The sequence below is a fragment of the Oncorhynchus gorbuscha genome, linkage group LG16 (assembly GCF_021184085.1).
Source record: "Oncorhynchus gorbuscha isolate QuinsamMale2020 ecotype Even-year linkage group LG16, OgorEven_v1.0, whole genome shotgun sequence".
Lineage (NCBI taxonomy): Eukaryota > Metazoa > Chordata > Actinopteri > Salmoniformes > Salmonidae > Oncorhynchus > Oncorhynchus gorbuscha.
The window spans coordinates 30646504-30934861 of NC_060188.1; the positions used below are offsets into that span (position 1 = coordinate 30646504).

Below are 288358 nucleotides of genomic sequence, written 5' to 3' on the forward strand. Positions count from 1 at the left end.
TCCGTAGTCGCTGGGTCCATTCTTGGTCGGATCCTTCTGTTATGCAGGTGAATGAGGACCCAAAAGCGACTTAGCGAAAACAGAGTCTTTATTCCAGTAAATGCAAAAGTAATAATCCTGGAAAACTCAAGACGAAAACAAAACAGGAAAAAACTTAAATCCACTCGTAATAACGAGGACAGACTGGAGACTCGACCATTGACTGCAGGTTGCTTCGGGAAGGCACCGACCGTAGCAGACTAAGACACCTGCTCACACGCAGCATCTGAAGGAGACAAGACACGACAGGGCGAGACAAGGACACAGCACAGCGAACATCATACAAGGATCCGACAAGGACAGAAGCGGAAAACAAGGGGAGAAATAGGGACTCTAATCAGAGGACAAAATAGGGGACAGGTGTGAAAAGACTAAACGAGTGAGTTAGGAGAATGAGGAACAGCTGGGAGCAGGAACGGAACGATAGAGAGAGGAGAGAGAGGGAGGGGGAGAGAGAGGGATAGAAAAAGGGAACGAACCTAATAAGACCAGCAGGGGGAAACGAACAGAAGGGAAAGCACAATGACAAGACAATATATGACAAAACATGACAGAAACAGTGTTTAACCCCATTACAATGAAGATCTGTGAAGTTATTTGGATTTTTACGAATATTCTTTGAAAGACAGGATCTTTTTTTGCTGAGTTTTTTTAGATACAGGCAGACATGTCCACAGGAATTGTGAAGCTGTCACACTGCTATCTGATGAGTGCTGATAGCAGATATTTATAGAAAACAATTCTAAATGAATTACGCCTATTGCTTGAAGTTAGGAACATGACTAACAAGTCAATCTGGTTATGCTACATGTGTGTTGATCTCATTCAAAGTTGCATCACTGTAATAAGGAAACTCATTCGAGTAGCTTACTGCAGTGCACAGACAGAGCACACTCAAATAGCACAACTCACTGGTAACATTGTAAAGACATTGCCCTCAGAAAATATGCTAATCAAAGCAGAGAGAAGCTTTTTCTCCCTGTTTCGAGATCCAATCGCTTAATCATACCGTTATTTCTGATTATTTCTAACTCAGTATTACAAATAATAGATTTAAACCTTTACATTTAAACCTTATTTCGTAACTCCTGTTCGTAGCATGTATTTCTTTCTTGTTTAGAAAGTAATTCAAGTCATATAAAAGTAATCTTATTACATCCCTTTCCTGCAGTCTATCGCCCTCTAGTGGTATCATGGGTGGAATGTTATTACTATTTTTCATAAACTATGTTGAAAGGTTTTGTTATATTTCAGTCTTTTGTGATGTATATAGAGTGTAATATTGGGATGCAAACTCAAAATTGAATTTATGTCAACTCTATATCTGGCATGTTACAGGTGGAATGTACAGCTGTGTGTCATCCGCATAGCAGTGAAAGTTTACATACCTATACGTACGCTACGGTCACAAGACGCAGGCCTCCTAATTGTCCCTAGAATTTCTAAGCAAACAGCTGGAGGCAGGGCTTTCTCCTATAGAGCTCCATTTTTATGGAACGGTCTGCCTACCCATGTCAGAGACGCAAACTCGGTCTCAACCTTTAAGTCTTTACTGAAGACTCATCTCTTCAGTGGGTCATATGATTGAGTGTAGTCTGGCCCAGGAGTGGGAAGGTGAACGGAAAGGCTCTGGAGCAACGAACCGCCCTTGCTGTCTCTGCCTGGCCGGTTCCCCTTTTTCCACTGGGATTCTCTGCCTCTAACCCTGTTACGGGGCTGAGTCACTGGCTTGCTGGGGCTCTCTCGTGCCGTCCCTGGGGGGATGCGTCACCTGGGTGGGTTGATTCACTGTTGTGGTCGGCCTGTCTGGGTTCCCCCCTTGGGTTGTACCGTGTCGGAGATCTTTGTGGGCTATACTCGGCCTTGTCTCAGGATGGTATGTTGGTGGTTGAAGATTTCCCTCTAGTGGTGTGGGGGCTGTGCTTTGGCAAAGTGGGTGGGGTTATATCCTTCCTGTTTGGCCCTGTCCGGGGTGTCCTCGGATGGGGCCACAGTGTCTCCTGACCCCTCCTGTCTCAGCCTCCAGTATTTATGCTGCAGTAGTTTATGTGTCGGGGGCTAGGGTCAGTTTGTTTATCTGGAGTACTTCTCCTGTCCTATTCGGTGTCCTGTGTAAATCTAAGTGTGCGTTCTCTAATTCTCTCCTTCTCTCTTTCTTTCTCTCTCTCGGAGGACCTGAGCCCTAGAACCATGCCCCAGGACTACCTGACATGATGACTCCTTGCTGTCCCCAGTCCACCTGGCCATGCTGCTGCTCCAGTTTCAACTGGCCTGGGCCCTAGGACCATGTCCCAGGACTACCTGACATGAGGACTCCTTGCTGTCCCCAGTCCACCTGGCCATGCTCCTGCTCCAGTTTCAACTGTTCTGCCTTACTATTATTCAACCATGCTGGTCATTTATGAACATTTGAACATCTTGGCCACGTTCTGTTATAATCTCCACCCGGCACAGCCAGAAGAGGACTGGCCACCCCACATATGCTCTCTCTAATTCTCTCTTTCTTTCTCTCTCTCGGAGGACCTGAGCCCTAGGACCGTGCCCCAGGACTACCTGACATGATGGCTCCTTGCTGTCCCCAGTCCACCTGACTGTGCTGCTGCTCCAGTTTCAACTGTTCTGCCTTATTATTATTTGACCATGCTGGTCATTTATGAACATTTGAACATCTTGGTCATGTTCTGTTATAATCTCTACCCGGCACAGCCAGAAGAGGACTGGCCACCCCACATAGCCCGGTTCCTCTCTAGGTTTCTTCCTAGGTTTTGGCCTTTCTAGGGAGTTTTTCCTAGCCACCGTGCTTTTACACCTGCATTGTTTGCTGTTTGGGGTTTTAGGCTGGGTTTCTGTACAGCACTTTGAGATATCAGCTGATGTACGAAGGGCTATATAAATAAATTTGATTTGATTTGATTTGCCTTCTTTTTTTAAAGTCCATAACCATGTGTGTGAGTTGTATACTTTTGTTTAAAAGTAGATTACCATGAAACACTCTGTGACCCTGACTTAGACCACTGCAGTAAAAAGTTTAAACCAACTTTAATCCATTAACTCTGATGAAACAAACATTTATGTCTGATGGAATAAACATGGGTTGAAGCATGGGGCTGGGCGCAATGGGAGGTTTTGGAAGTTCAAGGTGAATGACACTGCTTGGTGTCTTCTGGGATGGCCCAACACGCTCAACCCGTTACTGGACTGTTACCTGGAGCCGATCCCAGAACCAGCTGGAGGTCTAGATCTGGCAAAGAGTCCACATTCCAGGAACTCATGAGCCAAACAGAGGCTGAGTCTCAAATATCACCCTATTCCCTAGATAGTGCACCAAAAGTAATGCACTATATAAGGAATAGGGTGCCATTTGGGACACACCCTGAGAGCCTCAACTGGTGCACCCCGATCCTGCAAGCCGGATAAACAGATGGATGGATCTCTCACAATTTCCATCCCTGCGGGTCAAGTTGACACGCACATAACCTTTAAAGAGAGCAGAGAGAGGAGATAGTTTGTGTCCCAGACATCATACATGGAGCGGAATCCATTTAAGAGTATTGGCAGGATGGTAGTCATAGTTTGTAACGATTGTGTGAGATATTTAGGAGCCATGAATGGAACAAATTACATATTGAGTGTAGTATCCCTTGCAGAAAAACCACATGAATTTCACGTGATCACATGACAACATGTAAAAGCACACGTGGAAACATTGCATTTTCACATGTGAAAGTGCACATTTCATTTTCACATGTGAAAATGCAAATCCACGTGAGAGTTAGGTTTTCACATGTGGATGTTTTTTACGTGTGTTAAATTTAAATTAAATATTCACGTGAAATTTTTCACATGACACCGCAAATTCCATGTGAGTCTGCAATTCACGTGAGGTGAAAACATGTTATTGTCAAGACTTCTAGAAGTAGTGGGTGGAGGAGTCAGGCACAGAGAGCAGGGTAGTTAGATACGTGGATATATTTATTCCCAAAGCAACAGAGTATCGGTCAATGCCACACACACAGGCGCTAAAAGACCCAGTCCATAACGAACAGGACGAAACGGTTCGGGAAATAAAATCCACAAAAAGGAAGAGGCACCATCTTCGGCGGGAATCGTGACAGTACCCCCCCACCCCCACCCCACCCGACCCCGAGGGCGACCCAGAGGGCGAGGCGCAGGGCGATCCGGGTGGAGGCGGTGGAAGTCCTTCAGGAGGGAAGGATCCAAAATGTCCCCCACGGGTACCCAGCACCTCTCCTCCGGACCGTACCCCTCCCAGTCCACGAGGTACTGCAGGCCCCTCAACCCGCGTCTCGAGTCCAGAATAGCTCGTACCCTGTAAGCCGGGGACCCCTCGATGTCCAGAGGGGGAGGAGGGACCACCGGCACCTCACATTCTTGTAGGGGACCAGCTACCACCGGCCTGAGGAGAGACAAATGAAACGAGGGGTTAATGCGATAGTAAGAGGGAAGTTGTAATCTATAACACACCTCGTTTATCCTCCTCGGGACTTTAAATGGCCCCACACACTGCGGCCCCAGCTTCCGGCAGGGCAGGCGGATGGGCAGGTGTTGGGTCGAGAGCCAGACCCTGTCCCCTGGTGCAAACACAGGGGCCTCACTGCGGTCGCGGTCAGCGCTCTTCTTCTGCCGTCTACCGGCCTGCTTGAGAGCGTCCTGGACTGCCCTCCAGGTCTCCCTAGAGCGCTGTACCCACTCCTCCACCGCATGAGTTTTGGTCTGACTCTGATGCCACGGAGCCAGGACCGGCTGGTAGCCCAACACGCATTGGAATAGCGACATGTTCGTGGAGGAGTGACGGAGTGAGTTCTGGGCCAAATCCGCCCATTGGACGTACCTCGCCCATTCTTCTTGCCGGTCCTGGCAATACGACCGCAGAAACACACCCACTTCCTGGTTCACCCTCTCCACCTGCCCATTACTCTCAGGGTGATAACCAGAGGTCAGGATGACCGAGACCCCCAGACGTTCCATAAACGCCCTCCAAACACGGGACGTGAACTGGGGACCTCGATCAGATACGATGTCCACCGGCACCCGTTGTGCCGGAAGACGTGGGTAAATAGAGCCTCCGCAGTCTGTAGGGCCGTAGGGAGACCAGGCAATGGGAGGAGACGGCAGGACTTAGAGAACCGATCCACAACGACCAGAATGGTAGTGTTCAGTAAGAAAGTCCACAGATAGATGAGACCAGGGCCTTTGTGGAACCGGGAGGGGCTGTAGTTTCCCTCTAGGCAGGTGCCTTACTCTGGACGCACACCGAACAGGAAGAGACATAGAGCCTCACGTCCTTGGCTAGGGTGGGCCACCAGTACTTCCCCCTAAAACCCCGCACTGTCCTTGCAATCCCCGGATGACCTGAAGAAGGTAGTGTGTGAGCCCACCGAATCAATTGATCACGGACACCAAGCGGCACGTACCTGAGACCGGTAGGACACTGTGAAGGCGCAGGTTCCAACCGCAACGCCCACTTGATGTCCGCGTCCACCTCCCATACCACCGGAGAAGGTGGAAGGATGGGCGTAGGATCGATGGACCGGTCCTCAGTGTCATAGAGACAGGACAGCGCGTCGGCCTTAGTGTTGAGGGAACCTGGTCTATAAGAGATCGTAAATCTAAATCGGGTAAAGAACATGGCCCACCTAGCCTGACGAGGATTCAGTCTCCTCGCCGCCCGGATATACTCCAGATTGCGGTGGTCAGTCCAGATGAGGAAAGGGTGCTTAGCCCCCTTCAGCCAGTGTCTCCACACCTTCAGGGCTTTTACTATAGCTAAAAACTCCCGGTCCCCCACATCATAATTCCTTCGGTGGCGTGCCCGAGCGCTGTGACAGCACGACTCCAACCCCAGCCTCGGACGCATCCACCTCCACTATGAATGCTAAAGAGGGGTCCGGATGCCAACACGGGCACGTCAGTAAACAGCGCCTTCAACCGGTTGAATGATCCGTCCGCCTCGGCCGACCACCGTAAACGCACCGGCCCCCCCTTCAGCAGTGAGGTAATAGGAGCTGCCACTTAGCCAAAACCCCGGATAAAACTCCCGTAGTAATTGGCAAACCCTAAAAACCTCTGCACCTCCTTTACCGTGATCGGAGTCGGCCAATTACGCACAGCATTAACACGGTCTCACTCCATCACCACCCCCGAGGTGGAAATGCGATAACCCAGGAAGGAAACGGCTCGTTTGGAGAACACACATTTCTCAGCCTTGACATATAGGTCATGCTCCAGCAGTCTCCCAAGCACCTTGCGCACCAGGGAGAGATGCGCGGCGCGTGTGGCAGAATAGATCAAGATGTCATCAATGTATACCACCACACCCAGCCGTGCAGGTCCCTGAGAATCTCATCTACAAAGGATTGAAAGACGGCTGGAGCATTCTTAACCCATACGGCATGACGAGGTACTCATAGTGGTCTAATGTGGTACTAAACGCGGTTTTCCACTCGTCTCCATCCCGAATACACACCAGATTATACACGCTCCTGAGGTCCAGGAAAAAACGCGCTGTACCCCTGTCTCAGAGATTACGTGACATATGTCTCCATAGCCAACGTCTCCTTCTGTGACAATTGGTACACGTGACTCCTGGGAAGTGCAGCGTTCTCCTGGAGGTTTATCACGCAATCCCACCGTCGATGGGGTGGTAATTTGGTCACCTTATTTTTACAAAAAGCGATAGCCAAATTCTGGGGGAATGTGCACAGTGGAAACCTGGTCTGGACTCTCCACCGACGTGCCACCGATGGAAACTCCTATACACCTACCTGAACACTCCTCTGACCACCTCCATCAGAGTTGGAGCGGGAGGGCTGGGAGGTGGAACTGACAGGACCCCCTCTGAACGCCCGCGGGCAGCAGGTTGTCCAGGTTGTCCAGCCGGATCGACAAGTCTATGAGCTTGTGGAGGGAGAGTGTGGTGTCCTGACAAGTTAGCTCCCTGCGGACGTCCTCCCGGAGGCTACACCGGTAGTGGTCCATCAGGGCCCTGTCATTCCACCCCGCACCATTGGCCAAGGTCCGGAACTCCAAGGTGAAGTCTTGCACGCTCCTCATCTCCTGTCTGAGGTGAAACAGTTGCTCACCCGCCGCTCAGCCCTCAGGAGGGTGGTCAAACACGGCCTGAAAACGGCGGGTGAACTCCGGGTAGTGGTCCCGAGCAGAGTCTGGGCCGTTCCAGACAGTGTTGGCCCATTCCAGGGCTCTACCCATCAAGCAGGAGACGAGGAGGATCACACTCTCTTCAGCCGAGGGAGTCGGACAAACGGTAGCCAGGTAGAGCTCAAGCTGGAGCAAAAATCCCTGGCACCCAGCCGCCGCTCTATCGTACTCCCTCGGGGCGCGAGACGCAACACGCTGGGACCAGATGATGACTGAGGAGGAGTGGGTTGGGTCGTCTGTGGGGGAGCTGGGGTGGATGTCGGGAGACCACTCCTCTCCCATCGCTCCATCCTCTCCATCATCAGGTCGATCGCCGAACCGATCCGATGGAGGACGGCTGTATGATGGAGGACACGCTCCTCCATCGATGGAAGAGAGGTGGTCGTTGCTCCTGCTGACTCCCTGGTATGGTGCGGGCTTCTGTCAAGACTTCTAGAAGTAGTGGGAGGAGGAGTCAGGCACAGAGAGCAGGTTAGTTAGATACGTGGATATATTTATTCCCAAAGCAACAGAGTATCGGTCAACGCCACACACACGGGCGCTAAAAGACCCAGTCCAAAACAAACAGGACAAAACGGTTTGGGAAAAAAAATCCACAAATCCGCAGCTAGTAGGCCGGCGACGACGACTGCCGAGCGCCGCCCGAACAGGAAGAGGCACCATCTTCGGCGGGATTCGTGACAGTTATTAACATCTAAAATTGTATTTTCAGATGTGAATATGCAAATTTCACATATTCTTTTGTAAGGTATGGTATGGGCTGACATGCTGACCACACCGCATGCGACATCACGCACATGCTGGTTTGACACCAGACTCGATCAGGACACGCAGGTTGAAATATCAAAACGAACTTTGAACCAACTATGTTAATTTGGGGACAGGTCGAAAATAATTCAACATTTATGGCAATTTAGCTAGCTAGCTTGCTAGTTGCTAGCTAATTTGTCCTGGGATATAAACATTGGGTTGTTATTTGACCTGAAATGCACAAGGTCCTCTACTCTGACAATTAATCCACAGATAAAAGGGTAAACTGAGTTTGTTTCGAAAACTCTCTCCTCCTTCAGGCTTCTTCTTCTTTGGATTTAGGTGCATTACTTAGGTGCATTAACACCACCAACTGGAATGGAGTGTGGACATCAGTTCATCTTTCAATCACCCTAAAAATGAGTAGATGGGAGAGGCGGGATTTGCAGTGCGTCAAGCGTCACAAATAGAACCAAATCCTATTTTAGCGCCTGGCTATGCAGACTCTCGTTGACGTGCGCAAGCAGTGTGGGTGCAATGATTGAATAACATGTATGTGTACATATATTTTGCAACGCTCACGCGACGCGGGTGGTGTGGTCAGCATGAGAGAGGATCAACTGTCATAACCGGCTGCCTCTTACTGCCTAGTCCCAAACCGCTAACATTATAGCTAACGTACAACGGTCGTGAGTAGCCACTGGTTGGGGTAAAGAGAGAGGAGCTAATAGTTCAAATGGTATGGAGAAAGCTACATTTCTATCAAAAAAGTTTAAAATACACAAGTAGTGAGTCACAAATAAAAGATGCGTTATGCGAATATAGAATGCAACTTTAAAATAAAACTCATAGTCTGTATATATGCCCATGTAGTGTCACAAACATATACCATGATCCAAAAGCAAAGATGTTATCATTAATAGATGTTAAGTACTCTATATGGGGAACTTTGAGTGGTTCTGTCCCGATTCCGATTGACATTTTGGTGTACAAAGTGCTCTGGGAACCTGGTAGGGTCTCGTGCCTTATAGTGCCAGAAAGCCTCATCTGTCTGCTCTCCTTTTTGTTCTCCTTCAAACATTTCTCATTTCTTTAGAGAAGAAAATGGGATGAATACGTTTTTAAATGTACATACGCAAATACATTTGATGACATCACTATTACTATTCCCACGTCACTGTTAATATTTACTGAATAGTTGGTTAACGGCTTGTAAGTAAAGCATTTCGCGGTAAGGTGTTGTCGTATTCTGTTGTATTCGGCACGTGACAAATAAAGTTGGATTAAACTATTATGAAAATGTATGCGCTCACTACCGTAAGTTGCTCTGCTAAATGACTGAAATGTAAAAGAAACATGTATTACTTCATGACTTCATAGCGGATTCTAGCGATAACTGGAAACACCAACAGCTACTTTCCTTGAAAAATCATTTGCAAAACTGCTCCAAAACACTACAAGATAGTAATGTTTGGTAACTAGGTAGCTTAAAGTTACATATATGTAACTTGCTCACCAGTGTAAATAAATATGCTGAAAATGTAGTTGAGGATCCCTGATCACCGTAAGGACAGCGAGGGATCTGTTGCTTGTAAGTTACTTTCTTGGACTGAGAGGATCAGCCGAGTCTCAACTGCAAACTTTATAGTTACAACGGTTCTGGTAAAGATAGAGCAGTTAATAGTTCAAATGTTTTTTTTTTAAATAGGGAAGTCAATTAAGAACAAATTCTTATTTACAATGACAGCCTAGGAACAGTTGGTTAACTGCCTTGTTCAGGAGCAGAATGACAGATTTGTACCTTGTTTAGGTCAGCGATTCAATCTAGCAACCTTTCAGTTACTGGCCCAACGCTCTAACCACTAGGGTACCTGCCGGTATGGAGATAGATTTCAATCAAAATGTTTAAAATACATAAGAGGTAGGTTACAAATAAAAGGTGTCATCATTCTCTATATGGGGTACTTTGAGCGGTTCTGGACCGGTTCCGACTAACATTTTGGCTCTGTGTACGTCAAAGGGTGCCTTTTAGTGGAAGGAACCCTCATCTGTCTGCTCTCCGCTCTCTCAGCGAAGCTGACTTGAAGTGTCAGGTTTCAGACCCCACATTTGAATGGGAGTGACGTTTCAGATTTTCTGGCCTCGCCACCAAAGCCACGGCCTATTCACCCCACTACCATCTAGAAAGCAGAGACTGTACAGGTGCATCAAAGCTGGGACAGAGAGACTGAAAACCCACTTCTATCTCCAGGCCATCAGACTATTAAATAGTCACCACAAGCCGGCCTCCGCCTAGTAACCTGACCTGAACGTTAGTCACTGTTTTCTAGTCGGCTACCACCTGGTACTCAACCCTGCACCTTAGAGAGTGTTGCCCTATGCACATAGTCATTGAAAACGGGTCACTTTAATAATGTTTTACCAACTTCATATGTATATACTGTATGCTAGTCAAGGCTCATCCTATATACAGCTGAAGTTTACATACACTTAGGTTGGAGTAATTAAAACTTGTTTTTCCACCACTCCACAAATGTCTTGGTAACAAACTATAGTTTCGGCAAGTCGGTTAGGACATCTACTTTGTGCACGACACAAGTAATTTTTCCAACAATACAGACAGATTATTTCACTTATGATTCACTGTATCACAATTCCAGTGGGTAAGAAGTTTACATACACTAAGTTGACTGTGCCTTTAAGCAGCTTGGAAAATTCCAGAAAATTATGTCATGGCTTTAGAAGCTTCTGAAAGAATAATTGATATGATTTGAGTCAATTGGAGTAGTACCTGTATTTCAAGGCCTACCTGCAAACTCAGTGCCTCTTTGCTTGACAATATGGGAAAATCAAAATAAATCAGCCAAGACCACAGAAAAAAATTGTGTACCTCCACAAGTCTGGTTCATCCTTGGGAGCAATTTCCAAACATCTGAAGCTACCACGTTCATCTGTACAAACAATAATACACAAGTATAAACACCATGGGACCACACAGCCGTCATACCGCTCAGGAAGGAGACGCGTTCTGTCTCCTAGAGATTAACGTTGTTATGCAGGTGAATGAGGACCCAAAAGCGACTTGGCGAAAACAGAGTTTTTAATCCAGTAAAGATACTTTACAAAACAAAAAGCATAATACTACTCGTAAAGACGAGAACAGACTGGAGACTTGATCAAGAACTGCAGGTTGCCTCGGGAAGGCACTTGAACCTAGCAGACTCAGACACCTGCTCACCACGCAGCATCTGAGGGAAACACGACACGACAGGGCAATACATAGACACAGCACGGTGAATATAGACAAGGATCCGACAGGGCAGGAACCCAGCGACTACAGATGCTCGTAACACTGCCGTCAAGATCCAAGGAGCCATGCTCGGCAGACACGAGCAGGAATTGTCTGCTGCTCGCCATGCCATGGAGAACCTGGCCGCTCAGGTTTCCGACCTCTCTGGACAGTTCCAGAGTCTTCGTCTCGTGCCACCTGTTACTTCCTGGCCTGCCGAGCCTCCGGAACCTAGGGTTAATAACCCACCTTGCTACTCCGGGCAGCCCACGGAGTGCCGCTCCTTTCTCACCCAGTGTGATATTGTGTTCTCTCTCCAACCCAACACATACTCTAGCGAGAGAGCTCGGGTTGCTTACGTCATTTCACTCCTTACTGGCCGGGCTCGAGAGTGGGGCACAGCTATCTGGGAGGCAAGGGCTGATTGTTCTAACAATTACCAGAACTTTAAAGAGGAGATGATTCGGGTTTTTGACCGTTCAGTTTTTGGTAGGGAGGCTTCTAGGGCCCTGGCTTCCCTATGCCAAGGTGATCGATCCATAACGGATTACTCTATAGAGTTTCGCACTCTTGCTGCCTCTAGTGACTGGAACGAGCCGGCGCTGCTCGCTCGTTTTCTGGAGGGACTCCACGCAGTGGTCAAAGATGAGATTCTCTCTCGGGAGGTTCCTTCCAGTGTGGACTCTTTGATTGCTCTCGCCATCCGCATAGAACGACGGGTAGATCTTCGTCACCAAGCTCGTGGAAGAGAGCTCGCGTCAACGGTGTTTCCCTGCTCCGCATCGCAACCATCTCCCTCCTCTGGCTCAGAGACTGAGCCCATGCAGCTGGGAGGTATTCGCATCTCGACCAAGGAGAGGGAACGGAGGATCACCAACCGCCTGTGCCTCTATTGCGGATTTGATGGACATTTTGTCAATTCATGTCCAGTAAAAGGCCAGAGCTCATCAGTAAGCGGAGGGCTACTGGTGAGCGCTACTACTCAGATCTCTTCATCTAGATCATGTACTACTATGTCGGTCCATCTACGCTGGACCGGTTCGGGTGCTACATGCAGTTCTTGATCAAGTCTCCAGTCTGTTCTCGTCTTTACGAGTAGTATTATGTCTTTTGTTTTGTAAAGTATCTTTACTGGATTAAAAACTCTGTTTTCGCCAAGTCGCTTTTGGGTCCTCATTCACCTGCATAACAAACGTACTTTGGTGTGAAAAGTACAAATCAATCCCAGAACAACAGCAAAGGACCTTGTGAAGATGCTGGAGTAAACATGTCATGCAGGTGAAAGAGGACCCAAAAGCGACTTGGCGAAAACAGAGTCTTTAATCCAGTAAAGTAAATACAATCAAAAAACACAACTTTCACTCGAAATGACGAGGACAAACTGGAGACTCGATCTTGAACAGCAGGTGAACAGCAGGTTGCCTCGGGAAGGCACTTGAACCAGACAGACTCAGACACCTGCTCACCACGCAGCATCTGAGGAAAACACGACACGACAGGGCGATACACAAACACAGCACGGTGAATTCTAGACAAGGAACCGACAGGGCAGAAACGAATAACAAGGAGAGAAATAGGGACTCTAATCAGGGAAAAGGATCGGGAACAGGTGTGGGAAGACTAAATGATGATTAGGGGAATAGGAACAGCTGGGAGCAGGAACGGAACGATAGAGAGAAGAGAGAGCGAGAGAGTGAGAGAGGGAGGGGAGAGAGAGGGATAGAAAGAGGGAAAGAACCTAATAAGACCAGCAGAGGGAAACGAATAGAATGGGAAGCACAGGGACAAGACAAGATAATAAATGACAAAACATGACAGTACCCCCCACTCACCGAGCGCCTCCTGGCGCACTCGAGGAGGAATCCTGGCGGCAACGGAGGAAATCATCAATGAGTGAACGGTCCAGCACGTCCCGAGACGGAACCCAACTCCTCTCCTCAGGACCGTAACCCTCCCAATCCACTAAGTATTGGTGACCCCGTCCCCGAGAACGCATGTCCATGATCTTATGTACCTTGTAAATAGGTGCGCTCTCGACAAGGACGGGAGGGGGGGGAGGGAAGACGAACGGGGGTGCGAAGAAAGGGCTTGACACAGGAGACATGGAAGACAGGATGGACGCGACGAAGATGTCGCGGAAGAAGCAGTCGCACAGCGACAGGATTGACGACCTGGGAGACACGGAACGGACCAATGAACCGCGGAGTCAACTTACGAGAAGCTGTCGTAAGAGGAAGGTTGCGAGTGGAAAGCCACACTCTCTGGCCGCAACAATACCTTGGACTCTTAATCCTGCGTTTATTGGCGGCTCTCACAGTCTGTGCCCTGTAACGGCAAAGTGCAGACCTCACCCTCCTCCAGGTGCGCTCACAACGTTGGACAAACGCTTGAGCGGAGGGAACGCTGGACTCGGCAAGCTGGGATGAGAACAGAGGAGGCTGGTAACCCAGACTACTCTGAAACGGAGATAACCCGGTAGCAGACGAAGGAAGCGAATTGTGAGCGTATTCTGCCCAGGGGAGCTGTTCTGCCCAAGACGCAGGGTTTCTGAAAGAAAGGCTGCGTAGTATGCGACCAATCGTCTGATTGGCCCTCTCTGCTTGACCGTTAGACTGGGGATGAAACCCGGAAGAGAGACTGACGGACGCACCAATCAAACGACAATACTCCCTCCAAAACTGTGACGTGAATTGCGGGCCTCTGTCTGAAACGGCGTCTAACGGGAGGCCATGAATTCTGAATACATTCTCGATAATGATTTGTGCCGTCTCCTTAGCGGAAGGAAGTTTAGCGAGGGGAATGAAATGTGCCGCCTTAGAGAACCTATCGACAACCGTAAGAATCACAGTCTTCCCCGCAGACAAAGGCAGACCGGTAATGAAGTCTAGGGCGATGTGAGACCATGGTCGAGAAGGAATGGGGAGCGGTCTGAGACGACCGGCAGGAGGAGAGTTACCCGACTTAGTCTGCGCGCAGTCCGAACAAGCAGCCACGAAACGGCGCGTGTCACGCTCCTGAGTCGGCCACCAAAAGCGCTGGCGAATAGACGCAAGAGTGCCTCGAACACCGGGATGACCAGCTAACTTGGCAGAGTGAGCCCACTGAAGAACAGCCAGACGAGTGGAAACAGGAACGAAAAGGAGGTTACTAGGACAAGCGCGCGGCGACGCAGTGTGCGTGAGTGCTTGCTTAACCTGTCTTTCAATTCCCCAGACTGTTAACCCGACAACACGCCCATAAGGAAGAATCCCTCGGGATCAGTAGAAGTCACAGAAGAACTAAACAGACGGGATAAGGCATCAGGCTTGGTGTTCTTGCTACCCGGACGGTAAGAAATCACAAACTCGAAACGAGCGAAAAACAACGCCCAACGAGCTTGACGGGCATTAAGTCGTTTGGCAGAACGGATGTACTCAAGGTTCTTATGGTCTGTCCAAACGACAAAAGGAACGGTCGCCCCCTCCAACCACTGTCGCCATTCGCCTAGGGCTAAGCGGATGGCGAGCAGTTCACGGTTACCCACATCATAGTTGCGCTCAGATGGCGACAGGCGATGAGAAAAATAAGCGCAAGGATGAACCTTATCGTCAGACTGGAAGCGCTGGGATAGAATGGCTCCCACGCCTACCTCTGAAGCGTCAACCTCGACAATGAATTGTCTAGTGACGTCAGGAGTAACGAGGATAGGAGCGGACGTAAAACGTTCTTTTAGAAGATCAAAAGCTCCCTGGGCGGAACCGGACCACTTAAAACACGTCTTGACAGAAGTAAGAGCTGTGAGAGGGGCAGCAACTTGACCGAAATTACGAATGAAACGCCGATAGAAATTAGCGAAACCTAAAAAGCGCTGCAACTCGACACGTGACCTTGGAACGGGCCAATCACTGACAGCTTGGACCTTAGCGGAATCCATCTGAATGCCTTCAGCGGAAATAACGGAACCGAGAAAAGTAACGGAGGAGACATGAAAAGAGCACTTCTCAGCCTTTACGTAGAGACAATTCTCTAAAAGGCGCTGTAGAACACGTCGAACGTGCTGAACATGAATCTCGAGTGACGGAGAAAAAATCAGGATATCGTCAAGATAGACAAAAACAAAGATGTTCAGCATGTCTCTCAGAACATCATTAACAAATGCCTGAAAAACAGCTGGCGCATTGGCGAGACCAAACGGCAGAACCCGGTACTCAAAATGCCCTAACGGAGTGTTAAACGCCGTTTTCCACTCGTCCCCCTCTCTGATGCGCACGAGATGGTAAGCGTTACGAAGGTCCAACTTAGTAAAGCACCTGGCTCCCTGCAGAATCTCGAAGGCTGATGACATAAGGGGAAGCGGATAACGATTCTTAACCGTTATGTCATTCAGCCCTCGATAATCCACGCAGGGGCGCAGAGTACCGTCCTTCTTCTTAACAAAAAGAACCCCGCCCCGGCCGGAGAGGAAGAAGGCACTATGGTACCGGCGTCAAGAGACACAGACAAATAATCCTCGAGAGCCTTACGTTCGGGAGCCGACAGAGAGTATAGTCTACCCCGAGGAGGAGTGGTCCCCGGAAGGAGATCAATACTACAATCATACGACCGGTGAGGAGGAAGGGAGTTGGCTCGGGACCGACTGAAGACCGTGCGCAGATCATGATACTCCTCCGGCACTCCTGTCAAATCGCCAGGTTCCTCCTGAGAAGTAGGGACAGAAGAAACGGGAGGGATGGCAGACATTAAACACTTCACATGACAAGAAACGTTCCAGGATAGGATAGAATTACTAGACCAATTAATAGAAGGATTATGACATACTAGCCAGGGATGACCCAAAACAACAGGTGTAAACGGTGAACGAAAAATCAAAAAAGAAATAGTCTCACTGTGGTTACCAGATACTGTGAGGGTTAAAGGTAGTGTCTCAAATCTGATACTGGGAAGATGACTACCATCTAAGGCGAACATGGGCGTAGGCTTCTCTAACTCTCTGAAAGGAATGTCATGTTTCCGAACCCATGCTTCGTCCATGAAACAACCCTCAGCCCCAGAGTCTATCAAGGCACTACATGTAGCACCCGAACCGGTCCAGCGTAGATGGACCGACAAAGTAGTACAGGATTTTGATGGAGAGACTTGAGTAGTTGCGCTCACCTGTAGCCCTCCGCTTACAGATGAGCTCTGGCTTTTACTGGACATGAATTAACAAAATGTCCAGCAACTCCGCAATAGAGGCACAGGCGGTTGGTGATCCTCCGTTCCCTCTCCTTAGTCGAGATGCGAATCCCTCCCAGCTGCATGGGCTCAGACTCTGAGCCAGAGGAGGGAGATGGTTGCGATGCGGAGCAGGGAAACACCGTTGATGCGAGCTCTCTTCCACGAGCCCGGTGACGAAGATCTACCCGTCGTTCTATGCGGATGGCGAGAGCAATCAAAGAGTCCACATCTGAAGGAACCTCCCGGGAGAGAATCTCATCCTTAACCACTGCGTGGAGTCCCTCCAGAAAACGAGCGAGCAGCGCCGGCTCGTTCCACTCACTAGAGGCAGCAAGAGTGCGAAACTCAATAGAATAATCCGTTATGGACCGTTCACCTTGGCATAAGGAAGCCAGGGCCCTAGAAGCCTCCCTACCAAAAACTGAACGGTCAAAAACCCGAATCATCTCCTCTTTAAAGTTCTGGAACTTGTTAGAGCAATCAGCCCTTGCCTCCCAGATAGCTGTGCCCCATTCTCGAGCCCGGCCAGTAAGGAGTGAAATGACGTAAGCAACCCGAGCTCTCTCTCTAGAGTATGTGTTGGGTTGGAGAGAGAACACAATCTCACACTGCGTGAGAAAGGAGTGGCACTCAGTGGGCTGCCCGGAGTAGCAAGGTGGGTTATTAACCCTAGGTTCTGGAGGCTCGGCAGGCCAGGAAGTAACAGGTGGCACGAGACGTAGACTCTGGAACTGTCCAGAGAGGTCGGAAACCTGAGCGGCCAGGTTCTCCACGGCATGGCGAGCAGCAGACAATTCCTGCTCGTGTCTGCCGAGCATGGCTCCTTGGATCTCGACGGCAGTGTAACGAGCGTCTGAAGTCGCTGGGTCCATTCCTTGGTCGGTTCCTTCTGTCATGCAGGTGAAAGAGGACCCAAAAGCGACTTGGCGAAAACAGAGTCTTTAATCCAGTAAAGTAAATACAATCAAAAAACACAACTTTCACTCGAAATGACGAGGACAAACTGGAGACTCGATCTTGAACAGCAGGTGAACAGCAGGTTGCCTCGGGAAGGCACTTGAACCAGACAGACTCAGACACCTGCTCACCACGCAGCATCTGAGGAAAACACGACACGACAGGGCGATACACAAACACAGCACGGTGAATTCTAGACAAGGAACCGACAGGGCAGAAACGAATAACAAGGAGAGAAATAGGGACTCTAATCAGGGAAAAGGATCGGGAACAGGTGTGGGAAGACTAAATGATGATTAGGGGAATAGGAACAGCTGGGAGCAGGAACGGAACGATAGAGAGAAGAGAGAGCGAGAGAGTGAGAGAGGGAGGGGGAGAGAGAGGGATAGAAAGAGGGAAAGAACCTAATAAGACCAGCAGAGGGAAACGAATAGAATGGGAAGCACAGGGACAAGACAAGATAATAAATGACAAAACATGACAAAACAGGTACAAAAGTATCTATATCCACAGTAAAACGAGTCCTATATCGACATAACTTGTAAGGCCTCTCGGCAAGGAAGAAGCCACTGCTGTAATGATGTTCGTCCGAGGAAGAAGGAGTAGACCAATGCGCAGCGTGGTACACGTTCATATTGCCTTTAATTAACTGAACACTAAATCCAAAAGAAGAAGAGAATACATGAAAACCGAAACAGTCCGGTATGGTGCAAACACTGAAACGCACAGACCAACCCAAAACACAGGGTAGCAACGGTCCGGCGCACAATAACGCCTCCGAAACAAGACGTGAACAAAATACAATCCCGCACCCCATAGTGGGGAAACAGGCTGCAAGTATGGTTCTCAATCAGAGACAACGATTGACAGCTGCTTCTGATTGGGAACCATACCAGGCCAAACACCTAGAAATATAACACACAGAACCAAAACATAGAATGCCCACCCCAACTCACGCCCTGACCAAACTAAAATAGAGACATAAAAAAGGAACTAAGGTCAGGGTGTAACAACTGCTCCAAAACTGCATTAAAATGCCAGACCACGATTTGCAACTGCTCTTGGGGACAAAGATCGTACTTTTTGGAGAAATGTCCCCTGGTCTGATGAAACAAAATCAGAACTGTTTGGCCATAATGACCATCATTATGTTTGGAGGTAAAAGGGGGAGGCTTGCAAGCCAACAAAAAAAACACCATCCCAACCGTGAAGCACGGGGGTGGCAGCATCATGTTGTTGAGATGCTTTGCTGCAGGAGGGACTGGTGCAATTCACAGAAGAGATGGCATCACGAGGTAGGAAAATTATGTGGATATATTGAAGCAACATCTAAAGACATCAGTCAGGAAGTTAAAGCTTGCTCGCAAATGTGTCTTCCAAATCGACAATGACCCCAAGCATACTTCCAAAGTTGTGGAAAAATGGCTTAAGGACAACAAAGTCAAAGAATTGGAGTGGCCATCACAAAGCCCTGACCTCAATCCTGTAGAACATTTCTGGGCAGAACTGAAAAAGTGTATGCGAGCAAAGAGGCCTACAAACCTGACTTAGTCACACCAGCTCTGTCAAGAGGAATGGGCCAAAAATCACCCAACTTATTGTGGGAAGCTTGTGGAAGGCTACCTGAAACGTTTGACCCAAGTTAAACAATTTAAATGCAATGCTACCAAATACTAAATGAGTGTATGTAAACATCTGACCCACTGCGAATGTGATGAAAGAAATTCTCTCTACTATTGTTCTGACCTTTCGCATTCTTAAAATAAAGTGGTGATCCTAACTGACCTAAGACAGGGATATTTTATTAGGATTAAATGTCAGGTATTGTGAAAAACTGAGTTTAAATGTATTTGGCTAAGGTGTATGTAAACTTCCGACTTCAACTGTAACTGCTGCTATACACACCTTTTATATTCATACACTGTTCATACATACACATCATCATATATAGTGAATTCGGAAAGTATTCAAACCCCTTGACTTCTAAACATTTTCTTATATTACAGCCTTGTTCTAAAATGGATTAAATAGTTTTCTTCCCTCATCAACCTACACACAATACCCCATGGTGACAAAACAATTCGTTTTTTCAATTTTTTTTGCAAATTTACTACATGAAATATTACATTTACTCAGTACTTTGTTGAAGCACATTTGGCAGCTTAAAGCTTGGCACACCTGTATTTGGGGAGTTTGTCCTGTTCTTCTCTTCAGATCCTCTCAAGCTCTGTCATGTTGGATGAGGAGCATCGCTGCACAGCTATTTTCAGGGTTCTCCAGAGATGTTTGATCAGGTTCAAGTCCGGGCTCTGGCTGGGCCACTTAATGACATTCAGAGACTAGTCCCGAAGCCACTCCTGCTTTGTCTTGGCTGTGTGATTAGTGTCGTTGTCCTGTTGGAAGGTAAAACCTTCGCCACTGTCTGAGGTCCTGAGCGCTCTGGAGCAGGTTTTCATCGAGAATCCCTCTGTACTTTTCTCCGTTCATCTTTCCCTCGATCCTGACTAGTCTTCCAGTCACTGCATCATCAAAGGTGTTGATAATAATTGTTGATTTATAACATGTTTTTAATTTGCTTTGTTTATTGAAACTGAATTGACATGCCTTGAGCTGAATAATAATGTTTAACTTTACTTTAATCCATGCTTTTGTCACTTCTAGAATAGACTACTGCAATGCTCTACTCTCCGTCTACCCGGATAAAGCATTAAATAAACTTCAGTTAGTGCTAAACACAGCTGCTAGAATTTTGACTAGAACCAAAACATTTGATCATATTACTCCAGTGCTAGCCTCTCTACACTGGCTTCCTGTTAAGGCTAGGGCTGATTTCAAGGTTTTACTGCTAACCTACAAAGCATTATATGGGCTTGCTCCTACCTATCATTCCGATTTGGTCCTGCCATACATACCTACAAGTACGCTACGGTCACAAAACGCAGGCCTCCTTATTGTCCCTAGAATTTCTAAGCAAACAGCTGGAGCCAGGGCTTTCTCCTATAGAGCTCCATCTTTTTGGAACGGTCTGCCTATCCATGTGGGCGACGCAGACTTGGTCTTAACCTTTAAGTCTTTATTGAAGACTCATCTCTTCAGTAGGTCCGATGATTGAGTGTAGTCTGGCCCAGGAGTGTGAAGGTGAATGGAAAGGCACTGGAGCAACGAACCGCCCTTGCTGTCTCTGCCTGCCAGGTTCCCCTCTCTCCACTGGGATTCTCTGCCTCAACCCCTATTGCAGGGGCTGAGTCACTGGCTTACTGGTGCTCTTCCATGCCATCCCTAGGAGGGTTACGTCACTTGAGTGGGTTGTGTCACTGACGTGATCTTCCTGTCTGGGTTGGTGCCCCCGCTTGGGTTGTGCCGTGGGGGAGATCTTTGTGGGCTATACTTGGCCTTATCTCAGGATGGTAAGTTGGTGGTTAGAGATATCACTCTAGTGGTGTGTGGGCTGTGCTTTGGCAAAGTGGTTGGGATTATATCCTGCCTGGTTGGCTCTGTCCGGGGGTATCGTCGGACGGGAACACAGTGTCTCTCGACCCCTCCTGTCTCAGCCTCCAGTATTTATGCTGCAGTAGTTTATGTGTCGGGGGGCTAGGGTCAGTCTGTTATATCTGGAGTATTTCTGTCTTATACGGTGTCCTGTGTGCATTTAAGTATGCCCCTTCTAATTCTCTCTTTTTCTCTCTTTCTTTCTCTCTTTCATTCTTTCTTTCTCTCTCGGAGGACCTGAGCCCTAGGACCATGCCTCAGGACTACCTGATCTGGTGACTCCTTGCTGTCCCTTGTCCACCTGGTCGTGCTGCTGCTCCAGTTTCAACTGGAACCCTGACCTGTTCACCGGACATGCTACCTGTCCCAGACCTGCTGTTTTCAACTCTCTAGGAACAGAAGGAGCGGTAGAGATATTCTGAATGATCGGCTATAAAAAGCCAACTCACATTTAATCCTGAGGTGCTGACCTGTTGCACCCTCTATAACCACTGTGATTATTATTATTTGACCTTGCTGGTCGTCTTTGAACATTTGAACATCTTGTCCATGTTCTGTTATAATCTCCACCCGGGACACAGCCAGAAGAGGACTTGGCCACCCCCTCATAGCCTCGTTCCTCTCTAGGTTTCTTCTCAGGTTCTGGCCTTTCTAGGGAGTTTTTCCTAGCCACAGTGCTGCTACATCTTCATTGCTTGCTGTTTGGGGTTTTAGGCTGGGTTTCTGTACAGCACTTTGTGACATCAGGTGATGTACGAAGGAAATTCGAAATAAATTTGATTGATTGAATTTTACTTTGCGTTCGTACTTATTCTACAGTTAAAGGAACAGTTGGATGTTATATATATTTTCTTATATGTAGACCATATATTCATAAGGGTTATTTCCTGCTAGGTGGAGCGTTGAGGCACTGCACCATTTTATTTATGGTTAGGCCTACACAGTCCACACACAATTTCATAGACTGCCTATTTACAGAACACCTCGTCTAATTGTACTGCCACACACCTAGATACTAGGTCCAAACTGAAATGAACTTAGGTCCCTCAGAAGAGAGGGCTACATGAAGGACATGGTCGCGAAAAGCCACGCAAAGCATGCCTGTTGGAATACAGAGTCCGTTTATGTGGATTAGACTACTGCTGCATACATGAATTTGCAAAAGTGAGGGAGAGGTGTATGTGTATTTGTATTTATGATGGGTCCCCATTAGCCAAAGCAGCAGCTACTCTTCCTGGGGTCCTGCAAAATGAAGGCAGTTTATCAAATGTTAAAAACATTACAATACATTCACAGACCATGTGCCCTCAGGCTCCTACTCTACCACTACCACATATATACAGTACAAAATCCATGTGTACGTGTGTGTAAGGTGTGTATGTTATCGTGTGTGTGTGTGTGTGTGTGTGTGTGTGTGTGTGTGTGTGTGTGTGTGTGTGTGTGTGTGTGTGTGTGTGTGTGTGTGTGTGTGTGTGTGTGTGTGTGTGTGTGTGTGTGTGTGTGTGTGTGTGTGTGTGTGTGTGTGTGTGTGTGTGTGTGTGTGTGTGTGTGTGTGTGTGTGTGTCTGTGCCTATGTTTGTGTTGCTTCACAGTCCCCGCTGTTCTGTGAGATGTTTTTTTTAATCTGTTTTCCAAAACAGAGGTTAACAAAGCATCTGAGGGCAGTGGTTGGTTTTCATGGTATGTTTTGATAGCATTCTCGTAATCTTCACAGACCCCCCATATAGGCCTACAGCGTATTTTATTATTCAAAGACATGACATAACACAGTGAAATACAGTACGTTACAGGAGTCAAAATATTTACTGTGTATGTACAATAACTAGAGTCTAGATCATTCACATTTTTATGCTTCAGTGCCTACCAGGCCAAGACCTCAGTAAGTTCATTCTAGTTCCATGAGCACACTAACGGCCAGACCACCCCTTCCCTCATCCTCAGTGTCTCCCTCCTCCTTCCTTAGTCAGCTGTTCAGACACTGCATCTGCCCTCCCACAATTCTTCCCCCTCTCCAACCCCAAATAGTCCCATCAGGACTCTCCCTCCCTGTCTCTCTCTCTCTCTTACTCTCTTGCTCTCTCTTTCTCTCCTTTGGGAGTTGTGGGCAACTAAGTTAAGAGAGGAAGATAGTTTAAACTCCCTTGAGTAATGTCCTGCTTCTCTAATTGTAGTTAAGCCACTGCCCCTCCATACCCACTAAGAGGAAATTATACTTATCACTCACCTTAACCCTTTACTGGCGACATGTCACAACTGATGTACTAAATAGTTAAGCGTCGACTGGGACCTGAATACTGATCATATTTGCCATTATGAGAGAGAGAACCCTGATGAGGTATTTGTAGCTGTCTTTTATATAACTAGGCAAGTCAGTTAAGAACAAATTCTTATTTACAATGACGGCCTACCCCGGCCAAACCCTAACAACACTGGGCCAATTGTGCGTCACCCCATGGGACTCCCAATCACAGCCGGTTGTGATACAGCCCGGAATCAAACCAGGGTCTGTAGTGACACCCCTAGCACTGAGATGCCATGCTGTAGACCGCTGCGCCACTCGGGAGCCCGTGTAGGTGACAACATAGATGAAGTCTTGTGAAGTTCTATCCTTAAGACTGTCTTTTTACCCTTATATAGAATGTGATCCTGGCTCCTGGGGGCTAAGCCAACCCCTCTGTCTCAGTGGGGACCCCCAAGCTGGGTATATAACTCTTCCAGAGATGGTCCTCTCTCAGCCTCCACCTCAACACACGCGGTCTCACTCACACACTTTCCCATCCAGGACAATGGCTCCCAAGAAGCCCGAGCCGAAGAAGGAGGTGGCAAAATCGACCCCACCGGCTCCGGAGTCAGAGAAGCCCAAGGAGCCCGAATTCGACCCCAAAAGCATTGCGGTAGGTGTCCAACTCGTAGCTCTAGAATGTATGTTGTAATTCTACGGTCTAACCTCTCTGTGAGTCTTTGCTGTCATCTCCTCTCATCCACCTGTGCTAGTAGTAGAACTTATGACAGTAAATATGAGAGAAGAGTCTGTCAAAAGGTGAGGAATTTTCCTAGTGAAAAAAAAAACATTGTTGTATTAGTTGGCAAAGTTCTATTGGCAAAATGTCTTGACGTGGCTGTCCTCTGCAAATGGATGTGACATTTTCAATAATGTAATAACCTTTCAGGTTAGTTATGTTCAGATCATTAAACCGTCTCTGCTTGGTACAGTAATTGTTGAAGATAACATCTGAATGAGATTATGTTGGAGGTAAATCAAAGTATATTATAAGCGTTCCTAATCAATTACATATTTTTTTCATTTTCTGTTCCTTTGGCCTTGGCAACTGGCATTCACCGTACGATCAAAGACTTGTTGGCGTAGTGGCACACATCTGACAAAACTTTCCAGCGACTGGATCAAGCAAACAGTTCCTAGAACTGTTTTATGTTCCCAACATGCTCTTTCAATGGAAAAATAACATTTCAACCCATAACTGTTCCTCGTCAGGTAGTTTTTCTCGGGGATGATAAAAAAAACTAATTGGGCTGGTATTTGGTGCCAGAGAGGTTCCACACCCGGATTCATCTGCATTCTTTTGTCTCTCTGGGGTTCTAGAACAGCCTTTCTAGCGGGTCCCCAGTCGGAACTTTGCATTCCTATTGTTCTTATATTAGTCTGTGTTGGCCACGGGGACAGTGGAGGAGAATTAGGTTTCACACAAAGCCCACCATCTTGAAACTAGGGGGCCCTGTTACTCTTAGAGACACAAACGTGGTGTCCACAGCTGACCTCGGGGGTTTTCAAAGAACTCCCACCATGTCATATACATAGGATGCGCCTCGGATGCACCTCATCCTCCACAATACAATTGCTAAATGTGCTTCCAATGATGAGCTGGGCAAAATCAGTAGCAATATTCCCACTATTGAAGTGTTCTTTTTTTCTATTTCAGATGGAGTTCACTGCAGACCAAATTGATGGTAAACTGGTCTTCCTTTAAAAAAATCCAACATCATTTGATGTAAATTTGGCTATATGTTATGGAGAAAGTTTATTGGATGACCTGACCTGTTGATGACTTACTAGTTTCCCCAGCTAACCCTGGTCATCTGTGTTCTTCCCCAGAGTTCAAAGAGGCTTTCATGCTTTTCGACAGGACCCCCAAAAGCGAGATGAAGATCTCTTACGCCCAGTGTGGTGATGTGATGAGGGCGCTGGGCCAGAACCCCTCCAACGAAGAGGTCATGAGAGTCCTAGGGACACCCAAGCCACAGGGTCAGTGGGCACACCAGTATTCTATAGACATTGTAAAGTAGTAGTGGTCACTGGTTACATGTTCACACAGACATAGACATCAATAATTTGCTCTGCAAGTGTATCCACCAGGAGCAACATTTTAACTGACGGCATCACAGTTTGTAGACATATCTGCCTTTTGACAATGACTCCAGCCTTTGAACCTGTGCATGGCCACACAATTGCTTAAGTCGCCATCTTTCTCCTACTTTACGTTCTCTTTATTCGCCTTGAGCTCTGTAGAGGCTTGTATGCTGATGGGTTGATTTGGTTTCATCGAAAGTAACTCCTTCACTTGCTCACCATGCCACTGTAGAAATGAACACGAAGCTGATCGGCTTCGAGACCTTCCTACCAATGTTCCAGCACATCTCCAAGTCCAAGAACCGGGGTACCTTTGAGGACTTTGTGGAAGGACTGCGTGTCTTTGACAAGGAGGGCAACGGCACCATCATGGGCGCCGAGCTGCGTCTTGCACTCGCCACTCTTGGTTAGTGCCCAAGTTCTATGTAGCTATAATCTCATGTTTGTGATGTGATTATAGATGTGTAATGAAAGTCACGCAGTCGGAGTGTTTTCAACTTACATATTTGGCACACTTTTGCATACATTATTATAACGTATAATGTTTATTTATACAGTCATTTGTGTTCAACGTGTTCTCACCTGGGATTTGGACACAAACTCTTGGTTCACGGCATTCAGATCTTCTTGCTATGCCACCATGCCTGTGTCAATGACCGATTTCACCTGTATTCCTACTGTCACGACTAGTCAAGGTGGGTGGAATCAGGCGCAGAGAGCAAATAATGAATAAAGGTTTATTCTCAGGTGAACAACAATAAACACGGACAACCCAAAAACAAACAGGGTGAAAAATATCCAAAACAGGAATTAACAGACAAACCGGAGAAATAAAACACAAAAACACCGACAGCCGAAACGAAATGTAAAAAACAAACAATCCCGCAAAAAACAAGGGCGGGACAACCTACATTATATACAGATACTAATTAACTAACGCACAGGTGAAACCAATCAGACAAAACCAACAGATAACCGAAAAGGGATCGGTAGTGTCTAATAGGACGGTGACGACGACCGCCGAGCACAGCCCGAACGGGCAGGAGAGCCAACCTCGGCGGAAGTCGTGACACCTACACTTTGGACTTCAAAGTAAATCTCAGCTTTGTTAAAAAATACACTCAAGAAAAACTATTCTATTCATCATAGTGATTGAGGAGTAGCATTAAAACAGAATAATATGGTGCACCAACATTAGACTATACAGAAAAACATCAAATTGCTGCACTTCTGAGCATGTTACAGACTTTGTGGCACAGGGGAAAGATCAGTGTAACCTAAATCCAGATGTTGTGATTTCAAATCCCAGGTGGGGTCATACTGAAAAGTCAGTACAAAGTAATCATGTGAAAGGATTGTAATTGGTCAAAGACTTTTACACTACTTTTGCTGAACAGCATACCACTTACCTTAAGACCCCTACATTATTTAATTACATCCCTTACAAAAAACATGTGAAATCTGCAGTTTCACATGTGAAATAGCTGTTTTCACATGTTGAGCTGAAATGTGAAAGCAAAAGAGACACATCTGTGGTCAGATGTTCACATGTATTAAATGTGGAGTTTACATGTTAACACCACATTTTCACATTAGAGATTTTCACATTTGAAAACATTCACATTTGAAAATCTAATTTGCAGTTTTACATGTAGTTCCACGGTACCACATGTTGAAAATGGTACCACATGTTGAAGCCACATGTTGAACGTGGTACCATTCTCATGTTGTCACATTTATTTCACATGAGATTATGTTTTCACATGTAGTTTTATCTTCACATAAGATCACGTGATATCATGTAATTACATGAGATCACATGTGAAACACATTAGGATCAAATGTGTTTTTTTTCCCGTAAGGTTTGTGTCTATGGGGAGTCTTTAACATCATTTGAAAATGTCTCACACCCCTCCGTTACACCGGCAGGAGAGAAGATGACAGAGAAAGAGATAGAGGTAGTGATGGAAGGACAAGAGGACAGCAATGGCTGCATTAACTACCAAGGTGACTACTTCATGCAGTGTGCTGAGGAAACGTACTGGTTCCCACCTATAGTTAATACATTCTCTGTTTCTATCTCTCTATTTCAGCCTTTGTGAAACACATCATGACTGGGTGAATGATCAAGTGAGTAAGGCATTTTAACTGTGGAGTACATGACCTTTTTGTCTGCACCCTGAGTTGCGCATCAAACTGATGCTGTATGTTCAAACCGATGATGTAATGAAAGTGAAATGACAGGTGTCTCTCTCTCTCTGTTGCAGAATTCAAGATGTCGCTGACCTGAATCTCTCTTTTATTCCTCTCCTCTTTTGTTCAAATCTTTGTCTTCAGTGTGTGTGAACGATTCTGTCTGTGTCAGTGCATGTGGGTGTGTGTCACAGCGTTTCGATAATGGAAATAAAAGTTCAATCTCAAACATCTAGGTCCAAAGCAATGTTCTTCTTCATATCCATGGTGTGGTTGCATGACTGTTTCAAAGTGACAATATTGAGGGATTGGTAACTATTTTCAAAATGGCGTGGACTTCATCTGAAATAGGAGCACTGTTGTAGAGCTCGTCATATGAAGTAGAAGAAGACCAAGGTGCAGCGTGGTAAGCGTTCATGATATTTAAATCAAACTGAACACTGAAACAAAATAACAAAGTAGAACAAAACGAAACAGATCTGTCAGGTGCAGAAACACAACACAGAAAACAACTACCCACAACAACCCTGTGGGGAAAAGCTACCGAAGTATGGTTCCCAATCAGAGACAACGATAGACAGTTGTCCCTGATTGAGAACCATACCCGGCCGAAACAAAGAAATGCAAAAACATAGAAAAAAAGAACATAGAATGCCCACCCAAATCACACCCTGACCAATCCAAAATAGAGACATAAAAAGCTCTAAGGTCAGGGCGTGACAACTGTGTATTCCCTACAGTGGGGGAGATCCTCTCCTTCTTTGGTGGTCTCATTGAAATCCATTACGGGTCTCTGGTGCATTCTTAGGTTTCACATGTCAAAAGCCTGCGTCTGTCACGTATGCATATTTAGACTCGCTAATGGACCAATGCCATGTGATAACATTCCAAACAGGTGAGTGACAACTGTGCTTCTGTTTGTTAACTACATATCTGTGAGGGTTGAGGGTTTAGAGGGAGGGGGAGCAAGTTGTGAAATGTGCATATTCTTGCATGTACAGCATATTATGTTGCTAAGTAGCTGTTTTCTACTGGTAGAACATTAAATAGAAACAGCCTTGTATATCTGTATCAATTCAGTCACATCAGAATGCCCACGTATTAGCATCATATGTACAGGGATCTAATTTAACCTCAAGCACAATTCATAATACTGAAACCATAAACCAAAATTATTATTGCCTCAATGGTAATGCGAACTGGCACCAGAACAGTTGTATGCTGTAGCTACTGTAAGTCAATAATTGGAAAATCCCTAGCTTTGCTGGTGAGATGGACTGATTCGGAGGCTTGAGAGGATCTGACCCTATACACAGACGATGAGACAACTGTTAAGAACTCTCCTATTTAGTGAGCGATGCCAGAGCCATTGGGTGCAGTTGCTGTTGACGTACGCTGGAGCTGATGGGCTGTTGTACCGACCGACTTAACACTGAGGTTTGAGGACGCCCAGCCCTGCAGATGAGGAATCATAAAAGCTAACCCACCCGTCCTCTACCCCAATATGTACAAGTACACACACACACACACACACACACACACACACACACACACACACACACACACACACACACACACACACACACACACACACACACACACACACACACACACACACACACACACACACACACACACACACACACACACACACACACACACATTTTTCTTAAACAACAAATATGTTTGCATGATCTACTTCCTCATAAAACAACCCATGTAGGCCTGTCTCTGTCTGTCTCCCTCCACCCATCACCTGTTGGTCGTGATGAGACACCATAAACGTTGGCATCCCTTCTTTGCCTTTTTCACACAGGACATCAGCTAATCCACGTCAGCTGTTGTTTTCTCGCTGTACTTGTAGGGTTGGATGATATGTTACAGTGTGTGAGTGTTTGTGAGCGAGATGTGCGTACCAACAGCTCTAGTCTTTACCCAGTGTATAGAAGTATGTATAGAAGAGGAGTCTAGAGAGGGAGGGGAGAGAAGGGGAGGGGTCTATGACAACACACACGTCTGGAGGGAGGGTAGGAAGGTAACCTCCCTGTAAAAGTCTAACATCGATGCCAGATAATCTACTAGACAATAGCCTTGGCCTGTAAACAGTCCGACAGCTGTACAATCTGCCCCCGCCCGAAATACACCCTTGACCTCTCCCTGAAGACTGGGCTTGGGCCGGAAAGGAGAAGATGGACACCTTCCAGACATGGCTGGTCAGTTGGTGTAGCACTCTCCGATTTTTGGTTTTATAGCAGAAAAGACGGAATGATGTAAAGAGTTTGAGTTCACTGACCAGTAGGACTTTAATGCAGTAATGTCAGTGCATTGTATTGAGTGTCACTAATAGACTACGGTAAGTATGCGTCAATGCATGTGGTAAAGCACACAGAATACAGAATACAAATACTCTAGTCCTGTATGTTGTTTAGTACATTAAACCGCATTGAATACACTCATAAAGAAATGATACAGAATACATGCATGTGTATCGCCAAATGTAGACCGGAGAGGAAGTAGCCGACACTAGTGTATGACTGACAAAAAAAGTCTGACTACAGTACATTACGCCATGTTGTGCGTAGTGCTGTGACCTCACAAAGACACAAGTTTTAGCGTGGGAGACATGAATACTTGTACCAATTCCTTAGAGCGGGGTCTATGATTGTCCACTGAGTGTGCCAAACGTTACCTTCCTAATATTGAGTTGCACCCACTTTTTGCCCTCAGAACAGCCTCAATTCGTAGGGGCATGGACTCTAGAAAGTGCCGAAAGCGTTCCACAGAGATGCTGGCCCATGTTGACTGTACTGCTGCCCACAGTTGTGTCAAGTTGGCTGGATGTCCTTTGGGTGATGGACCATTCTTGATGCACACAGGAAACTGTTGAGCATGTGTAAACCGGTGCGCCTGGCACCTACTACCATATCCTGTTCAATGGCACTTAAATCTGTTGTCTTGCCCATTCACCCTCTGAATGGCACACATACACAACCCATGTCTCAATTGTCTCAAGGCTTAAAAATCCTTCTTTAACCTGTCTCCTCCCCTTCATCTACACTGATTGAAGTGGATTTAACAAGTGACATCCATGAGGGATTATACATTTCACCTCGATTAACCTGGTCCGTCTATGTCATGGAAAGAGCATAATGTTTGGTACACTCAGTGTAAGTCTGTGCTGGGGGACATTGTCCAGAGAAAGGATGCCACCTTGTGGCTAAGAAATCAAGGAGCTTTTTCTCAAATCAAATCGAGTTGTATTGGTGCCATACACATGGTTAGCAGATGTTAATGCGAGTGTAGTGAAATGTTGACAGTGCAGTAATATCTAACAAGTAATCTTACAATTCCCCAACAACTACCTAATACACACAACTCTAAAGGGATGGAATAAGAATATGTACATATAAATATATGGATGAGTGATGGTCGAGCGGCATAGGCAAGGTGCAATAAATGGCATAAGGTACAGTATATACAGTGGGGCAAAAAAGTATTTAGTCAGCCACCAATTGTGCAAGTTCTCCCACTTAAAAAGATGAGAGAGGCCTGTAATTTTCATCATAGGTACACTTCATCTATGACAGAATAAATGAGAAAAGAAAATCCAGAAAATCACATTGTAGGATTTTTAATGAATTTATTTGCAAATTATGGTGGAAAATAAGTAATTTGGTCACCTACAAACAAGCAAGATTTCTGGCTCTCACAGAACTGTAACTTCTTCTTTAAGAGGCTCCTCTGTCCTCCACTCGTTACCTGTATTAATGGCACCTGTTTGAACTTGTTATCAGTATAAAAGACACCTGTCCAAAACCTCAAACAGTCACACTCCAAACTCCACTATGGCCAAGACCAAAGAGCTGTCACCAGGACACCAGAAACAAAATTGTAGACCTGCACCAGGCTGGGAAGACTGAATCTGCAATAGGTAAGAAGCTTGGTTTGAAGAAATCGACTGTGGGAGCAATTTTTAGGAAATGGAAGACATACAAGACCACGAATAATCTCCCTCAATCTGGGGCTCCACGCAAGATCTCACCCCGTGCGGTCAAAATGATCACAAGAACGATGAGCAGAAATCCCAGAACCACACGGGGGGAACTAGTGAATGACCTGCAGAGAGCTGGGACCAAAGTAACAAAGCCTACCATCAGTAACACACTACGCCGCCGGGGACTCAAATCCTGCAGTGCCAGACGCGTCCCCCTGCTTAAGCCAGTACATGTCCAGGCCCGTCTGAAGTTTGCTAGAGAGCATTTGGATGATCCAGAAGAAGATTGGGAGAATGTCATATGGTCAGATGAAACCAAAATATAACTTTTTGGTAAAAACTCAACTCGTCGTGTTTGGAGGACAAAGAATGCTGAGTTGCATCCAAAGAACACCATACCTACTGTGGAAACATCATGTTTTGGGGATGTTTTTCTGCAAAGGGACCAGGACGACTGATCCGTGTAAAGGAAAGAATGAATGGGGCCATGTATCATGAGATTTGGAGTGAAAACCTCCTTCCATCAGCAAGGGCATTGAAGATGAAACGTGGCTGGGTCTTTCAGCATGACAATGATCCCAAACACACCGCCCGGGCAACGAAGGAGTGGCTTCGTAAGAAGCATTTCAAGGTCCTGGAGTGGCCTAGCCAGTCTCCAGATCTCAACCCCATAGAAAATCTTTGGAGGGAGTTGAAAGTCTGTGTTGCCCAGCAACAGCCCCAAAACATCACTGCTCTAGAGAAGATCTGCATGGAGGAATGTACCAAAATACCAGCAACAGTGTGTGAAAACCTTGTGAAGAGTTACAGAAAACGTTTGACCTCTGTCATTGCCAAAAAAGGGTATATAACAAAGTATTGACATAAACTTTTGTTATTGACCAAATACTTATTTTCCACCATAATTTGCAAATAAATTCATAAAAATCCTACAATGTGATTTTCTGGATTTTTTTTCTCATTTTGTCTGTCATAGTTGAAGTGTACCTATGATGAAAATGTACAGGCCTCTCTCATCTTTTTAAGTGGGAGAACTTGCACAATTGGTGGCTGACTAAATACTTTTTTGCCCCACTGTACGTACATATGAGATGAGTAAAGTAAGATATGTAACATTATTAATGTTGTGTTCGTGGCTGGTTTTCTTTTTGTAGTCCGTGATTTCCTGTAGACCCTGTCACATACATCTCGTGTCTGAGCCGTTGAATTGCGATTCCACTTTGTCCCTATACCGACATTTCGCTTGTTTGATTGCCTTGCGGAGTGAATAACTACACTGTTTATATTTTGCCATGTTCCCAGTCCTCTTTCCATGGTTAAATGCGGTGGATTGTGTTTTCAGTTTTGGGCGAATGCCGCCATCCATCCACAGTTTCTGGTTAGGGTAGGTCTTAATAGTCACAGTGGGTACAACATCTCCAATGCACTTCCTTATAAACTCACTCACCGAGTCAGCATATAGATCAATGTTATTCTCTGCGGCTACCCAGGAACATTTCCCAGTCCGTGTGATCAAAACAATCTTGAAGCGTGGATTCCGTTTGGTCAGAACCAGCATTCAATGGTTCTAGTCACGGGTACATCCTGTTTGAGTTTCTGACTATAAGACGGTAGGAGCAAGATGGAGTCGTGGTTGGGTTTGTCAAATGGAGGGCCTTGTATGCATCACGGAAGTTAGAGTTGCAGTGATCGAGTGTATTGCCTTCACGAGTGCTGCAATCAGTATGCTGATATAATTTTGGTAGCCTTGTTCTCAAATTTGCTTTGTTAAAATCCCCAGCTACAATAAATGCAGCCTCGGGATATATGGTTTCCAGTTTACATAGAGTCCAGTGAAGTTCCTTGAGGGCCGTCGTGGTGTCTGCTTGAGGGGGTATATACACAACTATAACGATAACTGATGAGAATTCTCTTGGGAGGTAATATGGCTTTGATTGTAAGGAATTCTAGGTCGGGTGAGCAGAAGGACTTGAGTTCCTGTATGTTGTTATGATTACACCATGAGTGGTTAATCATGAAGAATACGCCCCCGCCCTTCTTCTTCCTAGAGAGGTGTTTATCTCTGTCGGGACGACACATGAAGATGTCCAGTGGCTGAACTGACTCCGACTATGTATTCAGAGAGAGCCATGTTTCCGTGAAACAGAGAATGTTACAATCTCTGATGTCTCTCTGGAAGGCAACCCTTTCTCTAATTTCGTCTACCTTGTTGTCAAGAGACTGGGCATTGGCGAGTAGTATACTCGGAAGCGGTGGGCGGTGTGCACGCCTACAGAGCCTGACCAGGAGGCCGCTCCGTCTGCCTCTTCTGCGGCGATGTTGTTTTGGGTCGGCTTCTGGGATTAGATAATAATAATAGATCCACTGTCCTGGGTGGTGGTCTGAACAAAGGATCCGCCCTTGGGAAAGTCGTATTCCTGGTCGTAATGTTGGTAAGTTGATGTCGCTCTTATATCCAATAGTGTCCAATAGTTCTTCCCGACTGTATGTAATAACACTTAAGATTTTCTGGGCTAACAATGTAAGAAATAATACATTTAAAAAAATACAGCATAGTTTCCTAAAGACTCGAAGCGAGGCGACCATCTTTGTCGGCGCCATCTTGATTCCTGTTCGCATCTCTGTTCCTACTTGACTGCATTTAGTTGAAATCTAACATGAATCTGCCTCACATGCCTAAAACCAGACTAGAACAGAAATACATATTCTGTCTTCTTACACTTACAGTGCATTGGCCCTGTGATAGACTAGTGTCCTGTCCAAGGGGTGTACTTGTACATTAAGATGCCTCATGCTATATAAACAGCCAAGGCTCATGCAAGGCTACTTACTTACTTACACTAATATGGCAATTAAATATTGCAATTAAATGAACAGTGCCATACCATAGCCCACGCACTATTATGCAAAGCTGTAGTGAGTGTCAATATGGAATAGACAGAACCATTTCAAACCACAGAACTGCAGGTGGGATTAATCTTATTTTATTTGGCTTTGAACGACCTTAATAATCAGTAGTGAAATATGAATATTTATTTCACGGTATGTTAAGACCAATTGTTAGATATGGTTTAATAATAATAATAATATATGCCATTTAGCAGACGCTTTTACAATTTAAGAGAGGAATAATGTCAAATCACCTGAAATAAAATGCAGACCAAACACACCATAGTAATTTCAGACGTGTGCCATCTGCCTCTTTCTCCCCCTCTCCCTCCTTTGTCCCTAACTGGAGAAAAAAACGCATGCTTATTCTCAAGTGGTCTGGTTGCTAAGCAACTCCAGGAGCTAACCTCAACCCTGCCTTGTGGTGAAGACTTCCTTAACAAAATGTATGACACAATGCAATGCTTTCTGGCAACACTCTGTATGCAACATGTAAACCATTGCTTTGCAAAATATCAGAATGTGTTTCTAGGTGGCTCAATCTTCTAATAAATATACCAGACCTAGGGTGAAATTTGTCAAGTACTGTTACATAACACACTTGAGGTGTGCTTGATTTAGCTTGGAATTTGCACTTTGGGGACTATTCCATTGGTTACGGAAACAGGTTAAGGAAACAAATGATATCCCACTCACTGTAAGTGTAGTCTAGTTACACATAATTACACAATTGTAACCAATTACTGCCATCTATGGTTGGTTTAGTATGGAGGAGTGTTAGATCAGTCAGTCTGCCAGAGTAGAAGGCCAGACCTATAGATGTGTACAGGTCACTAACAGTGGCAAGCACAGTGCTTCCCTTGCTATACCCCACCCACAGGTTTTAGGGCAAGAAGGGTATTGCCACTCCAGATCCCTCTAAGCAGGTCTTCCAGTAATTCTTATGATATAATGATATATGCCATTTAGCAGACACTTTTATCCAAAGCGACTTACAGTCATGTGTGCATACATTCTACGTATGGGTGGTCCCGGGGATCAAACCCACTACCCTGGCGTTACAAGCGCCATGCTCTACCAACTGAGCTACAGAAGGACCACATAATTATTGGTAAATTGACACTAAACCAGGCCGAGAGGAATGGAAATTCAAATATATTAGATTAGGTGAGACTTTGTTTTAACGTGAGAAAATAACAAAAGGTCATTGGTAAAAATTGTGTCTGTCACCTATTACATAGGGCAGAAGGCTACTTAACAAGGTAGGTCTCCCATTGTGCCATTCGTTTGGGTTAGCATTATAAAAGCCCTGCAATTTGTTCATATCAGCTAAACTAGTTTTAATATCATCATCTAACACTATTTTATCAATAGAGGAGGCTGGTGGGAGGAGCTGTAGGAGGACGGGCTCGTTGTAATGGTTGGAATTGAATAAATGGAAAGGGGTCAAACACATCAATCCATTAAAATGAGCCCGTCCTCCTATAGGTCCTCCTACCAGCCTCCGCTGAGATCAGTGTAGGCCTACACACAAACCCCTTTAACTCCATGCATTCTAGTGCAGAACGCTCAGGAAGAAATTTCAGAACAATCGCTGTCTGTACTCTGGCGCCCTCCTCCCCTTCAGGCCGCCTAGCGACAACTACTCTTCTCTGTCGGGTGGCCACTGAGTGACTGCAGCTGGAGAGACAATAACTGTCTGCCACACAGGTAAGAGAGAAAGACGCCTTATCTATTTATAGCAAACCCAGTACATTCTGCAAGACATTTCTCCTAGGTGTCTTCGGATTGATTAAGAATTCGAGCAGTTTCCGTTTTTTTTTTCCGGGGCAAAACAAAAGCGCCATTCATGCTTGTCATTTAGCTTTGAGGCACCGAGCGAATCTTTTTTTCCGTTGCCTAGGTCTGGGTGTGAGGAGAAGTTGGGCCTGGGTACTGTCTTGCTTTCGCTAGCTGCTTCATCACAACAGGCACGAGCCCCAAACAAGCCATGTGGACAATTGGATCAAAAGTAGCTCACTTGATTTGTCAATAAATATGCACTTTGTAGTTTGTTATATATTTAGACTTTTAACTTTAGTGATTGAGATATGACAGCTGTCATGATGTGTGAACTGATGCTAAGCTAGCTAATGAATGTAGCCACGGGGTGTAATTTAGTTAGCAAGCTACAAATGAGCTATCGAGCTATCAAAGTAATTAGCTTAGCGTTAACTATCTATCTAGTCAATCATTATGGCCACAGATTTAAACTATGATTTTAAGATGGTAGTGCCCTTCTATTTTGCCTTACTTGAGGCCTGTCTTTACTTTGGATAGCGTGTCTTGCTTGAGATCTGAAACAAGAAATCACACAGTGGCCCTTACAGGATAGTTTTTTTTGCCTGATATAGTATTTCTGCTTTGATCCATGTACAGACCGTAGCAAACGTTTTATAGCTACATCAACACTTGTGTGTCAGTTCGATTTTGTTGTGCATCTGGATCCTATGAAATTGGATTTTCGCAGCGGTGCTTTCCGCGGACAATGGTGCTGATGTTGGCTGGTGGCTACACCTTATCATCGGGCCATTTATGGTCAGTGGCTTGCCTGACTGTAGTTACTTGTTGTCCACTATAGACAACCAAAAGTAGACTGTCAAATTAATGTTATTTCACCTGCTTATTACTAATTAGCTAACTGTTAATTATTCATATGTTAGGAATGCTTTGTAATGGTTTGGTCTGCCACACCTCCCTTTCCAGGGATGCATGCGATCCCAATGACTGCCATTTCAACTTTGTAATCAAGTAGTAGGCCGGGTATTTAAAAACAAAAATCCATTTTGTTAGGAAATGTAAACGTCTTCATCTTGCCTCAAAGTCCAATCTAATTTGCGAGGAGATGCATTCCGCGAGCCCTTGCCATGTGCTGCTTTGTCTGAAACAAATCGATTCACTGTCGAATCGATTAACTGTTGTTCATACTATTTCGATATTATTCAGCACCCTTGTCATTTTCATGTTGCGGTCTATTCTTGTCAAATTGGGCCATAAGATGATGGCGTTTTTTGGTCGGGGCTTTTTCTGTTGCGGACACACCTCTTTCTCGCTCTGCCCTCCGCAATTTGTCATTGTGCTGTGAGTGGCAGTGAGAGATGAGCATGCATGGTTTCGCTACTTGCCGGTAGGTCTGTACAATTTGTTAGATGAATCAACACTCTCCATTATCCCTCGACTATTTTTGCTCGAGGTCAAAAATCACAGACAAAGTCTATTGCAAAGGAATATCGAAGGAGGGACAAAGGCTTTCCTCTCTCCTATCCAATTCCTCCTCCACGCCCATCTTGGTAAATGTATCCCCGAGAATGCTGTAAGAATTGCTCTTCCCTGATCGCATACATTGGACATCTGTAGAAATGACTTATTGTCCTGTTTGAGGAGCTCTTCGAGAACTAGACCTAATTTTCATTCTCATTGTATTGGGATATAGCCTAATTTAAGAAAATTAGGAAAATGGCTTATTCCTAGCCATACTTTTAAGGTTTTTGTTGGTACAAAAAATGGTGACAAATGGCCCTCTGCTGTCTGACAAACGTTTAGTTTTCAAATATTCCATGCATAATTTGATTGGACTGCCCAATTAGGGAGCTCTGTAAAACATGTCTAAAGCCTAATTGGATGAGCTGGTCTGAAGGCTACATGCTACTGCAGTGTAGTATGATATTCATACAACATACTATGATTCAATTATGCCCCTAAATTATGGCGGTAATTTGTTGTTCTGTGTTCTCTGCAGGGAATTTACATCTGCACTCATCCGTTTTGACCTCACTGAATGGGATCAGAGGCAGGGACCATAATTCAGTTAAGACTAGTTCTACAACATAACCCCAGTAACAGTGCTTGTAGGATACATTTTCAAGTTAAAGACTAAACTAAATTGGCAGTCACCTAACTCTTTATAAACAAGATGCACAAAACTAGAGTGCCTCATTGTGATTGGATGACGAAAAAGAGATCCTAGCCAACACTAATTGCCATTGGTCCAATATTTAGCCAAAGCACTCCTTACTTTCTGCACTTCGGGGGTTCACTATGAATCGAAGAGTTGACGTGGAGACCCATGCTGAGTGCATCAGCGTAGCCTAGTGTACGCTGCTGCTGGAGCCCAGCTGTAGGGAATAGGGCGCCATTTGGGATCTCTGTCTGCCCTGCCTCAAGCAGCTGTACACATGCCTATGTGCGGTCATCAGCAGTCCATGCCAGCAGATGTCTCTCACACTCAACAGCTGGCCAGATGAACAGGACATGGCTTGTTAACGTAACATGAGCGTTCGCACCAGTGAAATAAACCCTCAAACACGCCCGTCCATTATTCTTAAAGAACATTGGATGACCAGTGTTACCAAGTATGTCATTGTTGACAACTCTTACTAGCGTAATCTCCGTTGTTTGCAATTTGATTGCATGATAAAGCGGTCTGCGCCCTTGCGCTCTCTCTCTCTCTCTTTGCACTTTGTTATATGATGTATAGGATTAGTATCCCACGTTGCTGCAATTTTCCCTCGGGGACATTCGCAGTACAGGATACAGGGTGAATGCCAGGCATTCTTTGAGGGCCACTCTCGCTGATTCTCTGCGCCGCGAGCCTCTGACAACTTGGCATATAAATGCAGTATTACTTTAAGGTGCTCTGCTATAAACAAACTGGAAAAGCAGGTCCGCCCTTATTTATGCAGTCATTGGATTCACCTAATGTTTGAGAAAGAATAGGCTACGTGCATTTTGGGCCCACATTTAATGTGGAATATGAAAACCTATCAATGATATTGACTGGAATACTTGAGGATACCTTTTAGCCTAATTAATGAATTCTTCCATCCAGACTTCCCCTAACATCTCATGCAGATAGGAGATCTCCAGAGCAAATGCTAAGTCTGGTCCTGGCTCTCTGTCAGATCTCAAGGACACTTATACTCTACTGTTGCACAGGAGGTTGGTGGCACCTTCATTTGGGAGGACAGGCTCGTTGTAATGACCGCTGCGGAATAAGTGGAATGGTGTCAACCGCATTCCATTCGCTCCATTCCAGCCATTGTAATGAGCCGTCCTCCCCTCAGCAGCCTCCACTGTACTGTAGTGTGCTGTGGTGTAAGGGTGGTGCAGGTAGCAAGGTCACTGAGCCACAGCACTGCGGAGACGGACAGAGCCCAGATGAACTTCCTTTGGTTTGGCGGGCTCTCTACTAATCTGGGATTATCTTGGGCTCGTTGTCATGCTGATTCTTTGAGTGGTGGTTAGACTCTGCCTGTAGGGATGTTAGGCTGCCAAGCCTATTTTCTCTTAGTTGTTTTGAGTGAAAAATACTGAACTAGGCCTAATGTTACTCGACGGTATTCATTCTCCACCACCACTCGTCCTGTTTGTGTATTGAGGAGATTAACATTTTAACAGTAGGACCTAACACACCCATGGGTCCCGATTCAGCACTGGGCAGGAACACAGTCAATGTTTCTCATGTGTTTTTTTAAACCTTGAGACTGGCTGGTTCTCAAGAGGAGTGGTAGCCTAATGCTGCACGCATGAGCGGTTTGTAGGTCCATTTGCACTGGTCCTCGGAGAGCTTCTTTGACATCTGTTTCCAACAGATACTGAGGTTCCCAGAGGAAGCCGGCAGCACCAGCTCTCTCTCTCTCTCTCTCTCACTTCCCTCTCTCTCTCTCTCTCTCTCTCTCTCTCTCTCTCTCTCTCTCTCTCTCTCTCTCTCTCTCTCTCTCTCTCTCTCTCTCTCTCTCTCTCTCTCTCTCTCTCTCTTTCACTTCCCCCTTCTCTCTCTCTCTCACACCCCCTTCTCTCTCTCGCTCTCTCGCTCGCTCTTTCTCGCTCATCTCGCGTCATGCTGGACAGAGCACCGCGCTGTAGAGAGCTGCCTATAGATAGCCTGCTCTGCCCTGGCCAGGCCTCTGAGGCAACCGGTGCTTTCCCTGCTTCCACCGACACGCCTGCTGTGTGAGACCAATGTTCATGGTCCACATGGATGCCGTTAGAGACCGAGAGGGGGAGAAAAGGGAGCGAGAGCGTGGTGAAGCCCTGCCTTTATCCCATCCATTCCTAATAGCGGGGACCGACTGTGGAAATGAGGTCATATCCACTGACCGAGGAGGGGGCGGGCAGGACTCATGGAATGGGTGACCCTCTGTCAGTAAAGACCAACACCTACAGATCACACGCGCACGCATCCCCATAACCCACTGGCCAAAACCTCAACTATAAACATAAACAACTCTATGATCTTACTCTTACGAGCTAATTTGAGCCGATTCATGGTTACTCTCAGCCTTAAGTCGGATGTATTAACAGCATCATCTAGCCCTGCTCTGTTCGCAGCACGGTAGCAGTGTTTCTTACCAGCCCAAGACCCAGAGACATGTTGACTGTGTAACGGAGAGGTTGCTTGTTCTAGAAGTGATCTATCTGTAGCAGACTCCACGCCTGTCGCGGACTGGCCAGCTAAATATGATTTAGCCTGGGCTTAAACGTGCAGACATGTCACTGTGTGTTTATTGGTCAACATGCTGAGTAGAAGATTCAGACCCAGCGAGCAAAACTGGCTACAATGGTATCATTACAGTGACGTTATAATGCCGCAGTTACAACCAGCTTTGCCCGCTGGGGAGTGGTTAGAGACTCTGGCATTGTGAGGGTGTCCTAGACCTAACGGTAGAGTGTGTGTCCAGGGCATCTTGGCTGCTATATTTTGGTGACGGGGGTGATGACTACCTTGAAATAGACGGTTCGCTTTGAGTCTATGAATATCAATGGACTCGCTGGAGCCATCCGTTTATTTACAGTTGAAGTTTATAGACACTTAGGTTGGCGTCACTAAGTGTAATTCACTGTATGACAATTCCAGTGGGAATTGAGTTGACTGTGCTTTTTTAAACAGCTTGGAAAATTCCTGAAAATGATGTCATGGCTTTAGAAGCTTCCGATAGGCTAATTGATATAATTTGAGTCAATTGGAGGTGTACCTTTGGATGTATTTCAAGGCCTACCTTCAAACTCAGTGCCTCTTTGCTTGACATCATGGGAAAACCAAAAGAAATCAGCCAAGATCTCAGAAAAAAATTGTCAGAAAAGGACCTTGTGAAGATGCTGGAGGAAACAGGTATAAAAGTATCTATATCCACAGTAAAACGAGTCCTATATTGACATAACCGGAAAGGCTGCTCAGCAAGGAAGAAGTCATTGCTCCAAAACCGCCATAAATTAGCCTGACTATGGTTTGCAACTGCACATGGGGACAAAGATCGTACTTTTTGGAGAAATGTCCTCTGGTCTGATGAAACAAAAATAGAACTGTCGTTATGTTTGAAGGTAAACGAGGGAGGTTTGCAAGCCCGAAGAACACCATCCCAACTGTGAAGCACGGGGGTAGCAGCATCATGTTGTGGGGGTGCTTTGCTGCAGGAGGAACTGGTGCACTTCACAAAATAGATGGCATCATGAGGAAATAAAATTATGTGTGTATATTGAAGCAACATCTCAAGACATCAGTTAAAGCTTGGCCGCAAATGTGTCTTCCAATTGGGCAATGACACCAAGCATACTTCCAAAGTTGTGGAAAAATGGCTTAAGGACAACAAAGTCAAGGTATTGGAGTGGCCATGCCAAATCCCTGACCTTAATCCTAAAGAAATGTTGTGGGCAGAACTGAAAAAACGTGTGCGAGCAAGGAGGCCTACAAACCTGACTCAGTTACACCAGCTCTGTCATGAGGAATGGGCCAAACTTCACCCAACGTATTGTGGGAATCTCGTGGAAGGCTACCCAAAATGATGACCCAAGTTAAACCATTTATAGGCAATGTTACCAAATAATAATTGAGTGTATGTAAACTTTTGACCCACTGGGAATGTGATGAAAGAAATAAAAGCTGAAAAAAATAATTTTCTCTACTATTAGTCTGACATTTCACATTCTTAAAATAAAGTGGTGATCCTAACTGACCTAAGACAGAGAATTTGACTGGGATTAAATGTCAGGAATTGTGAAAAACAGAGTTTCAATGTATTTGGCTAAGGCGTATGTAAACTTCCGACTTCAACTGTATATCCACAGTAAAAACGAATCCTATATTGACAACCTGAAAGACCGCTCCGCAAGGAAGAAGCCACTTGCTCCAAAACCGCCATAAAAAAAAGCCAGACTATGGTTTGCAACTGCACATTGGGACAAAGATCATACTTTTTGGAGAAATGTCCTCTGGTCTGATGAAACAAAAATAGAACTGTTTGGCCATAATGACCATCGTCAACCGTGAAGCACGGGGGTGGCAGCATCATGTTTTTGGGGTGCTTTGCTGCAGGAAGGACTGGTGCACTTCACTGACCTGAACACTGGGAAGAAGAGCACTGCTTTACCCTCAATGTGGCATCAGAGGATGGTGCGTCTTTTTAATCTTGCAATGAAATTGCCGAGCCGGAACGAACTACGCCATTTGTACTTTCAACACTTGAGTGCCTCGGAAGATATCTTTGGAAGCTTTCCCACTTCCGTTGTTCACACTACCAGGATCTACTTCGTTTAGCTTGTTCCTGGCATCCGAGAGTGTTTGTAGTGAAGTCAATGTTGGGGCCCCGCATGCTGGAGATCTAAAGTGAAGGGGGGGTCTGAAGGTGTGTCCTAGAGGACACCGGTGATGACTGACAATGTCTTTTCCCTGACCCCCTGAGCCGAGGGAGTGTATAGAGCCAGGCCTAGTAGCAGGGATGAATGTTGAGAAACCATGTCAGTCAGTCAGCTGGTGGGGACGTGATCAGCATGACTGGAATGTCCTCTCCTCTCAGCACTGCTCATAAATAAATACCATTTACATTACATTTACATTTAAGTCATTTAGCAGACGCTCTTATCCAGAGCGACTTACAAATTGGTGCATTCACCTAATGACATCCAGTGGGACAGTCACTTAACAATAGTGCATCTAAAACTTAGGGGGGGTGGGGTGAGAGGGATTACTTAAGCTATCCTAGGTATTCCTTAAAGAGGTGGGGTTTCAGGTGTCTCCGGAAGGTGGTGATTGACTCCGCTGTCCTGGCGTCTTTGGCTTCTGTCACCACAGTGAAGAACACGAGGGCTCACAGATTAAGACACTGTCCCTTGTTGAAGACGCAAGACCTAACCTACTTTTGGGTTTGCATGTCATCGTCCCCTCCTGAATCTTTGAAAAGAATACTCTGACTAAATTAGTATTGTGCTGGATGGTGGGCACTCTGTGTAGGGTCAGTAGCTCTGAGTTCATGGGGTATTTTTAGGCCTACCGACCCTACGCAGCAGGTCTGTTGCCTAGCCCTAAGTTAAAGGGGTAGTCCACCAAAAATGACACATTGGTTTCCTTACCCTGTAAGCAGTCTATGGACAAGGTATAACAGCAAATCCATGCTTTGGTTTAGTTTCCCGAGCATGGTTTCCAAATGCTAACGTTTTAGCATATGTGGCACAAATCCCATTCAAGTCATGGTACCGATATTAGCATTTTTCGCGCATCTACAGCATGTTCCATAGACTGCTTACAGGGTTGTAGTGGGGTAATATTTGATAGATGCATATTATATTTACCTCACATGAGTCTCATAATAAGACCAAGCAATTAGCCTATTAAAATGTTTATCTGACTCCATAAAATGTAGTTAAACAATGTGCAGTCAAGTATTATGTGTTTAGCTGACTAAGATCAAGGACTGGTCATGAGGAGCGAATATCAAAGCAAGTATTTTTTTATAACTTTGTAAAATGAATGGCTTCACATCTAAGGCATAAGGCTTAAGGTACAAGGCAATACTGACATTAACAAAGCATCATTCTAGGCTTGTACACTGAGTGCATAAAACATTAAGGACAGCTTCTATTTCCATGACAGACTGACCAGGTGAAAGCTATTATTCATGTCACTTGTTAAATCCACTTCAATCATTGTAGATGAAGGGGAGGAGATGGGTTAAAGGATTTTTAAGCCTTGACAATTGAGGCATGGATTGTGTATGTGTGCCATGCAGAGGGTGAATGGGCAAGACAGAATATTTAAGTGCCTTTGAACGGGTTAGGGTAGTAGGTGCCAGGCGCACTGGTTTGTGTCAAGAACTGCAACGCTGCTGGGTTTTTCATGCTCAACAGTTTCCTGGGGGGGGGGGGGGTCAAGAATGGTCCACCACCCAAAGGACATTCAACCAACTTGACACAACTGTGAGAAGCGTTGGAGTCAACATGGGCCAGCATGTAGACACCTTGTAGAGTCCATGCCCTGAATAATTGAGGCTGTTCTGAGGGCAAAATCCACCGTCCTCATGATCCCCAAACGATACCGGCTTCTCGTCGAGTCAGGATAAAGCCTGCCAGAGTTGCACAAATGGCATCAACATTTTCAAATGGGCATCTGAAAATAGAGCCACGGTTGGGGGATTTTGGTCCGATCACCAGAAACCTTGTTTGAACATGACCTTCTTTCTTGTAATTACAAGAGAAGAATGTAAATGTAAATGTAAGATTAGGCTATGGTTTCCTCTTTGGGGAGAAATCGATGCAAGGCTTTTGTGAACTAAACTGTGTAACGCTGTGGGGTAATTTCAGAACAGAACTGTTTTACATGTAACCGGTCCGTTTTAACCTTAGCCTAGCAGCTTCGCCCTCTCGACCATCCCAGGAGGGCAGGCGTCCAGTGCTGAGTCACGTCACAGCTACAGTACAAGATAGCCCTGGCTGGAGCCACAACAGTGACAATGTTAAGAGCGGGACACTCCGCAGGAGGACCCCGGGAGAGGGCATGGTGGATGCGTTGGGCTGTAGCCTTTCTGGGATCTTGTTTCTGGTCTTTTCTGGGACAGTGAAAGCAGGAAACCCCCAGTTCACCACATCCGAAAGAAACACCCCACTGTTCCCACACGAGGCCCATTCTTCTGACTCTCCTGTCTTTCTCATAGGGATTAGACTGAACCGGCTGTTTTTGTCAAAACGTTCCTTGTCATTCTGTGCGTCCCAAATGGGACCATATTCCCTACAGGCACGACTTTGGGCCCTGGTCAAGAATAGTGCACTGTATAGGGAATAGGGTCCCATTTGAGACATTATGTGGATCTGCATGGATGGGCAGCGAACACTCCGGGCCGCAGACTACAACCGTTTTCCCTCTCTCCCGTTTCCTCTTTTAAAATTCTGTGGTGGACTTCTCTTAGTCGACACGTTCTGCTTCACTCTGTTGTCACGCAGAGGAGAAAGGGACTGTTGAGGAAGTGGAAAGGTACCCTACTTTCAACGCAGTCCGGCCTGGAGCCGCTTATTTCAAGCGCTGTCTGTGGCAACAGTTCATGCAGTATTCGCTAATCGGGATCAACAGTAGTCTTGCAAGAGTGTAGTGGGTTTGGGGTTACGTAAAGGGAGAGAACGGTTTGTTTTGAAAGGGCTTTGCTTAATGAAACCCCGATCGGATCATTAAGATCATCTCATATGGAACCCCCCCCCCCCAGAAACAGCTAAATATTCTCCTATATGGCATGTGTTATGCTCAACTCACCCACGTACTTGCCTCTGGCCTAATTTCACATGGATATACATGATATGCTGAAACCGATTCAAGTGGAAAACTGAAGACTGCGTCTAGCCTAATCTGAGATGAAAAGGCCTAGGCTATTGAGATTTAAAAAAATCTACATTGGAAACGACACCAGAGGAGAAATGTCTCTATTTAATCTTTAAGATGTCTCTATTTCACCATTGTATCTGCCATCTGACATTGGGGATGTAGGCGAGAATGAGGCTGAGTATTAGAAGACTGGGGATGGTTCCTCCATTTCTTCAGTCTCCTTTGGATTCTGCTGTATCATGCCGCTGCACTGGGCTGGGCGTGTGTGTCCCTGTATGAGCATGCGCCAGCTTTCTTTCCGCAAGGACCAGAGGCTTTGCAGGCGCGCCTGCCTTATCCTTCCCTCCCTTTCGCCTCTCCCCCTCTCTCTTCCGCTCTCCTCTCTCGCTCTCCTCTCTCTTTCTCTCTCGCTCTCCTCTCTCTTTCTCCTCTCTCTCTCTCGCTCTCCTCTCTCTTTCCCTCTCTCCTTTCTCTCCTCTCTTTCCCTCTCTCCTTTAACCTATCCTCTCTCTTTCCCTCTCTCCTTTAAGCTCTCCTCTCTCTTTCCCTCTCTCCTTTAAGCTCTCCTCTCTCTTTCCCTCTCGCCCTCCTCTCTCTTTCCCTCTCTCCTTTAACCTATCCTCTCTCTTTCCCTCTCTCCTTTAACCTCTCCTCTCTCTTTCCCTCTCTCCTTTAACCTTTCCTCTCTTTTTCCCTCTCTCCTTTAACCTTTCCTCTCTCTTTCCCTCTCTCCTTTAACCTTTCCTCTCTCTTCCCTCTCTCCTTTAACCTTTCCTCTCTCCTTTAACCTTTCCTCTCTCTTTCCCTCTCTCCTTTAACCTCTCCTCTCTCTTTCCCTCTCCTTTAACGTCTCCTCTCTCTTTCCCTCTCTCCTTTAACCTTTCCTCTCTCCTTTAACCTTTCCTCTCTCTTTCCCTCTCTCCTTTAACCCATCCTCCTCTCTCTTTCCCTCTCTCTTTTCCCTCTCTCCTTTAACCTCTCCTCTCTCTTTCCTCTCTCTCCTTTAACCTTTCCTCTTCCCTCTCTTTTAACCTTTCCTCTCTCTTTCCCTCTTCCTTTAACCTCTCCTCTCTTTCCCTCTCTCCTTTAACCTCTCCTCTCTCTTCCCTCTCTCCTTTAACCTTTCATCCTCTTTCTCTTTCCCATCCTCTCTCTTTCTTCTCTCCTTTAACCTTTCCTCTCTCTTTCCTCTCTCCTTTAACCCATCCTCTCTCTCTCTCTCCTTTAACCCATCCTCTCTCCTTCCTTTAACCCATCCTCTCTCTTTCTCTCTCTCCTTTAACCTATCCTCTCTCTTTCCCTCTCTCCTTTAACCCATCCTCTCTCTTTCTCTCTCTCCTTTAACCTTTCCTCTCTCTTTCCCTCTCTCCTTTAACCCATCCTCTCTTTCTCTCTTCCTTTAACCCATCCTCTCTTTCCCTCTCCCTTTAACCTATCCTCTCTCTTTCCTCTCTCCTTTAACCTTTCCTCTCTCTTTCCCTCTCTCCTTTAACCCATCCTCTCTCTTTCCCTCTCTCCTTTAACCTATCCTCTCTCTTTCCCTCTCTCCTTTAACCTTTCCTCTCTCTTTCCCTCTCTCCTTTAACCTTTCCTCTCTCTTTCCCTCTCTCCTTTAACCTCTCCTCTCTCTTTCCCTCTCTCCTTTAACCTCCTCTCTCTTTCCCTCTCTCCTTTAACCCATCCTCTCTCTTTCTCTCTCTCCTTTAACCCATCCTCCTCTCTCTTTTTCTCTCTCCTTTAACCCATCCTCTTTCCCTCCTTTAACCTATCCTCTCTCTTTCCCTCTCTCCTTTAACCTCTCCTCTCTCTTTTTCTCTCTCCTTTAACCTTTCCTCTCTCTTTCCCTCTCTCCTTTAACCCATCCTCTCTCTTTCTCTCTCTCCTTTAACCCATCCTCTCTCTTTTTCTCTCTCCTTTAACCCATCCTCTCTCCCTCTCTTTAACCTTTCCTCTCTCTTTCCCTCTCTCCTTTAACCCTCCTCTCTCTTTTTCTCTCTCCTTTAACCTTTCCTCTCTCTTTCCCTCTCTCCTTTAACCCATCCTCTCTCTTTCTCTCTCTCCTTTAACCCATCCTCTCTCTTTTTCCCTCTCTCCTTTAACCCATCCTCTCTCTTTCTCTCTCTCCTTTAACCTATCCTCTCTCTTTCCCTCTCTCCTTTAACCCATCCTCTCTCTTTCTCTCTCTCCTTTAACCCATCCTCTCTCTTTCCCTCTCTCCTTTAACCTCTCCTCTCTCTTTCTCTCTCCTTTAACCTCTCCTCTCTTTTCCCTCTCTCCTTTAACCTCTCCCTCTCTTTCCCTCTCTCCTTTAACCTCTCCTCTCTCTCTCTCCTTTAACCTTTCCTCTCTCTTTCCCTCTCTCCTTTAACCCATCCTCTCTCTTTCTCCTCTCCTTTAACCCATCCTCTCTCTCCTTTAACCCATCCTCTCTCTTTCCCTCTCTCCTTTAACCCATCCTCTCTCTTTCCCTCTCCTTTAACCTATCCTCTCTTTCCCTCTCTTTAACCTCTCCTCTCCTCTCTTTAACCTTTCCTCTCTCTTTCCCTCCTCCTTTAACCCATCCTCTCTCTTTCTCTCTCTCCTTTAACCCATCCTCTCTCTTTTTCTCTCTCCTTTAACCCATCCTCTCTCTTTCCCTCTCTCCTTTAACCTATCCTCTCTCTTTCCCTCTCTCCTTTAACATCTCCTCTCTCTTTTTCTCTCTCCTTTAACCTTTCCTCTCTCTCCTTTAACCCATCCTCTCTCTTTCCCTCTCTCCTTTACCCATCCTCTCTCTTTCCCTCTCTCCTTTAACCCATCCTCTCTCTTCCTCTCCTTTAACCCATCCTCTCTCTTTCCTCTCTTTAACCCATCCTTTAACCCATCCTCTCTCTTTCCCTCTCTCCTTTAACCTCTCCTCTCTCTTTCCCTCTCTCCTTTAACCTCTCCTCTCTCTTTCCCTCTCTCCTTTAACCTCTCCTCTCTCTTTCCCTCTCTCCTTTAACCTCTCCTCTCTCTTTTCCCTTTCCTTCTCCCAACAGTCTCCTTCCCCTTGTCCCTTCCCACTCCAGCAGTCTCTCTCTCTCTCTCTCTCTCTCTCTCTCTCTCTCTCTCTCTCTCTCTCTCTCTCTCTCTCTCTCTCTCTCCTCCGTCAGTGTCGTCTCTTCTGTCACTCCCATTCCCACGCCATCTTTTTTGTTTTGTTTCTCCCCTCGCCCTTTACCGCCCCCTCCACCTCCCTCAGACGCTTTCCTTCTCTCCCAGTTCTGTTCTCTCCATCGTTGAGCTATGCTAAATCCCACACTGCGTACTTTGTCCTTGCTGTGTTCTATCTGCTGCTCTAATACTTTCTCCCTCTAGCCTTCTCATTCCTTTCTTACGGCAAGGCAGTGGGGTAAGGGCTGGGTCGTCTCTGATGCCTCCCTCTCTCTCTCTCTCTCTCTCTCTCTCTCTCTCTCTCTCTCTCTCTCTCTCTCTCTCCCTCAGACTTTCCCCCCCCTCTCTCATTCTCTCTGCTTGCTGCAGCGACTGCTGATGAATATTAAAGAGGAGAGAAAGAGAGAGAGGCTTCCTTTGGACGCTGCCTTGCTTTCTCTGAGTGCAGCGCTGCTCTAGCTCCACCCACTAGCCCCTTCCCTGGCTGTCGGCTGATATATAGTTATGTGTGTTTTGTTAGAGAGAAGTCCTATTCAGCGAGTAGCTCTCCAGGCTGACAGAGCTCCAAATCAACTCAGCCCCTTCTGACATTTTATTCCTCCCACTCCCGCCTTTTAAAACTGCAATATGTAACTTTCTGGGCAACCTGACCAAATTCACAAAGAAATGTGAGTTGTAGATCAGCAATTCTCATTGAAAGCAAGTCTAAGACGCATAGATCCGTTCAATATGCACTATTTCTATGCTTGCCGTTCTTAAGTTTCATTTTTGCGTCTTTTACTTTTGATTTTGTACACCAGCTGAAAATACAATATTTTAGATTGTACAATAAATCAGAATATTTTTGGTCACATAAACAGAGATAAAACAGTGATACTATCAAGAGTGGTGTGCGGGTTTCTTCTATTTTCTTGTTTTATTCAACTGTTACCGTGCGCCTGCAAAAAAAGAGCTCAGATGTGCGAGTGCCTTTTGAATTTTGTTACATAGAATGAAATTCGGCAAACTTTTTTGCAAATGTTTTTTTTTGTGAATTTTGCAAACAGGCGATTTCTGAATATTGCACCTTTTTTAAGTGTTACACAAAGAGGATCCACAGAGGAGATGACAGGGAGGGAGAAGACATGGGACGGGGTACTGGGGAGGTTTTAGGTGATAGTCGGTAACAAAAAGCTCTGAGATTGAACCACTTTTAAGCTATGTCCTAGACAAATAGAGACATTGGTTAACATGGCCGGGTGGGAAACAAAGATCCGGACTAACAAATCAACAGTATATAAACAGGGTGTAGCCATCAATTTTCTCCACAATTAGCCATGTTCCTTAAACGAAAATGGGGATGAATCGTTTCCCCCCCCCCCCCCACAAATTTAAATCACAGTGCAGCCACTGATGTGAGACAAGTGTGTGTTCATTCTAATAATAATAATATAATATATGCCATTTAGCAGACGCTTTTATCCAAAGCGACTTACAGTCATGTGTGCACATTCTACGTATGGGTGGTCCCGGGAATCAAACCCACTACCCTGGCGTTACAAGTTCCATGCTCTACCAACTGAGCTACAGAAGGACCATTCTGTTGCGCATAGAAAATCCTAGCCATTGATGATTGGCCCTGCTTTACACAGTGTGTATGTGTGTGTGTGTTGGCCTGGCATTATTTTATTTAACTAGACATGTCAGTTACAAACAAATTCTTATTTACAATGACGGCCTAGGAACAGTAGGTTAACTGCCTTGTTCAGGGACAGAACGACAGATCTTTACCTTGTCAGCTCGGGGATTCGATCTAGCAACCTTTCGGGTTACTGGCCCAACGCTCCAACCACTAGTCTACCTGCCGCCCTGTTAGAGGGTGAGTGCGGGACAATGATTAGGTGTAAAACGCCTGTGAGACGCCCAACAGAGGATTAACATCTGGCATTTCAGATCAAAAATCATATCTCCAATTTGGTCTCCTCTCTCCCTCCCTTCTGCTTTTTGGTTAAATGCCTCCTTTCTGACTACCTCTCCAACAAGCCGATAAGTGGGGCCCTGGGCCCTCCTCTTTAGTAGCTGAGTGAGCCTATTCGCATTTAGCATGTCTTTCCCTGTACCTCTTTGTTCGAGCCCTAAGGTAGACCAACTGCAGTGGATTGACAGTGCATAAGGAGGTCTGTGGTTCTGGTACACGTCGGGCTGTGATGCTCTTTGTAAGTCTTCTTTGTCTCTCTCTCTCACAGAAGCGCTCTCTCTTTCTCTCTCTGTCTTTCTCTCTCTCTCTTTCTCTCTCTGTCTTTCTCTCTCTCTCTCTCTCTCTCTCTCTCTCTCTCTCTCTCTCTCTCTCTCTCCAGCAATCAACCCACAAAGAGAATCAGAACACAGCTGCCAGACCAGTCGCAGGCCAATACAAATTACAGGGTGGGCTTTGCCAGAACATGGTTTCAGCCCTTCTCCCTCGCCCAGTACGCCCATCCCCCGACCTCTGTCGCTGGGAGAAATGAAATGATGTCTAAAGATCGCTGCAGTCCGGTCATTGATTGCTAAATGCTGTGTGTTCAGAGGACTAGACCCTCCTGATTTTTATGTTTTTCCTACTAGGCATTGAGACTAACTTTGCCAATACTTATATCTTAAACTATTTATCCGGGACATAGGCTAGCTAACAGTTGCCAAGTGCTCAGATCTCACAGTGGCCAGATCTCAACCTGTCTATGTCTATTTAGAGTGAGGTCCTATAATAAAAAACATTATTTTGCCAGAACAGTGGTGTTTCACCTGCTGTAAATTAGATTTTAGAGACGGCCAAATATAGAAAGCTATGCCCTTGACTGGTTGGCACGCCTTAGAAAGAACTGTTAGGCACCGAGTCCAAAGCAGGTGCTGATTTGTGTTGTCAGCAAACTGAAAAACGGTCGTCTGTGCAGTATCGCTAAATGACACAGTTCTACAGTCTTGTAAGTTAGTCCAGAAAATATACGCACGCAAGATGACCCCGAGCACAACAGAAAGCAACCACCCGCTTAATAAGAAACACAACAACTCGCCCACAATAACACCAGCCAAACCTCTGGACGTAAGGAACCAGAAACAGGATATGCCTGGCAGGTTGTCACGCACTGAGCTGCTGCCGTGTGTATTTTGAGAGGAACTCTCTCTTCCCCTTTGACAAGACAGCAGGAAATCCCCCCGGCCCCCCGCATTAATATGACCCTATGATTGGCGCATCTGATCTTGTCGTCTCTATGAGCTGCAGTGCACAGCTTGTTTCTGCAGGAGGAGGAGGAGCCCGTGAGTGTTGTGTCGTCTTTCAGCTGCTGTTTCCGCAAGAGTAGGAGAGGGGAGCGCTCATGGTTGACCAGTGTTTAACTTGGCCACTTCATCATCTCGCTTCATAACAAATAGAAGCATGCTCACATTACAGCACACCGTCCCATACTTGTAGCTCAATATCACGACAAATCGCGATTGAGCCTGTAGAGTAGCTCAAAAGGTTCGAATAGCCTAGTTGTTGTCTCGCTACACTCACCATTGAGGTGACCGCTTTGCTCGGGGCCTCGAAGCGGGGGAAGAACAGGCTAGGTCAAGCTGCATTGAGACGTTAGGCCTACATTGCGTTGACATGTCCTTTGGTGCCACGTTAGAAATGATGGATCTTTAGGGCCACCTAGCAAAAGCCTCAAGAAACAAAGAAACCTGTCCTTTCAAATCATGATCACTGAGAAAGGGCGTCAGAGTCTAGGCAAATGTTTCTGGAGTTTCATCTTCCCCCCCCCTAGCCCGCCAGTCTGTTGTTGCACCACGTCCGTCTGCGTTAGCAAAGTCCTTTTGATTACATAAAGCTTCTATGAGACAAAAGAAAAAGTCCTGATCGTCCCTATCGGTCCCTATGAGGGGGCGACTTGGAAATCGCAGCGTTGCAGCCCGTTGGTGTGACAATGGCCATAGGAGTTGGCAAGACTGCAGCACAAACAGATCCGGGATCAGGCTCGGGCTGCCTGGGATGAGTGGGCAAATCCGTTGCTGTTCTTGTGCGAAGGGTCTGGGTTGGTGACTAAGACCTTTTGGGGTGAAAAAACACTGCACTATAAACCTGGGGGAGATTTCAACAGTGTGCTGGTATTTGTCTTTCTTTAGCTCAGCAGCCATATCCCTGTCTGTGGGGAACAAGCATGTGTGCTGGGTGTCGATTTGGAATCGTTGTCAATGACTTCTCTGTCACCTTCACCCTTTTCCATTGTAGCCCGTTACTGAGATCCCATCAACTGTGGTTGGTTCTTGCACACCTCTGCTCCTCTGACCCCCTTTTAAGTAAGCCAACAACCAAGCAATTCTTAGAATCCTCTCAGTTCAATCCAGGTTCCATGCGGTCTGAAAAATGTGACACGGCACCATCTCATTTCTCAAGGCATTATTCAAATTCAGTCCGTTATCTATTTCCACCTGCCAAAGTAGTCTCATGTGGATTGCATCAAAACGAAGTAGAGCATTAACTCTGTGTTTTTTCTTCTTCTGTCTGTCTCCTCTCCTCCCTCCCAGCCTGAACTCGTTTCACCATGGATCAGCATCAGGACCTCACCTCGAGCCTGGATGGCCACGCCGCCGTGCAATTCAACTCCGGGGAGACCATGGCCTCGGCTGCCCTGGCCAACATGACACTGAAAGAACCCCAGAACCAGCAGGAGGTCAAGAAGCCTAACGGGATGCCAGACGCACACATGGGACCCGGGGGCATGGAAGGTCAGTGATGGACTAGGTCACCAGGACTGTAGATTCCTGACAGCAGAGGGTGGTTATGGAAAAGAGGGCATCAGATACACGTTCTGGGGAAAACAGTGTCACGGTTTCTCCGAATCTGGTCAATCTGTTTCTTGTCGGCCTTAATAGTAAAAATGCAGACCGTGGCGATCTGTTGCATCCAGGCAGAAGTAAAGGATGTTATTGTTTTCCTGCATTACCCTTCCTTAGATTGCATGGTTAAATAACCCTACAGACATCAGTGTGTGCGTGTGCTTACGGTAATCCAGGCGTTTTGGGTCGGTCCCCTCAGACAGACACTCTATAGTGTGTTATACAGACCCAATTCTCTCTTCCAGAGAACAGGATTGAGACTAATAATCCTGACAGGCCACAAGAGCAGGGAGACGGACGCATACGCTGGTAATGTAAACACGCTTTGGTTTTGAGTGTCGTCTACAGAGGGTCTTCAAGGGACACGACGAGAGTCTGGCAATTGTTCTACGCCCCCAGCGTCCGCTGAACTCGTGGATGCCATTTGCGTGTCTCTGCGTGCAGTATGAAGGAAGTTAGAGGTAGCCAATGCTAGCGATTGTTAGCGCAATGACTGGAAGCCTGCAGGTACAGTAGAGTACACCTGAATCTCCCAATATCCATATAACGTACAGAGCTTTGCCAAGTTCTATCGGGTGACATGTCCCAGCTTCTTAGGTTGTGATTACTGTACTGTAGGCGATAGTATTCCAGTGACCATATGAAGCCTAGATATTACATGATATAGCCAGAGTGTGTCTAGAAAATAATGGAAGAGATATTCAATCGAGGATGTTGCTTTACGTTCTCAAATCTGGTATTTTGTCTTCATGTAGAATACTTTGTCTTTAGGGAGCAGAAGAGCATTACTACTGCTCTTATTGTACAGCTTAAACTGCACTACTGAAGAACAAAATGAACAACTTCTAAAGCAAGGCATCTTGTGTTTTGAGTTGGAAATGTAGGCCACACTGGGACTGGGGGCTGTTCTTTTTTCCCCAAAAGTATTTTCCACTATACTTCTTAAACTGCCTCGCTGCGTCCTCAATATGTTCACCAACCACCTACCTCCTGCCCGTTTTTGATTCATTTTTTCCCCCTCTCTCACAAAGGAATAATCTTGCCTCTGTCTCTCGTAGAAGATTTGCTGGAGCTGTCACCTGACCTGAAATCACAGTCTCCAGCACCAGTGTCAGAGGTCTCGGTGTCTAACAGCGCCCTCTCGGGTATGGCCGCTCCTGACCTCCGACCCTTTTATTTCTAATAGGGGGCTGTGTGAGCTGCAGGGTTGGGCTCAATTCCATTTTGATGAGTGTTCATTCAGGAAATGTTTCAGGAATTGATTCATGAATCTTGAGAGACTTCATGAACAAATCATAAATTGATCATGAATAGATTATTAGGACATGGAATGGAGTCCACCTCTGGTTGTGATTGTGCCTCTTATTTGTGGCTTCAAAAGCAATTTGCTCATTGGTTCTTTTGGCCTCTGCCTCTTCGCGAATCATCATTCAGCTTCTTGTCACAACTACCTCAACATGCATTTGTTTTCGCTTCTTGCTTCACAGCTGCCTGCTTCACTTTTCATATATACCCCTGAGTGCCTTTGTATCCCCCTAAATGATGTGCTTTTCCTCCGTTTTCCTCTCTTCTCTTCATCCAGTTTTCAGTTTACGTAATCACCATCTACATCAACCAATGCTTCTTTTAAAATAGTTGTCGCTCTCGCTCTCTCTCGCTCTCTCTCGCTCTCTCTCTCTCTCTCTCTCTCTCTCTCTCTCTCTCTCTCTCTCTCTCTCTCTCTCTCTCTCTCTCTCTCTCTCTCTCTCTCTCTCTCTCTCTCTCTCTCTCTCTCTCTCTCTTCTACAGACAAAGGTCAGTTCTTCTGAGGGCGTCTGCCTTTCCTTCCTAATGCATTTTTAATGAAATCTCTTGTCAGGATTTAAAGATGATTCTGCTGCTCCCCTGCTGCTGGACTCTCAACAATCCGTGATATTTCCTGCTTCTGTTCAGAAATGGCATGTTTTTATTCTGAATTCTTATACCAGAACAGAACTCAGAAGCATGGCATAATCATTCATAGTAAAAAACATGCCATTTCTGAACAGAAGCAGGAAATATCACGGATTGCAGACGCCTTTCTTGTTGTTGAGGCTTTTCAGAACACTTTTTATTCACACAGCCAGATCGTAGCATCAGGCATCGGGCCTAGAATTGTGGCTCTTGTGTTCGTGATTGTCAGCATCCTTACTGTTAGCATGAAGTTTTAGGCTGTTGTCACGATAAAGACCGTGGACGTAAGCTTCCTGTATTTAGACAATTGCCCCGGCCGGCGGTCAGTAAGTTAAGAACCCTTGTGGTTTTGTATCCGATAACACCGTTGTATAAGTGGCACTCTGCAGTAACATGCTCTCTCCCAGTCACGGCCAACAGGGGGGATTCTGGGCTAATGGGTCAATATGGTCACCACTTAACTGGTGCTGTGGCCTTGGTCAGCACGGTGGCGCCATGGCAACAGAAGGCCGAACCCCCACGTCCCTATAGAGCCATAGCTAGTCACCCCGGAGCACCCCGGCTCGTAGGAATTGATGTCATGGACTTCATTCATCTTCACACTCGGTTCTTTTACCATAGGGACGTGATGATCATGGGGTTCATAATGCTTCGTATAGTTGCGTCCGTGGTGTTATAGCCCGTTTTTACCTACTTACTCACTCAGTGACTCCAGGTCTCTCAACTGTCAGTGGGCCTTTATTCAACAATGATTTATGGTATTGCCAGAAGGACAAAAGGCACTTTGGCGGTTGTGTTCTCAACGGTAGCCCACAGCTATAGATACCACAGTGTCTACTCTGCTGTGCACTACAGACGAGCTTTGGCTCTAACCTCTGTCCATGAAAACATGAAAGATAGAGCAATTTCCATGAATAGAACTACGTGCGTAATGTAATTAGTTCACTTCCTCCAAACCTTCATTGAACCACTGGCATGAGCAATATACCGCAGGACAAGAGAACAAGGCTAGATATCTAGATTTAGGCCTACATTGTAGGGCCTCATGTTCCTTTCACTGAGTCTATTGTATGTCTGCTACCAGCAATAGTCCGTACGTTACACTTGTCAATACAGGATAGCCAACTGTAATACAAGGACCATGGTGCATGTGTCTGGTGCTTTAGTCCCTAACTGGGGTTCAGTGACTCTGACTGCCCTATTAGCTGTAGTCAAAATCATTTATAGCCACTTAGATGATGCTGAGCTTGTAGACTGAGAACTGTTAATAGTTGACATGGAGGAATCATCAAGCTTTCCTGAAATCGGAATTTGCGGATAAGCGTTTCTTATTAACGTCTATGCTAACCCCCCCCCCCCTCACCCCAGAAAATGTTAGGTACAATGCCTTCAGAAAGTATTCTTACCCCTTGACTTACCCCATGTCATGTTATATTTTTTGTTGTTGACATTTTTCCAAATTGATTGAGAATAAAATCCCCAAGTATCTTATTTACACAAGTATTCACACCCCTGAGTCGATACTTTGTAGAAGCACCTTTGGCAGTGATTACAGCTGTGTGTCTTTCCGGGTACGTCTCTAAGAGCTTTCCACACCTGGATTCTGCAATATTTGCCCATTTCTTCTTTTCAAAATTCTTCAAGCTCTATCAAATTGGTTGTTGATCATTGCTAGACAACACTTTTCAGGTCTTGCCATAGATTTTCATGTAGATTTAAGTCAAAACTGTAAATTGTCCACTCGGGAACATTCACTGTCTTCTTGGTCAGCAACTCCAGTGTAGATTTGGCCTTGTGTTTTAGGTTATTGTCCTGCTGAAAGGTGAATTCATCTCCCAATGTCTGTTGGAAAGTAGACTGAACCAGGTTTTCCTTGTGCTTAGCTCTATTACATTTTCTTTTTTTTTATCCTGAAAAACTCCCCAGTCCTTAATGATTACAAGCATAACCATAACATGATGCAGCCACCACTATGCTTGAAAATATTGAAAGTGGTACTCAGTAATGTGTTTGGGGCTAATCCTATACAACACAAGACTTTTGTATTCAGGATACTTTTTTTGTTTTAGTTTGTTGCAGTATTTGACCTACTTTAGTGCCTTGTTGCAAACAGGATGCATGTTTTGGAATAGTTTTATTCTGTTCAGGCTTCCTTCTTTTCGCTCTGTCAGTTAGGTTAGTGTTGTTCAGTTAGGTTAGTGTTGTTCAGTTAGGTTAGTGTTGTTCAGGTAGGTTAGTGTTGTGGAGTAAATGCAATGTTGTTGATCCCATCCTCAGTTGTTTAAAAAAAAACTCTGTAACCGTTTTAAAGTCACCATTCTTCCTCTTCGGCAACTGATTTAGGAAGAACGGTTGTATCTTTGTGGTGACTGGGTGTACTGATGCATCATCCATTGTATAATGAACCTTACCTTACATGTGGGGCACTGAGATATGAGGTAGTCATTCAAAAAAATCATGTTATACACCAGGGGTGTCAAAGTCAAATGGACGGAGGGCCAAATAAAAAATTTAGCTACAAGCCGAGGGCCGGACTGTTCGAATGTTCATTGAAAATGGCTATACAAATTACAAATGGTATAATTAAATCAAATCGGCGTCGAAAGTCAGCGGCAAGCATACCTATTTTATCAGCCAACTGTGCGCTCGGGAACGCACTGGTAGAGAGCTTCTCTTTCATGGTCTGGCAGCTGGGAAAGTGGCTCAAATTTTCTTTCCGCATCTGCGTCTCCCACAGAGTCAGTTTGGTTTTAAATGCCTTCACTGTACTGTACATATCAGAGATGACACGATCCCGACCCTGCAGCTGCAAGTTCATTGCATTCAGATGACTCGTAATGTCACACAGAAAAGCCATTTCACACAGAAACATTTCGTCTCGGAGTTGTGTTGTGTCTTTCCCTTTGCTGTCCAAGAACAGACAAATCTCCTCACGAAGCTCGAAACATCTTTGAAGCACCTTTCCCTGGCTTAGCCATCGCACCTCTGTGTGATAAGGCAAATCACCATGCTCCGTTTCTAACTCCGTCAGAAATGCCTTGAACTGGCGGTGATTCAAACCTTTGGCTCTGATAAAGTTAACTGTGCGCGTGATGATGCTCATTACATGCTCCATTTTCAAGGCTTTACCGCACAACGCTTCCTGGTGTATGATACAATGATAAGCTGTCAGCTCACCTGTCGCGTTTTCCTCTTGCATCTTTTCCCGTATCTTCGCCATCAGTCCGCTCCTGTGTCCACACATCGCAGGTGCTCCGTCGGTTGTCAAACCCACGAGTTTTTCCCAAGGCAGCTCCATCTCATTTACACATCTTGACACCTCTTCATACAAATCATGCCCCGTAGTTGTGCCATGCATAGGACGTAAAGCCAAAAACTCCTCTGTCACGCTTAGTCTGGAGTCCACTCCGCGGATGAAAATTGACAACTGGGCAATGTCAGAAATGTCGGTGCTCTCATCCACAGCCAAGGAATATGCAATGAAATCTTTTCCCTTTTTCACAAGCTGCTCTTTTAGATTGATGGACAACTGGTCTACTCTCTCGGCAATGGTGTTTCTGCTCAGACTCACATTTAAAAAGAGTTGCCTTTTTTCTGGGCAAACTTCGTCACAAACTTTAATCATGCAGTTTTTGATGAAATCCCCCTCCGTAAATGGCCGGGCTGATTTAGCGATCTCTTCTGCCAAAATAAAACTGGCCTTGACAGCAGCCTGGCCTTGTGATTTGGCTTTTTTGAACAGAGCCTGTCGAGATTTGAGGCCTCGTTTTAATTCCTCTGCCTTTTGTAGCCTTTGTTCCATGTCCATATTCTTGTTTTTGTCCGCGTGTTTCGTTTCATAATGTCGTCTCAGATTATACTCTTTCAGTACCGCCACACTTTCTCCACACAGAAGACACACAGGTTTTCCAGCTACCTCCGTGAACAAATACTCCGACTCCCACCTTGTTTGAAACCCCCGGTTCTCAGTGTCCACCTTCCGTTTTGCCATTTTTGATGGGTATCTGAAAGTTAATTTTACTGTGATGCTGACAACTGCTGTGCCAATAAATATTGAAATGAAGCAGCCTACTGCTCGGTGCGTCACCGTTGCATTGTGGGAAATGTAGTATTGGTGCGTGTAAAAGATCTGCGGGCTGCCGGCTTGCTGCGGTCTGCGGGCCGGTTCTAATAATAAATCAAGATCATCCCAGGGGCCGTAAAAAACCTTCTCGCGGGCCGGATGTGGCCCGCGGGCCTTGACTCTGACATATGTGTTATACACCATTATTGCACAAAGAGTGAGTCCATGCAACGAATGTGACTTGTTAAGCACATTTTTACTCCTGAACTTATTTAGGCTTGCCATTACAAAGTGATTAAATACTTATTGACTCAAGACCATTCAGCTTTATTTTGATTGAATTTGTAAACATAAAAAAAAAAAAAAAAAAACAGAATTCCACTTTGAGATTATGGGGTGTTGTGTGTAGGCCTAGTGAGAGAGAAAAAAATCTCGAAGGAATCCATTTTAAATTCAGGCTGTAACACAACAAAATGTGAAATAAGTCAAGGGGTGTGAATTCTCTCTGAAGACACTGTAGATTGACAGATAGGTGGTGTAGGGCAGCCGTGACTGTCCCCGAAACTACACTTGCGCATGACCGAGAGTAACCTAGCGGTTTTAGCGAGCTTTAGACGAGAGGATTTATTTCGGCAGGCGGCTTGTGTGTGTGTGTGTGTGTGTGTGTGTGTGTGTGTGTGTGTGTGTGTGTGTGTGTGTGTGTGTGTGTGTGTGTGTGTGTGTGTGTGTGTGTGTGTGTGTGTGTGTGTGTGTGTGTGTGTGTGTGTGTGTGTGTGCGTGTGTGTGTGTGTGCGCTGTTCAGTTTGATCATACTTGTGTGAGTGTTGGCTGTACGTTGGAGATCAGCTGACCGGTGCCTGTAGAAAGTCTAATGAAGACACCCCCCCCCTCTTGTCTTCTTCCTCTTCTTCTTCCTCTTCTTCTTCCTCTTCCATCGAACCCTGGGCCACGCAGCTACCAGAGGGATGACCGCTACAGGTCAAGGTATGACCGCAATGCCCATCTGACCATCTCTCTTCCTCAGACCACATGTAGCCACGAGGAAGTGGAGTTTTTGAGACCGACTACCATCCATTCATATTCCGTATCAAATCATCATCAACGTTCAAATATTCACCCCGATAGCTCTCATACCAATTTGAAAACCGAGATCGGGTTTAGCATGGAGATGTAATGGACACTCTCCAGTATTCATTTTGAACCACAGCTCATCTCAATCACCGTTATAGTAGTACCACGGCGTGTGCATTGTACAACAGAGGACACTGTCTCATTGGAATGTTTCACGATGTAGATTCCCAATTCTTATATTGATCCTTGAAATGTATTCGTCTTAAGTTGGGTAATGGAGTTTGATTTCAAGTGCAAGGTCGATCATTTAAGGATTTCAGAATGGTTCTTACGCTGAGTGATACCACACCATAGCTATAGTTTTAAGCTTTGTTTACATTTGAATTTGTTTAACGTTACAAACAATTGGAGTTAATTAAACAAGCTTATTTTGGGCTCTGATGGGATAACGACGCTTGAACTAAGATCGAGGCAAAAGTTATATTCTTCAAGAATCAATGGGTAGATATCATTTATAAGTCCAGAAAAAGATGGAGCAACTGCAGTTTCCCCCTTTTTTTTTTAAAGGAGGAAACCATGATGTATTGTATGTGAGGCTAGCAGCCAGAAAACCCTCCCCCGCCGCAAGGCCCATTTGCAAATGAAACAATCTGGCAGCCAGACTAGTGTTGATTCATCGCCATTGCAATTTCATATATCACAACGATCCAAGAGCGAGATAAATTCAGAGCTGTTGGGTCATTGTGAGTACTGTGTTGAATGAGATACTTTTTTTATTATCTTGTATTGATATGGTACAGCTTTGCTTTGACTTCTGTTGTGCATTTTGGTTGATTTATTTATTTTTTGTTTTTTTTTCAGGCAGAAGTTGAAGTCTTAGTGTCTGAGCTGTTAGGTGCTTTTTATGAACCCACAGCTACATACATAGTTCATAGCGCTCATTGTGTAGTAAACCCATCCTTTCTGCTCGAAACATGGAAGCAAAACGTTTGCAACTGCATTGAATGTGATTTGCAAACGGAGCTTCTTATAAAAACACCTACAGCTCTCAAGATTTAGGTACCAAAACGATCCAGATAATTGCAGTTGATATATTTGATGTTTCATTGTTGTTCCTGTTGATGCCAGCAAAAAAAAAAAGGTTCCTTTGCCCTTTGTTTTGTGTTCCTGCTCCTTCAGTGGTTGTTTTCTTTCCTTTTGATTCTTTCTTTCCCTTTATTTCTGTTCTTTTTGTTGGGTGTTGAATGTGTGTCTCTGCGGAGGAGGTAAGTGTCTCTAACACCACAGTCCTGCTGTGGATCTATCCCTCTGTCCCTTATCGTTCTGCTTCCCGGTTCCCACCACACCAGAGGAGCTCACTGCGTCGCTCAGCCCCACGCCAGGAGGTGTCAGTCCTGCCACAGAGAGCGGCCGCAGTAGCCGGTCCGGCTTTGCCGACGGCGGGAGTGAAGACGGGGAGCGGGCTGGGTCGGTAAGCCCCCAGGCGTCTCCTTCAGCCCCTGAAGCCCCAGTCGAGAGGGACACTCCAAGGCTCTTCTCCCCAGACTCGCTGGGGTCTGAGATGAAGAGGAGCTCGTCAGACAAGGTCTCTGTGGGCCACAGCCTGAGCGACTCTGGGTCTGAGGACGAGGATGAGGAGGACATATGTGTGAGCAAGGAGGCTCCTACCTCGGCCTATGAAGACAGGATCAGTCCTGGGAAGCCTCAGAGTCCTCTCTTCGTGGAAAAGGAGGGGACGAAAGAGCAGGTGGATGAAGAAAAAGAGGAGGCTAGCGACGAGGATGAAGAGGAGGAGAGAACAGAGGTGTCAACGATCCGCAGGAGGCCACGGCGTGAGGTCAGCTCAGAAGAGGAAGAGCAGCAGAAAGATGAAGGTTGCGCCCCTGTCATTCCCGTTGCCATGACCCCGGAGGAAGCCAAGCAGCGCGTCCTATCCTTTGACTACACTGAGCCTGAGGGACACCCCCCTGGTCAGGGCATCCCTGCAGGTTTGCAGAACGGAGGCAAGAGCCCTGACTCCAACAGTGCCGACCATGGATCTCCCTTCTCCCCTAGCACCGCAGCCAACCGGACCAAGGACCAGTCTCCTCTCATCGAGTACCAGCCAGACGCCCGCGATGCGGTGGAGCAGGAGACTGAGGAGAAGGTGCAGGAGGAAGAAGAGGTGCAGGAGAAGGTAGCTAGTCCCCTGCCCATGATTGCTGTGCCCCAGATGGAGGTTGAGCCTGTCCAGAAGGATGATGTGAAGACCTCAAAGGACACTCAAGGCCAATACCTGCAGTCGGCAAACGAGGACGTCATCGCAGCGGTGACGGCAGCTCAGTCGGTGACCAAAGCCAAACCTGCAGAAGCCAAACCTGCAGAAACGAAGCCTGGCAAGCCTGCTAGTGGCCCCAAAGGCGATGCCAAAGGAGGTGCTCCTACAGCAGCCAAAGGCCCGGTCAGAAAAGTGACCGCTAACGCTGTTGCCCCTCCCCCCAAGACCACCGCCGCTAAAACTCTGAAAGCACTCCCAAAAGATGCCGCCCCGCCGGGCGGAAAAGCAAATGCTCCAGGTGCCCAGCTGAAAGGTCTGTTTTCTGTTCTAGTTTATCAATCCCACCTCTCCACCTCCTCCTCCTTTCTTTTCTCTCAGATATTTTCTTCTTCTTACTAGAGCAACACAATAAAGCAGCACCCTTTCTGAAAAACATGCACAAAACGCAAAATGTGAACGTGTTCGGTTGATGAAACGGACTGCTTGTCGCCGTCGCCACCACCGGTTTCTTTCTAGTCTCTTCTTTGTTCAATTCGTTCTCTTTTGAGCTTTCTACTTTTCTCTGTGTTCTGTCTGTGTTTCCAGCCCCTGTTTTAGGTCACTAACCCTCCTGTGCCCAAATTATTTTTTTTTGCTGGCAATGTTTTCCACCCGTCAGCCCCTTTTTGCATGTCACTTGCATGTCTGTTGGGTGTGCAACATCACATCATCGTGACTGTGTATTTATGGGTCACCTTTCCTTCCACCTCCCGTCTTCCGAAACACACACACACACACACACACACACACACACACACACACATGGTATGGTTCACACGTGTATGCAGACACACACACACCACACTCTGGCTACTGTTTCCTGTCTATTAAGTGAGCAGAAAAGTGTAAGTCAGCATTGTTTGTCAGGTTTAATGTAAGCATCCGTGCATACTATCTTCCCCTGCAGTGCAGGTGGTCTCTCACAGAGTGTATTTGTTACACACTACTTCTCATTAGATGGATCACTGGTTCTCTTTTATGCTAATCATCTTTAAGGTTGCCTACATTGCTAATTGTCAGTAATGATCAGATAATGGCTGATAAGCACTCGCACATGGCATGATAAGGAAATGATTCCCGTTCCAAAGGTACATTTTCTGTAAAAGCTTTTCTCTGATTACTGGAGTGTAAATAATGAATCAGTTTAATGGGAACCACCCACTCTTTCAATGCAGCCATTGATAGGCAGGCAATAATGTTTATCTCCTAGCTAACCATTTAAAAGCCTCACGGTCACCACGGAGACTCAATTTCCTGCTTATCCAATAACATGCAGGCCTGACATTAAATAAAAAGGATGGTTTCTAAGCAGTTGCCTGTACCACATTCATTGGCCCTAAAACTAAGTTAGTCCCCCCCTCCCTCAAATGATTAGCTGAGTCCCAGACAGTGTATTATCTCTGATTCTCTGAGTGGACTGATTCGGGGGATCAAAATCAGGCCAAGAGGCTTGAAGTCACTTTTTGAAACTCTAGTTTTTAATAAAGACGACTAACTGTGCTGAAACCTCCCCATGCAGTGTAATGTCAATCCGCAGATCATTTAGAATCTGGGGCAAGTTTCAAATTAAAGTTCAACAAAAGTTTATGGCAAATGTACTTTCTGGCAATTCATTTCAGTTTGCTGACAATTACTATGAAATCCAAAAGCTACTTTAAAGCATCCGGATACAGCCACTAGAGTAGTTAACACGCATCGTCCGTTAGCATTTTCATGCCTGGGATGAATAGGCCATTTAGCTTCAGAGAGTTAGCCTAGCCTAGTGCAGCGAGGTCTCAAAGTTGCTGATGAGACAGGACTATGATATTAGCACTGACTCTCGGTCCCCTTTTTGACCCTCTCTTGCAGCCAAGGCCAGTGCAGGGGCTGGGAAAGAAGCCGCTGAGAAAAAGGTAGGTGATAATTGATGTGTGGACCAGAGGTCTGACCTCTGGAGTGACCTTGAGATATATCGATGCCTGCTGTATCTCAGTGCTTCACTTTACAGCTGCAAAGGCGGTTCCAAACATGTTGGCTCAAATTTGACAGAAACTTTTGCATCTACCATCTGCCTTCAACTGAATGCCCTAAAAAATGAATGTTTTTGCTCTGCAGTACAGCATATCTGCATGCAAAGCCATTCACCAATCACACACACTTTTTGACATATTGAATTTAAGATTTTTACTGTTTACATTTTTTAAAAATGGCTTATATTGGTTTTAATTGTTTGTCTATATCGCTTATAGGTTTTTGTTAAGTTCCACCATCGTAATGCATTTCTTTAAATGTTGTTTGCTTTCACTTTTGTCTTTTCCTTTGTGTTTCATAACACTTTTTTACCACCTTTGGTCACAAGACACCCAACGCCACCACACCTGTCAAAGCATCCACCCCCAAACGACCCTCCTCGGTCCAAACCACCCCCAACAAAAAGCCTTGGTCCTCTTCCTCTGCCCCAGCCTGCAACACTAGCAGGCCCAGCTCAATATTTAAACCCAGTCCAGGCAGTGCAAGAGCCAGAGAGCCCAGGCCAAGGGTAAGTAACACACATGGACAGGTCTCAACTTTGACCACGATCCCAGGCTCAGGCCAGCCTATCCATAGGCTCATAATGCTCAATGGCATTATGACATGAATACCTCAAAGTTCCATGGTGTTGAATGATCTTCTGCAATGCCTCTCCTAAACCCCAAACACTCAGTCAGTTCTTTCCCAAATTAGTCCGGAGTCTTTTGTTTCAACACCGGTTCATCGCTTGTTGTGTAGTTTCAAGTTTTTCCCATTCTAGAAGTAACCGTGCTGTTTGGTTTCCAGACTGGAGATGGGAAGACCGCCAGCACCAGGACACCAGGTGCCAAACCCCAGGGTGCTGGGACCAGGATGCAGACCAAGACCACTGCTGGAGGTCAGTCAGTACTCAGGACATGTTCAACAGATGGTCAACTCTCAATGTGTTCCTTTAAACTCATACAGCAGTGCCTATAATGGGAACACATGAAGCGCAATCACCATTAATCCATTGAGAGTTCCCCAATTCGAGAGAGGTTAACACATGGAGTGTGAGCAGAGATGAGGGAGCACGATAAGGTCAAACTCCATATCCCCATTGAAAAAGGTTCTAACTCTAACAACAGCTTGATACCTTTGCCATCTCTAACATGTGGCAGCTTGACAACTACATTTGCATTCCCAGCACGTTAGATGGTGTCACCACCATTTCCTGTGCTCTCTTTGGAATGGCGTGATGGAGAGAGAAAAATTTACCTAGAAGTGTCTGGGTATTTTGGCTTTAACTACAGGCTGAGCAAAATATCACTGGTGCCTAGTTTCAAAGAATTGAACTTTTGCAGGTCTTGTTCCAGAAAACAGGAGCACAAACACAGATTGGAATAACCTAATCCTAGATTATGTTTCTCCGAACCTTGTAGTTGATTCCCCCAAGACGTCCCAAGACCGTAGTGGCTATAGCAGCCCCAGCACACCCAAGTCCCCCGCCAGCCGGGAGGTGAAGAAGGTGGCGGTGGTGCGGACCCCTCCTAAATCCCCTGGGTCCGTGAGGGGGCGCAGTCCGGTGCCCCTGGCCGCCCCCATGCCCGACCTGAAGAACGTCCGGTCAAAGATTGGCTCCACGGAGAACATCAAGCACTCGCCTGGTGGAGGACGGGTAAGAGCTTGAAACCGTTTTCTTTAGTTTAAAAAAAATGATATGTACGGGTTGAAGGATTTCAGAAACCTTCCCAAAGTTTGCAGGTTTTTCAGAAACCCATGGTAAGAGGAAGAGGAGGTGATGGGAATCTGCCAACAGGAAGTCCTCCAACTGGGATTTCTGGAAAACCCAGGAACTTCTGAAAAGTGGCCTGAAATGTACCCGGGTGCTGTTTTTCTTAGGTATCTTTCTTCCAAGCTTGGGTTGTTTATCACAGGCCGGAATCCACATACCACTCCAGTAATTGGCATTTCAAAGCTTATGTTTGAGTTGTGATCACAAATGGCTTTACAGTATTTGTTGAATATGTCCAGAAAAAAACATGGTTTGTTCCATATTAGTTCCTTCGATGTTTGTAAGAACGCTTTCTCCCTCCTGACTCTTTCAGGTGCAAATAGTTGAGAAGAAGATGGATTTAAGTAACGTTCAGTCAAAGTGTGGCTCCAAAGCCAATCTCAAGTATACCCCAGGAGGTGGCAATGTGAGTAACACAGACGGCATGGCGGTCAAGAGACTGCAGACAGGGACATAAAGACTGGTCACTTGATCATTGATCTGTAACTATTTTGAGATCAGTGCATGCCAGATATCCCTGACCTGTGAAATAAGGACATTGCCTCATGCCTGTAACTTCCGAGGGTGATACATCAAGCTATTGAATTGGTATCTGCGGTGCAGACACTGACCTTGAACTTTGAGGCTATCTTGTAGATAATCTGGTTTAAGCAAATGTCTAAATAGCAGTCAGCAGCAAGATCCACATCGCAGCCTTGCAGCTGCTGCAGCAACCTGCTAGAAAGGTGACATTTCCGCCTCTCCTCTACCTCTTCCAGGTGCAAATTGTACATAAGAAGATCGACGTGTCTAGTGTTCAGTCTAGGTGTGGCTCCAAAGACAATCTCAAGCATGTCCCCCGAGGTGGTAACGTGAGTAACTTGAGGATGAACTCATGGTTTGGTCTTGAGCCTTCCCGCAGTTAGAACCAGATCATGGCCTTGGCCAGAACATAAAGGCTATTCCTTCTCCACTCTCTGCTCCTCCTAGACTTACATTAAATGAGGACTTCGCTAGTTTATAGCTAGATAGTTACTTAAGTTTGAGGAGTTTACAGGCTTTCTTCATTTTTGTTAAACTTGAAATAAATCAACAAAGTGAATGGGAACAACATTTCAAATAAGACGAATGTGCCGAGGTAATTATAGTCTTGAAGTATATGATGCATGTGACCATATTCGACGTAACAAATGAGAGCCCCGCTCTACATAATGTTTTCAAGTAGGAACACTTCTCTGAAGTCTTAACATCTTACAGTTGCAGCACGTTATGAAACGTCCTTTTATTAGTCCAAACGCGAAAACATTCAAAATCACATGTAAAACTATACATGAACAGGTCTTCTAGTTTTAGGACCTGTTCATGTGGAGGTTCAAGCTGGTATCAAGCCTAAATATCTTTGAGATACTGTATTAACTTCTGGTCACCGCCATTTGTCCCCTTGAAGCTTAATGTTTTCATAGTTTTCAAAGACACAACTTTCAAAGCAGATTCCTCATACAGTTGCCTTTTACCGATTCATTCATTACATTTACATTTAAGTCATTTAGCAGACGCTCTTATCCAGAGCGACTTACAAATTGGTGCATTCACCTTATGACATCCAGTGGAACAGTCACTTTACAATAGTGCATCTAAATCTTAAAGGGGGGGGGGGGGTGAGAGGGGTGAGAGGGATTACTTATCCTATCCTAGGTATTCCTTAAAGAGGTGGGGTTTCAGGTGTCTCCGGAAGGTGGTGATTGACTCCGCTGTCCTGGCGTCGTGAGGGAGTTTGTTCCACCATTGGGGGGGCCAGAGCAGCGAACAGTTTTGACTGGGCTGAGCGGGAGCTGTACTTCCTCAGTGGTAGGGAGGCGAGCAGGCCAGAGGTGGATGAACGCAGTGCCCTTGTTTGGGTGTAGGGCCTAATCAGAGCCTGGAGGTACTGAGGTGCCGTTCCCCTCACAGCTCCGTAGGCAAGCACCATGGTCTTGTAGCGGATGCGAGCTTCAACTGGAAGCCAGTGGAGAGAACGGAGGAGCGGGGTGACGTGAGAGAACTTGGGAAGGTTGAACACCAGACGGGCTGCGGCGTTCTGGATGAGTTGAAGGGGTTTAATGGCACAGGCAGGGAGCCCAGCCAACAGCGAGTTGCAGTAATCCAGACGGGAGATGACAAGTGCCTGGATTAGGACCTGCGCCGCTTCCTGTGTGAGGCAGGGTCGTACTCTGCGGATGTTGTAGAGCATGAACCTACAGGAACGGGCCACCGCCTTGATGTTGGTTGAGAACGACAGGGTGTTGTCCAGGATCACGCCAAGGTTCTTAGCGCTCTGGGAGGAGGACACAATGGAGTTGTCAACCGTGATGGCGAGATCATGGAATATCACTGGCCGAGCGTAAATGCAAGCATTGTGATTTGATCTGCATTTCCACCCTATACAAATCAATTCCAACACAATACACTTAAGTTTTCAACATCTGTCTAAAACCTAGACTTTTCTAGAATATGAGAATTTGCTGACCTTATCGCATCACAAGCAACCCAGTCCCCCTCACCAATAAAGCCATTGTTTCCCTCAACGAGTCACGATTACAGACCACTCAGACCAGAGTGGATGGTGCAGCGTAGTGTACAGGTCTGTCAACCAGTGTCCTCTCATTGAGCTGACTAAATGCCTTACAGTAATGGAATGTGCACGTCAGACGTCATTAAATCTGGTTTTTGGATTGACAGCCTTAGTATACAGACCTGAAATGAGATGACCCAGAACGATGAGGGACTTACCATGATTAAATGTGCGCTCAATAGAGCTCTCCACAAAACGATTTGACAAAGTATGAGGAAAGATCCAGCGAAGTAAAATGAATGATTCTATTCGATTTCTATGGACTGATGGGTATTTCCACCAGGTTCATCTACCAGGTTTATCTCTCGGGACTATTGTGTGCTTTGTCATTCCCTAAAAAGAGAAGGATCTGTTAGGTAAATGACGTGAGTTTATGTTGTGTACTGTATGTACAGTGGGCACCAGGCACAGCTGGGATACAATAAGCCCAATTAGACCAATAGAAAAGAGTAGCAGACTAGAGTAGCATCTGAGACTATAAATCTTACTGGCGTCAACTTTCTGCAGAGGGCAACACTAAAACCACCCAGAAAGCCAGGATAAAGGCCTAATCAATCTCTTTAAAAACTTTGATTTCATTCAACTGCAATGGGACACTGGTTTAAGGTTAGGGCTCGTCAGCGACCGTTGTATAGCACCTTGGCCCCTTTTGAGTCCCTGAAAACAGCTGCATGGGTATGGGCATTACAGGGGGCAGGGCATCCTTGCCTGGAGATGCTGTTGCCAAGTTTGTGTTTTTGGTCTGTCTGCCCTAGATCTGTCTCCTCAAATGTGTCTCCGATAACCTGTATGATGCACCCCAATGGCTCTTGTAGTCTCAAACTCTCCAAGTCCAATACGCGGTTCAGTGTCTTGAGCTGAACACCTCGACATCCGTGCTGGTCGTTACCTTGCATGACATGGATGACGTGTATGCAGTAGCGATGAGAAAAAAAAGCAGAACATCATTGACATATGATGGTGGCCCGGTTCTCCTGGTTGGTGTATGACCGTGAGCATGCAGTCCCAGCGGGCAAACTTTGGGGTGGTAAATCCATAATGACGCCATTGTCTGGTTCTAAAAATGTCAGATTACAACCAGTTAAAATCCTCATCTCGTTTATGACAATACCAAGATGTCTGGTGAAAGAGGTCATATTCTGGTCCGATGATTAGTTAAAGGCATCTTTTAGCTGACCAAGACATTGACAAACCGTTTATTATAATCAGAATACAACCTATGACGTCACAAAAGACAGAATTACAACCAGTTTTGCTCGCTGGACTCAACCTGAATCCTGTCAATTGTGATATCTACCTCCAACTCATTGTCCCCTCCGCCACCACCCATCAACCTCCTGTAAATCAATACTGTCTAAGTAGAGATGTAACGTTCAAGGCTTACAACAGAAATGATGAGTCCAGTTTATTTATACTGGTAGCGGTAAATGGATAGTGATTGGGCTGTACTGAGTTGGATGTGGCTGTAGCGTTGCAGTCTTGCTGTAGTTGTGTCTATCTGCCCGGAGAAACAAGGGCTGGGCTTCTGTGCCGTGTGTGTCGAGAATAATGTGATGAAAGCCTGTATCTCTATGCAGCATTGACACCACCATGTGTCTGTACTGCGTAAATACACGTTCAAACTGCATACCAGCAAATCGCTGCATGTTTGGATGTGTATATGTTTGTGTGTATGTAAACAAGTGGGGGTATGGTTGAAATGTCCCCCCCCCCCAGCAATATTCATTTAAACACATAGGCCTATTGTTTTTTATTTTTTCATTTTATTCAAGAGAGTAAACCTATTTCGCTTAGGTTGCTTTGGGGATTTGATTTAGTCTAGATTGTAGTGGAGACTTGTTTTAAATCATGGATGGAGTGATTTTATGAGAGCTCTGGTCATTTGAATTTCATATTCATAAACTCAGCAAAAAAAAAGAAACGTCCTCTCACTGTCGACTGCATTTATTTTCAGCTAACTTAATATGTGTAAATATTTGAATGAACATAAGATTCAACAACTGAGACAAACTGAACAAGTTCCACAGACGTGTGACTAACAGTAATGTAATAATGTGTCCCTGAACAAAGGGGGGGTGGCGTCAAAATCAAAAGTAACAGTCAGTATCTGGTGCGGCCACCAGCCGCATTAAGTACTGCAGTGCATCTCCTCCTCATGGACTGCACCAGATATGCCAGATCTGGCTGTGAGATGTTACCCCACTCTTCCACCAAGGCACTTGCAAGTTCCCTGACATTTCTGGGGGGAATGGCCCTAGCCCTCACCCTCTGATCCAACAGGTCCCCGACGTGCTCAATGAGATTGCGATCTGGGCTCTTCGCTGACCATGGCAGAACATTGACATTCCTTTCTTGCAGGAAATCATGCACAGAACGAGCAGTATGGCTGGTGGCATTTTCATGCTGGAGGGTCATGTCAGGATGAGCCTGCAGGAAGGGTACCACATGAGGGAGGAGGATGTCTTCCCTGTAACGCATAGTATTGAGATTGCCTGCTATGACAACAAGCTCAGTTCGATGATACTGTGACACACCGCCCCAGACCATGACGGAGCCTCCACCTCCAAATCGATCCCGCTCCAGAGTACAGGCCTCGGTGTAACTCTCATTCCTTCGACGATAAACGCAAATCCGACCATCACCCGAGGTGAGGCAAAACCGCGACTCGTCAGTGAAGAGCACTTTTTGTCAGTCCTATCTGGTCCAGCGACGGTGGGTTTGTGCCCATAGGCAAAGTTGTTGCCGGTGATATCTGGTGAGGACCTGCCTTACAACAGGCCAACAAGCCCTCAGTCCAGCCTCTCTCAGGCTATTGCGGACAGTCTAAGCACTGATGGAGGGATTGTGCATTCCTGGTGTAACTCAGGCAGTTGTTGTTGCCATCCTGTACCTGTCCTGCAGGTGTGATATTCGGATGTTCCGATCCTGTGCAGGTGTTGTTACACGTGGTCTGCCACTGCGAGGACAATCAGTTGTCCGTCCTGTCTCCCTGTAGTGCTGTCTTAGGCATCTCACAGTACGGACATTGCAATTTATTGCCCTGGCCACATCTGCAGTCCTCATACCTCCTTGCAGCATGCCTGAGGCACGATCACACAGATGAGCAGGGACCCTGGGCTTCTTTCTTTTGGTGTTTTTCAGAGTCAGTAGAAAGGCCTCTTTAGTGTCCTAAGTTTTCATAACTGTGACCTTAATTGTAAGCTTTTAGTGTCTTAATGACCGTTCCACAGGTGCATGTTCATTAATAGTTTATAATTCATTGAACAAGCAACAGTGTTTATATCCTTTACAATGAAGATCTGTGAAGTTATTTGGATTTTTACGAATTATCTTTACAAGACAGGGTCCTGAAAAAGGGACGTTTCTTTTTTTGTTGAGTTTATAAATATTTTTGTATTATTTAGCAATTTACTTCGATAAACATTTGATAAGATATATAGATTATAAAAGGGCTGTTTTCATGAATGTCAGTCATTTTATGATTACTTTCATCCTCCTGATCATCAGGTATCTTGTCTCGCTTCTCAGGAAAACAGACGTGGGGGAATGTGTAGTAGAGAATATTCCTGTAAAAATTTGAACGAAAAGGTGAAAAGCTGGTAATCCAATCATCTAATCACATATGTGTCCTTACATACATGGCGCGGGTTAAACTGGGTTAGAAAACAGCATTGTATCGTCATAGTTTCTGCATTGTACCCAAGAGGGCCTTTGCATCCAAATGTGAGACCTAGTTGTCTCCTTTAGATTCAAATTTCATCATTATGGCCTGATTTGTTTTTGATAACGATGACTGAATTCCCTGAAATATTCTAGCTATCTTTTCATCATTTTTAAGGACATTCTCATGTGTGGTTGCAATAGATTAACCCCTTTCCCTTTTTCCAACCAATATCTATTAAGGACAATGCTGGAAGCAAGTCTATTCAGGAAGCCATTCATGGCGGTGTCCTTGTCCTTGCATGTGACTGATGCTGACTCATTCTAGATTGTCTCTCTGTATTCTGCCTCCTCGCATCGCCCAACAAGGACCACTCCTCTGGTCTGATTCTATCTATGCTCTGATGATCTCCTTTGTTTCTCCCCATTTGCCATATCCAGGTTCAAATTACTCACAAAAAGATTGACCTCAGCAACGTACAGTCAAAGTGTGGATCGAAGGCCAACATTCACCACAAACCAGGTAATTTATGTCCAGAATAAAACCGTATGGGGACTGAAATGAAACAACATGCAACAGAGAGACCCTGCTCTAACATGGACTACGGTTGAGGCTATCGGTGGTCGATACTCAGCCATATCAACAAATGGTTTTATTGCTCCCTGACGAATGTGAAATAGGAAAATGTGTTGAATATCCTTTGCGGTGCTAAGGAATGCCGCTTGTCTTCATTAGGTGGAGGCAATGTGGAGATCAAATCGGAGAAGTTGGACTTCAAGGTTCAGTCTAAGATTGGGTCCATGGACAACGTTGGTCATGTGGCTGGAGGTGGCGGGAGGAAGGTAAACAGACTCACTATCACTAATGTCCGAATTGACTCGCACATCTTTCAAAAACAATACTTTCATGTTTCAATCTTTCAGAAAAAAACAACAACAACTGTACAAACCTATTACAATCAATGACTAATTTCTATTCTGAAACACTGAATTATTCTGCCCGAATTTTGGAGTCAACAGTCTGCACACAATTCATTGCTAATATTCTCTCTGGCTTCAAATCTCTGAAATCTAAACTAAATGATCACTCGTCTTGCTTGGCAAACTCTTCCTTAGCAAACTGAGCATGCCATGAAACTCGCTTGTAAACATTTCTAAAATGTCACGCAAAAGAGCGATTAACACAGGGTCACATTGATTACTAAGTAGGCCTCTCTCTCTGCATTGCCAATAGGCATACGTCTAAGTGTCATGTACTTACAAAAAGTATTTTTACAAACACTTTTTTATATCAATATTTCATATAAAGCCTAACAATCATAAATACATTTTTATTGCAAATACAAACTTCCCTAAAGATCGCTGTTAAAAAAAACTCTTACCACACATAGTACACGGAGGCCAATTTGAAACTCAATACAGTAAGAAACTGAGGCAGTATTTTCCCTCATCTCGGCACCCAGAACCAAATCAGATACTCAATATTTTAATTCTTAAGCCTATATCAAGAGGTTACATTTCCCCTTGCAATGGCAACTCTGGCGACCCATTCTCCTGCTCTCCTTCCTCTTCTCTTTGCCCAGCATGTTTGGGTGGCAGCAGCTCCTCTCATTTAGCCTGTGTACCCGTCTCTTTAGCTAATCCACTCCATGTCATGTGCCAAAGAGAGGGGCCTTTCTGTCATCTTCAAATATGATCATTCTATCATTAATGAGCTTGAGGAGAACGGAGGATTTGATCCTGATTCGATCACCCTTAGAGCTATCCTCCAATCACAACTATTATGCAAATATTGGAACTTTTTAGTCTCCACAGAACGCGTGAGTAGGGTCTATCTGCAGACCGCGTACTACATGCCGCGCCCACTGCCATTAAGGCTAGGACACCGGCAGTTGAGAGGAGCGCACTTGTTTGAAATGGAAAAGCTCCTCAATAGCTACTGACAAAGAAGAACATCAAGACGAAGCAGCTGCTTTACAAGTGGGATGCACTGTTGAGCGTTACATCCCGAGGGGTTCGTGCTGATTGTATGGAGATGGGGACAGCCGGTTAACAAGGAAAGAACAAGATGTTTGTCAGGAGAAGTGCAGTATTATCATAAGGAGAGAGTTGTACTTGGAATATGGAGGGGAAAAGAGAGGCTGAGGAGGTCTAAGAGAGAGGGGGAGGAATGAAGAGGGTGAGCTTGAGTTGGTTAAAAATAGCTGGGGGGAAAAGGGGATGGTTTGTTAACGGAGAACGGTAGAAAGTGTAGGCAGATTGAGCTGAAGGGCGAAGTATCGGAGGTGGTAGGTGTGGTGACGTTCTCGGAGCCCGAGGCTTGCACCGAGGGTCAGGATAAAGAGTCTGTGACAGTAGGAGTGAAGTTTTATTTGAAAAATTGGACCCTTTTAAAACATTTTTGCTGATTCCTTTGAGGTTTCAGGGTGGGTGAAAACAGAGTTGGGTGCTGTGGAATCGGGTAACCAGAAAGTGGTCTTGTGATAAGTGTATGTGCTTCTGCTGGTCAGAGGGAGCCGGCGCTCTGTGTTAAACGAATGGGGGGGGGCAAGAGATATGAATTGTTTTGTTCTCAAGAAAAGGGTGCCATTGAGGATTGAATACTGGGGTAGCGGTCAATGTGAACGCTGAGCAACTGGAGGGGAAGAATCCCGGTGTTTGATGCTCGTCGTTTGGTGCGACGCAGACAGGGCGGCGCGATTGGAGAAACAGAAGAGTCATTGTCTGCTCTTTTGAGTTTTGATGTTGAGTCTTTACCCGACAAAGTGATGTTAGGATATATAACTTGTCCTGTACGAGCTTTGTGCCGAAAAATTAGATTATGGGATGGAATGTAAATCTCAGAAAATAGAGGTGGCAGCAGCTGCAGAGAGGTATTTGGCTGCGCGAGACTTGACATCAGAAGAGTTACAGGATGTGTTAAGTGGTGGTGTCCCACCCTTTCAGCCTGAAGTAGGACTAAATAGATTTACATAGTGGAGTATGGTATTTATTATTATTTGTGAGTGTAGTGTTAGATGGTCCGGTATTTTTTATTTTAAAAAAAATGTAGAAAGGACAAAATAATTAAGCTCAGTATAAGGGAGTCCAGTCTAGTAGGTGGTGGTAATCCAACATGTATTGGATGCCAACCCCCGTTAAACCTCAATGGAAGTGGGCGTGGCATGTAGTAACAGCAGTCTGCAGATAGACGTTATTGTAACGCATTGGTATCCGGTTGCTGAGCAACCGTTTTTGTTTGTCCAGAAGAAACTAGTCTGTCAAAATTTGCTTGCTCATGTCTAAATTCTCAAACTAAATAATGCAATTCCAACCACAAAATTATTTTAAGCCTCAAAATACAACAACTTGCCTAGCTAACAGCTAAATATTTGTTTTGCTTTGACTTTGTTATTCATTATATTTTCGATGTTCTCATGGAAAATGCTATTTCCAACAACCAATGAGCAACTCCACCGTATATTTGAATGTTGAGATTGCTGAAAGGCCAGTCTAGTTGGCAATGACAAGGAGTGAAATATTAGCTCAAGACTGGTAACGTTACTCAAGACTACCTTTCATTTTCACTCTGATTCCAAGCTGGCACTGCAGACCCATCTATTGCTTATTTTGGTTGTTTCTTTCAGTTTTTAAACAACTTTCATGTATTTTTTATTTTTTTTGTACAGAATCTTTCTTTCATTCAATTATTTTATTTTTTAAATAATTTTTTCATTTGATTTATTTTGTTTGATTTGTTTGTTACGTTTGATTTGTTTTGTTTAACACCAACGCATGTTTTCCATCCATACTGGGTGTGGTATCCATCCATACTGGGTGTGGTATCCATCCATACTGGGTGTGGTATCCATCCATACTGGGTGTGGTATCCATCCATACTGGGTGTGGTATCCATCCATACTGGGTGTGGTATCCATCCATACTGGGTGTGGTATCCATCCATACTGGGTGTGGTATCCATCCATACTGGGTGTGGTATCCATCCATACTGGGTGTGGTATCCATCCATACTGGGTGTGGTATCCATCCATACTGGGTGTGGTATCCATCCATAGAGAGAGAAGGGGAAGGAAGCCAAGGGGGTTTCTGGAGAAGGAGACACCTCCCTAAATAGGGAAGCTCCTATCCCCAGTCCTACTGGCTCCTCCACTGATCCCCCTCAGTCGCCCCGTTCTGAACACAGCCCAATCGAGGGGGCGTCCTGGTAAAGCTAGAAGTCTCCAGTAAGTACACAATGTCTTACTTCAGACCAAAACCCCAAAGTCGCCAAAATTGTCCAGTCAATTGGACGGATCAAGCCACAACAGAGATACTCAACCTTGAAATGAAGGCCTATATTCCCCCTTAAAAAACATGCACGCACCCACACATGGATGCACATGTGCAGCCGAACACACACCCACCCACACAGCATGTCCATAGGACTCCGCACACTGTCAATAAGGGAAATTGTATACATGTCAAGAGCCTTTCAAACTGCAGCATCACTGGTCTTTTGTGATATGCACAACCTCTGTTCACCATTCTACATTCTGATGTCATCACATAGAAAGTATAATACTGGATTTGCACTGATTTGACTTCCACTCATCCCATGTCCAGATTAAGCCTAGTCCTGGACTAGAATACACCTATAATGGAAATTCTCCATTTAGAATTGATTTTAGTCCAGGACTAAGTTTAGTGGGAAACCTGGTCCCGAAGGTTTACACAGACACAATCCATGAATGATGCATAATTACACATGAAAGATTTGTCTCATCACTGTAGGTGCCCTTGCTCGCCATTCACTAAATGTATCAATCTCCACTCCTGCAGATTGAAAGCCACAAACTGAGTTTCCGTGAGACGGCGAAAGCTCGCACCGACCACGGAGCGGAGATTGTCCCCGTGGAGATCATCGCAGGCGGCTCACCCGCCCGTCTTCTCAGCAACGTGTCGTCCCCTGGCAGCCAGAACATGACAGAGACGCCGCCGCTATCCATGCTTGCCGACCAGGTCTCCGCCTCCCTCGCCAAGCAAGGCCTGTGATTCGACCACGTCCCTCCCTGAAAAAGCATTGTAGGTTACCAAGGGAACCAACCACGCGATAAAAAAAAAGAGAAACGAAGAGAAAAAGAAGCACCTCACTCACTCTCCCTTCCTCCTTGAAATTCAAAGTCGCTCGCAGGATTTTCCGACCGGGGATATCAGTCAGGGCAAAGTGGTCCGTTAATGGACAGCCGTTTATGGTCTTGATAGTTAGATGGACACAGGTAATGAAAGCATATACGTGAAAGAAACGCAGCATTATTCTATACCCATAAAAACACAGACAGGCCTTGTTATAAAGACATTTACCATACTTTCCATTTACAGTGCAATGAATTGGGCTGCTCAATTTGAAAGCAACTGCTCCGCATGAAAATATTGCACATTTCTTTGCTTATTGCCATGAAGTGGATGTTTGAATTTGCCCATTTTAAGCCTTAAAATGTGAAGTAGCCAAAGCCTCAAATCTTTTCTCCACTAGAAAAGATCAGCTAAATTAAAGTGACACTGTACTATACCATTCAAATGATACTAAGTGCCAAATAGACTGTTGCCCTTTCGTGCTTAAAAAACTCCGATATTCCCCAGTTGAGAAATCCGCAAAGATTTATTTACGGTATAATGAAATTCGAACGTTGTCGTAAACAGTTGCTGTGATGTAATTAATAGCGTGTAAGTAAGGCAAATTGACTCTGCCTTTGAGATGATTAAAATAGACATTGTTTGTGAAATGATAAAATAAACCATTTTCATGAGGACAATTACAAGTCTATTACCCAGAATATTTAACTTAAGAGTTAAAGCCCATGGCCTGTTCAAAACATTTCAAGGAGGATCCCATTGCTGAGCAATTAAAATCAATTATAAACAATGAATTATGGAGTAATGGAGCCACATTGTGCACGTCAATCAATTGGATAAGATTGCTCATTTGAAGTTGAGGGGTTTTTGTGTGTATGGTATAGTCTACGTGCAGATATTTTGGTGGTATATCACCAATCCTCACCAAGTTTCTTCTCAGCAGTGAGTCTGGATCTGAGTACCTCCCCGTTGATTTCTCGAACGGATATCCATTCTAGACCATCTGATTGGTCCAGAGCCAGAACACACCTGGGTATAGGGGCGTTATGAAATTTCATCATTGGCTTTGATACTCCGATTGGTTAGAGATTATCCAATCGCAGATTACTTTGTTTTGTACAACACCCCTTATTTTGAAGTCAACAACAAACGACTTGAATGATGGCTGTCTCAGACTGCAGTATGTAGGAATGATTGCGCAGCGGAATAATTCAGTTTGAGTGGTCAGGCAATAGAAATGCCACTGCATTCCCACAACACACATGCCTAGAAAAGTCTCAATTTTACCTGCATGAAATTCAAAGCCTAATACAGGATGTGCTCCAAATCTCTACCCTACTCCCAGTGTGCACTTGCACACTCTCTTTATCAAAGATGATCAAATGACCACCCCCTACCTACCCACAGCACACTACTTACGACGTGAATTTGAACTAAAGTAAATATTTCTTCGCAACGATAGAGCACTCTTCTTTTTTTTTACGCTGTAGATCTAACCTTATGTTGCGCACTTTCTTTCCTACTAGTAGCCCTATTCTGTGGATGTAAGACATATTCAACTGCTATTTATGAATGCTTGTAGATGTACCTGCTGACACCCTGCTATTATTTTTTTATATTCCCGACCCTCACGATGCATTCTTGTTTTTGAAGGTAGTTTTTACACACTGAAGTTCTCAAGTTGACCACCACTACATGTGTGTGAATGATAATTGTCTGGCTTTCCTCCTCATTCCTCATGGTCAACATGAACATTATGTAATGTGCTGAAAATATATGAAAAGGGGGTTAAGCGGATATTAATTGTTACGATTGAAGAAATCTATTCAAGGTAAGACATGTAAGCATATTAACTACCGAAAGCCCCCAAAATACTCAAATCAAATGCTATGTCACACGCTTCATAAACAGGTGTAGACTAACAGTGAAATGCTTACTTATGAGCCCTTCCCAACCACGCAGAGAAAAATAAAGAATGATTAACGGTACCAGTGCAGTCGACGTGCAGGGGTACATATAGGTAGGCATACTAAGACTGATATTCACGTTAGACCGTTTGAGAAAAGGTACCATTAAAACAACCCTATGCACCTTGAGGTGGTGAATGATGTCCCGCAAAAGTGTAAAGCTGTTTTTTCCAAGTTAGTATTTTATTTCGAAGCTGAAAATTGAAATGTCATGTCACTCTTCTAGTTTTTAAATTAATCTGAGGGAGTGGTTTACTATTCCGAAAGGACAGCATAACCGCATTGTATTCATTAAACCTTTTCTTAACTGACATTTTAAGCAAACTGGTAATTGTATTGTAATTAAATCTGTTGCGACAAGAGGGGAAGAAAGTTGGTGCAAATGATGTTTAGGACTTAAATGTCATTAATTTAAGGGAAGGAAAATGGTAATTTGGGGCTTTTCAGTGTGGTAAATATATTTTCCCTTTTGCCTCAAAGGGAACAATGATACAAGTTAACTAGCTTCTATCCAACCCATGTCCCGTTTTGTTTATCCTTCTCTGCCGAGTTTTTATTTTGACAGTCGTGATTGTCCTTGTGATGTGCATTTTATTAATATTTGGTTTACACTGATACTTGTTGCTGTAAACGTGGATTAGGAAATAAAGTCAGTATTGGAACAGCAATGTTAAAGGTTTCTTCTTTCCATTACATTTGTGATGTGTTTCAAAGAATGACAGGGGTATTTCCTGTCACACTGACCTTGTTTGTGAAATATGCAAGGGCCTTACACATGTAGAACTTAGAAGCTCATAGGGAACACAAGGACACAGTTGATACAATATATTTCACTTTTATTTTGAGAAGAACACGCTGCCTGCCCGTCGGATTTGTCAATCCATAAACTTTTTTTTTTGCCTCTGCATAAAGAAAGTGTTCAATATAGTGTATTTGTCGTGGCTTCTCCCTATACAATCAGGACAGCTACAGCCTGAACATCAAACACTGTTTAATTATTTACAAAATATACTCTTTTTGTACAAACTATTACATGCTAAAGGATATACCAGACTCACCCACCCCCATTCATCACGTTGGAAATTCTAAGTACGAAAATAGCCCAGACAATATATCGGCTTTTCAACGCTAGTCAAACCCTATTGTACATCGAAACAGTTTCTGCCTGGTGGGTCCTCCGATCCCCACTCACAGACAAAAAACCGTAGTGGATAGGCGGGACTTCTGTGAGAAGAAAGGGATAGGCATCGATGGTCCCTAGAAAGAGTTCGGTTTGTCTTTCGGTCGGTCTGGACAAGACAGACTCCTGTGGGAGAATTATTCACCAGGGAAGGCCTCACATTACCTCCTCGAAATGAGACAGCAGAATCAAGGAAGGTAGAGACAAAAAGGCTCAACTGAACAGTGATGTGAATGATCCCCCGCACAATTTTTTACTTGCGAGGCTCAAACAACTCAAGACATGATTCCATATTAGCGGTGATTGGAACAAGAGCAGGGCATTGGTTGGGGCAATCGTAGGTTTAGCAAACTAACATGTGGGTTTGACTGCTGGGGCAGAGCATGAATCAGACGCACAAAGTGACCAAGTAGAAACGGCCAGGCTCAAATGGACTCCAACTGAAAGCCCTACATAGCAGGTGGGTGGGTGATAGCCACAACCTTCTGACGTAGTGACTCAAACATAAGCCTCTTTAGAGGCTTTCTGTACAATACTCCACTTCATCTGCAGGGAGGGACAAAGCGGGGGTGCTGGGAACTGATGGCAGAGTTCAGTAGGTACCAAAGGAATATAACGGGCAGGATTTACCTGGACTTGTCCACCATTTCAGAACATTTTGTTTGCTCTAATGAACACAACCCATACTTAGTTTTGTTTTGCACTGTTACATGAAAATCATTTGACTTAACCAACATGACATTTGAACCCCCAATAAGACTCAAGAGCTTGAGTGATTTTAATCCAATTGTGGAACTGCATTGACAATCCAACAGGTACATTGACATCTGCCTTGTGCAATTCCAAAAACAGATAGGGACAAAGGACCGAGACAAATGAGGTACATTTACATATTTTTGTCTCATGTTTTCTTTTACTATACTGAGTGACATGAAATTGCATGGCAATTCTGCATTACAAGCTGGAAACATTGCATCGGATGTGAACTACTGCAACCCGTGTCAATAGCTAGGGTACAGAAATGTAAAGTGGAGCGAATAATGAAGGGCCTTGAATCCAAGATGAAGTCAAAATACTACATTCAAAAACAGAGGAACTTTCTTTGTAATTGGAACCCGACTGCACACTTTTAAGTGATTTCTTGCACATTATCCAAACCAAAAATCAGAAAAGCGTGAAATAACAGCACGCACACCACATCGAAAATGAAGACAGAAATTCAATATGCACAGTTGAACAAAGACACCGAAATCAACTCCATTTCTATGTAAGAGAGGTGATGCGTCTTTTTCTGCCGTTATACTAGTGAACATATCCAAATGATTATTTATTTGCTTCACTTTTGGCTTGGCTGTTTGAAGGATCTATTCAAACTAGTGTATGTGTAATCTCATATTGAGGGTGGTATTACTTGCTGTGCTAATTTCATACACCGCCCCAACAACCACGTGTGCCATCAGTCTATGTGACGGGGTTGAGAGGAAATATATTATTAAACCTATATGTAGAAAACAACTATACCAATGCAGACAGGGAGGAAAGGAAAGCAGACAAGACATCAAGGAAAATGGCAAACTGATTACTACTACAGCTCTGGGAAACAAGTGCATAAAGGAACATTTCCCATTCTCTGGGGCTCTTTATTAGGTTGATTCAAGGGGACAACATAACAAGCTATGACAACAAGGCATTGCTGTTTTGTGTTGTACTCACTCCATTTTGCACTGACATAGGGTGGTGGGGAATAGAACGCTACAAAGGTACACACACTGCCTGAGTTGCTGCTTAGCGCTCAGCCCATTGGCCCAGAAACAGGAAGCGACTCTACGTCCTGCTCATCACAAATTCAGCTTTCAGTCTAATTTCTCTCCTTTTTCTCCCCATTCACTTTTATATATTTGTTCATTTCGGTGACCAAGAAAAGAAAGAACAAAACTGATTTCTGATGGGGGTCTCTGTCTGTGTTCACTAAAAACTGTGAAAGAATTTGACTGATGTTTGAATATCAAACAACAGGAGTCCATTATTCCATTGTTGATGTGGTTCTTGTTTAGAGTCTTGTGAGAGAAAAAAAAGTGACGAGTCCTTTATGCGGGGAGAGCCTTCATTCATCGGTGGGAGGGTCTGGTGAGAGTGGTGGAGGCGGAGGGGGCTTTCTGCTTGCTGCTGTCGTCAGGGGGAAGCGGCGAGGGGGAACCCCCGGTGTCAGACTCCGATCTGGACGAGCCTGTCTTGCAGCCGGAGATGTGGCGCATGGTTCTGTAGGGGCGCTCCTCTGTGTTCCCTGGCTGCTCCTCGGGCTCTGGCGGCGGGTCCTTCTCCAGGGGGAAGCTCCTCCGGTCCCATGGGTGTACTGGGATGGGAACCTGGCGAGGGAGAGAGGAAACTCACGTCAGAGACTGGACACTATCACTCACTTATCAAAGATTATCGGTCTGTGTATATTTATACCCAAAGAGCTGGTGCCTACTCATATGTCCTCTACAATCTGCAAAAGTATTCACAAAGACGACATGCACACTGATTAAACACCTGACGTGTGTGAACGTGTGTATTGTACGAAAGTGTATGTGCTATGATGAGCCTACCAGTTCTTCGTAGGTTCCGTCAGGCGTGGAGCAGCGCGTGTCTTCGTTGGAGAGCAGGCGGTAGGAGTCCCTGGATCCTATAGGGGTGTAGGAGTACCCTCCTGCTGTGTAACACCCTGGGGCGTAAGGGTAGGACTGCAGGTCGGGGCTGGCCGGGGAGCAGGGGGAGGCAGCGCTGCCGTAGTCCGGCAGGGCGTGGAAGTGGGCTGTGTCCGGGGAGGAGGGGTTGTTGCAGCCCAGAAGGGGAGTGGTGCGACCGTCCGACCGGCCACTGACATATGAACTGGAAGGGGGGGGGAAAGAGGGGAGTTAACTTGACATGAAGAACATAAAGTCTTCAGCTTGACTTCAATTGAACAGAAAGGAGAACAATAGCCTTAAGTACAGAAACCTATCATCTAGATTCTAGAAGACCAAAGGTCAAATAGGAGCTGCTTATATTTTTCCTGTTTCACTGCATGTACAAGTGGGGAAACCTGTATGAATGTGTGAATTGGATATATTTTTTTAATGCATATCTCAACTCCCGAAGACACCCTCGTAGAGTGGGGTCAAGGCCAGCGATCACGGTAACGCTGGAGCAATTAGGGTTAACCTCTCAAGGGTAGGTGAGACGCTAACGTCCCACCAGGCCAACATCCGGTGAAACGGCAGAGAGCTAACATTCTAAATGCACCATTTGTTATCGTAAACATTCTTGTACATAGATGTATCGTACATCATTTAAAAGCTTATTAATCCAGCCGCTGTCAGATTTCAAAAATCCGTAGGGAGATGGGCAGAGTAGGGAGATGTCGTTGTGCCCTTCGTCACAGGAAATGCCCATCACCTGCACCACCTGTTCAGTAAGCCTCTGCTTTAGAGCAGAAAGAAACTGCTATGGGCCATGGCACCAGCAGCACAATATTGTGTAGAGGACTGAGGGTCTTCACAATATTGTAAATAGAAAATATGTAAATTAGTTACCCTTATTTTTTTTTTAAATTTTTCAGGGGGGTTAGAATAGCATTTATGTATTTTGTATATAGTTATTTCCTTCAAAATGTATCACTGTACCAATTTGGCCACTTGGGTACATTTGTGTGGGACACCTGGGTGACTTCATGCTCAATGTCATCTGTCCAAAACTTTGCTCAGCTATTGTTGTCATCTTATGTTCTTCATTCAAATCATCCACAGCATCCTATCTGTATGTTTGGCTGTTCTTGGTGATGATGCAGCAACAATAAAAACAGAAAACGTATGTTTATTTCCTTGTATTTTCTTCTACCAGCTCTATTGTGTTATATTCTCCTACATTCAATTCACATTTCCACAAAATTGAGTGTTTCCTATGCATATCCTTGATCCTTGCCTCTGGGCCTGAGCCACAAGAAGTTAAGTGCCTTGCTCAAGGGCACGGTCGGCAGATGTTTCACCTAATCCGCTCGTGGGATCTGAGAACCAGCGACCTGGCCCAACACTCTTAACCGCTAGGCTATTTGCCAAGATGTTCCCTGCAGTACAACATACTAGACCAGGCTATTTTAGGAAGAAACAGTGCAAAAAATGTCAAGGTTCTGAGAAGAGAATCACAATCAATATGCAGCTTAGAACCTTATCTCTGCCACAGACCACACAAAAAAAAGACTGATTTCTGGATAAATAAAGAAATTAGAAAAACCCTCCACATACACTGCTTCTTGGAAAAACTATGAGGAGTGGGTGGATTAGGGAAGACCGTGTGTGTGTGTGTGTGTGTGTGTGTGTGTGTGTGTGTGTGTGTGTGTGTGTGTGTGTGTGTGTGTGGGGGGGGGGGTCTTGAATTGGGGCAGCTCATGTTGCAGGGGTGTCTTCTTGCAACTCATACTGTGGGTAGGGGGTGTTTGGGCGTGTGTTACTGACCGGCTGCCTCTCCTCTTGGCGATGGCGCTGGCCGTCCAGCTCCAGCGGGAACGCTCCTGGTCCTCGCAGGATTGGTGCAGCTGGGAGAATGCAGTGTCCGTCAGGTCCTCAACCTGGGAGGGAGAGAGAGAGAGGGAAAGAAAGATCAGCCATCCAAGTTGGTGCTGTAACACTTGATGAACACAGCTTGCTGTCAAACATTGGTTTGGTTATTACCATTAAATGTATTACATTAGAGCGATACCGTGAAAACGAAGCAGTTATTTGGAGGTTGGTGGCGGCTCTATCTAGATGTTTGACATCTTTGGACAACTAAATCATACTCCTGGTCTGCATCAGTAAACAACACCAACTGAGATTCTGAAAAGGTCATACCAAGAAAAAAATATGTTTTACCTCCTCAATGTCAGCCTCCTCAGCGATTGGCTTAGAACAAATGTCAACCTCCTTCCAACTGCAAAATGTAAGCCAGACAATTAATACATCAGTAATTCACCACCCAAATGTGTGTGTGATTATGCGTGTTCAAGTGAGTGAGTGTACAGCTGATGTGCATAGCTCTGGGCAGTCTCTCTTAGGGACAGATTTAGGATCAGCTTACAGTCTCCCAAATCATATCCTAACAATTGCTATTTGCCCTTCTGGACATATCTAGGGATCAGCATCACAGTCCCAATATCCTAACCGTTATTAATCTATTAGATGGGGGAAATTCCAAAAACTCACTCTAGATCTGTAATTAGTTTCCTGACTCTAGGCAACTTCCCCATGCCGAGGTAGACATGGCGGCCATTTTGTGTCTTGCGTACCTGGGGGTGAGGATCTCTTTGTACTGAAGCTTCTCCACGCGGGTGGTGGCAGCCACAGACATGGGGATGACGATGTTATTGATGTCAAAGGAGCTCTCTCCCCTCCTCCTGCGGATGGGCTGGTGCTGTACGGGGTAGAAGGGGAGCAGGGTCAGTCACCGCCAATCCAACTGCTAAAGTACTTCTACAAATTACTTCACCATTACTGTTTCAATCACATAGGACATGCATGCGCACACGGCTGTACAGGCCGGCTGTGTGAGCGTGTCGTACCGGGGTGCTGTTGTCCCTCAGGCTGCTGTTGAAGGGGGTGAAGGGCATGGAGCAGGTCTCTGAGGAGGCTGACAGCTGTCGGAGCAGGGAGCTGTGGGCGGGGGTGTGGAGCCCAGCAGATAGAGACGGGCACAGACTGCCCCCATCCAGGTACAGCTTAGGGGTGTCTGAGGAGAGGTCGAGAGAGAGCGAGTATGGGGGAAGAATAAGAGAGTAGAGAAAAAAAATCTCATGAAATACACTGGAATCCTCCCGATTGAGTGATATAAATCCATCTCTCAAATACTCAAGCCTTACGGGATAAAATGGATACTGAATAAAGAATAAAAATAATAAAAAGTTTAAACGATATGGAAAGGGTCAAACGTCCAGTGAAAAGCGGTGGAGGTGCCTGAGCGGTGCGACAACTACCCTTCAGAGCACATTTGAGCTGCTCAAGCTATGAGACAGGTGCTTAGGGAGAGGGAGGGAAAGATAAAGAGAGAAGGAGAGGAAAATAAACAGACTGTAGGCAACTTACTGTCCATCCTGTCTAGTGACAGTGAGTGTTCTCGGGGCCTCTTGCGTGTGTGGCTCTTGTCGTAGGGCCCGTGGCCCCGCTCCCCTCGGTAGTGGGGGCGGCCCTCCAGCTTGGTGGACCCTAGCAGGCTGTCCAGCTGCTGCCTGTGTAGCTTCTCTGAACGCACCTTGTGGTGGGACAGGCCTGGTGAGGATGGAGCAACGGAGGGTTAGGCAGTGTGTATGTTTTGTACACACACACACACACACACACTGTATATTATATGAATACATTTTTCTACTTTAGCCACGGCCAGTCAATACATATTTCTGATTTTGTCTAACAGTGTTAATTGACTGTAAAAACATCCTGATGAAGTAGACTCCACCACAACACTAAAGCGGTCATATTTTCTGCCAGGTCTGTGAGTGGGTCTGCGTGAGCGTACGAATGCAACCAAAACTCGCTTAGAAACGTACATTTTAACCTTGTGCTGCAGAGCTCTGGATTATGTAACACTGTAATGAAATTATTATCAGGGTATCGTGCTCCATCCATCTGTGCTCTGTGAATAGGGTCCATGCATTTGAAGCAGAAAACTACCGAAGCTTCTTCAGTCAATCACACAGAGGAATGTGCTTTGTCATTTAGGCAGCCGAGTCACTGTATTTACCAGGAAATGCTGGGCCACACACACACACACACACACACACACACACACACACACACACACACACACACACACACACACACACACACACACACACACACACACACACACACACACACACACACACACACACACACACACGAATATGACAGAGTAACAAACAAAATAAACGCTTGTTATGTAGGACTGTGAATGGTCAGGTCGGTGGGGACTCGTACGTTTGGTGTATGAGGCCCCAGGTATATGAACAGCCAATACCGATCATATTAAGAGCTTTGCAAAACTAAGAGATCCTTCCTATAAGTCGCCTTTCAGTATACATTTGGGTCTGCTGCTTTACGCAACGTTTAAGGTGTAGAAGATTAACATGCTTAGGGACAAATGGCTATACGAGCCTTCCATGCTGGGAGCCAATACCCCTGTGCTTGGCTTAAAGTCTCAGCCTTGGTTTTTTTTTTGGGGGGGGGAGGGGTGATGCTTTACTTACGGACTGTGGAGAGGAGGGAGTTGGTCATCTTGTGTTTGTCTTTGGGGGTGAAGGAGGCGGAGGGGTCGTGGGGACGTCCCACGGAGAGCTTGTGTTTCAGGGAGGATTTCTTCAGGGGTTTGATCTTCTCCAGCGGCCGGCTGTTCCAGTGGGACTTGAGGACGCGCTGCAGGTGCAGACTCATCGCCACGTCTGCACAAACACACAGAGGGAGACGGGGGTTTATGGTTAGCAGCAGATGAATGTAAAAAAATAAATAAAAGCTCTTGGCAAGAGCTCTCAAACTAGGTTGTTTATGACTTACTATGTATCAATAATTCACTGTCCATATAGTTCAGTTGATCATTACCTTTTACTTGTGTTTTACATCAAATGGTACGTTTGTTTCTGCATATGTACCAAGATGTTCAAATAAACCTACCTACACCTAAACAGGGCACATTGGCCCGGCAAAATAGAAACAAACCACCAAACCGGTATCGAGAACTGTATAGGCGTAGATTCTAGGGGAACTACAGATCAAACTATAATAATAATAATAATATATGCCATTTAGCAGACGCTTTTATCCAAAGCGACTTACAGTCATATGTGCATACATTCTACGTATGGGTGGTCCCGGGGATCGAACCCACTACCCTGGCGTTACAAGCACCATGCTCTACCAACTGAGCTACAGAAGGACTACAAACCCCATCAACCGTGCACTATTAAAAAAGGCCAACACCATTGTGTATGCCAGCTACAGCAGCCATATTGGACCCCTCGCTACCACCTACAGACAGACAGTAGCACTGCATGGTCATAGACTGCATTGCCTTTTCAACTACCAACCATCCCCTCTTTCACTAGTTGACCTAGTTCTGAATGCACCATCCGTCTCCAGCCAGTCCTTTATACCTCATTACACTGCAGACTTTTGTCGCTTTCACATCTCTCAGGCCTAGCTAGCTTGCTAGCTCCTCTCATGTGGAAAAGGAACATCTGGGACTGAGAGGGCGAGGGTGGATGCAGTGAGCAGCAGCGCTTTGACAGAGCGTCAGAGTGGATTTCTCCCTCAATCCACCAGGGGGAGGACTTCAGCAGGTTCAGACCGGAAGCTCTAGAAGCCCCTCCACCCCCGCCAACCCCCTGAGGATTTGGCCTGCTTTCATCCTGCACTCTACTTCCCCCTGCCTTTAATCTAAGCACTGGCAGGCCCACATTACAGGCGCGGGCCACAGGCCTTTACTACAGCAGTAGAAAAGTGTGGGAGGGAGCTCACTAGTGGAAATCAGAATCAGAATGAAATACACACCACATGACATGGGTGGAACAAAGCCCCTCGATTGGATTGAAGCTGGTGGTGCTGCAAGTTCTCGATACATCAAAGCTCCAGCTCAAATTCTGCCTAGAATATAGTCTATATAATGCAGTGCGACTAAGTAGTCAATACTGGATCGTTATCACATATAAACCAACTATGCTGCTCCACTACCCAGCAAACACAAGATGGAACAGCAACCCCTGGCCCTTGTTAGCCAACCCCTGGCCCTTGTTAGCCAACCCCTGGCCCAGGGCATGACGAGGGCAGAGCTACTTACACAACAGACAGAGAGAAGATGTGGTGCACGTAGCCACAAGGCGTACATTGTCTCCGGCTGGAGCGGATTTGGATGTATTTTTATGATCAAACAAATTCAATCAATCCGTCAATCAACCGATCAATCTTACCGTCTGTGAGGGAGAGGATGGGGTGCACGCAGGGGTCAAACTGGGACAGCCTCTCCAGTAGAGGACGCTCATACTGGACGTCAGAGGAGGAGAGGGTGCGGCCACCACACGTCAAACACTGGGGGTTGACCTCGCAGCCGCAGCGAGGACCCGGTACGCTCAGCCTCTGGCCCTGGAGAAGAGAGGGGGATGATTCTTTAACCTTATTTAACCAGGTAGGTCCAAGGAATCGAGTGAGCGCAAATTCTCAATGCAACAACAAGGACAAACGGGTAAGATCCAGACACACGGGGAACATGCAAAGAGGGAAACCATCTCTGAAGTGGTCATGATATTACTGTTCCAGCAACAACATACTGTTGCACATCAACACTGCGTCTAAAGTCTCAATTTTTTTTTAAACATGGGTACTTTCTACAACGCCTGCCTTCTTGTAAGGCAATCAAAATCGGACCAGATTCAATTGTTTAAGAAATAAAAACATAGATACATAGCACCACAAGCTTAGCTTTTCCTGCCATTTACGTATAGGGTAAGCCTTTGAAACGGCGGTGGTGCTGGTTTAACAAGATAAGCCAGAGTTCCTGTTTAGTTTAACGCTTTAACAACGATCTGAAGCGCAAGGGGCTGAGAGGAGAGCTTGTTCACAGTCCGCTCCCGTTATGGCAGCGTTTCCTTTTACTGAACAGAGTACGAGTGTTGATCTGGGATAAGCTCCCCCTGTCCAGTCAAACCTCTCTGAATTGTGTGCGTCTTGTCAGGCAGCTCCTCGTAGTCTGAGATATAACGCCGCTGCTTTAAACAGAACACGAGTCAGCGGCGTTCAGCCCTACCTGTGTCGTTGGAGACTAGCCACCTGTTCCAAGGCCACTTCACGTGAAGGAATCGACGTCTTCGGAGAATGCAGAGGTAGAAGACATCTAGCCTATACACACACACACACACACACACACACCGAGGGTGTGTTCTCTCACTATGAGAGTTCGAATGCATATCCTTAAAATGTACTGGCGTGGAGGGCTGGTCATTCACCATTAACCCATATGCTGTAGTCAGTACATTGACAAACACGTACACTCCCCACGTGTAATCACACTTAATGCTAGTACAAACACAGGCGCTCGCATGTCCTTTCACACTTGTAACTCAAGACACACACAGACCGGCATACATTCACTTTTTTTTAGCCACTTGCCCTTTGGATAAGTAGGACTGACTTTGTACTCGTCTGAAAGCTCAAGTCACTTGTCCCCAGAATAATTATGGTCTGTAACACCATGGGCCAAAAGGGAGACTTAAAATCACTTTACAAAATACAATTATCATTATTACTACCATTCAGAGAACCGCAAAAATGTAAGCTACCCTCTGCCAATAGGCTACTTTGCATATGCAAGCCTGTCTGAAAATACAACACTGGCCCTTTAAGGCTCTCCTGGAGAATGGTTGGCTGACAAAATATTGCAACATTTTACACTTACCACTAAACACGGTCTTTATAACCTATGTTCCTAATTTAATGAATCAGGGATCAAATGGCTACGGTTGACTACCTCAAGCAAGGTAACTAACAAACACATGTTTATCTGCCTTGTGAGGCTAAAATATTGAGGTTTCAGTGGAGATTTACTGACAGCATTGGGAATCATTTCTCATTTGGGCTAGGTCAAATCACACACATATTTCAACGTTGTCAGAATGACATGGCCAATGCTTAATAGAACTTTCCAAATGAGTCCGGTTTATTTCTCAACTCTTTCGAGTGCTTGAGAGGCCGTTTTAAAAACAGCAGTAATTAGCTTTGATTTATTAACACACGTTCATCATTCACGACGAGTGCTGCTGAAACGGTTTTTCTTTAGGACAGCTAAACAGTCAACTAGCCAGGCAACACCATATGTTTTGAATTGGCTCTTTAGTTCATCCGTTGCCCATCGTTATTTTACAGGCCTACCTGCTGTAATGTCTCCCTCTCTCTCTCCTCGGACCCAATCACACGGGATCACACCAGGTGATGCCCGCGCCATGACTTTTCAAGGACTTTCATGACCATACGAACCCTGTTTGCTGACCAAAAATATGCTATACCTGGGAAAGTAACTCACTAACTAGCAAGGAATATGAACAAACGTGGCTACGTGGGGTTCTGCGCTTTGATCTCAAAAGTGATTGACATACCCCGACCTGTCAACGCAATATAATTCTATTCTGATGCGCTCTGCATACATTGGGAGAACCGAGCACAACAACGCATGTGGAGGATACTCTGGTCCAACTCTGACCGGAGTATTTGTTTGATAATGTGATTCGTTTTACTTGTCCATCAAGACAACAGTATTCTATATTCTGCTGGTCTGATATTTATTTTTTACGTGCACCGGACAAGAGGTAATGTCGGGGGGGTGATGCTTTACTTACGGACTGTGCGTTACCACCCATGCGTAAGAGGACAGACATTGCAGATGGCATATCCTTATAAACACACACATAATATATAAGCTATACACAGACAAAATATCAGCCAACCACTCTGTAGTTCAAGAACACTGACAGTCATACTAGCAAACAATACACCCATTCGCTACCCAGGAAAACAACAGCTGAAAACACAATATGACAATGTAGCAGTGAAAGCACACCAACAGAAAAACAATATTACACACAGTAAAAGCGCGCACACACCAACCTTGCGGTTGAGGTTGGTGACGGTGCTGGGCCTGACGAGGCGTCGTCTCTTGCAGCTGAGGAGGGGCCGTGTTCGGGCCGACACACACGTGTCATCCTGAGGGGAGCACAGTAGCTGGGGCAAGGGCTGGTTCTGCTGCTGCTTCCTCAGCTGCTCTTCCGGGTCAGAACCCTCGGGAGAGACAGGCCGCAGGCTGGAGGGAGGGAGGAGGGACAGTCACTCATCAATACTACGCAATACAAAAGAGGACAGAGAAACCCTGTGAATCTACATCCACGAGCTGCTGATAAATATTTGGGCTGAGTGATTAGTGCTTTTTGAGGTCGGTTCGCTTTCGATTATTTGGGCTGAATGCTTTAACACAGAAAATAAAACAACTCATACAAGTCCCATGATGGTAGTGACTGCCCATCATTACTGCTTATCACTTATTACGCATAATTTATTCACATCACTTTAATAAAATATTTCAGTTGTGTATATTATTTATTTTTCATTTGATTAATTTATTATTTAATTCCAAGTCATCTCATCTACACAGAGCTGCTGCCAATGCTTTCTGACAAAAATCACTATTTTGTAGTTCAAGGTAAACAAGGCATACTTTTATGACTGCTGATTACCAACTATCAATCACATAGATCATGTATTTTCAGGTAGAGATACCTCGAAGCGACAGCTGCTCTCAATATCCCCTCACAATCACGCATTCTTCTGCCTCTTCTGCAGCAGGTATAAAAGAAAGAGACCGAACAAGTAGATGTACAATGCTCTTTGTAGTTTACTACAATATTGGCCAGTTGGTAACTACAACTCCCTACTGCATCGCATAGTTCAGGCTGGATCTAATTTATTTCTAAAGAAACTGTGCAATGTGCACATTGAGCTCACAGAAAAACAGAACAAAATAGATTTAAAATAATTGAACTATCGATCAACTAGTTGTTTAAAAAACAAAAAATAACAGAAATGTTGGTTATTCGCTCAGCACTAATACATATGGACATTGTAGATCTATAGACCAATGACATAAGCTGGAGGGAAGGGAGGGACAGTCACTCATCAACATTGCAATACATGAGTCCATATATTACTACTACTGATTATGTTCACTATGGATTTATGTTTTGATTGTCCACTGAGTAGCTTATTTGGTAGGTCTCAATGTAACCGTATGGGAGGAAACGCCCATCCCTTTAAGCACTATAATTAGTGTGAATACGTATTACTTGGTGACAGAATGATTATTTAAGTGTAACACAAAGAACTTCCATTCACAGTTCTGCATTCCACTAGAGGGAAAACAACAGGCTGCAGCATGAACACATGTGCTGTGTGTCCAAACCCTGTAGTATGTTTGGGAAGGGCAGCGAGCAGCTGCAATTCCCACATGGACCATGTCCCCATCCACCCACCCCCTTTGTTCAGACACAGTGGTTGGCATAGAATGGTTGAGATCCCTGCAGGACACACACCAACTGGACGGTTAAGAGGGCTCATTCGGTTGTGTCGTACCTGTTGATGATCCCGTTGACCTGTCTCCCGGACGCGCACCCTTTCCTCGGGCTCGTTTCCACGGATCCAGGACCCTCCGCCCCACCGTCTGAGCCGCACTCCTGGAACCAAAGACAAGGTTGGCACGGCTACCATGGAACTCCCCTTCTAAAAACTCGTCCAAACCCATCCTCAACTCCATTCCGCTGCAGCCGAGCCCAGAACAGTTGAACGACCTCCTAGTGAATTCCTTGGGCCACAACTGAACGGATAGAAAGGTCAACGCTACTTGGCATGGCAAAACAAAGACCACCACTGTTTTGGGACCTCCCCCTCCTCTTCCTGAGATAGTAGTCCCTCCTCCCTCCCAAGTCCCGGAGGCTGGTTAGGGTTCTGTGGGCAAGTCTTGTTCCCGTCTCTCTATTTTGGGCACAGTGCCAGGGTGCCATCTTGGGTGCTGTCCTCTCTCCCCCCCTCTCCCTTCTTTCTCCTCTGAACTGGTAGGGAGGGACCACGCTAAGTGGAAAAGTCGCATTTGCGCTCCCTTTCTCTTTGATACAGTACATCATACTACAATTACTTAAGAGGATGTAGTACGAACTGAACTGTGGACATATTCACCTAAAATTAGGGCATGAATAGGATACGCGAATTGATGTCTAAGAAATTAAGACACAGGCTTGTTGAGGATCTGATTGGACAGTTACATCGTCAGACTCATTTACCTGCATTACAGGGCAACCAACAGGCTCCGCCTTCACCTTCCTGTCCTCGGGTGACACGTCAAAGAGGGAGGTCTCTGCCAGCATTATGGAACCCTACGAGAGCGCAGATAGGCCAGGGTGAGCTCTTCAGTCCTTCTGATTCATAACACCAGAGGGAACAGTGGCTTTGCACCAAAGTAACTGGTTTCGGTGTAGCCACAGACAAGGGGCACCATGAACAAGCTGTTGAAGCAATTTGCTAGAAATGTAACCAGGAAGGCTAAGATATTCCACTGGGAAATCACTGATGGATGGATGAAGTGAGAGAAAGAAAAAAAGGGAGGAGCAGAGGATAGGAGTGGGGAAGAGAGTGAGGGATAAAAGCAGACAGACATGTCAGAGGTATTGAGGAGTGCAACATACTCTTGATACGAACAGAATAGAAACGAGTTCCCACTTTTCTCATCTGCCGATGAGGTGTGAACTGAGTTACTTTGAGCGTGGGGTGCGAGAGACATGTTAGGTCACGAGACATGCTTTTACCCCCCCCCAATGACATCATGACTTTCACCAGGTCCTCCCCCTCCACTCTTGGGCTTGTTGCCAGGGCAACCCAGGTGGCTGAGACTGAGGGTGCTGACCATAGAGAAACATTGAATCACTTAAAAAAAAAAAAGGATAAGAATCGTAATCAGAGTTAAGACCCGGGGTTGTGTTCATTGACGTGGTGCTGACCTTGTTGGAGCGGAGCTGGCGGTAGATGTCCGTCTGCTGGCGGATGCGGTACTCCAGGTCAGACACGTGGGCCTGCAGCCAGTTCCAGTGGCTGACTATGGAGGCCCTATCCACCGCGTAGCGCCCCTCCGCACGTCTCCATCTGTAGGGCAGAGAGGAGGAGGAGGACAGGGTCAGAGCAGAGGCGGGAGAGAAGGGGGTGTCCATGTCAGTGTGACAGCGAGTGAGAGAGAGAGAGAGATTGTGTGTGTGTGGGAAGTGTGATTGCTTGTATGGAGGAAGGTCAGTGAGGGTTCCGAGGTCAGTGACCAGGCCTTTCGGAATGAAGCAAAGGGGCGTCACACAAATAACACTAAATGGGGGAGAAAATGCCTCAAAAACATCCATCTACCTCCATCCACAACGCTAGCCACAGACTTTCCTTACAAGTCTAAGCCATCACACACATACAGGATGGGCACGGTTATTTGTTAGAATGGGTTAGTATTCGGTTACTTACAAGTTGATACATAAAAAAAAATAATGTTAGTTAATTAAATACAATTTTAAACAATGTGACATTGCTACATTCCAGGGCAGACCATGCCATTTTACATTATAATAGAACAACAGCTATGAATGCGGCCCATTAAAAGAGGCACTGGTAGCCTATAGGCACTTCACACGTCCAGCTTGCTATTGGTAGGTCAATCAAAGCAGCTTTACAGTCAGAGGCTCCACGTGAAGCAAGTGAAGTGGGAGATTTCTAAATCATTGGAAAATCCCCCTCCCCTCCAACAAGCAGTGCACCACCTTTCATGAGTCACGCAAACAAGTCCCCATTGAAGTAAAACATTCTGGATATTATTTGAACAGTGAAATCAAATGCCCATGCCTAACACACATACTTCCAGTCCCCCAGTGACTGATGACATTTAGTCTAATTAAAATCAGCACTTTCTCTTGGCTCCCGAGCTGCTCGACTTAGTTTGTCTTTCTTACGTTTCAATAGCAGCAGCAGCACACCATGTACCTAGTTACAAAACTGTAGCTGGCACCTTTCCACTGAACCCCTTCCTATGTGTTCTACACCCAGGCCTGCCCCCCTAATAGTAGCCTCCCCTACCCCTTCCTATGTGTTCTACACCCAGGCCTGCCCCCCTAGTAGTAGCCTCCCCTACCCCTTCCTATGTGTTCTACACCCAGGCCTGCCCCCCTAGTAGTAGCCTCCCCTACCCCTTCCTATGTGTTCTACACCCAGGCCTGCCCCCTAGTAGTAGCCTCCCCTACCCCTTCCTATGTGTTCTACACCCAGGCCTGCCCCCTAGTAGTAGCCTCCCCCTACCCCTTCCTATGTGTTCTACACCCAGGCCTGCCCCCCTAGTAGTAGCCTCCCCTACCCTGAATGTGCTGTGATCAAGCAAAGAGTTCCACATGATGGAGCTGTGCGCAAAGGACATTTTGGGAAGGAAGAGGTCTCTGAAATGAATCAAGATTACCCTCGATCACACTCTGTCCCAGGAGGGAGAGACAGAGAAACGAGGGTGGGAGGGGGCGACGGGGACAATGAGGGCAAGAAATCAGTGCAATGGGGGTAAGAGAGAGGGTAGGGAAAACAGATGAACAGAAATGGAAAAAGTGAAGGGGCATGTAGTAGAGAGAGCGAGAGACAAAGAGAGAGGGCTGCTATGTTCTTTCTATAGAGCCAACGTTACATAACCCACTTTCCTATCAGTCTGGTGAGATGGCTAGAGACCAGTGAGGCCTTTGCTGCTACAGGCCCTCCTCCACCCCCATTTTTCTCCCTCCTCCTTCTCCTCCTCATCCACACTGACTGGAATTTAGAGGACAACCTCTCAACACACACTATGTGTACATCCCAAATGGCACCCTATTCCCCATTTAGTGCACTCATTTTGACCATGGCCCATAGGGCTCTGGTGAAAAGCAGTGAACTACATAGGGGACAGGATGCAATTTGGGACAGGGCCGCTGGTTCAATACTCTCTCAAACACCCAACCCCCTGCGGCTTTCATTCTCACCCCCTTTACAGCTATCAATAATCAATACAGACCAAATGAACAAGGTCACTTTTTGTTTAGAAGGGGCTGTGTTCGGGCGCCCAGAATCTCTCATACAGACACAAAGAGGCTTAAGCCTCGGAGGAAGACGCAGGCCTGTTTTCAGAATGTGGCAATGTAAAATGTATTTCCAAGACTCAAATTTCATGTCATACATTCAGATGAACGCTCCGAAGCGTCACCTGTCTACACTTGCACACACACCTTTTCATGACGCCTGGACATAAATACACCATTCTCTCTTCGCAGTTCCTCCAGAAAAAAAAACACAATAAAATGATGTGAGAAAATGTATGTATACTCCCTCTCTTCATTAGCACACATACAGACTAAATTAGCACACCACACACACACACACACACACACACACACACACCTGTAAGAAAGGGAAAGTAAGGCAGCCTCCCATTTCCAAGGTGAGTGTGATATAGGAAAATAAGCCTGGAGTGTGACGTGGCCAGTACCAAAGGTAGCCAGTGAGCAAAAGCATATGGGAGGATTTCAGAAGACTGAATAACCAGCTACTCAGAGATGCTGTATTTTATATTCTGATTGGCAATAAAGCACACATGGACATATAAACAAGGCCATTGCGGGAGGGAGGGAGGTGATAGGGAACCAAAGAAAAGTTGTAAGAGAGAAACAATGAACTCTTCCCTGTAAAACCAAACAAACACAAATCTGAACCAGGACCCGAGTGCACAGTTTTCCTGTTCATTTTAAAAGGAAGAGTGCTTTTTTTCTACCCCAAGCCTCTTCTTTTCAATTAAAAAAATTCCACATGGGGCTGTGGTGAGTGTGGGGGAGGGGCAGTACGCAATGTCCTGCAGTACTACAGTCAACCACTAGGGGCAGTGAAGGGGCGAGAGAATGAACCATGCGTTGTAGGGCTATGGAGAGAGAGAGGGACAGAGAGAGAATGCTGGGTGTAGTAGGGCTGTGGAGAGGGAGGGACAGAGGGAGAATGCTGTGTGCAGTAGGGCTGTGGAGAGAGAGAGAGGAAGGGACAGAGGGAGGAGTTTTGGCTGCTGCAGCGACACAATGAGTCCCCCACTCCTGTCTGTGATCCACACAGGAACAGGAAGCAGGCATACAGGAAGTAGCCACAATCACATTCTCTCTCTCCATCACACAAGACACAGAGAGAGAGAGTGAGAACAAGAGGAAGCAAGTGGGGGGGAGGGAGAGAGACCGTCTTGAATGATGCAGAGGTTGCTGGTTCCTCTCGCCAAAGTCTTAGTGTCGCATTCCTGATGGAAACAATTACACTAGAGCTCACATGAACATAAAACACTGGCGACCTACTGGTGTAGGGGTTAGTCTCAGTGGAAAAGCACCAGTACAGGGACAACCAATAATACTGGCGTTCACAGAAACACCCACACAGGAAAACATACAAGTACAATCTGAAAAACAAACGCCAGGACAGGGAGCTCCAACAAGAAGTCTCTCCCACATAAAACACGATGTGTGTGTAATAACAACACTCTCACAGAGGGCATGTGAAGTGCCCCTGCAGACTTCCAGAAACCCCGCCGAGGTTCTTAAGAAATAACAAGCCATTTAAATACATTTTACATTTGTCCCCGACTCGTTTCAGTAAGCGCTCAGAGCCGGCGAGGGCGTCCGGGAAAACAGGCCTCTTCCCTGGACTTTCAGACAATACCGTAATACAATTCTCTGTGTGATGGCCATCAGGAAAACAAGTGCCAATCTCCATCTCTGATATTCACTAAACACACACCGTGGATTAGTAGCTACCAAACATACCCCCTGAGTCACTGGCTTTTCTCTTTCGACTTTTAGCTGACACTCGGTTGCGTGCACGCGGTCTGGGACTCGTCCCCCCTCAGCCAGAGAGGAGAGATTAAGTGGCCATGTGCCATCCTCTCTGGTGAGGCTCCCTCTTATAGAGCCATCCATCACACACTCTGCTGCTCATTATCTATCCTGTTGCCTGGTCACTTTATTCTTAGTTATTTGTCCATATCTACCTCAACTACATCGTACGCCTACACATCGACCCGGTACTGGCACCCTGGGTATATAGCAAAGTTATCGTTACTCATTGTGTATTTATTATTACGTGTAATTAATTTTCTATTATTACTTTGCATTGTTGGGAGAAGTAAGCATTTTCCTGTTAGTCTAGACCTGTTGTTTATGAAGCATGTGACAAAAAAATATATATAATTTGATTTGACACACTTCCTGTGTCTCTGTGAGAGGCCTGACTTCAGAGACACATAGAGGGGTCACAGAGCTCTGGGAGGCCATGTCTGCGTGAAACAAGCCCTGGCGGAAAGATAAGGATACACTGCCTGGCATTGAGAAGAAATCCAGAGTAACGTCAGTAAGGAGTATGGCTGGCTTTGTGGTAGGAAAGTGTGTGTGACCTTGAAGCGTGGGGTCCTGTCCTCTCACCTGGGGTGAGTCATTCACACCTGTCTCTACTCTGCTCTCACCTAGGAATGGGAGCTGTTTTGCAAGGCCGAGATGATACCAGTATCACGATACTCGTTTTTATTTTCCAATATTTGTACATACAGCAGGTTTTTAAAGGACCAAAGAGTTGGATTTGCGTCGCATTTGAATTTTTGGCATGGACAAAATACTGCGATAATGGTGACGCCACAGCTCTACTGTTTCGTAGTGTGTGTGTGTGCACGTGCGCGTGGCTAGACAGTAGTAATGTCCACAGTAAAGGAATGTCAGACCATCAGATGATGGCTAGCTGGTAAACCACAGAGAAATAAAACAGAATCTCATGCTCAATATAGCACTCATAAACAAACCTAGCCCACCACTCCAACATTAAACCAAATGCCTTATGATTTATGTGAAAATCTAACACTTTGATGAATATTTCAGATATCTTCAGAAGTCAGCCAGAAGCTTACATCTGTCAGTCAGTAGTGTACACACACACACACACACACACACGAAACCCGCTGAACCAGGAAATGAACGCAGCGAGCAGTGAGGCAAAACAAAAACACAGGATATAAAAGGCGGGTGGTAATCGTCATGGTCGCTGAGGAAACAGGGACCGAACCGTCAAAGGAAATAACATCAGACTATTAAAGGGAACGGAGCGCATGGGGAGAAAAATCACCCACCCTTCTTTAAAATACATGAGCATATCTAAATGCCATTAGCAGTGTAGGATGAGCCAGGATCCACATGCTGCTTTTAGCAGCGACAAAAGAGCGAGAGGGAGGGTGGAGAGAGGAAGAGAAAGCACTTCTTCCAGTCAGCCTGTGTGTGTGTGTGTGTGTGTGTGTGTGTGTGTGTGTGTGTGTGTGTGTGTGTGTGTGTGTGTGTGTGTGTGTGTGTGTGTGTGTGTGTGTGTGTGTGTGTGTGTGTGTGTGTGTGTGTGTGTGTGTGTGTCTACGGGCAGGGTTTAGTGGAGAACAAAGGGTTTGATGTGCTGGAAGAGAGAGAGCGAGAGAAAAAAAAAAGATCCCGCCCACCTCCCCTGTCACATGACTTGCCTTCATGGCGCAGCATGAAGGCGGGAGTGAAAGAGCAAGGCGAGAGGCGGAGGGAGGGAGTGAGGAGGCGGAAAAAATTGAGGGAGAGGGGAGTCGTGGAGTGAGGAGCCGAGAGAAGAGAAGCTGGTGAAAGAGAACAGGGCAAGGAATGAAGAAGTCTGGGAAGGGCATTTACAAACCCATTCCATTCCTGCTGGAAAAATACAGGGAGCTAACCGGGGCTCTTCTGAATGGTCCGACTCCAACACCATCATTGAGTTTGCAGATGACGGCGGTGGTAGGCCTGATCACCGATGAGGTCAGAGACCTGGCAGTGTTGTGCCAGGACAAGAACCTTTCCCTCAATGTCAGCAAGACAAAAAGAGCTGATCATGGACTACAGGAAATTAAGGGTAAGAGCACGCCCCCAGCCACAGAGCTGTAGTGGAGCAGGTCGAGAGCTTCCAAGTTCCTCACTGTCCACATCACTAAGGAATTAATTATCATGGTCCACACACACACCTAATACAGTCGTGAAGAGGGCATTTCAACGCCTCTCCCGCTCAGGAGGCTGAATAAATTTGGCACGGGCCTTCAGAACCTCAAAAAGTAATACAACTGCAATATTGAGAGTATCTTGACTGGCTACATCACCGCTTGGTATGGCAACTGCTTGGCATCCGGCCACAAGGCGCTACATAGGGTAGTGTGTACGGCCCAGTATATCACTGGGGCCGAGCTTCCTGCCACCCAGGACCTCTATACTAGGCGGTGTCAGAGGAGGACCCTAAAAATTGAGTCCAGCAATCCAAGTCAGACTGTTCCCTCTGCTACCGCACGGCAAGTGATACCAATGCAAGTCTGGAACCAACAGGAACCCTGAACAGCTTCTACCCCCAAGCCATAAGACTGCTAAATAGTTAAGTAGTTAACCAATAGCTACCCAGGCTAACTGCATTGACCCTTTTGACTCTTCACATGCGCTGCTTTTACTGCTGGTCTATTCTGTTGCCTAGTCACTTTATCCCTGCCTACATGTTCATTACTACCTCAATTATCTCATACCCCTGCATAACGAAGTGGTACTGGTAACCCATATATATAGCCAAGTTATCGTTACTCATTTTGTATTTATTACTCTTTCTGCATGGTTGGGAAGGGCCCGTAACGAAGCACTTCACTGTTAAGACTACACCGGTTGTTTACGAAGCGCGTGACATATACAATTCTATTTGACCAACATGCTAAAAGCACTGACAGGGAAACATGGCTTAAAAAAGGGCAATATGTGTGTTTTAAATGAATGATATAGGCCTACAACCATTGAAACAGTGGTGTGGTGACCTGCTTTGCTGTTTGAATCCCAGATTGCCCCTTCAAAACATGTTTTATAATGAGGTCAGATCAAGGGTGGGCCAATCCTCTACAATGACTTACAAGCCTCAGGCCCACATTTTCCTCTACTATATAAACGTATGTTTAGACCAACGTGATGGAGGGTAGTGAGAGCCTTTGATATAAACTATTATTAAAAATAAGATATTTAACAATACCCCATAGTATCAAAAGTGAAATTCTGTATTTGGATAATTTTACAAATTCTTTCAAATTGAAAAGCTGAAATGTCAGTGAGTATTCAACCCTTTTGTTTTGGCATGCCTAAGTAAGTTCAGGCGTAAAAATGTGAAACAAGTCACAAAGTTGCAGTTGGAGTCAATGTGTGTGCAATAAGTGTTTAATTACCATGATTTGAGTGACTACCTCATCTCAGTACCCCACACATACAAATAATTGTAAGGTCTCTCAGTTAAGCAGTGAATTTCAAACACAGATTCAACCAAAGACCAGGGAAGTTTTCAAAGCCTCGCAAAAGGCCACATATTGGTAGATATGATCAAGATGATCCTAGGTCATTGATTTTATTTTCCAATGATTGTACGTTGGCCAATACAACGGATGGCAGTGGGGGTTTACTCGCTTGCCTACGAATTCTCAGAAGCCGGCCTGACCTCCACACCCCCTTTTCTTCAAGCAAATGGTGGGATTTGGGCCTGTTCCCAAGAAAGCGGTATATAATTTGCTTCTAACTCGTTAAAAGGAAAATGCTTCTTTTAGTTTGAGTTAACGCAGTTCTGATGTCCAGAAGTTATTTTCGGTCAGACAGTAGCAGCAACATTATGTACAAAATAAGTTCCAAAATAAGTTTACAAACAAAACAAAAAACTAACAAATAGCACATTTGGTTAGGAGCACGTAAAACGTCAGCCATCTTCTCCGGCGTCATTCTACAGTTCATGCAGAGTAGGAGAATGGATGATCTCGGCATGTGTGGTTCCCACGGTGAAGCATGGAGGTGGTGTGATGGTGCTTTGCTGGTGACACAGTCAGTGATTTATTTAGAATTCAAGGCACACTTAATTGCCCACACAGCATTCTGCAGCGATATGCCATCCCATCTGGTGTGCACTTAGTGGGACTATCATTTGTTTTTCAACAGGATAATGACCCAAAACACACCTCCAGGCTGTGTAAGGGCTATTTGACCAAGGAGAGTGATAGTGCTGCATCTGATGATCTGGCCTCCATAGTCCCCCGATCTCAACCCAATTGAGATGGTTTGGGATGAGTTGGACCGTAGAATGAAGGAAAAACAGCCAACAAGTGCTAAGCATATGTGGGAGCTCCTTTAAGACTGTTGGAAAAGCGTTCTTCATGAAGCTGGTTGAAAGAATGCCAAGAATGTGCAAAGCTGTCAAGGCAAAGGTTGGCTACTTTGAAGAATCTAAAATATATTTTGATTTGTTTAACAGTTTTTTGGTTACTACATGACTCCATGTGGTACACATAAATAAAAACCATTGAATGAGTAGGTGTCCAAACTTTTGACTGGTACAGTATAAAAAATATTTTCCGATGAAAATAAATTTGCGGTTACTGATAATAGCCCATACAAATGCATAGAATAACAGATTCATGACACGGAACAACAAATCATCCACAAAAAAAGTCTAAATACATTTCTCAGAAATATAAGAAAGATCCCTTATTTTGGGGACTAAACACCACCATTCATTTTTTCAACCGGTAGCGGGGGACCTTCAGATGTCTCGTGAGGCCTGTGGACGTCCTAGAGCAAAACAACCTTCATGTTCGTGTTCGTGTCACCTTTGCACAGTGTGGACATTTGTTTGATTGGGCTACACACTAACTGTTCGGACGCTACAGACAGAAGTTGGCAGCTCGGCTGTACAGACTTCAGACAAGTCCCAAGACGCTTGTGGAGGGGTAGAGGGGGCGGACGCTACAGACAGAAGTTGGCAGCTCGGCTGTACAGACTTCAGACAAGTCCCAAGACGCTTGTGGAGGGGTAGAGGGGGCACCTCCATGTTCGTGAGAGTCTTATCTTTCCATAGAGGGGTCATAATATACTGAACAAATATATTGAAGCAACATGCAACAATTTCAAAGATTTTGTAGTTCATAAGGAAATTAGCCAAAAAAATAAAAATCATTAGGCCCTCCCTAATCTATGAATTTCACATCACTGGGAATACAGATATGCATCTGTTGGTCACAGATGGATACCGTAATAAAAAAGGTAGGGGCGTGTCTCGGAAAACCATTCACTATCTGGTGTGACCACCATTTGCCTCATACAGCGCAACACTACTAATTCTGAAAATCACTCTCTCCAGAAATAAGTCTCTCACTGTTGCCGCCTGCTACCGACCCCCCTCAGCTCCCAGCTGTGCCCTGGACACCATTTGTGAATTGATTGCCCCCCATCTAGCTTCAGAGTTTGTTCTGCTAGGTGACCTAAACTGGGATATGCTTAACACCCCGGCAGTCCTACAATCTAAGCTAGATGCCCTCAATCTCACACAAATCATCAAAGAACCCACCAGGTACAACCCTAACTCTGTAAGCAAGGGCACCCTCATAGACGTCATCCTGACTAACTGGCCCTCCAAATACACCTCCGCTGTCTTCAACCAGGATCTCAGCGACCACTGCCTCATTGCCTGTATCCGCTACGGTGCCGCAGTCAAACGACCACCCCTCATCACTGTCAAACGCTCCCTAAAACACTTCTGTGAGCAGGCCTTTCTAATCGACCTGGCCCGGGTATCCTGGAAGGACATTGACCTCATCCCGTCAGTTGAGGATGCCTGGTCATTCTTTAAGAGTAACTTCCTCACCATTTTAGATAAGCATGCTCCGTTCAAAAAATGCAGAACTAAGAACAGATACAGCCCTTGGTTCACTCCAGACCTGACTGCCCTCGACCAGCACAAAAACATCCTGTGACGGACTGAAATAGCATCGAACAGTCCCCGCGAAATGCAACTGTTCAGGGAAGTCAGGAACCAATACACGCAGTCAGTCAGGAAAGCTAAGGCCAGCTTCTTCAGGCAGAAGTTTGCATCCTGTAGCTCCAACTCCAAAAAGTTCTGGGACACTGTGAAGTCCATGGAGAACAAGAGCACCTCCTCCCAGCTGCCCACTGCACTGAGGCTAGGGAACACGGTCACCACCGACAAATCCATGATTATCGAAAACTTCAACAAGCATTTCTCAATGGCTGGCCATGCCTTCCGCCTGGCTACTCCTACCTCGGCCCGCAGCTCCTCGCCCAAGCCTCTCCAGGTTCTCATTTACCCAAATCCAGATAGCAGATGTTCTGAAAGAGCTGCAAAACCTGAACCCGTATAAATTAGCTGGGCTTGACAATCTGGACCTTCTATTTCTGAAACTATCCGCCGCCATTGTCGCAACCCCTATTTACCAGCCTGTTCAACCTCTCTTTCATATCGTCTGAGATCCCCAAGGACTGGAAAGCTGCCGCAGTCATCCCCTTCTTCAAAGGGGGTGACACCCTGGACCCAAACTGTTACAGACCTATATCCATCCTGCCCTGCCTATCTAAGGTCTTCGAAAGCCAAGTCAACAAATAGGTGACTGACCATCTCGAATCCCACCGTACCTTCTCCGCTATGCAATCCGGTTTCCGAGCCGGTCACGGGTGCACCTCAGCCACACTCAAGGTACTAAACGACATCATAACCGCCATCGATAAAAGACAGTACTGTGCAGCCGTCTTCATCGACCTTGCCAAGGCTTTCGACTCTGTCAATCACCATATTCTTATCGGCAGACTCAGTAGCCTCGGTTTTTCAGATGACTGCCTTGCCTGGTTCACCAATTACTTTGCAGACAGAGTTCAGTGTGTCAAATCGGAGGGCAATGTTGTCCGGTCCTCTGGCAGTCTCTATGGGGGTGCCACAGGGTTCAATTCTCGGGCCGACTCTTTTCTCCGTATATATCAATGATGTTGCTCTTGCTGCGGGCGATTCCCTGATCCACCTCTACGCAGACGACACCATTGTATACACTTTCGGCCCGTCATTGGACACTGTGCCATCTAACCTCCAATCGAGCTTCAATGCCATACAACACTCCTTCCGTGGCCTCCAACTGCTCTTAAACGCTAGTAAAACCAAAGGCATGCTTTTCAACCGATCGCTGCCTGCACCTGCATGCCCGACTAGCATCACCACACTGGATGGCTCCGACCTTGAATATGTGGACACCTATAAGTACCTAGGTGTCTGGCTAGACTGCAAACTCTCCTTCCAGACCCATATCAAACATCTCCAATCGAAAATCAAATCTAGATTCGGCTTTCTATTCCGCAACAAAGCCTCCTTCACTCACGCTGCCAAGCTTACCCTAGTAAAACTGACTATCCTACCGATCCTCGACTTCGGCGACGTCATCTACAAAATTGCTTCCAACACTCTACTCAGCAAACTGGATGCAGTTTATCACAGTGCCATCCGGTTTGTCACTAAAGCACCTTATACTACCCACCACTGCGACTTGTATGCTCTAGTCGGCTGGCCCTCGCTACATATTCGTCGCCAGACCCACTGGCTTCAGGTCATCTACAAGGCCATGCTAGGCAAAGCTCCGCCTTATCTCAGCTCACTGGTCACGATGGCAACACCCATCCGTAGCACGCGCTCCAGCAGGTGTATCTCATTGATCATCCCTAAAGCCAACACCTCATTCGGCCGCCTTTCGTTCCAGTACTCTGCTGCCTGTGACTGGAACGAATTGCAAAAATCGCTGAAGTTGGAGACTTATCTCCCTCACCAACTTCAAACATCAGCTAGCTGAGCAGCTAACCGATCGCTGCAGCTGTACATAATCTATTGGTAAATAGCACACCCATTTTCACCTACCTCATCCCCACAGTTTTTATTTATTTACTTTTCTGCTCTTTTGCACACCAATATCTCTACCTGTACATGATCATTTATCACTCCAGTGTTAATCTGCAATATTGTAATTATTCGCCAACCTCCTCATGCCTTTTGCACACATTGTATATAGACTCCCCTTTTTTTCTCTGTGTTATTGACTTGTTAATTGTTTACTCCATGTGTAACTCTGTGTTGTCTGTTCACACTGCTATGCTTCATCTTGGCCAGGTCGCAGTTGCAAATGAGAACCTGTTCTCAACTAGCCTACCTGGTTAAATAAAGGTGAAATAAAAAAATAAAAAATAAAAAACATCTCCTTCGCATAGAGTTGATCAGGCCGTTGAGTTGTGGCCTGTGGAACGTTGTCCCACTCCTCTTCAATGGTCAATGGCTGTGCGAAGTTGCTGGATATATTGGAAGGAACTGGAACACGCTGTTGTACACGTCAGTCCAGAGCATCCCAAGCGTTACTCAACGGGTGACATGTCTGGTGAGTATGCAGGCCATGGAAGAGCTGGGACATTTCCAGCTTTTAGGAATTGCGTACAGAACCTTGCAACATGGGGCCGTGCATTATCATGCTGAAACCTGATGTGATGGCGGTTGATGAACGAACGGCACGGCAAATGGGCCCCAGGACCTCGTCACGGTATCTCTGTGCATTCAAATTGCCATCAATTAAATGCAATTGTGTTTGTTGTCCGTAGCTTATGCCTGCCCATACCATAACCTCACCAGCACCATGGGGCACTCTGTTCACAACGTTGACATCAGCACACCGCTTGCCCACACAACGCCATACACGTGGTCTGGACGTACTACAAAATTCTCTAAAATGACGGGGGAGGCGATATATAGTAGAGAAATTAACATTAAATTCTCTGGGAACAGCTCTGGTGGACATTCCTGCAGCCAGCATGCCAATTGAACACTCTCTAAAAACTTGAGACATGTGTGGCATTGTGCTGTGTGACAAAATTGCACATTTTAGAGTGGCCTTATATTGTCCCCAGCACAAAGTACACCTGTGTAATGATCACACTGTTTAATCAGCTTCTTGATATGTCACACCTGTCAGGTGGATGGATTATTTTGGCAAAGGAGAAATGCTCACTAACAGGGATGTAAACAAATTTGTACACAAAATCGGAGAAAAATCAACTCTGTCATCTTTCACTGCAGATGCGGTGAATTGAGACACACCCTATGCAAACAAACGTATCTCTCTACAAACGCTGAGAATTTTAATGGGCTTTTTGTTATTTATTATGCCAATTCGATTTCCACCGGGCGCGGACATCGACCGTAAGGAGTTAGTCCCACTTTGTAACAAAACGTGGAAAAAGTCAAGGTGAGTGAACACTTTCTGAAGGCACTGTATATTGCGCGATTAAGACCATCTGTGAATCAGAAGGGGTTTATGTAAGAATGGTAAGCTTTCATGTCCTGCATACCGCAGCTTCTTGCCATTTCAGCTTAGTATTCTCTACAAGGACAAAAATGTCCACAATCGAAATGCAATCCAACAGTGGCATTGTCTACATTTCAACAGAAAATTGTCTACATTTCAAAGCGAACAGTGACCATAGTACTAAATTATTTTGACTGGATGTTGATCCACCATGTATATAGTATATTAACTCTGTTACACAGCCAGACAGAAGCAACTTTAAAGTAGTCTGGCTTCACGTTCGCCTGGCTTGCCAATCTGACAGCACGCTCGATTTCTGAAGGGGGCCCTACACACACAAAAGTACCCTATCCATACACCTCTGCACTCACACACCCCCAGCCCCCACCATCCCCCTCCACGTTTCTGCCTGTAGGCACATTTCCACAGTGTTGCTCCTTTTCATTGGGGAACACATGGTCGGATGCGCGCCGGAACAAGTGACCACTTCACCCCCTCCCCCATACTCAATATCCCCCCATACTCTCTATCCCCTCCCACAAAACTTCTCTCCCCTACCCCAGCCTCCATTGTCTCTTCCCCCCACCATTAGCCCACTGGTGTGGGAGATAAGGCAGTAGAACCCAGTAAATAACTCTGGTTGTATGACGATTGCGTATGGACCAAGCCGGCCAGGCTGATAGGCTCCTCTCTGGGTTCACCGATAACAGACCTGACTCTATAGAAACAGTGAGAGACATAACCACCAGCCAACCAAAAACCGGATCTGCGTCCCAAATTACACCCTTTTCTCTACATAGTGCACTACTTTTGACATTAATAGTAGTGCACTATATGGGGATAAGGTGGCATTTGGGACACAACCCTGGACCAGCATATTCCACAGGTTCTAAACTGGGCCGGATGGGAGAGTGGTATCATTCTTGACCTCGCTGCAATGGGGGATTAATGTCTTGCAGAGAAGAGATAAGACAGGACGAATAGCAGAGTACTGCGTTTGGAAGTCCTGTAAACCACAGACCCAGACAAAACAACAAGGCTGGTTTTTACAACCCTACCAAAATGTAGGACACATCTGGTTTACATATTTGCTAGGTTCATAACATATAATTTCTTGATTATTCAAACAATAGTTTTTGCAAATGAATTCCTTTTTCCTCACACTGTTTTGAGGGCTAAACTCCACCGGAAAATAAAATATTTGTTATAGAACAAGGTTGAGGATTCCTTCCTATCTGGGGAAGGAGACAGATCTAACCCCGAAAGTCACATGGCTCCCTGTCTCATCTGCTGTAACAAGGCAGCTGAGGAATGCTGGAACACAGATTTAAAACTGTCATGGTTCTGGAATATGTTGTCATGATTCTGTAATAAACTCAGCAAAAAAAGAAACGCCCTCCCACTGTCAACTGCGTTTATTTTCAGCAAAACATATCACATGTAAATATTTGTATGAACATAACAGGATTCAACAACAGACATAAACTGAACAAGTTCCACAGACATGTGACTAACAGAATAGAATGGAATAATGTGTCCCTGAACAAAGGGGGAGTCAAAATCAAAAGTAACAGTCAGTATCTGGTGTGGCCACCAGCTGCATTAAGTACTGCAGTGCATCTCCTCCCCATGGACTGCACCACATTTGCCAGTTTTTACTGTGAGATGTTACCCCACTCTTCCACCAAGGCACCTGCAAGTTCCCGGGCATTTCTGGGGGGCAATGGCCCTAGGCCTCACCCTCCGATCCAACAGGTTCCAGATATGCTCAATGGGATTGAGATCCGGGCTCTTCGCTGGCCATGGCAGAACACTGACATTCCAGTCTTACAGGAAATTAGCCATACTGCTCGTTCTGTGCGTGGTGGCATTGTCATGCTGGAGAGTCATGTCAGGATAAGCCTGCAGGAAGGGTACTACACGAGGGAAGAGGATGTCTTCCCTGTAACGCACAGCATTGAGATTGCCTGCAATGACAACAAGCTTTGTCCGATGACACTGACACACCGTGATGTCTGGTGAGGACTAGCATCACTACTCTGGATGGTTCTGACTTAGAATGTGGACACCTACAAATACCTAGGTGTCTGCCTAGACTGTAAACTCTCCTTCCAGACTCATATTAAACATCTCCAATCCAACATAAAATCTAGAATCGGCTTCCTATTTCGCAACAAAGCCTCCTTCACTCACGCCGCCAAACATACCCCTGTAAAACTGACTATCCTACCGATCCTCGACTTTGGCGATGTAATTTACAAAATAGCCTCCAACACTCTACTCAACAAACGGGATGCATTCTATCACAGTGCCACACGTTTCGTCACCAAAGCCCCATATACCACCCACCACTGCGACCTGCATGCTTTCGTCGGGTGTCCCTCGCTACATATTTGTCGCCAGACTCACTGGCTCCAGGTCATCTATAAGTCCTTGCTAGGTAAAGCTCCACCTTATCTCAGCTCACTGGTTACGATAACACCCACCCGTAGCACGCACTCCAGCAGGTAAATCTAACTAGTCATCCCCAAAGCAAACACCTGCTTTGGCCACCTTTCCTTCCAGTTCTCTGCTGCCAACGACTGGAACGAATTTAAAAAATAATTTAAGTTGAAGACATATCTCCCTCACTAACTTTGAAAATCAGCTATCGGAGCAGCTAACCGGTCGCTGCATCTGTACACATCCTATCTGTAAATAGCCCATCCAATCTACCTACCTTATCCTCATTGTTTTTATTTACTGTTTTGCTCTTTTGCACACTAGTATCTCTACTTGTACATCTAATTACAATTGCTAAATTGTAATTACTTCACTACTATTGCCTAACCTCCTCACGCCATTTGCACACACTTTATAGACTTTTTTCTCTATTGTGTTATTGAAAATATGTTTGTTTATTCCATGTGTAACTGTGTTGCACTGCTTTGCTTTATCTTGGCCAGGTCTCAGTTTTAAATGAGAACTTGTTCTCAACTGGCCTACCTGGTTAAATAAAGGTGAAAAATAAATTCCCTCAGTCCAGCCTCTCTCAGCCTATTGCGGATAGTCTGAGCACTGATGGAGCGATTGCGTGTTCCTGGAGTAACTCGGGCAGTTGTTGTTGCCATCCTGTACCTGTCCCGCAGGTGTGATATTCGGATTTACCGATCCTGTGTTGTTAACGTGGTCTGCCACTGGGATGACGATCAGCTGTCCACCCTGTCTCCCTGTAGCGCTGTCTTAGGCGTCTCACAGTACGGACATTGAATGCCTAAGACACCTTCACGCAGATGAGCAGGGACCCTGGGCATCTTTATTTTGGTGTTTTTCAAGAGTCAGTAGAAAGGCCTCTTTAGTGTCCTAAGTTTTCATAACTGTGAGCTTAATTACCTACCGTCTGTAAGCTGTTAGTGTCTTAACGACCGCTCCACAGGTGCAGGTTCATTAATTGTTTGTGGAAACAGTGTTTAAACCCTTTACAATGAAGATCTGAAGTTATTTGGATTATTACAAATTATCTTTGAAAGACAAACGTCCCTTTTTCAGGACCCTCTTTATTTGCTGAGTTCATGTGTTCCCAGCGAGAGAAAGGAACAGGAAACTAAGATTCGGCGTCAAGTCTTGTCAAACCCAATTTTTCATGTTTGTGTTTGTTTTTTTAGCGCCTGGAAAGGACTTACCCATTTTCTCTGCTAATATAACACACATGGAAGCTTCGATCCATACAAGGAGAAGCACAGTTGCTTTCCAGGGAAAAAAGGGGGGAACGACACTAAATACAGAACTCGATGCAATACCCAGGCAACACCCACAGCTTTCTTCGAAAGGAGGTAGGACTAAACTGCAATACATTTGGGCCGCAGGTGATTGATTCAAAGCAAACAATTCAATGGGTGCAGACCAGACGGATAACGAAGACCTGTATTCCCGGGCCCTTCTCTGTGCTCTGACTTCCCCGGCCGGCGTTGTGTTTCTTGGTGAATGGAGAGACAGAATGTGTGCTGCTGGGACGCCAGACCGTGGCCCGGGCCAGAGGGGCTAAAGGCTCACTGCTATGACTTAAAAGGGTTAAGTGGGGATGGAATGTTGAAGTCATTACATAAAGAACAAATAATGAGCTAGAGAGTAGGGAAAGTAGAAGAGCGAGGGAGAAGTGGAGAGCGAGTAGAGATATGAATTAGGGTGAGAGTTGAAGAGAGGGAGGAGAGAGTGAATAAAGAGAGTGAGTGTCTTATGAAATTGTTGTGGGGTGGTATTGGAAAGGAGACGTAGTGTTGGTTAACCCAGCCCAGATGTGAGAATGAGAAAATTACGTGTTAAAAATATTGCGTGTGATTGCACAACCCACAGGGGTTAGGCAGGAACTCCAATACCGGTTCGAGGTTCCACTCCATGTTCCAATTCCACACGTCCCTATTGGCCCAGGTTTGTCCATAGACATCACCATGCTGTCCAGAGATGGCCAGATAAGAGAGGTCAGGGGCATTTAAATTAAGTCTGGATGAAAATATTGCCCTAAATAATATATTATTTTTTACAAAAAAGACCAGAATAATCCGGATCCATTTTTTATTTTTACACTGGGCGTTACAGTCGTCATACAATAACTTCAGTCGCCTAAATAAAAGATTAGGCTAGGGATGTTAGCCGCAGATGCACCGGGGTTGAGGCAAATTCCAGTCAATTTGGAAAGTAAACCAAATTCCTTTTAATATATATAGTTCATATTGCGATCACGTATTAATAATCCGTCCGGTTTCCAAGTAACCAAGAGCATTTGGTCTTCGGTGGCAGTTGTATTGAGTTCATTAATCTAGCTTTTCAATTTGAATATTCAAATGATCCTTTTTGTATTTTGCTTTCATTGACACCGCGCACGCACACACACACACACACACACACACACACACACACACACACACACACACACACACACACACACACACACACACACACACACACACACACACACACACACACACACACACACACACACACACACACACACACACACACACACACACACACGGCATTGGAGTTTTAGTGTACTTGCCAAATGGACAAGATTTTAAATGGAATTGCACCCAACTTTGTTGGGTACCGCTATTTTGTTGTCCTAACCCACAGCATATTCCGTCATAGGTTCCCAGAGGGAGGCAGGGCTGCTGCATGTTATGGTGAATATTGCCTAGCAATGCCACACCTTAGTAAAGTGGTGCCAGCCAGCAATAGAGGAAGACATGTTGCCTTTGGCTGGTGATAGGAGGGGGAGGAAGGGACTTTCAGGTTCACAACCATGTAAACGTATTTCAGTGCCAATGGCTTCAAACTACTTGTCCTGACAGCACACCGCTCACTCTCTCTCTCTCTCTGCATGGGCTTCGATAGGGCTGACAGCCTGGCAACTAGAATTAGGCTGTTTTACATTTAGTTCATCTTCAACCTTATCACATGGTGGAACTACCGTCAGTGTTTGCCTGTCATCTCCTGTCAACAGACAGTATTAATCAATTGTAACGTTTCAGTTTTGTTGAATGCTGTAACATTTACAATCAAATTAAGAGAGACAATTGATATACTGATGTGTACTACCGTTGATGGGTGGTAAATCAAGTAGGCTTTTACTATGATAGGACGACAAGGCTGTCAATCTAAGTTGTGATGGGTGGAAAGGTGACCCTCTAGATTGCCGCACAGGGGAGGCTCCAAGCTAGTGTTGCATGCTCTCCCATTCACCTCGGGCCCATTTAGGTCAACGAAAGCAAAACACAAAAAGGATCATTTGAATATTCTAATTGAAAAGCTAGATTAATGAACTCAATACAACTACCACCGAAGAACAAATGCTCTCGGTTACTTGGCAACAGGACATATTATTAATACTTGATCGCAATAACTTGCTTGACAAAAAATAAAATCCCTCCTCCCAGACACTGTTCATAGCAAGGCACTGGACAACTGACAGCAGGGTCGTATTCAAACTAGGTTACATGCTGCTTCATAAAAACATTAGGTGTAATTGGGGGGTGTTTACAGACGGGAAAGGCTTAGTATAGCCCATCTACCTGCATAGAATACAACCCAGACAAAGCTGGGAGTGGGGTTACAATCCTCTTCACTGTTCACCTCCTGCCCATATGCATGTCAGAGAATATAACAAAAACATGACAAAGTCCGGCACTCTGGTGAGTGGTATTTGTGTGCTACTAGCTCAATCAGCCCAGTGACGCTGGTGACAAGACATGACCAGCGACAGGGAAATACAGGGAGACAGCAGAGCAGAACGGTGACTCTGTTGAACGGGAGGAGGGGGGGCTGTGCATATTACAACAACAGATGGGAACAGCGATCAAAGCAAGCCACATCAAAGTAAGCCAAGCTCCTAGTCTACGCTTTGACAACAAACGCAGTACACAACAGCCTACACTGGCCATACAAGCAGGCAGAAGCAGGAACGTCAGCACTGAAAACATGCAACCTTGGAATATAGATGTTAACACCAGGAAATACACAGGCCTAGATTGGTCAAAAAGAGGAGGTGTACAAATAAATCCTATCAGCCATCCTTTATTTGTTGTATGATAAAGGATGACAGCGCTTACAGAACTATATCTGTTATGGACATTAAAATGGCGGCTTACACAATAATCCATTATAGATTTTCAAAAGGACAAATCAACCTCGCGGCGGTGTTAATATCAGAAATCAGTAATACAAATTGCCTCCATAGGTCGTGAGCTATGACTCGGCTAGCCAACCCTTTGAACATCTTTTGCCATGGAAACCAAGCACCCTTTCCAGTTCGTGGAAGGCCTACACATTACATAAATACATTAAATAAAAGTGGGAGGTTGGAGGGCTGGGCTGCTGTGTCACAGCCAGGCGCTAGGCTCCACTCCTCCTCCAGACTACCGCACCATCTGACCGGCAGCAGCTCTCCTCTGTGTATTATTGAGCAGGCCAGGCAGGCAGGCTGCTGGGCTGCAGCTAGCCCACTGCAAGGCATGGGCCCTCCCTCACTCTAGGCTTAGCACCAGGCCTGGAGGAGACAGTCTCAATGTAGTATCCTAGCCTGGCTTCCTCTTTGTGTCGTCTGGTTTTGTGTTCGATTTTGGTACGGGAGGAGATGTCCAATTGTTTGTTGCCTGGGCTTGTATTAGTTGCCAATGTGAAAGTGTGGACAAAGACTAGCACATTACAATCACATAAAGGGAAAGAGTTGTGTACCGATGGAATAGAATGATCCAGATATACACACACACATATATATATTTAACGGCAATTCATCTGCTGAAAGGACTGTGGTTGAAATAAGGATTGGGGATTAAATGTAAATGAAACTGAGGCTGTTTGAAGCTACATGGGTAGCGTTTCAAATGGCACCCTAGTCCTATATAGTGTACTTTAGCTGTGGACTTTTGCCATCGGTCCAACGAGGGAGGGAATCTTAGTGTCCCTTATGACATCCTATTCTCTGCCACATACTCGGGTAAAAAGTAGTGCACTATATAGGGAATAGGGTGCCATTTGGTGAGAAGTCTTGGGGCTGTTGCCTGGATATAACATCAGTCTGACTGCCGGAGAGTCTCAATTAGCTGATGGGGTCAGTTAGCCTAATGGACCATGTGACCTGCCAGTATTCTACTGGGCCAATATGGTTGGCTGTTGGTGCTGAAACAGGAAGAGGAAACATATGTCTGTGTGTGTGTGCGTGCCTGATGAATGAGTCACAGGCCTTGGTAGAAGACTAGGAGTGGGCGTTGTGAATGAACAAATGAGTCTAACAATTAGAGAAAGTGTATGGGTGTCGATGGTCTCATATCTTGTTTTATGTGTGTGGGCAAGACTGGTGTGTGTCCATGCATTTTCATTTTGGCCTATCCATGCACCATGTCCAGTGCCCACGCTGGCAGTTCCAGTTGATTCGCATTAGTAGGCCTAGCCAATACCCCAATGAGGATCTAGTCCACTTTCTAGGCTGTTGAAGGAGAAGGGCCAAGGGGGCTGAGAAGGGAGGCGGAAGGCTGAGGAGCCCGAGTGTCCGAGCTTCTGGCAGGGCAAAATCTTTACCACGGCAGCATCAGGGCAGGAATCCTCTTTGCAAACAAACCCTGAGCGGAGCACAGTAGACTGCTCTCTCTGCCCCCATTCCCAGTGTCTGCCCTCCCTGCCAGAAAAGAAACTCACCAAGAACCCAGTGGTTTCCTCCATGGCCCAGTCCACCGGTCCAGGAATTTGTATTGTTGTCAGAAAACAACAAGATTATCTCCAACGCATTGGTGCCTCCTCTGAATTAACACATACTCGGTGGAAAGTTTTAGGTACACCACCCCGTTAACGAAAATAGTTTGCTCCTACAGTGAGTCACGTGGCCATGGATTGCTATATAAAGCAGGCAGACAGGCATCGAGGCATTCAGCTACTGTTCGATTGAATTTTAGAAAGGGCAAAACGAGTGACCTAATGAACTTTTAGCGTGGTATTATCTCAGAAAGGGCGGCATCCTGGGATTTTCACGCACGACAGTGTCTAGGGTTTACCAAGGACGGTGCGACAAACAAAGAACATCCAGTCATCGGGAGTCCTGTGGATGAAAACAGCTTATGACGAGATGGATCGAAGGAGAATGGCAAGAATCGTGCTAACTAACAGGCAGGCCACAAATAACGGCACAGTACAACACTGGTGGGTAGAACGGTGTCTCCGAACGCACAATTTGTCACGGATGGGCTGTTGCAGCAGACAACCTCCTCCCGGGTTCCACTTCTATCAGCTAAAAACAAGAGGTAGCTCCAGTAGGCACGCAATCAACACTGGAAAATTTGAGGAATGGAAAAACATTGCCTGGTTCGGCCAACCCGGTTCTTTTTGCGTCATGCTGATGGCAGAGTCAGAACTTGGTGTAAGCAGCATGAGTCCACGGCCCCATCCTGCCTGGTGTCAACGGTACAGGCTGATGGCAGGGGTATGGGGAATGTTTTCCTGGAACACATTAGTTCCCTTGATACCAACTGAGCAACGTTTCCACTCCCCAATGAATTCGGGCTGTTCTGGAGGCAAAGGGGCGTCCGACCCAGTACTAGATGGAGTACCTAATAAACTGGCCGCCGTGTGCATAGGCATCTAGGCCTATGCACACGGCAGGGGAAGGAGGCTCACGCAGGGAGCGACGGGGCATGTAGTCTTTTAAAGCACGTTCAAAAGGTTTAGGATTACATGAGTCATTTAATTAAGTAAAGCCTGACTCACAGACAGATTGATATACCCCCCACCACTGGGAAAATGTGCAAATATTGAGTTATGTGCGGCCCCATGACTGCTGATGTCATGCTAATATGCAACCCGGTTTCTGTTGACTGTTTCTCCATAAAATGACCTGCTATTTCAAATTTAGTCACAAGTTGTTGTTAAACATATAATGGTCTAAGAGAAACCATGTGAGGGTGTCAACTTGAGGAAAACACAACGAGACATCTTGAAGTCTGATGCCAAAATCCTGTCCAATTACACCCTTTGCTTTCACATGTTCCCCTTTCTCGTGTGTAACCTTTGAATTACACCACTTATAATTACATTTTAATAGTTATATTGTGTAGCAGTGTTTAGACCTTTAGTTTAGTGTGTTTATTTTAGTGCGTAAAATCTGCCAACCTCCAAGTTTGGAGGGCACCAGAAGTTGTTTCCCCAACAGATGTCTAGTGTGCAAAAATCAATTTGTTTACAGCCTGGTCTTTAAAAAAAGGACTCAATAGCATCGTAATTCTTCAGTCACAGTGCATGCCTGCCTCCATTTTGTAATAACCCCACTCCCAGCTTTGAGGGACAATTACAGGGGCTAGTAGTCTATAGCAAATGAAAATCCAACGCAATATAGGGATGTTGTGTTTCTAGAGGATTCAGGCCTGGGGTGGTACAGTATAGTGAACCACTGCGGTGCGGTCCCCAGTGATCTTGAGGCAGCAGACAGCCTGAGCCCCAACCAGCCTCTCTTCTGCTCTCTCTCTGCCCTGTAATCTCATTATCCATCTAGCAGACCTTTCTCCCACAGAGCGGCAGACACAGGACTCGTTTGGCCCAGGGATGAAGCATGCTCCTGGGGGACTGAGGACGCCACCCCCTCCCCCCTTTACTATAAATATACTGGAGACTAAGCGATATGGAGACCAAATGAATAGCAGTACCATCTTTTATTTTTAGATCCTTGTAACAGTCAGGCCCTCAAACCCCACCATTTCCAACTGAAAGTGAGTAAGTTATATAAAGTCAGTGTTTACTGAAAAAAGAAAAAAAAAATCAAAAGGAAGGATCAAGTACATTAGACATTAAAATGACATGACATAGGTCATGGACACCATGCACAGCAGAATAAAATGCACACACAAAACTTGCAAACTAAACCAACTCACAAGCAATCAGAAAAGTGCCGTATAGGCATGCGAGCAAACACTAGACACATTAGCCATTCACACTGCCACACACACAGGTGCCCTTTCAATATGGGCCTGGCACTGCCAGATATAAGAGAGCGAGCGAGTGCGAGAGAGAGCGGAGGGTGGGCTAGACAGGATGAGAGGAGGTGGGAGGGACTACGCTGCAGGTACCGAGGCAGCAGAGACGGGCGAGAAGAGCTCTTCACACACACACCAGAGCTCGGGCTAGACCAATTGGGATAGGGGGGAAGGAGGTGGGGCAGCAGCACTCTCCAAATCAGGAACTGATGAACATACTAGTTTACACTGCCGCTGTGCCACCAAGCTCTTCACTACGGTAGGCAACTGTAGCCGCCAAAATGTTGACCACATCCAAGACATCCAGACAAACAAGCATGTGCTCCACTGGACATCTGTAGGCGGCCTCGAATAGGCCTCGCTTTTCAACGTCTGGAATAAAATTGTCGTATAGCTTGTTGAGCAGAAGCTCACTTTAAGGAACGCCATGCAAAGGGTAGGAAGACAAAGCCCAAGGCCGCTAGGTTCCGAATGAATGACAAACGGCAACCTTGATAGAGCATCCAAATGTCATATTCCATCAACCCTTTGTCTCGCAAAAAGGTCAGAGGAGCTCTCGCCGATTAAGCGTCATCAGACTGATGTCCCAAAGTAAGTCGGCCATTCTGAGGAGGAAGGACCTGAAGAATCTGACAAACAGAGCAAGAGGGGATATGCTGCTTGGCCTGAAATAGAAAAGCCACACCCATAAAAATAGAGACACTGGTTGACTAATAAAAGGCTCCATTTTGTATTAGTTGGGAGCACTGTCCCTGGTTCGCTTTTCTAAGATTTTTTTTTACCAGGGTGCATTGGGTATTCCAATAGGTATACGCTGTGAGTCACATGGGCCTGTATTAGCCTGGGGTGAAGAAATATCATAGATGATCATGTTACTGTAAAATGCTTCCACTGGACTAGTAAGGCCTAATAAAAACAGAATCTCCAAACACAGAAAGAAACCAAGCGAGCGTAGAACATCTAACCATATGGGTAATGACACACCACAGTTCACAATGGTGGCACTCGTTCCTTCACTCTGCTCTCCAGACACACAAACTAGTCTGTCAGCCACCTTAGCTTGACTGGAGGGTGATGCACAACAGGAAACAGGTGACCAGTTCTCCCGTTTCCATGGATATGAACGGCCTGACGGTTCCCACGGAGTTCCTGTCGCGCCACAACTCCGACGGCATCATCACTTTCGTGGACCCGCGGTGCATCAACGTGATTGGATACCAGCCTCAGGTTGGTTCCTCCCCCTACTTATCACAATCAGGGTCGCATTTAGTAGGGCACGATGATGCAAAACATTTTTTTTTTTTAAATTGGAACAATTGGAACAGCCTGTGATGCCACTCGTCAGAGTTCACAATAGAACCCCTGTGGTGAACTGGCGCCACTAATTCCATGCCCAATCATCACAATAGAACCCCTGTGGTGAACTGGCGCCACTAATTCCATGCCCAATCATCACAATAGAACCCCTGTGGTGAACTGGAGCCACTAATTCCATGCCCACTCATCACAATAGAACCCCTGTGGTGAACTGGAGCCACTAATTCCATGCCCACTCATCACAATAGAACCCCTGTGGTGAACTGGAGCCGCTAATTCCATGCCCACTCATCACAATAGAACCCCTGTGGTGAACTGGAGCCACTAGTTCCATGCCCACTCATCACAATAGAACCCCTGTGGTGAACTGGAGCCACTAATTCCATGCCCACTCATCACAATAGAACCCCTGTGGTGAACTGGAGCCACTAATTCCATGCCCACTCATCACAATAGAACCCCTGTGGTGAACTGGAGCCACTAATTCCATGCCCACTCATCACAATAGAACCCCTGTGGTGAACTGGAGCCACTAATTCCATGCCCACTCATCACAATAGAACCCCTGTGGTGAACTGGAGCCGCTAATTCAATGCCCACTCATCACAATAGAACCCCTGTGGTGAACTGGAGCCACTAATTCCATGCCCACTCATCACAATAGAACCCCTGTGGTGAACTGGAGCCACTAATTCCATGCCCACTCATCACAATAGAACCCCTGTGGTGAACTGGAGTCACTAATTCCATGCCCACTCATCACAATAGAACCCCTGTGGTGAACTGGAGCCACTAATTCCATGCCCACTCATCACAATAGAACCCCTGTGGTGAACTGGAGCCACTAATTCCATGCCCACTCATCACAATAGAACCCCTGTGGTGAACTGGAGCCACTAATTCAATGCCCACTCATCACAAATGTTGAGATAATGTTGCAAAACATCAAAGCAGGTCACATCAAATCATTCTGTTATTTTATCAAGAAGAACACATCTGTGGTCAGTAGAGACCATGGTGCTTGCCTACGGAGCTGTGAGGGGAACGGCACCTCAGTACCTCCAGGCTCTGATCAGGCCCTACACCCAAACAAGGGCACTGCGTTCATCCACCTCTGGCCTGCTCGCCTCCCTACCACTGAGGAAGTACAGTTCCCGCTCAGCCCAGTCAAAACTGTTCGCTGCTCTGGCCCCCCAATGGTGGAACAAACTCCCTCACGACGCCAGGACAGCGGAGTCAATCACCACCTTCCGGAGACACCTGAAACCCCACCTCTTTAAGGAATACCTAGGATAGGATAAAGTAATCCTTCTCACCCCCCCCCCCCCCTAAAAGATTTAGATGCACCATTGTAAAGCGGCTGCTCCACTGGATGTCATAAGGTGAACGCACCAATTTATAAGTCGCTCTGGATAAGAGCGTCTGCTAAATGACTTAAATGTAAATGTAATGAAACACACTGCCACACACTGCCACACACACACACACACACACACACACACACACACACACACACACACACACGCACACACGCCACACAAATGCATGCATAACCACTTCCTGTATCTGTTAAAGAGCGGGAGGAGAAACTGAAAGGAGGGCGATGTGACATCTGGTTTGTTGAACAAACAAAGTTTGCTCGCTCGGTCTCTGCGCCTCAGACTCAAAACACACAACCCACATGTGCGCACAAACGCATACACGCGGAGGCACAAACAAAGACGGAGCAGTGCACAGAGGGAGCTGCCCTTTAAAACGAGTCAATATCCTCTCTCTGCTGCAGGCAACAGGATACCTGAGCAGCCAATCTATTCTATTTCCACTGACGACTTCACACACAGGCTCTTCGATATTATGTAGCGTGAATGAGGGAGGCTCTACCTCACCAGGTTAGCACTTCTTAGCGCTCCTCATAACATGGTACTACAGCGCCACACGTCACCAGTTCATTCAAACCCAACAAGAAAACGCCTAACTTTTCATACACACAAAGAGAATATGAGCTGTGGTATTCCTGTTACAATAGCGCTGAGACCAGCTATGCTGTTTGTTATCTTGTTCTTGATACTCAAACTGTGACAGATGTTTTACATGTGCGACCTGCTCCCCTCTACCCGACCCCTCTTCTGCAAGCACACACACACCACAGCAAAGGGTTCTTCAATTCCTTCTCGAGCAGCAGAGGAACTCATTTCACAGCGACATGACCGGGTTTCATTGCCACTGCTGCCCCCCAGTAATCCTAACTGTAGAGCTAGGAGTTCCACTCATAAAAAGGGAGGTACTGTAGTAGCCACAGGTTAATATAAGTAGGTGGGGGTGGGGAAACCATCCACAGTTCCCTTTAAATTGTCCAGTAGAGGGACATTTGGCCAATCAAATGGCCTAGGAGGTCATTTAAATGCAGAACGCAGATTCAGCCAAGGTGTTCTGTTGCGGCCGCAATTAATAAAGAGCTCAACCAAGAAGGCACACACACCAGTTTGTCTTTAAAGGAAATACTGTCCACTAGAAACGTAATCCAGGTTATCACCTCTGAAGGAGAAAGGACCTGGTCAGGTTAGGTTAGGATGACATTTCCAACACATGCATGTGTGGATGAGACACTGGCACACACTGGCACACACTGGCACACACTGGCACACACTGGCACACACACACTTCAGCTCTTTTTATAGACTGATCTTCTTCAACTTGTTCAATCAAAATAACTACTCTTTTCGACTCATTTAGTTCATTTGAGTCAGTAATACCCAGAGCACGCAGGACCCCCTACCGGTGAACAGAAAACTCAAAATAGTCATGCTTCTACAAACCTCTTGTTCACAATAAGGGGATTATTGGAGCTGTAATTTGTAACAGACTTGTAAAAGAGTGCGCTTTAACAAATGAACATTTGTTGATTGCAAGGCACACAAATACGATTATTTGTAGGTACATAGGAAACCAGGTCTAATTGTGGCCGCAACCAGACTAGATTGTGAACTGTTGGCGGATTGCAGTGTTTGACTGAAAGGTGATAAGCACAATGTCGTTCGCAAACTGCAGCACCTCAAACAATCCATTCGAGTTTGTTGAGCAGAGGTGGTGTATGTTTAGTTGACAAAGCTGTGTCCATCATAACATTTAAGAACGAATGCATTGTATTAATTCTTACACCATGCAACCAACCATCAGCTCTAAACATGAATTTTCCATTGTCTATGCTGCCTGCAGCGTTAGACATTGCCTGTGCGCATATGGGTCTTTCTAGAAACTAGGGCACCAGTGAGGATTTCATACGATGGACAACATGTTACAGCAGGTGATAAGTCATTGATATATTAGAGGAACATGGCTATATTCAATACAATTCACGAGCCTATTTGAAACCAGTGTAACCCTTCCTCATGGTTGGTGTCTTGACGGAGTTGTCCAAAATCGTGCCATTAAACAGGACTTCACCATCCTTCCATTTCTTGCAGTGTAAGTTGTCGTTATATATATTTATTACGTTGTTAAATTAGACATTGAACGTGAACCCCGTACGAATCTTGGACATAGTTTTTTTTATACAGAGTTCCCAGAAATGCAATGTAACCACGAAACATTTCATGTCTCCATATGTTACGGTATGAAAACAGTTTATGGGCATACAAATCCAAAACAATATATACGATTGAGAGAAGAAAATAAAAAAATGCTCCTAAGAAAAAAAAGAGTCACCTTGAAAGACATACTTGAAACCTACATAGATACGGTCATCAACGTGTTTCTTCAATATTTATGGATAACACTGTGTTGATGTGCATTTTCAGACTGATAGTCTAGTGACAAAGAGCTGTCGAGACAGCGCATGTGATGCAACAGCCCAAGTGATGAAAAAAGAAAGAAAAGGTGTTCCGAGTAATGTCTAGAATATGTGTCTCTCATCCATTATGCAGGTGAAAACCGTTGTGCCTGGATCTAATATCTCTAGCGAATTGATGTTGATCGTCTGTTTTCTGCTTGATTTACAGCAGGGTCTCATTAGATTTAACAGAGAAAGCATCAAGTTAACGACTTCATGTTTTCGTGCCTCGGATTGGACACGGGGGTCTACTAGACTCAATTGTGTAGGATGGGCTTTTGCACAGCATCCAACACTATTCCTATAAATTATTCTGGATATAATGACAACATTTTACATAGCCTAGTGGGCCTCTTCACAAAATGATCGGGTAATGAAATAACTTGCCAAATAGATTTTTGGTAACCATGTCACACCTGCAATTTTAAACAATTACAAGGGGCTTGACATAGCCTTCTTGGAAGATCAATTTGGAGCTCAGAAATTCAAGTGGTCTACTGGAATAGGCCTCTGACATTTCCTAAATTTGGTCCTTGAACTGTCCTTGTAATTATTGTAGCCAATGTATACGTTCTCCTGCTTCGCTTATAATTAACCTTGATTTAATTTTTTGTTTTTGTTTTTGTGAGAGGTGGCCACTTTAATTTGTTTACCGCAGCTTCAATTGAAGAGGTGTCGTGCTACACTGTTGCAGTAAAACCATGTGGTTATTATGAGGAAGACAACATATAAATGCTGGCTTCAACTTGACTTTCCAGACAAAATCATTCAATTACAAAATAAGTAGTTATTGGTCACTTTCTCATTATAAAAACTGTGTGTCAGTGGTGAAAAGGTACCCAATTGCAAACATAGATTATTATTTTATTTTATTTTAAATGCTGGCCATACCATGGATCATTTAACTATTTGATTTTGAATTTTAGGACCCTTTACATATATATATATATAAAAAAAGATTTTAAAATTAATTATACACACTTGAAAAAAAATATTGAACTTGGCATTCACTACACTAAACATAAATAAAACGCAACATGCAATAATTTCAACAATTTTACTGGGGTAGACTTAATACAACGAGATAATGTGCCCATATCTATAGATTTCATGACTGAGCAGGGATGCAGCCATGGGTGGACTGGGAGGGCATAGGCCCACCCACTGGGGCGCCAGGCCCAACCAATCAGAATGACTTTCTCCCCCACAAAAGGGCTTTCTTATGGAGATATTCTTCTCGGTTTCATCAGCTGTCTGGGTGGCTGGTTTCTGGCAATCCCGCAGGTGAAGAAGTCAGATGTGGAGGTCCTGGGTTGGCGTGGTTACACGTGGTCTGTGGTTGTGAGGCCGGCTGACGTACTGCTTATTGTCGAGAAATTAACATTGAATTATTAAGCAACAGCTCTGGTGGACAATCCTGCAGTCAGCATGCCAATTGCATATCTAATAGATAACAATACTAAGCAAATATGTTTTTTTTTGGACACACGCTAAGTATTAAAAAAATTAAGAACACATACTCTTTCCATGATATAGACTGACCAGGTGAAATCTATGATCCCTTATTGAGGTCAATTGCTAAATCCACTTCAATCAGTTTAGATGAAGGGGAGGAGACAGGTTAAAGAAGGATTTTTAAGCCTTGAGACAATTGAGACATGGAATGCGTATGTGTACCATTCAGAGACAAAAAAATGTAAGTGCCTTTGAACGGGGTATGGTAGAAGGTGCCAGGCGCACCAGTTTGTGTCAAAACTGCAACGCAGCTGGGTTTTTCACGCTCAACTGTTTCCTGTGTGTATCAAGAATGGTCCACCACCCAAAGGACATCCAGCCAATTTGACACAACTGTGGGAAGCATTAGAGTCAACGTGGGTCAGCATCCCTGTGGAAGGATTTCAACACCTTGTAGAGACCATGCCCCGACGAAGTGAGACTGTTCTGCGGGCAAAAGAGGGTACTCATTATTAGGAAGGTGTTCCTAATGTTTGGCATACTCAGTGTATTTAACCCCTTATTTTTGTTGCCACAAAACTGCCTTCATACCTCCCTTCGTTTGTATGGGTAACACTTATGGGGGTCGTAGAGCAAAACGGAGAACACCATTGTGTTTGTGAGTCTCCCCCTTTCCATAGTCATTCGTTTGTAGCGCAAACCGTTCAGGCGCTACACACGCTTTCGTGAGAAGAACAATTTTCAGTGGTAGAAAAAGTACCCCCCCTTGTCATACTTGAGTAAAAGTAAAGATAATAGAAAATGAGTAAAATACTAGAGTAAAAGTCTAAAATTTACACAAGTATCAAAAGTAAATGTAATTGCTAAAATATATTTACATATCAAAAGTATTAATGATTTAAAATGCCTTATATTAGGCCATTTTTAATTAAATTTTTTAATTTACAGATAGCCATGGGGACACTCCAACACTGAAATCATTTACAAACAAAGCATGTGTTTTTAGTGAGTCCGCCAGATCAGAGGCAGTACGGATGACCAGGGATGTTCTCTTGATAAGTGTGTGAATTGGACCATTTTCAGTCCTTCTAAGCATTCAAAATGTAACAAGTACTTTTGGGTGTCAGGGAAAATGGAGTAAAAGTAAATTATTTTCTTTAGGAACATAGTGAATTAAAAGTTGTCAAATATAAAAGTACATATACGCCAAACAACTACTTAAGTAGTACTTAAGTCTTTTTTACACCACTGTCAATTGTCGGGATTGCATGGTCTGAAACACTGCTGTAACTCTGCCACCTTCTCACAGGTTTCGAAAGAGCGCACCAAATGTAGGCCTACTGTCTACTGCACAAACAATTCAATCAGACAAAAAAAGCATATAAAAGGCGCCTCTTGTTGACATGTTTTTCAGTCCCCCTGGAATGTAAATAAGACTGATGTTATATCATCAGCCTATATAACAATATTATGGAGATGTTGAACATTATGAAAAACGAGACTCCTACAACCTTTCCCATTCATCTGAGAATACAATCTAAGCCTAGTCACCTACCATCCCCTGAAACGACTAATGAACATGACTGTCTGTACCCCATCTGTCTTTCAATGGTATTGGTCCTAGGATTTAAGATAGAAAACCAGCCTAAGAGAACCTCAGTGATCTTTAGGGGGAAGCTCTGAGCCAGAGCACACCGAATGGAGGACTTGACCCCTATACCAACAAACTTTGTGACAACTGCAGTTGTAAAAAGGGCTTTAAGAATAAATGTGATTGCATTTGAGTAAGAAGGAGTTCTAAGACCACCATCATTTCACTCTGTAGCTATTGCTTCCCATTGTCATTGTGTTGTGCAGCCGTGCTGTGGGTGTGTCACATAGCAGCTTCCATTTCAATGAATCATAGGAAACCTTAACGAGCCAAAAACAAGACATTTCAATGCCACTTCAGGCTTGTCTTGTACCTGTAGAAGGGACGAAGCCCTCTGGCCCAATTAAACTAAACCGTTTTTGTGGTGGTTGCCCTAGCGAAATATTCAGTCAATGTGCTTGCGATTGTTTTAGTAGAGCCCAAATATAAACTTCCCATACCAGTTATAATGCTCTACCTGGTAGCAACGGAGGGCACCAGCATCCTGTCCCCTGGATATGCCTAAACTTGATCAGATTCATTGGCACAGCCTTGCAGTAACATCAGTTGAACCCTTCAGCTGGGTTGTGTCCTTTCGGCACTAAATGGAAGAAGTGTAAGGGACTACCTGGACTTGTCCAATAATAAAACACTCGTGTTCGTTTTCTGTTGCAAAACATGTTCTTACGTTGTGCCCCAATCAACACAACCCTGATGATGAGAAAACTACCATTCAACCTTCAGGGCGTTCGTTACGGTGGGGTGAACCATATCCTACTTCTACCATAAGCTCCAGAAAGCCATCCTGAGAAGGCAGGCGTGTTGTTGTTTCAATCCACAACCCATTAATCTAGTGGTGGTGCTGGTGGTAGCTGTCTGCTAATCCAGCGTGCTAGTAATCTCCAGACTGATTAAACAGACATCTAATGCACCATGTGCTGCCCAACACTGCCTTTTAAATCAATACTGTTGTTGGAAACCTTCTGGTTAGATAAGAATGATGAAAAATAAGAATGATTATCTATAATGAAAAAAAATATGCAGACGAAAGTATTACTTATAAGGTAAAAATTAAAATAAATAAATAATAATTTTGTTCTGGACACTTGCTTTGGGGGTGAGATAAAGTGGTCATATTACGGATATTATAATATAATAATATAATATATGCCATTTAGCAGACGCTTTTAACCAAAGCGACTTACAGTCATGTGTGCATACATTCTACGTATGGGTGGTCCCGGGAATCGAACCCACTACCCTGGCGTTACAATCGCCATGCTCTACCAACTGAGCTACAGAAGGACCCTATTACAGCTGGACCTGTAGTGTGTGAGAGGAGCAGATGAGGGCCATTTGAGACACTACATTACTGTTGAGCACTGAGCAGCTAGGGTCAGTCCAGGCGTTTTTTTCCCCATTCACTGCCCAGGGGTGCAGCTGAACAGGACCCAGGATATGGCGACATGTGGTGCGGACTGCGGAGAGGACACGTTGCATGAACATTTCTAGAAAACGGGCTAACAAAAGAGCCTGGCGTCAGGCTGAGAGACTGATGAACAGGCACACCAGGTGAACGTATCAACACAAGCCAGGGAAAGAAGAGACAAAGGGAAGGCAGAATGGAGAGAAAAGACAAACGGATATAAAGATGAAAACCTAACCAACCAGCTTGCTTCGAGGATCCTGCGAGCTAACTGGCTAAACTGGAAAGCCAACCCGAAAGGTCAGCAAGCAGGAAGGAACAAGGACGTAGTGGATCCATTTGTAAATGAGTAACGTGGGTCCTTAAATCACATTGACAAGGACTCTTGGCACGGCCCTGTGAAGAACACAGAATAATTGAAGGACAGGGCACAAAAAGTCTGTTTTTCCATAGTTTGGCTAAGAGCTTAGTTCCTCTCATGCTAACTAGCCTAATGTGGGCCAAGGCTACAGGTTTATGTGCCAAACGGCCATGCAAAAAAGGAAGCTGCGCTAACATGACAGGAAACTCATTGTTGCAATTATGGCAATAAAAACAGACAGAACCAATCAGGGCTAAGCTCTCACACACCAATAACTGCAGGAAGAGGTCGGTAACTGCTTGAGAGCTTTACTTATTTAAAACCTTGACACACCTCACAAACTAATCTTTCTCCCAATTTCCTTGCCATTGTTTTGCACTTAAAAAAAATGGGATACCAAAATTATTGGTACAAACGAATCTCACACTCAATTTGCATGAGGTCGCATTCACATGCCCACCATCACTAAATATATTTCACAAGTTTAGCATCAGTGGGAGGAAGGATAAGGACCTAGTTCTCCATATTGAATTTGAAGGGATTGAAGGAAGGACAATATTGCACCGAGACCATGTGAGAATGAGTTGCTGCTGACACGTCGACAGTACTATAATACACAAGGCTTTGTGGAGAGTCCCCATAAGATGAAGAGGAGCTTGTGAGATGTGAGTACAGATGAAGAAGAGGGAAAAAAAATAAAAAATAAACATCCTGTTATCAAAGGCAGTGGGTTTGCATAATGGGGGCTTGGCTAGGCTCAGGCTTTTGAGACAGAGCTGCCACTTGGGCTGACAGGGAGGCGCTGGTCTCCGGAAGAGGCCAAAATGGAGCAGACAGTGGAATGCACCAGAAAAAGGCCTTTCATCATCCTGAGTCAGTGCACTGCAGCACTAAGGCTGAAGGAGCAGAACATCAGAGAGCCCATATCAATAAAGCATCTTAGAGTAGGAGTGCTGATCAAATATTAGTTTTGGATCCTAATGAAAAAGATAATGTGGACCGATCCTAGATCAGTCCTGCTACTCAAGACACTTTGTGGATAAGGGCCCAGAGCCTACTAAGTCATGTTTAAAATCGGATACTTACCTGCACAGGTGACCTGTCCTGCATTTCCAACATGTTCCTGTTGCTCCCCCCAAAAAATGAGTAGATATGGATGAGTAGATATGAATCCAAAAACAACCCCAGTAAGGTAGAACCGAAAGCAACAGTTCATAGAACAGTTTTATTCATGAATGCATAATATTTAGGCCTAGCGGGTTATGGGAAGGAGTGAAACAGTTGGCGTACAGGGCGCTACAAGACCTTGCCTGGAAGACAGCCAAAGGTTAATGATTACAAATGGAGGATATAAGGCCAACCAACAGGGCCTAAAATGAACACTGGCTACCTGCCAAACGCAGGTAGATTTAGGCTTTGCCGGGAAAGAACGTCTAATTCACCAGCCACGTTGGCGCATGGTAACACATCGGACTCAAAATTGTGAGCGCTTCATAAAAAGAGTCAAGTATGGGCACAAGTGCGAGTTGTGCTTTGTAGCAAAATAAATGTTGGTCTAATTTACTTGAATGACTTCTAAAGTGAGACTTTGTCCTCGTGTTACTTATCCATTTACGTAGCTTTGTTCACAAGCTCGGTTGCTTTTCAATGTTTGAGTTTGCTCCCACAGCTAACAAAAAGAGACATCTTTGGCCTCTACTAGTGACATTGTAGCAGGCACAATTGATGACTCGAGTGGCCCTGTTACCAAGGTAACCTTAAAGGGGGAGCAAAACATTTGATCAAATACTCAGGTCACAGAATATTTAATTAAATTGAGCAACATACCACGTTACTTGTTTAAGAAACATTACAAGCATGCTCATCCGATTTTTTCTTTGTGTAACTATGGCAAAACATATATTTTGTCTGGCAAAAAAAAAAGGTGTGTGTGTGTGTATATATATATATGAATCCTCATATACATATATACATATACACATATACATATATAAGTACACATACACAGCTCAAAAAAATAAAGGGATAGTGTTCCCTTTATTTTTTTGAGCTGTGTGTGTGTGTGTGTGTGTGTGTGTGTGTGTGTGTGTGTGTGTGTGTGTGTGTGTGTGTGTGTGTGTGTGTGTGTGTGTGTGTATATGTATATGAGGATTCATATGGGTGTGTGTGTGTGTATATATATATATATATATATATATATATATATATATATATATATATATATATATATATATACATATATACACACACACACCCACACCTTTTTTTTGACATCCTAGATCTGAATGAATGAAATATTCTTATTAAATACCCTTTTCTTTACATAGTTGAATGTGCTGACAACAAAATCACACAAAAATTATCAATGGAAATCACATTTATCAACCCATGGAGGTCTGGATTCACACTCAAAATTAAAGTGGAAAACCACACTACAGGCTGATCCAACTTTGATGTAATGTCAAAATGAGGCTCAGTAGTGTGTGTGGCCTCCACGTGCCTGTATGACCTCCTTGCAACGCCTGGGCATGCTCCTGATGAGGTGGCGGGTGTTCTTTTGAGGGATCTCCTCCCAGACCTGGACTAAAGCATCCGCCAACTCCTGGACAGTCTGTGGTGCAATGTGGCATTGGTGGATGGAGCGAGACATGATGTCCCAGATGTGCTCAATTGGTTTCAGGTCTGGGTAACGGGCGGGCCAGTCCATAGCATCAATACATTCCTCTTGCAGGAACTGCTGACACACTACAGCCACATGAGGTCTAGCATTGTCTTGCATTAGGAGGAACCCAGGGCCAACCGCACCAGCATATGTTCTCACGATGGGTCTGAGGATCTCATCTCGGTACCTAATGGAAGTCAGGCTACCTCTGGCGAGCACATGGAGGGCTGTGCGGCCCCCCAAAGAAATGCCACCCCACACCATGACTGACCCACCACCAAACCGGTCATGCTGGAGGATGTTGCAGGCAGCAGAACGTTCTCCACGGCGTCTCCAGACTGTCACGTCTGTCACATGTGCTCAGTATGAACCTGCGTTCATCTGTGAAGAGCACAGGGCCCCAGTGGCAAATTTGCCAATAATGGTGTTCTCTGGCAAATGCCAAACGTCCTGCACGGTGTTGGGCTGTAAGCACAACCCCCATCTGTGGACGTCGGGCCCTCATACCACCCCTCATGGAGTCTTTCTGTCATTTTGAGCAGACGCATGCACATTTGTGGCCTGCTGGAGGTCATTTTGCAGGGCTCTGGCAGTGCTCCTCCTGCTCCTCCTTGTACAAAGGCGGAGGTAGCGGTCCTGCTGCTGGGTTGTTGCCCTCCTACGGCCTCCTCCACGTCTCCTGATGTACTGGCCTGTCTCCTGGTAGCGCCTCCATGCTCTGGACACTACGCCGACTGACACAGCAAACCTTCTTGCCACATCTCGTATTGATGTGCCATCCTGGATGAGCTGCACTACCTGAGCCACTTGTGTGGGTTGTAGACTCCGTCTCATGCTACCACTAGAGTGAAAGCACCGCCAGCATTCAAAAGTGACCAAAACATCAGCCAGGAAGCATAGGAAATGAGAAGTGGTCTGTGGTCACCACCTGTAGAGTCACTCCTTTATTGGGGGTGTCTTGCTAATTGCCTATAATTTCCACCTGTTTGAGCAGTATATATATATATATATATATATATATATATATATATATATATATATTTTTAATCTACCTTCCACAGTGGCTGGTACACAAAACCCCCCCCCCCCAAAAAAACAACATATTTAGGCTCTTCCAACCAAGCATCAAGCCCTCCAGTAAAACCCTCAATGATGCTAATCTTCACATAAGCTTTGTTGTGTCACTATGACAAAAAGGCCACACACAACAAGCAGACTCGTACACAGAGACCCTACTCATCACGTGACACAGACATCAAAAGCAGACCGGTCATTCTGTGCCAAAGAGAAATATTGGGTTGTAAAATGAGACCAAATCAAAACAAGACAATTGCTCTGCTTTTAAATTTTCACAAGGAGTTAACACTCTGGGGGGGGGGTAACAATCACCACTTAGCTTCAGACAGAGCTTTATATTGTGTGTGTGCGTGTGTGTAGCGTTGCACGGTATACCAAGACGGCAGGAGCTTTTTGATACTAGAACATGAAAAACTGTCTGGAACTAGCTACTTCGGTACTTTGTCAAATGTGTCTCGTGTCATCTACTGATTGAGAGAGAACCAAGTCTGTCTATCAGCGCAGCCGATGTCCCCTTATAGTGCGAGTGCACCGTGCCTGCTCCACATACTCATGGCTAGCTCTAGGAACCACTGCACTTACTTGGGTGCCTGGGCTGCACCACCACTTATGCTGCAAAGAAGTTAACACAATTGAATAATGCAACACGGTATGTAGACATTTTGAAACCGTTAATTACTCTTCACCAATATATAACCATTACAACACTTTACAATGCAAGATGATACCGGTAGCTTCCAGCTTTGTAGGCTAGATTTCCTTGGTAGCTTACAGCTGAAGCTAACATCAATTCACTGCCCTAGTACCTTGTTTTTGATAATATACAAACCATAAAGCAAAAATATTGCTGATTTCAACACGGATTGTCACCAAAAACAATTAATTTTCCTCCTCCTATGGGCCCCGCCTCAAGTCTCTCAATATCATCCTTGCTTGAGCCTCAAAAATGACTGTGTGAATGACATCATGGGTCTTAAAAAGACACAGCACACTTTTATATCATATTGGATGATATATAACCTAGCTATGACAGGCTAGAAGTTAGTATTCTGGCGCAAGTTGGCTTGTTATGGTTGGTTGCTGTCTCGGCCTCTCACACACGCAAGGCACGTCCTCCACCGTCTCTCCCCGCTGTATAAGCTCTGGTTATAACAAAGTAACTTACAAATGGACTTCTCTGCTGCTCCCCTAACTCGGATCCGACCATGCCTATACGCAACTAGTGGTCCTTGGGTTGGTTCGGGTCTCTATATTGAAAAACGGATTTATGCATTTTTGGTCCGGGTGGGAAAGCCCCAGGTCCATTTCAGAACAGGTCCAACTTTTTAGACCTCTACTTGAGAGACCCAACACAACAACCGCTGTCACAACAGACAATACCAGGAACATTTTAAATGATGTCACAGAAACTGGACTTGGTCAAATAATAGAGTGCTTTTAAATGTTTCGTATTTAGCCAAATAAACAAAAACTAACTATTAACGGTTGGCATTTCATTTTCCTGCTGTACCACAAAACGTACCGAACCGTGGGTTTGGGTTACCGCTACACCCCTGGTGTATTTACGTGTGTTTCAGGACAAACACGGTGTGCAGACAGACAGACAAGACAGATCACACAAATCAAACCTCAGGGGGTTGCTCAGAGCCAAATGTTAAAATGACCTTATAGTGGCTGCATCAACGCCACAATAGCGACTTCAACTGGTTTGGAAATAATATGCTTTTCTTACACAAGACACAACAGACATCCAGACACACACAAACGACAAGGTGGTACCATCAACAAGCTGACAACCTAAACTATGAAAAGCAGGAATAGTTCTGTGTGGTGAGTTGAAGTGTTTGCAAATATGTACTCTTCATCATATAGAATGTTATGGAAGTGGATGAGTCATGTACAAGAAAAAAAAAGTGCCCCCCCCCCTCCGCAAGAGGAGCGCCTTGTCACTTCTTAAAGGTGCAGGTGCCACGATTTTCTTCTCCCACACGGACAGTCAGACAGACTGTAAAAAACAGCAGCTGTGTCATCATGCTCTCTCACTATAATCTGGCTGGAAGTAAGCCTATTTGGTCTTACGCAATTTGCCATGTGACCGACCAACTGCTTTCATCATGCCCGAATGTAGGTTATCCCTCATACCGTTGGTCAGTCTTCAGCTTTAGTTCACAACATTCAAACAAGGCCTCGGTGACTCTGACCCACAGTCAGGCTCACGTGGAGTCCCAAATAGCTCCTTATCTGCTACATAGTGCACTACTTTTGATCCCAGCCCTATGGGTCCTGGTCCAAAGTAGTGCACCATATAGATTGGTTAGTGCCCATGGGCCACGCACTACACACAATAACAAATGGGTCTGGTGGAGCTAGAATCAGAGGAAAGCTGCAGGGCTGACTATAAAAAGAGCCAAACATAGTGCCCACATGTTACTCAACTGAGAATCATAAAGAAAAAGGCCAATCCAACTGAATAGGAACATCTAGTGTAACCAGCAACAGCTAGCCAATGCTATTCAAAAGTTAAGGTAACATGAAACAACGAAGGACCAATACTGAATACTTCAGGTTGGATTGTCCATCTACTCCCCCATTATTTCATCTGCCTGTAAAAAGAGATGAAAACACCAACTCTGGGTTAAAATCGACTCCTGCGATGATCACATTTAGTGCCTCCTCCAATGGAGTCAACTAGCAAAATATCAGCAATATCGGGCATAGGACAACAACCACACTGGAATTAACCTAACCTGGGGCCAAGATATATCCGGAAGAAGCTCTCTGCCTTCACTTCTTTGAAAACGGTGGCTTCTTAGACCCAGGCTTATCCCCGAAGACATGAAAGTGTGTTTGAAGCAGAGAACTGCACTGCACCATCAGAACAGAACAGCCTTTTATTAAAACAGGGGTTTTTAATTCACTTTCATTACCCATCAGCCATCACTTCATCAGGGTCACCTTCCACATGAAGGAGGGTGCAAGCCACATCCTCATGAACACAGGACCAGGAAGACGTAGCGAGCGGACACACGCTTGTATGTAACATAAGTGGGGCTGGATTAGGCTTCCTTTCAGCAGCAGAGAGTGGTAACTGGAGATGAACCCTGAAACTGGCAGTGTTTCTCTGCTAAAACGAGACTACAGATCCCCAGTGGCTAACAGCCCAACAAGCCAAGCCAGGATGGAGCCCCCCCCTTTCACTCACTCACTCTAGCATCTTTTTATTTTCCACTTCTTCAGTCTCCGACTCCCTCTCTGCTTTCTCACCATCCTAAATGCCAATTTAGTCAACATTACTTCATTCCAAAAGGCCCACTCTTTCTTTATCCAATTAAATTGTCTGTTAAGCGGGAAAAAAATGTGTTTTTCCTGTTGTCCAGGTACTTACAGAGAGATGTGTCGCTGCTCGATGTCCACCCTGGTGAGCTCGTCCTCTTCCACGTCAGTCTCTCCTCCGGAGCTGCTCTCCGTGGCGTCCGAGTCGAAGGCACTCTCCGTGGACCTCAGGTTGGTGGTTCCGCTGAGAGACAAGCGCTCCAGCTCCGCCGGTACAGAGCCGTCCTTCAGGAATCGCCCAAGCCCCTCCCTCTCCTGCGGGGTGAGGGGGGCGTCCTGGCCTCCTCGTCTCCCGCCAGGTCGGAGGGCATCCAGTGGTCCCAGGGTGCTCTCCAGGAGCCCCCCCAGCTGCTGCTGGACATGGTGCTCCACCTGCTTGGCCTGAACCACCTGGAGGCGCTTCCTCAGGCGCCGCAGACGCCCCTCGATCTCGCCCTGCCGGCTCTGGCTCTGCTGAGTCCTCTCCTTAACGTCCACTCCAAGGCTGCCCAGGCCCAGAGAGGTCTGTCGGTCCGTTGGGGAAAGGGATGATGTGTCCGTGGCTAGCGATGGTGGCCGTTCTGAGGGTTTGCTGTCAGGGCAGTCCATGGGGGTGTTGGTGGAGGCTGCGGGGGCTGCTGGCTGTTCAGTGTTTCCAGCAGGGTTGTAGGACAGTCCTGTGGGCTGCTGGTGCTGCCCTCCCCCGTTAAGAGGAGAGTTTCCTCTAGAGGCAGCTGTGTGGGGTTGGGGCTGGTGCACTGGGGAGTCCAGTCCATGTCCAGCAGGAGGCCTGTTATTACCTCCATTGACTGTTGTCATACTGTCCCGGTCACGGTCCGCCCCGTTTTTAGCCAACTTCTTGGCCACGCCGTTGACCGGTGGCGGCGAGCTTGACAGGGCAGGGGGACCACCTCCTCTGCTGTTACTCATGATGCTCTTCAGCTGCTCCTCTGACAGCTCCAGTGTCTTGTGTTTCCTGGGCAGGAAGCTGGGCAGAAGGCCGTGTTTCTGCAGCAGGACGCCTTGCAGTTTCAGTGACTCCTTGGTAGAGGGAACGGACGTCACGTCCGAGCACAGGTACGACGCCACCAGCGGCTGTAATTTCCCAAGAGGTGTGGAAGGAGCCTCGTTGCCTCGCGGCGAGTCCTCCCTCCCCTTACCTGTGATGGACCCCCCGTGGGGACCGCGCTCTTCAGGGGCCTTGCGCTTGACGGTGCCGTTGCTGGAGACGAGGATGTGACTGGTGCCTCCGCTGCTCTCCACGCCGCTCGGGGAGAGGTTGGAGGAGGGCGGAGCCAGTTTGAAGCGGATGCGGTGAGCTTCGGCCGGCGCGTCGGTTAGAGCGGGCGCCATCGCAGCCATGCAGCACAGGGAGGGGGCGGGCGAGGGGGCCTCTCCCGGTGCCGAGGCCAGCTCCACACCACCCACCTACCGCCTCGCCAGAGGACAGCCTAGGAGAGAGGGGGAGTCAGAGATCTACATTAAAAACAGAGCACAACATCCATGAGCCATTTCCAACGTTCATACTTGATAAATCATCATTCACTGTCATCCAAACCAAGAGCATTCTATGTAACGCTTCAAATTTGCCTATAGTAGTCATAATGATCTGGCCCTAATGCTACATTACTACTCTGCAAGAAATCTGGTTACTGACAGACAGTGAAGCTTTTATACATATGAACTCAGACATCAATTACATGTTTCTGGAGCAGAGGAGCAGGTGCGTAGATGAAACCATAGCTGGAAGATAGAGAGTGAAGAGGGGGGGGGGGTAATTTACCAGCAGTACTACATTGAGAGGAGCTATGCAGCTTAATTTATGTCTGCGTGGGACACAGGAGGGAACAGCTGATCTCACCAAATGTAGGTCAGAGCCCTAGCTGGAGCAAAGGCCTACCAAAACACATCCAGACAAGGCGGATTTCAGCAGCCGATCAGAAGGTTAACAAGGTAAAAATATATATGAAGGAGCAGAGTGATGGGAAAAGTACCCTACCAGTGGTAATTTTGGTATTTTCAAAATATTTTCCTCAAGTTCAGGTGGGCTTTTAAGACCCCATAGCCAAACTAAGCTCACCATTAGCCTGGCTAATGTAATTCAAGAACAAGGGAGGGTACAGACTGAGGAGAAGACAGGTAAATCATAATGGTGGAAGGAAAAATATGCAGGTGGCTGGCTGGCTGGCTTCGCAAGTGCAAATTATGCTAGCACGATACTAACATAACTGCTCAATAGAAAAAGCTGTGAGTAATATTTCTAAGCAATGTTCAGTCATGAATACAAACAGGTCAGGCTGACACGACATGAAATCACTATTCATTTCCTGAGAACAGAGAGAGAGAGAGAGAGAGAGAGCAGACTGGTGTGTTACGTTCTGAAAGGGTGCCGTGCTGTAACACTGCAGATCCAAAGGGTGTGGTGACGGATGGCACAGGTGTTAGGTTACACTGTGCAGCTGCGTAAAAGGATAGGCTACATGCTCCATCCTAGGTGTAAAAATCACCCAAAAAAAGGCAGTGTTCAGCTTTATAACATTTGTCTACAAAGAATGCAATAATGTAAAGAATCACGTAGGCTTCTCTTAAGCAAACATGTAGCCTATGACTTTATTAGAATTCAAACTATTCCCACTTCCTAGATGTAAAATTCATTTTTCAACTTGACTCAAAAAGATGTTGCAATAATGAATGTTTCTCAATGGGGAGGGGAGGGTGTTTTATTAACTTCTTATGGCTGGGGGCAGTATTGAGTAGCTTGGATGAATAAGGTGCCCAGAGTAAACTGCCTGCTCCTCAGTCCCAGTTGCCAATATATGCATATTATTAGTATATTTGGGTAGAAAACACTCTGAAGTTTCTAAAACTGTTTGAATGATGTCTGTGAGTATAACAGAACTCATATGGCAGGCAAAAAACCTGAGAGAAATTCCAACCAGGAAGTGGGAAATCTGAGGTTGGTCGATTTTCAACTCAGCCCCTATTGAAGATACAGTGGGATATTGGTCATCTTGCACTTCCTAAGGCTTCCACGAGATGTCAACCGTCTTTAGAAACGTGTTTGAGGCTTCTACTATTAAGGGGGGCTGAATGAGAGGGGAATGAGTCAGAGGTCTGCCAGCAGTCACGCGCATTCACATGAGAGGTAGCTCCCGTTACGTTTGCTTTTCTGAAGACAAAGGAATTCTCCGGTTGGAATACTATTGAAGTTATGTTAAAAACATCCTAAAGATTGATTCTATACATCGTTTGATATGTTTCTACTGTAACGGACCTGTAACGGAACTTTTTGAGATTTCGGCTGCAACTAGTGAAAGCGCTTCGTGAGTTTTGATTTGTTTACCAAAAAGCGCTAACAAAAGTAGCCATTTGGACATAATATATATAATTTATCGAACAAATCAAACATTTATTGTGGGACTGGGATTCCTGGGAGGGCATTCTGATGAAGATCAACAAAGTGAATATTTTTAATGTTATTTCTGACTTCTGTTGACTGCACAATATGGCGATATCTTTTTGGCTTGTTGGTTCTCTGAGCGCCGTACTCAGATTATTGCATGGTTTGCTTTTTACATAAAGCTTTTTTGATATCCGACACAACAGTTGCATTAAGGAGAAGTCTATATTTCTATCTATATATCTATATTTCCATGTATAACAATTGTATTTTCATCAACATTTAAAATAAGTATTTCTGTAAATTGATGTGGCTCTCTGCAAAATCACCGGATGTTTTTGGAACTACTGAACAGAACGCGCCAAAGTATACTGAGATTTTTTAAATAAATATGAATTTTATCGAACAAAACATACATGTATTGTCTAACATGAAGTCCTATAAGTGTCATATGATGAAGATCAAAGGTTAGTGATTAATTCTCCCTCCATTTCTGATTTTTGTGACTCCACTCTTTGGCTTGAAAAAATGGCTGTGTTTTTCTGTGATATGGCTCTGACCTAACAATCGTTTGTGGTGCTTTAGCTGTAACTTGAGCTGGGACGTGGAGCTGCTGCAGTAGGGGGGTGAGGAAACAAGTTGTCCCCCATCTGGTCAACCACATCTTAGAGGACAGGACAACACTGACAACCAGTCGAAGCTGAATGACAGTCAGGGCAACCAATTGGATGGCTCTGCATGATTGGTAGGTGGGGAATGTTGAACGGCAATGCAGATTAGGGCATATCTCCTCACAAAATTGAGGGAAAATGTAAGGGAGACAAAGGGTAAAAGAGGGGGACGGGAAGGCCTAAGTCATTTGATTTTCTCTCAAGCCATTTCTGGAAGCACTTATCAGAAATGCTATTTTGTGAGTTGTTTTCCTAAGGCTGCTCCCCCATGTTGCTGGTTGAGTGGGGAGAAGGCTTGCGTAGTGAATAGATTCTAGAACATTCTGGAGGGGTATGTTAATTTGACATGCACGAGCGGGTCAACTTCTACTGTGCTAATCTGAACCCATCATCTGTACTGCTGCTACCATATGATGAGTGGTCAGGTGGGGGTGGAAGGCCCCACTTTAAAAAGGAGGGATGGAGTCACTCCAGTTGTGGACAGGGTCAGCCATTTGTTCACCCTCACGAGCCGGCAATTGCTAACCCATCTGCAACCGCCGACTATATGTGATAAAGTGAAAGAGGCCTGCACCCGACCCTAACCCGCAGTCGGAGACGGCAGATTGTTCTTTTGACATAGGGTGCAGGATTGTTGTTGCATTATTTAGACATGTTTCTGCTCATAATTTCCAACATTTTGGTAGGCTGTTAGTCAGCTTGTCTATAATTAGATACACACGGTTTCTCTTCTGTCGTTACACAGTATGCTGCCCTAGAGTACTAAATAAACCCTCGCTCACCAGAATATCATATATCGATAAGAGTGAATGCTTCAATCTAGTTGGCGTCGGTAAAGTTCTCTGTCATCTCTGATTCTTTCGCAGAGTAAAACCTTTTAGGGACCGGGGAGAAAATGCAAAATTTCCAAATGACACCAGTTTGACCGATTGTAAGGAAACAAAAAGCTGCTAAAAACAACCTAACAATGTTTCTGACAAGATTTCAGTTCCTTCTGGATGCATAATTGATGTGGCTGAAATACTAATCAGCATTTATGATGCTGATGAAGATAGATACCGTCTGTAGAGGTGCTAACAGTGCATTTGCATTCTCTCAAGATGCTGAAAAAAATAAATCATATTTCTCCACTCCTGTTCCCCAGTCAAAATTTAGCCTACATTCAGTGCATTATTTTACAGCAAGAAATGCCTTACTCTGCAGGAATTAATATTAAAGCTATGTGAGGTTATAGACCTAGTCAGTGTCCAGATTTCAGTTTCCATTGAACCCATCTGAACAGTAGGCTACAGTTCCCTTGACGTGCCATAGGCCTATTTGAAGTCCCCGTCTTGTGACTGTCGAATTTGTATAGTGCCTCTCAATCACCACACATAACCAAATCGTTCCCAGACTTTATCCCCCCCAACCCCCCTTACTATCAACTCTCCATTTCGCATCTTCAATGTAGCCTGTAAATAGCAGAATAATTATACATTGATGGACTTTTTCCGGGCATCGTTTTCTCTTTATTCAACCTGCCCGCCATCCACCTGCCCTTCTTCCACACAACATTTTATGACCCTAAACCCGGCCGACCTGCAGATTTAACCATGGGGACTGCGGGTTATGAGTCAACCCACACACAGTCTCCGAGCAGTGTTACTTTAGCTTGGGATTGAGTCATGTCAAACTAGACAATAGAACCGTGCAGCTGTGTCAACTATCAACTGAGACAATGACATAGCAGCACCTAGCAAGGCCAGGGCAGACATAAGCCTATTTAAAGGTGAAGGAAATGATAGATGGTTAATTAAATGTAGGTAGTTCTGTTCTTGTCTAATGATGTTCTGTATTATGTCATTCTGTATTATGTTTCATGTTTTGTGTGGACCCCAGGAAGAGTAGCTGTTGCAACAGCTAATGGGGATCCTAATATAATACCAAATCCACGCATGACTATCCAACACACACGCACTACTCTAGGGATGGGCACGGTTAATCAAATATCCGGATATCCGAACCGACGGTTTCTTTTCAAACACTTAAGTATTAATTTTGAGATTCTTTTTTTAGGCTTATTTTAACAATGAAAAAAGCTTCATGGAAATGATATTGTTTGTTTTAAGGAAAGAGTGGTCTGTGCACAGGCAAGCAGGCTGCGCGCAGACAGCTCAAGATTTGATTGACAGTTCTGGTTGTCTAGCGATAGACATTAATCCCGTTTCAGAAAAAGCATTACTTCACAGACAAGTAAAATGCTGTAGTGCACCCTTACAAACAAACATTATGTATCTGATGCCCTGTCAAGGGTATGTATAGTATGTATGTATGTATAAAAACTGTGGTAGATATGTAACTTCATTGCCCGACCCTAGCGGTCACACATATGCACTGCTTGACTTGGACTGGAATAGATGCTGGTACTGTTCATATTTTGGTGCAGGAGCGCCACAATACTTTTGAGCTAATATTCTATAAGAGGTGCAGGAGCTCAAGCAGTAGAAAATGTGAGCTGCCGGTACTCCGCTCCGGTGAGCTCCTGCCCAAGTCAAGCACTGTACATACGTAATAGGACCATTATTCTACATTGTGAATTGATGTGGAATATCATTTTTTTAATTATAATTTTGTGGAGCTCTTGCACAGTTCAATTTGTCACATCACTAGCCGGGTCCTTGCTCTGTAGAGTGTAGCCTTTTTTTGTCAAACTGGTATTTGGTTCCTTCAGAATATGTCCAGATACACAAACTCAAGCAGAGAAATTCAGTCCCACTCATGATATGCACCGACTGGCACCCTATTCCCTAATGGGCCCTGGTCAAAAGCAGTGCACTGTATATGGAGTAAGGTACCGTTTGGGACGCACAATAGCCTGCTTGCCTAAAGCAGAAGCTGTGTGGAAGAGAAGAGCTAACTCAGGCGCCTGCTAGTAGCACATTACTAATACAGCAGCCAGGTTCAAACTCAGTTCACCAAACCTCAATCAAATAATCATTTCGCCATTCTCTGGACTTCAGTATAAAACAAGTAGGCTACAGTACAACCCCTCCCTGCTCAAATGTATGTGTTCACCATTCCCCGGTGAATGGACAGGGGTGTGAATGACAGTTTGATTCAAGTGGGGTTACATAAATTGAATGTACTTAGTAAAATGATTATACAAATATGGCCCGAGTTACATAGAAGGACAAACAAGATTCATCTAATAGCCCAAAACTGTCTGTGTGACAAGAACAGCTTGGTGCGTAGTCTACCAGAGCTGCCAGTTACCTCTTGTATCAGCGACTGCAGGCCCAGGGTTTCTTAATGGGTGCTTTCCCAAGTGTCTCTACATAGAAAAACATTTAATCAACTTAAGCCTTTGAGAGGCAGCAGGGAGGGACAGATATGAGGGAGTTATGCTGTCTGGGGAAGTCCCGTCCTACACTCTCCAAACGATGTTACAGTTTGAATGGAATCAAGAAAGAGAACACTGTTTTCCCATTCAAGGGGGGAAATAATTATATGTTGACCAAACTTGACAAGCGCATGTGCTCACACACACACACAACTTGGGCTGTCGCTCAGCGTCACACTCATAATAACCCAGCAGAGTAAAGATCCAGTGAGGGTTTGGAATGTAAGGTGACCTTCCTTGGGCTGTTGTGTCAGAAAGTGAGATCAGACTGTGGCAATGACTCAGCAATACCTCACTCTACACCAGGCACCAACTAAACTACAGAGAACATTCTGGAGGATGTTTGATGAAAGCAGGGTCAAAACTAATGCACTACGGCCTATAGGGACTTAGGGTTCGGTTCCAGTTCAGACGTAGATCAGGGATAGGGAAAAGGAACAGAGCAGTCACACACCACTCATTCCAGACACCTCTAGCATGTTTATTCACAAGGTGATGTCAGAGACAAGGAGAGAGAGAGAGAAACAATTAAACATTCACAGCACACATTTACACGTGACTTAGGCTACTTCCTTTGCATACAGTATAGCCTGTTTTTAACCTCTGGTCATTTCCATGTAAAAGCACCCATGAGCACCGGCATGTGAAGTTCATGTCAAATCTGCTTTCAAATGAAAACTAAGAGTATATTTTTGACATTTTTTTTAACCATTTTCCATCCTCAAAATTAGGAATAAGCAAAGGCTGTGATGTCTGGTCAAACAGGTGGAAAAATCTTAAAATAAATTTGAAATATATAAAAAAAAACACAATAATGAATTAGTAAAGACCCCTGCCAACTAATATAAACACTTACATTTAGTTTAAGAAACATTGGCATGTGCCTTAATTCCGTTACCAAGAACCCACATATCTTAAGATATTTTCTAATTTATCACGCTCATTATGGAGGATAATTAACCTTCACGGAAGTAATAAGTAAAGGTAGAAACCATATCTATTTGGTTTCTTAATTATTAAGTGATTAAAACTTGAAATGAACCAAATTGATAAAATAATTTCCTTAAAATCAGTAAAGGAATTACTGCAATGGGAAATCATAGTAGTCAAACCAGTCTTCCCTTCCATTGGCATATTATTACATTCAACTCAACCATTTTTCATTGTTGGTTTGTGGTCAAAGCTCTCTTGGTCTCTCAAACACATAATAAACAAAAGTGAACAAAACAATTAAAAATGTAAACTCAAAAGTTTCAAAGGAACAGACATTTCAAATGTCATATGGCTATGTACAGTGTTATAACAATGTGCAAATTGTTCATGTACAAAAGGGAAAATAAATAAATGATTGTATTTACAATGGTGTTTGCTCTTCACTGGTTGCCCTTTTCTTGTAGCAACAGGTGATAAATATTGCTGCTGTGATGGCACACTGCGGTATTTCACCCAAAATATATGGGAGTTAATCAAAATTGGATTGATTTTCAAATTCTTCATGAGTCTGTAATCCGAGGGATATTTGTGCCTCTTTCCATACATTTTGGGTCAACGTGGTCAGGTATTCTGCCACTGTGTACTCTATTTTTAGTGCCAAATAGCATAATAGTTTGCTCTGTTTTTTGGTCAATTCTTTCCAATGTGTCAAGTAATGACCTTTTTGTTTTCTCGTGATTTGGTTGGGTCTAATTGTGTTGCTGTGGCTGAAATGGAGCTCTGTGGGGTCTGTTTGTGAACAGAGCCCCAGGACCAGCTTGCTTAAGGGATTCTACTCTGGGTTCATCTCGCCGAAGGTGATGGCTTTGTTATGGAAGGCTTGGGAATAGCTTCCTTTTAGGTTTTTGTAGAAGTTCGACTCTTTTCTGGATTTTGATAATTGGCTGGTATTGGCCTACTTCTGCTCTGCATGCATTATTTTCCGTTGTACACCGATGATGTTTTTGCAGAACTCTGCATGCAGAGTCAATTTGGGGTTTGTCCCATTTTGTGAATTCTTGGTTGGTGAGCGGACCCCAGACCTCACAACCACGAAGGGCAATGGGTTCTATAACTTAAAGTATTTTTTGGACAGGTTCTAATTGGGATGTTGTATTTTATGTTCCTTCTGATGGCATAGAAGGCCCTTCGCCCATTCTCTCTCAGATCGTTCACAGCTTTGTGGAAGTGGTGCTGATGTTTAGGCCTAGATAGGTGTCGTTTGAGTGCTCAGGCGCAACGTTGTCTCGATGGAATGTGTATTTGTGGTCCTGGCAACTGGTCCTTTTTTTGAAACAATCATTGTCGTCTTACTGTCAGGACCCAGGTGTGATAGAAGATCTAGGTGCTGCTGTAGGCCCTCGCTGGAGTCTCTCACACACACGCCACACTTTCCATTTACTGTAATCCACATCTGAGCACCGACCAACACCGGATGTCAATGGAAGTTGAAAAGTAGTTGAAATTGCTGCCTTGCTTTCAACGTCCACAGAAGACGTTCTTGGAACGGTCTGGATACGGTTTCATTTCAACGTCCGCAGATATTTATTTTTGTTGCGGTCCGGCCTTGATTTGGCCCATCCATAGAGATCCATGATTGGATGTGCCATCCAAATCTGAACCAACCATAGACGTTTATGTTTACAAGTGTGAAGAGCACCGCACAAGATACATATACAGTTGAAGTCGGAGGTTTACATACACATTAGCCAAATACATTTAAATTTGTCTTTCAATCACCCACGTGGGTATGACCAATGAGGAGCTGGCACGTTGATACCTGCTTCTATAAACCAATGAGGAGATGGGAGAGGCAGGACTTACAGCACGATCTGCATCAGAAATAGAAAGGAGTTCTATTTTAGCCCTTGGCGTTGCAGACGCTCGTTGGCGCGCGCGAGCAGTGTGGGTGCAATAATTGAATAACATGGATTTCTAAATGTATTTTGCGACGCACGCAAGGTGTCTGGTCAGCATGTTAGTGTACGTCAACCTCTGACTCACTGGAAATGTGACACAGTGAATTACAAGTTAAATAATTGGCCTGTTAACAATTGTTGGAAAAATGACTTGTGTCATGTAAAGTATCTGTCCCAACTGACATGCCAAACCTATAGTTTGTGAACAAGAAAGTGTATGTAAACTTCCGACTTCAACGGTATATATATATTTATTAGTAGAGTATAGTTCAGTACTTTACGGTACAGTATAATTTACCTTATTGTACTATACTCTGTTCTGTGATGTACTGTACTTTGATGTCCAAACTTGTGAAACATAGACGTCTATGATTGGTTCGGATTTGGTCCAGTCCAACCCAATTTGGTCTTCTTTGGGGGCGGATATCATTACAATGTGTAGAATAATAACCAAATAGTAAAAGGAGGGTATTACATACTTACACCTTTGAGTAGACCTCGTACCCATTTAGGATACATCACCATGAAGAGAATGACATTTATATCCATTTCTGTGTAGTACAGATTAGGGATCCATGACAGAATTCTGTAACCGGGTGTAAATCCACTTAATTTACTATAGTTGAATAACCAAAAATAGATTTATCATGTTATTGCAGAAACCCCATTCTTGCTGCAGATACCTTTATCTTCTTATGGCTGGGAGGCGCCATTTCCACAGATCGGATGAAAAGCGTACCCAGAGTAAACTGCCTGCTACTCAGGCCCAGAGGCTAATATATGCATATTATTAGTAAATTTGGATAGAAAACACTCTGAAGTTTCTAAAACTGTTTGAATGATGTATGTGAGTATAACAGAACTCATATGGCAGGCAAAAACCAGAGAAAAAAATTCAACCAGGAAGTAGGAAATCTGAGGTTTGTTGGTTTCAAACTCATTGCCTATCAAAGATAGTGTACATTTGGTCTGATTGCACTTCCTAGGGCTTCCACTAGATGTCAACAGTCTTCAGAACGTTGTTTCAGGCTTCTACTGTGAAAGGGGAGCGAATAAGAGCTGTTTGAATCAGGGGTCTGGCAGAAAGTATTGAGTTTAGTCATGCGCACGACCGTGAGCACGAGCTCTGTTCCTTTTCATTTCTAAAGACAAAGGAATTGTCCGGTTGAAACATTATTGAACATTTATGATAAAAACATCCACTGGGCTCCACAGTGCAAGCATGTCACTCACATTTGTGAATATAAATAGAAGTATGAACACATGTATAGCAAAATAAATACTGCAGTAGCCATTTTCAAAGTGTTTCTGTTTGGATTCATAGCTGGTAGCTAATCACCCAAAGAACTAAGTATCCTATAATATATACAGTTGAAGTCGGAAGTTTACATGCACTTAGGTTGGAGTCATTAAAACTCGTTTTTTCAACCACTCCACAAATGTCTTGTTAATAACAAACTACAGTTTTGGCAAGTCAGCTAGGACATCCACTTTGTGCATGACAAGTAATTTTTCCAACAATTGTTTACAGACAGATTATTTCAATTCTAATTCACTGTATCACAATTCCAGTGGGTCAGAAGTTCACATACACTAAGTTGACTGTGCCTTTAAACAGCTTGAAAAATTCCAGAAAATTATATCATGGCTTTAGAAGCTTCGGATTGGCTAATTTACATCATTTATGGTGTACCTGTGGATGTATTTCGAGGCCTACCTTCAAACTCAGTGCCTCTGTTTGACATCATGGGAAAAAATCTAAAGAAATCAGCCAAGACCTCAAAAATCTGGTTCATCCTTGGAAATTGCTCCCAAACACCTGAAGGTACCACGTTCATATGTACAAACAATAGTACGCAAGTATAAACACCATGGGACCACGCAGCCGTCATCCCGCTCAGGAAGTTACAGCTTAGTCGCAAATGGGTCTTCCAAATGGACAATGACCCCAAGTATAGTTCCAAAGTTGTGTCAAAATGGCTTAAGGACAACAAAGTCAAGGTATTGGAGTGGCCAACACAAAGCCCAGACCTCAATCATATTGAAAATTTGTGAGCAGAACTGAAAAGGTGTGTGCGTGCAAGGAGGCCTACAATCCTGACACCAGCACTGTCAGGAGGAATGGGCCAAAATTCACCCAACTAATTGTGGGAAGCTTGTTGAAGGTTACCCAAAACGTTTGACCCAAGTGAAACAATTTAAAGGCAATGCTACGAAATAGTAATTGAGTGTATGTAAACTTCTGACCCACTGGTAATGTGATGAAAGAAATAAAAGCTGAAATGAATCACTACTATTATTCTGACATTTCACATTTTTTAAATAAAGTGGTGATCCTAACTTACCTAAAAACGGGGAGTTTTTACTGGGATTAAATGTCAGCAATTGTGAAAAACTTAGTTTAAATGTATTTGGCTATGGTGTATGTCAACTTCAGACTTCAACTGTATCCTATATTATAAACTGGGTGGTTTAAGCCGTGAATGCTGATTGGCTGACAGCCGTGGTGTGTCAGACCGTATACTACAGGTATGACAAAACACTTATTTTTACTGCTCTAATTCCATTGGTAAACAGTTCATAATAGCAATAAGGCACCTCAGGGGTTTGTGATATATGGCCAATATACCATGGCTAAGGGTTGTGCCCAGGCACAATGCGTTGCATCGTGACTAAGAACAGCCCTTAGCCGTGGTATATTGGTGATATACCACACCCCCCCGGACCTTACTGCTTAAATATATAATCCCACCTTGTGTGACAAGCAGGTCCCCGCAGGGATCTGGTCAAAAGTAGTGCACAATATAGGGCACCATTTGGGATGCAACCATTGTTTTGGCCTCCATGGCCTGCTTCAGATAAAAAGATCAAACATTTCAAAACAATGGACAGCATTGTCTATTGAAAAAGATAGGTCTAGTGGTTAATACTAACTTGCAATCCATTTATTTTTTGCCTGGAGATTTCATAACATGCGTCAGAAGAGAACTATGCAAGAACGGGGGGGGTGCAGATATGTAGCTGATATAATGGTCAAAGGTACTGGCACATATCCAGGGAGCGCCAATAAAGGCTAGCTTAAAGATCTATCAAAGCTGGTCACACACACACAATACCATTTTTGTATTGGTGTTATTTAGTTATAAAATATGTTATGAAAGTACATCTGTTGTCTTAACGCCCTACTACAACATTCATAAGCATAAAAAGTTTTGAACAATATCAGGAAGTCTTGAAATAGCTATGTTGAAAAGCTGAGTCGTTTTTTGTACTGTAGTTTAGTGATTGAGCTATTAAATGCTGGGGCGACAAAGAGTTGTCACAGCCGTGACCTTAGAGAGGCCTCCTGCAGGGCACCAATCAGACTTTTAATCACAGACTGAAGATAAGGTGGGAAAGAGGACAGCTCACATCTCAATGAACTGACAAAGACCGCCATTTCGACTCAAAAACACATGTTAGGCTGTCAAACATGTCCTCCACTCTCCAGCCTCCTCCAGTTATTCTGAGGGCATAAACTAATAAGAGGAAAGATGGAAACGGTCTCCTGTCATATGATGACCTCGCTCCAATAGGGCCTTGTTCGGGCAGATAATTAACTGAAGCCTACAGGAGTTAAACGAGAGAGCGGTCTCGTCCCTAAATAATGATCCTGAAGAAAAACAACGCTGGCTGTTTTGATGAAGGCAATCAAAAGCCTAAAAACATTACGTTTTTAAAGTAAACACTGCAACGGCCAGCCTTCAAAACTAGATCATGGGGTTGCGTCATCTCATGTATTTTTGTTGTGGTTGTCACATCCCATTAACACTGAAAAAAAGAACCATTGAATTTGACACATTTATTCCACCTACACAACCAGGCAAGCAAGAGTGGCTCTATAGCACACATGTTGTTACGAAGAAATCAATATTCTCATGGACAACCCTGGGCCGTATTGCCCGCCAGGCATGGCGATGTGCGGAGGCGAACGTTGGAAACAGGACTCCTGTTACAGATCCCTTTAAGACCAACCCTCCCAGTCTAACCAGTTGCAGGCGTATAAGAAGCACCACCCACCCAGCGACACCCTGTCCAACCAAACGCAGGCTTTGTTTAGGACATGCCCCACAATGATGCATATTTCACACGATCACCTTATTCGGATGAGGCACCTCCCACCAAGTCATGATGCGTATTCTCTGAACACAATGCAAAGAGATAATTAAAATGTGTCTCTTCTTAGGTAGAGGCAGCCATCGCAGAGGCAGCACCAGTAAAACCTGAAATGGATCAACTTCCAGTACAGAGGAAAGAATGTAGGTTGTGCTAAAAAAGGTTTAAATTAGGAAAACAGGCTGGTAATTTTGTCATAACACAATATACTACATTTACATGTACTTTTAAGTCATTTAGCAGACGCTCTTATCCAGAGCGACTTACAAATTGGTGCATTCACCTTATGACATCCAGTAGAACAGTCACTTTACAATAGTGCATCTAAATCTTAAAGGGGGGGGTGAGAAGGATTACTTATCCTATCCTAGGTATTCCTTAAAGAGGTATATTGATGATGGTTAAGCATAAAGGTCTAATGTTGGTCGAATACATTTCCAATCATAATCAAAATGCTAAATAGAGCCTAATGTTAAGAAATATTTATTTATATATCTATTTTACAACAAAACAATATTCTACCTATTGACAGAGGCATCAAATGGTTCTCCCTCACCTGGTCCAGTACCAGGTAAATCCAGCACTCTCCAGCTACTCGTATTGCAGCTGAAGGTTGTAACCTTTATCTCTGCCATCCGTGGGAACCATCCACCAACTCACGTTAAACCTAGTCCTTAAATGCGATAAGGATTTCTCCTACATGCTGCAGTTAATGTGTCCAGATCAAAGTTCCCATAATGACTGCTTGTGTGTCCATGCATAGGCCTGTGTGTGATGATTGTGTGTGTGTGTGTGTGTGTGTGTGTGTGTGTGTGTGTGTGTGTGTGTGTGTGTGTGTGTGTGTGTGTGTGTGTGTGTGTGTGTGTGTGTGTGTGTGTGTGTGTGTGTGTGTGTGTGTGTGTGTGTGTGTGTGTGTGTGTGTGTGTGTGTGTGTGTGTGTGTGTGTGTGTGTGTGTCAGAGCATGTGAGAGTAGTTCAGCTGTTGGATGCTCATGGAGTGGTGCGCAACGCTTCATGTCCTTTCCTACAGCTCTGCTAAAAGAAAAGATCTGTGCTAACGAAATTTAAAAAAACTCCGCTCCATTCATTAAAATCACAATTTAACCAGCACACATCTATTTTTTCTTCTTCTGGATCTTACAAATTGTTTTTTAAGTATTGAAACCAAACCATATGGATTTGAATGAAAAGTATTTGAATAAACATGACAAGGTGAATGTAATAAGCAAAAATCATTTAAAATAGGCTACATGTTGTATTAAAACGGCATATAAAACAGTAAATAGGTCAGGACCCAGACAGGAAAACTAAGGAATGAAAATGAATTATTTTGGCTATGTTATTTCAATTATTTCAAGGCTATAGCCTACAAAGACATACACTGTGAAGCATTTGCGAGTGTGACACAACAGGCTGGTAGGGACATAAAGCTCTCAGCATTTAAACATTGTGTTGTATTAAATCATTATAGTCTATAAATTGCACATATAGGCTGTGACTTACTTAGAATTAAATACAAATTCATGGAAAAATTCCTTTTTTGAAACACAAGTTTGGACAGTCTGTGGCATCAGGCTCATGTGATGGTGCCTGGAGAACTGGCCAGCAGTGGAGAACACCCTCTACACTTAGAGCCACTGGGATGCTAAACACCCTTTTGGCCACTCTTACCAGGTTGGGCAGAGATGCAAAGTTGTTGATTTTATTTTTCTATTATGACAAGGCCTAAAGGTTTTTAGGCACAATAACCCAATCAAAACAGAAAGCTCATTGAATGTGGGAAGATGCCAGGCCTATGGGGCCAAAATGTATTATGGCATATTGTAAAGATAACGAAAATTAATGAAGCTTTTAATAGGTCTGATTTTTTGTTTATAAATAATTTGCTACAATGACACACTTCGTTATCTACCCACCGCATTCCTTTGTTATAGCATGTGCACATAGTAAGTACACACTCATACTTTTGGGATAAGTGCATTTTCAGATTCCACTATGATTATTTAGTTGGACACTCCCTTTTTTGGCCCTCATCTTTATAAGTCACCTTGATTTAGCCCCTGTGTTTTATTAGTTTATTTATGAAAATATTTAGCTAACATTACAGTAGATAAAGCAAGGGGCTAGAGCAGCACACAAGTAGACTACAAATGCAAGCTGGGGTGGGGTGCTACTGGAGCGAAATTGGAGCGGGCGGGAAGGCCAAATCTCGCTCCACGCTCCAGTCAAATTGGAAACGCTCAGCTCCTCGCTGTGCTCACATACTCTGTGTGTGCGTGTCTACACACGCCTGTGTGTGTGTGTGTGTGTGTGTGTGTGTGTGTGTGTGTGTGTGTGTGTGTGTGTGTGTGTGTGTGTGTGTGTGTGTGTGTGTGTGTGTGTGTGTAGGTAAAATACTTTCCATCCATATTTGCACAATGGTAGGAATGGTTAATTGTTTTACATAGAACGACGATTAGCATAACTGCGATTTCCCCCTACCATTTTTTATTACGTTGTAGCCTCAAACTTATTTTAAAATCAAATAAAATGTTATTGGTCACATACACATATTATTGTGGGTATAGCAAAATGCTTGTCTTCCTAGCTCCAACAGTGCAGTAGTATCTAACAATTCAGCATCTGAGATGTTAATGTAGTGCCCACCATCAGTTGAGACACAGCACACTCTTGAATACAGGGTGGGTCTAAACTACCAAATATTCTAAAATTAAACCAAATCTGAGTTTACGCGTTCTCAGGTAATTGATGTTAAATGTTTTTTTTTAAATGCAAATTTAATGAAAACACGTAAATTAAGCTCAACCATTGGGTGTCTTATGGTAGGGTGGGGTATGCAAAAATCGGTCAACTTTGAGCACCTCTATCTCATGAGTGTTTTAACAGTCGGCTCCAAAAATGTACTTTCTGACCACTTCTGCCTAGGGCTGGGCAGTATACTGTGTCTTACGATATACCGCTTTGATGCACAGAGTGGTTTGGGTTTTTACTTTACCTTCTATAAATGGTATTTGAATGTTTGGTTTGTTAAATGCGATACGCCATGTGTAACGTTGATTTTTATTGTTAACTTCGCTACTTCACTAATCTCTCTTTCAATGCTGCTTTCCACACAGGCCTAGCCACGCCCTCTGTCACTCAAGGAGCACATTTGTCGTTCCTCAACATCGAGACACTAGCGTTCAGTCTGCATGGCCAATGCAGCGCATGCAACAGTGTTGATGACGATACGTTTTCACTTTGGTCCTTAATATAAATCCACTAGTGATCTATAATTACACTAATAGTTTGTTTCTTACATCTGCAAACAGCTAGTTTGTCTTTTCTTAGCAAGTTGAGCCTAAATTTGGTTAGCTACTAATGCTAATCGCTAACTAGCTAATAAATGTACTGAGTCAGAGCAAACGTAACTAACTATACAGCCTGATAATACCAGTGATGGTGTAGGCCTAAATCAACATGTTGTTTGTGTAACAGTATCAGCTAAATCAAAGAAGAATATGCAAAGCAAGAATATGTTAGCTACATGAAGTAGCTAAGAGAAAACATTCAATGTAGGCAACGATTATAGGGTCCCTTAAACACTTTGGTTCCTACTCGGTTACAATAACTACTCCCTGGAATTTTCATTTGTTGTCATGTCAATAAACTGTATTCCGAGTAGAGGTCGACCGATTAAATCAGGGCCGATTTCAAGTTTTCATAACAATCGGAAATCTGCATTTTTGGACGCCGATTTGGCCAACTTATTATTTGTATTTTTTTATTTCTTTTTACACCTTTAGTTAACTAGGCGAGTCAGTTAAGAAAACATTCTTATTTTCAATAACGGCCTAGGTACAGTGGGTTAAGTGCCTTGTTCAGGGGCAGAACGACAGATTTTTACCTTGTCAGCTCGTGGATTCAATCTTGCAACCTTACAGTTAACTAGTCCAATTCTCTAACCACCTGCCTCATTGCACTCCACGAGGAGCCTGCCTGTTATGCAAATGCAGTAAGAAGCCAGGGTAAGTTTCTAGCTAGCATTAAACTTATCTTATAAAAAACAATCAATCATTATCACTAGTTAATTAGACATGGTTGATGATATTACTAGTTTATCTAGCGTGTCCTGCATTGCATATATTCGATGCGGTGCGCATTCGCGAAAAAGGACTGATGTGGCTGCAACATGTACCTAACCATAAACATCAATGCCTTTCTTAAAATCAATACACAGAAGTATATATTTTTAAACCTGCATATTTAGCTAAAACAAATCCAGGTTAGCAGGTAATATTAACCAGGTGAAATTGTGTCACTTCTCTTGCGTTCATTGCGCGCAGAGTCAGGGTATATGCAACAGTTTGGGCCGCCTGGCTCGTTGCGAACTAATTTGACAGAATTGTACATAATTATGACATAACACTGAAGGTTGTGCAATGTAACAGCAATATTTAGACTTATGGATGCCACCCATTCGATAAAATACGGAACGGTTCCGTATGTCACTGAAAGAATAAACATTTTGTTTTAAAAATTATAAGTTTCCAGATGCGACCATATTAATGACCAAAGGCTCGTATGTGTGTTATTATGTTATAATTAAGTCTATGATTTGATATAACATTCTGACTGAGCAGTGGTAGGCAGCACCAGGCTCGTAAGCATTCATCCAAAAAGCACTTTTGTGCGTTTTGCCAGCAGCTCTATGCTGTGCTTCAAGCATTGAGCTGCTTATGAATTCAAGCCTATCAACTCCCAAGATTAGGCTGGTGTAACCGATGTGAAATGGCTAGCTAGTTAGCGGGGCGCATGCTAATAGCGTTTCAAACATCACTCGCTCTGAGACTTGGAGTAGTTGTTCCCCTTGCTCTGCATGGCCCCCGGCTTTTTTGGAGCAATGGGTTACGATGCTTCGAGGGTGGCTGTTGTCGATGTGTTCCTGGTTCGAGCCCAGGTAGGGGCGGGGAGAGGGACGGAATCTATACTGTTACACTGGCAATACTAAAGTGCTGATATGAACATCCAATAGTGAAAGGTATATATACAAATGGTATAAAGAGAAATAGTCCTGTAATACCTACAACCTAAAACTTCTTTACCTGGGAATATTGAAGACTCATGTTAAAAAGGAACCACCAGCTTTCATATGTCCTCAAGCTTTTTTACATGGCACATATTGCACTTTTACTTTTTTCTCCAACACTTTGTTTTTGCCATATTTAAACTAAATTGAACATGGTTCATTATTTATTTGAGGCTAAATTGATTTTATTGATGCATTATATTAACCTCTTGCTTCTACCTGGCACGCAGGCGTCCCATCTAGAGCTCTGGAAATGCAAATGCGCTACGCTAAATGCTAATAGTATTAGTTAAAACTCAAACGTTCATTAAAATACACATGCAGGGTATTGAATTAAAGCTACACTCGTTGTGAATCCAGGCAACAAGTCAGATTTTTTAAATGCTTTTCGGCGAAAGCTTGAGAAGCTATTATCTGATATCTTGTAACACCACAAAAGACCCGCAGGGGACGTAAACAAAATAATTAGCATATTCAGCGCTACACAAACCGCACAATAAAATATAAAACATTCATTACCTTTGACCATCTTTGTTGGCACTCCTAGATGTCCCATAATCACTATTGGGTCTTTTTTTCGATTAAAATCGGTCCATATATAGCCTAGATATCGTTCTATGTAGACTGTGTGATAAATGGAAAAAAATAGCGTTTCATAACGTAACGTAATTTTTTTAAATTCAAAAGGTTGACGATAAACTTTCACAAAACACTTCTAAATACTTTTGTAATGCAACTTTAGGTATTAGTAAACGTTAATAAGCGATCAAATTAATCATGAGACGAAGTGTTTTCTATAGGGATCCATCTTGAAATACTGTCCGTCTATTTCTCAACCAAAATATCCGGTCGGAGACCGGAAGAAATGGGCTGTCTCTTGTTCGTTTGACCAAGAAACAAATCCTAGGCAAATGACAAGACTGTTGACATCGTGTGGAAGCTGTAGGTACTGCAACCTCAGCCATATTTAATGTCTTTCGCCCATAACAATGGGTTGAAGCGGCGGATGGATATATTTTTCCACTTTCAGTGATCAGATTTTCCTGCACTTTTCAATGAAACGCACGTTATGTTAAAGCCACAGTCGTGATTTAACCAGTTTTATCAACGTCTGAGTGTTTTCTATCCACACATACTAACCATATGCATATACTATATTCCTGGCATGAGTAGCAGGGCGCTGAAATGTTGTGCGATTTTTAACAGAATGTTCAAAAAAGTAGAGGGTAGACTGAAGAGGTTAAGTTAAAATAAGTGTTCATTCAGTATTGTTGTAATTGTCATTATAAAAATTAAAATAAAAACACACAAAAAAATAATAGTAATAATAATGTAAAAAAAATTGGCCGATTAATCGGTATCGGCTATGTTTGGTCATCCAATAATCGGCATCGAAAACTCATAAATCGGTCGACCTCTAATTCCAAGTGCCCACTACGATATTCTAACTACAGAATTAGAATTTCCACAATTCCAACAGTTCACCAAAGTGATTTTCACAAGTCAAATCGCAATTGTAACATTGGGTTAAAAATAAAGCCTAAATTGTTTGTGCAGCACTATGTGGCAGTGTGGAAACGATCTCAAATGAATGCAGGAAATGCATAACATTATTTTTGGTTTAATTGAACAGTACAAAACAATATCACTTTGAACATATGTGTTGCTATCCTTGGGCCACACAATACTCAGAAAGCAAATTTAGAACTTGTATTATTCAAAAATATAAAATACTGTCATACCATCCATTTTTTTTTCATACCATGGTATAATCTTTAGGCCATATTTACCATGGGCAAATACCTAGGCCTATATACATTTTCGTTCAAATCAAAAGGGGTGTAGTCAAAAAGTGATTGAAATCATACGGAATGACCCAGAGAGGAAGAGAAGTATGTGCGCCTCTGCACTTTTAATTGGGCCATTAGGCCATCAGGGAGCACAGGCCACAGCACACTGAACTTTAGACTATAGGTCGGGTTCAACCCGTGGGTATACATACTCACTCCTCTCCTCATACACGGTACAACGCACCTGGTTTTGTAAACACTATGCCAGTGGTTTCTGCCTTTGAAGTATCTTAATCATTCAGGTTCCTCCATGAGAAGGGAAAAAAGCTTAAATACACCATAGTAAACGCGGGAAAACAATAGGGTCTGAAAATAATTCAGAGTTTCCTCTGTTCCTCTTATCTCAAAAGGTTGAGATTTCAGCCAGCTGTCCCAGGTACTCCCAGCTGGGGCAATTAGTTGACTGTAGGGTTTTAAAAACACACAAAAACAAAAGCCAGTGTCTGAATAGGCTAGAGAGAAGTACAACTCTGAGGAACCAGCAAACCCATGGTTTGTTTCTGTGCTCCCCAATTCACCCAATGATACATGATGCATATGGTGCCACTTCCAGACTGGTTTGGTGGCTTCAGCACAGGAGTGAATGGGGGCCAGTGTGTCAGTAAAGCCACTCACTGCAGAGCCTACCAAATGGTCAGGCTTCCTCTCAAACCTGTCCTGACCTCTAGGGTCTGGAGGGGTGAAACACGTTGGCCTTTAACATCCTACTAGGCCATGACAAGTCCAGGCAGGAGTCTGGTAAATTAGCCCATTGCCTTTGTTCTTAGCCCATATTTTTCCCCCTCCCCTTTCTTTTAAAATCAATGTTTATTTGTGGATTTTCAAGTAATTTTCACCTCTGGTTTCTCTTCAGGTCATGTACATTGTTTGCCTTTTTTCTCCCTTGTTGAGTGGGGTTGATATATTTTTCCTGCTTCTCCCACCTGGCTGGCTGGTCCATGTTTCTCTTTATGTGAGGCGGAGGGAAAAAAATAAAACATTTGGTAAAAGATTTTCAGGAATGGAGCATTCTGGGAGGTGAGTTTGAACAAAGGGATTGTTTCAGGTGTGTTCTGAGCTAGGTTAAGTTCAGAGGGAGGCACGGCCCCTTGGTTTGAGATGGGGGAAGAGATGGATTGAGGTGGAGGGAGGGGGATGTTGGCTTGAGGGTATGAAACTGGAGGGTCGTGCATTCATTGGAGTGTACTTGGCCTCGGCAGACTAGGCTTGAACTATCAAAAACAACCAGCAAAGACATCGTTTTAGTGAGCCAAATGTCACCCTTCAGCTCTTTTTCCAGTCAGTATTCCAGGAAAGAAACTAGTGTTTCCATATAAGCAGCAGCTCAAGTATATGCCAAAGAAAGGTGTACAATGCCTGCTTACTCAAAACACACGTGAAAACAACTGCTTCTACAGAAACCCAAAAGAGCAAATCATTTAGATGTATGAATAAAGCTGTGATTGCTCAGACTGATTTCAAGTGTGCCTGACTGGAACAGATTATTCATCATGAGCTGAAATCTTCAGCTCAGAAGCCAGACTCGTCTGAGGGGGTCTGAACAATACCAAGTAATACCAATAGGCTCTGCTTTCATCTCTCCAAGTCAATCGTCTGACAGGATAAAATCCCAAACCCAATGCACCTATGAAAACACGCTGGAGATCTGTACATATAGATTTGCATAATCATCAGAAATAGGCCTGCATTTTGGCCTAACCGGAGAAACAGATGTTGCTTTATGCACATTATGGTCTGTAGCCTACAGCAGTAACCAGCCATACCTCTATTGGTTGTTTCCTGGTATCTCTGCTTCTATATTGATTGGTTAGATGCAAAATTAGGACAGAAGGATCTAGAATATAGGCTGAGGAAATTGCTATATGCTCTAAGTGGCTAGGAGCTAGGATAGCCTAAATAGCCTAAATCGAGGCCAAAAATGTATACACATACCTTTTTATTAATAACTTACAATAGGACTATTTCCGTCCACAATAAGGTGTTACGTCACGCAACATTTCCTGCTTAAAATGCAACCAGCAAACCACAGTATTTTCATACTTTCGGTTGGCACTGGCAGTATCTAACATTTGCAACAATGAGCCAATTTTCTTGTGGTGGAATGCCCTGGAAAACTGATTAAAGTGGGGAACCGTTATCATTTCTGGGAAGGACAAAAGCTGAGTAAGTGGCTTGAATCAATGCTGTTTTCCATTCAGGTTATTGGAGGACCCTCCCCTGAGTCAACCAACGGCTTCCAAATTCATAAACTAGATACTTGTTGTGTTAGCCTCCTACGGTTGCTCCAATACCACACACGTCTCGAAGACAGCTGATAGGATTCCACCCAGATCTAAAGGGTCAATGGAGGGGGGGGGTTCTTTGTCAATTGTGTGGCTTATAAAAACAAATAAGAGGAGTGAAAACAGGCAGTGAAAGCACTCACACTTTAAGCAGCATATTCTCCCAGTCCTACACCATATCAAACAGGCTAGGGAGGGGCCATGTAATCCGAGAGAACAGCTCTCCATTAAATTGGCTATAACATGGAGCCAGGCCTGAGCTAGCAGTGCCATCGGTCCAATGCAGCAGCAGGCGAGGTGCTCATCACCCGCTATTCATAAAACCTCTCTGACTCCAACACATGGGCTGCAATGGGGACAGGGTCGTGGGGGAGGTCACCCTGTCTGGCCAATATGTGCAATCAGTAGGCTTTTCTCTCTCTACGCTCCAGTCAGGGCTAGTCCTGTTTATGTGTATTTAACCCCCTGAAACCATTTCCCAAAAAGCACATGTCAGCCAGACCCTGATCTCTCTTTAAATTCAGTCAATGGATTTGCAAACTGCAGAGGCCCCAGTACAGCAGCAGAGCACAACAGTCAAGGCCTGGTCCTTCTGTAGCTCAGTTGGTAGAGCATGGCGCTTGTAACGCCAGGGTAGTGGGTTCGATTCCCGGGACCACCCATACGTAGAATGTATGCACACATGACTGTAAGTCGCTTTGGATAAAAGCGTCTGCTAAATGGCATATATTATTATATATTATAAGGCCTCACTTGTTCAGCTACACCAAGAGTGTACCCACCCATAATGACAGCAAACAACCAGGAAGATAAACTTCCCCCTCACCACAAGATGAACATTAGTGAGATTATTAGATCTTGAAGGAAGTTCACACATCAGAAAATGACAGCATTGTAGTGCTAAGATCACATATGATGCAAGGATATGCAACTTAACACATTATATAACAGAAACCTACAGATGTGTAACACACTAACCAGGGGTTGAGCAGGTTAGTGTGCAATTAAAGGGATTCGCATGAACACGGTTCCTGGTTGATAAATGGATGGGACAAAATTACAATATCTGCACTGACGCTAGACAGTGTACAAGGAAACGGTTGAGATCATGGCATGGCAAAACCTTGATGTGTTGATATTGAATACAATGATATTGTTCCTTGTTTTTTTTCTAGCAGCCTTGTGTATATCGCTAAGTCACAATTGAGGCTAAATTGACATGTTACAATTATTTAGCAAACTAACTTGGTTGGTTTCTGCTAAAGGAAATTATTTTTATGAAACAATTAGTGGAAAACGTGGCGCCTGCAACTGCCAGTGGCTGCGCCATTATGTAAACCTCGTCATAAATTACTCAATTGGAAATGTATCCAAAATTATAATGTGATCTATGCGACAATGCATTTTCTAGGTTAACGTTTAAGGGTTGCGAAAATGGTTCCCCTCTCGCACGATTGCGATCATTCGATAGAATTGCTCGGGTGTGTATATTATGCACGATTAAGTTTAGAATGCGGTGGCGCAGAGATGCATTAGATCGTGGGAAATAAAGCAAGCTTGCAAACTACGTTTTTAAACGGCCTAAATACATTTATACAAGTATGTTAGTGGACTGACTAGGGGTAATTTGGATACTCAAATCAAGCGCTTCGGCGAATAAGGCTTGACATTGACACAATTGTAGCTGGTAACGTTACAGTTAAAATGTTGATATCAATGTAACGATTATGTCTGGTCAACTGTATTTTCCCTCGCACTCTCCCATAATTTAAGAATGTCATGGCTCATGTTCACTGGCTAGCTGAAGATTACTATAATGGTGTACCCTTGGCAGCAGATCGTTCAGCTACAGCGAATGCAGTAAGAGTAACAAACCTAACGTTACCTATACTGTCTGTAGCTAGAACTTGGATTTGAAAGGTAGGTAGACCCAGCTATGCAACATTAAAAAAAAATATTTAAAAAACACTAAATAATGGTTGAGCATTACTATAAATGCGAGATGGCCGGCATGCAGGTTACCAAACAAGTTAAATGCTAAATGATGTTGCAACATTTCAAAGTTATTTTTTACTACGGAGTTAAAAGTAACAAAGAAAAAGGAGGAACCTACCACGTGACGAGGAGCCGATCCGGTTAAATTTTTAGAAACAAATCCCGCACTTTGATAGTAATTTCATCAAGGAAACAAAATATGTTGAAAAACAAATAATTCGAGAATGCCTCTTCACAAAATCAGTCTCGTGCGATCCAAATTGGGTAACCCCGTGTTACTCCCGAAATCACGAAATGGGCGAAACAACGCGTACTTGGGGAACCGAGTCAGCTTGCTCTCTTCTCTCTCTCTCTGCAATTATTAATGTTCAATCGAGTTTATTTCAAATGCGGTTGAATTGGTATTGTTTCCCAACGCCATTTATCGACGATTTGTTATGTATTTTCCACGGCAATCCGTTTTTATTGTTGCCGTTTTAGGGAGAGCGTCACACAGAAAATGGCGGCTCGCTCCTCTCCCTCGGATTTCAAGTCTGACAAACAGAACCCGAGAGCAAAGCCGCGGCGGGAGACATTCCTCATACTCGCCACTAGAGTGGAACTTCAGCCTGTCTCCGCTAGAGGGAGCCAAAGTCAAGCGTTCCATTTCTAAATGACTGAAACTGGGTTGCTGTGTCTTCCATCATGGCTCAATTAAATCGTGACTTGCAGTTATTACATGTCACGCAAGAGCCGGAATGGATCCAGTTTCATTATAACCCTAAATCAAAACGTGGTTCTTAAGGATTGGAGAAAGTGAATGGTTATGGGTTCATAACCAGGCTAAGGACACATGGTTAGTTATAAATATCTATGATACTACCCTGCAATGTTATGATAGCATTCCCCAATGGGAAACACTCTTTTCACACCAATTCGATACCGAAGTTACCTTTTCATAGCAGGTTAGGATAATTAATGTAGCAGGTTAGGAGACTGAGGTTAAGGTTAGGAAAAGAGTTAGAGAAAATGGTTAGGAGACTTGAGGTTAAGCTTAGGAAAAGAGTTAGAGAAAATGGTGTCCTAATCTTCTACAAAAATCACTTTGTATCTAAGTGTCGTGAAAAGAGTGTGTCCCATTCACCCCATAGAGATAATATATGGGTGTTGCATAGAATTCTAATGTAGGGCCAGGGGGAACCAGAGAACACAACACTATTTCCATTTCTTCAATGCAACAGAGGGCACAGATGGGCAACACAGCCGAAAAGTTTTGTCTTTTGCAACAGAAATTGTTAACTCCAAATAAGAAGAAAAAAAGTTGGGTCTGTTTCGTTCTGTTTGGTTCTAAAACAGTAAACTGCTTCTGTTGCAAGACACAATGAATACACCCCTGAACTGTGTCCCTGCCTTCTCAACAAAAAACAATATATATAAAAAAAAAACACTTCCCCTGGCCCTGTACCATTTTTGTGTGCAGATCTGAAGGTAACAGATAGGCAATGCGTGTAACTGTAACCAATAGAGCAATAGTAATGGCGTCTGTTTGTAAGCACTAACTCTGCAATGGTTCGTTGGACAAAGCCTATGAGTTTTGTAGGGTTTTTGGATAAATGCAGAAATGGGGTATGTGGTTGACACAGGCTTAGATCTTATACGTTTTGTTCTGTGAGAATCTTTATCAGCTAACGTCACTTTTTGTGAATTTTGAAGCATTTTTTAAATTTATTTTTTACACAAAACGCTTCCTAATTCATAAAGGTCATGTTAACTGACTGGTATTATCTCATAGAACAAATCTTATAAGATCTCCTAAGCCGGTGTTAACCTCAGACCTTATTTTCAGCGTTTATCCCAAAACTTAGTTCTTTCCAAATAGGAATGGCTGAATGAACCAGAGGTTACTCATTTATGTTTTTTTGGACTTCAAGCTGGCGAGCTCTATATAGGCAAAGGATGGTCCTGTAACCTCTAGGGTAATCTAATTGCAATCCTTCACTATATTACTTACAAATCCAGTTCCTTTCATTAGGCAAAGTTTCAGACGACAATAAACATCTATATGGATGTCATATCCCCTGCCTTATGATCCCCGCCTTTGATATTCCACCTGTTCTGTATTCTGCAACTGTCCACTCTACTAATGTACTATTCCGCCATCTAGTGGTATTTAGTAGAGTTAACGCCCCCTATATTGGATAAACCACTCCTCCACTTGTGTCAGCATATGACTCCCGCACAGTATTTCTGTAAGTCTTTAGGTTGCTATGCCAGACAGTGACACAATATTGTAGTGATACATCATTTCAAATTATAGTTAAATGTCAACCATAGTCATTTAAGGAACAATGCACTTTGGCAATATGTCCAAAATTATTAAAACCAAGCACTGTGCATGTAATAACTCTATGCATGATGATGACACATGATCAATACTGTATCATGTAACACATGTGTTGTGTATACATACCTTGCAATAGCAAAGCTCACCTCCAACCAAATCCATCCTTAGGGTAAAAATATCCACTGTGTCTTCCAGGTACAGTGCATTCAGAAAGTATCCAGATTCCTTCACTTTTTCCACATTTGGTTGCGTTACAGCCTTATTCTAAAATGGATTAAATAGTTTTCACCCTCATCAATCTACACACAATAATCCATAATGACAAAGCAAAAACAGGTTTTTAGAAACCCTATTCTTTTTTTTAATACATTTGAAAACATTTCTAAAAACCTGTTTTCACTTCATCATTATGGGATATTGTGTGTAGATTGATTTTTTTTTTTTTTTTTGAGGGGGGGGGGGGATTATTTAATACATTTTATAACAGGGCTGTAACATAACAAAAGGTGGAAAAAGTGAAGGGGTCTGAATACTTTTCGAATGCACTGTAACTTCCACAAGGTAATTCCTCCACTTCTTTGTCCAAGGTACCTGTACATACAAAGAAACTGCATTATAAATTAATAATATATAATAATATATCTATAAATCATGACTGACATAGGCCTACTTGGCATGGCCACCACAAAGAATGTCGAAAAACACTATTTGTACAGAACATTATGTGATTGATTTTTGTTGTTCTGAGTTTGTATGACAATCATATTATATTTATAGAATGACCTGGCATTGTGCCATATTCAAATATTATTCTGCAAGTTATCTTGTTGAATGTTGGTGAATATTTACGTGCAGCTTCAGTAACACTAGACTACGAAATAATCTTCCACAGTCTTCTAAATTAAGAATAAAAAGTGTATTAATTTGAGACTCAATACTCTTTTAGCTTGACTGATGTTGTGGAAACGGGCTGTAGCCCGTAATCAAATATGTTGGCTAGCTAATAGCTAGCGAACTCCACGGCCCTTGTCTAAGTAAGTTAGCTAGCTGGCGCATCTAGCATAGCTTGCTAGCAATCCATGCGCTAAAATCTATTACTACCTTATAAACGTAGCTAAACATACACAATATCATGCACTGTGACTTACTGTGCAAAATTATACTGTAAATATCACAGTGTTATCACAATTATTATTCACTATATAGTATATATAATTTTGCAAGTGTGTGTGCCTACTGTACGACACCCGAAGAACGATAGCTAGCTAACGTTATATACACTATTTGGCCTGTTGACTGCAACCCCACAGTAAACGTTAGCAGTTTTACCTTAGCATTTCAAACTTGATCATCAAATAAATCAATAACATATAAAATAACACACTTAAATCCCATATCTATTCATTTTATCTTCTAACATAATCCGTTTTGTAAAATTACGTGAGATAAACTCAGTTTTAACATGACAGGGTGAAGAATTCATGTTCACTTACCTGCACAAGTCAACCAGTCTTGAACCGGAATTACCCGCCTGCCTAGCACTGTGATTCGTCAACTTGGTTATGCAGCGATAGCGATTGGCTTATATCTTCTAGTCTGCACGGATGGGCGTTCAGTTGAAAGTAAATAATATGGAAGTTTACCAGTTGTTGTCATTAATATACAAGCTCAATAACAGTGCAATACTTTAAAATTAAAATAATTTGGTTAAACTAAATAGTTAGCTAATTACTCTTCAACGTCAATTTCACCAAATTATTCCGGTCTCCACCAAATAATTTGCCACAAATTACTTTGTATTTAGTCTCCACATTTCAACCCTTAATTGGCTAAACGGAGCAAAATGTGTACCTAGTAATAGCCACTGAGAACAGTCGAAGCTGTTAATTTACTTTTTCAGCAACCTAATACGGTGTTAGATGTGTTGACAAGCTGATGCTGGGTCACAACAATTGGATCACTGTCATTTGAAGGGGATTTTATTCAGGCTGCTGTAGTGTGTAATATTACATTGCTGGACTAAAGTTACATTATACAGAGATAATGGTGCTAGTCTAGGTGGTTGTATGTGGAGTGGCTCAGTTGTTGAGGACCTGAAACCGACTAGGTGTATTTTCAGTTAATGTCATGCCCCACTGTCTTTCTGTCCTTCTACATGATAAGTAACCTTAAAATAACCTTCCTAACCTCCATATACTGCCTCCAAGTTCCTGTTTGCATCAGATGCAATGTCCTGCTATTGAAGTGAGGGCAAGGATACAGCAGATGCTCATCCCAGTTCTTCTCTGATCCAGGTCCTCAATTGTGAAAATATCTTCCCACTGCTGTCAGACCCACTGAGTTATCTTCATCTCCTGTCCTGAAACAATACTGGTTTTCCCCCACTTAGAAATAATGAACTAATCAGTGTTCTCAATGCAATTAATTGAGACTGTGATATAAATCCATACTTAATTTAAACTAGGCTATAAACTGTTGTTCAGTTCCCCAATCATTGTCCAATTTACTCTGATCAGCATCTACTAGGATACATTGTCTTATCAGGTGTTTGTAAAGGCATACGCAGCCAACAAGTCTTACATTTACTGTCTTATCGGGTGTTTGTCGGCAGACGCAGCCAACAAGTCTTACATTTATTGACATCACATTTTGGGGGAGTACAAGGCAGTCAAATAGAGGACATGTTTAAAGTAGTTTATTCTATAATCTCAAATATCCTTAAAATGAATAGCACATATATACATGAACAGACATTATCCCCAAAGACAGAACACATTTTAAATTAATACCCCAAAGCACTTGCAAAATGAGAACATAATATTTGATCCTGGCTGTGCTGAGGACAAATTATGTTGTTTGCCTTAGAAAAAAAGGACCAAAACTTTAGGAAAGGCATTTCAACTCCTTGATATGGGGCAATATTTCTGAATGTGGCACTGAGATTGCCTTTCCCAACTGTACGTTAAGAAGCACATCAAGGAACATTGTATACATACACATAGAATCAATGCGGAATTCCCCAAACACACACTTGGATGTTTGGTTGATTAATTCTAGACTAGATGCATCCAAATATTGAAACTGGGCATTTAATCCCCATCATCATACCTTGTATTAATGTGGTCAGTGAGGACCAACCCGTGGTAGCCTTGTGCCACAGATCAGTTTGTGGTCTTTCCAACTCCATTCATGTAATTGTCAAGCCAAATGTTTGGTACGGCAAATCACAAGTAGTTGGCATGATAGTTCAAACAGACCGACACTCAGGCTAAACCTGTGGATGATTATCATATTTTAGCACATTTGTTTCTAGAAGTATTTCATGATGAATCACCTCAAAAGAACTGCACATCAAATCTTGTTGACAGGTTGATGAACCACTGGCTTCTCATATCGTTGTCAATAAGAGGCACTTCTAAAACAAACATGGTTAAATGTCACTTTTATTTATTCATCTGTGATCGAAACATCTGTCATTGCTAGATCTCAAGTAGGAGATATTATCTGTCTGCTTTAGCTGAAACTTGCCGGGCCATAACCATGGTTGGAACACCTTGGACATCCCAACGCCCCAGAGAAAAGGCGAGAAATGTGCTTGTCCTCATTTCTCTCCCATACATTTAATCACAGACCAACCAGGAGAGAGGAACCAAAGAGTTACAGGCTATAACACAAGTGTTTATTCAGAGTAAAGCTGATAAAAAGAACATAAAAAAAACCTAAACATTAAGACAGGAACTTCCATGAATGTTTGTTGTTTATTTTTCTTCCGTGGGCATGAGCGCAGCGCTCCAAACCTAAAAGAAGCGAAAGTGATGTCTTTCAATGATGGACAGGACATTCAAAATCAGCACTGATGGGGCGATGTGGTGCTGATGAGGTATTCTAGGAAAAACAAACCAGAAAATAAAAAAAACGTCCACACATGGCTGCATGGGAGCCGACGAGAATGATAAGCCAGTGAGGACTAAGGCATGACAGGAGAAGGACGAGGATGGTGGTGGTAGTGGTGTGTGTAGGGGTAGAAGAAAACGAAACCAAGAAATAGCAGATGATGAAAATAAATCGGAGGTACTGTATTAGCAGCAGTTTGTTTTCCTTTTTTTCCTCTAATACTGGAGTCCAGCGGTTGGCTCCAGGTTGGCATGGTTTAAGTCCAAAAGAGGGGTCGGGGTGGAGGGGTAGGGTCAGGTGAGTTACAGGACCTCGTCGCTCTCGGCAGTGTGGAGCTGTGTGTCATCTGCGTCGGTCATACTGCTCTCCTGCGACTCCTCCACCTCAGCTGCTGGGGACAAGGTGGAGGTTAGAGGTCAAAGCATGGCTCTGACAGTGACATTTTTCAGCTTCCTTCTTGAAGTAACAAATACAGAGACAGAAACCTGACCATATTGGCATTCTCACCCTAAGATATGTACTTTAGTGGTAGGCCACTTGGCTACACCTTTCTGGAGTGTTTCACATATGCTATTCAAATTCAGACGTATATTGACTCAATTATTTACTACTTGTACTCAATGTTTAATTTTAAGGCTGTCAAATATTTTCCATTCATAAATTATGCAACTCATAACAAATGTACAGGTCATTGCCATCATTACCAGGGAACTAAAATGGTCAAAGCCATGTGTGAGTTGGTCTTGGCAGTCACAGTGGTTGTACCTGAGTCATAGGGGTAGTCCTCAGTGACAGGCTCCTCGTCGTCAGGGAGGTACCTCTTGTCTATGGCCTCTTTGATCTGATTGTTGGCTCCTTTGGGATCCAGGTCCATTGCCCAGGAGAAATTCATCAATGCCAAGTGGGTCTGGCCCAGCTTCTTATACACCTGAGGGGAGCAATAGGGAAGAAAGCATATGATTAGAGCAGGACACACCATTCATATGAATACATTCGTAAACTAGGAAATATGTCACTAAATCCCCACAATTACCTCAACTTACCCGTACCCCTGCACATTGACTCGGTACCAGTACATTTTGTATATAGTCTCATTGTTATTTTATTGGGTTACTATTTCTCCTTTAGTTTATTTAGCAAATGTTTCTTACTTTTTAAAAACCCTGCATTATTGGTTAAGGGCTCGTAAGTAAGCATTTCACCGTAAAGTCTACAATACACCTGTTATATTCGGCGCATGTGACATAAAATTTGATGTCAAACATCTCATAGCTATCTAGTCTATTGCACAAAGTCAGACTATATGAGATTTGAGAGGTGAGTGTAAAGTGGTCTATTATTGAGTACAAATATCAAAGTGACCGTACATTCTTCACTTATGGTCAGCTCCTTTCCTCGTAATCCCCACAAAGAAAATAAATTTACATTTGCTTACCTTTCCTATTAAAAAGTAAACAAGGGACTCTTTGGGCACTATTTGTTTCAGCTCTTCCAACTCTTGAAGAGCCGCCTGAATAGGGATCACAAAAAACTGTTTGCTTAGACTTAACCAATAGAAAATACAGTGAACAATGATAATATTAATACGGAAGAAGAGGAATTGTGCTGAAAAGTAGGTTAGCCAGTGTTCGCTTGTGAAATGCCATATGGACCTACCTTGTACTTTTCATTAGCGAAGAGGATGGAGGCCCTGTGGAATTTGCATAGAGGGTTCTTGGGGTCTATGTTGATCGCTCTATTCAGGGTTTCTAAAGCATGGTCAGACTTCTTCAGTGCATGCTGAACCTGTGTGGAAACAACAGGAAACATGGAGCACGTTAGTTAGTTCCATAAAGAACATTGGAGAAATATGACTCAAGTACCTAATGTAAAATACTACAGGCTTTGCAAATAGTAACAATAATACATATGATTTATAAAGTAGTTTTCTAAAACATAAAGATGGTTAGAAGAAAAAAAATCAGCATGCAATGTCTTGAAGTGCCCTGACAGACTGAGTGAGCTGAAAGAGACTGAGTGTAGTGGGCCACTCACCACTCCGATGTGGCAGAGGAGCACAGAACTCTGAGGGTTGATGCTAAGTGCCTTCTTGAAGTGAATCTCTGCCAGGTTGAATTTCTCCTGCTTATAGTAGATCATCCCCAAGCCATACCTGGAGATGGAGGGATAGAAAGAGAGATGAGAACAAGTTTCTCCCATAATCCTGAATTATTCACCAACATCAAAACACGACATTTTAGCTTTAATTCCTTACTGAGACTTCAGATTATTAATCTGCATTAAGGTAATACAGTACTGTGTTAAGCGAGACCGAGTCGAGACTGGGAGGGGGACAAAGGGACCGAGACAGTCAAGACCAGAGTCCAATTCAAGACCATGACTGTAATTTTGTCAAATCCCCACCATAAGAGTTCAAAATGTCCAGTATTTCTGTGTTCATATTTCAGAACATATGGATTCTTTAGATATTCAGAATAGTGAAGAAAAATGCATACTGGGGAAAAATAGAGCCAATCTAAAAATAGTTACTAACACAAACACAGTGGGGAACAATGGGCCTTCTACAGGCTAAGGATTTATACAATTATGATTTATAATAGTGCTAATTCTATTATTTTCAATGGAGTTTGATTTAATCTCTTCCGTTTTTGTTGGAAAGAAAACGGGTTAACGCTGCAGAGGAAAAAATTATCCAAATCAGGATTTCTTTGCTGGTCTCTGGGGAAATAAATCTACCTAGCTAAGTACATTTAAGTCATTTAGCAGACGCTCTTATCCAGAGCGACTTACAAATTGGTGCATTCACCTTATGACATCCAGTGGGACAGTCACTTAACAATAGTGCATCTAAAACTTAGGGGGGGTGGGGTGAGAGGGATTACTTAACCTATCCTAGACCATCAGAAGTTAGAAAAAGGCTTCTGCTATTCAACTGGAATAGGGAAAACATTTGTAGTGACAATGAAATCAACCAATCACATTGACTTAATGAGTGGGACCGTTTTTTACAAAAACATACGGAAACGTCTGCACTTCTGCGCAATAGCGAGCAGTAGTTTTCCCACGGTCTAGCTAGCTAGCTTTTTTCGGCGGCTTGTTTGCTGCAGCTGCAGTAGGTGTTATCATAGAGGATGTTGTTGATAATTTGTTAGCTTCTCCCTTTTCAAGAATAACTCAACAATAAGTTTTATTGTAGCGCGCTTGCTGTTAGCCAACTCTGAAAATAATTTGTGTGAGAAACAGTGTTGCATTTAAAGTGGAACTGACAGCAATTTAGCGACATAAAATCGTATACAAATCTGTTCATACACACACTAGGAAGAATGACACTTAAATTCTGACAAGCAACCACTGGTCATTTTCACGTTTCATAAATTCTTAGAATGTTTGGGAATTACGTATACTAAGGCATTTGTGTAAATTCTATAGCAATATAAAGTGGGAAAGCGGCAGTGCATTTGGACAATTAATAGTCCCTGCAGTTAATAAAAATGAATAAAAACATGTCTTGTCCAGGACCGGAATCTACACAGACTGGTGCGCTATAGCCAATCAGAGCTACAGTAGACCTTTCTATAAACATGCCATTTGCTACATGGGCCTGCAATCATTCACTTTGAACTGGACTGTGTTTACAGGCAGGTGTAACAGTGCAACTTTAGATCATTAGAACGCATTTGCCAAAAGCCTCAAAATACATTCGAATGGATTTCTGCAAATATGTAAACGACACGGGAGTCCTCTTACATTTGGGAACTTTACATTTCTATTGATCAAACAACCATGAAAAGGTAGGCTCTCTCCCTCAGTTATGCACATCAATAAGACCAACAACTAATGCTAGCCAGAGCAAGAGGAGATCAAATCTAACGAAGGAACATTAGATAAACACTCTCAAACTTTTCCAGCTAAACAATGGGGAATTGCCTTGTCCTTCTGCAGCTTGCCTGCCAATGCATGGTTGTCCAAACCAAGCACCTAAGCTAACTGGCTAAAGTTGGCTAGTTTGCTAATTTGCTACTTCCAGACACAAATGTGAGAACACCTCACTCTGACCATTTTACTTGCCGTAGAAGAGCTGGTTACATGTTATCTAGAGCCTTCTTGACTTTTTTGCCTATGTTTACTGACACCGGTCATATTCAGTAGGTGTTGTGCATTTGTAAATTCATCAGTTGTTCTGCGCTCTGGCATACTCAGACGAGAGTACTCTGAAATTAGAGTAGATAGCATATCTCTTGCATTCGTAAATTCACTCTGGCTAACTGTATAACCGTCACTCAAGTTCTTTGCTAGCTAACCAAATGACACCTGCATCTCTAGCTTTGTATAGCCACCCAAAAAACAATGAGGGGAGGGGGGGGGTCACTTACTCACTCCTCCAATGGCATGACATCCTAGCTAGCTAGCATTAGGCTCCATGTTTTTAGCTTGCTACATAAATAGATATGCTAGCCTATTAGCCACGTTATGGACTTGTGATCATTCCCTTGCTAGTTTGATTGTATTGACATTCCCAACCTTAGTTACATTCATCCGTTTTTATATTGAGTCATTGAAACTGAAACGATGCATCCCGAATGGAGGCAGCAAACAATGTAACAGGCCAGCTGTCATTTTAAAAACTGATATTGTTTTGGATTACCAATTATATGGATGCACCGATATGACATTTTTGGCCGATAGATATCCAATATTTTCCGTGCCAAAAAACCCGATACTGACATTTACAATTTTAGCAGCCTTTTAAGCATTTTAGTACAGTTAGTTGAAACACACACACGAAAAACAAAAAGTTATTTTGTTGGTATTTACGCATGTCCCAATTACCAGTAAAACATAATCAAAACCTATTTCTTTCAATTACTTGCTGTGCTGTTTCATTGTTCATTTGTTCAGTCGCTTCATTCTCAACCACAATAGAGCATTTTCACATCTATTACGATTGTAATTCAGATTTTGTCACATCCACTATCACTCCAAGGTTGTGCACTAACTTACCAGGCATTGTAGTGGCGTGTGTTGACTCTGATGGCGTTACGGAAGCAGGCCAGAGCCTTCTCCAGCTCCTCTGTGAGGACAAACTCATGGCCTAGCAACGTGTAGGCGTAGGCAAAGCCCGGGTTCACCTGGATGGCACGCTGGAAGAACTTAATGGCTATGTCATGCTCCCTCTGCAGACTGAAACAGTTACCAGCCACGCACCATGCCTAAGGGGACAAAGAGAAAGAGGGAGAGTTGGGGAGGAGGGAAGGAATAGAAGAGGAGCAAAAATATGGATCTTTTAAATTAAGGCAACCGTACTCCAATACAGAATCACATGTAAGCATTTCCCAATGGAAAAGTCTCAATTGAACATACTTTTTAGTCCAGGACATGTGGATAAGGTACATGCAACTGTTTGTCCCAGTGTGTTAGTTAACTACATACCTCTGGTGAATTCTTGTCCATGTCGGTGAGGTCTTTGGAGAGGGCCGACAGGGCCACGTCCTTCTGCAAGTGCCAAAGGGTGGTGGAGTAAATCTCCATGCCCTCCACCCGGTAGCTCTCGATGCGCCGCACCTCTGAGAAGATCCTCTCCGCCTACAGGGAGGGGACAGGAGGCGAATAGTGAGAAAAGTTTCTAATCGAGCCATTGAGAAGTAGCAAAAGCCACCATGCACAACCCTCGACCACTCTTTGCATCCATTTGACAGTCTAAACCCTGTGGAATTGTAGTAAGGACAGGAGCACATCTAGCTTCAGATGCAAAAGAAGGCTCTCCCTTACCTGCATGTATTCGGCCAGCTCAAAGTGGGCCCTGCCGATCTGTCCCAGGACCCACCCTGTATTGTAGTGATGGGAGGGCAGCTGGCTCAGGATGCTGATAGCCTCCTTACAATTGTAAGAGCAGAGGGCCAGGTACCCCCGGCCGATGTCTCGCATCAGCGACATGAGGCCATCTGGAACACAGAGGGAAAAGAGGGGTTTGGAGATAAGGACTTGTGATGGCATCTTTGTAAGGATATCATATGACAAGGTGGCTAATAAGACTATAGAAATGTAGTACAATTATAACAGCAACTTAATTTTAAAAAGTCAGAAAACTACTGCATTACTTTGACGTAATTTGTTTTTAATGGCAGTGTATCCCTACATCTTGATATGGTCAGGCAAAGAAGACTGATAGTCAAAGTGTGAGAGTTGATTCTAACAGTGTCCCAGCTCACCTGCAGCAGCCTTCTGCAGACTGAAGGCCTGGAACTGAGGAGAGCCCATACTGACTTTCCCGTCTGTCATGGACGAGTCCAACTTGAGGATCTCAATGCTCTCGTTCAGGTTGGATGGGGTGATGCCTCCCTTGCCCATTTTTGACTTGGTCTTCCGGTTGGGGATTTTGGTGGGGAACTTCATTTTCAGCTTCTTGCTATTCTCCTGTTGAGGAATGTTTGTTTGTATTTAGCATTTCAAAGACCTCTGCTAACATCAGAACCATGTCTGCCCCCCATCCCTTTTGATATTTACACCAAGTCACTTGGCTCTGTCATAACCTCACATGGTCTCTCCTATCATTGCTATGCAGACGACACACAATTAATCTTCTCCTTTCCCCCTTCAGATGACCAGGTGGCGAATCGCATCTCTGCATGTCTGGCAGACATATCAGTGTGGATGACGGATCACCACCTCAAGCTGAACTTCGGCAAGACGGAGCTGCTCTTCCTCCCGGGGAAGGACTGCCCGTTCCATGATCACGCCATCACGGTTGACAACTCCATTATGTCCTCCTCCCAGAGCGCTAAGAACCTTGGCGTGATCCTGGACAACACCCTGTCGTTCTCAACTAACATCAAGGCGGTGGCCCGTTCCTGTAGGTTCATGCTCTACAACATCCGCAGAGTACGACCCTGCCTCACACAGGAAGCGGCGCAGGTCCTAATTCAGGCACTTGTCATCTCCCGTCTGGATTACTGCAACTCGCTGTTGGCTGGGCTCCCTGCCTGTGCCATTAAACCCCTACAACTCATCCAGAACGCCGCAGCCCGTCTGGTGTTCAACCTTCCCAAGTTCTCTCACGTCACCCCGCTCCTCCGCTCTCTCCACTGGCTTCCAGTTGAAGCTCGCATCCGCTACAAGACCATGGTGCTTGCCTACGGAGCTGTGAGGGGAACGGCACCTCAGTACCTCCAGGCTCTGATCAGGCCCTACACCCAAACAAGGGCACTGCGTTCATCCACCTCTGGCCTGCTCGCCTCCCTACCACTGAGGAAGTACAGTTCCCGCTCAGCCCAGTCAAAACTGTTCGCTGCTCTGGCCCCCCAATGGTGGAACAAACTCCCTCACGACGCCAGGACAGCGGAGTCAATCACCACCTTCCGGAGACACCTGAAACCCCACCTCTTTAAGGAATACCTAGGATAGGATAAGTAATCCTTCTCACCCCCCTTTAAAATTTAGATGCACTATTGTAAAGTGACTGTTCTACTGGATGTCATAAGGTGAATGCACCAATTTGTAAGTCGCTCTGGATAAGAGCGTCTGCTAAATGACTTAAATGTAATGTAAATGTAAATGTTACCTTGGCAGTAGAGCTGGCACTGGTGAAGAGTCTGGAGCTCCGTCTGGGCTGCACGTTGGGGGGAGCAGCGATTGTGGGGCTCAGCACTTGAGGCGTAGTACTACAGTAGGCACAGACAAACAGAACACAACAATGGTCATCAGGTCTTCATACTTAGACAACCACTAGCACAGAGAACACTCATCGCCATGAGTGACATTTTGACCAAGCAAAAATGCTGCAGTGTTTCAAGTTTAAAGCACAATACTTGACTCAAAACAAGTATGGATCATAATTTCACCCTGCATGAATTCTCACTGAAAATAAACAAGTATTGTGAGGACAGCTGTCTTTTTTGGCAATATCTCTGCATTTCCATACTGTAAACATGGGTCCATATGGGCCTTGTAAAGAGCACATACCTGGTCTGTGGGGGGGCAGTGGTCTGAGTCTGGTTGAAGGAGATAGGGATGATCTCCCTGCTGTTGCCACTCTGTGCAAACACCGACTTTGTCCCCGGCTGGCTGATTCTCGCTACAGACTGAAGAGGGAAAAGTGGGAACAAAGCTATTTAAAAATACATTTTTAAAAATTCTAACAAAACATCTTTGACCTCCAGTGTTCAATCCATCACTGAAGTTAAAGGAATCTCCTCTGAAGTTGAAATGTTTTCTATTCAGCATGCATAGAACAATTTTTACACCGTGTGTTGCTCTTCGATCAACACTCCAAATAGGAGAGCCACATAGCGGTTGGCGTGTTGTCTTCAATATAGCGATGACGCGTGCATACCTTCTTTGGTGGGACTCCGGGAGGGGGTGGCTCCATCCCCGAGCCACTGTGAGAGTAGTTCTGCAGATACAAGGGGTCCCCTGGGCTGGGCTCCAGGGGCAAGATTCCAAAACTGGGAATAAGATCATTCAAACGGATTCTCAGTATATCTCATCTACATTGTTGACTTATTCAGCTCTGTATAATTTAACCTATCATCAAGAGGTCCCCATGGAGGCCATTTACATCCAGTTGCAGTACCAGAGAAGCCTTTAAAGCAAGTAGAAAAGCCCTCACAGAACAAAACCGTCGTAGAGGACAGAGGAAAAGCAGTAATCAAGACGCCCTCTGAAGCCAGTTATCATTACAGTCTCCCTAATTACAGGCTAGTGGACAATGGAGTTGGAGGATGAATGAGAGACCAGTATGTACTGCAGCCAGGTGCACAATATCAAATTATAACCTAGATAATGTTACTTGACTACAATTTTCAACGCCATGGACAAATTACTAGCGGAGTGATCGCTGCCAATGCATATGCCTCTATAATATAGGCTGTCCAATTAAAAATGCATATTCTGACCAACGGGTAAAATAACATTAAATTGGGCAGATACTCCTCTAAGAATACCAATGCTCCAAATCTCATGTCTCTATAATAATCCATTCAAATGTTAGAGTTATAACTCTTGTATGATGACTAAATCAATGGAGGCTAGAGAAGAAGTGGTCAAAATACAGGAAAATAGCATTGCGTCTGCTAGGCTGGATGCTGTGCGAGAATTAATAAGGTAAACTGACAGGCTCACCGTTTAACTCATCATCTTTCTTATAAAATCCACAGGACATAAAACAATAGAGAGGTAAGAATGATATTGATTTTGAGACATATGTAATGCTTCCATATTTTATTATGAACTTTTTGTATTCATGTGAAATTCCTGCTCTACTTCAAAGATTTCTCACAAAAACAAATGTATCTCCGTGAAATGTCAATGGAGCATTGAGTGTGTTCCAAACTTTTACCTTCAAAGCCTTTTACATTCAACTCAGCTCGTGTCATGCTAATTTAACTTTTTGCGACCCGCGGAAACAACTTTGAAGACAACAACCACAAAATGCTAAATCCTTAAAAGTTATGAGGAACCTTCACCGCTATGTCAACACAACTTAGTGCTTATTAACGGATGTATTAGGTTACAAAATTAGACTTTTTTTGATATGTTAAAACTGAAAGATTTAGAACATGAATAATCATATTTGTCTTGGTAAAATGTATTTTATAAACATAAGGAAGTAAAATTTAATCACCAAAGTGCATTTTTGGACACTCTACATAATGACACTGAAAAAGTAGTCAGAAGGAAACATGTGGGAGTGCCTCAACACACATAGAATCACACCACACTCAAAATACAGTGCCACTCGACACTTATGAGCAGATAAATAATGCGTGCCTGTGTCAATCCACTTATGATAAAACAGCCCAACACATGTAATAGAGCCTCTACTGAGAAAAAACATATTATGTGTATGTACGGGGTGAGACCACCAGTACCTGGGCGTTAGGGGGCTGAGTGCTGCCGGTCCCCCCAGTAGACTGCGCCCACTCTTGGGTTTGTTCTGCACTTGTTTGGATAGCAGGGAGCTGCCTGTACCCAGAGGCCCTACGGTGTCCGGGGAGATGACAGACGAGTCGATGTAGGACATGGTGGAGTCTGTGTTCAGAGACGAGTACTTTGAGTTGGAAGACTCCAGGTTCAGTCTGTTTAATTCCTACAGGGGAGGGAAAGGGAACAAGACAGCAGTTGTCAGTTCTTCATTGCACATTTGGATAGGCAGGTTATTAGAAAGAACTGTGGTCTTTGCTTGTGAAGTGCCATTTATCATAAAGCGTTCATTAGGGGTGTAACGGTTCACCAAACCCCCAGTTCAGTACATTTTGCGGTTTTTGGGTCACGGTTCGGTACAGCGGAAAATTACATGCCAAACGTTACTGTAGATAATTTTAGTGTTGGCAAAAGATGTCAAACTAACCCAGGAACAGATCATTAGCAATTTAATATAGGGCCCTATAAAATCTGTTTCATGTTTTTTTTTTACCTGGTTTCATTTAGTTTTTTCCATGTAAACTCAAAAATTAGATGTCCTGGGGCCTCCCGAGTGGCGCAGGGGTCTAAGGCACTACATTGAAGAATCTCAAATATATTTAGATTTGTTTAATTAGTACTTTATTACACGTGTGTCACTGTTGACATTGAGACTGGTGTTTTGCGGGTACTATTTAATGAAGCTGCCAGTTGAGGACTTGAGGCATCTGTTTCTCAAACTAAACACTCCAATGTACTTGTCCTCTTGCTCAGTTGTGCACCAGGGCCTCCCACTCTTTCAATTCTGGTTAGAGCCTGTTTGCGCTGTTCTGTGAAGGGAGTAGTACACAGCATTGTACGCAATCTTCAGTTTCTTGCCAATTTCTCGCATGGAATAACCTTCATTTCTCAGAACATGAATAGACTGACAAGTTTCAGAAGAAAGTTATTTGTTCCTACCCATTTTGAGCCTGTAATCGAACCCACAAATGCTGATGCTCCAGATACTCAACTAGTCTTAGGCCAGTTTTACTGCTTCATTAATCAGAACAACAGTCTTCAGCTGTGCTAAAATAATTGCAAAAGGGTTTTCTAATGATCAATTAGCCTTTTAAAATGATAAACATGGATTGGCTAACAACGTGTCATCGAAACACAGGAGTCATGGTTGCTGATAATGGGCCTCTGTGTAGATATTCCATTTTAAAAAAAATGTTTAATTTTAAATCCATCGTTTCCAGCTACAATAGTTATTTTCAACATTAACAATGGCTACATTGTATTTCCTATCAATTTATGTTATTTTAAATGGACAAACAAAAAGTGCTTTTCTTTCAAAAACAAGAATATTCCTATGTGACCCCAAGCTTTTGAACACACACACACACACACACACACACACACACACACACACACACACACACACACACACACACACACACACACACACACACACACACACACACACACACACACACACACACACACACATTGCAGACTGAAACGAGGTCCCCGTACCAAACAGTTCAGTAAGAATAAGTTTACTGTTACACCCCTAGTGTTCACAGATCACCTTCTTCCACAGTCCTAACCAAATACCAGGTCAAACACTCATCTTGGCACCAATGCAATGCAAGCCATCATTGTAAAGAGAGCCAAACCTGGCCTTAGAAAAATATGAACAGTAATACTGGGTTTAAAAGGACAGAGGGGGGAGAGTCGAAAGGACGTACTAAGGTGTCCTGGGGCGTCTCCATGAGCACCGTGTCCACCTGGCGGTGGGGCATGTTGTGGCTTGGTGTGTGGGCAGGGCTGATAGGGAACAGGGGAGGGGCTCCACTCCCACCGCTAAAGAACTGCAGGGACGTCAGTCTGAAGATCTGCTCTGGGTCCGGCCGATCGCCTGACAACAAAGATACAGGTTAATACAATCAGCTTAAGAACAGGGGGAGGGAATAGAGTGGATTTGAGCCTGAGCACTGGTCAGGGAATTAGATTTGGATCCGCCATCATGCATGGGATAAGGACCAGTGTAAGTTTCACATTTTTGTCTTACAATGACGAGTGAATCAAACAATTTGTAATGCAAATACATATTGTACTCTATCATCTTAACATGCATTATATAACTAACTACCCTACCACCCACCCATCCCAGCTGATTGACTGACTCACCGATCTGACAGAGGGACTCAAAGGGAGACCACAGGAAAGGATTCATACTCAGGCTCTTCTGATAACATTCAGAACCTTTGGCCAGACGATCAGTTTTGCTGCACAGACAGAAGGAAGAAGAAAATTATCTTCTCGATATTGAGTGACGCATGTGGGTGACAGGCACGAACGTGCAATCACACAACAAAACACATAGCGCCTGGTTACGTTAATCTAATTCAGAACATTCCAGCTAATATCTTTGTCAGGATTAGCTTGTTCCTGTACCTCAAATCTAATTTATAAGCGGAAGCAACCACTCGCTGTGCATTTATGGTTGTATTACAGTCACACATGTTAGATACCAGACCAATTACCTTTGCTTAACCGCTACATTGGTTTTCCTGACATCACACAGTAATAATGCAATAATGTGAAATATACCAGCATACCACGTTGTTGTTTAGAGTCTGACTTCTGATATGGTTAAACCTTAGAAATTGAGACAACAGCATTTTGATTGTGGTTCATGCATGTCTAAATTGTAACATGATGTTCATGACTAAGTGATAATTAAATGCTCAGAGATTCTAGCCCACTGGCTGAGCTTACATCATGTTCTAAATACAGTATCTCTGTAGAAAAGGACATCCTCTGCTTAAGAGGCTGCTGCAGCCCCTTCCTGCATTCAAATAGTCCATTTGAATTGACCAAGGTAACATCCAAATATCATTCACAGACATGCCTCCTCTCCAATTCTCAATTTCTGCTCCCTTTAATTCATTAGCAACACCACGGGAAGATGAATCAACAAGGTTTCCTTCAGGATACAATAAACGAGTCCATCGTGACAAACAAACATCAAGGCACTGCTACGCCCAACCCTCTTCCCTAGGGTGCAACGTCTATCACTCAGTTGCATAGTAAAACATTAGCTATTGCTATGTGATAGCTAGCACACAAGCAATCAACTCTCAATTCAAAACGTTACCCGAACATGCTTTAGATTGGTCAACAATGAAGTAATGAACATGGTTATCCTACCAATAGATTTGCCCCAATAGGGACAATGTGAAACAGGCAGAGTCTCCAAACTCTGTGACGATGTCCTCCTGGCTCTTCTGTTTGTTCAGGACCCCCCCTGTCAGGATCTGCTCTCCCTCTGCAAGCCTGCGAAGAGAAGAGGACCGGACCACTGATGTGAGCATACAGAGGTCAGAGGAAGGGAGCTATCCAGACACTCTGCATTCAAAGCATGCACAATGTCATAGCTATGAGACCTAAAACACCAGAAACAAAATAACATCCTTACTTGCTCAGTTCCACACAGCACTTGGCGAGGAGGTATTTGCATTGTGGCGTTGTGCAGCTGTGCCCCTTGAGAAGGCGGTATGCCTTGTAGGCCTTTCCCGAACGATAGTAGCATGTGGCTAACAGAAAGAGGGCCTCCTCCGAATGCACTGTGAGGAGGATAAGAGATGCATCCAAATAATAGGCATTTGCATAATTTGCGCTTAAATTAACATACAGATACATACCCTGACACAAACACCAAAAGCACAATCCCAGATGACTATGAGTTATAAATATACATTTTATTAATTTGGCGCTGACATTTTCATACTTGCACTGACAGCATTATATTCCTTTTGGCATGTGACCAATTTTCATACTTGACATGTTATTTTGATCGACTCACATCTACGCTATAGCCTAATAGCCCACTGCAGTGTTTTGCGTTCCACATTAAAGCAACAGCAGCCTACAGGCTATTCTATAAGAAATGACAATGTGTTCTAAAACCTGTTTTGCATGTGTCAGTCAGGCCCCACAAGCCACCATCATGTCAAAACCTTTCAGGGGTATATGTGTGGATTAAAGCAATCAGGTGGAACTGTACAGTTGTCTGCACAGTAATGTTAAGCTGAAAGAGGAGGAGCTCAGCTGTGCTGCAGCATGGACAGGATCTTCTTAAGACATGAGGGGTAGATTTCATTACCTTCAGCATATAGTCTCTCGGCCAGGAACACGGCATCTCTGTAGGCATAGTGGTTTAGTGCATGCCAAACAGCAGCCTAGACACAGGGAGACAAACACATCTGCATCTCTACATATTGTCACACAACCTACTATGATTGTCTGATCTGGTGGTGGCTCTAACAGCAAGCTTTACAACTCACTAATAATCAATGACCTAATCAGTCAATAAGCACATGCGTTGATAATACATTATTTGAATAGAAAGCTTGCAGCTTATGGCTGGCTGTTAGCTAGATGGCTATGAAATGTTGACACAGCAAACAACCATTAGCTAGTTACATTCGACGGGCAGACAATGCTATCTTACATTTTGGGGGGGCTTTCACTGGTCTAGGGCTTAGGCGAGTTTTTCGTGGTAAGTGTCAAACATTTAGCTAACGTTATTTCGTCGTTCGATATCAATACCAACATATGTGACCATAGGATAACGTAGCAATGTAACGTCTAGCTAAGTACCTCAACTCAAATTGAGGTACTTGGCTGTTAGTTGAGGTAACGTTACTTGGCTATGTCAGATCTGATGATGTTTAAGGTTACGGTAAATGGCAAGTAGCTAGCTGCATCAAATGTTCAAACGCTATGTCAATGCAGGCAGCAGTTATCCATGTAGCTAGCTAGCACTGAGTAGATAGCTAACTAGCCAATGGTTTTCAATATGTTCAATTCAGCTGTCAAAATTCCCATTTACAATACAGTCTGAAGTAATTTAAACCTTGGTCGACATACTAGCTAACTTAGATGCTAGCTTAACGACTTTGGCGTTAGCTAATGTTATTTTGCAGGGAGAATGACATCGAAATAATGTCAACCATCATCAATCTGATCAGCTGTAATGTTTAGCTAACTAACTAACTTTAGTTAATTTAGATGACGTTATCTGAAAAACTCACTTTACTGTCAGTCTAAGTTAGTAACGTTGATTAGCTAAAGTTAGCAAGTTATGTTAGTCTAGTTTTCCAGTAGCTAACTAGATTACTAACATTAACCAGATAATTTAAAAACAAACGTTGAGGCTCCATAACTAGTAGCGAGTTAATGTCGCTAGCTAAATATGGCTAATGACTGAGCACCTAGTTAGCTGGCACCTACCGCTATCTAATATCGTATACCTGGCTGACAGTGGCCGTTCCAAAGAGTACCCCTGTGTGGTATATATTGAATAACAGGCACTAGTTTACCGATTTTAACAACGAAGCAACTATTCGGAGAATGCTAGCTGGCTAGGCCAAACCATTTCTTCTCAGGCCTCGGTGTAGCAGTAGTGGACCTTTCTGGTAGGGAGGTAACCATGCAGGCCACAATACATCCCTCTTGTCCTGCATGTGACAGTTTTCTTTTTGGTATAGCAAACTACTTCTTTACCTGAACAGGTTCCTGCAGCACCGTCATTCCGTTGTCAGGCTCCTTCTCTCGTCCACTGTTTTTTGTTTCCCTCTTTCTTCAGTTCCTTTCTTATTTCAGTATCCAGGCCAGAAGTAGCTCTGAAGATTTGAACACAACGACCGTTACCGACCATGTCGAAAGCTCCCGAACATATCCGAAACAGATGCAAACGTATCAGTTTACGAATAGAATCGAAGACCAGCGGAAATAACCGAAACTGTTGTTTATAAATATAAACGTGTGTATCAACCATAGAGATCGATATAACTCATTTGTATATCTGTGTAAATCCGAGACACTATGTTTAGTTTGATATGTTACGTTTCATATGGTATGTATCAATTTCTGGATGTCCATCATCCATTTGATGTTACGAAATGCAATTCCTACAATATGTCACGAATTTCAAAACGTATGATATGTTACGCATTCCAATTTGTTGTTACCACCGTTAGCTAGGCTAAGGGTTGGGGTTAAGGTTAGGAGTTAGTTAAAAGGGTTAGGGTTAGCTAACATGCCAAGTAGCTCAAACGTAGTAAGTAGTTGCAAAGTTGCTAATTAGCTAAAATTATCCATGATGAGAATCGAAGACGTTCACGTTACCAACCACTCTCCTTTCATTTTTTACCTTAAACAGGGCTTGACATTCACCTTTTTTAGCGACTTGTAAGTAGGACAGATTTTTTACTTGTCTGAAACCTCAATTCAAAAAAAGGTCTGTAATACCATGGGCCAAAAGATGACTGAAAATTGTGTTGTATGATACAAGGAACCACTTCACAAAATATCCTTCATTGTTATCACTGGTATTGACAATGGAAGGCTGCTGGTCTCTGATACTATGTATTATATCTCCTGCCGTTGTGGCCTTGAGCAAGGCACTTAATTACCCCCCTACAAAGTAAAATAATGCACTGATAGGCTACTGTATAAAACACGTGGTCCTTCAACCCTCCATCTAGAGAGCTACTTGATGTGCAGGATTTTTATCCAACCCTGCTCAAACACACCAGATTTAGCTTATCAAGGTCCTGTTTTTTTTGGTGTTTATTTTACAATGTGGTGTGTTCGAGCAGGGCTGGAGCAAAAGCCTACACACACAGTAGCTCTCGTGGACTCCAGGATGAGAGTTGGCCACCTTACAACATTACAATTACAGCCAAATACGTTTGATGTCTTTATGAAAAAAAAAAGCCCTCATTCAATGAACCAGGGATCAAATTGCTAAAGTGGGTGAAGTAGCTAACTAAGATGTTTATCTATTTGTAAGGTTAAAATATTCAGTGTTCAGGGGAGATCTTGACAGTTTAGGAGTTACTTGTCAATTAGGCTATTCTAATAATACTTTTTTACTTTGTCAGAATTACATGGCCAGGATTGAATAGAGGATAATCCTAGCCAGTTTTGAGCACTTGAGAGTTCGTTTTACAATCGGAGTATGCTGTATTGGTTTCATCAACTGTGTGTTGGCTGGCCATGTGTGGTTATACACGGGTGCCAGTGCAAAGTTATTTTAGGATATCGGACAGGACAATTACATTAATGAATGGTAATAGCTAAATAGTTACACTAGTGAGATAACTAGCCAAATTACAAAAAAAAAATTAATTGGCTATCTATTTAGTCTGTTATATATCATTATTTTATCTGCTGGCAATAGCCCCCTGGCACACACACACACCATGACTTTCCAGGAATTTCATAGCTTGCCAAAAATGGGATATAACTGGTCAAATAAGTCACTAGTAATTCTTATGTCACGACTTCTGCCAAAGTTGGCTTGTTCGGGCGGTGCTTGGTGGTGGTCGTCGTCACCGGCCTACTAGGCGCCACCGATCCCTTTTCTGTTTGTTTTGTCTTATTAGTTGCACCTGTGTCCTATTATGTTTTCCTGATGGACGTCCTTATTTAAGGCTAGTAGACCTGCCCTTGTTTTGTGCGGGATTATTCTAGTGTTACATGTTGTGGGGTGTGTTCGTGCTCTGGACTGGGTACCCTGTGCTTTGGGTTGGTCCGTAATTTGGGTTGGTCCGTAATTTTCGCACCCTGTGTTTTGGGCATTGTATTTTGGTGCCACATTAAAGCGCACTTCTCCCTTGGAACTCTCTGCTCTCTGCGCCTGATTCTTACCTCACACACCTAGTCCCGCGTGACAGAATCCCGCACCTTTTTAAATGGAATCAGCAGGAGCAGCCGCACCTCCTCTCCCGTCGATGGAGGAGAGGGTCCTCCATCACACCACCGTTCTCCACCGAATAGGATTGGCAATGGATCTGTTGATGGAGAGGATGGACCGATGGGAGAGGAGTGGCCATCACACCTCATCTCCAGCACCCCCTCTACCAGCACCTCCTACCCCTGTTTCAGCATCCGGCTCCGGGGCCCTGCGTCTGGCGCTCCCTAGGGAGTATGATGGGACGGCGGCTGGGTGTCAGGGGTTCCTCCTCCAACTGGAACTATACCTGGCGACCGTCCGTCCTACTCCCTCAGGGGAGGAGAGCGTGAGCGTCCTCGTCTCCTGTTTGACGGGACGAGCCCTGGAGTGGGCTAAAGCAGTGTGGAATGGCTCAGACTCGGCGAGGGATCACTACCCCGAGTTTACCCGCCGATTCCGAGCTGTGTTCGATCACCCACCAGAGGGTCGGCGCTGTCCTGCCTCTATGATACTGAGGAAAGCCGCCCCCCATCCTTCCACCTTCATGTCTCGTGGCACCGGTAGTATGGGAGGTGGACGCAGAGATAGAGAGGGCATCACGGTTAGAGCCACCACAACCCCCCCCCCCCTCAGTGTCAGTGCTCAGTACGTGCCGAGGAATCGCTGAGACTGGCGGGGGGACGGCAGAAGAAGAGCGACCACCACCGCAGTGAGGCCCCCCGTGTTCGCACCTCCACCAGCCCTGCCGGAAGCTGGGGCCGCAGTGTGTGGGGCCATTTAAAGTCCCGAGGAGGATAAACGAGGTGTGTTACAGGTTACAACTTACTACTTATTATCGTATTAACCCCTCGTTTCATGTGTCTCTCCTCAGGCCGGTGGTGGCTGGTACCCTTCAAGAAGGTGAGGTGCCCGAGGTCCCTCTGCCCCCTCTGGACATCGAGGGGTCCCGGGTGGGGGGCCTAAAGTACCTCGTGGACTGGGAGCGGTACGGTCCGGAGGAGAGGTGCTGGGTACCAGTGAAGGACATTTTGGACTCTTCACTCCTGAGAGACTTCCACCGCCTCCACCCGGATAGCCCAGCGCCTCGCCCTCGAAGCCGGTGGCGGCGCGCTGCGGGAGCCGGCCTACTAGCCGCCACCGATCCCTTTTCCCTTTTCTGTTTGTTTTCTCTTATTAGTTGCAGCTGTGTCCTATTATGTTTTCCTGATGGGCGTCCTTATTTAAGGCTAGTAGACCCACCCTTGTTTTGTGCAGGATTATTCTAGTGTTACGTGTTGTGTTGTTGGGTGTGTTCGTGCTCCGGACTGGGTACCCTGTGTTTTGGGTTGGTCCGTAATTTTCGCACCCTGTGTTTTGGGCATTGTATTTTGGTGCCACATTTGGTGCCACATTTGGTGCCACATTACACCTAGTCCCGCGTGACATATTATCAACAAATGTGCAAACGCGGCTCGCTTTGATCTCAAAAACTCATCTTGCGACTGCATGATTGAAAGAGTGCTCATGCCTATCAAATCAAAGGTTATTTGTCACGTGTGCCGAATACAACATGTGAAATGCTTACTTACAGGCTCTAACCAACAGTGCAATTTCTAAGTTACATTTTAGCGAGGCTATATACAGGCACCAGTTAGCCGGGCTGATTGAGGTAGTATGTAGATATGGTTAAAGTGACAATGCATATATAGATATATGCAGATAACTGGAAGGAGAGGCGGCCAAAGAAAGAATTGGTTTTGGGGTTGACTAGAGAGATATACCTGCTGGAGTGTGTGCTACAGGTGGGAGATGCTATGGTGACCAGCGAGCTGAGATAAGGGCGGGGGGGGATAAGACCTAGCAGGGTCTTGTAGATGACATGGAGCCAGTGGGTTTGGTGACGAGTATGAAGCGAGGGCCAGCCAACGAGAGCGTACAGGTCGCAATGGTGGGTAGTATATGGGGCTTTGGTGACAAAACGGATTGCACTGTGATAGACTGCATCCAATTTGTTGAGTAGGGTATTGGAGGCTATTTTGTAAATGACATCGCCAAAGTCGAGGATTGGTAGGATGGTCAGTTTTACAAGGGTATGTTTGTAAAGATGGTGTTGGAGTTTGGCCTGGCCACGCAGTCGTGGGTGAACAGAGAGTACAGGAGGGGACTGAGCATGCACCCCTGAGGGGCTCCAATGTTGAGGATCAGTGTGGCAGATGTGTTGCTTCCTACCCTCACCACCTGGGGGCGGCCCGTCAGGAAGTCCAGGATCCAGTTGCAGAGGGAGGTGTTTATTCCCAGGATCCTTAGCTTAGTGATGAGCTTTGCGGGTATTATGGCGTTGAACACTGAGCTGTAGTCATTGAATAGCATTCTCACGTAGGTGTTCCTTTTGTCCAGGTGGGAAAAGGCAGTGTGGTGTGCAATAGAGATTGCATCATCTGTGGATCTGTTTGGGCGGTATGCAAATTGGAGTGGGTCTAGGGTTTCTGGGATAATGGTGTTGATGTGAACCATTACCAGCCTTTCGATGCAGGCATATAACTATACTACAATAAGCTCTGCAGATATTGGGAGGACAGTGAGCAAAATATTGTATCCGGAAGATACTTTGATCCATTTCTGATGCAATTCTGATTGGAGTAGCCTAATTGTTTGATATTGTGATTTTTACGTGGTTTTGTTTTATTGTCCCTTCGGATAACATGAACCAATAATCTGCTTGTCCAACATTTTCTTTACTTGCCCAGAGGAAGAGCACAAGTGTTAATGTCGAGCCCTGCTTAAGTAACCTGCTGTTTCATGTAGCCATACCAAATGTAACATGTACTAATTTGAGTGTCCCAGATTTAAATGTACTTTTTTACGTCTAGTCTATGAGACCAGGCTGGCCATTATAGTGTCTGTGACAGAATGGGCAGTGCCATTGAGGCTATAACCCATAGGAATCTTCACTCCGTTGACTACTTTAAAATGTCTGAAGCATGGTGGAAGCCCATAATGGATCTACCCATGCTAAAACGGCCTTTTGGCCAATAGAGGCCGTTATCATTCTATATGGTACCAACGTTTCATATAGTCCAGCACAGTAGACGCGTCATAATATCCATAAAATCTAGCGGTAAAACCAGGTAATGGTTCCAATCGTTGTTTCCCAATTCATTTTTACATCTGGGATATTAGAAGTACTTCATATAAGGTCTGTGTTTTGTGTAGACTTACCCTGGCGTGATATTTTGATAGCCATGTAATTCTCTCTCGGACAAGTTTTATCAATATATTTGCCTCAATTTACTCTCCAAAATGTGAAATGCTAATTAGCAACAGAGAAACCCTCAGCAAGACTGTACAACTCCTGCAGGAAGCTCCTACACACCATCTCTAGCCCACATTGTTAGCTACCGTTCAGCGAGATCAGAGACCCGTGCCCGATCGATTAACGTCTCCCGTCCCCTTTCGTGGTTTCAGCTTGCTACTGACTATCTAGTTAGCAGAGCAGTATAGATAGATATATTTTAAATACATGGTTTTTCTTAGCCTAGATAATTATTTGCGCAGTATGTCGACATTGGTGTCTATTTCAGACCTTTAAAGCATTTTTCAAGGATGAGTATAAGAGCATTAAAAGGGAAGTCTGGCCATGTTGAGAAGTGCAGCTATAGTGAGGCAATTTTCTGGTTTGGTCAGGGCCAGCATGAGGGATTAAGTTTATCCTGTGTCAGTGAGTGTAGCTATTAAGTTAAGTTTGAGCATCTTAGCAATACAATGTTTTATATACTGCTGTCAACATTCTACAAGGAAAGAGCCACTTAATCGATTATATAATCACTAACTAGATTACCCCGGATACCAGACGTAGGTGAGTGATAACTCAGCTCTAGAATGTAGTCATTGAGGAGAATGAATCTATAAATCCATTGACGTTCAGAATTGACTTTGTTTAGGCATCCAGCTTTTATTGTAGTTTCATGACCAGAGACAAGTCTTCAAAGGCACAGTATTTATTTATTCGGGGTGGTATATGCATTCACCCAGTCTTTATTTTTATGATCCTTCCCACTATATGATTGATATGTCAAATTATAAAATCCCAACTTATCAATTAAAAGTTTATGGAAAACCCTCTGTCCCGAGAGCCCACGGAGGAAAATCTTCAGTGGCTAAGGAATCTCCAAGGCAGGTTCAGTGTGATATGGTTCCTTGAACCTGAGCAAGAACAACCGCCGGGGCATGCAAGCATCCTGGCTGGCATGTCACTGTCGTTGGCGCAGCATGAGGCTATTCTGCAGGCAACAGTCGGACAGCGCACCAACTCCAACTGGCACACCATGAGGAGAGGGAGGTTGACAGCCAGCAATTTAGGAGTAGTGGTTAGGGCCAAGCGCATTACTCCGTCGCTGCTAATAAAGCTTCTCAGATCACAGTCATTGGTTGGAGTGTTGTATGTAAAGTGGCGCACAGAAGAGGAGTGCAATCAGATGATGTCGTCAGCACCACAGCAATGGTGGAAGTCAAGTCCCTATAGTGCAAGGGACCTTACCATTGAGAAGGCAGTGAAGTCGAAGGATTTCTATATCCAGGAAGAGGGAGGGTCTTACCGCCTCTGTGAAGACCATTCTTACTGGCACCAGGTCCAAGGGCAGCTCCACATCACTGGAAAGGACACTTGTTTCTTCGTTGTGTGGACGACCTCAGGGCAGACACATATTGCTGGACTAGAGGAGTTTAAGGACCACATGCTCCCGAAGTTCACATTGCAGCAGTGAACATCTGTAAATATCTTGTAAATAGTATTTGCACACAAATCTATTTTTGTTCTTATTCCAACTAGGTGGCTAATGTTAGCTAGCTTGCTCATTTTAGCTAGGCTAGGGGTTAGGTTAGGGTTAAGTTTAACATTTAGGTTAAAGGGTTAGGGGAAGGGTTAGCTGCAATGCACCCTGGACTGAAGAAGTAGACAAATAGGAGAAATGTTAAATTACACATTTCTTGATGTAGGTATATTGCAAAAATATGATCAATGGCTCATTCAACAGTAGACAACCTCCCACATTATGACAGTGGCCAGTTTTGAAATCTGACATGTACGAAAGACGTTTTTGCAATCTAAAAGTCGTATCCCTATTAACTTTCAGTGTAGGGAGAGCGGCTTTATCACAGTAATGCGCCATATGAGCCAAATGTCTGCATGCTTGAAAGGCAATCGCTCAGATACACATGAAAGCATGAAATGACGCTGGGAATCGATAGAACATCTCTCAGGGATGCACAAAAACAATATAACATTCAAAATGGGTGACTCTTTCCATTAAGTACTTTACACCACTTAATTTTTGGGCACCTCTTCTAATATCAATTAATACATCCCAAAGAGCATCTCTACCAAATTGTCTATCTGCTGTGTAACGGTTTCATCCCTTTTTGATGCTAAGGCCCTGGATAGATGTTTAGTTAAAGGGGTTAAGTAACCATACCAAACAGAGTGTCTCGGATTTACGTACAGAATAATGCGAAATGCTCTGAGACCAGGTTGGCTAACTAGCTACTTCACATGCTGATATTGACTTTGCTATTATTGTGTGTAGGTATATTTGCTAGCTTGCCAGCCAGCCCATTTTTATTTTATTTCACCTTTATTTAACCAGGTAGGCCAGTTGAGGACAAGTTCTCATTTGCAACTGCGACCTGGCCAAGATAAAACATAGCAATTTGACACAATACAACAGCACAGAGTTACACATGGAATAAACAAAACATACAGTCAATAATACAGTAGAACAAAGAAAACAAAAAGTATATATACAGTGAGGGTAAACGAGGTAAGATAAGGGAGTTGAGGCAATAAATAGGCCATGGTTGTCGAAGTAATTACAATATAGCAATCAAACACTGGAATGGTAGATGTGCAAGTAGAGATACTGGGGTGCAAAGGAGCAAGATAAATACATAAATACAGTATGGGGATGAGGTAGGTAGATAGATGGGCTGTTTACAGATTGGCTATGTACAGGTGCAGTGATCTGTGAGCTGCTCTGACAGCTGGTGCTTAAAGCTAGTGAGGGAGATATGAGTCTCCAGCTTCAGAGATTTTTTGCAGTTCGTTGCAGTCATTGACAGCAGAGAACTGGAAGAAAAGACGACCAAAGGAGGAATTGGCTTTGGAGGTGACGAGTAAGATACACCTGCTGGAGCGCGTGCTACGAGTGGGTGCTGCTATGGTGACCAGTGAGCTGAGATAAGGCGGGGCTTTACCTAGCAGAGACTTGTAGATAACCTGTAGTCAGTGGGTTTGGCGACGAGTATGAAGCGAGGGCCAACCAACGAGAGCGTACAGGTCGCAATGGTGGGTAGTGTATGGGGCTTTGGTGACAAAACAGATGGCACTGTGATAGACTGCATCCAGTTTGTTAAGTAGAGTGTTGGAGGCTAATTTATATATGTCATCGGCGAAGTCGAGGATCGGTAGGATGGTCAGTTATACGAGGGTATGTTTGGCAGCATGAGTGAAGGATGCTTTGTTGCGATATAGGAAACCGATTCTAGATTTAATTTTGGATTTGAGATGCTTAATGTGAGTCTGGAAGGAGAGTTTACAATCTAACCAGACACCTAGGTATTTGTAGTTGTCCACATATTCTAAGTCAGAGCCGTACATAGTGGTGCTTGACGGGCGAGCAGGTGCGGACAGTGATCGGTTGAATAGCATGCATTTAGTTTGACTTGCATTTAAGAGCTGTTGGAGGCCACGGAAGGAGAGTTGTATGGCATTGAAGCTCGTCTGGAGGTTTGTAAACACAGTGTCCAAAGAAGGGCCAGAGGGATACAGAATGGTGTTGTCTGTGTAGAGGTGTATCAGAGATTCACCAGCAGCAAGAGCGACATCATTGATGTATACAGAGAAGAGAGTCTGCCCGAGGATTGAACCCTGTGGCACCACCATAGAGACTACCAGAGGTCCGGACAACAGGCCCTCTGATTTGACACACTGAACTCTATCAGAGAAGTAGTTGGTGAACAAGGCGAGGCAATCATTTGAGGAACCAAGGCTGTCGAGTCTGCCAATAAGAATGTGGTGATTGACAGAGTCGAAAGCCTTGGCCAGGTCGATGAATACGACTGCACAGTAATGTCTCTTATCGATGGCGGTTATGATGTTGTTTAGGACCTTGAGCATGGCTGAGGTGCACCCATGACCAGCTCTGAAACCAGATTGCATAGCAGAGAAGGTACGGTGGATTTCGAAATGGTCAGTAATCTATTTGTTAACTTGGCTTTCGAAGACCTTTGAAAGATAGGGTAGGATAGATATACAGTGGGGCAAAAAAGTATTTAGTCAGCCTCCAAATGTGCAAGTTCTCCCGCTTAAGAAGATGAGAGAGACCTGTAATTTTCATCATAGGTACACTCCAACTATGACAGACAAAATGAGAAGAAAAAAATCCAGAAAATCACATTGTAGGATTTTTAATGAATTTATTTGCAAATGACGTTTTTGAGTTAGTACTACAGGAAAGCTAAGGCTAGTTTTTTCAAACTGCCTGTGTATATTTGTTTCTAACTTCCCTGAAAAGTTGCATATCACGGGGGCTATTCGATGCTAATGCAGAACGCCACAGGATGTTTTTGTGCTGGTCAAGAGCAGACAGGTCTGGAGTGAACCAAGGGCTATATCTATTCCTCGTTCTACATTTTTTTAATGGGGCATGTTTATTTAAGATGGTGAGGAAGGCACTTTTAAAGAATAGCCAGGCATCATCTACTGACGGGATGAGGTTAATGTCATTCCAGGATACCCCGGCCAGGTCGATTAGAAAGGCCTGCTCACAGAAGTGTGTTAGGGAGCGTTTGACAGTGATGAGGGGTGGTCGTTTGGTTGCAGACCCAGAGCATTGCGGGTTTTGCATGTTGACTTGAGCTAGATTTGTCATCCTTCTTGCCTCCGATCTGGCAGACTCACTAAACACAACTTCTGTGTTTGTAAATTGTCTGTCTAAAAATAATTAAAGAAATTGTATCATCTAGTTTGTTTAATACAAGGAATTTGATGTATGGCATTTACTTTTACTCAAGTATGACAATTAAGTACCTCTTCCACCACTGTACTTAAGTACATTTAAAATCAGATACTTTTACTCAAGTAGTAATTTACTGGGTGACTTTTACCTAAGTTATTTTCTATTAAGGTATCTTTACTTTTACTCAAATATGACAATTGAGTACTTCTCCACCACTGCAAAAATTGGGGCATGGCACCTCTATTTTTTTTTAAACATAATCCAATATGGCCACCATAACTAATTTATTGAGAACATGGGTAATTTACTCTGAATATGACCTTAAACTGGAGATGGTGGTTCTTGCATAGGCTGTCACATTATGATACAATTTATGTAATATCACCTTGATATGAAACTTATGTAGCGGATTAAAGCTTCACGTTTGGTAGAGATGATCTTTCGGATATATTAATTAATATTTTAAAGGGTGCACTTCTATGCATTCACAAGTTGTTATACAACCTCAAAGTTTCACGGAAAGGGAAAAAAGACAGCATGGAAGTCATCTCCAGAGGTGACTAATGCCTTTGTTTCGATGGCAGATGAACCATTTTATACCTTGATCTGGATTCGTCCTCTTTCACTTTGCTTGAGAGATACAAGACAACAGCCTAGATTGTGTCACTGATCTGAAGAAGTATCTCTTCTCCAAGAGGTAATTTTCAATGGAGAACATACCGCTGCACTGGTGCACCATGCAAACCAAGCAGTGTATCAAACAAGCATTTGGTCAACAAGTCTGAAAACCATTCAATCTTGGATGGGCTAAAACAGTTGATTCCTGGACACCTTTGAGGAAACTCTTACCAGAGACTGATGCAGTTTGCAGAGAACTCCTGTGTTGTAGCTGTAAAAGTGACCCCTTCTGTTTCCAAAAGTGTCAATGCCAGGATTTTGGATTGTCATACACTGCATTATGCTGTAATGCTGGCACGTGAACCAGGGCCCTAAGTCCTTTTTCTTTTTCTTCACTAATCAGAACTTAAGAATACATTTGATGTATTATTACTTGTTTTTTGTTATTGAAAATTTGACTTAGTAAGATGTTTTAAATTTGACTATGGATTTATTATCGTCTCCATTGGTGGCCATTTTGAATTCCGCTTCCTGGTTAATTTTGAAATGAGCACCCCTTCTGAGATGTTTTCATATAACCTGAGGAATTTTTGTACCAAATGTAATGTTTTTATCCGCTTTGTAACAGGGGTTTTTTTCTCGCTAAAGCCCCGGACTTATCAATATTTGTATCGATTGTTACTGACCATTGACCTAAATAATTGATCATGTAAAGCATGGACTATTTATACCATTTTTGTATGGCACTGATATGTTTTAATGTAAACATCTAAACAATATATGCATAGAAAACCAGGATGTACAGTTTAGTTGTTTTCAAGAGGAGAGTGAAGAAATTCATAAAGATGCATTCATTGCAGCGCAATGCCATTCATTTCATCCACGAGGTAGTGTAGCAGTAATGAAACACTAGATGGTGCCAAAAGACTGTCGAGATTAGAACAATGACTACTACTACTGTACCTCTCCACTCTCCACTCAACATCTGCAACTTGTATTTCCATGCAGCATTCAATATGCGTTGTCCTACAGACCTGATTTCACCCCCCCCCCCCCCCCCTTCTGCTATACGCTCTTTTCATATCCGGATAACTCTTCATGTACAAACATAATATCCACATACAGCCACATACATATTATTCTTGACGTCGTAACATCTTAATGTGCTTTCAAACTAGATGAGTGATCAGGCCAGAAGACCATGATCCGCTGTTTTCTCTTCGCCATCTTGCAGTTATCCCCCAGATATAACACAACACAAAGGTCACGACATGTAGCATACATCTGGTCTGTCATGTCCTGGCAACATATACTTCCTTCACAGCTGCTCTGGAGAATATGATGCTATCGGGGAATGAGGAATGTTGTTAAATTATTGTCCAGTGTCACAGAGTGAAAAGGGTAGCCTAATAATAATCACACTCGGCGTGAGAGGCACATACCACATACCACTGCTGGACATGTTTTGCTATCGCTGTTCAGTTTGAAAATCCATGTCTGAATTTATTGATGAGTGTATGAAGAAATGAAGAGTCGCAAATGACATTATTGTTCACTGATATTAATGTATCAATCCATTTGTACTTTTTTTTTATGTCACATTGTAGGGAAAACACAGCACTAAACTAGGATGACTAACATGCCCCAGGTTCATGTTTATTCTGCCAAGAGACATTTCAACAACAACACTTACATCTATGAATAATGGATTATGAATAGATTGACCGGCTGTCAACTAACCTGCTGTTAAAGAAAAGTGCTGTAACCAAATCCTATCAAATGAAATCACTAGAATAGATTCAAATGTCCTAGCTTACACCACATCTAAATAAAAGTGTTGTTCCCCAACTAAAAACTGGGTCATGGTTGTGTGTGTGTGTGTGCGTGCGTGTGGATATTATTTATTTGACCAGTAATACCGTAAAATCGACAGATAACCCTTACATGGGAATGAGCTTGTCTTTTAATTACAAATCCACATGCTGTTAGCACAGGGCAGGCTATTTCTGAGGTTCATAAAACTATCCGCAGTCTTCCCACGGTGTGGCTGAAGCACTGTAATACCAGCATCAGCAGAGCCACATGGCCTAAGCCAAAGGCACATTAGCCTCTGTCAGTCTCAGACCAGTTAAGGTTACACATTGTGACATAACCTTCTGGCCCATTGAGGAAGTATTGCTGAATGAGTGAAATGATGGAGGGTACAATTTCATGACACAGGCCGTATCAGTATGTTTGACAGTATACAGTATCTGGTGCTGTCTGGACCAAAATAGTATGGCATGTCATACTATTTCTGTCCAGACAGCAGATACATGGGTGACATATAGAGGGGCGCTGTTTCGCTCGCTCGGGTGCTTTCTGCGGTGATATAGTTTCAGCAGAGAGGAAGAGGTGAAGCGAGAGGGCTCACTCTCGCCAACATCTGTCCAGTATAAGCCCAATGCATTTCCATGGGAATATTGTTAGGGTGGAGACATGAACATCTCGTCATTATATACATATCTCTGGTTTCAGCCTCTTAGGAATTGGAAAGGAAAGTTGGCAGGTGCACAGACCACTGTAAGGATGCTGGATTTCCCGAAAGTAAATTGAAGTTTTGCCAAAATTATATAATTACTGCTGTCTAAATAAAACCATTCAAAATACATGACTTAGCCACAGAGGATCGTTAGACCCTTTTTTCTTTAAGGTTGCAGCCCCTATCATCGTCAAGCCTATTTCTCACCTTTTTAACCTGTCTCTCCTGTCTGGGGAGGTTCCCATTGCTTGGAAGACAGCCATGGCGTGTCCTTTATTTAAAGGGAGAGATCAAGCTGATCTTAACTGTTATAGGCAAATTTCTATTTGGAAAATTTATCAGAAGTGTTGGGAAAAACTTGTCAACAATCAACTGACTGGCTTTCTTGATGTCTAAAATATTCTCTCTGGTATGCAATCTAATTTCCGCTCTGGTTATGGATGTGTCACTGAAACCTTAAAGTTCCCAAATGATGTCACCATTGCCCTTGATTTTAAGCAATGTTGTGCTGCTATTTTTATTTTTGATATGGTAGACCATTTCATTCTTGTGGGCCGGCTAAGAAGTAGTGGTGTCTCTGAGGGGTCTTTGGCCTGGTGTGCTAACTACCACTACCTAGAGAAAGCTTGTTGGACAATAAGAATGCTTTGTTGTAAAGCGTTTAACACAAAATCCATGGAGGGACCAACTGAGTATAAGACTGTATCATCTGCATATAAATGGATGAGAGAGCTTCCTACTACCTGAGCTATGTTGTTGATGTAAATTGAGAAGAGCGTGGGGCCTAGGATCGAGCCTTGGAGTACTCCCTTGGTGACAGGCAGTGGATGAGACAGCAGATGTTCTGACTTTATACACTGCACTCTTTGAGGGAGGTAGTTAGCAAACCAGGCCTAAGACCCCTCTGAGACACCAATACTATAAAAGTATGAGATAAAATAAATAAATAGTAGGCAGGGGGAGACAGGCAAAGGCAGACAGTGAAAAGATCGCCAGGTGGAATCCAAGCAGCAGGCAGCGGGAGTAGGTGTCAAGCTTGGGAGAAGCCTTTTCGGGAGGCAGATTCCTTGTAGAAAATCCCAGCTAGCTAGCTAACGTAGCAAGCAAGTCTCTGTCCACTGTTTTTTTCCACGTGCAAAAGGAGGTCATTAGCTAGCTACATCTCTTCAGTTTCTGAGATTGGTCCTTTACGACATCAAAACAAAGTTGTCCTGTGGCTGCTGTATTTTGGAGATTGCGTGGAGGATAGGCGCATTGAAGGATCACTTTTGTTTCTGTCCAGACGTTAATTTGTGTAATACCTAGAAGCAAAGTCAATATGTTATGTAAGTAAACTTGAGATACGTCTAATATTTTATGCAGGTAAACAGTCATGTACAATTGCCTTTCAAGGTAAGTACTATGGTGCATTAGTGCATATAGTCCAAAGTAGTTAGCTATGTCATATTGCTGACATTGCTACCAAGCTAGATGACGACCGCTGCTAGCTATATTCACCAAAACTAGCTGATTGAGTTGAGGCTGTCAGTAAAAAGTGTCTATAATATGTGTGAAGATAATGTGTATTGAGTATAATTTAAGATGTTGCATCAAGTAGAAGGGGAGGGGTGTGGTGAAGATATGGTGTGTCTCCAGAATGCATGCATATGTAGGAGAGTTCCCATTTGGCAATGTCTTATTTCTGATTGTCTTAACCTTTTTCGACTAGGGGGCGATATTTTAATTTTTGGATGAAAAACGTTCCCGTTTTAAACAAGATGAAGATATGGTGCGTCTCCAGAATGCATGCATATGTAGGAGAGTTCTCATTTGGCAATGTCTTATTTCTGATTGTCTTAACAAACACATTTTTTATTCACCTCACACAAGTCAACAAAGTCTGCTTTTGTAACATCCATTGTGAATGATAGTTCGTCAGTAGGCCTATTTGAAAAATCTTTCCAGAACTCCCGGCCACGATAATCAACAAGCCTCAGTGTGAAAGAGCAAAATATCACAATCTGATGATCCCATATATCCAGTGGAAACATCATAAAAAATAGCTTCATGTCCCAAGCTCACTGGCGCAGGAAACTTGAGGGCCCAGAATAGGCTAGTTGATAAAATGTTGCAAGTTCGTTAGAGACAACTTCGGTGGGACCCTGTGATAATTTGATACAATCTTGAACTTCACTAGCAATAGCTCAAGTCGAGACAGATGGAAAGGAAGGGAGACAGGCAGGGAAGAGAGATAAATGTGATTGAAAGAACCAGAATTTTCATCAGGATATTTTCTACTGTTTTTATTTGTCGGCTTTAGGCGTATGTATTTTACTTAGTTGACGATGGAAGTTATAGGCCTACTGCTGCATTGGCCTGTCGGCTATCTCTGCGTTCTATATGCTAATTTCTTTAGCCGTCAATGGATCACAGTGTGTCCATATGGCAGTGGCTAGTGCTCTCTGCATTTTTAATTTGAACTTTTAGATGTTTATAGTTTGACTTCCAATTTGTATGATTAAGCACGTGACAATGATTTTGAGAAAACGTTATTATTTGATTGAAATTATAAACTGGGTGGGTCGAGCCTTGAATGCTGATTGGCTGACAGCGGTGGTTTATCAGACCGTCTACCAGGGGTATGAAAAAACATGTATTTTTACTGCTCTAAAATACATTGGTAACCAGTTTATAATAGCAAAATAAGGCACCTCAGGGGTTTGTGATATATGGCTACTATACCACGGATAAGGGCTGTGTCGAGGCACTCCGTGTTGTGTCATGCATAAGAACAGCCGTGGTATATTGGCCTTAGCCGTGGTATATTGGCCACATACCACACCTCCTCAGGCCTTATTGCTTAACTGTTCCCACGAAAATGTGTATAACTGATACATAAATATGGTAGGATAAATTACAAGCTTCCTTGAAACTCATGAGTAGCCTATGGTCTTTACAATTACAGCAATTTAAACAATGTGTGCAGGCGCGTGTACATATAGGAGTTCCACTGAAAAATTGGGCCCACCTACGGAAATCCCATCGAACTGATTTGTTCTGGCGCGGGGTCTGAGGTTACAACAACCAAACAATCAAAATAACGGAGAACCATTCTGCATTTACAATAGCTTTTTAAATCAACAGTTTTAATCAGTGACTCATTTTTACTTTGATAGAATTATTCAGCTCCATGACATCGACCCTGTTTCAATCCATTTTCTTCTATTCGATGCCTAATGAACATTTTCGTTGCAATATGTTTTCCTCTGGTGTGTCCTCCTGAACAGGCCCAGGTATTTGTTTTTCATGTGTTTACCCTTCGCTAAGCCTCTCCCCACTTGTTTTTATATTGACTCTAATTAGACTCCAATGAAACTCCATGAAGCGTTTTTCCACTCCAGTCAGGGCTAGTTGTCCACAGTTTACCTGGACTTTAGAACATCACACACACAAAGGAAATCTAAACATTGCCTCCAAGACATGAGTCCTACTGGATTCAAGATCTGGCACATGTCGGGAAGGTTTAGGCTTATAAGGTTAAGGTTAGGGTTGAGCCATTGTGTGGACATAAAACTAGGGTTAGGGTTTTGTTGAGGGTTAGAGGTGGAGCTGGTATTTAGCATTGAGCCACAAATACAAACATACACTTTGGCCTATAGCCTGCAGTCTGTCAACAACCAGAGGAATTGGCTGACTGCACAAACAAATAGGAGCAGGCTTACTTTCACCATCCAAATCCAAGGTTGTGTAAGGGAAAGGGGATATCTGCACAACTAAACACATTCAAATGAAATGTGTCTTTCGCAGTCAACCCAACCCCTCTGAATCTCCCCTCTGACATATGCATGTCTTATATGTGCAGAAAGCTTAAATTCTTGTTTATCTAACTGCACTGTCCAATTTACAGTAGCTATTAGAGTGAAAAAAATACCATGCTACTGTTTGAGGCGAGTGCACAACAATGAAAAACTTTTATCACAGCAACTAGTTTGATATATTCACCTTTGAAGGTAAATAATGTACTTACATTCAGTAATCTTGCTCGGATTTGTCATCCTGAGGGTCCCAGAGATAAAAATGTAGCATAGTTTTGTTTGATAAAATCATTTTTTTATATTCAAATGTAGGGAACTGGGTTCTACAGTTTGAATACCTACTGTTTCTGTGGTCTTTTTATCTCCCCCACAGCAGTTGTTAGTAATCTCGATCAGCACTGTGCATGATTTTGGGATCTTGTTGAACATGGTTGAAGTGATTGAGATGGGTGAGATGTAGCACTGAGTGGATACCATCTAGCCTGGCTACATTGTAATCAAGTGTCCTCGAATGTCAACACTGTGTCACTCAAGAGGAGAGAGAGAGAGGCAGCTCTCTTTGTCATGCACACATGCACTCAAACTCAACTCACCTCAGACCCCATGTCATGTTTTGTCTTATATTGTCTTGTCATTATGCTTTCCCTTCTGTTCGTTTCCCCCTGCTGGTCTTATTAGGTTCGTTCCCTTTTTCTATCCCTCTCTCTCCCCCTCCCTCTCTCTCCTCTCTCTATCGTTCCGTTCCTGCTCCCAGCTGTTCCTCATTCTCCTAACTCACTCATTTAGTATTTTCACACCTGTCCCATATTTTGTCCTCTGATTAGAGTCCCTATTTCTCCCCTTGTTTTCCGCTTCTGTCCTTGTCGGATCCTTTTATGATGTTCGCTGTGCTGTGTCATTGTCTCGCCCTGTCGTGTCTTGTCTCCTTCAGATGCTGCGTGTGAGCAGGTGTCTTAGTCTGCTACAGTCGGTGCCTTCCCGAGGCAACCAGCAGTCAATGGTCGAGTTTCCAGTCTGTCCTCGTCACTACGAGTGGATTTAAGTTTTTTCATGTTTTGTTTTCTTCTTTAATTGTCCAGGAGTATTACTTTGCCATTTACTGGAATAAAGACTCTGTTTTCGCCAAGTCGCTTTTGGGTCCTCATTCACCTGCATAACAGAAGGATCCGACCAAGAATGGACCCAGCGACTACGGATTCTCGTAACACTGCCGTCGAGATCCAGGGAGCTATGCTCGGCAGACACGAGCAGGAATTGTCTGCTGCTCGTCATGCCGTTGAGACCCTGGCCGCTCAGGTTTCCGACCTCTCTGGACAGTTCCAGAGTCTTCGTCTCGTGCCACCAGCTACTTCCTGGTCTGCCGAGTCTCCGGAACCTAGGGTTAATAACCCACCTTGTTACTCCGGGCAGCCCACTGAGTGCCGCTCCTTTCTCACCCAGTGTGATATTGTGTTCTCTCTCCAACCCAACACATACTCAAGAGAGAGAGCTCGGGTTGCTTACGTCATATCACTCCTTACTGGCCGGGCTCGAGAGTGGGGCACAGCTATCTGGGAGGCAAGGGCTGATTGTTCTAACAATTACCTGAACTTTAAAGAGGAGATGATACGGGTTTTTGATCGTTCAGTTTTTGGTAGGGAGGCTTCTAGGGCCCTGGCTTCCCTATGTCAAGGTGATCGATCCATAACGGATTACTCTATAGAGTTTCGCACTCTTGCTGCCTCTAGTGACTGGAACGAGCCGGTGCTGCTCGCTCGTTTTCTGGAGGGACTCCACGCAGAGGTTAAGGATGAGATTCTCTCCCGGGAGGTTCCTTCCAGTGTGGACTCTTTGATTGCACTTGCCATCCGCATAGAACGACGGGTAGATCTTCGTCACCGAGCTCGTGGAAGAGAGCTCGCGTTAACGGTGTTTCCCCTCTCCGCATCGCAACCATCTCCTTCCTCCGGCTCAGAGACTGAGCCCATGCAGCTGGGAGGTATTCGCATCTCGACTAAGGAGAGGGAACGGAGGATCACCAACCGCCTGTGCCTCTATTGCGGATTTGCTGGACATTTTGTCAATTCATGTCCAGTAAAAGCCAGAGCTCATCAGTAAGCGGAGGGCTACTGGTGAGCGCTACTACTCAGGTCTCTCCATCAAGATCCTGTACTACTATGTCGGTCCATCTACGCTGGACCGGTTCGGCTGCTTCATGCAGTGCCTTGATAGACTCTGGGGCTGAGGGTTGTTTATGGACGAAGCATGGGCTCGGAAACATGACATTCCTCTCAGACAGTTAGGGAAGCCCACGCCCATGTTCGCCTTAGATGGTAGTCATCTCCCCAGTATCAGTATGAGACACTACCTTTAACCCTCACAGTATCTGGTAACCACAGTGAGACTATTTCCTTTTTGATTTTTCGTTCACCTTTTACACCTGTTGTTTTGGGTCATCCCTGGCTAGTATGTCATAATCCTTCTATTAATTGGTCTAGTAATTCTATCCTATCCTGGAACGTTTCTTGTCATGTGAAGTGTTTAACGTCTGCTATCCCTCCTGTTTCTTCTGTCCCCTCTTCTCAGGAGGAACCTGGTGATTTGACAGGAGTGCCGGAGGAATATCATGATCTGCGCACGGTCTTCAGTCGGTCCAGAGCCAACTCCCTTCCTCCTCACCGGTCGTATGATTGTAGTATTGATCTCCTTCCGGGGACCACTCCCCCTCGGGGTAGACTATACTCTCTGTCGGCTCCCGAACGTAAGGCTCTCGAGGATTATTTGTCTGTTTCTCTTGACGCCGGCACCGTAGTGCCTTCTTCCTCTCCTGCCAGGGCGGGGGGTTTTTTTGTTAAGAAGAAAGACGGTACTCTGCGCCCCTGCGTGGATTATCGAGGGCTGAATGACATAACGGTTAAGAATCGTTATCCGCTTCCCCTTATGTCATCAGCCTTCGAGATTCTGCAGGGAGCCAGGTTCTTTACTAAGTTGGACCTTCGTAATGCTTACCATCTCGTGCGCATCAGAGAGGGGGACGAGTGGAAAACGGCGTTTAACACTCCGTTAGGGCATTTTGAGTACCGGGTTCTGCCGTTTGGTCTCGCTAATGCTCCAGCTGTTTTTCAGGCATTAGTTAATGATGTACTGAGAGACATGCTGAACATCTTTGTTTTTGTCTACCTTGACGATATCCTGATTTTTTCACCGTCACTCGAGATTCATGTTCAGCACGTCCGACGTGTACTCCAGCGCCTTTACCTTAAGGGAAGATTTCGGCAGTACCTGTATGGTTAGTGAGAAAGTCCATATTGCAAATGTACGGTCCCTTACTAGACGTCCGAAATCGTTTGTAAAATTCGCGGACGGCGTCGGGCCGAGCGGCAGGGCCGGACCTACCAGGAAGTCATCAAATGAACTTTGTCGGACATTCGGTTTCCGTTTTACAAAAATAATAAGATTTAGGTCATTTTTCCGATGTCCCGGAAATTCCCACAAGAGGGCATAAGCAATCATATTGCTATTGGACAAAACATCACGATTCACGACGGGGCCTTATCTCGAAAACTGAAAATATTTAGAAGCCGAAACTCGGTGAGCGTAGGGGCGGCATAATGGGCAGTTGGCCCCGAACAAGATGGCGTCTAGGCCTCAACGGTTTTTGAGTTATGGCCATTTATCTGGGATTAAAGGTCCAAAATGAAAATAGAGAAATTATTTTTCCACTTCACGTCAAAGTCAAGGAGCCTCCGGTGTCAATAAAAAAAGAACCAGCCATTTATCTATCGTCATTTAAGAGAAATCGTACAACGACACCTTGGTGATGTTCACGGATAGGTGTTTTTTTTTTCAACGGTTACAGATCCAGTTGCAGGGTGTTCTTACGAATCTTTTTAAAGTGTGCTGCGGAGCTCTGCGAGATTTCTGTGATTTTCTATGATTTTCTGAAATAACACACACTCACTAAACCCTCCGTAAATAACTCAGTTCTTAACGTAAAGACTTAAAACTCAGGATTCTGTAAAGGCATACCCCAATCATGATATGAGTTTATTTATAGCTTCCTGTGCCAACCGGAAGTGCCTTTAATGGTGTCACAGTGGCAGTTTCCATGGGTTAAAAAGGTCAGATCTTTTCAAAACTTCATATGTGTGACTAGGTAACCATCATGAACTGTAAATCAGTCATTTCTCCCAACAGATGTCAAAGAAAATCTCTCACACGCACACACAGCAAGGATGGAGTGAAAAGTGCGGTTCTCAAAGACACAGAGAGCAGGCAATGGCATAAACATAATAATCTCTAGGCCGTGCCGAGTTCAACGAGATATCCCGCTTGACCGTAGCTCGCTCGGTCTAAGCGCAGCGACCATTAGAAAATTAGGCCCAAAATGAAGCCTGCCCCACAACGTCATTTGCTTTTGGGTGACAGTGAGAGAACCGTTAGGGTGAGAAGCACAATTCGACCTCAGGTACGTTCCTAAGGTCCTTCCGATCCGTGCAAGCCTAACGTTGACCGTGTGGCATTAACCCTTAATAGTTAAAAGAAGGTGTTTACTTCAAAGAGTTTGCATTGACTTCTCTCCCCATAGGAATACATTGCCTTTACCCCTAAATTCAACCTGAAGTCTATATGGGTTATGAATGCCGTATGAACCTGTCTTTGGTAACAGTCCATCAGGCCAGTATGAGGTCTACCTGTGTTGATTCTAAGCTTCCTGGACCAACCGGAAGTGGTTAAAATCACCCTAAAAGTGTTTTTCCATTACCTGCCTGCAGTTTGATAGACATAGTGCATTCAACCCTGTGTAAATCAGTCAATTCTTAACGTAAGGACTTAAAACTCAGGATTCTGTAAAAGCATAGCCCAGTGAGGATATGTGTTGACTTATAGCTTCCTGTGCCAACCGGAAGTGCCTTAATTGGTGTCTCAGGGGCTGTTTCGAGGGGTTAAAAAGTCAGATCTGTCCAAAACTTCATATGTGTGATTAGGCAACCCCCATGAACTGTAAATCAGTCATTTTTCCCATAAAATTTCAAAGGAAAACTAAATCACACAGACACACAACTTGGAAGGAGGGACGTATTGGGGTTTGTAGAGACAGACAGTGCCTCCAATAGTTAGCTTTGTTCGAGCTAAAAAGAACCGTCAGACCTAGAGTTCCGAAACTTTAGAAACCTGTTCTAGACCTCGGGTCGATAGTGCGTGGTGAGTTAGGTGGCTCTAGAAGGTTCTCGGACCGAGAAATAGCCTCGTACATTTGCAATGACTTCAATTCATTTTGACCATTACGAAAATGGCGACATTTAGAAAAGTCTCAGAGACACAAGACTAGGTGCATTGAAACCGGCTCGGGCCATAGAGACGGACCCCAACGTTTCGGTCCGATAGCTCATTCAAGGACCCCATAGCAAGGCATGGAAAAAATGGATTTTCAGCACCAATTAGGGTTTTACTCGGGCACCGAAGGACCTATCGAGCCGAAACTCGGGATTCGGGGTCGCCTCACATAGGCCTTCACATAATGTCCGACCTGGACCCGCAGCTAGAACGTAACTATGTGTTTTACGTTTTTATTATGTTTTAAACTAAAGGCGCTGTGAATTATGGGCCTGCTCTGACATATATGATAGTTGGCTTCTAAATGAGTTGGAAAAAGTGGGTTTGGTGTCAATTGGTATCAGTTTGGTGTCAAAATGACATCTAATTGACTGATGGACACTGACTTGCTAGTTGACTTTTGTACATTTGCAATATGTTTAAACGGAGAGGGACCATCACCAAAATGGCATTCTGAAATCAACACAAAAAATGGCATCACCATAGTCTCCAGACTGTGCCGAGTTCAACGAGACGCCCCGCTTGACCGTAGCTCGCTCTGAGTGCAGTGACCTTGAAAAAAAGCAGAACCAAAATGAAGCCTGGCCCTCAATGTCATTTGCTTTTGGGTGACAGTGAGAGAACCGTTAGGGTGAGAAGCACAATTCGACCTCAGGTACGTTCCTAAGGTCCTCCCGATCCGTGCAAGCCTAACCTTGACCGTGTGGCATTAACCCTTAACAGTTAAAAGAAGGTGTTTACATCAAAGAGTTTGCATTGACTTCTCTCCCCATAGGAATACATTGCCTGCACCTCTAAATTCAACCTGAAGCCTATGTGGGTTATGAATGCCTTATGAACCTGTCTTCTATGACAGTCCATCAGACCACTATGAGGTCTACCTGTGTCGATTCTAAGCTTCCTGGAGCAACCGGAAGTGGTTAGATTGACCCAAAAGGAGTTTTGATGTACATAACCTTCAAAGGTGAAAATGACTGCATTCAACACTGTGTAGATCATAGATCAGTCAATTCTTAACTTAAAGACTTAAAACTCAGGATTCTGTAAGTGTTTATGTCAATCAAGACATGTGTTTACTTATAGCTTCCTGTGCCAACCGGAAGTGCCTTTAATTGGGTCACACTGTCTGTTTTGAAGGGTTAGAAAAGTCACATCTTTCCAAAACTTCATATGTGTGACCAGGTAACCCTCCTAAACTGTAAATCAGTCATTTCTCCCAGCAGATGTCAAATAAAAGCTCTCACACGCACACACAGCAAGAATGGAGTGAAAAAGTGTAGTTCTCAAAGACACAGAGAGCAGGCAATGGCATAAACATAATCTCTAGGCCGTGCCGAGTTCAACGAGATATCCCGCTTGACCGTAGCTCGCTCGGTCTGAGCGCAGCGACCATTAGAAAAGTAGGCCCAAAATGAAGCCTGCCCCACAACGTCATTTGCTTTTGGGTGACAGTGAGAGAACCGTTAGGGTGAGAAGCACAATTCGACCTCAGGTACGTTCCTAAGGTCCTCCTGATCCGTGCAAGCCTAACGTTGACCGTGTGGCATTAACCCTTAATAGTTAAAAGAAGGTGTTTACTTCAAAGAGTTTGCATTGACTTCTCTCCCCATAGGAATACATTGCCTGCACCCCTAAATTCAACCTGAAGTCTATATGGGTTATGAATGCCGTATGAACCTGTCTTTGATGACAGTCCATCAGGCCAGTATGAGGTCTACCTGTGTTGATTTTAAGCTTCCTGGACCAACCGGAAGTGGTTAAAATCACCCTAAAAGTGTTTTTCCATTACCTGCCTGCAGTTTGATAGACATAGTGCATTCAACCCTGTGTAAATCAGTCAATTCTTAACGTAAGGACTTAAAACTCAGGATTCTGTAAAAGCATAGCCCAGTGAGGATATGTGTTGACTTATAGCTTCCTGTGCCAACCGGAAGTGCCTTAATTGGTGTCTCAGGTGCTGTTTCAAGGGGTTAAAAAAGTCAGATCTGTCCAAAACTTCATATGTGTGATTAGGCAACCCCCATGAACTGTAAATCAGTCATTTTTCCCATAAAATTTCAAAGGAAAACTAAATCACAGACACACAACTTGGAAGGAGGGACGTATTGGGGTTTGTAGAGACAGACAGTGCCTCCAATAGTTAGCTTTGTTCGAGCTAAAATAGAACCGTCAGACCTAGAGTTCCGAAACTTTAGAAACCTGTTCTAGACCTCGGGTCGATAGTGCGTGGTGAGTTAGGTGGCTCTAGAAGGTTCTCGGACCGAGAAATAGCCTCATACATTTGCAATGACTTCAATTCATTTAGACCATTACGAAAATGGCGACATTTAGAAAAGTCTCAGAGACACAAGACTAGGTGCATTGAAACCGGCTCGGGCCATAGAGAAGGACCGCAACGTTTCGGTCCGATAGCTCATTCAAGGACCCCATAGCAAGTCATGGAAAAAAGTGGATTTTCAGCACCAATTAGGGTTTTGCTCGGACACCAAATGACCGATCGAGCCGAAACTCGGGATTCGGGGTCGCTTCACATAGGCCTTCACATAATGTCTGACCTGGACCCGCAGCTAGAACGTAACTACATGTTTTACGTTTTTATTATGTTTTAAACTAATGGCGTTGTGAATTTTGGGCCAGCTCTGAAGTGTGTGATAGTTGGCTACTAAACAGGTTGGAAAAAAGTGGGTTTAGTGTCAATTTGTATCAGTTTGGTGTCAGAATGACATCTAATTGACTGGTGGACACTGACTTGCTAGTTGACTTTTGTACATTAGCAATATGTTTAAACGGTGAGGTACCATCACCAAAAGTGACATTCTGAAATCAACCCTAACGAGCCATTGAGATGAACCAGAATCACTGCCCAGCCATCCCGAGTTCATCGGGCCAGTCAATTTCACATTCCTGCAGGATTTTTATAGCATGACAAATTCGTGATGGTACCTGCCCATTGAACCATATTGCAAATGCACAGTGACTTTGCAAAAGTGAGAAAACATAAACAAATGGACATGATGAAATCAACACAACGAGTGATGGAAATGTACAACTCACTGCTCGGCCATCCTGTGTTCATCAGACCAGTCAATTTAGCATTTTTGAGCATGTCAAATTTCATATGGTAAATGCACATTGAAACATATTGCAAATGCACGTGCACTTACAATATGATTCTATAGTGAAAAGAAATCACCTAACGGACATGATGAAATCAACACAACGAGTGATGGAAATGTACAACTATCACTGCTCAGCCATCCTGTGTTCATCAGACCAGTCAATTTTGCATTTTTGAGCATGTCAAATTTCATATGGTAAATGCACATTGAAACATATTGCAAATGCACGTGCACTTACAATATGATTCTATAGTGAAAAAACATCACCTAACGGAGATGATGAAATCAACACAACGAGTGATGGAAATGTACAACTATCACTGCTCGGCCATCCTGTGTTCATCAAACCAGTCAATTTTGCATTTTTGAGCATGTCAAATTTCATATGGTAAATGCATATTGAAACATATTGCAAATGCACGTGCACTTACAATATGATTCTATAGTGAAAAAAATCACCTAATGGACATGATGAAATCAACACAACGAGTGATGGAAATGTACAACTATCACTGCCCGGCCATCCTGTGTTCCCATAGCGAGCATTAATGTCAGAATGACCGGTAAATGCATTTACAAGCATATTTTTTGGGGGGTTACCATGTGCCTATTTTCAATCACCAGTTGCACAACATGCGTATCCATCAGAATATTTTAAACAGTCCATAAAGCACTCAGGACGGACTCCATAGATAGAGGGCCGTAGTAGGGTAATAGCGGGCATGGACAATTCCCGGTAAATGCATTTACAACCATATTTTTATTTTTGGGTTACAGTTGCACAACAATGCACGTGCATTTGCAATATGATTCTATAGTGAAAAAACATCACCTAATGGACATGATGAAATCAACACAACGAGTGATGGAAAGGAACAACTATCACTGCCAGGCCATCCTGTGTTCATCAGGCCAGTCAATTTCACATTCCTGCAGGATTTTTATAGCATGACAAATTCGTGATGGTACCTGCCCATTGAACCATATTGCAAATGCACAGTGACTTTGCAAAAGTGAGAAAACATAAACAAATGGACATGATGAAATCAACACAACGAGTGATGGAAAGGTACAACTCTCACTGCTCGGCCATCCTGTGTTCATCAGACCAGTCAATTTTGCATTTTTGAGCATGTCAAATTTCATATGGTAAATGCACATTGAAACATATTGCAAATGCACATGCACTTACAATATGATTCTATAGTGAAAAAAAATCACCTAACGGAGATAATGAAATCAACACAACGAGTGATGGAAATGTACAACTATCACTGCTCAGCCATCCTGTGTTCATCAGACCAGTCAATTTTGCATTTTTGAGCATGTCAAATTTCATATGGTAAATGCACATTGAAACATATTGCAAATGCACGTGCACTTACAATATGATTCTATAGTGAAAAACATCACCTAATGGACATGATGAAATCAACACAACGAGTGATGGAAATGTACAACTATCACTGCTCGGCCATCCTGTGTTCATCAGACCAGTCAATTTTGCATTTTTGAGCAAGGTCAAATTTCATATGGTAAATGCACATTGAAACGCACGTGCACTTACAATATGATTCTATAGTGAAAAAACATCACCTAACGGAGATGATGAAATCAACACAACGAGTGATGGAAATGTACAACTATCACTGCTCGGCCATCCTGTGTTCATCAAACCAGTCAATTTTGCATTTTTGAGCATGTCAAATTTCATATGGTAAATGCATATTGAAACATATTGCAAATGCACGTGCACTTACAATATGATTCTATAGTGAAAAGAAATCACCTAATGGACATGATGAAATCAACACAACGAGTGATGGAAATGTACAACTATCACTGCCCGGCCATCCTGTGTTCCCATAGCGAGCATTAATATCAGAATGACCGGTAAATGCATTTACAAGCATATTTTTTGGGGGGTTACCATGTGCCTATTTTCAATCACCAGTTGCACAACATGCGTATCCATCAGAATATTTTAAACAGTCCATAAAGCACTCAGGACGGACTCCATAGATAGAGGGCCGTAGTAGGGTACTCCCATAGCGGGCATGGACAATAGGCGTCCCGGTAAATGCATTTACAACCATATTTTTATTTTTGGGTTACCAGTTGCACAACAATGCACGTGCATTTGCAATATGATTCTATAGTGAAAAAACATCACCTAATGGACATGATGAAATCAACACAACGAGTGATGGAAAGGAACAACTATCACTGCCAGGCCATCCTGTGTTCATCAGGCCAGTCAATTTCACATTCCTGCAGGATTTTTATAGCATGACAAATTCGTGATGGTACCTGCCCATTGAACCATATTGCAAATGCACAGTGACTTTGCAAAAGTGAGAAAACATAAACAAATGGACATGATGAAATCAACACAACGAGTGATGGAAAGGTACAACTCTCACTGCTCGGCCATCCTGTGTTCATCAGACCAGTCAATTTTGCATTTTTGAGCATGTCAAATTTCATATGGTAAATGCACATTGAAACATATTGCAAATGCACATGCACTTACAATATGATTCTATAGTGAAAAAAATCACCTAATGAGATGATGAAATCAACACAACGAGTGATGGAAATGTACAACTATCACTGCTCAGCCATCCTGTGTTCATCAGACCAGTCAATTTTGCATTTTTGAGCATGTCAAATTTCATATGGTAAATGCACATTGAAACATATTGCAAATGCACGTGCACTTACAATATGATTCTATATTGAAACAACATCACCTAACGGAGATGATGAAATCAACACAACGAGTGATGGAAATGTACAACTATCACTGCTCGGCCATCCTGTGTTCATCAGACCAGTCAATTTTGCATTTTTGAGCAAGGTCAAATTTCATATGGTAAATGCACATTGAAACATATTGCAAATGCACGTGCATTTGCAATATGTTTCATGTGAAAAAATTTGACATCAAAAATGGACATGATGAAATCAAAATTGACTGGCCAGATGAAAGGATGGCCTGATCAGTGAGGCCATCCCGAGTTCATCTGGCCAGTCAATTTTGCATTTCTGCAGGATTTTTGAGCATGTCAAATTTCATATAGTAATTGTCCATTGAACCATATTGCAAATGCACGTGCACTTGCAATATGATTATATAGTGAAAAAACATCACAAAATGGACATGATGAAGTCAACACAACGAGTGATGGAAAGGAACAACTATCACTGCCCGGCCATCCCGAGTTCATCAGGCCAGTCAATTTAGCATTTCTGCAGGATTTTTGAGCATGTCAAATTTCTTATGTCATTTGGCCCACAAAAAAATTCCTTATGCACAATTTTAAAGAAAATATAAAAAAATATGATAATAAAATTGGACAAAAGTATATTCATACAGTTCTTACACGTGTAATTGACAAAAAAATTGAAAGAATTTCAAAAAACGGTCCAGAAAGCACTTTTTTAAGGGTGTGTGAAGTTTTTACAAAATTTTGACATTTTTGACTTTTGACTTTTGACTTCCTATGAAATCATATTGAAATTGGACAAAAATTCCTTATGCGCATGTAAAAAAAAAAAAAAAATGATGATAATAAAATTGGACAAAAGTATATTCATACAGTTCTTACACATGTGTAATTGACAAAAAAAATCGAAAGAATTTCAAAAACGGTCCAGAAAGCACTTTTTTAAGGGTGTGTGAAGTTTTTTACAAAATTTTGACATTTTTGACTTTTGACTTTTGACTTCCTATGAAATCATATTGAAATTGGACAAAACATATTCCTTATGCGCATGTAAAAAAAAAAAAAAAAATTATGATAATAAAATTGGACAAAAGTATATTCATACAGTTCTTACACATGTGTAATTGACAAAAAATCGAAAGAATTTCGAAAAACGGTCCAGAAAGCACTTTTTTATGGGTGTGTGAAGTTTTTTACAAAATTTTGACATTTTTGACTTTTGACTTTTGACTTCCTATGAAATCATATTGGAATTGGACAAAACATATTCCTTATGCGCATGTAAAAAAAAAAAAATTATGATAATAAAATTGGACAAAAGTATATTCATACAGTTCTTACACATGTGTAATTGACAAAAAAATCGAAAGAATTTCGAAAAACGGTCCAGAAAGCACTTTTTTAAGGGGTGATAAGTTTTTGACAAAAATTTCATTTTTTCAAAATTTTACTTTTGGACATTGACTTGGGTTACATTTCCAATATGAAAAACCCCGGTGGAGCGCATTCGCCCCCTGTTGAATTTTTAAAGTGTTACAACTGGCAATTGCCATATGGCATTTGCAATACACTTTGCATGAATCAACGCCGAATTGGGTGGTATTGGCCAATGTGTATATGGTTTGTCCGATGCCAATGACTTGCCATTCATTTTTGTCCAATACAGGGGGGACTTCCCTTACTTCTGTCAAGACGTGCTTTAAGTGGTCCAGTTCCGCCCAGGGAGCTTTTGATCTCCTCAATAAGCGTTTTACGTCCGCTCCTATCCTCGTTACTCCTGACGTCACTAAACAATTAATTGTCGAGGTTGACGCTTCAGAGGTGGGCGTGGGAGCCATTCTATCCCAGCGCTTCCAGTCTGACGATAAGGTTCATCCTTGCGCTTATTTTTCTCATCGCCTGTCGCCATCGGAACGCAACTATGATGTGGGTAACCGCGAACTGCTCGCCATCCGCTTAGCCCTAGGCGAATGGCGACAGTGGTTGGAGGGGGCGACCGTTCCTTTTGTCGTTTGGACTGACCATAAGAACCTTGAGTACATCCGTTCTGCCAAACGACTTAATGCACGTCAAGCTCGTTGGGCGTTGTTTTTCGCTCGTTTCGAGTTTGTGATTTCTTATCGCCCGGGTAATAAGAACACCAAGCCTGATGCCTTATCCCGTCTCTTTAGTTCTTCTGTGGCTTCTACTGATCCCGAGGGGATTCTTCCTTATGGGCGTGTTGTCGGGTTGACAGTCTGGGGAATTGAGAGACAGGTTAAGCAAGCACTCACTCACACTGCGTCGCCGCGCGCTTGTCCTAGTAACCTTCTTTTCATTCCTGTTTCTACTCGTCTGGCTGTTCTTCAGTGGGCTCACTCTGCCAAGTTAGCTGGCCATCCCGGCGTTCGAGGTACTCTTGCTTCTATTCGCCAGCGCTTTTGGTGGCCTACTCAGGAGCGTGACACGCGCCGTTTCGTGGCTGCTTGTTCGGACTGCGCGCAGACTAAGTCAGGTAACTCTCCTCCTGCCGGTCGTCTCAGACCGCTTCCCATTCCTTCTCGACCATGGTCTCACATCGCCTTAGACTTCATTACCGGTCTGCCTTCGTCTGCGGGGAAGACTGTGATTCTTACGGTTGTCGATAGGTTCTCTAAGGCGGCACATTTCATTCCCCTCGCTAAGCTTCCTTCCGCTAAGGAGACGGCACAAATCATCATTGAGAATGTGTTCAGAATTCATGGCCTCCCGTTAGACGCCGTTTCAGACAGAGGTCCGCAATTCACGTCACAGTTTTGGAGGGAGTTCTGTCGTTTGATTGGTGCTTCCGTCAGTCTCTCTTCCGGTTTTCATCCCCAGTCTAACGGTCAAGCAGAAAGGGCCAATCAGACGATTGGTCGCATACTACGCAGCCTTTCTTTTAGAAACCCTGCGTCTTGGGCAGAACAGCTCCCCTGGGCAGAATACGATCACAACTCGCTTCCTTCGTCTGCTACCGGGCTATCTCCGTTTCAGAGTAGTCTGGGTTACCAGCCTCCTCTGTTCTCGTCTCAGCTCGCCGAGTCCAGCGTTCCCTCCGCTCAGGCGTTTGTCCAACGTTGTGAGCGCACCTGGAGGAGGGTGAGGTCTGCACTTTGCCGTTACAGGGCGCAGACTGTGAGAGCCGCCAATAAACGTAGGATTAAGAGTCCTAGGTATTGTCGCGGCCAGAGAGTGTGGCTTTCCACTCGTAACCTTCCCCTTACGACAGCTTCTCGTAAGTTGACTCCGCGGTTCATTGGTCCGTTTCGTGTCTCCCAGGTCGTCAATCCTGTGGCCGTGCGACTGCTTCTTCCGCGACATCTTCGTCCGTCGCGTCCATCCTGTCTTCCATGTCTCCTGTGTCAAGCCCTTTCTTCGCACCCCGGTTCGTCTCCCCCCCCCGTCCCGTCCTTGTCGAGGGCGCACCTATTTACAAGGTACGTAGGATCATGGACATGCGTTCTCGGGGACGTGGTCACCAGTACTTAGTGGATTGGGAGGGTTACGGTCCTGAGGAGAGGAGTTGGGTTCCATCTCGGGACGTGCTGGACCGTTCGCTCATTGATGATTTCCTCCGTTGCCGCCAGGATTCCTCCTCGAGTGCGCCAGGAGGCGCTCGGTGAGTGGGGGGGTACTGTCATGTTTTGTCTTATATTGTCTTGTCATTATGCTTTCCCTTCTGTTCGTTTCCCCCTGCTGGTCTTATTAGGTTCGTTCCCTTTTTCTATCCCTCTCTCTCCCCCTCCCTCTCTCTCCTCTCTCTATCGTTCCGTTCCTGCTCCCAGCTGTTCCTCATTCTCCTAACTCACTCATTTAGTCTTTTCACACCTGTCCCCTATTTTGTCCTCTGATTAGAGTCCCTATTTCTCCCCTTGTTTTCCGCTTCTGTCCTTGTCGGATCCTTTTATGATGTTCGCTGTGCTGTGTCATTGTCTCGCCCTGTCGTGTCTTGTCTCCTTCAGATGCTGCGTGTGAGCAGGTGTCTTAGTCTGCTACAGGTCGGTGCCTTCCCGAGGCAACCAGCAGTCAATGGTCGAGTTTCCAGTCTGTCCTCGTCACTACGAGTGGATTTAAGTTTTTTCATGTTTTGTTTTCTTCTTTAATTGTCCAGGAGTATTACTTTGCCATTTACTGGAATAAAGACTCTGTTTTCGCCAAGTCGCTTTTGGGTCCTCATTCACCTGCATAACACCCCACCTCAGGGCTCACTTCAGTGCCCCCTTATGTTTTTGTTTTGGAGGTCAGAGATACCAGCTACCCCTTGTCTGTATAGCAGGGGCCAGCCAGCCAGACAAGAGTGTCTGGTGTGTCAGTGGCTGTAGGTCTTTTCACCCCCACACCAACAGCCCAGATAGGAAAATACCTCATGCATGTTAGAGTTGTTTAGACCATGCTGTGGTCACTATGCTTATTAGGACAATAAGGGTGGTGGCAGGAGAGGCTTCCTTATGTAAGTCACTAATTGGCTCATCTCCCTCTTCCTTCCTTCCCTCTCCCTCCCTCCCAAGTTGTTCAATTCATCTTCCAATCTTTCTTTCTCTGCATGTTTTTTGTTCTTAGTTCTTGTACCCTCCTCTTTTGAGATAAGGTGAAATACTCACCTGAAGCACCACAGCATAATGGCTGATGATGCGTTACCACAACTCATTCATAATACACTGAACAAAAATATAAACGCACGTTTTAAAGTGTTGGTCCCATGATTCATGAGCTGAAATAGAAAATCCCAGAAATGTTCCATACACACAAAGTGTATTTCTCTCAAATGTTGTGCATGAATTTGTTTATATCCTTTTTGGTGAGCATTTCTCTTTTGCCAAGATAATCCATTCACTTGACAGGTGTGACATATCAAGAAGCTGATTAAACAGCATGATCATTACACAGGTGCACCTTGTGCTGGGGACAATAAATGGCCACTTTAAAATTTGCCGTTTCGTTGCACAACACAATGACACAGATGTCTCAAGTTTTGTGGGAGCATGCAATTAGCATACTGACTGTAGGAATGTCCACCAGAGCTGTTGCCAGAGATTTGAATGTTCGTTTCTCTACCATAAGCTACATCCGACGTCGTTTTCGAACATTTGGCTATACGTCCAACCGGCCTCACAACCACAGACCTCGTGTAACCACACCAGCACAGGACCTCCACATCCGGCTTCTTCACCTGTGGGATTGTCTGAGGGGGTGAGGAGTATTTATGTCTGTAATAAATCCCTTTTGTGAGGAAAAACTCATTCTGGTTGGGCCTCACAGGCCCATCTAAGGCTGCACACCTGCCCAGTCATGTGAAATCCATAGTTTAGGGCTTGATGAATTCATTTGAATTGACTGATTTCCTTATATGAAATGTAACTCATTAAAATATTAGAAATTGTTATAGTTTTGTTCAGTGTAGAAACAAATGGCTGTAGCAGCTCAGGGTTGTATATTACCTATACAGTACTTTACAATGATGTTATTAGAATAGAGACAATTAATTCTCAATATATCTTCCTAAACATAGGTCATTCATCATTACATTGTTCGAAGGAAATATAGATTGATGAGTGAGGTCAGGTCATACAGTACATAACACTTGTTACTCATTTAATATAGTGTGGTTGGTGTATAGACAGCCTTTACTTGAAGCAATCTCTCTAATCTAGAGGCAAGACTGATATATTTGTTTACATGTTAAAACTGCGTTTTCCGTCAAGTGTGGTGTTTACCCAGTTAGCTAGCTTTCTGAGAATCTTATGTTTCTTAGAGGATGGTGACAGGGTGGTTGTCCAATTGATATTTTGCGTACAACCTTCCCACAACTTTCTGGGAATGGTGCAGGATAGTCGCTTGGCTTTGGAACATTCTTGACAAAAAAAAGTAATTTTAATGTTTCCTAAAAGTTCAAATATGGTTTGATTTCATTTAAATTTTGGCAATGTTCTAGGAACATTTTCCAACTGGTTTGTCTTTTGGAATGTTCTCAAATAGTTTAGAGAACATTAATTAACAATGTTATTCTGTGGGAATTTCAGTACTTCGGCATAACGTTTCCTACAGGTTTCTTCATGGTTCTATTTAAAGCCATGTTCTCAAACTGTTTTATGAATGTTAAGAAGCAAAGTTCTTCTGTGAGAATTTCATTACTTCAGCATAATATTTTCTACAGGTTTCCTCATGGTTCTATTTAAATTCATGTTCAAGGAACGTTAAGAAATCTTTCCATAAAAACCACAAGATTCTAATTCTCTCTTTCTTTCTCTCTCTCGGAGGACCTGAGCCCTAGGACCGTGCCCCAGGACTACCTGACATGATGGCTCCTTGCTGTCCCCAGTCCACCTGACTGTGCTGCTGCTCCAGTTTCAACTGTTCTGCCTTATTATTATTTGACCATGCTGGTCATTTATGAACATTTGAACATCTTGGTCATGTTCTGTTATAATCTCTACCCGGCACAGCCAGAAGAGGACTGGCCACCCCACATAGCCCGGTTCCTCTCTAGGTTTCTTCCTAGGTTTTGGCCTTTCTAGGGAGTTTTTCCTAGCCACCGTGCTTTTACACCTGCATTGTTTGCTGTTTGGGGTTTTAGGCTGGGTTTCTGTACAGCACTTTGAGATATCAGCTGATGTACGAAGGGCTATATAAATAAATTTGATTTGATTTGATTTGATTTGAAAACATTAACGTTCAGAGAACGTTCCAAGAAGGTTATTTAAAAACGCACATACAGTTCTCAGGATCAACAAAACAATCTCTATCCTCTATCTTGTTCAGGTTTGTTGACCTCGCCCACTAATTTGTCACACCTGATCTTAATGAGCTCTGTTTGAACAGACTTAAATGAACAGCTTGGGTAATATGCCTGCATGCTGTGTGTTGTGAACCCCTGATTGCACAATGAATTTCCCTGGTGGGACATTAAGAATGTTTAGTTTTTTTACTTCCAGGTAATCATTAATGGATCAAATATGTCTGAAGAATTCTATGATGAATTCAAAATGCAGACTGACTTAACATATTAAAAGGAACTGCTGATGTCTGTCAACACTCCAACACAGAATACATGGATTTTAGTTTAGTTTAGTTGCTAGGGCATTTTTCATGGATCAATTCAATTATGACTGTTAGAAATATACTAATACACTCAACCTCTTTGGTAACCATGAGAAGTTATGGGGCCCTTTGTGCCGGCCAGTAACGGTCGTTGACGTTTAAGATTAGGGAGGATGATTTCCCTTTTTTTTAATGAGCATGGCCTTATTTCTATTACAGCAAATTGTATGACTGTCATTCATATTCCATTGACCCAGTTCAATGTAACATCAATAGGTTTAGGATACTACATGATACAAAAATGTCTCTATAGCTATCATGAGGTTGCAATAATCTAGCTGATGAATGACAGTTTACAACATAGGTACACGGATCAATAGAAAAAATTGAGTAATCAAGGTGACAGACAGTGACACATTCAATACCGCCTTGCACACTCTTGCCTGCATCTAGCTGATCTAAGGTGTAATCATTAGTCCAACAATTGCAAACAAGAGTTTCTATTGGACAAATTCAGGTGTTTATCCTTGTTTCATTCCATTTGCTTCAGTTTAAGATACGTTTTTCAACAGAATTCCTTGCCGCAACTACGCGCTCTCCTCCTCTCACCTTTTCCATTCGCTTGTGGACTTCAGTGGTCTGTGGCCACTGAAGCCAAACCTTCAAGCCAAACCTTCATATCATAACCTCTAACTGCTACACACAGCCTACATCATTGTCACCATATTAGCTAATGTCAAAGCTAGTCAACATAGCTACTAGAACTAACACGTTAGGAAACCCGCTACAATCATGCAGTATAGGGTACAGTTAGAAAGCATGAGTGGGCTGGACATGCCAAGAGAGGAGTTCGGATTGGTCTGCCATATAGAAGACTTTTGTCTAATTGAGCTGGTCAGTCTGTCTTAGTAATCCTGTCAAACGCGGCTTTATAAAAAAATGTATTGTGTAATGGAGCTGCATAGCGAAGTGTTGCTCTCCAATTTCTGGAGGACCAAGTTTTGAAATCAGTGGAATTAGAGTATGATAGCTAAAGAGATGGAGAAAACACCTGTCTCCCAATTACATATTCAAACTAAGGGCAACTGTGGCATGGCATCCATGACAGGGAGGGGTGTCCATCATGCATGATGTTGTATACAAGTAAGCTAGTCTAGCGTTAGCTAGCTACATTTTCAGATATTACAGATTTCTAATTAAGACAGAAAGTGGTTTCATTTCAAGCTAGTGTACTGTTATCTACAGTTGAAGTCGGAAGTTTACATACACCTTAGCCATATACATTTAAACTACATTTTTCACAATTCCTGACATTTTATCCTAGTAAAAATTCCCTGTCTTCATTTTAAGAATGTGATGTGTCAGAATAATAGTAGAGAGAATGATTTATTTCAGATTTATTTATTTCTTCACATTCCCAGTGGGTCAGAAGTTTACATACACTCAATTAGTATTTGGTAGCATTACCTTTAAATTGTTTAACTTGGGTCAAACGTTTTGGGTAGCCTTCCACAAGCTTCCCACAATAAATTGGGTGAATTTTGGCAAATCCTCCTGACAGAGCTGGTAAAACTGAGTCAGGTTTGTTGGCCTCCTTGCTCGCACACACGTTTTCAGTTCTGTCCACAAATTGTGTATAGGATTGAGGTCAGGGTTTTGTGATGGCCACTCCAGTACCTTGACTTTGTTGTCCTTAAGCCATTTCGCCACAACTTTGGAAGTATGGTCCACAATTGTTTTCTGAGGTCTTGGCTGATTTATTTTGATTTTCCCATGATGTCAAGCAAAGAAGAACTGAGTTTGAAGGTAGGCCTTGAAATACATCCACAGGTACACCTCCAATTGACTCAAATGATGTCAATTTGCCCATCAGAAGCTTCTAAAGCCATGACATAATTTTCTGGAATTTTCCAAGCTGTTTAAAGATACTGTCAACTTAGTGCATGTAAACTTCTGACCCACTGGAATTGTGATACAGTGAATTATAAGTGAAATAATCTGTCTGTAAACAATTGTTGGAAAAATGACTTGTGTCATGCACAAAGTAGATGTCCTAACCAACTTGCCAAAACTATAGTTTGTTATCAAGACATTTGTGCAGTGGTTGAAAAACAAGTTTTAATGACTCTAAACTAAGTGTATGTAAACTTCCAACTTCAACTGTAGCTAGCTAACGTTAGCTGGCTGGCTCCCTAGCTGATGTTATTATTCGTATCCAAGAGCTTTTTGCTTTGCTAGTTAAAGCCTAATGTTAGCTACCTGGTTGGTTAGCTCCCAGCATATTCATGCAGCGAAGGGCCAAATCATGTCGTTCCTATGTTCATTGTTGTTTAACTAGCTAACTTTAGCTGGCTGGTTTGTTAGGTAGCGTTACGTGACGTGTGTGATCTTACACGTTGTTTACCTAGCTAGGTTCCTTGTTTACTTAGCTAGCTACATGTCTTAAGCTAAAGTTTACAACACATGTCGAATATAGCCGGTGTCAGTAAAGGTCTGCAAAAAAGCGTAATGAAATTGTTGCAAGCAGAGCTGGTTAGGCTGTTTTCATGTTATCCATAAGTAAACAAATCATCCGCCAGAGCGTCAAGTGTGTGCTCTGAACGCTCTGAGGGCGAAACGAGATGGGTGGGGCTAAAGCTTATTAAGAGGGTGTGAACGATGTTGTATGGGTGTAGACAATGAAGAGTTGTTCACTAGATACCAAAACATTCCATTCCAAAACAAGGCCATTTTCTCAAAAGTGAGAGTTCAAGTTTATCAACTTTCAAAACAGAATTACTTTCCCATTGTTCCTCAACAATGCAGTGTATGATATACCATTTTGTAGCTCTGAGTCTCTACTTTTATCCAATGTAAAAACCACAATTTCAAATGTTGCTACATAAGACCAAATCCAGGTAGTGAGTCACATATAGCTATAGCTCTCTCTCTCTTGCTTCTCCATTTTTTTGTTCAATTTTGTTAAACTATTGTCTTTCTCTCTCTTTGAGTCAACTACTCAACACATTTTATGCACTGAGGTGCTAGCTGGCTGTAGCTTATACTTTCAGTACTAGATTCATTCTCTGATCCTTTGATTGGGTGGACAGCATATCAATTCATGCTGCAAGAGTTCTAGCAGGTTGGAGATGTCCTCCGGAATTTGTCATAATTACTGTGTAAGTCTACGAAAGGGGGTGAGAACCATGAGCCTCCTAGGTTTTGCATTGAAGTCAATGTACCCAGATGAGGATGGAAGCTAGCTGTCCTCTGCCTACACCATAGTGCTGCCCTACAGAGTGCTGTTGAGGCTACTGTAGACCGTCTTTGCAAAACAGTGTGATTTAATATATTATTTGGTGCTGTGAAAATATTTAATATAGTTTGATCTAAAAAGGCTAACTTTTTTTTAGGTTTTACTATTTTTAAGAAATTCACTTAGGAGGATAGTGCCCGCATTTGCACCCCCCAGAGTGAGAGGAATTTAAAGAATATGAGGACCTTTGCCAACCCCAATAGACGAGGGACATGACTTATTCAAGTAGCGTTTAAAGTCTGGGAATCAACCTACTTGCACTGGCCCAATGTGACTTCCCTTTAAATTTCTGTCTGTAAAGTTGAGTTTCTTCTGGTCTCTGTTCAACAATTCAAAAAAACAATGTTTCTTATGCATCGTTTTATAGGAAAAGGAAGACATTGTAACCATTCTAAAGTTTTCTGTCAATATCATTTCAGATAAAACATTTTATAAAAAGACAGAATAACAGTGCTTATGAGTGCTTTCAGCTCTTTCCCTCCCACAACTAGTAAGAGGGTGTTTTTCTTTCGGCTTTGGAAGAAGCCCTAATTTGACAAAATGCAGGACATCAGGCTGCTTCTTTGTTTTGGCATTTCTATTCCATTTTCTCTTCATCATTTGGTATTTGAACAGCAATTTGTCATGCCACCTGCTGTGTATGACTACATCTATACCCTATTTGACATAACAATGAACCTTTGACAGAGAACATTTTTGAATAGCTGTTCCATGCTCTGATGAAACATAGTCATAGAGTTTCTAGTATGTTCTAGTGCTAGTCTATTAAAATGATTTTGGATGGCAGGGAATGGGTACACCAAGAGATGGATGTAACTGAATATGAAAGTTGTCATAACACAGCAAAAGGATACAACACTGAAAAATAGTGCCCCATCTTTTTGTCTTTGCGAATCGCTCCAATTTAAGACCTTTAAATACCAGCCCCACTGACCCATTACCCTGGTTTTAAACTTCCAGTCTTTTACCTTTTGAAGCTGGCCTGTTGTCACTAGCATCCAGACCAGCATCCAGACTAGACTAGCATCAATCTCTTTTACTTGATTAATACTATACAGTGTATTCGGAAAGTGTTCAGACCCCTAAAATGCGTTAAAAAAATATTTTCCTCATCAATCTACACACAATACCCCATAATGACAAAGCAAAAACAGATGTTTACAGAAATAACTTATTTACATATTCAGACCCTTTGCTATGAGACTCGAAATTGAGCTCAGGTGCTTCTTGTTTCCATTGATGATCTTTGAGATGTTTCTACAGCTTGATTGGAATCGACCTGAAGTAAATTCAGTTGATTGGATATGATTTGGAAAGGCACATACCTGTCTATATAATGTCCTACAGTTGACAGTGCGTGTCAGAGCAAAAACCAAGCAATGAGGTTGAAGGAATTGTCCCTAAAGCTCCGAGACAGGATTGTGTCGAGGCACAGATCTGGGGAAGGGTACCAAAACATTTCTGCAACATTGAAGGTCCCCAAGACCACAGTGGCCTCCATCATTCTTAAATGGAAGAAGTTTGGAACCCACAAGACTCTTCCTGGAGCTGGCTGCCTGACCTAACTAAGTAATCGGGGAAGAAGGGCTTTTGGTCAGGGAGGTGACCAAGAACCCGGTGGTCACTCAAAGAGCTCCAGAGTTCGCCTGTGGAGATTGGAGAACCTTCCAGAAGGGAATCCATCTCTGCAATACTCATATCAGGCTTTTATGGTAGAGTGGACAGACGGAAGCCACTCCTCAGTAAAAAGGCACATGACAGGCCGCTTGGAGTTTGCCAAAAGGCACCTAAAGGACTTTCGGACCATGAGAAACAAGATTGTCTGGTCTGATTAAACCAAGATTGAACTCTTTGGCCTGAATGCCAAGTGTTAAATCTGGAGGAAACCTGGCAACATCCCTACGGTGAAGCATGGTGGTGGCAGCATCATGCTGTGGGGATATTTTTCAGTGGCAAGGACCACTAGACTAGTCAGGATGAAGGCAAAGATGAACGGAGAAAAGTACAGAGAGATCCTTGATGAAAACCTGCTCCAGAGCGCTCAAAACCTCAGACTGGGGTGAAGGTTCACCTTCCAACAGGACACAACCCTAATCACACAGCCAACACAATGCAGGAGTGGCTTCGGGACAAGTCTCTTAATGTCCTTGAGTGGCCCAGCCAGAGCCTGGACTTGAGGAGACCTGAACATAGCTGTGAAGCAATGCTCCCCATCCAACCTGACAGAGCATGAGGATCTGCAGAGAGGAATGGCAGAAACTCCCCAAATACATGTGTGCCAAGCTTGTAACGTCATACCCAAGAAGACTTGATGCTGTAATCACTGCCAAAGGTACTTCAACAAAGTCCTGAGTAAAGTGTCTGAATACTTATGTAAATGTGTTATTTCCGTTTTTTATTTTTAATACATTTGCACCATTTTCTTGTGAGTTTTGTAATTATGGGGTATTGTGTGTAGATTGATGAGAGAAAGAACTATTTCATTAATTTTAGAATAAGGCTGTAACTTAACAAAATGTGGAAAAATTGAAAGGGTCTGAATACTTTCCAAATGCAAAGTACATTATACACCAATCAAATGAGATACTGCATGTTGATGAGACTTACCTCATATTACCTATTTTATTAATTGCTTCCAATCTATACTCTTAGAAAATAGTTCCTAAAGGGTTCCTAAAGGGTTCTTTGGCTGTCCCCATAGAAAAACAAGTTTTTGGTTCCAGGTAAAACCCTTTTGGGTTCCATGTTGAAAGCAAAAGGAAAGGGGGTGGAAAGTTAAAACATGGAAAGGGTTCTACATGGAACCAAAAATGGTTCTTCAAAAGGCTCTCCTATGGGTACAGCGAATCACTTTTTTAGATTCTAGATAGCACCTTAGAACATTATTTGCTTTGATTTAAATTGTCACCCCATGGCCCCGACTCCCAGCTCCCTTATCCTAAAGAAATCACAGTACCTCATAACCAAGGCCATGCGGATTACAATGGGTTTCATAATTCTGGGTGGGCTCCCAGGTGCTGAAATGCAGATCCCTCGGTTTTCACCCAAGGTGGCTCTCAATGCTGAAAAGAGCTAATATGTGTAAATCTTTGTGATGATGGGTAGGTTTAGGTTTAGAGTGTGTAGTCTTAGAGTGATTATCTTAATTTACCGAGGTTAGCTAGCCAGCTATTTGTCGTCCTTAACGTAGGTGACTCTGCTAGCTAGCCAACAGCTAGCCAACGCTAGCCAACGTCTTCTGTATAGAACTCAACTACCCGGTCGCATTCACAGGTTGTATCACATTTTCACTTCATTTCATTACAGTACAACGGTTTGATTTGTTTGATCGTAGCTAGCTACTTAGCTAGCTACATAGCCGTCTTTGTATCAAAGATAATTGTGTAGTCTAGAGCGATTTTCTAGGTTCGCTAGCCATCTATTGTCGTTCTTTTAACGCAACGTAACGTAAACAACACTGCTAGCTAGCCTGCTAGCCCCCGAATAGCAACACTGCAGAAACTATTACACTCAACGGAACGACTTGATTAGTGTAGTGTCAACAACGCACCCACTGCCAGCTGGCCTACTTCAGCAGTACTGTATCATTTTAATCATTTTAGTCAATAAGATTCTTGCTACGTAGCTTAACTTTCTGAACATTCGAGACGTGTAGTCCACTTGTCATTCCAATCTCCTTTGCATTAGCGTAGCCTCTTCTGTAGCCTGTCAACTATGTGTCTGTTTATCCCTGTTCTCTCCTCTCTGCACAGACCATACAAACGCTCCTCACCGCGTGGCCGCGGCCACCCTACTCTGGTGGTCCCAGCGCGCACGACCCACGTGGAGTTCCAGGTCTCCGGTAGCCTCTGGAACTGCCAATCTGCGGTCAACAAGGCAGAGTTCATCTCAGCCTATGCCTCCCTCCAGTCCCTCGACTTCTTGGCACTGACGGAAACATGGATCACCACAGACAACACTGCTACTCCTCCTGCTCTCTCTTCGTCCGCCCACGTGTTCTCGCACACCCCGAGAGCGTCTGGTCAGCGGGGTGGTGGCACCGGGATCCTCATCTCTCCCAAGTGGTCATTCTCTCTTTCTCCCCTTACCCATCTGTCTATCGCCTCCTTTGAATTCCATGCTGTCACAGTTACTAGCCCTTTCAAGCTTAACATCCTTATCATTTATCGCCCTCCAGGTTCCCTCGGAGAGTTCATCAATGAGCTTGATGCCTTGATAAGCTCCTTTCCTGAGGACGGCTCACCTCTCACAGTTCTGGGCGACTTTAACCTCCCCACGTCTACCTTTGACTCTTTCCTCTCTGCCTCCTTCTTTCCACTCCTCTCCTCTTTTGACCTCACCCTCTCACCTTCCCCCCTACTCACAAGGCAGGCAATACGCTCGACCTCATCTTTACTAGATGCTGTTCTTCCACTAACCTCACTGCAACTCCCCTCCAAGTCTCCGACCACTGCCTTGTATCCTTTTCCCTCTCGCTCTCATCCAACACCTCCCACACTGCCCCTACTCGGATGGTATCGCGCCGTCCCAACCTTCGCTCTCTCTCCCCCGCTACTCTCTCCTCTTCCATCCTATCATCTCTTCCCTCCGCTCAAACCTTCTCCCACCTATCTCCTGATTCTGCCTCCTCAACCCTCCTCTCCTCCCTCTCTGCATCCCTTGACTCTCTATGTCCCCTATCCTCCAGGCCGGCTCGGTCCTCCCCTCCCGCTCCGTGGCTCGATGACTCATTGCGAGCTCACAGAACAAGGCTCCGGGCAGCCGAGCGGAAATGGAGGAAAACTCGCCTCCCTGCGGACCTGGCATCCTTTCACTCCCTCCTCTCTACATTTTCCTCCTCTGTCTCTGCTGCTAAAGCCACTTTCTACCACGCTAAATTCCAAGCATCTGCCTCTAACCCTAGGAAGCTCTTTGCCACCTTCTCCTCCCTCCTGAATCCTCCGCCCCCTCCCCCCCCTCCTCCCTCTCTGCAGATGACTTCGTCAACCATTTTGAAAAGAAGGTCGACGACATCCGATCCTCGTTTGCTAAGTCAAACGACACCGCTGGTTCTGCTCACACTGCCCTACCCTGTGCTCTGACCTCTTTCTCCCCTCTCTCTCCAGATGAAATCTCGCGTCTTGTGACGGCCGGCCGCCCAACAACCTGCCCGCTTGACCCTATCCCCTCCTCTCTTCTCCAGACCATTTCCGGAGACCTTCTCCCTTACCTCACCTCGCTCATCAACTCATCCCTGACCGTTGGCTACGTCCCTTCCGTCTTCAAGAGAGCGAGAGTTGCACCCCTTCTGAAAAAACCTACACTCGATCCCTCCGATGTCAACAATTACAGACCAGTATCCCTTCTTTCTTTTCTCTCCAAAACTCTTGAACGTGCCGTCCTTGGCCAGCTCTCCCGCTATCTCTCTCTGAATGACCTTCTTGATCCAAATCAGTCAGGTTTCAAGACTAGTCATTCAACTGAGACTGCTCTCCTCTGTATCACGGAGGCGCTCCGCACTGCTAAAGCTAACTCTCTCTCCTCTGCTCTCATCCTTCTAGATCTATCGGCTGCCTTCGATACTGTGAACCATCAGATCCTCCTCTCCACCCTCTCCGAGTTGGGCATCTCCGGCGCGGCCCACGCTTGGATTGCGTCCTACCTGACAGGTCGCTCCTACCAGGTGGCGTGGCGAGAATCTGTCTCCTCACCACGCGCTCTCACCACTGGTGTCCCCCAGGGCTCTGTTCTTGGCCCTCTCCTATTCTCGCTATACACCAAGTCACTTGGCTCTGTCATAACCTCACATGGTCTCTCTTATCATTGCTATGCAGACGACACACAATTAATCTTCTCCTTTCCCCCTTCTGATGACCAGGTGGCGAATCGCATCTCTGCATGTCTGGCAGACATATCAGTGTGGATGACGGATCACCACCTCAAGCTGAACCTCGGCAAGACGGAGCTGCTCTTCCTCCCGGGGAAGGACTGCCCGTTCCATGATCTCGCCATCACGGTCGACAACTCCATTGTGTCCTCCTCCCAGAGCGCCAAGAACCTTGGCGTGATCCTGGACAACACCCTGTCGTTCTCAACTAACATCAAGGCGGTGGCCCGTTCCTGTAGGTTCATGCTCTACAACATCCGCAGAGTACGACCCTGCCTCACACAGGAAGCGGCGCAGGTCCTAATCCAGGCACTTGTCATCTCCCGTCTGGATTACTGCAACTCGCTGTTGGCTGGGCTCCCTGCCTGTGCCATTAAACCCCTTCAACTCATCCAGAACGCCGCAGCCCGTCTGGTGTTCAACCTTCCCAAGTTCTCTCACGTCACCCCGCTCCTCCGTTCTCTCCACTGGCTTCCAGTTGAAGCTCGCATCCGCTACAAGACCATGGTGCTTGCCTACGGAGCTGTGAGGGGAACGGCACCTCAGTACCTCCAGGCTCTGATCAGGCCCTACACCCAAACAAGGGCACTGCGTTCATCCACCTCTGGCCTGCTCGCCTCCCTACCACTGAGGAAGTACAGCTCGCGCTCAGCCCAGTCAAAACTGTTCGCTGCCCTGGCCCCCCAATGGTGGAACAAACTCCCTCACGACGCCAGGACAGCGGAGTCAATCACCACCTTCCGGAGACACCTGAAACCCCACCTCTTTAAGGAATACCTAGGATAGGTTAAGTAATCCCTCTCACCCCACCCCCCCTAAGTTTTAGATGCACTATTGTTAAGTGATTGTCCCACTGGATGTCATAAGGTGAATGCACCAATTTGTAAGTCGCTCTGGATAAGAGCGTCTGCTAAATGACTTAAATGTAAATGTAATGGGTAAAATGGAGGCAGTTTGCTGACCCTCGAGAGAGGCCCAAAAAAACAGAGCACCAAACCACTTTGTCATATCATTGTTGTATCTTTGTGGCATGAACTTGAATCTTAGGCCCACCGTGAATTATTCAGACATTGGCTTTTCCATGTGGGTAAGGGGTGAGGTTGGGACAGGCTATTATTGGAGCATCATAAGATGCAATATAGTACAGATGTAGGATCTTACATTTGACCAGTATTGTTGTAGCAAAATGATCCTGCAGCAACAGGATTTGAATGTTTAGTCCATAATGATGGTTAGGCTATTAGCTGGACAGAAGTAGGCTAAATGAAAAAAGTAATACTGTTAATATAACCCTATTTTAGTGCAGGTTTTCAGTGAATGTATTTAAATCACAAAGCTCATCTGCATTTCCTGCATCAAATAAAAATTCAACAAAAGAGTGATCAAATTAAATCCTACACCTGTTTGGTTTACAGTATTGTTTTCTATATGAGTTTGCTACTATGTGAGAAGATGGTCTGGATTATAGTCAACTCAGGGCCCTCCTTTGTCTTTGAAGAAAATAGGTTTTAAAGGGGTAGAGTATGGAAAGTGTCGTTAAGGCCTGTGGGCTGAGGGCAGAGTTGACGACAACAACTGTGTCCTCACAAGCACCACCAGAATGACACACCAAGAAGACCTTGAAGGAGGCAACCATTGGCATGTCATGAAAGGATCATTGAACAAGGGGCCAGTGGTATTTTTGCAGGGCCTTTGGGTAGAGATCTTCAGGCAATGTGGCATTAATGGGAGTGATTCCAAGCAATATTCCTATTCCCGCTCTGCCCCCAGGGAAAGTAGAGCTATTCCGTGTTTGTTTCCAGGCTTGCTGAGATTTCACCCAAGTTAAAAGATTCTGACATGTGGGTACCTCAACAAGACTGTAATGTGCCAGTGCCACAGGCTGAATAAGTCTTAAGACAGTGAAGAGGCTGCTCCCAAAACAAACCAGCAACGACATAGGGATAAACACATCTATATTCATGGAGAGGAAAGTAGACAATAGATTAATCTGTGTGCTCTCTTAGTAAACAAGAAACTGCAAGTTGTTCGTAGACTTATCTCGCAAGATTCAAATTACATAACACAGAAGTCCATTTCCATTGAGAGGATTCTAGTCTGCTTTCATCAGACTGGTAAAAAAATAAAATAATAGGTTGTGTTTTTTTAAGCATTCTAATGTTGCTGTGGGATATATAAAATAAGTTCAGCTCTATCCCTTTCACAGTACTTCAACCTGCAGTGTGTGTGTGTGAATTGTGAACCCTTTACTTTTGAACAGGAGAGATGGAGTAGAGGGCAGGAGCATTGATTTCCTGATAAATGACTAAGGCCAAGATCTTTCCCTCACATCTTTTCATCTTGGCAACCAGACAAGACTGGACAAACCTCTGGAACCAAACACCATCAGAAAGCTATAGAGGTGTAGACTGAAGGTGCCCTTATAGGCTGGTTTAAAGCCAGTTGTTCTTGTTGAGTGATATAGGTTTAGGATTAGTGGTATGTTGTATGTTGTATCAGCATTTCCATGGTTACGTCTCAAAGTGCATAAGTAGCTCAACTTGCTCATCCATTTGAGTATCTATCTAAGTGGTTCCAAGGCAGGCCCGGCGCCGTGAAGGTGCAAAAGGAATTGGAATATTGTGCCCCCTCAGTTTTGTATCCCTATCACGTTTGAGGTAAGACCCAGATGCAGACCATGTCGAATTAACAACAGTTTATTAATCCAAAGGGGGAAGGCAAAAGACAGGTCAAGGCAGGCAGGTGTCAATAATCCAGATAGGTGGGGCAAAGGTACAGGACGGCAGGCTCAGGGTCAGGGCAGGGCAGAAAGGTCAAAACTAGAAAACAGGAACAATCGAGAGACAGGAACTGAAGGAAAACCGCTAGTCGGCTTGACGAAACAAAACGAACTGGCAACAGACAAACAGAGAACACAGGTATAAATACACAGGTGATAATGGGGAAGATGGGCAACACCTGGAAGGGGGTGGAGACAATCACAAAGACAGGTGAAACAGATCAGGGCATAACAGTCCCACAATCTGCCATCTCCGTCATGCCCAACCGATTTGTTGTGTATGCTTCATTCATGCAACTTCCTTGCATGCATCATACGTCATACACATTTTACCAGTTGATAAAACACATTTGGATTGGCCTTCACAGTAGAAGGGCAGGGTTAATTTGACCGTTTAGGTTTACTTTCAAAGTTACATACTACAGAAAAAAAAAGTTTCACTGCGCAGCTGGATGGAATTGAGCTAATCTTAACAATTAGGTAGGTAGCTGATACAATGATGGATATTAGAAAGTGGCTTAGCCAGGGCACAACGGCAGCATCAGATCAAAGTGGCGGGAAGGGAGAGAAGCATGCCACAGAGGCCAAGGTCGCTGAGCCGACGCTAATCACCGATGCCAAGGCTGTCGAGCCCAGCAGAAAATTCACCTGCGCAACCGTGTTGCAGCCTGGTGATATAGGAGGTAACCAACCCGAGGAGGGGCCTGCAGCCGCCAAGACTGAACCTAGCAGCAGCACCGCCAGGATATTACAAGCACTGATGCCTCCGTTAGTGCCTGACGACCTCGGTGATGAGGAAACAGCGCAGGTTTGTTTGGGGAAATACCCCCCGCCTGTACTGTGGGAGAAAACGGGCATTTTGTAGCATGTGGTTCAAAGGCAGAGAGTGGCTGGAATATTCCTGCAATGCAGATGCAGCTTTCTGCTATCCTTGTAGAAAATGTAACATTGTCTCCAATGCTAACACCGATAAGGCATTCACCGAAATTGGATATAATAACTGGAGACATGCCATTGATAGCAACAAGGGACTGGGGAGGCACTGATAAAGCAATGGGCATTTGAAATGCATGGTATTTTGGACAGAAAGACAAGCAAGGAATGCACAGGAAGTGGAGATTTCAACACTTGTGTGAATTCTGCACAGCTTCCATGAAATTGTATGTGTTTGTCATCAATTGTGGACTTTCTTGCTGTCGACAAGCTTCCTCTCAGGGGAACTTTGGATGTGATGGATGCAGGAGGGGAGGGAGGGGTGGACTAATACTGGCAATGTTAGATTATACGCTCAGGAAAGACAAGGAACTTTGCTAGTGCCTTAAGTACAATTCCCCGCAATGCCACATACACATCTCAAGACATCCAGAACGAAATAATTGGGCTCATGAGTGAAGTAGTCACAGAGGAAATTGTGAAGGAAGTAGGGGAGTCATGGTACACGCTTAAAGTGGATGGGACTAAAGACCCAACCGGGTGCGAGAACATTTCAATTGTACTCCGTTACGTGGGCGAAAACAAACGTGTTTGTGAATGGCAACGAGTAAAGAATGTGATGCTTTATCGCTGACTAACTTGGTCCTGTCAGAGCTAACAAATATTGGCCTTAGCACCAAGAAGATTCTTAGTCAATGTTATGATGGGACCGGTGTGATGTCTGGTAAACATGGGGGCATGCAAAAGGTAGTGCAGGACAACCTGAATCGAGAAGCGCTGTGTGTGCATTGCTTTAACCACAGGCTGCATTTAGTCATAGTGCACACTATGTCCTCTGAGGGTGCGCTGGATTACTTTTTGAATGTGTGTAATTCCCTTTACAAGTTTCTCAAGAAACCAACTGTGGCTGCGCAATATACATAAGATAAACTGAAACGGCTGCTTGAGCAGCGCTGGACTGGTCATCTGGCCACGGTGAGTGTTGTTATGAAATCTCTGGACAACATTACCCAAGCTGTTTCTGAGCCGAGTTTCAGATTCATTGCCCCCCCCCTAAAAATGAAGCAACTGATCTATACACTGACATCCGACGCCCACAATTCCATGGAAAAACTGCGACGTGACAGTGAGTTTGATGAGTTATGGGAGAAATACAATCACATGGATACCCCCGCTCCAAGCAAACCGCAAAGAGTAAGAAGAGTAATCTGAAAGAATGTGGTCGAAACATCAATGAGCCAGCAAGAAGAGGATAATGCACTCTGGATGCTGTACTGGGAGAAATGTCAGCACGATTTAACGAAGAAAACAGCCAACTTGTTGAGGCCCTGTGTGCCTCGCACCCAGAGAATGAAACCTTTATGGATGTGGAAAAGGTGAAACCACTGCTGGACTTAATCTCAGGAGACTTTGAGGAAACTGAGTTTACTGTAGCATGCCAGTTTATACAGAATGAAATTGCCCAACCTGGAGAAGAAAAATGGACTACGCAGAGCATTTTGGATAGATACTCCGGGCCTCTAACAGCGATTCCTACTGTGATGTTGGCATTGAAGCTGGGATTAACATTTGGAGTATCGACGACAACTGGCGAGAACTCTTTTTCAACGTTGAAAAACGTATTCGGTGAGCACAGATGGAGCATGTGGCAGGAGGAAAGCGCAGCTGATTCAACTGGCATTTGAGAGGGATCTTACAAGCAAATTCCGTGGGGAGTGGAACGAGAGACTGCGGAGGAGGTTCAACACAGCATTTAAGGTGGCTGCAGCTCTTTTGAATCTGGGTAAGAACAGGCAGCCTGGATGGGCTTGTGTTGTTTTGTTATTTGCTAGCTTTTGGAAATCGGAAATAGGTAATAGGTGTAGACGTGATTTTCTTTATTAGTGTTGCTGCCATGTCTACTGCTTGATTTCTGTGATGTGATTGGAAATGTTTGGTTTATAACATAATCAGATTGTTTTTAATGTTGTTTTCTATGGTAGAAGAGGTGCTTTGCATTTCATTGATGAGGGTGGGCAGACCTTGACCAATGGTTGAGTAACGATGTAGCTATAGTGTTGCCATAAACAACTTGTTGCTGTGGAATACTAATTTATTACAGTAACTGCATTGATGGGTATTGTACATAACTTGCCCCCTAAGTCATTTCTGATGCCCCTCTTGCCAAGTTAATCCTGCCACTGCGCCTGTTCCAAGGGCAATGTAGTTCGTTTTCTTTCTGACAAGGATGTGTTCAACTTTTCAAAACAATACTGTAGGGTTGTTTTAGGGCATTGCGAGTGTGATTGAAAGGGAATCCCCACTAGGAAGTCAAACTTTGGGAAAGTGTTGTGTGTGCATTCCAAAACATGGACCCAGTTTCTAGCCATGTCAATACAAATTGACAGTTTATTCGATTCATATGATAATGGACGGTGGTGGAAAAAGTACTCAATTGTCATACTTGAGTAAAAGTAAAGACACCTTCATAGAAAATGACTGAAGTAAAAGTCAAAAAGTAAAATATTAAATGTCAAAGTATTTGGTCTTAAATAAACTTAAGTATCAAAAGTCAATGTAATTGGTCAAATATACTTAAGTATCAAAAGTAAAAGTGTAAATCATTTCAAATTCCTTTTATTAAGCAAACCAGTTGGCACCATTTTTTTGTTTTTGTTTTTAATTTACAGACAGCAAGAGGCACACTCCAACACTCAGACATCATTTACATACAAAGCATGTGTGTTTAGTAACTCTGTCAGATCAGCGGCAGTACAGATGATCAGGGGTGTTCTTGTCACGTTCTGACCTTAGTTCCTTTGTTTTGTCTTTTGTTTTAGTATGGTTGGGTGGGTTGTCTATGTTAGTTTGTCTATGATTTTCTATTTCTGTGTTTGGCCTGGTATGGTTCTCAATCAGAGGCAGCTGTCAATCGTTGTCCCTGATTGAGAACCATATTTAGGTAGCCTGTTTTCCATTGTGTTTTGTGGGTGGTTATTTTCTGTTTAGTGTTGTACCTTACAGGACTGTTCGTTGGTTGTTTATTATTTGGTTTCAGTGTTCATTAAAATATTTTAAATATGAACACTTACCATTCTGCACCTTGGTCCTCCTCTCCTTCCCCAGATGATAAACGTTACAGTTCTCTTGGTAAATATGTGAATTGAACCATTTTCCTGTCCTGCTAAGCATTTAAAATGTAACTACACAGTAAAATCACCCGTGGTAAATTCACGGTGTCAAAAGTGATCAACTCCCATAGAGTTGTTTTAGCAACTGGCAGTGCCAAATGACCCATGGAGTCAGTGCTGATAACTGGTGTTAATTGCTAAGGTGTACAATTTTACTCTACTGGTGTAGACTTTCACTCAGTCAGTGTAAACATCACAACCCCACCCATAAATTCAGTTTCTGCGTTCAAATGTCTTCTTTTCTCGACACCATTGTTGGTTCAACAAAATCCTAATGTGTTCCCCACAAAGGTGAGTTTTAAACAACTATTTAACTGATATTATTTAGCATTTTGATACATGGTTGTCAGACTGCAGTGTAACATAAATAGTCTAACGGTTTTGATTGTGTGTGTGTGTGTGTGTGTGTGTGTGCAGCTAATGTTAGAGTTGCTAGCTAACTAGCTCACCCCTCTCTTTTGCAGTTAGTCTGCTCCACGGTTCCATGGACGCGTCTCATTTCAGCACCAAGCTTTTTCGCCTCATGCTAGTTTGTTCTCTTTATTTCGGCTGCTTACTATATATTGAGGACTAATCTGATTAAGGTGAGTTAATCAGAAAGCGTCAAATATGTGACGGTGAAGCAAAAAATGTACGTTTGTAAAATCATTCTTCAATTCCCTTGGCATCAAATCGATTTTTCATTGCTTCACTTTTTTTTACAGCTAATAGAGAGCATACTGGGGGAAAAAGCCTGGTGGAGAGGTTGTCATCAAGGAATACCCCAAAACTAAAAGCCTGACTGACCTGACCAGAAGAAAGATGATCAACGTTCTTGTTTCCGGCGATGACGGAGACTCATGGGTAAGTGTAAAGGAAAGATTCCAAATAAAAATAGTTGAGTGTTACTTGCTCCCATATCTGCTGAATGTTAAAAATGACTTCTGTATCAGTATCTCAGTCACATAATTGGTTAAGCTACTGCTGACCATCCACTGCTATTGGTAGAAGATTTATCTTGTATCAAACTCGATGGGCATGATACTGATTTAAAAAATCACTCCTGATATTTAGCTGACTGTGGACCAGTGCTGCTTGTGGAGATTCTGATTGCTGCCTAAACATAACATTATATTTCTGTCAGGACATCAGCACCGCGCAGTGTGAGAGAAACTTTTGCACAAGGCATTGTGTCGTTGTTCCCATACCTGAATGATCCCTACATCACAAATTGATATGCAAGTATACATTACAACTGCGTTTAATTAGTCTGGTACAGTATCTGAGCAAATGGGACTTGGTTAATTGTTTTTTCTTTCAAGATTAGTAACCATGTTCATTTTCTTAAGGAACATTATTACGACCCTAATAGTGGAGAAGGGTACCTCTCGTATAGAATCAAAACCATTCAGAGGAATTTGGCTTCATCAGAGAAACGGCCCACTCAACTATACTCTGGAGTGCCAACTGTTGAGAGGGAGCCCAGTCCATCCACTTTGGCTACCCTGAGTGACGACCAGTGCTGAGAGGCTAGGAAATTGACCTTTGAGTACAGGAAGAAGATGACTCACGACCCGGGTAAATGCTCCACCATCCTAACCGAATTTCCACACTTTCTGGATGTGAAGGGCTTGGTAAGACTTTTTGAATTAAAACAGTTTCAAATCGTATAAATTGCATTTAAGCTCTAGATGTCAATTTAGGTTGGCCAGTAATAGTCGTTCAAATAATGTGTGGGCTGGTGATTTACTCAGACTCTGTTTTGGAGGTTAAAGTGGAATGTTTTTGTCTTATTTGTTTCAGATTGACCAGGATTTTATGCTGCTGTTTGGAGAGGGAACATCAGACAAGTTTTTGGAGAGGTGGCCAACTACATTCAAGCAAAATACCATCATGCTAAGCAAGACCCTAAGCAAGGCCACTCAGGGAGCTGAACTTCAGGAGCTGATCCAGATGGCAGAATCTGCAGTTGATGAGGGAGCTGACACGAATGCTGATGGTTAAATGATCATAATTTCTCATTTATATTGCAAATAACTCTGAAATGTTAATATCACTGATGAAATTTACAATTTTTGTTTAGGATGGGACGATGAACTTTCGTCCATCCTTCTCCTGCTCCAATTGATTCTTCCTTCATCACAAGGCTGAAAAGGACCAGGCAAGATGTCTGCATCCCAAACTGAACAGCATCTTGTGATATTCCAAAAGGTTTGTATTGGCATTCTTATAATATATGCCATTTAGCAGACGCTTCTTGGACAGTGCTGGAGCCGTTATAATGAACTAATTATGGTGTTCGTTTTTGTCGTCTTCAGGCAGGAACCAGTATCCAGGAGCACCTTGATGTGATTAACCAGAGCCGCCAACCATGTCGAGACCAGGAAGAGCAGCATCCACGCTTACTTCTTCCTCCCGGACAAGCTAGCCTTGCCGTGCAAGTCAACGAGCGCTCTTGGTGCCTTCGATGAGCTTTTCAAGACTCACTTTGTTTTTGGTACGGCTTACAATACAATGCTGCGCAACATGTACACCTTCATACAGACAGCATATACAACATAGACATTGGGAAGGTTAAGGAGACTCCGAGGGTTGCTGAGATCAGAACTAAACTCCTGTACTAACGCTGATTAAGTTCTAATGATATGTTTTGTTTGCCATGCTAGTCATGGAAGTACCAACTTTTTCGTGAGGCATCTCAAGTTGATGCATGGATTGTTCCCTGGTAGAACTCGTAGACTAACATGTGGTCAAGCAGATTGTTGTCGGGGATTTGGTACATTTTCAGGAAGCAGTTGAGAAGTGCACATTCCGGAGACTCAGATTTTGTTAAACACTAACTTTGATGCTAATACAGCCATTGATAGTTAGCCAAATAATGCTAATTTCCCTTCAAATTCTAGTTGTAACCATGTTGTACCAATATCTAACAAAAACACACTTGATATGTGTACGTCTGCTATTGCACAGCTGCAGGTGTTGGTCAGATGACTGTAAATAGTTTTGTATCTTCCATGGAAGAAGCAGTTCAAGAGATACAGGGTCAAGCTAAAGTGTCTGCTCTTACACGTATATCTTCAAAAGACACAGAAACAGTCTTTTCAGGATATTGAAAATCCTTGCACATTGTTGAATTCGGTATCAAAACGAAGTGCTTATTTCATACAAAAATTAAGAACAGTTCAACCAGTTGAGAAAGTCCTTGGTGTTAGATTTGACAATAGAAGAAACAACACTACTGGAACTTATGATCAAATAGTCATAACTTATACATTTTCTGACGTTCCAATTCTCCCGACATTGCAGTCAATTTTGAAGAACCCAAACACAAGTGACATGTTTAACTTGGGGCACAATTTTAAAGATGGACTATATATGAAGAGACATATTTACATTTACATTTAAGTCATTTAGCAGACGCTCTTATCCAGAGCGACTTACAAATATAGGGCGTATACATGGCAGTATCGTCAAAGTAACTGGAGATAATCTTGGTACACATTGCCTGTTTGATTTTGTGGAATCTTTTGGTGCTAGTTTTTGTTGACGTTTTTGCCTCACTGAGAAAGTGGATTTTCAAACTGTTGCCCTCATGAGTGACTTTATGAACAAAACACATGCACTCAGACCATTGTCAAACTTTTCAGTCAAACCCAAACACTACCTCATGTGTACGGTGTGAAGCATGCTTACTTATTGAACTCTCTGCAGTACTTCAATATGGCAGACACTTTTTTCGTTGATATAATGCATGACATTTTAGAAGGAGTTGCACAATTTGAGGTAAAACTTGTCTTACAGTAAGAGGATAAATACTGGCATCTACTTCTGTTACTACTACTACACATTGTAAATATTGACTATCTGTCTGAAGCAGTTAATTGCTGAACATCATAGGCTTTTCAAGTATCTGTTTCCTGACAGAAATCTGTTTACCGAAACACCACTTCATGATACAATATCCTCATTGTATAAGGAATATTGGGCCCATTCTTCACTCGTGTATGCGCTACAAGGCAAAACAGAATTTCTTTAAAAAAGCAATTGTAGAGTTTTAAGAATGTCACTATGAACTTAGCCAAGGAACACCAAAATCACATGGCATATAATTGGGAAACGTTCAGCCAGGATAGACTAGCTTCAGATCAAGGCTCAAGGCTGAAAGAAGGCCATGAGATCGCTGCCAAGTTGATTGTCTCAGTGCGCACAAATGTTTTGTCAGTTAAATGGGTAAAGCCCCATGGTATAGAATATAGTCTTGATTTGGTCATATGTGGTGAAGTAGCCATTGAAATGCCAGTATTTTACAAGATTACGGTTATTGTTCTTAAAGAGGAAAATGTTGTTTTGGGTTGGGTCAGCTCTTGAAGCATTATGTTTTGATCATTTGCATGCATTTACAGTTGTTCTGAAGCAAAGTCCACCATGCAAGGTATTTCATGTAAATGACATCGTGTACCACAAACCTTTTCATTTGCTCATGTCATATGGAGTAATGGATTTTCTTGACTACATTGTCCCCTACTGTGACTTGATAACAGTTTAAGCCAGGGCTGAGAGTTACAGATAGGTTGTGAGAAACATATTTGAATGTTGAAACAGCTTTGCTTGAGTTTATTGTGAAATTCCAAGTGCTTTTACAAAATATAATTTCCATTTACATGGGGGAAGAGTAAATAAATTAACACTGAAGAATAAACACATTGTTACTCTAATGGGAGTCACCCTAGATCAACACTAGTGAGTGTCACTATAACACTCAAAGTGTTGATTACCTCTTTGTGTTACATTTTATCAAGGCCGGTCAGTGTACTGCAGTGTTAACTTTTTGCACTCTTCAGTGTTAAATCAACACTAGAAATGTAACACTTTGATCAGTGTGCTTTTTACTCTGTGCAGAGTGGGACCATATGTACTCACTGACAGTCTTAAATGTAACACTTCAGGTGTGGATTTAACCCTTTCACATTTACTGTGTAGTACTTTTAGGTGTCAGGGAACATGTATGGAGTAAAAAGTACATGATTTTCTTTAGGAATGTAGTAAAGTAAAAGTTGTCAAAATATAAGTACAGATACCCCCCAAAAATGACTTAAGTAGTACTTTAAAGTATTTTTGCTTGACTTCTTTACACTACTGATAATGGAGGAAGCGAGGAAACCTTTCTTTTTGAAAATCTGAACACAAAACATTCACCACAGGATGTATCAAAGAAACAAATGAGTTAAAAATGAAATAGAACATGAAGGAAACCATAAAACTATTACATTTTGTCAAATGGAATGACTGTGCCAGTTAAACAAGCAAGCTCGCCTCCCACACGGCGTCCATTGAGCCATCAAAGAAGAGAGGGGAAAGAAAACATGGATTGAGTGTGGATTGTTTATGGATCGGGGAAAAGCACAGGCAGGGGGTGAGCTGAGCAAAAACATGCATGGCACCATCCGATTCCATGATGCATTCAGATGCTCCCCGTGACTGACTGACATGCACATGCACATGCATTCACACGGCATGTCTCTCTCTCCACACATTCTGATCCAACGCAGGGGACCTCTCTTCCCTTTAACATTTTTCATTGTCAGTTGGTTTAACGAAATATACAAATTAAGTTTTGCCCTCTGGGGGAGCTTGCCCATTCTCCATCTGCCCAGGGTGCACTTGTTACATTTTGGATGTTAAAAAATATGTAATGAAAAGAAGAAACCACGTGTTCAAGGGATGGCTGCCAAAAGGAGTTTTAACATTATGCAGTTAACCTCCTTATTGAATGTAATGATGCTTTCCTCAACTTCCCCCTCAGCATCTTATATTCTCTTAGAAAAAAAGGATTCCAAAAGGGTTCTTCAACTATCCCTGTAGGAGAACCCTTTTGGTTCCAGGGAGAATTATTTTGGGTTCCACATAGAACCATCTGTGGAAAGGGTCCTACATGGAACCCAAAAGGGTTCTATCTGGAACCAAAAATGTTTCTTCAAAGGGTTCTCCTATATGGACAGCAGAAGAACACTTAGGTTCAGATAGTTCCTTTTCTAAGAGTGTACAAGCACAACACATTCATTTTCATTAGTGGGCACTTTGCGGATCACTGCTCTGACACACCTGGGTCTCCTTATGGCCTGTTAGAGAGTCTATGGACAGCACTCTGACAATGCTGCCCTCATTCCTCAGGTGCTCTGGGACACACACACACACACACACACACACACACACACACACACACACACACACACACACACACACACACACACACACACACACACACACACACACACACACACACACACACACACACACACACACACACACACACACACACACACACACACACACACACAAAGAGCATCATAGCCCGCCGTGTATCTATGGACAGCACTCTGACAATGCTGCCCTCATTCCTCAGGTGCTCTGGGACACACACACACACACACACACACACACACACACACACACACACACACACACACACACACACACACACACACACACACACACACACACACACACACACACACACACACACACACACACACACACACACACACACACACACACAAAGAGCATCACAGCCCGGCGTGTATTTATGGACAGCACTCTGACAATGCTGCCCTGACAATGCTACCTCTCAGCTTCCCTATCAAATCTGAAAATTTCAAGCAATCTTAAATTAAATGATAAAATATACAGACTACAAATTCAAATAGGCTTTTGACCAAATTACCATATGACCACATATTCACCCTGCACACTCTAATTGACAGACAAACAAAACAAAACCAAGGCAAAGGATTCTTGTGCTTTGTTGATTTAAAAAAATCTTCAGAGTCAATTTGGCATGAGGGTCTGCTATACAAATTGACGGAAAGTGGTGTTTGGGGAAAAACATGTAAACATTTCTTTCCACAGGGCCGGGGATGAGATAGTGGGGCTTAAGCTGCATCCCTCTCTTCAAAATATATATCAACAAATTGGCGAGGGCACTTGAACAGTCTGCAGAACCCGGCCTCACCATACTAGAATTTGAAGTCAAATATCTACTGTTTGCTGATGATCTGGTGCTTCTGTCCCCAACCAAGGAGGGCCAGCAGCACCTAGATCTTCTGCAGAGATACTGTCAGTCCTGGGCAGTGACAGTAAATTTCAGTAAGACATCAAATTACAGAAATACTCATCATAAAGATTGTTGAAAAATACAAGTTCAAACATAGGATTAAAGATAAACGTCTTGTTAATCCAGCCGTTGTGTCAGATTTCAAAAAGGCTTTACGGCGAAAGCACACCACGTGATTATGTTATGTCAGCGCCTAGCCACAGAAAACCATACAGACATTTTCCAACCAAGGAGAGGTGTCACAAAAGTCAGAAATGGCGTTAAAATGAATCACTTACCTTTGATGATCTTCATCTGGTGGCACTCCCAGGTCTCCATGTTAGACAATAAATGTTTGTTTTGTTCAATAATGTCTCTCTCTATGTCCAAAAACCTTCATAGAAACATGTCAAATGATGTTTAAAATGAATCCTCAGGTTGCTTTTGTCATAAACAATCAATAATATTTCAACCGGACAAAAGCTTCGTCAATAGAAAAGGAGAAACAAGAAAGGCGCGCTCCCGATCACGCGCTGGACTCATGTCTGGAAATGTCCACTGTCCACTCATTGAAAGTGCTGTATCTCCCTCATTTTTCAGAGTAAAAGCCTGAAATAATGCCTATAGACTGGCCACATGTAGAAGAAGCCATAGAGATTGTGCACTGGGTCCCAAGTCTGGATAGGCTTTCAATGGAAAAACAGCCTTTTAAAATAATAGTGCTTCCTGGATGGATTTTCCTCAGATTCTCGCCTGCCATATCAGTTCTGATATACTCACAGACATTATTTTAACAGTTTTGGAAAATTTAGAGTGTTCTATCCTAATCTACTAATTACAGTGGGGCAAAAAAGTATTTAGTCAGCCACCAATTGTGCAAGTTCTCCCACTTAAAAAGATGAGGCCTGTAATTTTCATCATAGGTACACCTCAACTATGACAGACAAAATGAGTTTAAAAAATCCAGAAAATCACATTGTAGGATTTTTAATGAATTTATTTGCAAATGATGGTGGAAAATAAGTATCCGGTCAATAACAAAAGTTTATCTCAATACTTTGTTATATACCCTTTGTTGGCAATGACAGAGATCAAACGTTTTATGTAAGTCTTCACAAGGTTTTCACACACTGTTGCTGGTATTTTGGCCCATTCCTCCATGCAGATTTCCTCTAGAGCAGTGATGTTTTGGGGCTGTTGCTGGGCAACAAGGACTTTCAACTCCCTCCAAAGATGTTCTATGGGGTTGAGATCTGGAGACTGGCTAGGCCACTCCAGGACCTTGAAATGCTTCTTACGAAGCCACTCCTTTGTTGCCTGGGCGGTGTGTTTGGGATCATTGTCATGCTGAAAGACCCAGCCAAGTTTCATCTTCAATGCCCTTGCTGATGGAAGGAGGTTTTCATTCAAAATCTCACGATACATGGTCGCATTCATTCTTTCCTTTACACGGATCAGTCGTCCTGGTCCCTTTGCAGAAAAACAGCCCCAAAGCATGATGTTTCCACCCCCATGCTTCACAGTAGGTATGGTGTTCTTTGGATGCAACTCAGCATTCTTTGTCCTCCAAACACGACGAGTTTAGTTTTTACCAAAATGTTCTATTTTGGTTTCATCTGACCATATGACATTCTCCCAATCTTCTTCTGGATCATCCAAATGCTCTCTATCAAACTTCAGACGGGCCTGGACATGTACTGGCTTAAGCAGGGGGACACGTCTGGCACTGCAGGATTTGAGTCCCTGGCGGCGTAGTGTGTTACTGATGGTAGGCTTTGTTACTTTGGTCCCAGCTCTCTGCAAGTCATTCACTAGGTCCCCCCGTGTGGTTCTGGGATTTTTGCTCACCGTTCTTGTGATCATTTTGACCCCACGGGGTGAGATCTTGCGTGGAGCCCCATATCGAAGAGAGAGATTTTCAGTGGTCTTGTATGTCTTTCATTTCCTAATAATTGCTCCCACAGTTGATTTCTTCAAACCAAGCTGCTTACCTATTGCAGATTCAGTCTTCCTAGCCTGGTGCAGGTCTACAATTTTGTTTCTGGTGTCCTTTGACAGCTCTTTGGTCTTGGCAATAGTGGAGTTTGGAGTGTGACTGTTTGAGGTTGTGGACAGGTGTCTTTTATACTGATAACAAGTTCAAACAGGTGCCATTAATACAGGTAACGAGTGGAGGACAGAGGAGCCTCTTAAGAAGAAGTTACAGGTCTGTGAGAGACAGAAATCTTGCTTGTTTGTAGGTGACCAAATACTTATTTTCCATCATAATTTGCAAATAAATTCATAAAAAATCCTACAATGTGATTTTCTGGATTTTTTTCCTCATTTTGTCTGTCATAGGTGAAGTGTACCTATGATGAAAGTTACAGGCCTCTCTCATATTTTTAAGTGGGAGAACCTGCACAATTGGTGGCTGACTAAATAGTTTTTTGCCCCACTGTATATGCATATCCTAGCTTCTGGGCCTGAGTAGCAGGCAGTTTAATTTGGGCACACTTTTCATCCAAAATTCCGAATGCTGCCCCCTACCCTAGTGAAGTTCAACTTTAAAGGGAACATCATATTACATTCTTTCACAAAAGGTTTCATCTTTACTCATTCATTTCATACAAGAATTAGATGCAAACCCCATCATTGACTAATTTACATATTCAGAGATATAGTTATGTGTGTTTCCTGTCCTCTCTGAGGTCACCAAATGAAACACACTCGTCATTACCCGTCTCTTAAGTGTCCACGGACCATTCCCACCTTCTCACAAGTGGACATTTTGTATCAGATCCTCAATTTGGGCATTTAGGAGTTTGCCATTTGAAATCCATTGTTCTCTCTATGTGTCTATTTCTGTATGGCCAGGGCGAGAGAGTCTTCTGCAGGAATTTATGACCTGAGATAACAGAACCTGGGTGTAGGAGAGAGAGAGGGAGAGAGACAGGGGGAAGCCACTAGCTATATCCAAAAAGGACCACGTCATGACACACGTCTCTGCGCTCCTCCCTATAGGCTGTCTCATCGTTGTCGGGCCTACCACTGTTGTGTCGTCAGCAAACATAATGATGGTGTTGGAGTTGTGCTTGGCCATGCAGGGGTGTGTGAACTGGGAGTACAGGTGGACTAAGAGGTGTTGTGTTGAGGATCAGCGTGGCAGATGAGTTGTTGCCTAGCCTTACCACCTGGGGCGGCCTGTCCGGAGGTCCAGGATTCAGGAAGTCCAGGAAATGCAGCCAACCAATGCATAAGGGGTTGAGATTAAGCCTACGCCCTCAGGACAGCAAATTCACCTCCTGCTCAAGAAAACAATAGATAAGATGGCCTGTTTTAAAAAGCTATTTTCCTACAATCTGAGAAGAAAGGGTGTTTTATACTGTAGAACCCCAAGTAACCTTTTTTTGAGATGTACAGATATCACAACAATAAAAAAAAATCTGTCAACTGTAACATATCTTTGTGCTTCTGTACAACTAAGGAAACCTGTCATCACTATATCAGGGCCGTGTCTCCCTTTTTAGCTGGTGTCCTCTAACATCAGGGTTCAAGGGGCAGGGGGGAGCAAAGCAGCCGAAATAGAGGGTAATGTGTAAGAGAATATATATTGTATTAGGCCTGAATACTAAATTGAGATCTGCACAAGTAATTCAAATGTTAACACAAATCTGGCTTCTGTCGCTTACCTTTTTTTCTTACCTCTTCTCTCCACATCTCCCTCTTTCTTTCAGACATTTAAGAGTGCTCCCACCTTTGACTTGTGCTATTGAGTCCTATGGGTTGGTCTCGTCTGCAGTCACTCTTGAATGGCCCACTGATGGCTCATGTAGAGTGTCTTCATATTAACGCTGCAGCACAGATCAATGATGTTGTACATTGTTGAGAAGCGTTGTCAGCGTGTTGTCGTTGAGCGCTGTGGCAAACATCCCCACCAAGTCAAAAACATTGTCAGTGTTTCCCTGTACCATGGCTCTCTCAAATATTTGCACACACACAAGGATCAGGTTGATTTTTGGTCTGTTGCGGTGACCGTATTACCGCCACACCGGCAGTTATGACTGCAGGCAAACTCCACTTTAAATTGAGTCATGGTAATCTCCTTTTATGCACTCTGGACATGTGTTGGTAGTACCCAACTCTCTAAGACTGTCAGGTCACTAATGGCCTGGTACTCAGTGCTCTGTTGTCACTCTCTCACTCCAACATCATTGCAAATGAAGTCAAAAATCACATTAACACTAATCAAAACAGTATCATGCTTTTAAAACTCAGCTCACTGTGATCGATCATTTTGAAGAAACTGAGTGGAAAACATGGTTGTTGTGGATATTGTTTCAAAGCCAAACATAACGAAATGGACAGCGCTTTCTAAGGTGATGATTAATTCAAAACACCTATAGGCATATTAAAGCTTATATCAGGTATGAAGGTAAGACCCAGATGCAGACACATCAAATGAACAATGGTTTAATGATCCAACAGGGGCAGGCAATAGACAGGTCAAGGCAGGTAGGGGTCAATAAACCAGAGGTGAGGCAACGATACCAGACGGCAGGCAGGCTCAGCGTGGGCAGAGGTCAATAATCCAGGGGTGGGGCAAAGGTTCTGGCAGGCTCAGGGTCAGGCTGAGTGATCAGGCAGGCGGGCTCAGAGTCAGCACAGTCACGGGTCAAACCAGGAGGGCGAGAAAAAGAGAGACTGGGAAAAGCAGGGGCTGAGAACAAAAACGCTGTGTGCCTTGACAAACAAGACAAACTGGCAACAGACAAACAGAGAACACAGGTGTAAATACATAAGGGATAATGGGGAAGATGGGTGACACCTGGAGTGGGGTGGAGACAATCACAAAGACAGGTAAAACAGATCAAGGTGTGACCGCTTATGCATACGCATAACTGAATTATTATTATTATTATTACACATGGCAGAAAAAAACTGATTTAAGATGTCTTTGGTACATAATTGGTCTAGTCTACACTCCAAAATTAAACAAATTCTAGTAATTGCCTTTGAGTGTGGACTGTATTATTATGCATGCTGGATGGACTGATACCTTATGCTACACTCCAAACTTTCTATAGAGTCTGGGAGAAAACGTATAGGCCTAGGCGATGCTGTTGGTTCAGAGATTGTGCAGGGTGGATTACAGAGTTAGTTGTATTTGATTTTTTAATAGCCTAGTAATGGGGAATTGTAATTGCTGACATTTCCATCTCTTCCTCTATCTCCTTCATTCCTTTCTCAAGTGCATAGAGAGAGGGGCTGCCAACAGTTTAATGAAATATGTTTTAGTTGTGAAAACATGTTACTATAGACATTCCCAAACAGATTTCACTTGGTTTCTAAAATGAAGCACTGGGTAGCTGCAGGAACAAGGGTTGGAGAGCCCATGGCCTAGAGAGTTTGGGCTGAATATCACCTGTCGAGTAGCGAGAGGCTGCAAGCTCCTCAAACAGTGGTTGATGCGTGGAGTGAAATAGGTGAAGTGTTATTATAAGCCCAGATATTTCTACATGCAATCCCATGTGAATGCAGAGTGTTGATGGTTGCCACTGAAAAGATGAGAATCCCAGCTGCTACTATATTTATTTCTCGGTTGCTAATATTAAGCAAATGCTCTTCTATAAAACCGGAGTAGCCTTCCCAGCACAAACTGCTGGAAAGCACCTCGATTCGCTATTTGAGTGAATGCAGATGACATGTCTTTTCCCCCTGCCCCTGTTCCTGCACATTTGATAATGGGCCATTCTAAATCAAAACTAATTTGACATATTAGAAAATACCAAATTAAATTGAGAATAGCGTGATAGGTGAAAATATGTTCACTTGATGAGAACCGCACATGCAGCCTGAGGCAAGGAACAGTGTAAGCTTTTTTTTGTGACTTTTTCCAATCATCAATATCCTATAATCGCATCATGCAGCTCATAAATGTTTTGATTTCTAAGACATTCTAAGGTTTGTATCATTCTCAACTAAAGTTGCCAAATAACTCAACATCTAGCATATAGAACCTGTTTCAAATGATCACTTTTACGCTCAACATAGCTACTTCGTATGGGCACTCGCTCCGGAATGGAAAAAATATACTTTAGATTTTATTCAGCTAAGTTCAATTATATTCTTATTACTATATCATCATACATACTCTTAGAAAAAAGGTTATGGATACAACAAAAAAGGGTTATATTGCTTGCTTCATGTATGGCACCCCTAAAGGTTCTTTATAGAACCCTTTTTGTAGTTTTTTTTTATTAGAACCCTAGAGGTTATTTTTCACTCTACCAAAATTGGTTTTGAAATAGAACCCTTGGGTTCCAGTCATGTGCATGACAATAACCATATGACAAAATGCCATGACCACCACAGCCCTAGTCACGGTTTGTCTTACTTACAGCGCTTTGGCTGCCTCTGTCTGACTAAAGCCTCTGTCTCAATTGGAATCTGAATCTGAGTTGTGCCAAGTCAGTGTAGTCTGTAAAGGTGTTTAAGCTGTGGAGGGGTGCTGAAAGGCGATGAAGGGCTCACCTCTGAGAGGAAGACGTTTTTTTGTAATCCAGAAGAATCCCGTCTTTTGCAACTGTTTGTTCAACTGCTGCTTCTCTGAAGTGCATGCTGTGCGTTAGACAGGTGCACAGATATATCATTATACTCATACTTGTCGTCGCATCATCAAACCAATTATTCACTCTTTATTTGAACATCTTCCAACAACCCTGCATGAACAATTTCGATAATTGCAGCAAATCTTTTTAACAGCATGGTTTGATGCAATTTGGAGAGCTAGCATGGACCCTCTGTGCTATGCACACAATGCAGGGCTGACACCTTCAGCACATGCAACTGTGAAGGCACTTAAACCATACAAATAACATCCCTGTCACAACAAACACAACAAAGGATGTTTCTCGCTACTGTAGGGACGAAACAACACCTACTGGGGAACTGCCTTCAGAAAAACAGCTGGTTGAGTCTCATAAAATAAACACTATTTAACCATAAACTAACTTTACACACACACACTGGTGAAATGTCCCCACTTGTACAAATTTGCCTCCGGTTCCCATAAGGATAGTAAAACCAAAAGCGTGCACACACACACGCACGCACGCACGCACGCACGCACGCACGCACGCACGCACGCACGCACGCACGCACGCACGCACGCACACACACACACACACACACACACACACACACACACACACACACACACACACACACACACACACACACACACACACACACACACACACACACACACACACACACACACACACACACACACACACGTTAAGGCTGTCGAAGTGGAACTGAGTGTTACAGTGACTGTTTGGCATTGGTTTTTCCTACCCACCTGTATATCTAGCCAATCAACACAGTAGGTGGCTAACTTTACCTAGGCGAGGGGTTAAGATTATGGGTTAGATAACATGCTAGCTCAGTAGTAAAAGGGTTAAGTTTAGGGTTAGAAGTTAGGTTAAAGGGTTCAAGTTATGGTTTGGTGAAGGGTTAGCTAACATGATAAAGAGTTGCAAAAGAGCTAGAAAAGTAGTAAGTAGTTGCAAAGTTAGTTTTAACTAAATGTGTCCGTGATTAAAATCGAACACGTTTGCATTACACGCCTACCCTCCCTACTATAGTTTATGTCTTAAGTAACCTACTGTCTTTATCTGTGATTGAAATTCACTGTATTTAAAATGGTGTACTGCGCACAATTTCTTTACTTTTTTGTGTGCCTGTCATGAATTTCCAATAAGCAATTCATGCCTTTTCACAAATATCTGTGATACTGGGTTGTCTCCTGAAGGTTGACATACAAACAAAGATGCCCACAGATACAGATGTCAAGGTTTTTACACTTGGTTAAACTTGAGAATTTCGTGGGAAACTGGAAATATATATTTTTTGGTAGAACAAGGATAGACAATCATCTTTCCTTTCATCTGTAGAATTTGAACAATATCATCCGGAATTAAATCGTTCCTGACATGCAATAGGAGGACTGATGTTTCTTGAATAAAGTGTCAACCACAGTTCTATTTCACTATATTTCACTATATACTGTATTTCCATTAATATGTGTAATAAAAATGTTGTACTTCCTCTACACGTTTCTGCATAGTTGATATCATCGGTAGAAATGGGCCACTACTGTACATTTCCTGGTTGTAAAGCAAACCACAAAATCCAGAATTCATAACGATTTCAGGACGTGGAGGACCTCCCCATGGAGGTGTATGTGAGAAATATCAAAATCTCTGTTTGTAGCCAGCACTTTCAGCCAGAGGATTTTGAAACGGAACTGAAGCCTCAATTCACAGGGTTGCTATGTTGTTGAACGTTGAAAAGTGATGCTATTCCATCGATTTTCCTCTTCCCTTCAAATTTACTGAAAGAAATATCAACAGTTTTAAAGATTTTACCGAGTTACAGTTCATACAGTGCATTCAGAAAGTATTCACACCCCTTGATTTTTTTTTTTACAGTAAAGCCTTACTTTAAAATTGATTTTAGTTTTCTATCATCAATCTACACACAATACCCTAATGACAAAGCGAACAGGCTTTTACAATTTTATGACAAATATAAAACAGAAATACCTTATTTACATAAGTAAGACCCTTTGTTATGAGACTCAAAAATTATCTCAGGTGCATCCTGTTTCAGTTGATCATCCTTGAGATGGTTCAAACACTTGGAGTCCACCTGTAGTAAATTAAATTGATTGGAAAGGCACAATTATCACAATTCCAGTGGGTCAGAAGTTACATACGCTAAGTTGACCGTGCCTTTAAACAACTTGGAAAATATCAGAAAATGATGTCATGGCTTTAGACACATCTGATAGGCTAATTGACATAATTTGAGTCCATTGGAGGTGTACCTGTGGATGTATTTCAAGGCCTACCTTCAAACTCAGTGCCTGCTTGACACCATGGGAAAATCAAAAGAAATCAGCCAAGGCCTAAAAAAAATTGTATACCTCCACAAGTTTGGTTCATCCTTAGGAGCAATTTCCAAATGCCTGAAGCTACCACGTTCATCTGTACAAATAAATAGTAAGTATAAACACCATGAGACCACACAGCCATCATAACGCTCAAGAAGGAGACGCGTTCTGTCTCCTAGTGATGAACATACTTTGGTGCGAAATGTGCAAATCAATCCCAGAACAACAGCAAAGGACCTTGTGAAGATGTGGAGGAAACAGCTACAAAAGTATCTATATCCACAGTAAAACGAGTCCTATATCGACATAACCAGAAAGGCTGCTCAGCAAGGAAAACGCCACTGCTCCATACAGCAACAAAAAAAGCCAGACTACGGTTTGCAACTGCACATGGGAACAAAGATTGTACTTTTTGGAGAAATGTCCTCTGGTCTGATGAAACAGAAATATAACTGTTTGGCCATAATGACCATTGTTATATTTGGAGGAAAAAGGGGATGCTTGCAAGGTGACAAACACCATCCCAACCGTGAAGCAAGGGGGTGGCAGCATCATGTTGTGGGGGTGCTTTGCTGCAGGAGGGACTGGTGCACTTCACAAAATAGATGGCATCATGAGACAGGAAAATTATGTGGATAAATTGAAGCAACATGTCAAGACATCAGTCAGGAAGTTAAAGCTTGGTCGCAAATGGGTCTTCCAAATGGACAATGACCCCAAGCATATTTCCAAAATTGTAGCAAAATGACTTAAGGACAACAAAGTCAAGGTGTTGGAGTGGCCATCACAAAGCCCTGACCTCAATCCTATAGAAAATATGTGGGCAGAACTGAAAAAGTGTGTGCGAGCAAGGAGGGCCCTCCATCAATTTTAAATAGAATAAGTTTGGAACCACCCAGACTCTTCCTAGTGCTGGCCGCCTGGTGCAAAATGAGCAATCGAGGAGAAGGGCCTTGGTCAGGGAGGTGACTCACTCTGACAGAGCTCCAGAGTTCCTCTGTGGCGATGGGAGTTCCTCTGAAGGAAGATCCTTCAGGCTTTTATGGTAGAGTGGCCAGACGGAAGCAACTCCTCAGTAAAAGGCACATGACCCGCTTGGAGTTTTCCACATGGCACCTAATTTGTAGCACAGACTGTTGGATGAAATACAAACTAACCTTCCATACTTATTTCAAAGCGAAGAAACAAGATTCTATGGTCTGATGAAACCAAGATTGAACTCTGTGGCCTGAATACCAAGCGTATAGTCTGGAGGAAACCTGGCACCATCCCTACGGTGAAGTATGGTGGTGGCAGCATCATGATTTGGGGATGTTTTTCAGTGGCAGGGACTGGAATACTAGTAAGGGTGGAGGGAAAGATGAACGGAGCAAAGTACAGAAATACAAAATACTTGATGAAAACCTGCTCCAGAGCGCTCAGGACCTCAGACTGGGGTGAAGGTTCACCTTCCAACAGGACAACCCTAAGCACACAGCCAAGACAACCCAGGAGTGGCTTTCGGACAAGTCTCTGAATGTCCTTGAGTGGCCCAGCAAGAGCCCGAACTTGATCCCGGTTGAACATCTCTGGAGAGACCTGAAAATAGCTGTGCAGCAACACTCCCCATCCTACCTGACAGAGCTTGAGATGATCTGCAGAGAAGAATGGGAGAAACTCCTCACATACAGGTGTGCCAAGCTTGTAACATCACATGCAAGAAAACTCGAGGCTGTAATCACTGCCAAAGGAGCTTCAACAAAGTACTTTTTGAAAGGTCTGAATAGTTATGTAGATGTGATTTCTTGTTATTCAGTTGCAAAAACGTGTTTCTTTGTCATGACTTTACTTTCACTAATTTGATGACTTATTTATTAAAATAATAATGTAACGACAACTCATTAGGAATTTGGGGCACCACGGATGAGATTGTTTAAATAGTTACCATCTCCTGAATGAATCTCTAACTATTATGTTGATAAACAGTCATTTTTATTAATCATTACCTCTTATCATATCATTCTGAATGGTCGTAACCTCATATGCATTTGCTAAAACCCCAGCCTTGCTCATTATTAAGTTCTACACATGTTTTATTATTTATTTACTTACTAGCTAACTGATTAATTAAATAATAAACATACACCCTTTACATGAGACAAACGTTCTCTAGTGAACTGACAAAATATGACGGCTTGTTACAACATAGATGTAGTGGGAAAGGCACACTTATCGTCGAGACATATCAGAATGGTTCTCACAGTAACGTTAATCATATAGTTTGCACACAAACTGCCGCCTGTTTGGAATGAGAAATCATGAATGTATTTACGTGTGTTTTATCTCTGTCGGAACCAAGCCTTCTTGTAAAGGGTTTGTTTGGGCCTTTCTGCGGCCCACTTGTACATGCTCTGATTGTCCACCAGAGGTCACAATGTCCTTCTTCTTAGTTGTCCGGACTCCATGGGTGTTCATTCCTCAGGACAGCTACTTAGCTGTACCAGTGATTGTCTGAGAGGGGAGTTCTCCTCTCTTTTCAAAGTTCCAAACCACTTTACACGCACAGCTGCAGACTGGCAGCTTGGATTAGCTAACGACATGCCATTGGAACACATGAGTGATGGTTGCTGATAAAGGGCATCTGTACGCCTATGTAGATATTCCATAAAAAAATCAAATCTGCCGTTTCCAGCTACAATGGTCATTTTACAACATTAACAATGTTTACACTGTATTTCTGATCAATTTGTTGTTATTTTAATGGACAAAAAAAATGATTTTCTTTAAAAAAAACATGGGCATTTCTATGTGACTTCAAACTTTTGAACAGTAGTGTAGGTTTAAATGTTTTTTTGGGGGACCCCAGTGGTTTTACCCATGCACCGCTACTAGATTCCATGGCACATGGATTATGAACTGATACGCTGGATTCAAAACTTACCGTTTTTCAATTAAAATGATTAAACAAAGTTCTTGCAACCAATATAATGTTGTATCGGTTGCAAGAATTATTGAAACATGTTCTTAGAACGTTATTTAATTACTTTCAAGTAACGTATAATTTCAGTTCTCAGAACGTCAATAAAACCTCCAAGGAATACTCTCAGGGAACTATAGTAAAATGTTCTCAGAACCTACCTGCAACCTAAAAATGTACATGCCCAGAAAAGGCATAATTTTCCCTTCCGTATTCGGAACGTTTAAAAAAAACATTCAGTTTTACCTGTCACCAATCTTATGGCTTCGTTCCGAGAACTAATGGAAAAACAAACTTCCAATGTTCCAAATGTGCTAGCTGGGCAGCATGCTCGGCCAATTACAATTTAGAGCCGGACATGGACAGGTGCTGTTGCCGGGTAGACTCTTTCATTGTTTAAATGTTCTCTCTCTCTCTCTGAGGGCCTTTTTCACCTTTTGAGTAAGGATCTTAGTGATTTCATTACAGTTGCCAATTCACATTCTAGATTTTATACGCTGTGGTGTTTCTAGAACATGTATAGTGTCATATGGGATAAATGAGGAGTATGAGGCAGGAGGGTGTTGGCTGTGTCAGTGGCTTTCTTGAATCGTGTCTCTTCTGTGTTACACCACATTAACTGTATACCTTGGAAATACATGTTATACTGTACATGTGCTATGAGCATAACCAGGTTTGTAAAACCATGCAGAAATGCTGATATCGTTCCTTCATATTACTTAACATTAGCAAGAGGTGTAGAACAGTGATGTTGGTATCATGTTAAGTTGGACCCCTGTAAGGATTCATCACTCTGCATTTTTAAATATCAAACCCCTTCCTGTGACTTAGTGTTATTTAATTACAGAGAACAAAAATGACAGAACATTTCTCAACACTAGGACAATATCATTAAGATGGCCCCAGAGGGGATGGCTTTATGGGCTCTTAACCAACCATATTATTTTGTTAGCTCTTTTGCATTGTTTCACTTATTTTGTACATACTGTTGCTACTACCCTCTCTTATGACCGAAAGAGCTTCTGGACATCAGAACAGCGATTACTCATCTTGAACTGGAAAAATAATTTTTCTTTAATGAGTCGGACGAGAGGGATTTACTCCAAACACCCGAACAGGCCCTCATCACTGTCTTTCGAAGGAGAAAGAGACGGAGGTATCTGGCAACAATCCGGCCTAATCTGCCTTTGCCATCGGTACTATTGACCAACGTACAATCGCTGGATAATAAAGTGGACAAACTACAGGCACGTATATCCTACCAACGGGACATTAAAAACTGTATATTACGTTTCACTGAGGCGTGGCGGAACAATGACATGAAAAACATACAGCTGGTGGGTTATACACTGTATCGGCAGGATAGAAGAGCAGCCTCTGGTAAGACAAGGGGTGCCGGACTATGTACATTTGTAAACAACAGCTGGTGCTCGATATCTAAGGAAGTCTCAAGGTTTTGCCGCCTGAGGATATAGTATCTCATGATAAGCTGTAGACTACACTATCTACCTAGAGAGTTTTGATTATATATTCTTCATAGCTGTCTATTTACCGCCACAATCCGATGCTGGAACTAAGACCGCACCCAATGAGCTGTGTACGCCCATAAGCAAACTGGGAAACGTTCTAACCCGGAAGCTTGTAAGAAATCCCACTATGCCCTCCGACGAACCATCAAACAGGCAAAGCATCAATACAGGACTAAGATCGAATGGTACTACACCGGCTCTGACACTTGTCGGATGTGTCAGGGCTTGCTGTTATGCTGGTGAATGAGGACCCAAAAGCGACTTAACGAAAACAGAGTCTTTATTCCAGTAAAAGACAAATGTAATAATCCTGGAAAAAACAAGGAGAAAACAAAACAGGAAAAACTTAAATCCACTCGTAGTAGCGAGGACTGACTGGAGACTCGACCATAGACTGCAGGTTGCTTAGGGAAGGCACCGACCGTAGCAGACTAAGACACCTGCTCACACGCAGCATCTGAAGAAGACAAAACACGACAGGGCGAGACCAGGACACAGAACAGCGAACATCATACAAGGATCCGACAAGGACAGAAGCGGAAAACAAGGGGAGAAATAGGGGCTCTAATCAGAGGGCAAAATAGGGGACAGGTGTGAAAAGAGTAAATGAGTGAGTTAGGAGAATGAGGAACAGCTGGGAGCAGGAACGGAACGATAGAGAGAAGAGAGAGAGGGAGGGGGAGAGAGAGGGATAGAAAGAGGGATGGAACCTAAAAAGACCAGCAGGGGGAAACGAACAGAAGGGAAAGCACAAGGACAAGACAATATATGACAAAACATGACAGTACCCCCCCACTCACTGAGCGCCTCCTGGCGCACTCGAGGAGGAACCCTGGCGGCAACGGAGGAAATCATCAATCAGCGAACGGTCCAGCACGTCCCGAGATGGAACCCAACTCCTCTCCTCAGGACCGTAAACCCTCCCAATCCACTAAGTACTGGTGACCACGTCTCCGAGAACGCATGTCCATGATCTTTCGTACCTTGTAAATAGGTGCGCCCTCGACAAGGACGGGGGGGGAGGGAAGACGAACGGGGGCGCGAAGAAAGGGCTTGACACAGGAGACATGGAAGACAGGGTGGACGCGACGAAGATGTCGAGGAAGAAGCATTCGCACAGCGACAGGATTGACGACCTGGGAGACACGGAACGGACCAATGAACCGCGGAGTCAACTTACGAGAAGCTGTCGTAAGGGGAAGGTTACGAGTGGAAAGCCACACTCTCTGGCCGCGACAATACCTAGGACTCTTAATCCTACGTTTATTGGCGGCTCTCACAGTCTGCGCCCTGTAAGGGCAAAGTGCAGACCTCACCCTCCTCCAGGTGCGCTCACAACGTTGGACAAACGCCTGAGCGGAGGGAACGCTGGACTCGGCGAGCTGGGACGAGAACAGAGGAGGCTGGTACCCCAGACTACTCTGAAACGGAGATAGCCCGGTAGCAGACGAAGGAAGCGAGTTGTGAGCGTATTCTGCCCAGGGGAGCTGTTCTGCCCAAGACGCAGGGTTTCTGAAAGAAAGGCTGCGTAATATGCGACCAATCGTCTGATTGGCCCTTTCTGCTTGACCGTTAGACTGGGGATGAAAACCGGAAGAGAGACTGACGGAAGCACCAATCAAACGACAGAACTCCCTCCAAAACTGTGAATTGCGGGCCTCTGTCTGAAACGGCGTCTAACGGGAGACCATGAATTCTGAACACATTCTCAATGATGATTTGTGCCGTCTCCTTAGCGGAAGGAAGCTTAGCGAGGGGAATGAAATGTGCCGCCTTAGAGAACCTATCGACAACCGTAAGAATCACAGTCTTCCCCGCAGACGAAGGCAGACCGGTAATGAAGTCTAAGGCGATGTGAGACCATGGTCGAGAAGGAATGGGAAGCGGTCTGAGACGACTGGCAGGAGGAGAGTTACCTGACTTAGTCTGCGCGCAGTCCGAACAAGCAGCCACGAAACGGCGCGTGCCACGCTCCTGAGTAGGCCACCAAAACCGCTGGCGAATAGAAGCAAGTGTGCCCCGAACGCCGGGGTGGCCAGCTAACTTGGCAGAGTGAGCCCACTGAAGAACAGCCAGACGAGTAGAAACAGGAACTAAAAGAAGGTTACTAGGACAAGCGCGCGGCGACGCAGTGTGAGTGAGTGCTTGCTTAACCTGTCTCTCAATTCCCCAGACAGTCAACCCGACAACACGCCCATAAGGAAGAATCCCCTCGGGATCGGTAGAAGCCACAGAAGAACTAAAGAGACGGGATAAGGCATCAGGCTTGGTGTTCTTATTACCCGGGCGATAAGAAATCACGAACTCGAAACGAGCGAAAAACAACGCCCAACGAGCTTGACGTGCATTAAGTCGTTTGGCAGAACGGATGTACTCAAGGTTCTTATGGTCAGTCCAAACGACAAAAGGAACGGTCGCCCCCTCCAACCACTGTCGCCATTCGCCTATCCACTCGTAGTAGCGAGGACTGACTGGAGACTCGACCATAGACTGCAGGTTGCTTAGGGAAGGCACCGACCGTAGCAGACTAAGACACCTGCTCACACGCAGCATCTGAAGAAGACAAAACACGACAGGGCGAGACCAAGACACAGAACAGCGAACATCATACAAGGATCCGACAAGGACAGAAGCGGAAAACAAGGGGAGAAATAGGGGCTCTAATCAGAGGGCAAAATAGGGGACAGGTGTGAAAAGAGTAAATGGTTGAGTTAGGAGAATGAGGAACAGCTGGGAGCAGGAACGGAACGATAGAGAGAAGAGAGGGAACGAACCTAATAAGACCAGCAGGGGGAAACGAACAGAAGGGAAAGCACAAGGACAAGACAATATATGACAAAACATGACACTTACAAACTATTACAGACAACAAAGGGAAGCACAGCCGAGAGCTGCCCAGTGACACAAGCCTACCAGAGGAGCTAAATTACTTCTATGCTAACTTCGAGGCAAGTAACACTGAAACATGCATGAGAGCTTCAGCTGTTCCGGATGACTGTATGATCACGCTCTCTGCAGTCGACGTGTGTAAGACCTGTAAACAGGTCAACATTCACAAGGCCTCAGGGCCAGATGGATTACCAGGATGTGTACTACGAGCATGCGCTGACCAAGTGGCAAGTATCTTCTCTGACGTTTTCAAACTCTCCCTGTCGGAGTCTGTAATACCAACATGTATCAAGAAGGCCACCATAGTCCCTGTGCCCTAGAACACTAAGGTAACCTGCCTAAATTACTACCAACTTGTAGCACTCACGTCTGTAGTCATGAAGTACTTTGAAAGGCTGGTCATGGCTCACATCAACACCATTATCCCAGGAACCCTAGACCCACTCCAATTTGCATACCGCCTCAACAGATCCGCAGATGATGCAGTCTCTATTCCACTCCACACTGCCCTTTCACACCTGGACAAAATGAACACCTACACCTACACCTTTTGCATGCTGCCGCAGAATTCTATGGCACGTTATTTAATTGTCAGCCATTGTTGCCATTAATGCTAGTTAGTGCTAGTTTGACCTGCAGCGGGCATCTTTGAGAAGCATTTGACAATCTTCAATATTGTCTGTACCAGAGAATTTAACATCTTAAGGTTCCGCACCTTTTTTCAATTTCCTCCTAAAATGACATACCCAAATCTAACTGCCTGTAGCTTAGGACCTGAAGCAAGGATATGCATATTATTGATACCGTTTGAAAGGAAACACTTTGAAGTTTGTGGAAATGTGAAATGAATGTAGGAGAACAACACATTAGAACTGGTAAAATATAATACAAAGAAAACAACAACATGCATTTTCCACATCCTAATTGTAATCTAACCAATACGATTCAGTGAAAATAAAAATCTCATTGATTTATTAAGACCAGTCCCCATGCTTGTCTCAGAGCAGCGCGAAATGGTGTTGAAATAGTCGGCCGCAGGCTATTGCTTCAAATCCTAACTTCAACATGCTTTAAATGCTTTAAATGCCACACTGTCGCAAATAATTGAACATACACAATTCTTAAAACTCTAATGCTTTACTATTTAATCATTTCTGCCCTCCGAGTTCATATTCATTATAGAAATGAAACGCGGAAAGAGGCACGGCAGTATGGCGCACCCCAACGGGGAAAGGGGGGATGGAGCTGGTCGGGCGCAACCCAGGCGATATGGAGATGCAGGGATCTGAGCTCGGGTGAGAGCCGACACCACCCTCCCGGCCCAGAACCCAACTCCGAGGAAGGCGTGGGCTCCCTACCCTACCCAGTCCTCAGAGAGTCATAGATAACTCTCTACATACACATTTCTTTACCAAATCTCTAAATGAAAATACTGTCAGATCCACAAAATGTCCTTGTACAGTAGTAGATCTAATTAAATTTGGAGGATTCTAAATGAATATCTGAGGAGCTTTTATACACTTATAATGCAGGGTAAAATAGTTGACTGAAATAGTTGACCACACGCAGGTATGCTATTGCTTGTTGGGGGGGATTTTCACACAGTAGCCGGACTATTAAACTAATCCACCAGATCGGCTCTCAGAACTCATTAACACGCGTTAATGTGTGTGTTTCGATATTCTCTCTCTCTCTCTCTCTCTCTCTCTCTCTCTCTCTCTCTCTCTCTCTCTCTCTCTCTCTCTCTCTCTCTCTCTCTCTCTCTCAGAACTCATTAACATGCGTTAATGTGTGTGTTTCGATATTCTCTCTCTCTCTCTCTCTCTCTCTCTCTCTCTCTCTCTCTCTCTCTCTCTCTCTCTCTCTCTCTCTCTCTCTCTCTCAGAACTCATTAACACGCGTTAATGTGTGTGTTTCGATATTCTCTCTCTCTCTCTCTCTCTCTCTCTCTCTCTCTCTCTCTCTCTCTCTCTCTCTCTCTCTCTCAGAACTCATTAATATGCGTTAAGGTGTGTGTTTCGATATTCTCTCTCTCTCTCTCTCTCTCTCTCTCTCTCTCTCTCTCTCTCTCAGAACTCATTAACACGCGTTAATGTGTGTGTTTCGATATTCTCTCTCTCTCTCTCTCTCTCTCTCTCTCTCTCTCTCTCTCTCTCTCTCTCTCTCTCTCTCTCTCTCTCTCTCAGAACTCATTAACATGCGTTAATGTGTGTGTTTCGATATTCTCTCTCTCTCTCTCTCTCTCTCTCTCTCTCTCTCTCTCTCTCTCTCTCTCTCTCTCTCTCTCTCTCTCTCTCTCAGAACTCATTAACACGTGTTAATGTGTGTGTTTCGATATTCTCTCTCTCTCTCTCTCTCTCTCTCTCTCTCTCTCAGAACTCATTAACACGCGTTAATGTGTGTTTTCGATATTCTCTCTCTCTCTCTCTCTCTCTCTCTCTCTCTCTCTCTCTCTCTCTCTCTCTCTCTCTCTCTCTCTCAGAACTCATTAACACGCGATAATGTGTGTGTTTCGATATTCTCTCTCTCTCTCTCTCTCTCTCTCTCTCTCTCTCTCTCTCTCTCTCTCTCTCTCAGAACTCATTAACACGCGTTAATGTGTGTGTTTCGTTATTCTCTTCTCTCTCTCTCTCTCTCTCTCTCTCTCTCTCTCTCTCTCTCTCTCTCTCTCTCTCTCTCTCTCTCTCTCAGAACTCATTAACATGCGTTAATGTGTGTGTTTCGATATTCTCTCTCTCTCTCTCTCTCTCTCTCTCTCTCTCTCTCTCTCTCTCTCTCTCTCTCTCTCTCTCTCTCTCTCTCTCTCTCTCTCTCTCTCTCTCTCTCTCTCTCTCTCTCTCTCTCTCTCTCTCTCTCTCTCTCTCTCTCAGAACTCATTAACATGCGTTAATGTGTGTGTTTCGATATTCTATCTCTCTCTCTCTCTCTCTCTCTCTCTCTCTCTCTCTCTCTCTCTCTCTCTCTCTCTCTCTCTCTCTCTCTCAGAACTCATTAACACGCGATAATGTGTGTGTTTCGATATTCTCTCTCTCTCTCTCTCTCTCTCTCTCTCTCTCTCTCTCTCTCTCTCTCTCAGAACTCATTAACATGCGTTAATGTGTGTGTTTCGATATTCTCTCTCTCTCTCTCTCTCTCTCTCTCTCTCTCTCTCTCTCTCTCTCTCTCTCTCTCTCTCTCTCTCTCAGAACTCATTAACACGTGTTAATGTGTGTGTTTCGATATTCTCTCTCTCTCTCTCTCTCTCTCTCTCTCTCTCTCTCAGAACTCATTAACACGCGTTAATGTGTGTTTCGATATCTCTCTCTCTCTCTCTCTCTCTCTCTCTCTCTCTCTCTCTCTCTCTCTCTCTCTCTCTCTCTCTCTCTCTCTCTCTCTCTCTCTCTCTCTCAGAACTCATTAACACGCGATAATGTGTGTGTTTCGATATTCTCTCTCTCTCTCTCTCTCTCTCTCTCTCTCTCTCTCTCTCTCTCTCTCTCTCTCTCTCTCTCTCTCTCTCTCTCTCTCTCTCTCTCTCTCAGAACTCATTAACACGCGTTAATGTGTGTGTTCTCTATTCTCTCTCTCTCTCTCTCTCTCTCTCTCTCTCTCTCTCTCTCTCCTCTCTCTCTCTCTCTCTCTCTCAGAACTCATTAACATGCGTTAATGTGTGTGTTTCGATATTCTCTCTCTCTCTCTCTCTCTCTCTCTCTCTCTCTCTCTCTCTCTCTCTCTCTCTCTCTCTCTCTCTCTCTCTCTCTCTCTCTCTCTCTCAGAACTCATTAACACGCGTTAATGTGTGTGTTTCGATATTCTCTCTCTCTCTCTCTCTCTCTCTCTCTCTCTCTCTCTCTCTCTCTCTCTCTCTCTCTCTCTCTCTCTCTCTCTCTCTCTCTCTCTCTCTCTCTCTCTCTCTCTCTCTCTCTCTCTCTCTCTCTCTCTCTCTCTCTCAGAACTCATTAACACGCGTTAATGTGTGTGTTTCGATATTCTCTCTCTCTCTCTCTCTCTCTCTCTCTCTCTCTCTCTCTCTCTCTCTCTCTCTCTCTCTCTCTCTCTCTCTCTCATTAACACGCGTCTCTTCTCTCTCTCTCAGAACTCATTAACACGCGTTAATGTGTGTGTTTTCGATATTCTCTCTCTCTCTCTCTCTCTCTCTCTCTCTCTCTCTCTCTCTCTCTCTCTCAGAACTCATTAACACGCGTTACTGTGTGTGTTTCGATATTCTCTCTCTCACACACACACACACACACACACACACACACACACACACACACACACACACACACACACACACACACACACACACACACACACACACACACACACACACACACACACACACACACACACACACACACACTTGCTGTCTTGACCTGTGAATGCTCGGCAATGAAAAGCCAACTAACATTTACTCCAACACTCGAAAAAGGTTCCTTTAGGGGTTCTTCAAATTGAAACTTCTTCAAAGAACCATTGAAAAATATTATTCAAAGCACCACTTATAATGGTTCCTCGAAGAACCTTTTGAGGCTAATTTTTTATAATAATGATACAAATATTGACAATATTGATTTAAATATTTAATTGTTTATTTAGTGGCACAACAAATGTGAATTATTATTTACAAAGTAAGTTACCAAACAAAACACATTACAAATTTGCAAAAATAAAAGTAACCTTTATTTAACTGGGCAAGTCAGTTAAGAACACATTTTTATTTACAATGACGTTCTACTCCGGCAAACCCAGATGACGTTGGGCCAATTGTGTTCCGCTCTATGGGGCTCCCAATCAAGGCCGGATGTGATACAGCCTGGATTCAAAGCAGGGACTGTAGTGATGCCTCTTGCACTGAAATGCAGCCCCTTAGACCGCTGCGCCACTTGGGAGCCATGACCAACAAATATATTTATTTTCTTTAGAACATTAACCATGTGTGTTCTCTTGTTTTGTACAGTTCAGTAGTTTCAACCCAATGATTTGTCTGACAAACAAATACATTTGCGTCCTGCAGGCCCAGGCATGGATCAAAGCTGGCGAGAGTATTTGTATCATTATTTTATTAACTAAAGCATAAAGATGTTGATGAAGAAGCCACATTTGCCTCATTTGCCATCCCAGTTGGTATTCTGTGGAACCATGCGTTTTTTTCTCTCGGTGTGGCCCGTTGTCCAGCCCTTTGTCCACTGATCTCCACGGATGGTTGTCGGAATGGTTTTTGTAAGATCTGCTTCCAACTCACACTGTCAAACACATAGATCCCCTGAACGCAGCTCACATTCCAGCCCACTTTCCAGCTCAAACTCTCAAACACATAGATTCCCTGAACGCAGCTCACTCTCCAGATCCCAATCACCTGAATTCTGATCACCTCCTGTACTCCCTGTTCGCTCATGACTGCACGGCCAGGCACGACTCCACCATCATTAAGTTTGCCGATGACACAACAATGGTAGGCCTGATCACCGACAATGATGAGACAGCCTATAATCAAGACAAAGGAGATGATAGTGGACTACAGGAAAAGGAGGGCCGAGCACGCCCCCATTCTCATAGACGGGGCTGTAGTGGAGAAGGTTGAGAGCTTCAAGTTCCACGGTGTCCACATCACCAACAAACTAACATGGTCCAATAACATTTAACGATACAATTCTCCCGCTACCTTCCTCCATGGCAAGAGTCTATTGTCCTGCTAATAGCCCATAAAGGCGCTGTACAATGTGAACGGTCGGGAGTAGGCTACACCACTACAGTAAGTGCAAAATAATCCTAACATTTCCACACTTTAATTGTAGACTAACCAATACCCAAACGGAGAGTCGGTGAATATAAAAGACTGATTGATTTGTCAGGAGATTTGGCATGGGTCCTCAGGTCTTCAAAAGGTTCTACAGCTGCACCATCGAGAGCATCCTGACAGGTTGCATCACTGTTGTGAGGGACTGGTATTGGCTGTGCAATGGCGACCTGACAACTTGCTTCTCCCTGGCCTATCCCCTTAGTCCTTCTCCAATCTCTTCACCAGTCCAGCTCTCGATAGCCTGGTTGCCAGTCTGTTTAGCTTACATTCGTCTCCAGGCATAAGCGACATAAGCGGTCACTTGGGGCCCACTGCAGTTTTTTTTTTTTTTTTGGGGGGGGGGACTCAGTCGGGGTCTCAACTTAATGTTGAGAGTTACAATAGTAGAATACTCGAGGTCAAATTTCTAAATTTGGTTGTGCATCAGCAGTTTCTCTTGTTATGTCAGTCACTGACTGTTACTCAGTGTCAGCAAGTTAGTCTTGTCGGCTTTTTAAAGTGGAACTGACAGCGTTTTAACTACTTTGCAGATATGAAACAGACCATCATAACATCAGTCAAAACTATCACATCTCCAGTTCATGCTACAGAACCAGCTTTATAAAGAGGTTTTGACTCAATATTCCATGACATGGAGTAGGTCATTATTGACAGAAGAGATGGATGCAGTTCAATGCATGATTGATAATTCACCAATACATGTATTGATATTCCATGTATTGATATTCCAAATATTGCTATCATGTTGTAATTCACAGCTGGCCTGGTACATTATTTGCTACCTCCAGCCATTTAGGATGAACTGTTTCAGTTTCAATTACTCAATATTTTGGACAAAAACTGATGAATCTGAAGACTGGGAATGTGAATACAATTAAACTAGCAAGGGTCATGATCACAAGCCAGTCATAAGGTGGCTAATAGCCTAGCATATCTATTTATTGATTAGCTAGCTATTTATTGATTAGCTAGCTAGCTTCTGGGAGGATGTCATGTCATTGGACGAGTGAATGACTTTCCCCCCAGCATATTGTTTTTCCAGTGGCTACAGCTAGAGATGCAGGTGTTATTTGGTTAGCTTGCAAGAGTTGTGAATCACTTTGCTAGGTAGCTAGATCTATCGGCTGCCTTCGATACTGTGAACCATCAGATCCTCCTCTCCACCCTCTCCGGGTTGGGCATCTCCGGCGCGGCCCACGCTTGGATTGCGTCCTACCTGACAGGTCGCTCCTACCAGGTGGCGTGGCGAGAATCTGTCTCCTCACCACGCGCTCTCACCACTGGTGTCCCCCAGGGCTCTGTTCTTGGCCCTCTCCTATTCTCGCTATACACCAAGTCACTTGGCTCTGTCATAACCTCACATGGTCTCTCTTATCATTGCTATGCAGACGACACACAATTAATCTTCTCCTTTCCCCCTTCTGATGACCAGGTGGCGAATCGCATCTCTGCATGTCTGGCAGACATATCAGTGTGGATGACGGATCACCACCTCAAGCTGAACCTCGGCAAGACGGAGCTGCTCTTCCTCCCGGGGAAGGACTGCCCGTTCCATGATCTCGCCATCACGGTTGACAACTCCATTGTGTCCTCCTCCCAGAGCGCCAAGAACCTTGGCGTGATCCTGGACAACACCCTGTCGTTCTCAACCAACATCAAGGCGGTGGCCCGTTCCTGTAGGTTCATGCTCTACAACATCCGCAGAGTACGACCCTGCCTCACACAGGAAGCGGCGCAGGTCCTAATCCAGGCACTTGTCATCTCCCGTCTGGATTACTGCAACTCGCTGTTGGCTGGGCTCCCTGCCTGTGCCATTAAACCCCTTCAACTCATCCAGAACGCCGCAGCCCGTCTGGTGTTCAACCTTCCCAAGTTCTCTCACGTCACCCCGCTCCTCCGTTCTCTCCACTGGCTTCCAGTTGAAGCTCGCATCCGCTACAAGACCATGGTGCTTGCCTACGGAGCTGTGAGGGGAACGGCACCTCAGTACCTCCAGGCTCTGATCAGGCCCTACACCCAAACAAGGGCACTGCGTTCATCCACCTCTGGCCTGCTCGCCTCCCTACCACTGAAGAAGTACAGCTCCCGCTCAGCCCAGTCAAAACTGTTCGCTGCCCTGGCCCCCCAATGGTGGAACAAACTCCCTCACGACGCCAGGACAGCGGAGTCAATCACCACCTTCCGGAGACACCTGAAACCTCACCTCTTTAAGGAATACCTAGGATAGGATAAGTAATCCCTCTCACCCCCCCTTAAGATTTAGATGCACTATTGTAAAGTGACTGTTCCACTGGATGTCATAAGGTGAATGCACCAATTTGTAAGTCGCTCTGGATAAGAGCGTCTGCTAAATGACTTAAATGTAAATGTAATGTACTGAACTTGAATGAGTGTTATCCACGGTTAGCATATCTCTTAGTAGTCAATCAAATGTATTTGGCATCGATCACATGGGCAGGCAGTCAAGTTCCCACTCAGTTGTCAAAACTTGGGTTGCAACAAGTATGCATTGGCAGGCAATTCAGTGCAATTCTGATGGCCAACTAAGAGCTGAAAATGTTTGAGAGGGTTTTTCTATTGTTCCCTTGTTAGGTTTAAGCTAATTTCGCTCTTGCTAACATTAGTTGTTCATTTTGTTGTTGATTATGATGATGTGCATAGGTAACAGAGAGAGAGAGAGAGAGAGAGAGAGAGAGAGAGAGAGAGAGAGAGAGAGAGAGAGAGAGAGAGAGAGAGAGAGAGAGAGAGAGAGAGAGAGAGAGAGAGAGAGTCTACCTATTCATGGTTGTTTGATCAATAGGACTATAAAGTTCCCAAATCCAAGAAGACACCTGTGATATTTACATATTTGAAGAAATCCATTCAGGTGTATTTTGTGACTTTTGGCGAATGCTGTCTAATGATCTGAAGTCGCACTGTTGCTACTGCAAGGGAATACTTTATACTGTCCAGTTCAAATTGAATGATGGTAGGCCCGTGTGGCAAATGCCATATTTGCATATAGGCCTACTGCAGCTCTGATTGGTTATGGTTCACCGGCCTAGGTAGAGTCCAGTCCTTGACAAGACAGTTTTTATTAGGTTTTATTTCCTGCAGTGCCTATTAATTGTCCAAAGACATGGTCTCTTTCCCACTATAATATATTGCTATTGAATTTTCACAAATGCCTTGGTATACGTAATTCCCAAGTGTCACGCCTTGGTCATTGTATTTTGTGTTTTTGTTATATGTTTGGGTAGGCCAGGGTGTGACATGGGTTTATATGTTGTATTCGTATTGGGGTTTGTATTATTTGGGATTGCGGCTGATTAGGGGTGTGGTATAGGTTTGGCTGCCTGAGGCGATTCTCAATTAGAGTTAGGTGCTTATCGTTGTCTCCGATTGGGAACCGTATTTAGGCAGCCTCAGTTTCGCTTTGTATTTCGTGGGTGTTTGTTCCTGTCTCTGTGTAGTAGTCACCAGATAGGCTGTAATTAGTTTCACGTTCCATTCTGTTGTTTTTGTATTTCAGTTATTTCATGTACCGCTATTCTGTTCATTAAAGTCATGAGTAACCTACACGCTGCATTTCGGTCCGACTTTCTTCATTCAACAGACCAACGCAGAAACACCCACCACTCACAGACCGAGCAGTGTGTAAACTGGCAGGAGCTAAAGGAGGACGTTATGGACAGCAGAAGCATGGAGTATACGACGTGGGAAGAAATCGACAGGTGGGCAGCCGACCCAGAGCGAGTGCAGGAGCCCGCCTGGGATTCCCTGCAGCAATGCGAAGAGGGCTATAGACGAATGTAGTCTAAAAGGAAAACACGGCGACGCAGAGCGCAAAACGAAAGTAACCCCCAAATATTTATTGGGGGAAAGCGCAGAGAGAGAGTGGCTGAGTCAGGAGTCAGACCTGAGCCTACTCTCCCTGTTAATCGTGAAGAGCAGTTGCAGTGGGAGAGGCTGCACCACTTGGAGAATTGGACATGGGAGGAGGAATTAGACGGTAAAGGACCTTGGGCTCAGCCTGGAGAATATCGCCGTCCCAAGGAAGAAATAGAAGCGGATAAAGCGGAGAGGCGCAGGTATGAGGAGGCAGCACGGCGACGCGGTTGGAAGCCGGAAAAGCAGCCCAAAAAAAATATTGGGAGGGGCTAGAAGGGAGAATAGTTATGACAGGTAGGAGACCTGCGCATACTCCCTGTGCTCACCGTTGGGCTAGAGAGACCGGGCAGACACCGTGTTATGCTATGGAGTGCACGGTGTTTCCAGTGTGGGTGCAGAGCCAGGTGCGGCACATACCAGCCCTTCCTATTGGCCGGGCTAGAGTGGGCATCGAGCCAGGTAAGCTTGGGCAGGCTCGGTGCTCAAGAGCTCCAGTGCGCCTGCACGGTCCGGTCTATCCAGAGCCACCTCTACACACCAGTCCTCCGGTAGCAGCTCCCCGCACCAGGCTTCCTGTGCGTGTCCTCGATCCAGTACCACCAGTTCCAGCACCACGCACCAGGCCTCCAGTGCGCCTCGCCTGTTCAGCGCAGCCAGCGCTTTTCTCCTCTCCTGCGCTGCCGGAGTCTCCCGCCTGCTTAGCGCAGCCAGAGCCTTTCTCCTCTCCTGCGCTGCCGGAGTCTCCTGTCTGCCCAGCGCCGCCAGTGCCGCTAGTCTGCCCAGCGCCGCCAGTGCTCCCAGTCTGCCCAGTGCTCCCAGTCTGCCCAGCGCCGCCAGTCTGCCCAGCGCCGCCAGCACCGCCAGTCTGCCCAGTGCCGCCAGTCTGCCCAGCGCCGCCAGTGCTCCCAGTCTGCCCAGCGCCGCCAGTGCTCCCAGTCTGCCCAGTGCCGCCAGTGCTCCCAGTCTGCCCAGCGCCGCTAGTGCTCCCAGTCTGCCCAGCGCCGCCAGTGCTCCCAGTCTGCCCAGCGCCGCCAGTGCTCCCAGTCTGCCCAGCGCCGCCAGTGCTCCCAGTCTGCCCAGTGCTCCCAGTCTACCCAGCGCCGCCAGTGCTCCCAATCTGCCCAGCGCCGCCAGTGCTGCCAGTCTGCCCAGCGCCGCCAGTCAGCCCAGCGCCGCCAGACAACCAGTCTCTTCCAGATCTCCCCGACAACCAGTCTCTTCTAGATCTGCCCGACAACCAGGATTTACCGGAGCCTACTACCTGCCTGAGCTTCATCTCAGTACTGGGCTTCCTCTCAGTACTGGGCTTCCTCTCAGTACCAGGCTTCCTCTCAGTACCGAGCTTCCTCTCAGTACCGGGTTCCCCCTCAGTCCCGGGCTCCCGCTCAGTCCCGGGCTTCCCCTCAGTCCTGGGCTGCCTCTGTCCTGAGCTGCCCCTCTGTCCCGAGCTGCCCCTCTGTCCTGAGATGCCCCTCTGTCCCGAGATGCCCCTCTGTCCCCAGATGCCCCTCTGTCCCGAGATGCCCCTCTGTCCCGAGCTGCCCCTCTGTCCCGAGCTGCCCCTCTGTCTCGAGCTGCTCCTCTGTCCCGAGCTGCTCCTCAGTTATGTGGGGATCTGGGTGAGGACTATTAGGCCATGGTCAGTGGAGAAGGTGGATTATCCCAGGACGCGAAGGGGAAGAACTAGGACATTAATGGAGTGGGGTCCACGTCCCGAGCCAGAACCGCCACCATGGACAGACGCCCACCCGGACCCTCCCTATGCTCTTGAGGTGCGTCCGGGAGTCCGCACCTTAAGGGGGGGGTTCTGTCATGCCTTGGTCATTGTATTTTGTGTTTTTGTTATATGTTTGGGAAGGCCAGGGTGTGACATGGGTTTATATGTTGTATTCGTATTGGGGTTTGTATTATTTGGGATTGCGGTTGATTAGGGGTGTGGTATAGGTTTGGCTGCCTGAGGCGATTCTCAATTAGAGTCAGGTGCTTATCGTTGTCTCCGATTGGGAACCGTATTTAGGCAGCCTCAGTTTCGCTTTGTATTTCATGGGTGTTTGTTCCTGTCTCTGTGTAGTAGTCACCAGATAGGCTGTAATTTGTTTCACGTTCCGTTCTGTTGTTTTTGTATTTCAGTTATTTCATGTACCGCTATTCTGTTCATTAAAGTCATGAGTAACCTACACGCTGCATTTCGGTCCGACTTTCTTCATTCAACAGACCAACGCCGTTAGACCAAGCATTTTATGAAAACATTAAAACGACTAATTTCTCGCTTGTCAAATAAAAAGAAAAAAAAAAGCAACATATTCTTCCTGGGGGTGTAAATGAACAGATGTCATGTTGCTAAAAAGTTGTCAGTTCCACTTTAAACTTGAAGTAATCATGGCCGAATACTGATCGGGCATGCAAGGCAGGTGACCTCCAGGGGACCCCCACTGATTTTGTTATTAAATCTCACTCTGATATCATAAACTCTTGGCAAAATGTATAGACTTGCAGGAAATTAGCTTTAAAACTGCAAAGATTTCTCTCCACCCCATGACAAAATGACTAGAAATCTGCTGTAAAACTGCAATTTCTTTCTCTCTTGCCCATGGCAAAATGTGTACAATTGCAAAAAGATTCCTTCCTTTAGAGGCCTTGGACTGTCACTCACGTTACATTTTGGGAACATGCCTCGGCTCGGTTCGACAGCACCACCCATTAATTGGAGTGGACAATGACCTTGGCTCTAATTTATTGCCATTGACGTGCGTCCAATGCCAGCCAATGCCAGCCATAATTATAACAACCGCAGCCTGACCCAGGCTTTGGAGTCTGGTTTTAAGCAGACGTGTACAGAGAAGATACATTGTGTAAGGGGTTGTATGTGTGTCACTGAAGGAGTTGTCACTGACTATTTCATCATTTGAAAAGGTACAGTAAAGGAAGCAATGGCTCAATGAGCTTTCCAGTACCATGTCTCACTTCCATGCATTTAGGCAGTTGGCTGTCTCGCACAAGGTGTGTGTCCATCAGCAGTGTTTTGCTACAGGTTTAGGATATTCATTTGATTTGTAGCTGAGAATTTTCCTGTGCCTGAAATCAAAATGTGTCTTGTTAGTTAGATAAATTCCCTTAAACCTGCAGTTCTCTTTCGCTCTCGCTCGCTTCAAACGCTAAAACACCAGACAGAATAAATGTCCTACTTCTGCAAAAGGAATTTGCTGTTAGAAATGATCACTTAAATGTTTTTTATTATTATAATAATAATCCCCATGCTGCAGGATTATAGAACGAAACTAGTAAAATAAGATCCTAAAGACGTCTAGTCTCTGTATGTCGTCTAGTCTCCCTTCACTCATCTCTTAATTCTTTAAATGATTCAGACCTACTGTAATGACTTGAAGCCATAGTTACATACACCAGAGCAGGGTTTCCCAAGCTTGGTCCTTGGGCCCCCTGGGGTGCCCCAGAACTACACAGTGGTTTCAGAACCAAATTTGGGCAACCCTGCACTAGACTAGGACTACAACCCTGGGGAGCTACTTCTTGGGAGCTACCGTCCTGTCTCTTTCCACTCCAACCCCAGTTATAACTAACCTGATTCAGTTTATCAACCAGCTAATTATTAGAATCAGGTGCGCAAGAGTAAGGTGAGAAAAAAACTGGTTAGTGCTAAACAGAATACTTGGGACATCCCTGGGATACTTGGGACATCCCTACCCTAAATCTAACCTTAACTTACCCTAACCTTAATCATAACCATAAACATTTACATTACATTACATTTAAGTCATTTAGCAGACGCTCTTATCCAGAGCGACTTACAAATTGGTGCATTCACCTTATGACATCCAGTGGGACAGTCACTTAACAATAGTGCATCTAAAACTTTGGGGGGTGGGGTAGGTTTCAACTTCAATGGGTTAGGGATGTCCCCAGTGGGGATTTTAGCATGTTAATCTTGGTGGGGCAAAAATAAAAGTGGGATGCATGCCAGCAAAGCCACTTACACTACACAACACAATACTAAACAATTAAGGAATTGCACTATAACGTTGACAAACGGTGCCCACAAATGACCTATACATAAAGCTGTCCCAACAGCTGTTTCAACATCTTACCAGTGCTACACATGGCTATCAGCAGAGCCTTGTCTGGCAGTGAAACAGTTAATTCAGCCTCAGTAACTGCCTTAAAAAACATAGCTAATATGGCTGACTTGCTTAAACAAATGTAGTTTCTAACGACAATTGAGATGTACAAACTATGGCATAATGGGACGACAAGTGGATAAGATGCAATCCGTAATTTCGATTAAGACATTAATGAATCAGCTAGAATGGATTTAGGCAATATAACTATTTGTTTCGCACTTTTGAAATGTATGTTCTCCCTGTACACCAAGTCAGAACCATAGGATAAATAAAGGGGGCATATAAGCAGACAATAAAAGCTCTTACAATATTTGATGATTACATTTCTCTAAAACAGGGTATAGGCTAGATGTGCACCACCAAGTCAGAACACTAGACAAAATGAATCAGGGTAAATCGACCAAATTATTAGGGTGAGGCACATGGTCTACTATTATCTTACTACACAACATACACTCAGTATTGCTTTCTTAGCAACAATATACATACCTTCCTGGCATATTACAGAATTTATGCAGCAGCATACAAGAAATTTTTGGACTCACCTTGTTGTGCTGTACTTACATGAAGGTGGCGCAGCGGTCCTTTGTGGGCAAATGTTCAAATCAAATCAAATCAAATCAAATTGTATTTGTCACATACACATGGTTAGCAGATGTTAAATGCGAGTGTAGCGAAATGCTTGTGCTTCTAGTTCCGACAATGCAGTGATAACCAACAAGTAATCTAACTAACAATTCCAAAACTACTGTCTTATACACAGTGTAAGGGGATAAGGAACATGTACATAATGATATATGAATGAGTGATGGTACAGAGCAGCATACAGTAGATGGTATCGAGTACAGTATATACATATGAGATGAGTGTGTAGACAAAGTAAACAAATGGCATAGTTAAAGTGGCTAGTGACATAAGGATGCAGTTGATGTAGAGTACATCATTTATGAGATGAATAATGTAGGGTAAGTAACCCATCAATTTCCCCAATTATTAAAATGGCTGGAGTTGGGTCAGTGTCAATGACAGTGTGTTGGCAGCAGCCACTCAATGTTAGTGGTGGCTGTTTAACAGTCTGATGGCCTTGAGATAGAAGCTGTTTTTCAGTCTCTCGGTCCCAGCTTTGATGCACCTGTACTGACCTCGCCTTCTGGATGATAGCGGGGTGAACAGGCAGTGGTTCGGTGGTTGATGTCCTTGATGATCTTTATGGCCTTCCTGTAACAACGGGTGGTGTAGGTGTCCTGGAGGGCAGGTAGTTTGCCCCCGGTGATGCGTTGTGCAGTCCTCACTACCCTCTGGAGAGCCTTACGGTTGAGGGCGGAGCAGTTGCCGTACCAGGCGGTGATACAGCCCGCCAGGATGCTCTCGATTGTGCATCTGTAGAAGTTTGTGAGTGCTTTTGGTGACAAGCCGAATTTCTTCAGCCTCCTGAGGTTGAATAGGCGCTGCTGCGCCTTCTTCACGACGCTGTCAGTGTGAGTGGACTAATTCAGTTTGTCTGTGATGTGTATGCCGAGGAACTTAAAACTAGCTACCCTCTCCACTACTGTTCCATCGATGTGGATAGGGGGGTGTTCCCTCTGCTGTTTCCTGAAGTCCACAATCATCTCCTTAGTTTTGTTGACGTTGAGTGTGAGGTTATTTTCCTGACACCACACTCCGAGGGCCCTCACCTCCTCCCTGTAGGCCGTCTCGTCGTTGTTGGTAATCAAGCTTACCACTGTTGTGTCGTCCGCAAACTTGATGATTGAAGGCGTGGAGGCGTGCGTGGCCACGCAGTCGTGGGTGAACAGGGAGTACAGGAGAGGGCTCAGAACGCACCCTTGTGGGGCCCCCGTGTTGAGGATCAGCGGGGAGGAGATGTTGTTGCTTACCCTCACCACCTGGGGGCGGCCCGTCAGGAAGTCCAGTACCCAGTTGCACAGGGCGGGGTTGAGACCCAGGGTCTCGAGCTTGATGACGAGCTTGGAGGGTACTATGGTGCTGAATGCCGAGCTGTAGTCGATGAACAGCATTCTCACATAGGTATTCCTCTTGTCCAGGTTGTTGTCATCAAAGTCTGGCATTCTATGGATTAATGGTGCTTTCAAAACAACTAGGAACTGTGAAAAAAACAAGATTGAATCCTGATAGCATCAATGATCTTCCGGTCGTAGCTCAAGAAAGAGTTCCGAGTTGGATGACCATTCAAAACGTATTTTCCCAGACATAGCTTGTTTATTCCCGACTTCCCAGTTGTCTTGAACTCACTGAAGTCAAGTTTTTGCAGTTCTGAGTTAACAATTGTTTTGAGCGCAGCACAAATCATGCTTCATTGATAGCATAACCAGTATTGAATGTTTATTATTTTAACAGCCCCTTAATCCCATATTTGGGACCACACAGCCACTCCACTGAATAGCAGGCTATTAGCCTGTCACTAATTCCTTCCAAATTCATTGTTGAATTTGCAATTTCCAACATGTTGTGTAATGTTTATGTCCAATGGCTGATGAGTACCAATATGTTTTATCTATCATTTCTCTTCTTTATTTTTCTTCATATGACAAGGATTAAAAAGGATTTGCCAGTAGCTTGTCGACTTGATTCATGATGATGACTGCTAGCTAAGATTTTGAAAGTATGATGTTGACATCAGTCCAATCAAAGCTATTGTACATATAACGTGATTTGAAGTCATTTTATCTGTGGCCAATGACTTTGCGCCTTCATGGATGGGCACTTCTAATTTAACTCTATGGCAGCAACCAAGGGGATAGAAGAGTGTGCAAAGCTGTCAAGGCAAAATGTGTCTATTTTGAAGATTCTCAAATATGTTTAAGACTTTTTTGGTTACTACACCATTACATATGTGTTATTTCATATTTTTGATGTCTTCACTATTATTCTACAATGTAGAAAATAGGAAAAAATAAAGAAAAATCCTTGAATGAGTAGGTGTGTCCAAACTTTTGACTGGTACTGTAGACAGGTGTGCCTTTCCAAATCATGTCCAATCAATTAAAGTGACCACAGGGGGACTTCAGGGGGATCAAGTTGTAGAAACTCATAGCAAAGGGTCTGAATACTTATGTAAATAAGGTATCTGTTTTTTTTAAAAATAAATATCCAAACATTTCTAAAAACCTGTTTTCACTTTGTCACTGTGGGGTTTTGTGAGTAGATTGCTGAGGATTTAATTTAATTTAATACATTTTAGAATAAGGCTGTGATGTGGAGAAAAATGGAAATGTTTGTCTGTTTTTTTTTCCTCCAGAAAATGCATTTAGTCCTACCCACTAATTTATTAAACATATCTTAGAATAAAATGAAGTTAAACATTGCATATGTATTAAATCAGTCTACAAAACATCTGTTTAAGAGTATTGTATTGTGTAATCCACTTGACTCTTTATCTGTAGTACAGGAGGCAATCACTGACAGAGAGAAGGAACACAGAAAGAACAAAGTAATTCCCTGTCCGCATAAATTGAATAATCACTTGAGAGGAAACGTAATAGAGACAGACAATAAAAGCGCAGTAAATGCAGGTATCAAAAACACACAGTGATTTCCAAAACAAGCTACAAATTGGCTATGGTTTTATTTTGACAATGCAGGCAAGGTACAATAATTGCTTTCAGAGGGCTTTCGATAGCGAACAAGTCTTGCCTATTGATAGAGGGTCATGATCAGTGAAATCAAAAATAGACACTGGCTTTATTCAATAAAACATTGCCATTTGTGTGTGTGTGTGCATCATTTTAGAATTACAATAAATTCTACGCTGTAATAAAAGACTAGGCACCCCCCCCCCAAGAAAAAAGTAACACAATATATAATGAGTCATTCACACTGTGTTGGTTCGATCATTACTGGAGTGAGTTTGGATTATTGATGCTTAAGTTGAGATGGAGGAATGTCTGGTGTTTTGAACATACTGCGAATCTTACTTACAGACTGAATCCCACGGCTTTGTCGCAGACAGACAGCAGCTCATGATACTGATGCACCAGAGGAGCAGCTTGAGGAGCTCATTGGCAAACACTTGTGGTTAGTAAGCCCTGAGCATGCAGGCTAAGTAGCGGCAGAGGATGTTTAGAGAGTCTGACTGTTTTCCCAGGCATATCGACGGGTGCCTTTGACCCTTTCTTCCCAGTGTACATCAATTTCAAACCTCCACTTGCCTCCCTCCGGCCCCTCTGCATCCACTCAGTAGCCCGCATCCAACTCAATGCAAGTGAGCTAGGAAGACAGTACTCTGGAGAGCTGCACAGCACTCTCACAAGAGAAACTCTGAAAGTGGAGAAGCATTGATGTTTCATAGCAATCTTCTCCCAGAATCGATCTATAGTGACCAAAAGAGACTTGGCTCAGAAAGGACTGCCGATTAAAATGCTGAGCTTGAATGGTGGCCGTTTAAATAGAATAGGTAGTGTTCAATTCAATTCAAGGGGCTTTATTGGCATGGGAAACATGTGTTAACATTGCCAAAGCAAGTGAGATAGATAATATACAAAAGTGAAATAAACAATAACAATTAACAGTAAACAATACACATACAGAAGTTTCAAAACAATAAAGACATTACAAATGTCATATTATGTATATATACAGTGTTGTAACAATGTACAAATGGTTATTCTAGAATAGTATTCTAGAATAGTATTCGGTAGTGAAAGAGAGTCGGAGACACTGTAATCGAGCCCTAAAACATTAAGGTAGTAGAGGACAAGAGTGAAAGTGTGTGAAAGCCATCTCATCTAAGAAAAAGGGAATTATAAACACTTAAATTGTGGAGTGAAAGTCACTGAATCAATTCTTGAAAAGGACGCTTTAGGACTCGGGGAGCAACGCCTGAAATCTTGCTGGTCGTTTAAGTGAAAGTATCTCAAATCAAATTTATTTATATAGCCCTTCGTGCATCAGCTGATATCTCAAAGTGCTGTACAGAAACCCAGCCTAAAACCCCAAACAGCAAGCAATGCAGGTGTAGAAGCATGGTGGCTAGGAAACACTCCCTAGAAAGGCCAAAACCTAGGAAGAAACCTAGAGAGGAACCAGGCTATGTGGGGTAGCCAGTCCTCTTCTGGCTGTGCCGGGTGGAGATTATAACAGAACATGGCCAAGATGTTCAAATGTTCATAAATGACCAGCATGGTTGAATAATAATAAGGCAGAACAGTTGAAACTGGAGCAGCAGCACGGTCAGGTGGACTGGGGACAGCAAGGAGTCATCATGTCAGGTAGTCCTGGGGCATGGTGCGAGGGCTCAGGTCCTCCAAGAGAGAGAAAGAAAGAGAGAAGGAGAGAATTAGAGAGCGTACACTTAGATTCACACAGGACACCGAATAGGACAGGAGAAGTACTCCAGATATAACAAAATTACACTAGCCCCCCGACACATAAACTACTGCAGCATAAATACTGGAGGCTGAGACAGGAGGGGTCAGGAGACACTGTGGCCCCATCCGAGGACACCCCCAGACAGGGCCAAACAGGAAGGATATAATCCCACCCATATCTTCAACCACCAATTTACCATCCTGAGACAAGGCTGTCAGGATTTGGCCAGGGTTGTTCCGGTTTTTGGTCACTAGATGCCCCCATTGTGCCTTTTGACCTTTTGTATTCCCTTGATCCCCATTATTATTTGCACCTGTGCCTCGTTTCCCCTGATTGTATTTAAACCAGTTGTTTTCCTCAGTTCTTTGCTCTGTGTTTGTATGTTAGCACCCAGCCCTAGTACTCTGTGAACTCTTGTTGATCCCGGTGGACTCTCTTGTGGAATTCTGTTTTTTTTGTTCTTGTTTGTTTGTTTTTTGAGTATCTTTTGAGGCTTTTTGTGCTTTACCTTCCACCTTGTGGATTTACCTTTTTTGTCTTGGAGGATTACCTTTGTTCTTGTAGGATTCCTTTTGAGGTTGTGGAGTTACATGTTTTCCTGAAGAACTTCAATTTTTACTTCATTAAATACACTGTCTCAAGTACTGCTGTGTCTGCCTCATCTTCTGGGTTCTGCCGACTATTTGTGGCTCAGTTGGTTAAGTGACTGTTTCTCACTCCGGAGACCCGGGTTCGTAACCGGGTCCTGACAAAGGCTGAGTTTAGCCCACAAAGATCTCTGCCATGGCACAACACAAGGGGGGGCACCAACCCAGACAGGACTCAGGTGACACACCCCTTCCAGGGACGGCATGAGAGAGCCCCAGTAAGCCAGTGACTCAGCCCCTGTAATAGGATTAGAGGCAGAGAATCCCAGTGGAACGAGGGGAACCGGCCAGGCAGAGCCAGCAAGGGCAGTTTGTTGCTCCAGAGCCTTTCCGTTCACCTTCCCACTCCTGGGCCAGACTACACTCAATCATATGACCCACTGAAGAGATGAGTCTTCAGTAAAGACTTAAAGGTTGAGACCAAGTTTGTGTCTCTGACATGGGTAGGCAGACCATTCCATAAAAATGGAGCTCTATAGGAGAAAGCCCTGCCTCCAGCTGTTTGCTTAGAAATTCTAGGGACAATTAGGAGGCCTGCGTCTTGTGACCGTAGCGTACGTGTAAGTATGTACGGCAGGACCAAATCAGAGAGATAGGTAGGAGCAAGCCCATGTAAATGCTTTGTAGGTTAGCAGTAAAACCTTGAAATCAGCCCTTGCTTTGACAGGAAGCCAGTGTAGAGAGGCTAGCACTGGAGTAATATGATCAAATTTTGGGGTTCTAGTCAGGATTCTAGCAGCCGTATTTAGCACTAACTGAAGTTTATTTAGTGCTTTATCCGGGTAGCCGGAAAGTAGAGCATTGCAGTAGTCTAACCTAGAAGTGACAAAAGCATGGATTAATTTTTCTGCATCATTTTTGGACAGAAAGTTTCTGATTTTTGCAATGTTACGTAGATGGAAAAAAGTTGTCCTTGAAATGGTCTTGATATATTCTTCAAAAGAGAGATCAGGGTCCAGAGTAACGCCGAGGTCCTTCACAGTTTTATTTGAGACGACTGTACAACCATTAAGATTCATTTTCAGATTCAACAGAAGATCTCTTTGTTTCTTGGGACCTAGAACAAGCATCTCTGTTTTGTCCGAGTTTAAAAGTAGAACGCTTGCAGCCATCCACTTCCTTATGTCTGAAACACATGCTATCTAATGGGCTTGTGGTAATGTCATATGAAAAGGTGTCATGTTTTGAAAGCTTACTACCTTTGCACGGCAATTCAGACTAAAAGCAGTGGGGTCCCTCAGGGAGGATTTCTGTTGACAATCTCTGCCTGCCTGTACAGCTATGCCACGCTAGGCTACAGCCCCTTAGGTTACATAACACTGTCATCCTAGCATCTGTGTTACACATTGATAATTTGCATTGCAAAACACTCCTCTGTGCTATTGCTCTTCTGTGATAAAGCTATTCAATTACAAGGAGATGCTGATAGGGTATAGATTGTTGTGCATGATAAAGAGACAGAGAGGAGATTAGAATTGCTGAGGTGAATTATCATAAATCAGGAAGTGCACAGTAGACAATAATTGTTATTTGAATAGAGGAAAAGTACAGTGGCTGATCTGGGTGTGAGTCAATACTGTGCACTTCCTAACATTTCCAATTTTAACTAGCTCCAGTGTTAATTTGAACACTTTTGCGGTATGTATGTGTTCACTCTCAACAGAGTGAATTTCACACTTTCAAAAGTACACTACAGTAGAGTGAAGTATAATGAAATTGTGTACGTTGTAAAGCCTATTATGCATATTTCCCAAGGTTCATTTTCTTTGAGTGAATTATAGAATTAACACCCATGACTGTATTTGTTAGTGACACAGACAAGGTGGTTGAATTCTTTCATTTAAAAGGCCTGTGGCATTCACCAGGTGAGTTCCTAGGCAAATGTTATTATTTAAATGAAACTATGACTGTTACGGATACAGTTATCCTGTGTGTGTGTGTATCCTGTGTGTGTGTTTCTTTTCTCTCCTTCTCCCCTCACAGGTGAAAATCCTCACTCTCCAATCAGTCAACAATCAATCATCAATCAGAAGACACACCTCCTCCTATTTCCTGACCTATCACAGTTCCTTCCCCATGGTTTAAAAACCCCATCATTTGTTTGTTCATGATCTCTAGCTAAATCTCTAGCTCAATCTCTCTGTAAATGCCATGTCTGTAGGTCTCTGTGTTTCACTCTCGCTTTGTGTCTTAACCTCTCTTTTGTTTAAAGCACCTCCATAGCACTTTGTCATCACCTGTGAGTATTGTTTTTGGTTATGGTGTTTTTTGTTTGCTGGTGGGAAAAGGGGAAACCAAGACAAGTCGCCCATGGGCATACACTACCCGTAGGTGAACTTTGTTAAATACACTAGGTAGAACTGGGCGGACCACCCACTGTATTTTTGGTTGGTTAGTTAGCTGTTAAAGTAGGCTAGTCTAGCTTAGGGGTGTGTTTTTGTATATTTGTTACTTTCCTTGGGTCCAGCTCAGCCCCTTTTCCTGCTCCCCCCATTACCGTGTGTTTATAAATAAACCTAGAGTTTGACGGTAGATTTCTGTTGTCGTGGTTATTTCGTGCACACTTTTACTGTGTCACAATAATAATTTGCATGAGTTATGTTACGGGTCTCATTACCATCCCCCCTAGACTGTCGGGCCAAAAGGGATTCGTAACATAAGTGGGGCCTCATCCGGGATCTGTCAGAACTGACACCCATGCCGCTCATGTAGATTGTTGTAGTGGTATAGTTCAGTGTTGAGCGTCATAGCTGAAGTAGCATTAGTGTTTGCTATTTTCTTTGGCACTTGTGAAGTAGTGTAAAATGACTGCTTTTGATTTGAGATCCTTTTTGGATAACCCTTCGTGGGAGGTTTTTGACAAATGTCGTAGAGTTGATTTAATGACCTTGGCTGACCATTATTCAGTATCGATTCCGCAGAGTTTAGTTAAGGCGGAGGTTAAACAGCTATTATTAAATGTATTGTTGGAAGAGCAGGTGCTTGTGTTACCGCTGCCTGAGCCTACTACCCCTGTAGGGGATGTTGCTGCTCCTGTGAGCCCATTGGTGTCTGATAATGAGGGAGAGGCAGCCACATTGTCCCATTTTGATCCACTCTCCCCACTGTCAAATGGTGATGCCAGGAGGGATGTCCGTTTAGCACAGTTCCAACTGGAGGTGGAAGAGAGCCCAAATTAGGCAAGAGACTCTCCAGTTGGAGATATGTAAAATAGAGGCAGAAAAAGAACGAGAACAACGGCATTTGGAGATGTGTAAAATTGAGGCAGACAGAGAACAAAGGCAGTTGGAGTTCAAAATGCGCCAGATGGAACTGGAGGCAGAGACAGCGAGGCTAGCCTCCGGTCCTACTGTGCCTGTTTGTGAGCCGTCCTCACCTACTGTGTCCTCAAACACGTTTGACATTAGTAGGCAGATTGCCTTAGTACCTTTGTTCAGAGAGTCAGAGGTTGACTCCTATTTTTGTGTATTTGAGCGTATAGCCGTAGCATTGAAATGGCCTGAAGAGGTATGGTGCCTATTACTTCAGTGTAAATTAACTGGTAAAGCCCAAGAGGTTTTGTCAGCGTTGCCTCTGGAGGACAGTTTGAATTACGAAGTGGTCAAAGCTACTGTTCTTCGTGCCTATGAGCTTGTGCCTGAGGCATACCGACAGAGATTTAGGTCTCATAGAAAGTCTTCTAGTAAGACTTATGTGGAATTTGCTAGAGACAAGGGAAATCTGTTTGATAAATGGCATGCTGCTAGTAAGGTAACTGATTTCAACTCTCTCCGGGAGTTAATCTTGTTGGAAGAGTTTAAAAATTGCTTACCCGAACGCATTGTAGTTTACCTAAACGAACAGAAAGTATCCTGTCTGGCAGAAGCGTCTGTGTTGGCAGACGAGTTTGTGTTGACGCACAAGAGTGTGTTTTCGGCTCAAACTGCGAGTAGAGCCACTGAGTTTCCTACCTTTAGCCCTAGTCGGCCAGCAGTAGTATATCAAGCACGCCAGAAGAATGAGCGTCCCTGTTTCTATTGTCATAAAGTAGGACATATGATTAATGATTGCTTCCTGCTTAAACGCAAACAAGAGATGCCTCTTCGTGCCAAGCCACCAACAGGTGTTGCTCTAATTCGTACGGTTAAGAGGTCGGCAACAAAACAGGTGCCTCTGGGTAACTGTAGTTTGAAAGTCTCAGTCCCCGACTGCCGTTATAAACCATTCATTTTCGAGGGGTTTGTGTCCCTAACGAATGACGAAGCGTCTCAACGACCGGTTAAAATCCTTAGAGATACTGGTGCGGCGCAGTCGTTTATATTGTCTGATGTGTTGCCCTTATCTGACGATACATACTGTGGTTCCAGTGTGTTAGTGCAGGGTATTGAAATGGGTTTTGTCCCAGTGCCATTGCACTTTGTGAAAGTACGCTCTGAGTTAATCAGTGGAATATTCAGAGTGGGGGTACGCCCTATGTTGCCAGTGAAAGGTGTGACCTTTATAATGGGTAACGATATTGCCGGAGGAAAGGTAGTACCCGTATTGGAAGTATTGGATAAAAGTGACCACTCTCTCTCGAATGAGCTGGCACAGAGTTATCCACATGTGTTCCCCGCTTGTGCTGTCACTCGTGCTCAGGCACTACAAGAGGGTGACGAGATAGATTTGTCGAACACTGTACTGTTCAAAGAGGTTGATCAAAAAGATGGATTGTGTGATACCTCTGAGAAGCTGATCACCTCTGACAAACAGCCCAGGAAAGAATCAAAGAACATTGAACTTATTGCTGATGCAATACAGTTACCAGTCACTCGTGAGCAGCTGATTGCTAACCAAAAGGTTGACAACAAGCTTGCTAAATGTTTTTCTAGTGTTGTCTCATTGGAAGATGTGAAGAAGAAGAACGTGGCTTACTTCATTGATGGTAATCTCCTCATGCGTAAATGGAAATCCCATGTTGACGCGGATGGAGATTGGAATGCTGTTTACCAAATAGTGATTCCTACAGCCTTTCGGCAAAATGTGTTATCCCTTGCTCATGATCACCAGTGGTCTGGTCATTTAGGAATCACAAAAACTTATGATCGGATCCTTCGACATTTCTTTTGGCCGGGTTTAAAACAAGATGTGGCTCAGTTCTGTCGGACATGCCACACATGTCAGATAACAGGAAAACCAAATCAGGTTATTCCTCCCGCTCCTCTTTGTCCCATACCTGTCATAGGTGAACCATTCGAGCATGTGGTGGTTGATTGTGTCGGACCGTTACCGAAAAATCGGGTAACCAGTTTTTGTTAAGATAATGTGTTGGCAGATGCTTTGTCTCGTGTGTGAAAATGATTTCTGTATGTTTTGCAAGGTTGTTGCTTTGTTGTGAGTATTCATTGAAATACTGTAGTCGCAACCCCTAGGGTTGCTCTTTTAAGGGTGGGAGTGTTACGGATACAGTTATCCTGTGTGTGTGTATCCTGTGTGCGTGTTTCTTTTCTCTCCTTCTCCCCTCACAGGTGAAAATCCTCACTCTCCAATCAGTCAACAATCAATCATCAATCAGAAGACACACCTCCTCCTATTTCCTGACCTATCACAGTTCCTTCCCCATGGTTTAAAAACCCCATCATTTGTTTGTTCATGAGCTCAGCTCAGCTCAGCTCAATCTCTCTGTAAATGCCATGTCTGTAGGTCTCTGTGTTTCACTCTCGCTTTGTGTCTTAACCTCTCTTTTGTTTAAAGCACCTCCATAGCACTTTGTCATCACCTGTGAGTATTGTTTTTGGTTATGGTGTTTGTTTGTTTGCTGGTGGGAAAAGGGGAAACCAAGACAAGTCGCCCATGGGCATACACTACCCGTAGGTGAACTTTGTTAAATACACTAGGTAGAACTGGGCGGACCACCCACTGTATTTTTGGTTGGTTAGTTAGCTGTTAAAGTAGGCTAGTCTAGCTTAGGGGTGTGTTTTTGTATATTTGTTACTTTCCTTGGGTCCAGCTCAGCCCCTTTTCCTGCTCCCCCCATTACCGTGTGTTTATAAATAAACCTAGAGTTTGACGGTAGATTTCTGTTGTTGTGGTTATTTCGTGCACACTTTTACTGTGTCACAATAATAATTTGCATGAGTTATGTTACGGGTCTCATTACCATCCCCCCTAGACTGTCGGGCCAAAAGGGATTCGTAACAATGACTATATACATAACATATATCATAAGGCCTTACTTTGATGGCATAGTTTTATCCTAACTTAGTGGTGATAGGAAACACCTGGTTACAGGCCAGTTCTGGCCTGCAAGTCACAGTCGAGGCTCCTCAGAGGAGGAAGGGAAAGACCATCCTCCTCAGTGAATTTCATAAAAATAGTAAAACATTGAAAAGTTATCCTTTATAGACAAAACTATAATAAATATATTCACATCAAATACTTTATTAAAACATTGTTTTGCACTGAAGGTCCACAGCTAGCTTCCGTCCTCCTCTCAGTACATTGACTTCAATACAACACCTAGGAGAATCTTGGTTCTCACCCCCTTCCATAGACTTCCACAATAATTATGACAACTTCCGGAGGACGTCCTCCAACCTATCAGAGCTCTTGCAGCATGAACTGACATGTTGTCCACTCAATCAAAGGATCAGAGAATGAATCTTGTACTGAAAGCGTAAGCTACAGCAAGCTAGCAGTGCATAAAATGTGGTGAGTAGTTGGCTCAAAGAGAGAGAAAGACAATAGTTGAACAGTTTTGAACATGTTAATTTCTTCAAAAATTGAGAAGCAACTTACTTAGCTAACAAATGCATCTGGCTAGTTCAGTTACTCAAACACCCAGCTCAAACAGAGGGATGCTATGTTACCTAGCTGGCTATGACTATCCAACACAACACTGGAACTCTTCCAAGTCAAGGTAAGCTTTTGGTTTTATTAATTTATCTGCACATCTATCACTCCAGTGTGTAATTGCTAAAATGTAATTATTTTGCCACTATGGCCTATTTATTGCCTAAATCTTACTACATTTGCACACACTGTATATAGAATTCTCTATTGTGTTATTGACTGTACGTTGGTTTATCCCATGTGTAACTCTGTGTTTGTGTCGCACTGCTTTGCTTTATCTTGGCCGGGTCGCAGTTCTAAATGAGAACTTGTTCTCAACTGGCCTACCTGGTTAAATAAAATAAAATAAAAAAATAGCCAAACAAATAAATAACTCTTACAAATGAAGCACAAAGACTTTGGATTGCCTTTATTAAGACTTTCTCAATATCAATTTTCAGCCAGACTGCCCAGCCAGCATGAGCCACCTGCAGGCCCGGACCCCACCAGTCTCGACAATAACATAACTTTCTTGACACATTCTTTTTTGTCTCAATGAAAGGTTTGGAAAACAAAAGTTTTATAAAAAACACCTACACATTAACACATGGGAAGAATACACGCTCCATATAACTCATATCATAGGCCTAAAAGTACTATAGAGCTCTTTTTACTTGCACACAATACAGCTGGTCACCCTGCAGTGCCCCAACTCTAACACACCAGCTTTAGAATCTTAGTGAAACATTCATTATTGGTTTCAGGTGTGTAAGGCCAATGCCAGAATGACAACCAACTGTAAGGCAGAACCCCAGGGCCAGGACTGAGTAGACCAGCAGCTAGGGATTACCTAAATAAGTATCTCCTCTGACGTGGGCATGTTTTCAACACAGACTCCTTTGTCATATAGTATTCCATATAAGGCATCCAGGCCTTTTGAAAGTTGCACAGTATACCTTTAATCTTGTGATAAATCAAATCTAATGGTACATTTTCAATTAATGGCAATGCATTTCTTAACTGCTATAAATGTTTACACATTTTCTTCTAATAATATCAACATTTCCAAGCAAACAGAAACCGGTAGAAGTTAGACTGTAGACAAGCTGAGACAAACAAACATACTTCTTGCCAGAATTCCACCACTCTTCACAAGGCCATCACATATTTCCCCTTTTGTGTTTTACACCTCCAGCAGAATAAATACATTTCTATGTGCATGATATTCACTTTCACTGGCATTTAGTACGTTCTATGGATGGTCTTAGACTGCCTTAAAATGGTTTCAATCTTTGAAGTTTCTTGCTTGTCCAGTGTTTGCTGCACAGACAGAATAAAGTATTGCATCTGCAAAAGTTAACCTCTACGCTGTCACAGATTGGTCTTCCCTGGCTACCTGACCCTAATGAGACCCCTGTCACCCTCTGATCCTGCTAAGACATGATGAGCACAGGGTTGTGTGCTGACTGAGCATCATTAAAGTGAAGCCTGTAGAGCCGTTTATACCGTGTCAGTGTGAAAAGTAGGGAATTGGCTAGGGAAGAACAATAACATTACATTGCTATAATGACTAACTCCTCACATTGCGCTGAAAAAACGCCACCAGTTTCATCACTTGATTCAGGTCAAGTGTGATCGAGGCAAAAATAATAGCTGAAGTTAGTGAGCTAGCTAGCTAACATTAGCCAACTCGAAAACATCCTACCCAAACGCTATAAGGCGTCCGCATGGTCATGTCCTCCATGTCCCCAGTGAAAGTTGCACCTCTGTGTGACATACATAGACAGGTAACCTAGGATCATGTTTTCATGTTCTAAAAAGTGGAGATAAATTAGTTGTAGAATACTTCCCCTGAGTAATCAATATCCATCACAATATGCCAGGGTTCTTACACACACAATTGTGAACTCAAGCAATTGTGAACTAATCATCGGATTTTAGTCTAATCAACTCCTTTGCTCTTTATTCATATCCTACCTCCTCACCCTTTTTTTCAATATTGTGAAGGGAATGTATAATCTCATGCCATGTGGTCAAGCAATCACGCTTCGCTCGTTACAACTTAATGTTCCTGCTGACTGAGCCCCCTATCTGACTGAGCCCCCTATCCTTCTCTACCTGCCTGCCATTACTCTTAGAGTTAATACCCTTTTCTAATTACAATGTCCTTTGGGATATCATTATAATTTCAAAATTAAATCATCACTCGATTGGCACGCGATGAAAAGGAATGATGCAGATGTGCCAAAGATGAAGTGTACACAGTTTGAATTATTATTAGTGTTACTGATGTTCTAGACAGATGTAAAACTAACCCAAACAGACATAATTAAAGTACATTATTCAAAACATATGGTTTAATAAGTATATTTGGAAAGTCTTTATAGGGGCTGTCTTTGAGTATAATGGTAAGTTGTTGATATCGTGCTATACTGATTATTCGTTAATTTGGAACTTCCAAAATGATATGTTCTTATTACAGACATGTTCTTGTTACAGGCTTTTGTTTTTCCATTTATATTTCGAGGTTGGACGTTAGCACGTGGGGCGGATCAATTGGTGTCACCTCGTTAGTCACTATGTGTTACACCTGTGCTGGTTTGTCATGGGAAGATGTTTCACCTGTGCTGGCCCAGGTTATATTGTGGCTGGCTCAGTGCTCTTGAGAGATGTGGCGGGTTAACACCTTTAGTTGGTGCTCCCTATTTGGTGCTCCCTATTTGGTGCTCCCTATTTGGTGCTCCCTATTTGGTGCTCCCTATTTGGTGCTCCCTATTTTCTAGAAAAACATTCCTTTGTCTGATCTTCCCTATTTTCATTTTGCTCCACTTTTTGGTTTGCTTC

At 44.0% G+C, this 288358-nt stretch overlaps 4 protein-coding genes and 2 long non-coding RNA genes across 21 annotated transcripts; 4 read left to right on the forward strand and 2 right to left on the reverse strand.

The window, feature by feature from the left end:
• Positions 1–23664: 23664 nt before the first annotated feature.
• myl4 (myosin, light chain 4, alkali; atrial, embryonic) lies at positions 23665–27652 on the forward strand. The gene is made up of 7 exons (XM_046306044.1): positions 23665–23793; positions 24838–24865; positions 25011–25160; positions 25498–25671; positions 27195–27272; positions 27359–27395; positions 27533–27652. The coding sequence occupies exons 1-6, from the start codon at positions 23686–23688 to the stop codon at positions 27385–27387; spliced, it is 567 nt and encodes a 188-aa protein (XP_046162000.1). The 5' UTR covers positions 23665–23685; the 3' UTR covers positions 27388–27395; positions 27533–27652.
• An 8258-nt stretch (positions 27653–35910) lies between these two features.
• On the forward strand, positions 35911–81051 carry maptb (microtubule-associated protein tau b). Of its 12 annotated transcripts, XM_046304957.1 has the most exons (12): positions 35911–36051; positions 53618–53818; positions 54988–55074; positions 60879–60908; positions 65140–65183; positions 65630–65809; positions 66088–66178; positions 66702–66937; positions 67368–67460; positions 73746–73827; positions 74041–74147; positions 78123–81051. In XM_046304957.1, the coding sequence occupies exons 2-12, from the start codon at positions 53635–53637 to the stop codon at positions 78333–78335; spliced, it is 1347 nt and encodes a 448-aa protein (XP_046160913.1). In that variant the 5' UTR covers positions 35911–36051; positions 53618–53634; the 3' UTR covers positions 78336–81051. The 12 variants fall into 12 exon arrangements, with proteins under 12 accessions (XP_046160913.1, XP_046160915.1, XP_046160917.1 ...); XM_046304959.1 differs by lacking the exon at positions 67368–67460; XM_046304961.1 differs by lacking the exon at positions 65630–65809.
• Positions 81052–81202: 151 nt separating this feature from the next.
• Positions 81203–165166, reverse strand: kansl1b (KAT8 regulatory NSL complex subunit 1b). Of its 4 annotated transcripts, none has more exons than XM_046305088.1 (15): positions 165016–165166; positions 136949–138326; positions 96106–96247; positions 95392–95484; positions 94688–94788; positions 93173–93365; positions 90487–90658; positions 88774–88965; positions 87638–87820; positions 87118–87284; positions 86845–86969; positions 86432–86489; positions 86036–86148; positions 84152–84434; positions 81203–83929 (listed from the first exon to the last, which is right to left on the reverse strand). In XM_046305088.1, exons 2-15 carry the CDS (start codon positions 138235–138237, stop codon positions 83672–83674), a joined length of 3369 nt encoding a protein of 1122 aa, XP_046161044.1. In that variant the 5' UTR covers positions 138238–138326; positions 165016–165166; the 3' UTR covers positions 81203–83671. The 4 variants fall into 4 exon arrangements, with proteins under 4 accessions (XP_046161044.1, XP_046161046.1, XP_046161045.1 ...); XM_046305090.1 differs by having other exon boundaries at positions 165036–165114; XM_046305089.1 differs by lacking the exon at positions 165016–165166 and adding an exon at positions 162685–163106.
• A 3148-nt stretch (positions 165167–168314) lies between these two features.
• cdc27 (cell division cycle 27) lies at positions 168315–184414 on the reverse strand. Of its 2 annotated transcripts, none has more exons than XM_046305092.1 (19): positions 184237–184414; positions 182834–182909; positions 182147–182294; positions 181879–182004; positions 180856–180953; positions 180414–180583; positions 178650–178867; positions 177113–177224; positions 176743–176861; positions 176342–176441; positions 174993–175197; positions 174553–174725; positions 174214–174366; positions 173785–173993; positions 170818–170935; positions 170440–170568; positions 170219–170293; positions 169549–169711; positions 168315–169174 (listed from the first exon to the last, which is right to left on the reverse strand). In XM_046305092.1, the coding sequence occupies exons 1-19, from the start codon at positions 184261–184263 to the stop codon at positions 169086–169088; spliced, it is 2508 nt and encodes an 835-aa protein (XP_046161048.1). In that variant the 5' UTR covers positions 184264–184414; the 3' UTR covers positions 168315–169085. The 2 variants fall into 2 exon arrangements, with proteins under 2 accessions (XP_046161048.1, XP_046161049.1); XM_046305093.1 differs by having other exon boundaries at positions 168315–169171; positions 184237–184413.
• Positions 184415–234110: 49696 nt separating this feature from the next.
• Positions 234111–236915, forward strand: LOC124000887. The gene is made up of 4 exons (XR_006832681.1): positions 234111–234194; positions 236046–236165; positions 236286–236424; positions 236705–236915. It is a non-coding gene; the product is annotated as an uncharacterized LOC124000887 (long non-coding RNA).
• Positions 236916–236931: 16 nt separating this feature from the next.
• Positions 236932–240237, forward strand: LOC124000888. The gene is made up of 4 exons (XR_006832682.1): positions 236932–237194; positions 237364–237559; positions 237644–237771; positions 237879–240237. It is a non-coding gene; the product is annotated as an uncharacterized LOC124000888 (long non-coding RNA).
• Positions 240238–288358: the final 48121 nt, after the last annotated feature.

Coding starts and splice junctions, on each gene's coding strand:
- myl4 (XM_046306044.1), top strand. CDS start 23,686: ATGGCTCCCAAGAAGCCCGAGCCGAAGAAGGAGGTGGCAAAATCGACC. Junction 24,866..25,010: donor CACTGCAGACCAAATTGATG/GTAAACTGGTCT, acceptor GTTCTTCCCCAG/AGTTCAAAGAGGCTTTCATG. Junction 27,273..27,358: donor TGGCTGCATTAACTACCAAG/GTGACTACTTCA, acceptor TCTCTATTTCAG/CCTTTGTGAAACACATCATG.
- maptb (XM_046304952.1), top strand. CDS start 53,635: ATGGATCAGCATCAGGACCTCACCTCGAGCCTGGATGGCCACGCCGCC. Junction 55,075..60,878: donor GTCTAACAGCGCCCTCTCGG/GTATGGCCGCTC, acceptor TGGGCCACGCAG/CTACCAGAGGGATGACCGCT. Junction 60,909..62,344: donor GATGACCGCTACAGGTCAAG/GTATGACCGCAA, acceptor CCACCACACCAG/AGGAGCTCACTGCGTCGCTC.
- kansl1b (XM_046305088.1), bottom strand. CDS start 138,237: ATGGCTGCGATGGCGCCCGCTCTAACCGACGCGCCGGCCGAAGCTCAC. Junction 87,285..87,637: donor GTCACTAGACAGGATGGACA/GTAAGTTGCCTA, acceptor ACCTCTCCTCAG/ACACCCCTAAGCTGTACCTG. Junction 83,930..84,151: donor ACGGAACCTACGAAGAACTG/GTAGGCTCATCA, acceptor CTCCCTCGCCAG/GTTCCCATCCCAGTACACCC.
- cdc27 (XM_046305092.1), bottom strand. CDS start 184,263: ATGACGGTGCTGCAGGAACCTGTTCAG. Junction 176,862..177,112: donor CCGGAGTCCCACCAAAGAAG/GTATGCACGCGT, acceptor TTCCCTCTTCAG/TCTGTAGCGAGAATCAGCCA. Junction 174,367..174,552: donor AGCTGGCCGAATACATGCAG/GTAAGGGAGAGC, acceptor CCCTCCCTGTAG/GCGGAGAGGATCTTCTCAGA.